The 266,863-nt window shown below is 45.5% G+C and overlaps 1 protein-coding gene across 1 annotated transcript; it reads left to right on the top strand.

The window, feature by feature from the left end:
• Positions 1-135,893: 135,893 nt before the first annotated feature.
• Positions 135,894-265,447, top strand: PTPN3 (protein tyrosine phosphatase non-receptor type 3). The gene is made up of 26 exons (XM_087822815.1): positions 135,894-135,959; positions 194,783-194,937; positions 200,450-200,557; positions 200,634-200,676; positions 202,193-202,271; positions 206,793-206,837; positions 210,288-210,340; positions 216,086-216,206; positions 217,314-217,401; positions 220,589-220,677; positions 221,755-221,818; positions 223,108-223,280; positions 226,301-226,435; positions 228,861-229,037; positions 237,589-237,775; positions 237,930-238,007; positions 239,102-239,158; positions 240,377-240,533; positions 243,193-243,353; positions 251,339-251,429; positions 251,676-251,737; positions 254,078-254,224; positions 258,379-258,507; positions 259,358-259,503; positions 259,988-260,123; positions 261,782-265,447. Exons 1-26 carry the CDS (start codon positions 135,911-135,913, stop codon positions 261,857-261,859), a joined length of 2,808 nt encoding a protein of 935 aa, XP_087678941.1. The 5' UTR covers positions 135,894-135,910; the 3' UTR covers positions 261,860-265,447.
• The last annotated feature ends 1,416 nt before the right edge of the window (positions 265,448-266,863 follow it).

Here is a 266,863-nt window from a genome sequence, read left to right as displayed (position 1 = left end):
AGCTGTGAAATCTTGGCCAACTCACTGAACCACTCTGAACCTCAGGCTCCTCTTCAGAAAAATGGAGGATCCTAACAGCTACCCTCCCAAAGTTGTCGGTAATGAATGAATTAAAGTATTTAAAGGTGCTTTGTAAAGGGCAACCTGTTCTATCCTTACCCTGTGACATTCTGGGCTGAAATTCTTTGAGGGTCTTTACTTCAATACAGTCTCTGAAAAGGAAAAGTAGGCTCTGGTCACTAAAATACTTCACCTCTTCATTACTGAAACAGAAGGCAGTGCTAGATGTCACAAAAGTGCATCTTTTGTGACAGGCCCTGGGCAGGATATGAGAGATGGACAAGATCAGTCCAAAAAGAAATAAATGCTAAAAAAAAATAAATAAAATGCTTCTTAACATTTAGGAGAGACCTGCTAGAATCCCCAACATTCATAAGCAAATTTTCCTCCAAGAAAATGAAATAAACACCAAAAAAACCAATGTGTCCTTTTTAGATCCTTGATGCTTTTCTAAACGCAGGACTTAAGAAGGCATTTTAAAAGGTATGCACATCAAATTTCCCCTAATCTCCTCTTTTCTGGGCAAATTCTTACAACTCAACTAAATGGCCTTTTCAACTTTCACGGAGGTTTCACCTATCATTTGATGATCCATTACTACCCGGCCCGGAGACTGAAGCAGCCACCCAAACAGTTTTGCTGACTGATTGTTTTCCCCTCCTTTTCACAGCATGTGTGGGTGCAGCTGTTTGTGTCATAAAGCCGAGCCAATGCCAGATTCAACGATCCCACTCCAACATAGCCAAACTTCTACTTCTGGCTAAGACCTACCAGTGTCTTCAAACCGCTCATTTTCTCTTCACTTCCCTCACCAGCTCCAAGTCCTCTGAGGGTGTTCGCTCACACACAAAGAAAACCGTTATTACTTCAGGACAGTGACCGCGTACCCAACAAGAGTAGAAAGTAACAAGTTGAGGAAAGTGCAGCCAGAGAGGTGGACAGGCTCAGCCAACGTCCTAGGGCTGGGATTGAAACTCAGATCAGACACTGCAGAGCCCATGTTCTCAACGCTCGGAGGAGCACAACAGTGGGGATGGACTTAGTGTTAAAAGTGGTTTAATCGATAAATTTTATGTTATGTATATTTTCACAATAACTTGTTAAAAAGGAGTCATGGAAGAGGAGATGGGGTAGGAGAAGAGCCTGGGCACCCTTTAAAAGAAAGACCTGAACCTCAGGATAGAAGAATGAGGATTGGTGACACATATCTGGGTGCCATTTACTTTGAGGATAAAGTAATGGCCAGAAGGAGATAACAGAACAAGAAGAGGAGAGAGCCCAGCTGAAGAGGCCGAGAATGTACCATCTGAGAAGTAGAAGGAAAAATTAGGAGGGTTGTTTTTATCAGAACTCACAACAGGAGGAAAGGGGTTTTTAATAGGGTCAGATGCTTCTGAGAGGTCAAGGACACAAACTATGAGGAGGCCATTGGCTTGGCCATCAGGAAGCCATGGGTGGCCCTGGAAGAGCAGTGTGTGTCTGGAGGATGAACCTGGAAGTAGTTACAGAGAGGAGAACGGGTGGAAGGTGGGGAGGAGGCATCCTTGAGTACAAACTAATCCTTTTAAATCTTTGGATGTGAAGGGTGAAGGGGTGGGGGGGGCCAGGGGGACAGGAAGGTGGACTATGGGAAGCAGGGTCAAGTTGAAAGTTGTTAGATCAGGTGAGACTTGAAGTCCCAAAGGGAATTAGGCATCATGGAAATGAGGTCAAAGACGAAGTCAAAGGGAAGATAAGTGTTAGGTCTCAGATTAGACCAAAGAGCATTCAAGTGAGCACTGGTGGCCAGTTTAGCCTTAGAAAGAAGAGCTAACAAAGGAGGGTAGAGTGGGTAAAAACAGAAGAAATTTTAAGTTGAAAAAGAGAGAAGTTGGTAGCGAGGGAGTGTGCATTAGATGGCCTAGTTTTCCCAGCTGATGGAAGGGTCATTGGTTGAGACTGATGGCATAGCATTGGGTGAATTCAGAAAAATAGAAATGGTTTATAAAGAAGCTGTGGGAAATGGGAAAAAACTAAAAAATATGTTTGCCGACCAGAAGTATGCATCAGAATCTCCTGGAGCACATCCCTCTGAATACATGTATAGAATTAAATTTTTGTGAATGGGGTTAGATGGGTTTAGACCCATTGTATTAACTGAGTTTACTAGAAATAGACAAACGACTCATGACCAATTGTGTGTACTTCCTCAGTGGTTTTTAACCAGCTGAGACCCATGACATGCAGTGACTGTGTTTATTCAGTGTTGTGGGTTGTCAAAGCAGGTAAGGCAAAAAGTCAAAGGAGAGAAGAAATTCAGAGTGCTGGACCCGGGAGTTTCAGCCAGCTGGAAGTGTAGTGGACTCTTTCATAAATTTTGGCTGTCTAACTTGTGAATCCCTTTCCACCTTTGGGGAATTCCCATATTACGAGCCATAGCAAGAGTCAAGAGCCACATCTCATCATAGAAGCTGGGAAATGCCAGACACTTGCTTCCCCAGATCCCCTGGAACCTATGACATGGCATGCAGTCTGGGCTCAGTCAGGCATGTGCACCTGCCAAGGATCTGGAAGACACAGCATTAGATAATTCTTTAGATAGCCTTCCCAGCTATTCTGTGAGTTACTTTAATGCACTTTCAGTTCATGCCTTCTCTGATTCTATCCACTGGAATCAGTTTCTGTTGCTTGCAACTAAGAATCCTAAGTGAAACAGAGGCCTGTGCAGGTATGTGAAATGAATAGCTAATGCTTGGCCAAAGAGCATAGGGAAAATATTTTCTTCTCTGACAGCACTTCTTCTCTCAAATCTCTAATTTTAGCATTTTAAAATCATTGAACCCATTACAAACAGACGTTTATAGCCCAAAGTGTGACTTTTTTTTTTTTCCTGTAAACTTCTATTGTGTAAGCTATTCTATACCAGACATTAGGCTATGGCTTGGTATTACAAAGAATTCATAGTCCAGTGTTAATATCAATGGCTTTTTGCCCCTCACACATTTAAAACCTGGAAAGATCTATTACAATAGTGCATAATGCATGTAACAAATCCCTGGTTCTTGCTGGGACATTAAATTGTGTTGCATAAGCACTACCCGTATTGTGTAATGGTTTTTCTGATAGATGCTGCATTGCACAGCATTATATAGAGAATACAGAATGCTAGACTTGCAAAATAGATGTTTTATTAATAAAAATTTCAAAATCTATTTTAGGGTATGAGTCCTTTGGGAACCACAAACAATCACAGACAACAGGAGCTCTATAAACTGAGAGGGAGATAACTTGCTGAGGCCCATTGAGTGAGTAAAAGTTAGAGTCTTGTTGAGCAGCAACAAAGAGTGTAAAATTTCATAGTAACCTGACGCTTTCCTTTGACAAAGTAATTTTAAAAGGAATGCCAACGCCTCTAAAATGTTTTGTTTTGTATTAGCTCTCTTCTGCCTAGGATCTTGTAGAACATGTAGTCATTCAAAACATATGCGATGGCTGCAGAAAATCAAAAGGAGGGGAACAGTGCTTGGAACCCTTTTGGCCTCTGTGGTTGTGAACAATTTGGGGAAGTTCATGGGATTTCAAGTATGTGCTGTTTTTAATAATGAGATTCAAATGATGGATTCATATAGGGAGTGCCCATGGCACAAGGAGACAGAGAGAGAAGTTAGAGAACAGAACACCAGCGTGGGCGATAAACTAGGCTGGATGGCACGTAGGTGTATGTGGACTAGGGTCTTTGCATAGCAGATTCAACATGAGCAGCTGGGAATCTACCTAGAAATGAAAGTTAGTACTTCCCTGTGATGGCTTCCTTTCCTCTCCTTTAGCGTTGGCAGTGAAAGTGGACTGACTAGTGAGTCGTAGAGGAACTGAGGTGTTCTAAGGAGTATTGGGAATTATAGCTGGATGGGGAGGGGTCATTCTCCATTTACCTTGCTGGGACATTCAGATGGTCGTTCATAACAGTCTTTTTATTGACAAAAGTTTTGATTAGGATGTGGGCGGTGGGTGTGGGACAGAGAAACGCATGAGCTCTAAAGACAAGTCAGAATCCAGCCCTCAGACTCACCAATGGCACTCCCTTGAATTCTTTCAGAGTCATTTCCCTCATCTTTAATGGGGAGATAATATCTCTAACCTCACTGGGGTATTGCGATAAATCAGAATAACAGATATAAAATGCTTGAGAGTGGCCACGGTAGGTCATAATTACTCCACTCAATTATTGCTTCATTAAAAATATCATAGACCAAATTGAGTGACTTGATTTTATCTGCCCTTTTTTGTAGGCTTTTTTTTTTTTTTTTTTATGAACTTTCGGTATTCTTCAAGTTTTTCACATTAGTGGGTACTCCTCTCTTTTCATCTTTTAAAAGGGAGGATTCTACTCTATGTCACTTATTGCCTAGAAATTTGTTCACCAGGCTCTCTTTTTAATGACTCACAGACACCTACAATCTTATCTTTTGGAGTGGATCGATTTAATAATTATAAATAGGAAGGAAGGAGAAGGGACTCTTAAGAGGACATAGATTGAGTCCTAGAAAAAGGTAGAAAGAAAGCTTAATTTTGAAGCATTTAGGAGAGATACAAGCCCACATATTAAAAGTGCTTTTTGGTGGAGTCCATTCTAGCTTGGGTGTGAATTCCCTACAAAGTGACAGAGTCTCTGGGAAGGCCAGCCTGGTCCTCTAATGCCAGTAGACACAATCGGGTCATCGGCTTCTCAGGGAGCTTAGGGGACAGTCTAGTTTGCCTTAGTACAATGACCACAATGTGCCCCGTCAGCTTGGAATCCCTTTTTGTAGTGTGGCCATCAACACTTTCATTGTTAGCCATGATTTGATAATGCCACATACATTCTGCAATCAGCACTGCTGACAAGAGAGAGATTTCCTGTCGGCTGGCAGTGGAGGGACAGTGGTCCATCAACTAAATCCTGTGTGCCCTCCTGATTGGGGAATGAATAGTGAAATTGGAAAGTCTAGCTTCAGCTCCTACAACTCATGGATGCTGAGCCTCTCTGATTCCCTTTGGAGTGTCCAACATCCTAATACTCCACGTCCACCTTTAGCCCACCCTCCATACACTGGCAAAATGGATCCAACTCGTGTTTAGTCCCTTTGAGCCTGTACCATTGAGAGGTAACAGTCTTAAAAATTGCTCCTGACTCATATGTAACCCTCCCAGCTGGGGCCTCCTGGACAAATGGCCTTTTCCAGAAGCAGCTCAAGGAAAGAGCACAAGACAAAGTGTCCATTCTAGGTCCTAATCCTAACTCTACCACTAACTGTGTGACCTCAGACAAGTCACTTAACCACTCTGAGCTAGGTTTTCAATTTGTAAATTAGGAATAGGGATAGTTAACTTCCCCATAAGGTTCTTATAAGGATTAAAGGAACTCATGCATTAGAAAGCACTTCAAGAACTAGAAATGCTCTGTGTGCTTGAAGGACTACAGTGAAAGGGATGGCTTCAACACTGGGGCCTCAGAAGATGCTGACAGTTCAGCAGGGAAGTGTTTGGAGGACCACACAACACCCTGCAGCAGCCGCAGGCTCTGCTAGCACACAAGACAAACCAGCCTTCCAAGTTTCTGTTGGTTTCTACAATGACCAAACCAATAATGCAAATGACCAACACCATGGGTGCTCCCTCTGATTTCTTGCTATTCCTCAGTCAAACAAGTGACTTCTGTTTTATCTGTCCAAAGACAAACAGCCCCATATTCTCATCTACATATTGAATGCACTTTAAATAAATGCAGAAAATGGTGCAGGGGCCCGAGGATGAGATGGAAGAAGCAGAGAGAAGCCAGAGAGAAGAAAACAGAAACACTCAGATCCGTTGTGCCAATTGTATGTGTCAAGCCTATATTTGCAAGCTATTTGGTCTGTGTTTACACGAATGTGCTCTCCTCTTCTGCATTCATTCAGAGCTAAATTTATTCCACGAGACGGGAAGGCCTCCTTGGAGAGGTGGGGGTGGGAACAGAGGCGGCTTGAGTGGGAGCCAGGAGCGCTGGGGAGCTCCGGCACGTGGAAGGGAGCCCCTCCGGAGGCTCCCAGGACGGGGCCTGTGCTGACTTGACAAAGGAACGTGTTTTCATTGCAGCACCTGCGCCCTTGGCTCCTGAGAAAGGTGTGAGCACAAACAAAGACTCAGATCTTGTGTGGTAGGGAAAGCAGTTCCCAGACTCCCATGAGTTCCCAAGTCTGGCCCAACTGTCCAGAAATGGATGCTCAGCAGCTCTCCAAGCCTCGGCAGTGAACGCAGTGTCTGTCCCCATGGGGAGAGGTAGCAGGGCAGATGGCAGGGCCACCCCTGACTCGAATTGGAGCTTGTCTTCCGCTGTAATGCCATCCTGGCTGTTTTCTCTCCCAGGGCAGCCTTTCTGGGGTGAGATGGCGGACAGGGAGGTTGCTGCGTCCCGAGGCAGGGGTTGGATTCAGTGCTGTGTACGCATAACTGGACTCAAGATCACTGATGCTTGTGCGAGGACCCAGGTGCCTCCTGTCGGCCCTGCTTGGTTGCCCTCTTCCCACTCGGTTACTGTCTTTCCTCCTCTAATTCCTTACCTTTCACTCAACCCTAAGTCCAGTCCTTGTTACACCATCTTTCTGCAAGTGGACAAGTCATTGCCATTGAAATAGCTTTTCCTGTGAGCGGAGAGGTAGTTCTCTGCTAGCATCGAAGGCCTCCCTGGGGATCAGGTGGTTGGCTTCCACCTGGGACTGCTTCCCCCTCGTGGTGTGGAACTTTCCTCTGTGGGGCTGGGGGAGGGGAGGCTCCTAGGGGTCTGGGATGGTTCTCCTTTGTTTGAGGCTCAACTATGTCACCACAGCATCTCGCCAGAGCTCTGCCCTGTTTTCAGCCTCCAGTATCCTCTACTCCTCCCCAGAGAACTTGACACCTTCTCCATCTGCTTGTCCCACTCCAAATTTGGTGCTCTCTCATACCACGAGCTATGCCTGGAATGCAGCCTCCCCCTCCCTTCTCTAACTTTCCAAGTCTCCTCATGTTAACTCCACAGAGTTGCAGAAGTCCCACTCCCACTGGGTACGCCTGACGGTCCCCTTGGGAAGGAAGAGTGGCTTTTCCCCCCGGTTCCTGTCATAGTGTGTGACTTTCTGTCAGATAAATCAGTGCCCCACAAGCCACCATGATGGCTGTTTACTTACGTTGGGAGGAAGCATGGACTGGCCCAACCTGACCTTAAATCCCAATCCTACCACTTAATGACCTTGAGAAAGTCATCAGACGTCTTTAAGTCACTCTGTCAAACAAAGAGAAAGACAACAGTGTCTGTTTCCTAAGATCCTTGTGATGATCCGACGAGGTAAGGTATCCGAAGCTCCTGGCATATTGTAGGTGCTCAGCGAAGACTCTTATAATACGGACACAGTCTTGTTTATTCGTTGATATCTGTACCACCCTGGATGTGTTTCCACATCGACGTGCCTGTGTTTGAGTGAAGGCTCCTGAGTTGCTTGTTTAGCCCAGCACCAGGCGCTAGAGACTGCATGTCTGTGTCCCCCCAAATTCATGTGTTGAACCCTAATCCCCAATGTGATGGAAATGGGGCCTTTGGGAGGTGGTTAGATCATGAGAGTGGAGCCCTCATGATGGGATTAGTATCTTTACAGGCAGAGACAGTAGGGAGCTTTCTCTCTCTCTGCCCTGTGAGGACACAGCAAGAAGACAACCGTCTGCAAACCAGGAAAGAAGCCTTCACTAGGAACCATCTGTTGGCACCCTGATCTCAGACTTCCCAGACTCCATGACTATGAGCAATAAATGTTTGCTGTGTAAGCCACCCCGTCTGTGGTAATTCGTTACAACAGCCTGAGCTGACTAAGATACCAGATATGCCCAGTACGGCCCTTCAGACTAGACTGGCACTTAGTCACAGTGCCCTTGACTCTTGCTTCTTACCTCCAGAGCTTACAATCCAAGGTCTTCCGATGCTGCGAACATTTTTGTGACATTTTGGCTTTGCCAAATTCTGCACATAGCCCGAGAGACAAAAGTACATAGTGTTCTATGCTGTTCTATGCTGAGGGCAGATCATAGAATCCTTCTGAGAATCCGGCATAAACTATGGACTGTTTCCCAGGGCAATGCACATGCATACAATTTCTGAGCTTTCAGGAGGCCCTTGGATTCTTCCACAAACACTCTTAGAAGACCCATGAACCTTTGGTTAAAAAGAAATCTCTACTCTGAAACCTAGAATATCAGAAGAATTGAGAGAGACAAGGGAGTGAACTTATCTCCCAGAGCCAGGATGCTCCCCTTGGTTATGAATGCAAATCACCGCAAGTCTGAGTGACTCCTGCTCAGTCCAGTGTCTCCCCTGACTTAGCCAATGGCTGTCCATGCTGCCCACTGTCCACTCATAGCTGCTGGCAGAGAAAAGGCAAAGGCTCCAAAAGACCCCTACCTGGGTGTGGGCTACCTCTGCGGTCTTTCTCCTGACTCAGAGCTTCGCCTGACCCCATGTGCATCAGTCTGGTCCTTCTAGAGTGGTCCTCACTCGGTCTCCCCAGAAGGGATCTGTCTTGCATCTGTATACAGTAGGTATCCTTTCAACCCACTCTTGCCTCACAGGATTAGCTTAAAGCTGCTTTCTGTTCTAGATGGAAACTATAAAAACAGACAAAACCAGGTAGAAGGGCCCTGCATTTGAATTGGATAATAAAACGGTTTGTCTCCATCACCCTCAAACAGCATTAGCTTCTATCTCATAAGACACCGCGATGAACAGCTTCCAACATTCAAACTCCATTTGCCAAGGCCGGCCCCACCTTCCCCCACCCCACCACTGCTGGGTGAAGTCATTTGACTTCCAGTTTGGAACTTCTAGCAAGAATTCAAGCTTGAGCCAAAACCACTGGACTCTCCAGCTTCCAAGGAAAACAGTCTATCCCTGAATTCAATACACTGTTGGGTTGGTTGGAGCCAAGACAAATGGAGCAGGCTTTTCTTTAGGAAGGGGGAAGCAGACTTTCCGAGGGGGTGGCCTAACAAGGCAAGCAACAAGTGAAGGGCTGGTTTCAGACCCCAGCACCCTGGAAAGCCAGGTGAAGGCTACTGTCTTTTAGGATGGGCTACAGAGCGGCCTGGAGACTTCACACTTGCCCTCTGAGCAAGGGAAGTCCCAAATTCGATAATCCTATTAGCTACAAAAACATGGTAGCGGCCCTAGTCCATAGAGGAAACACTTACTTTGTAAGATTATGACCACTGGTAGGGGGAAAAAAATGGGCAAGATGTACTTCTGCCATTTGGCTTTAATAGGAATGTAAACTAGTAGTTTCCCAAGTTATAATAAAGCAGAAACCAATTGATTTAAAGTAAAAACGGAAAGTTTCCAACGGTTTTCTAAATTAAATAAAGGTTGAAGTGAGTATTGGAGAGAATAGTTTCAATTTCAGTGAACAAGTCTGGTATTTTAAAATTTAATAAACTTTCCACGATGCCTGTTCTGTCCCTGGATCCCTTCCAAGTTCATGGCAAGCTTTAACTAATGTAATCCTCATACCAGCCCCATGAGCACAGCACTGTTACTATTATACCCATTGTACAGATGAGGATATTGACACAGAGAGTTTCTGTTCACACAGCTTCTAAGTGGCGTATTAATATCAGGTAACAAGCTTGTGCTGTTGGGATGTGTACCTGTGTGGGACTATCTAAATGTTGGGACAATTTAGCTGTATTATAAATAATATGCATTTGAAAGAGGTAAAAGTGATTCCTTTTCTTTTGAGGTGCTTGTAGTAGCATCCTCCCTAAGTGACAACAGATAACAATGAAAAAAGGGCAGTCAACAAAGAGATGTCTTCCTTCCTTCCTCCCTCCCTCCCTCCCCCCTCCCTCCCATCCTCCTTCCTCCCTCCCTCCCTCCCTCCCTCCCTCCCTCCCTCCCTCCCTCCCTCCCTCCCTCCCTCCCTCCCTTCCTTCCTTCCTTCCTTCCTTCCTTCCTTCCTTCCTTCCTTCCTTCCTTCCTTCCTTCCTTCCTTCCTTCCCTCCTTGTTCCCGGTGCTGGGGATCAGCATAGAACAAGACAAAGAAGCTGCCTTTTGCACTTTCATCCCGGGGAAGGGAGAGAGACATTTAAAGTAGGGAACCCTACAATATAACTTCAGAGATGTTCCGAAGAAAGCCAACCACACGAAGGAAAGACGGTGATATGGAGATGAAGACGTGACAACCCATCAGAGAGACCTGAAGGGAGCGAGTGACAGAGCCATGCACATCCTGATGGAAGAGCGTCCCAGGCTCAGGGAACAGCGGATGGAAAGCCTCAGCACACTGGAGGAGCAGCAAGGCGACCAGTGTGACAGGGCAGAGGGAGGGGGGGATGGGTAGCGAGAAAAGAGGCCAGAGCGTTCCTGGTCAGATCACGACCTTGGATGGGTTTAGACAAGCTGTGAATGGATGTAGTTAGACTGGAAAAGATCCCTCTGGCTGCCAGTGACAAGGGAGGGAAGATGTGAGCCGGAGACCAGATGGAGGGTCACGCAGGAGTCATCTGCAAGGACGGAATGGTGTCTAAGGATGGAATGGTGTCTGAGTGTAGACAGAATAATGGCCTCCAAAGATGTCCACATCCTGATCCCTGGCCCCTGTGAACATGTTACCTTACATGGTGAAAGGGACGTTGGAGGGGTGGGCACAGGAGGGCACTGGTAGGAGCAAAGCAGGGGCAGGTCCAGGAAACCTCCTCGAGGGGTTTGGAGGAGCAGAGTAGTGGGGAGCAAAAATCCAGGGTCAGCTAAGGGGAGGGCACATGGACCCCCTGGGTTCAAACCCCAGCTCAAGTGCTTACAAGGTGGAGTGTAAACTTGGGGAAATTACATCATTTCTCTAAGATCAGCTCCCTCAGTCAGCAAATAAAATTGACAGTGCCTCGCCCATATGGACGCTTTGAGGGCAAAAGGAGATAATCCATGTGGAGCCCGTGGCTCAGGCCTGGCAGGTACTAAGCGCTCTCATAAATGCCGAGAAGCAGCTTCTTACCAAAGGAGTCTGGTGCTGTGGTTGCAAGCATCGGTGCCAGGATGCTCAGGGTTCAAATACCAGCTCCATATTTCTTAGGAAGAGGAGCCTGGGCAAGCTACTTAACTTCCCTGTGCATTAATTTCATCCCAGGTACACGGAAGGCTAATCACATCTACTTTGTGTCATACATGAGAAGGTCTGTGTTGGCTTTTATTGTTCTGGTGATGAGAATGATAGATAATGCGAGCCTTCTGAAAAATTAGGGTTGACTCCAGATTTTAAGAATCATGAAATATGAAATAAAAACCTACAAGATCGGTTTGCCATGTAAAAAGTAAGAGTCTTTGTAATCAGGTATTTAAATGACTCACTCTTTGTGCCTAATTGGCACACAGCAAAAGGATGCTGTGACGTTAAATATGTGCGGATAGGTGAATTGCTCTCAGCTTTGCCTTCAGGGTGATTTCATGGTGCTCTGAATCCCCACATCCTGCACCCAAGCAGCAAGTCCCTCTGCTTACAACTCAGACCTTGTAGAGGGCAGTTTAGAGGGAATCACAGGGAGTTTGCAAGAAGATGCAGATGCCGGCTTCGAGCATTCATATCCTGTGCCTGTTCGCAGGCTCTGATTTTAAACTTCCACCCCTCTCGCTCGCCCAGTTTGACTATAGGCCTCTGAGTTGTCACACCTGGACCAAATCGAGGGCCAGGGACTTTGACATTTAATGGTGTTTGAAAAACACTCAAGTCATTGTGCCAAAAACGGAGGCAACAATACTACTCCCGCTCAACAGGGTCATTGGCTCAGCATCTTAGACCCACACAAATGACCCTTAGACAAAACAATGACCCTGGCTGCACAACCTGAAGAGCTAGACGCTAAGTGTGCGGTTTTTCCTTAAATGCCTCCTGAAGGGACTCCGGGGACAGTAGTGAATGTTCACTTGACATATCTTATCAGAGAAGTCGGAGAGAGGCTGTCTGTGTCTCCCCCGGGGTTCAGCTGTGTTAGTGAGGAGCCAGGGAGGCTTCCTGGCGGAGGGTAGCACCAAGCGTCCCACAGGCCTGGATGCAAGCAGGGGGCGCATGGCCTCTGTCACCATCGGTTCCTGTGTTGACACTGAACCTCCGACCAAGCTATGGATTGTGTCTGCTTGTTCTTGGGGGTTTTCCTCTAAAGCCTGCTACTCACAGCGTGGTCTGTGGACAGCAACATGGGCATCATGGTTAAAATGCAATTCTAGGCTCGCCTGGAACCTTCTGAATGAAAATCTGCATTTTTACGATTCTTTGGTAAATCACGTGCACATTCAAGTTTGAGAAGCGCTGATCTAGGGCCTGCGGGGTCTCAACTATGATTGTGCATTAAACCTGGGGACTTTAAAATAATGCCCCTCCCAAGTCCCACTCCAGACCAACTATATCAGGATCTGCTTTCAGATTTCCCGGGTGATTTTATTATGCAGCCAGGCGGGATTAAGAACCACTGATCTAGAATCTCGAGGAGGGTGATGCTGATGCTGATGACGATGACAGCAATGATTGCAGGCAAACTTACTGAGCACTCAGCTATGTCAAACTCTTCTTATTCTACATTCACTCACCACAGTTCTGTGAAGAGGCACTATCATTTTCTCAGCTTCAGAGATGAAAAATTAAGAAACTATCTAAAGTCACACAGAGCAGACGTGGCAGAGATGGAATTTGCACGTTTAACTTCTGACAAATCGCTGTGCCTGCCCCAGACTGCTTTCATTAGAATCTCTGGAGAACCCTAAAGATTCCACCAAAAACCTATCAGAGCTGATAAATGAATTCAGGAAAGTAACAGAATACAAAAGAAATATCCAAAAATCAGTTGCGTTTTTATACACCAATAATGAGCTACGAGGAAAAAAACTAAGAAACAACCCCATTCACAATGGTTTCAAAAAGAATAAAATACCTGGGAATAAAGGTAACCAAGGATGTACAAGACCTGCACTCAGAAAATTAGCACCGTTCCACACATCTAGCGTTCCAGCGGACTTTTACTATACTCTGCGATGACATTGCACTGGAAAAGCCCACCATATTAGACAACTATTTTAAATAAAATATGGATATTTAGGCCTACAGCCCAGGTGCCACTAGACTTCCACTGGCCAAAGCTCATTGCCAAAAGAGGAACTATTTTGGAGACATAATTACAAAGGACTGAAAACTTCCCAGGATTCCCTGAAGCACTTTGGAAGCCCCTCTGGGAAGCATGCAGGTTTATATGACAGAACATCATGTTGTACAGTGTTTATCTTTGTCCTCAGGCATCATTCACAACATTCCACAAAGTGACACTGTCATCACTCCCGACCTGTTCATCTGCTTTCAGCCATTCAGATTGTTTTTGGAAAAGCAATAATCTTACTCGGGAAGAAACCTGCCATGCACCCTATTGGCTTGCCAGCAGTTTAAAACACAATACAATTAGATTCTCCTTTTGTTCCAATACTATTTTATATATAGCCAATTTTGTATTCAAATCTATCCAAGACATTAAATATTTACTAAAATTGTTTCTAGGTATTCACATCAAGTTCATTTTACTTCAAGTTGACTTTTACTCCTTGTGGTCTAGATATAGAACATAGTAAGTAATGATTAACTGAATGTTGCCTTTGGAGTGGTCTTTAATGAACATAAACCTTCATTCAAAGAGCAGACAATCCAAAAGGGGATATTGGGACTCACACTCCTTCAATGCACATGTTGGGATTATGTACCCTGACATAAAATCACAGAGACTGAGAGAGAATTTGCATTTTACTTTGAGTAAAAAAGGAAACTTTTAAAAATAGTAAAAATGAAATAGCTGAAAACCTCCCAGTGAGCTATTGGAGGGAAAATTCCATGCATTTGCATTAGAAGAATCAGAAAGACAGATTCCTCTTCTACTGATTTGTTTAACAACGTTTAATGAGCACCTACTATATGGTGGGCACAGTGCTGCTTTGGGGGCTTACAGCGAGTGAGTTTCTGGGTGAGTGAGAGAGAGGCTTCCTTCTGAAGCTCACAGGCCTTCCTGTCCATGCTCTCTTGCTGGACTTTAGGGAAGAGGAAGCCTGGAGAAGTCCACAAGACAAAGTCAGTTAAATACCGGTTCAGAGCTCAGTTAAATACCAGTTCTCCACTTACTAGGGCTCTGTCCGGGCACAAACCACTTAAACAATCTGAACCTCAGTGTCCTCATCTGCAGAATGGGAATTATAACAATTTATAAGGTTTAATGTGGATTATATAAAATGCTGGGCACACTGGAAGTGCTCCATATGAAGTAACAACTTCCAAGCAGTAGAGAGTATTATAATAAATACTAAACATTTCTTCTGTCTCTGCCTCAATTTCTATTGTCTCTCCCCCGCTTCCTCTTCGCTCCCTCCATGTGACCATCGCCTAACCGCTGGCATGATTTTGGTGAGCAAGCCTTCTTAGCCTAAATTCCACAGAGCAATGAGGAAATCGTTGGCCCTGTGTTTAATTGCAATGTACCGTGGCTTAGAGTAAAAATAGCCAGACACAGCCCCGGCTGGTTTGGCTCAATGGTTAGAGTGTTGGCCTGTGGACTGAGGGGTCTCTGGTGCGATCCTGGTCAAGGGCGAGTGCCTCGGTGGCAGGCTCAATCCCTGGCCCCCACCCAGGGCATGTGAGAGGCAGCCAATCGATGTGTCATACATTGATGTTTCTCTCTCTCTCTATCTTCCACTCTCTCAAAAAAAAAAAATCAATGGAAAAAATATCCTCGGGTGAGGATTTTTAAAAAAGCCAGATACAAAAAGCTGAAGAATATATGATTCCTTTTATATGACATTCTGGAAAAGGCAAAAACTACAGAAACAGAAACCAGATCGGTGATTGATAGGGGCTGAGGGTGTAGAAGGGAGATTGATGACAAGGGGCCCAAGGGAACACTTTGCGGTGAAGGAAATGTTCTGTATCTCAAGTTTGGGAGTGATTACACACCTGAATACATTTGTCAGCACTCAATGAACTGTACACTTGAAAAGGGTGAGTTTTACTGTATATAAATTATACCTCAATAAACCCCATTTTATAAAAAGAAGATTGTGACTTGGGACCTTCAAGACTTCCTGGAGGAAAAACCTGTGATCAGTGTAGGAAATTAGAGGTGTTCCTGGGAAGACTCTTGGGAGAAACTATCTATAGTACAGGCAGACTTTGATAATCCCACTAAGAGAGGCTCAAAGTTCTCTGGGAATTCAGAGGCAACAGAAACATCCATCCTGGGACACTGAGACATACTTCACGGTAGAGGTTACATTTCAAATGGGCCTAAAGATTGCAATTAATCACGGTGTGTGTGCGTGTATGTGTGTTTTCTTCTGTACCAACTATGATCAATGTTTTAGACTTTAGCCTCTGTTTATAAGTGGCTTGCAACATTTATTCTAGGGTTGTTTTCTATTCTAACAGTTTGGATATTGTGATGCATTTGCCAGCGATTAAATAATTCATGTTATCTTGCCCCTTAAAAAAAAAAATCACAGTTTTGAGGCTAGGTTTTCTGTGTGTGTGGTGTTTAGGAAATTGTTTTTTACATACCCACTTATAAAATGTTCTTCTATTCTATGAAATGAAGAAAAGTACAATGTCATTAGAGGAGACAGCATGGCCAAGTGTAAGAGAATGGAATGGGTTCCAAAAATCTGGATTTTATAACTCATAAGTGACTCTCCACATCAAGAAGAAAAAGATCAGGAACCCAAAAATTAAAATTGGAGCCAACTATATAAATGAACAGTTCAGGGGACAAAATAGAGTGATTCTTAAGCATATGAAAAGATGTTCACTCTCAATATAATTAGTGAAATGCTTACTTCACTTAATAGATATTCCTACAAATCAGGGAAACATAAGATCAACCACCCAGTTTAATAAATGAGCAAAGGAAATGAATGGGCGGTTCATAGAACAGAAAATGCAAATAGCTTTGAAACACATGAAAAGATGCTTAAACTCACTAATACTAAGAGAAGGGCAAATTAAAATTGCACGATTTTGTACTCATAGGGCAAGCAAAGTTTGCCAAGTTTGTTAACACAGTGTTAGTGGGGGTGTAGGAAAACCAGCCACTGCTGGGACAACCTTTATGGAGAAACGGTTGGCAATGTCTTAAAATTACAAATGCACAATGACTTTGACCCAGTGCTCCCACTTCCATGAATTTTAGCCTCCGGATCAGCCATGTACAAAGTGATATGTGTACCATGCAAATAAATGCCCCTGAGTAGGGTTAAGTCCGTTGCTGGATATCTATCCTGCAATAGAACACTTCTCCACTGTAAGAGCGATGAGAAAGCTCTTCATATACTTAGAAGGGTCAATTACCAAGATATAGTAGAAATAAAAAGTCACAATGCAGAGCAGTATCCAGTAGGTTAGCATTTAGGTTAAAGAAGGTGGGGCTGGAGAATGTAGGCAGCTATTTGCTGGTCTATACCTGACAGTCTCTGGAAGGATATGTCAGCAACTGGTAACAGATTTGTCTACGGGAAACAGCAGAGGAATGAAGCGGTGAGTGCAGGTGGATGACTTTGGGGGGAATTTAATCTTTTGTGCCATTTAAATTTCAGCTATGTGAATATATTACATTCAAAATAAATAAAATTTTAAAATAAAAAAACCCGAAAATACATAAGTTAAGGGGGAAAAAAGAGAAATCTAGGATCTACTCCTCGTTCTATCAATAAGTTTTGTGACCATAGACAAATCCCTTTCTCATTTCTAGTGGGACTCTCCCCATAGGTAATATGTAAGTAAGTGAATATTTAATGTCAGGTAGTCACACGGGCTTTATAGAAAAGTAAAGCAGGGGAAGGGGATCAGAAGGGTAGAGGTGGGGCCTGGGTGTCAGGGAGAGAAGTGCCTTAGAAACTCATAATCTCAGGCTCCCCCACCCAGGCCTCCAGAATCAGAATCTTCGGTATAACAAGATCCCCCCCCAAATTCCTATATTCCTATGCACATGAAAAGCTGAGAAGTCTGGTCTAGCTACTTCCTACTCGTGGTCACTTCAGACTTGACCTTCTAGCCATCTTCTTCTCTCACTTCACCTTTGTTCTACCCAGTCTACAGTTAATGCCTTTCCCTGGTCTCCCATTGTCTTACGTGTTTCCCATGTTATCTGCCACACTGTAATTTTCTGGACTTTCTGTCACCCCCACCAGGAGATATGCACTGAGGTCTCAGTACCTAGCATGGAGCCCAGCATTATGTAATAGGTGCTAAATAGGTGCTTTTGTGAATAAATAAATGAGTAAATGGGTAGGTGAGCCAGGCCAAGTAAAAGTGTGAGTGGAAAGGTTTGCTTAGTTATCTCTTTGCCATTTAGTTTTTCTTTAGATGTTTCTCCTTTCTGGTTTTTGCTACACGGTCAGCTGCCAACCAACCATGAGACAACAGGGCTCCCTTGGGAATAGCAACTCTGTCCATATTCCCTCCGGCCAATAGTTGCAGGCATTTGAGCAAATAAGCCTTCCAGAACTTTGCTTCTCTATGGATTCAGCTCAGATTAAAAATAAATGCTTTGGGTTCGGATGACATTTTTGAAGGGACAGAAATTCCCTAGAAACTCTAGCTTCGTCTTGCTCTGTCAGATGGGTTTCCCGAACTGACTCAAGTTCTTCATCTGGGAGCATTTGCTAACTTGCCCCAACTGCTGCGAAATTTCAACCACCCAGAGAAAAGGGGCCCCGGGGAAAGCTCAGAGCACATGGTGTATCAGAAACGATTCACCGTCGTGTGTGCATGTGACTTTCAGGAGTGAACCGAAAAGGGATGCCAGCCAAGTCACCGCATGGCCGGAGTTCCCTCCAGAGCTGGCCGCCCTGGTGGCAAAGAAAAGCCAACAAAAGAAACATTCTTTCCACTTGTGAGTGAAACAAAGACCCTACTGAGAAAACCCGAGTGAGCAGTGGAGGTGTAAAATCAACAGAAATGGGGGCTGTCTGTGGAGGAGGCATCTGGTTTCAAGGTAAACATCCTTAAAATGTTTCCAGAATGAATGCACATTTGAATAATTTATTATCAGATGTTTTTCTTTTGACCATGAATGTTTAGGACAGATTCAGAATTGAGGATAGACTTGCATATGCCCAGCTCAACTGTAGTTCCCACGCAGCTTAGACACTTTCTACGTGGAATACATTTGAAAGCAAATTCAGCAGCGTTGCCTGGGCAAATCCAGGATTGCCTGGCTGGAAGCAGGTATGGTCTGAAAGATCCACGTGAACAGAGCACATTAAGTTGATCGTGCCGTTTGCGCAGCTGCCAGAAGTGGGGGTGGGTGTAGGGGTGCTGGTTTCTGTCTGGAGTTTCTTCGTTGGGAAAGAAACGTGTCTCGGACTGTGCTGCTGCTTCTGATCATGAATGTAAGTGGATAAAGTCCCGAAAGGTGCTCTAAAAAAGGGGTTGCAAATTAGGGACCAACACATGTTTTGTTTGGGCCACGCTGTCTTTTAAAAAGTCTTAAATCGGTTACCATCATTCTAAACTTTTCTGCATGGCAGCAATTGGCTGGATCTGAGTAGAATCCACTTGCTAACCACCTTTAGAAGAGACAGGCATTCCCATTTGTCCCAGTGCCAGCCTTTCCCTTTGATCTAGCCCAGGTCACTCCTCCAGGCCAGCTGCTTCACACACTTGCGTCAGTGCGGACACACACACACACACACACACACACACACACACACACACACCCTGAGCACCCCAAGGATGAGACGGAACTAAGTTTTGTCTCCACTGGTTGGTCACCTCTGGCCATTCTAACTCAGGTATCTTGCTTGGTATTGCATGCCTTTTTCACATGGTAGCAGAAATTCTTCTCTTTCCCTCATTCTTTTGCTCTGTTTTCTTTACATTATACTACTTTTGCAGAATTGCATGAATGTTAAATTTCTCTGTTCCTTCTTTAATGAGAAACCAAACATCCCAGTGTCAGGGAGCATCTTCATCAGCAGCCTTTGTCTCCAGTAAGGGAAGCAGGAGACCTTTCCTTGGCATTTATTTCCTGCAGCTCCTTGGGCTCCCTTCTGACCTTAAATATAGCCCTCCACGGGTTCACCCACACCTCAATTTCTGGCTTTTTCTTGATAACTCGAGAGCTCTGCCCATGTCGGCCGCACTGAAATCACTGTTCCTGCGCCTCGTGCAGGTTGAAGGGTGCGATTTTCCCTCGTGGGAGCAATAAAGCCATGTCAGGGATGTCTACAGCCTGCAGCTGTTTAGGTTCTAAAGCCCAAAGGATGGCCAGGAACTGAAGCCCATGGTCTCCAAGGTCTGACATTAGCCAAGTCTCCTGAATATTCAAAGAAGGAAACAGATTGACTGTGTGTTCCTGGGAGCAGGGGAGCAGGACTTGTTTACCTCTGAACTCCCACAGCCTGATTACAGTGCAGGGCACTGGTGCCTCGCATGGAACTGGTGCTCAGCAAATGTCAAATTTAGAGCACGGAGATCACAGGTTTAATTCTAGACAACAGAAAAGTGGTCCTGAACCTCTCTACCAGATTACCTCCTATTTTAACTTGTATAATAAAAATACTTTGTAAAGTTGCAAGTTCTTAATAATTAATAAGTACATTTATCGTCTTTCTGTTAACACTGACATAACGGTTGCATTAAATGATTAAATATTAGCATATGTGATCAAGCACCTACTTATTTAGATGTTGTATTTTGCCCCATTGCTTCCATGTATTTGGAGGGTTCTTGTGCCCTGTACTTATTACACACACACACACACACACACATACACATACACACACCAGGGTGAGGAGAAGACATTCTTCTGTGCTTTCTAAAATAGAATCATCTGGCTAACTTTTAAAAATAACTCCTATTTCCCTCCCACCCCAAATTCATTATCAGAGAGTGGGCTCAGAGAGCAAGAGTCCAAGACAGATAGGACATCCTGGGACTGAGAGCAAACGGATTTTTTTGCTCTCATCTGTTCCTTGCTGGCCGACACGCTAAGTGGTTGTCATCCCCTTATGCAGAAGGAAAACGCCATAAAAGGCAAGGCTCACGCGGGCCGTTGAGCAGTCTGAAGTGCTCTGGGGCTGTGAACCATTTGGGGGGAGAGCACACCCTGGCAAAGAGTCCGGCACACTCAGGGCAAACTCGGAGAGTAACAAAGCCCACATTGTTACCTCCGAACGCCAGGCTCCCCAGGCTAGTAAAAATACTGAGTATACCTTTTTAATGGGAGAAGGGGAATTGGCTTCCCTGGAACGGTTTGGATGGAGTCATAACACAAATAAACTGTATTCTAGGGTCTGAATTTATGAAGCCCAGAGCCAAGCCGCGTGGTCACAACTGGGGCAACCCAGACTATTGTGTAAATCAAGCGCAGAAGCCGAGGCGTTCTGGCAACTGCCCCGTGCAAGCTCGGGTGCGGAAAAGATGCCTTTGAAACGCTTCCCAGACATCTTTACTGTCTGCCCCTTTTTTTCTAAACATGTTTATTGTTCACGGAATTGATGGTATCTGCCCGTTTTTACGGTTGCTAAAAATCTGGCAGGTGAATAACATTTTGGATAAACTGGAGTGGGATTTAGCGAGACAGGAGAGGGCTGAGTGTATATTCTGACTGATGTCATTTGTGTCCCATGCATTCCTTCTTGGAGCTGAGTGTACACGTCTGCAAACACACACACACACACACACACACACACAGCCACTGGAGTTGACTCCAGAGATCAGGGGAGGAGAGAACTGAGGAAGCAGCATTCACTCCAGCCAACAAGTCAAGTCACAGAGGAAGTGAGAAGCTGGGACAGTGAGGCCCATTTTTTAAAATAATTTTTTATTGCCCGGCCGGGCGTGGCTCAGCGGTTGAGTGTCGACCTAGGATCCAGGCGATCGGGGTTCGATTCCTGGTCAGGCACATGCCCGGGGTGCGGGCTCCATCAATGACTCTCTCCTCATTGATGTTTCCATCTCTCTCTCTCCCGCTCCCTTCCTCTCTCTGAAATCAATAAAGATATATTTAAAAAATAAAACGTAATCACCATTTGAGACGCTCTAGCCCTCAAACCACGTAGGAAGCCATCGGAGAATGAAGTCCAGCCTGGCCTGGTGACTGCCAACCCTCTCCCTTAAGAGGAAGACAGTGAGACTCAGAGCACGGCCCCAGGCCACGTGGCCAGACGCCGGCAGCCGAGACTCGCAAGCTCTTTCCTCTCATGATCCAGAAATACGGTTATTTATTTTGCCTGGAGTCTGACGACCATATTCTCCGTTTCAGTACAGAAAACTGTGTCTTCAAAGTCTTTATAACTGTTTTGCTCCAGTTATGGTTACTAACTCACGCCTACCTATAAACGTTTAGCTTTTCCATCCCTTGCTCTCCGCGTCTAACAACATCTCTCCTGTTGTTTGCGTATCTTTACCTTTTCTTCCTGCCGTCCTGTCCCAGGGAGGTTTCTAACTTGTCTTCAACAAGGGTTCAGTCGCCCGCTGGCTCAGTTCGGTTATTTACTGCCTCTACTAAGGATTTTAATTCTGCTCTTGAGATTTTCAGTTTGGGGCATATTTTATCTATTTCTCATGTCTGTTTTCATCTCATTCCTCCCCATCCCTATGGCTTCATGATTTTCTGTTTCTAATATTTAAAGGCCATCTAGGACATAGATGAATAAGTATGTCCACATACTAAACAAGAAAAAAAAGCACATTTTATCATTTGCTGTAACTCATTCATTCATTCATTCATTCGTCCATCCATCCATTCAGAATCTATGGTGTGCCAAGTACTGTGCTAGGTTCTGAAGCAAGCTATGTCTCCTGGCCCGGCCGGGCGTGGCTCAGCGGCTGAGCATCCACCTAGGATCCAGGCGATCGGGGTTCAATTCCCGGTCAGGGCACATGCCCGGGTTTCGGGCTCCATCCCCGGTCGGGGGCGCAGGAGGCAGCTGATCAATGACTCTCATCATTGATGTTTCTATCACTCTCTCTTTCCCTCTCCCTTCCTCTCTCTGAAATCAAGAAAAACATATTTAAAAAAAAAAAAAAAAAAAAGATTGTCTCCTATTCTCAAAGTGTGTGTGGATATGTATTAAGAAATATGCATCATAAACAACCATAATGTAAGGTAGAAAGGGTTACCTGCCTTCAGAAAGGTTTACATCTCAAAAGCTCTGTTGAATGCTATACATTTTTTGAAGTTTTCTCCTGGTTCCTGCAGTAGATCATTTTTAGAAGTTTCATTTTCCTCTAAACTCTTAAGATTGATGCTCTGTTTCCCAGGACCTACCTGTAGCAGTTTTTCCCCCCAGTGGTGCCAGGTAGTGTTTTATGTTATTAATTTTTTCAGTATTATTATTTAAATAAAGTGAACTCTCCCTACAGTTTGTGTCAGCAGCCATACCTGGCATGGACTTGGCCATGTCAATGCCCACCCTTCCCTTGTGTGGTTATCTCATGCCTACAGCAGGAGGGCAGGTGGACGTGTGGCTTCAACCAAACTCCAGATTCTAATGCAGCTCCGCTCACCTGAGGGGGCATCTTAGCCTACCCCCATTATCTGATTCTTTGAGACTCTGACTCAACATACATGAGATACTACAAGCCCAGCATATAAAATGCTCCTGCCATAAATCTTCCTTGTTGGACCCACCTAAGTGCTGAATTGATAGAACTACACTTCCCAGGATGCAATGAAACATACACACTTCAAAGGAGGGAAAAAGGTCCCTCTCTTTTCCCCCCCATCCTTTGGTTTTGGGAAGATGTTGAGGTCGGTGGATAGAGAAAGAAGGGAGGGTGAACTGAAACAGCTTGTGGCTGCCTTAAAAGGAAGCGGACCCTCGGAAACAGGAGGAAGAGACTCAGCTTTTTGGCTGAAACAGACCAGGGGTTTCTGTAAAAGAAGACTCTGGGACAGGCATAAAAAGTCTTTCTCCTCTCCTTCCACCTCTGCTCTCCCCGCAGGGAGCCAGCCCCTGGGTCTCGGCAATTAGCTGTCTGACAGTCACGCTCTTCAGAGCTTTGGTGAGCGTTCTTTGTTGTTTCTGTGTCTTTCTGGGCATTTCAGGAGAGAGTTGGGGGAGCTGCCACCAGGCTGCAATCCAGATGCCATTTCTCTGTCATCCACATATGCTTTTTAATCTTCTCTACCCACGTATGACAAGTGAAAACAAGAACAAAAATAGAAGCTAAGTTAACCATGCAAGGGGCCAGGATATGTTTATGTGGTATGGGCTGAAGAAATATATAATCCTGCATACACACTATAAATGCCCTATCAATCTGAGACTAACAAACTAAGTGGAAACGGTCATAGTTTGTGTGGCAGCCACGCAGAACACAAATGAGTACACCCATGAGCTAAACAAGAAATAAAAGCTAAGTCTGCCATTTGTTGGAATTCATTCATTCATTCATTCATTCATTCATTCATTCATTCATTCATTCACTGAGTACCTATGATGTGCCATGCACTGTGCTATGCTAGGTGCTGAAGTTGGGGATAAAAATCCAAGCAAGATATAGTCCCTGTTCTCAAAGTGTGTTTGGGTGCTTTTAAGACGAGCACATAATCAACAGCTGCCAGAGGGGAGGGGAGTTGGGGGCTGGGTAAAAAGATGAAGGGATTAAGAAAAAAAACACCTCATAGACAGATAACAGTATAGTGATTACCGGAGGGAAGGGGGTAACGGGAGGTAGAAGAGTGTAAAGGGGGAATAAATGGTAATGAAAGGAGACGTGACTTGTGGTGAACACATAATACAATACGTATACAGATGATGTGTTATAGAACTGTACACCTAAAACCTGTATAATTTTTTAAAAACACACATATAATCAAGTATTGTGCAAAGTAGAAAGTATTAGCTGCTTTCAGAGAGCTCTTCAAACCCCCGGCAGCTCTCTTCTCACTTGCAGTAAAAACAAAGTCCTTCTGTGGAAACAGTTCAATGGGGAAAAAAGGGTTTCTAACCAACAGTGCTGGGACCCCGTACCTGCATCTTTGTCCTGCCTACTGGATACGTGAAAATTTATTCAAGATGGATCTTAGAGCTAAATCTCAAAGCTAAAGCCATCACGCTTCTAGAAGCAAGTGTTTTCATGACTGGAATAGACAAACATTTCTTATAGAGGACACAAAAAGGACTAATCTGAAAAAGCAAGTCAAATCTCATCTCAGTTAAAAAGATCTGCCAATCAAAAGTTATCATTTAGAAAATAAATACGTCACCTATAGGCTTAAAGTAATAGATAGATAGATCTGTTAAAGGCTTTTATCAGGGATCTCTATACCTATAGGCCAAGGAAGAATTCTACTTTTTTTGCCACTGAAGACTTCGGTTGTGACATCTACATTTCTTAAGGATATAGGCTTATTATAAATGAGTTTGCTATTTCTTTATACGGCTGATGGCAATCTAAAACAGAAGGCCTAGCTTCCCTTTCTCCATCTTTAGTAAGTGTAAGTAAGTGGATATAGCAACTTGCATTTCCTTAGATATATTCCAATGCTCAGACATTGTCTAAGTCAACAATTCAATTACTTGAATTAATGAAATATATCTATGTCAGCCAAGTCGGGTGCTCCTTGTGAATCATGTTTTAAAACAGATTTTTGTTCCATTTCTAGCTCTGTTTCTTATAAGCAACATGACTTTTGTGGAGACAAAACCCATCTGAGCCTATCTGTAGATCATCTTAAAACTGAGATAATTTCAGTCTTTCCTTACCCACAAGTTATTGTGAGAATCAAATGAGGTAAAGCATGGGAAAGGTTAGTAAGATATACTGTGTGAATATGAGAGCATCATTATAATGTTAGGCTTTGAAAGCCTCAGATCAAGTGGAAATGCTGGGAGTTCAGGAAGAATTTTTGATCCTGTGGGCTCTTGGAATAGAGAATATATCAGGTCTCGCACTATTCACAGTACACATCGAGAGAACAGAGTGTTGTGCAAATGGAGAGAGAGATTTTTTAGCCAGAGAGGCCCAAATTTACATCCCAGTTCGTGAGCTTATGAGCTATGTGGCTTTGGGACAGTTCACAACTGAGCCTGTGTAATGGTTGGTTTGAGGACTCTCAACTCCTCAGAAGTGAAATGTAGAACACTTTTATTTTCCTACCGACTGTTCTCTGTTGACTCCCCTTTTCTGCTGGACAGCAGGCACCTTTAAGGATAAATCAGGCAGATCTCAATGCCTCCTGGGAGTGCTGCTTTTGTAAGTGGAACATTTTTAATGTCATTTCTTAGTTATTTAATGCTAATATATAGAAATACAATGGATGTTTGTATATTTATTGACCTTTCTCCTGCTACCTTGCTAAATTCACTTACTAACCTAACTTTTTTTGTAGGTGTCTTAATTTTCTACATAAAGTATTATTTTTCTGTGAATAAACACAATTTTTTTCTAACTGCCTCTTTTATTTCTGATCATTCAAAAATGGTGCAGCAGCCAGCAAAGCCTTGGTGGCAGCTGTGGCTTCTCTGAACTGCAGTTTCTTAGCAGTGGGCCCCGGGGGCAATTGTGAGAAAATGGGCAGGAAGACCCCACTTGGCACCTTATACCACTGCATCTTTATCTTTAGAATGAGAATAGTATTTCTACCTCCCAGGGATGCTGCGAGAGTAACAAGGCTATGTAAAGAAATGCATGGCAACGCAGTAGATTGCACAGAGCTGGTGCTCAGTAAACGAGTGCTAATTTTTGCCAATCCTGGTATCAGGATAAACGAGTGCTAATTTTTGCCAATCCTGGTACCAGGAACACTCTCCTAACTATATAATGATTGTGCCTCCTGCCATCTGGAAGACAGATCAAGGTTTTCCATGCTGAGGCACCAACACCTTGCTAGGCGAGTCAGTGCCCATCTACCTGGCATCAGACATTTTTGGTTCTAACAACTAAATGTTGTAGAAGATTTGAGAAAACACATTTAGAATAAAAGCGGATGGGGACTGTCCAATTTAAGATTAGTAATGTTGCAGATTAAACTTTGACTTGAATCACACACACAAAAGATTCATAATAATGTTTGAACAGGGTGCTTTATTTTGCCTCTTTGAAAGTAGAAGCAAGCTATGGAGCCCGAGGGGTGAACGACTTAGAGATTTCCTAAACAATGTAGGGTCAAAATCCACTAATTTTAGTGTGTTAACTAGTTACTGTTCCTGTTGAATTGTCAATTGCTCTCCCTATGAGGTCAGTAGACGCATCTAGCTAAAATTAGCAAAGCCCCAGTTCTAACCCTGGTCCTGTTTTGCTTCACCCTTTCATTGTGTGCGCACAGGACGCCTGCAGGCTTCATTTCAGTTTATAGTGGCTGCCGCCACTGTCTCTAATGTTTCATTTGCCTCTGTCTCTTCTCAGATACACACTTGGCAGAGTATGTGACACTTCTCTGCATAATCAAACCAGAGCTCACCCTTGGCCACATGGTCATGGAGTCAGTGAGCTCATGAGTCACTTCCCCCAGGCTTTCAAGGGTACAGTCCTAGCTGTGCTGTCACAGGACAAATGGGTCCACTGGTTACTTCTTTCTGGTTGTGATGACCACTCGGACCGCCTGGCTGCTGGTCCTGTATGTTGGTCATACTGATCACTGGTCCTTACGTCTTTCCACCACAGCTCTGTAAACCACTCTAATCGTCTGGTTCTCAGGCTCCCTTTGATGTCTTCTGCCTTCCTCTTGTTTCCCTTAGGCTTTAGCACGAGAAGGAATGCTTCTGGGAAGAGGCCTTCCCAAACGATGTTTCCCTAGAGATAAAAGAATCTTTGGCTGTGTTGTCTTCCTCATCAATTTTCAAATGCTTTCCAGTTCTCCCGCAATGATGTTAAAGATTAGAATGGCTAAGCTTAATATGCAAGAGATATGGCTAAACTGGGCAGCTCTTCAGTTCCTCAAGGCTATTTGACATTTTTCTGTTGACTGTACATGGATTGCAAATTCATACCAATATTTTAGCTCTGATAAGGGAAGATGCTTTCTCCAGCCTTCAGAAAATGGCAGACAAATCTTTTCAATTATGAATGAAATAAAAGTGCCCATGGGTAACAGCTGCCCACTGAAACTGAAGAAAGGGTAACTCATGTTTCTTGGACTTTCAAGCATGGTAACTGTCATAAGAGTGTTATAACACTTAGACTATTGTTTAAACATGTCTTCCAATACATTATCAACTCATTCGGTGTGAATGATAAATCGATCTCATGTTCATAGTCACTACAGAAGAAAAGACATCACTCCTGTCATGTGTGTGTTTATACACACGTTCATGAATGTATGTGTGTTTATGATCATTCCTTTTTGGGGGGGTTTAAAGGATTAGACTTCTGGGACCTATTTTCCAAATAGATAGATAAAGGCAAGGCAAAAAGATAGGGGATTTTAACCCTGCACATGCCTAGAAGAAGTCTGATCCTGGTTGCTGGGATGGTTGGTGATTTTCCAGATTCCAGTAATCGATGTGAATCTGGCTCATGGCCCACGAGCAGGCAAGTTTCTTGCAGTGGGAAATGACCTCAGCGTAGACTAAAGATAACCACCATGGGAGAAACGCCTACTTGGCTTTCGTCTTCACATTTGGCCCCTTTTCCTGAACATCTGAGAGCCAGAGAGATGGCCTGTCTTCCGAAGCCCGTGGCACACAAACAGAAGGCAAACCTGAGTTATGGTTCTAAAAGGCTGGGGAAAAATGAGTCTTTGTCCTGAGTCTCTTCTTCAAACCATCAGAATGATGACAAAGTACATGAAGGCTGACTCGCCACTCGTGCTCGGAACAAAACTAACAAACGTCCCAGGGACAATCTATTAAGCGAAGATCAACATCTATACCATCTTCCCCTTTCTCCTCAGCACACAAAACATCTTTATAAAGAGTAGAGCAGGGTGAAGAGAACAAAGTTCTTAATCATGGAGCATGAATTTCAAAAAAAGTCATTTCTTGATTCCATAATTAGCATGCTGTGTGATTCCAGGCATTTCATTTGAGCCTTTCTGTGCCCAGCTCCACAGCTTAAAAGATGGAAATCACTGGACTCAGGTCTCCTGGCTCCCTGCAGGACACGATTCAACCTGGAATTTTGTCCTATGAAGTTGCCTTTAATCCAGGCTCACCCGATGCAGGGAGCCTTTGGAACACCACCTCCAAAAATCCCTAGACAGCATGCTCTCTGAGTGTGCAAACTGTGTGTGCACACACGTCTTTCTCCATAGCTCTAGGAGATCATATGGATGATGGGCCAAAGTTCTACTTGAATGTGAGTTGCTGGAGATCAGGGTCCCCATGAGCCACAAAGAAACTTCAGGAAAAGGCCTGTGAACCTAGTGTCCAGGGCAATAACCAGGCCCTGAGGGCAACTCTTGCCAGAGTCAAGGGAAGAGCACAGAGAGCTGGGAAAACACACTCTTTCAACTATGCTTCGAGAACAAGGTTGAGTTCTCAGACTCTCAAGGTAGTATTTGACAAGTAGTGTTTGCTATTATTTCTCTCCACTCTTTGAAAACAGCTTGGTACAGAAGAGAGTCTCATACTTGGAAAGCTGTTTTGCTCCCCACCTCAAATGAGCAATGTAAATGTGTTTGCCAAGATGGAAGTCAAGAGGCTTCTATCTATTTCTCCAGGGATGGGAATGGCTAAGCTCATTATAATGGGGTTTTGTGATTAACTTGCCGCAAATCTTTTGGCCACTTTGCAAAATAATCTAAGATCTTGGGAATACCAACACATTGGAAATTGTAGGAAACTTAGCTTCCGTTTTCTTCCTTTGGGTTAATTAGTTATTTCCAAGACATGGATCCATTGCTGAAGATGTCAGTGGTTAAGGGGTATGAAATTAAAATGTCATGGAAACTGACAAGAACCCCCTTGCTTCTTTATACATTCTAAAGAACTCTTCTCTTGGTTCCAACTAATATAATGCCTAGACCAGGCTATTTGTAGAATTGCCTGCAATGAGGGAAATAGTTTATTTTTATCTATGTTACCGATATTGTAGACACTAACCACATGTGGCCATCGAGCACTTGAAATGTGTGTAGTGTGGCTGAAGAACTGAATTTTAACATTATTTAATTGTAATTAACTTAAATTTAAGTAGACACATATACCTAATGGCTATCTATTAGGACAGTTCTGTTAGGTTAAATATTCATTTGTAATTTATTCTCTTTTTACTAGCTGCAAGATGCCAGTTTTGATGCATTGCTTGTGGTAGTCTAGATTGATGCCTGAAAGGATATAGCTGAAAAGTGTGTGTGTGTGTGTGGGGGGGGGGGGGGGGTGACTGAAAGATCTTAAAATATTTAAAGCCACTATATGAAAAAGAGATAATTGAATAGAGGAAGTACCTTAAGTAAAATGAAAACAAAATGGACTCTAGACTCTGCCAAGAAAAAGAGAAGTTAGTTATAAGTATGGTCTCTCCCTTGCGCTTACATTAAGTCAAGGTTAAATCACCTAGAATCATTTTGAGCTGTTCTTTAATCAAACTACTCAAATGTGGCTGCATCTCCCCCGATGCGATGGTGCACTCACCTTTGGGTGTATATTCAGGCCACCCAGAACCATCTTCTAGTCTCCTACAAGCTTTCTTTTCTGGAGCAAAAGAAATTAGGATTCTAACTAAGTGGCTGACAGCAGCAGCTTCTCATTTCCTGCAACATCAAAAGCAAAAGTCTTTCCTCCACTCGGTTGCACAATCACTATCTGTGGTAGCAGTAGAAAGAAAAAAGAATCCCCTGATAATTTCCAGACTGATCCCCAAATGATTACATTAAGTGTTGTGATTAAAACTAAGGGCAAATTTACGTAGGGTCGGTTCCGTTCCCTTCTCTGGGAGATAAAAGCCATAGGGTTGTAAACTGTCAACCTTGGAAGGCACTAGGGCTCATTCAATGTCATTCCGCGAATGAGGAAATGGCCTTCGACACTAATTGAAAACAAAGCAGGTCCAAGGATGAGGGGTGGGGGAAGAAGGCACACTAATGGGAGTCTGCTCTGTACCACGCTGGCATATTTACACACGTATCACGGCCTCTGTTCTCACCCTGCTCAGCCAGGAAATCAGACACAGAACTTCTTCCACTGCCATTCAGGATCTGCTCACCCTAGAGCCCTGTTGAGCCTGCAGACCTTCCTGAAGATTTTCTAGGACAGAAGGAGGTAAGGGCTTTCCTCACACACTGCACTCTGAACCTAACAAATGTTCCTTGGCCATCTCTCTTCTCCCCAAGGTCCCTCTTTAGTCAAGCCAGCAGGAAGGTAGGGTAAGGGGGATGCTTCCCCTCAGTTTTTTGCCAAGGTGCCTCTAAATCACTCTAACTCCTGTCTCTGAGCTCCCTCGTTCTTTCTTCCAGGCTTCTAAATCCCCCACGGGTTCTTATACACAGCGTCAAGCAGAGCATTCTGTTGAGAGCCCTCAAGTGGCTTCCCACCCCACTTAGGATAAAATCCAAACTCCTTGCCCAAGCCTCTCTACCTGATCTGGGCCTTTCCTACCTCTCAGCCCTCACCTCCTACCATGCATCCCTCACTCTCCTCACTCCTGGTCGGTTGATCTCCTTGGGAAACTCATCAAACGTGCCTGCTCGTTCCCGCTGTGGGGCCCTTGCACCTCAGCAACCTCCGCCTGGAACACTCCTCAACCCTGAGTTTTGCAGGCTTGCTCCATCGACTCAGAAGGAAGCCTGCCCTGGGCATCCTGTCTAAATGGACATCTTCCCCCTGCTACCCTGTCCACCTCAGGCATCTGGAACTCCTTCCCTGGCTTTATTTTTCCTCCCTAACACTCATCATGACTCCCTATTCTATTGTTTTTCTGTTTGACTATTTGCTTGTCATCTGCCTCTCCCAACCAGAAGGTAAACTCCATATGATCAGGGTCTTTGTCTGCCTGCTCGCCCATATCCCAAATGTTCTTGTGTCGAATGAATGAGTGGAAGCAATTTAGACCCATCCTCTTTCAGACATTCATAGCCACCAGCCATCAATCTGATAAGCAAGCAAAAAGTCCTCCAACTACTATCATCCACCCACCTTAGATGAAAGCGATGAATTATAAATAAAATCTAATTTTTCCTACAGGGTATTTCATTAATCTTCGCAGAAATCTTGCCAGGGAGATGCTGTCAGCTACACTGAACATGTGAGGGCAGGAGAGGATACTGTGGGGCTGAGCTGCTCAGGGCCACACAGCTGAGCTTCCTGCCTTTTTGGTTCTAAAGCTGATGCTATTTCCACCACACCATCCTACCCTCCTAGTCTTCCAAAGCAATGCACTAGAGAGCTTTGGGGAAACCACAGAGCAGGTCACACACGGAAGGATCACTATTCTTACATGTAATGGTTTTTCACTGTCATTGACCTACACACTGGTCTTTGCACAGTTTCCAATCCCACACACGATGAAGCAGGTGCCTTGAACTTGCTTTGAGGACGACTAGTGCTGTAGGGATCTACCTGTCTTACTGTCCTTTGTGCTAAACTGACTCCTGCTGAAGGCACTAATGTGCTGGGCCTTCCAAATCACAAAGCTGGCTGGACATCTACCCAGGATGTCATTTGTGGCACCATCCACAGTCCATACCCAGCCCTATATCTGGAACAAGAATCAAACCCAAGACCATCTCATACCTGAGCTCCTTAGACCAAGACCAGGCAGAGATCTTACTCTCTCTCCTTTCTCTCCTGACACACGTCACGCATCTGAGTATTATCCTGAGCCACAGCTGTTAACTCCGTCTTTTACTCTCGTCATAACATATACAGGTGTACAACATGATCAGATGTACTCTAGCTCATATCAACATTTTTACAATCTTCAGTATTTAATTACCGTTAATAGCATATTAGATGTTACATAAGTCAAACCTAAGCTCCACTAAGATAAAGGATCATTAGGCAGTCAGATAATGCAAAGAAAAGCACATCCTAATTTATAATTTCACTTTAACTGAAATATTGCACTTCACTATTCTTACTACTAAATACAAAAAACGTAATTTGTACTGGGGCTACAAAGAATTTTTTTTAATTTTTGGAAGAGAGAAAAGATGGAACAGATAGGATGAAGATTAGGTTTTCTGAAAGCTAAGCTACTCTAAGATGTTAGAGAACTGCATCATTTGACAGAAAAAAGAGAAGAAATACATCTAATATAAGTTAGTTCACTCATGCAGCCTTGCTGATCCCATTGCTCATTGGCATAGAGAGGACACTAGGATAAAATCAGAAATTAAGACAATTTTCTCTGTAATTACTCTAAAACAGTCAGCATAGACAGTGTCTGCATGCATATGCATATAACTTAACTTTAATAAACACGCTAGGTGTGGTTAGTGAACACAGTACCTAGTAAGAAATTCATATTCCAGGATGGTTAGTTAGCATTTGATGGTCCCTAATTGGAAAGCAGAGGCAAGTATTTCAAGAATAGCTATCTAAATCTATACAGATGGTTTGTTAATCAGCATACGGGGTGTTACACTTTGTTTTCCTTGGTAAATGAGTCCTATTCAAGGTATGTGGCTGTTAGGAAGATTGCAGACATCTCCGCCCTTGCATAAGTAGGGTACATAACCTGGTGAGCCCAGTAGCCTGCCCTTGGAAAATGACTGTCCATTTTTACTTGTAAAGCATTCCCTGGGCAAAGAAAAGGGTGATTAGTGCTCCTGAAGGACTCTTTGTATGCATCTACCAACTCTCTGAAAATACAAGAGATGTTTAAAGATATAGTGATTTCTACAAACTGTCTTAGATTTCTTAAGCCAAATCCAAAATCTCATAAGTACACTATTGGCAAAAACAGGGCAGTTCGCCAAAGACCAACAGTATAAGAATTTCCCACTTTATCAAACACAGAAGGTTAGTGTATTTTCTGGACCAATCTGTGATTCATTAGTACTCCTGGTGATGCAGCCCCAGACAGCATTCTAGAATAAGTCGACACTATGCAATAGCCTCATAAAACCAGCAGGGAGGAACCTGCCAGCTTCTAGAAATGGTTCGTCACCTCACAAAGGTAATTGGCCTAATATAACACTTACGTGTGGCTAAACTCTAACTTCTGGCCAATGTCCGCAGCAGGACATTTATAAATTGGGGTTTCATTTGTACTTTGGTTGTAAAGGTTTGCCATTTACTACCTTATGCAAGATTTTACTCATGGCTTCCTGCTATGGATTATTACATGCTTGGCATTCGAGTCTCCACCCCTTTGTGCTCACGGTTCCTACGCACAAAGGGCTGCGATTCCAAGCCCCTCCCCCTCCGCCTGTCACCTGGACCTGCTCTCTCTTCAGTCCCCAGCCCCCAAAGCCTCCTCTGTGAGGTGCTTCTGCCTCCTCAAGGCGTTGCTCCCCACTTGTGTGCGTTTACTCACTCAAGAGAGAATTATTGGAGGCCTGCTGTACGCAGTCACTGTGATAGACTCTAGGAACTCAACAGTGAGAAAGGCAGGCACAGTCCCTGTTCTTTGACTAATCTGGAAGAAAATCAAGTGTAACATAACTCAAGACCAAGCATAGCACTCTCACCGACACACTTCCACAATGCAAGCTCCTCTTCTTAGGGGACAAAGGGTCCTCTGGGGCAGCAATGCATTCCCTGGTGGCCCAGTTGCACAGAAAGGTTAACACACCCTCTGAAGACGCCAAACTCTAGCCAAGGGACTACCTCGCATCCTGGGGAATCTGTCTCCTTGTGTTTTTGGCAGAAGAGCCAAAATGCATGCGCTTTTTGTTAACCCCCCAGTTTCAGATGAGGGTTATCATTCTGCAGTCCCAGCAGAATTGCTTTTGGTCTCCTCTGCTAAAGGGCCGACTCGATAGGTTTGATCATATTTGTCTCCTCCATCAAAAACTGCCTGTGGAAGAGACACAGTCTTCAAGATGCCTTTGGCTAGACTGACCTGTACGTGCCTGTGATCACTTGTAATTACGTTCTCAAAGAATTAAGCAGCGGTTAGAAATGTTGGAAACGTGTGTATCCGTTCTGAGCACCTAGTTTGGGACACATTCAATTGGAGGTGCCTGCTGGAGGTCCAGGTGGCTACCGCAGGCCAGCAGTGATACACCTACACCACTAATCAAGCCGCTCTCCGCAAAGTTGATCAACTGGCTGCCTGTCACCTTTGATAAAGGAACAGTCAAAATAACATGAAATAAGCTGCAGTAAAAAAAAATCTTGAAAGTGCCCTCATTGAAACTAAAAAATTCCAACAGGGTTTGAAAAAAGTAGCCGCCAACAGAGACCAAAATAAACCCCTTCAGGCCCATCTCAGGTCAACATGTTGTTAAAATATCCCAAGACCTTTCTCAGCACATATATTATTCAAAGGTCAAAAAACTCCCTGTGCAAATACCTAAAATATCTACAGGATGTTCCAGCGAAATGCCATGTGAGATTACTTCTCCAGTGCAGTTCAGGGCTTAGGTTCCAGAATGAGGAAAGGGGGGTGGGTCTGATGTGTGGACCACCACATTCAGCCTGCTCTCAGAGGTCGTACTGGGGTAATGTGGTTTTCACTGGCCTTCCCAGGAAAAAATAATTGAATTATTTTATTTTACACATTCCAGAATTAAAATGTATCCCTTGGATAAGGTTCTATATCTTTGTATTGGTAACAGTAATTAAAACAAGTCTATATCAAGTAAGGTTCTGTAAGGTACAAGTGAAAGAAAAACTGCCCCCTCCCCTCACCCTCAAAAAAACATTCACCCCTCACAGCTTCAAAATGCAGGGGGAGAGCTGGCTTGGGCATGACTGACTTCAGGGCTCAATTGCTGTCATCAGCACAAAATTTTTCTCAGCCTCTGTCACCTCTTCCTTCTGTGAGCTGCCATCATTTTCCATCTGTATGTCGCTGGAAGATGGTTGAGACAGCCGTAAGTTTCAACTCCTCTCAATTTATGCCATTGTTAACTATAAGCTATCAGGCTAGGCAAGTCTCCAAACTCGCTGTGCCTCTGTTTCCACATCTGTAAAATGGGGATGCTAACAAAGTGCTTAACACATAGAAAATGCTTAATGCATGTTAATGACAATGTTATCATAACACAATTCCCTGTTGACAACGAGGACTGTCCATTTTCCTGATAGAAAGTTTTAATAAGATATTCTAAATTATCAAATCTATAAGGAATTACCATTCTCTCACCCTTGCTTCCCACAAATCTTCGGCCTGACATTTTAATGGTAATAGAAGCTGTAGAATCAGGAGTTGCAGCAGAGACAGGTTCACACTGTGTGTGTTTGAATTCCTGAATGGAAAGGCTCACACAGTCTTTCTCTGGAATGGACTGGCTAGCTGACCTAAAGGGGTAACTTTGAAATATGTGTTTGAATTTTTTAGTGGGACACACAGTTATAGGGGAAAAACAATTTAATCATTTTCGGGTAGACTATGTCCCATAGCAAGGAATGAGCTGTCAAGCATGAAGCTGGGCCACCCAAAGAAAAAGTGCAGATTTAAAACTTCACTTATTTGCAAGTTACTTCTGAACATTTAAACATTAACTACAATGCAATAAAAATATGACCATTGGGTAACTTGAGAGAAAGAGGTTGTAGACCAAGTTTCTCACTTTTTTATTCTTCCTTTCATATCCAGCGTAAATTGGACCACTGCCCATCAAATCTTGAATAAAGATTCATTCCAGACCATTATCATCTCTGTCTTCTTGACCATTGCGCACCAACATCAGAACTCTATTCTCAGTTCCCTTGAAGAGATCATAAATAAAGTCTTTGAGATTCCATATGGAATAATAGAAGTTTTGAATGTTGATAATGGAAGAGATCTTAGAAATGATCTCAATCAACTTCTTCAATTGGTGAGGAAACCAGGAAGGTTGAGAGGTTTGCTCAAGGTCAAATGGTTAAAATCATAGAATCATCTCATCTCAGGACTCATTCCAGACCCATCATAAACATGAAATTCTATTATTATGCTCATAGCAACCTTGTGATGTTGGCAGGGCAAAATGCTGTTACAGAAGACTTATAGCATATGCCCAAATAACCTGAATGGATTCACCAACATGGGTTTGGCAAAGAAAGGGAAAGGAAAAGGGAGGTTGAAAGGCAAAGAGCAAGACAGAATTAGTATTACCAAGTTTTCCCTTTGCCTTGGGCTCTGCAACAATATTCCTTGTCATGGCATTGTTCCCACAACGTGTTCTTGCCAACCCCAGGCTTTTATGAATCCTTTTACTCCTTACCATTTTGATAGGAGAAAAAATAGATCTCATTTTAATTTTCATTTACTTATTATTGAGATTGAACGCCTTATATGTTTATTGGCCATTTGTATTTCTCCTTCTGAGAACTAACCTGTTTATATTGATTCCTTACCTTTCCTATTTAGGTATTCATATTTATTGAATTGTAAGAACTCATTATATATTAAAGATAGCAACCCTTTGCTATCATACATTTTGCAAATATTTTTCTAGTTTTTCATTTTCCTTTCAACATTATTTTTTTTCAATTATTGCTTTAAATGTTTATATAGTCAAATTTGTCAATCTCTTATTTTTTAAATTCCCCTGGTTTTTACCTACAGAAAGATCATTTCATTGTGATGGAAAGTGATTTTGAGTCCGACAGCCTGCATACCACTCACTAGCTTGGGTGTAGTGATCTACATGTGCTTTGTTATGTAAAATGGAGATAACAATAGGACCTGCTTCACAAAGTTTTGTGAGAATTAAATGGGTAATACAAAATGCTTAGAACAGTGCCAAAGCACATAGTAAGTACTCAATAAATGTTAGCTATAATCATATGCTAACTACATGTGCACGCATGAATCCGCTTCTGCATGTTCTACTCTGTTCCAGTCTTCTGTGTGTTCCTGCTCCAGTACCACACTGTTTTAATTACCGTAGATTTATATAGTGCCTTTTGATCTGGTTAAGCAAGCTGCCTTCTCATTTTTCTTGGTTTTTCAGATTTAGATTGGCTGTCCTCTTTCATTTATACATACAAATGAATTTTAAAAGCTATTTGTCAAGTACCACAAAATCCCACTGGGCTTTTAACTGAAAACTGTATTAAATTTATATATTATTTTAGGGAAACATGACATCTTTACAATATCAGTCGTCCTGCCCAGGAATGTGGTGTTTCTCTTTATTTAGTCAAGTCTTCTTTTTATTCTTCTATCATCAAGTTTTATAGTTTTCTTAAAGTACATCTTGCACATTCTTATTTTACTTGGTGTTTTATATTTTTATTGCTATTTATTTTACTGCTGGTGATTACGCGTATGCACAATTGGATGGCGTTTGCATGTTTATTTTGTATCCAGCCTTCCTTTTGAGCTTTTCGTTCATTTTCCAGTTGATTGCTTGCTTATCCAAAATGACTGTCTAGTCATGTCACTCATCTGCCTAAAATCCTCCCATCACCCTTCAGGACAGAGTCTGAATTTCGGGACCTGACACACTCATTCTTTTCACATACGACCAATACATACCCAGTGCCTCCCTCATGCCGCACGCTATAGAGCACCAGGGATACAGTAATAGAGACAAAATCCCCGCCATGAACACACCTACATTCAGGTGCCTACAACTGGTGCTTTGCTTTTTAGCTCATTCCCATGGGTCCATCCCCAGCCCCTTGGCTTCTTTACGGGCGCTGTGTGCTTCAGCTATGCTGGGTTACTGGTAATTCTCCTGAAGTGCCTTCCTGTTGGGCATCTCTTTGCCGTGTTCTTTTTCCATTTGGCGTCCAGAAAGCTCCTTTCACATCCTCATGACTCATGTCAAGTACATGACAGCTTTCCCTGACCCCCCACATCCACAGAGTTAGGAGGTCTCCCTTCCATGCCCACTGACCTCAGTGATGACATAATCACATCATCACTTAAGTAGAATTCTACTTTATTGGGCCCATGTGTTTCTTGAGGGCCGAAGTGGAGTCGTGATCATCTTTTTGCTACCTGGTGACATGGCATAAAGGTGGCATTCAATAGATAAAGCATAAAGGTATTGAGTTGGTTGGAGGGCACAGCACAATCATAAATATCAAGGTAAATGGCCACACAAGGTTGGTTCTGGGCAGTCCTATGGGCAGTCACAATTAGACGCATAGGAGTTTAGGGGAGGAGATCACCAAAGCTGCCTGGGGAGGTTGACCTTCAGCAGATATTGAAGAAGCTTGAGAGTTCTGCCAGCTCTTTCCACCCCATCCCTTCTCCTCTCCTTCACAAAGGGCCTAGGATCAAGGATAAGACCTCCCTCCCACACTTACGAAAGAGGGTGCTATGGTTGGGTCCAGTCTGAGGTCACTGACTAGGCCACACTTTGTAGGGATGAAGCCCTGGGACCAGAGACATCAACAAACTTATGAGGAGGAACCACAGTCCCTGCTCTTGAGAGGCTGCTCCTCCTCATGAGGGCTGGCGTGGTCTGGATGGGTCTCTGTCAGGTGTGGACTTCCCGCAGGAAGGAAGGAAGGGGAGCCCTTCTGCCCACCAAAGTTCTCATCAGGAAATGTTATGTTCCATGAACAGCCTAGTTCACTTAAGCTCAACACTGGGGATCCCGTCAAGGCTCTTACTAGTAATAAAGTGTCCACCACCTATACTCACTCCCTAGAGGCAGTCTAGCATAATGACCAAGTGTCTGGCCTCAGGATCCAGGCTGCCTGGTTCCAAACCCTGGTCCTTTCACATATTAGCTCTGTGAGACCTTGGACATTAAGTCAAGTTGAAAGTCAGCGGCCCAAAAGAGGAGAATCTTTCATGGAGACCAAAAACACCATTCCAAGATCATCACTGGATTATTAATAGTTTATAAGTCTCTCAGTCTAGCACGCATAGTGTTCAAGGGTTTGGAAGACAGAACACCTGGGTTCAAGTCCCAGCTTCACGCTTAGCAGCTCTGTGACTCTGGACAAGTGACTCAACCTCCATTGGTCTCAGTTTTTGTATCTATGAAATAGCACCTATTACGTAGAGTTACTGCGAGGACTAAATGAGTTAATGCATGTTGACTGCTTGGACCAGTGCCTGACACAGAGTGAGCACGTCCAATATCACATTGTATCCAGTACTGTTTTGGTGAACCAAGAAAATGTACAGATAGGGTTTTGCTGTTTAGGGTGAAGTCCCATTTGGAGAGCATGAAATTTCTGCAGTAGGAAAAGCCTTTGGGATGCAGACTTCATGAAATTAGTGAAGACCCACCAAGCAACATCACAGAGAGTAACAGCACGTGGCATTAACTGGAAAGGGGACTCATTTTGGGGTCAAGCCAGGTTCCAAAAGGACATTAAACCACAAGTGTGCCTTCAGACCCACTGAACAATATCTCACCTGGAGGCTGTAGAGATCTAGTGTTGGACAGGATGGGGATTCCTTTCTGGGGACTAAGAAACCTCACTCTGCAGGAGCCACAGCCCTCATCATGAGTTTCATCCTGAAGGGAAGGAGAAAAGTGGCATCAGCTTCTGCTCAGGGGAATCCCATTCTAGAGACAGGTAAGTTTCTAGGGACAGGTAAGTCCACTTCCAGCAGGCAAAGCTGCAGTGGGCAGGTATTTAGACCAGTGAGGTCATCTCCCACAGCACAAGTTTTGCTATTGTACTCTTTTTTCTCCTTAAGTCAGGACCTGCTGACTAAGAAAGAGAAGGGTGGAAAGGATATTGTCATAACAAATGTCACCATGATTCGAGAAATCCAAAAAGTGAGGAAAGGCGAAATTGAGAAAGCAGCATATGGAGGAGGCACCTTGATTTTCACTGAGGTCCCAGAAGATGTGAGTATGTGGAAGTAGAATTGGAACCTGGCAATTTGACTTTGAAGGGATCTAGACAGAACAACGCACCAGGTAGGTCAACATGGCAAGAGCAGAGGGCTTCTGCAGGGGAAAATATGGTATTGCTAGAATTATGGTTTCAAATGTCATCAAGGGCCAGATTGTGAGGTCCTCAAATGCCAGATGAAGGGTTTTAAAATGTGAAGTGTGTGTATATGTATGTATATATGTATTTGTAAGAGTTCACAAGGCTCAAAAATCAAAAGGTATCTATGTATATCACAGTAAAAAGTCTCTCCCTCACATCTATTCCTCTGTCACCTAACTTGCCACTCCAGAGACATCCGATGTTTCTTATGTATGCTTCCGGGAATATTAAATGCATACAGAAAAAAATATGTGCACATGTTTCGGTGTGCGTGTGAATCCTTTTCTTCACAAATGTTAACCATTTTCATTTTACAGAATAGTTTAAAGGAAATAAGAATTTCCTTTATTGTATCTACATAGTAATTTACTGTACGAATCAATCATAATTTATTCAATCAGTCCCTAATTAATAGACATTTAAACCATTTCCTGTCTTTTGCAATTACATATAATGCTACAATAAATAATTTTGCAAACAGGTCATTTTGCATGCACGTGACTATATTTGTAAGATGAATTCATAAAAAATGTTAATCGCTGCGTCAAAGGGTAGGCTAATGAACTTGGATTCCATTCCATAATAGGGATTCATTGGAAGTTATTGGCTGAAGAATGCATGTACAAACAGTATTTTAAGAACGTGAATTCATATATAACTAATTAATATGATGGATGGTGGCTAAGGAAGGATTCAAGGGTTACTCCAAGTTCAGTAGTTAAAAGGACAGGGACAGTCAATACTTTGGGCCTAATGGAGTATTTTCTCACCCTTAAAGACTATTTCCTTTCTATCTTTCATACCATATAGGCTTTCAACTGGGCCTCAAGCAGACACTGGAGAAAAAAACAGAAGGGAAGAAAAGTTTCCTGAACAGGAAATTACTTTAAAGAACCAGAGAATTAGAGACATCATTGAATAGTGCTATTAATAGAAATGAAAAATTATAGAGGTAGAGTTGGCTTATTAGCTAACGGGGACTCAAATCATACTGGTCTCAAAATGGAGGAAAATCTCTTATCTCCTAATTGTCCCAAAATATTGTAACAATAAAGAAATCTGGGGGAAACAAAAAGGTGGAAAGATAGAGGGTAGGCTTGTCTTTGCTTTATTTGGAGTTGGAAGACCTGGAGTTAGAATATTCTGACAATGGCTTAAAATGAAAGAGTTTCCCTACAAAGTGATCTCTGCAGGCTTTGTCCCCAGAACCTGCCATTTCATATTTGAACCATGACCTCCGCTGCTCCCCTGTCATCCAGCAATGACTTGTGAAGGCAGATCAAGGTCCTGCTGGTGCCTCCGCAGAATGAGCTCAGCCTGCAGATGCCCAGCTCCTTAGTAATGTAAGACAGATGCCAAACCAGCTCAGCTTACTGATTAGCTGGGAACTCCTTTAAGGGAAGCATACTTTGGCTAGAATCCTGTAATTCAACCATCCAGTTAACCTTTTAAGTGGATAAAAGACCAAGACAAGAACAGGGCCAAAACAATATGGTGGTAGTGATGACAGGCAATCCTTTAGGAGCATAAAGGATCTCAGTCCAGTAAAAATACAAGCCCATCCACATTCTGCTCTTCCTCTGGGGCAGCAGGCTCTGAAGTATTTAGGGTCATGGTGGTGGTGGTGGTGTGTGAGAGTGACACTAAAACTCCAATAGGGAAGAGACTTGACCTGTTTTGCTCACTGTTGTATTCCCAATGGTTAGAATAACCCCAGGCACACAGTAGGCCCTCACTAAACATTGGTTAAAAATACAAATGCATTTACTGCAAATGAGTGAATGAACAGATCCATCATATGTGTGTACCCTTGTTTATATTTCTGTATGTCATCATATAACATAAATCATATCTACACATGGATGTCAACTTGTCTTATGTTTTTGCTTATGAAATGATATTAAATCACTTTGTAAGTAGCTCCAAATGAGCCTATACATCTTGCTAGCTCCTTCCCTTTGTCAACCCTTTAAATAGTAGTGTTCCCCAGAGCCCATCCTTGGCTTCTTCTCATTCCCTCAGCAAGATCTCATCCATGGCTTCAAATCTTATCTATAACAAGCTAATGACTTCCCAAACGCTCTTCAGCCCAGACTGCCTTCATGACTTCCAGGTCTAGGTATCCACCTCGCATCTCAATATCTACACTCAGATGTCTCAGAGGCTTCAGCATCCGTGCGTCACCAACTGAATTGATCATCTCACCCCTTTCAATTATGTTCCTTCTCCTTCATTCAGCAATGTTTTTTTATAAGAACTAAAGAATAAAAATCAAAAGGAATATTATTTTAGCAGCTATAATGGTTACTGTATAAACTGCTCCTCTTCATCCCATGGTAAGTTCTTTTGTCCAGGCCAGAGCTTCCTTACTAAGGTGGTAGGGGATCATGACTGGGCTGTAGGTTGATGCCCTAGGTATCGATCTTCTCAGCCCCCGGGGCATCTGGGAGAAGCCTAGGAAAACTAAGCCATAGGCTTGGGCATCCTTACCTGTTTACCCAGTGTTCTATGTGTGCCACATCATTAAAGGGGTTCAGAAGCACTGATTTCACCTTCAGTCCTCAAAATCTCCATTAATTTTCACCTACACATTTCATCGACACCAAGGGAGCCATTCATGTGTGCCCTCATCCACAGCAAGATCCTAAGTGCCGAGTGAATCGTCAGATAATACTCGAAAGCCTCAGTGTTTGGGGAATTTGATCGGCTTTGTTGTGGAATCTAGAAGTTGAGGAAAGCCTTAACCTCTGTCTTAGTCTGTTTGGGCTGCAATCACAAAAATGCCATAGACTGGGTGGCTTATAAACATTAGAAATGTATTTCTCACAGTCCTGGAGGCTGGGAAGTCCAAGATCAAGGGACCAGCAGATTTCTCATAGATTTCTCACTGTTAACCTCACGTGGTGGAAGAGACCAGGGAGCTTTCTCGAACTGCTTTTATAAGGGCACAATCCCACGCATTGGGGCTCTGCCCTCATGACCTAATCTTCTCCCAAAGATCCTACCTCCTAACGCCATCACCTTAGGGGGGGACACAAACATTCAGACCACAGCACTATCTGTAACTATCTCTCATTTACGGGTGAAGACATCAGACCTAAAGTTAAGTTATCTGCCTTACAGGAAACCAATCAGCCAGAGAGGCTGGAAGTAGGTGCCATCCTGTGCTCTCAGCATTACACCTTGCTGATCCTTGGAGTCTTCTTTGAAAACCGAGCTTCTTTTAGAATACACACACAGGGGTCATCCTTTCACTTCAACACTTAAACTAAGCCCGTTTTGCCTTTTCATGCTAACAGAGCTTTACTGTCTTTGTTCCCTGATAACAGTGTCCACACTGAATCAGTGGTGAATTAAGTAATTTTCAAATGGTCTATTTTTATGTGATCATTAAATTCCAGAGTTCAGCCTTGAATTTGCAAAGCGAATGTTTTTATTTCACCTCCATCAGTATGTTATTCCTTGTTCTGTGTGGCCACAACAATGCATTTCTGTCCCAGTTTTATCTCTAAAAGTGTGAAAAATCATTTCGATATAGTTTCTTGTGCAGTTAAGAATGTACATAAAGACGTGGTGACTACACAAATTGAGTAAGTGAGAGGAAACCACTATTTGAACAGGGACCATACATTGATACCGAAGACTGGGGTAGGAAAGTCCACACTCACAGGGCTAGGAAAACATCAGTCTGACTGCAGCACTTCTCCACTCCTGAAAACTTGGGCGCTTCCAAGAACTTCTAACTTCCAGTTAGAAGTTACGCTAACAAGTGTTCAGGACCAACAGTGTCCACATCAGACAGTGACCTTGTCCACATTTTGATACAAATAAATGTAGTAGAAAGGAACCTGAATAAGGAATGCCTTGTAAAAGTTGGTCATCGCATTGCAAACATTTTTGTGTAAAAATCTAACAAATACAAAAAAAGTAAGGCAACAACGTCTTACAAAGACTAAGCTTTAGAATGTTCAGTGAAAATGCCAGAGCAGTGGCGCTAAAGGCAAAGAACGCCTGTGCGTTTGTGTGGCCAATCTCTCTCTTTTCCACATCTCTCCATTTTCTCTGTCACTTTCTCTCTTTTAATTTCTCATTCACTTCCCCAAACTCTTTTCTTTTTTAGCTTTGGTGCCCCCAGGGCAACCGGATTTATTTCTATGACTTGGCACAAGGCAAACTGCACTAAATTCAATGGAGACCTCAGGCCTAATGAAAACATGTGCCTTTCTGTTGAGGGCTCCGGCTGCTCCACCTGCAAGCTCTCCCCAGTGAAAGCCTTTTTAGGACAGGTCCTGCTTGTGTCTAGTCAGAGATCACACACAACCTACAAAAGCAGATTCACACCTTTTTATAATGGTTTCTGTTTTTCAAAGGAAGAAGACCTTCTGGCTTCTAGTGCTATCTTTATATGATGACTCACCTGCCTTTTTGGCCTGTACTTTCCTGTTTCAATCAGTTCTGCATCTCCAACTGTTTCTGCTGCTTCTTCAAATGGTGTCAGGGACACAGGCTGTTCTCTACCCCACACACCTTGCTGGCACAGATGAATGCAGCTCTATGGCTGTTACCCCAGTCTCCTGAGCTACTCAGGTCTTGGATCTTCTGTCGGCCTCATGGGCCTAGCACCTCCTGGACCCTGGCCACACTGACCAAGCAGACAGGACATGAGCTGTCTCAGGTCCCTCCTGGACTAGGCCTAGAATCAAACAGTCTACCCTGGCAGGGCCCTGTGAGTGTTGGGAGAAGTCTGGGCGTCCACGAGCCTCATGCTGGTGTCTTCATTAACGCCCCTTCTCTAGCCACCAGCTTCTTTCATCATAACCTGCCATGCTTTCCAGGTCTCCCTGGACAAGAGTCCTGACTCTTACCCAAACGCTTGCCAACCCTCTCTCTTCTGTCTTCAGGGACCAGGTCCTTCTCTTATGACTGGACTGCCACAATGGACCTCATCAGGTTTTATTACCAGCTCAAACCAAGACCAAGTATCTCTTGCAACTTTGAATTCTACATATTAGGAGCCAGTCCTTCAGTCAAGCCAGCTCTGCCATCCTGACTCCCCATAACCCCATACTCCTTCCCTTCCCCAGCACATGGCCAGGATGCCAGCACACCTGACGGCTGGACCTGTCCACATCGGCCAACTAATCTTCTAGGGGCCATCTGTCCTATTCTCACTTTTCACCAACCATTGGTCATGTCCACCTTCCCAAATTGTTTCTGTTTTCCAAAGGGAAGACAGATTTTGACAGGGTAAAGTGCATTATTTTGACTTCCTTGGCTACAGCTAAAAACATGCTCTTTCCCCCTTGCTCTGACCTTCACCCATGACCTGGTTTTCTCCTTTAGGGAGAAAAAGGGGTATCCTCAGGTTCCTGCCAGCCTACAGTTGTCAGGTTTAGCACATAAAAAAATAGAACGTCCATTTATATTTAAATTTAAGATAAGCAACAAAATTTTTTAGTGTAAGCATCTCCCACACAATATTTGGGAGATACTTATACAAAAAAATCATTTTTGTTTATCAGAAATTCAAATGTAACTGGGCATCCTGCAATTTACTTGGCAACCCCTGTGCCAGCCTCATAAGTGGGATTCAGACAACAGAAAACCAATATATCCTCATGGGGCCTTGACACAGAACTCGTATGACCATTGGGGACTACATGGCTCTCAGGACTCACACACAATCATGCTCGGCTTCATGTGTTTTTGATCTTCAATAGTATTATACACATAAGAAGGCATATGAAGACTTTCTTGGGAGTAATGAGACATAAAGGGAAAAACTTCTCACAAGCAGAGTTATCACAATAAGAACTTGACTTTTTCGCATTTTTACACAATCCTCATGCCTAGAATTACATCATGGAACAGTTTGGGCTTATTTAAAATCTTACTTCTGCCTTGGCTGACATAAGAGTCGCTCGCAAAGGAAAATACTCAGACAGCTCAGTGATTTCCCAGCTGCAGATGATAAAACATTCTAGCCGTCCAGTCAACCTGGCAGAACAGCCCAGGCCCCGTGGCATCTGAGAAATCACGTGGGCACATGGGTGTGGTCATAAATAGAGGAGTACATCTGCTTAACAAAGTTGGTGAAAACTGGGATCCTGGGGCTTATTATTTAAGGAGCATTGGCATTGCATTAAAGTGACACACAGTGATGTCATTCTCCAGACACTTCCAGTCTTCTGAGCAAGGGCACAGGAGTGGAGGAAGAGGTGCTCTGCCCTCTAGTTTACATTCTGGTTGACTCAGGAGAACCCACATCTAGGGAGGGGGATGGGAGGGCACTGTGGGTCAACCTTACATGTCCATAGAAGAGAGAGGTCATTCCCTGGTCTCCCCATGAGGACATAGTATCGAAAAAACATTTCAGCCCTGGCCAGTGTGGCTCAGTGGTTAAAGCGTCAGCATGCACACCAGAGGGTCACAGGTTCAGTTCCCAGTCAAGGGCACAAGCCTGGGTTGCAGGTCCAGTCCCTGCCCCCCGATCAGGGTGCATGTGGGAGGCAATCAATGGTGTCGCTGTCATATCAATGTTCTCTCTCTCTACCCCCCTTCCACTCTCTCTAAAAATCAATGGAAAAAATGTCCTTACTCCTCAGGTGAGGATTACAGAAAAGAAAAGACATTTCAGCTCCCTTCCCCTCCTCATTGCCCTGGCTTCTGCCCTCATGGTGAGATTGAACTTTGTCTGGCCTCTCTCCCTCTTTTGGACCTACCAGAACCGAAACAGGGCCTGGGCTCTTGGTCTGCTCCTGTCCCTTATGATCACTGTACTTGCATCAGACCCCAGAGTCCAGATTTGGGGGAAGGAGTAGGGAACCAGAGCCAGTATCCTCAAGTCTGAATTTCAGCATAACGGGTTTAGGATTATATTTCGCTTCTATGCCTTTTTGGATGGATTCAGGATGCCAGCGAGATTAGAGCCCCCAGCCCAACCAAATCTTTGGCTTCACCAAAGGCAGCTTTCTGAGCTCTAAGACCAAGCTGCTGCAAGAGCTGCTCAAGGAGGAGGCGAGAGCACCTCTCCCCACACTGCCCTGGGGGGTGAATTCTTTCCCTGAGGGAGTCTTTCTGAAGGAGATACACTGTTAGCCAAATTAAATTGGATATAATGGGCATGGGCTGAAGAATGGGCATTTCTGTAGGGAAAACAAGGCGCAGACGAAGGCAGGTGCTGGCTGGGTGACATTTAGTAGAAGGGATGGAGGGCAGAGTAGCAGCTTGAATTGAGGGCTCCGTGTAGAAGCTGAGTGCCTGAGGATGTGGCCGCAGGAGCAGGGACAGCCCTGAGCTGGTCGTATGGGGACAACGGCCCAGCCCTCCTAGACCCTCTTAGCTGCCACCTCCCTGCACCAAACTCGTCCCTGTTCAGGAAGAAGTAAAGGGTAATTCAACGCCGAGTCCCTCTGTTCCGGTCTCTCCTTCTGTCTCCCTGTCGCCGCTCACTGGACTTCCCCGAGGCCAGCCACCTTTTGTGACTGGAGCACCTGTGCACATTTCCAAATCCTCTCATCCTTTGTGTTCTCATCTGGATGGCCGGCCTGTCACAGGGTTGATGGACAAATTAGAACTCATAACGTATAAAATATCCTAATATAGCACCTGGTACGTAAGAAGTATTCAAAAATGCCGGGGTTTCTTTTCTCTTATTGAAGGATAGTGTACGTCAGCGGAAACAGCACAGGCCTGGCTGGTGCACTTACCCTTGGATGCTGCCCCAGGGGCGGCTCCCCACGAAGCAGATGCCAACATGCAGGCTTGTGTGCAGGACACTTAGTGGGGGTGGGGGTGGGGTGGGGTGGGGTGGGGTGGGGGTAGGGGAGACAAAGAGCTGTGGGGAGTTGGAGAGGAACTGAACTGTGATACAGCCAGTCCCATGGGGAGCTCTAGTCTCTTCTGAAGGTCCTGCCTCAGGGCAGGAAGATAGGGCTCCGTGCCCTTCATCCACTCCACCAGTCACTGGGTGTGGGCTGCCCCTGAGAGGCGGCTGTCTTCAGGTGAGAGCAGCTCCTAGAGAGGGGCTAACCTGAGAGCTGCCAGCCAGCCACACGCCCAGCAGCGGGTGGGGGAATGAGAGCCTCGGCCTGGCAGGTGCCCCAGCAACCACTACAGGTGCCCAATAAAGGGTCATCCTTATCTTTGTAAATAAATTACCTTTGTTGGCTCAGCGAGTGACTGCTCTTCACCCAGGTCCCTGTCCTGACCTGGTGGGCACATGTAGTATCCAGGTCTTTGATCATTCCACCCATTTGGATAGTTGGGAACACAGACTTATAAATTCTCAAGCAAAGGAGGCATGGGAAGGAGTTGACATTAGCACATTATTTTAACAGATGTTGGCGGATGTCCGAGCAGCCCATAGGTGGGGTGATAAGAGCTCCTAGTCCATGGCAATAGTTATACAAATTGAACAGGCCTGAGATTCTAGAGGGGGGAAGTGGAGGGGTGGGGAGAATGGCAAGATTTAGTAATAAACCTAATGAGTAAGTTACGGAGGAACAGCACAGTATCCTCTAAGACGATCCTGAGGATCTCAGAAGCTGGCAACTGGTAGTAACTGGGGGTGAACTGCAGGTGGGTGGGGGGCAGGTGGGACTCATTTGGCTTTTGACGGGAAATATCCTTCAGGCAAATGGACATAATGGTAATGAATAAGCAGACTGGGACATCCCTGCTAATGAGATTTCGTTTTTAATTAGTAGACATTTTTTAGCAGTTTTAGGCTTACAAAAGAATTGAGCAGAAAGTACAGTTTCCATGTTCTCCCCCACTCACCCACCCTTATTATTAACATCTTTCATTTGTGGGCTACATTTGTGACAGTTGGTGAGCCAGTACTGATACATTCGGATTAACTAACGTCCATCTCTTACATTAGGATCTACTCCTTGTGTCTTATATCCAATGGGTTTTTACAAATGTATAATGACATATATTTACCATTATACTATCATAACTAATAGTCTCATTGCCCTAAAAATCTCCTGTGCTCCGTCTACTCACCCCTCCCTCCTCCTGACCTTGAGGACCACTGATCCTTCCACTGTCTCTACAGTGTTGCCTTTTCCAGTGCATTATATAGTTGGAATCCTACAGTATGTAGCCTTTTCAGATGGTTTGCAAATGAGATTTTGAACCAGATTTTGATTTCTTTGGAAACTCATTTGATTTGAAACAAGATAATATGAGCTTTGGGAGGTACTTGATTCACCTTTATTCTTAAAAAAACTCATTTTTAAAGCAAACTTTGTATCCTTATCATTCAAGGAAAAATAGTATCACCTGCCATAATAGAAGACAACCATGAAATGTATCATTCAGATTGATAGATTAACTCTGAACAATCCATATGCTATCTAAAAATAATTTTTCTCACCACCTGTCAATGCCAACACTTTAGGAAACACCGATTTAGCAATTTCCCAGCCCCCCTTCCCCTCCCAAGCCTCCACTTTCAACTCCGTCCCTTTGATCTGCAGTTTAGTGGCTGGGGAAAGAGAAGACCAAAGAAATAGATGTGCTGCCTTCAAGTGTTTGAAGAGCTGCCAAGCAGAAGAGGGGAACATTCAATAAATGCCTATGATTTCCACCAGGCACTGTGATGGGTAGTTAAAACATATTATTTGGTTCAAACCCCTCAACAGCCCAGGTGGCTAGGACTCTGCCCTTTATCTAAGCGATCAGGCAGCCAAGGCTCTGAGGGATTCTGGACTGCCCAGCTAGTTAAGTAATGGAGCAGGGTCAAACCCATTACCCATTTGTCTAGACCATGCAGTCATCACGGAGAAAGAGGTTTATTCTGGTTGCTTTAGAAAGCAGAACTAGGGCCAAATGTCACATAAGCATATGTCAGCTGCCTTGGTTAGTGGTGAGCACCCCTTCCCTGGCTGTGCAGGGCCTGTGGTGGGGACCACCTAGAGGGAAAGCGCAGAGGGCACGTCTCACCGAATGGGAAGCGGGCTCGGGAGCTCTGGGCCCCCTGGGGCAAGCATTCCATGACTCCAAGCCTCCATGGCTCCTTGCGCTAACACATAAACTTCCAAAGAAGGTGCTGACTTGTTTGAATGTCGGCGGGGCATTAACTACTACTTTGGGACACTTCAGTCTTTCTGCAAACCACATTCTTTCCGCAGCCCTTACTAGGGGTCATATGAAAGACATAAAGCATCGAAACAACTGCTTCCAGATGGACCCGACTCGCCGAATTATTTGAAAAGCATGTCCCTGGAAGGCTGACAAGCTTCTGGAGACCAGAACCACTTATTCCATAAGTCTATCGATACCACCTTGGATGGAGATAAAACAGCCTCCCTGCAAAGAAGTATGCCGAGACGTGACTTGGGCATCAGCTGGCTGTTTAGCAAAAGGCTCTGAGATTAATCTTCCCTTTTGTCGGTAGGTATTGGCACTAACGCTGGGATAACACATGGATGATGTTTTCGCTAATCCTTCAGCATCTTTATTTAACTACACTTTAAGCAGTGAACTTCTGCCTAAAAGTTCCTGGTGATGCTGAGATGGTGCTTTAAAAACATAGAAATTCTTATATTACCCCTGCTTTATTGGATGAGCAAGTACATCGTTCCAATGCATATGCATCTATCAGTTCAGGAGGCAGGACCTAGCCCTTTAGAGCCTACTGTTTATGTGAATTGCTCACACACACTCAGGCATGCACAAGGACAGGCACATACCGCAGGGATAGCTCAGGGAGCCACCAATCATTTGGAATATCTTCATTAATAAGTATATATATATAAATATAAGAAAGCCAGGATTTTGCTATCTCCTGCCCTGGAAGAACTGTAGGATGCCAGCAACAGGAGAGCCTAATACCTTCTCACTAAGGACCCCGAGGAATCCAACAGATACCTGCTCAGATTTCCCTAGGGATTGACCTGGGGGTGGGTGCCAAAGTACACTTAGCTCTCTTCTCAGTCCCCCGTGGCACCACCAAAGGTGAAGCATAAGCTTTCATGAGGCAACTTTGAAAGAGGCACAAGGCGCAACCATCACTTTCTCCTAACTGTCCCTGGACTCAGAGTCTTGCAATACTGGGCACCTGGGCACCTCTCTAACGAGGGCACTCAGGACCCACCTTAGGGTGCTCATAACTCAACTCAGACACACAAACCAAACTCCAATGTCACGCCGTAACAGGTTTGCAGAAATAGAGGCTTTGGTTCCCTTTATCCATGTAAGTATCTGTAGCACAACATCAAAATCTAATCAAATAAGAAACAAACAAGTTGTGTCTATCTTACTGCTTGATCTATGAAGACTCTTCAGTAATACTCTCTCATGCATGATCCACGAGGGTTTTTATACACCATCAAAATCCTCTTAATGGTGCATATTCACATTGTATTTCAACAAATTCTTCTGTTCAGGTTCCAAAGATGTGGGATGACCCTATGATATGCTTCCAAATGGCCAGACAGACCCCACTTGCTGAGACAGCGTGAATCCAGTCTCTTCCAACCCAAGGCTAATGTGCCACCACCTATTTCCTTTTCTCTTTTTAAAATGATTTTTAAAGAAAACGAAGCCATTTCCTCTTGCCTGGCAAAGACAACGATATCCAAAAAAATAGGGACATCCTCGAATAAAGAAGCCATTTCCCACTTGGATTTCTATTGAGACCAAAATGGTGGTTAAAATACTCATGCTCATAGTGGAAATTGCCTTAAATCAGTTTCACATGTACACAGTGTTACATATAAAGTAGACATGCTGAGTAGATTTCCAGTTGTGTCCACGGTGGGGCGATAGTACCTATGAGCTGTGGTTCTTGCTTTAGCTCTCCCTTCTCTCCAGAGTCTCCAGTGCTTCCATTTCATTCTCGCTGCGAGGCCTAAGGAGCCAAGGGCACACTCCACTGGTTTCCATTCCAAGAGACCCCAGCGTTCCTGAGCTGAACTACGTTGTATCAGAGATCCAAGCAGCCTGCTTGCTCCTGCAGTACCGATACCGGTTATCCAAGATGGGAACAGAAAAGGAAATAAATGTACACTGAGGAAGGATGGGACACCGAGCACTGTACACTGTCGAAAAATCCTGACAGCCACCCAGTGAAGTGAGAGGAATAATTCCCAGCAGGTGATCAAAAAATGCTATTTCCCACCTCATCCCCATCTGCAGATGAGAAAATGATGCTCAAAGCCCTGTTAAGTTGTGACAGTGTTAGAATCCCAGGCTTCCATCTGCCTCCAGAATTCATTCTTTTCCCACTGCCATCTGCTGACTTCCTTTAAATCTTTGTGTGGATTTGGGCTCTGCTTCCTCAGTCTCCAGCAGGGCCTTGGTGGATTGTGGTGCAGTCTGTGCTTATGCCATAATAAAAAAGAAACACACACACACACACACACACACACACACACACACACACACACACCAGGCTCACGGGCAGGAAGGGGCTCAAAGCCAGCAGCCTGAGCTCCGCCCAGGACTCCATGTCCCCTTCCTGGAGTGTGTATTAGTTTCCTAGGGTTGCAGTAACAAATTATTGCCAACTGGGTAACTTCAAACAGCAGAATTTTATTTTCTCATTGTTGTGGAGGCCAGAAGTCTGAAATCAAGTTATCATCAGGCTTGGTTCCTATGGAAGCTCTGAGGGAGAATCTCTCCATGCCTCTCTCCTAGCTTCTGGTGGCTGCCAACAATCCTCAGCATTCTTCAGCTTGTCACTAAATAACTCTAATCTCTGCCTCCATCATCACATGGACTTCTCTCTGTGTCACTTCTGTTTCTTATAAGATGGCTGTCATTGGATTTGGGGCCCACCTGGTAAATTCAGGATGATTTCTTTTCAAGATCCTTAACTTCATTATATTACAAAGACCCTGATTCCAAATAATGTCACATTATTGGTTAGGACTTGGATACATCTTTTGAGGGGCCACCATTCAACTCACTACAGGATGTGTCATCTGGATGAAGAGCGGCTTTTCTAATCATTCTACCCAAAGAGGATGTGCTGTTTTATTTAGCACAAAGGCACCTCTGGACTAATGGAGACCTTGGCCCCTCTGTGTTCCCAGATTCCCACTGTCCATCAGCCTAAGATTTTGACCAATTCTTTCCATTCAAGGTTATTAGAGCCTTTAACTCATGACTTGGCATCATCCTCTGCTACCTCTCTGAGGAGTAGAGTCTGGTGAAATCAGTATGTAGCCAGATTCTAAAATTAGAGTTGCATACATGGTCACATAGGCTCTACCTGACGAGAGGCTATGAGGGGTGATACTGATGGAAAGCCACGGCCTTAACAACAGGCAGTGGCTCAGGTGAGCATCAGCATCCAGGAGAGTCACTCAATGGACTCAAAACTCATAGCAACAAGAATGGAGTGGTAGCCACCTTGGGATAGGCATGGAGAGAGAAGGGGCAGGTGTCAGTCATCCAGGGTTTAGGCTGGGCTTTACAAGGGGATTTGACCAGATACACTCTCAGTATCACATTCAAGGCCTAAAGTTAGACACAGCAATAAAAGGATATGTTGTAAGTGCCCCAGAATGTGGACTATAGACCCCTTCAATCCCTCTTGCTAATGGTCAGGATCTGTTAGGAGTCCCAGTAGCCCCACTGAAGGGAGAGGAGTAGTGTGAGGCAGGAGCCAGGCAGGGCCTGTCTGCTTGGCCCCTTGACAGGCTCAAGTACCCACTATGGATGGCCCTGTCCCTCCTGGTCCACCCTCCCCAGTTGCCCTTGCTTTCCAGGCCCATCCTTGGCAGGCGTGGCCCAGTCCTCTGCACTCTCCTGCTCACTCCTTGATTCACTTTGTTTTGTACCATCCCAGACCTCGCCAAGTCTAGGCTTCAACTACCCAGTGCTGGCAATGGGAGAGGCAAAGAAGAACTTACAAAGTCCTGAGTTTCCTTGGAGGATTTCCAGTGCAACTAAAGCAGGAAGCAGGCAGAACCTCATGGTGATTTTATTTTTGGACCTCTTGCCACCAGTGTGAGTAAGAATAGACACTCTAAGACTTTCTAAGAATGTGCATGTGTAAAAAGGCTTGCCCGGATTCATTTCAGAACGCAAACCTACATTCCATTCCAGGAGCTGTATAGCCTTACAAGTTCTTCAGCTTCTAAATAAAAATCCCCGGGAATCTAATAATAAAATCTTGATAATACATGACTTTACAGTGTTTATATTTAGCAAACATTTTCCACTCCAAAATGATTTCCTGCCAAGAAAACCACATTCCAACAGATTTTATCACATGATGCTTGATGCTTATTTTATTGTTTCCCAAATCATCACTGCCATCGAATCTGGGGTCCATGATGGAGGAGTGAATTCAATATTTTGTCTTTAATCTGTCTCCAGATTAAATTTTATTGAGGGCCCTACTGTCTGCAGTAAATTGAGCCAGACTAAGAAAAAAACAGAGCTGGCCCTTTGTGGCGTGTGATGGGCTTGTATAGAATTAGTGAGAAATACAGCCAGAGAGGGAGGAGGTGTCAGATGTCAGCAGTAAATGCCTTTCTGAGGTCTGGCCGTCTAGATGAGAGGGAGTAGGTATAGACTCTTATACAAAGGAGTCAACAATGCTTTTTTGAAGAAATCAGGCAATGATGCCAAAATGATTTAAAGAAAGAAGAGAGTAGAGGAAAGAAGAGGAATGGGGCCTTTGGTTCATTGGATGATGGGCGAGATGTGGCGGCAGTGAAAACAGAGAACGGGCCCAGATCTGAAGGAAAGGACACTGGGCTTAGCCTGGGTTTGAACCTATAAGTATTCATTCCAATGATCTTGTTTCCTCATTTGTGCAGGGGGACTAACGGTATCTGTATCTTAAGTTATTCTGAGGCATAAATGAGATCATGGATAGGACAAAGGAGTCACTAAGTAAATAATACCTACAGAATTGGAAGGATGAATCCAAGCAACCCTTTAGGATGAAAACCATCCTGCCTTGCCAACTGTATCAAATAGGATTCTTAGTTGCAAGCAGAGAAATGGATCGTGGAAGGAAAGGAACTGATTGGAAGGATCTTCATCTGCTCATACAATTGCTAGAAGGTTGGAGAACCAGGCCTTGAAAACAGGCAGGACCAGATAACGAAGCAGCATTTGACCTCAGCCAAACTCAACCCAGTGAGATCAACCCTGAGAGAAAAGGTAAAGGCCATGTGGAGAGAGAAGGTAAAGTTTATTTGTTCTAAAGTATAGAGCCCAGGACAAGGGAAATGGTGGTTCTATTTTCAAAGGCTGGAAAAAATAAACTGATTTTTTTACAGTTTTATTGAGATATAATTTACATGCCATAAAGTCCAGCCATTGAAAGTGTACCATTGAATTGTTTCTAAAATCATATTTATAGAACTGAGCAACCATCATAACCTAAATTTAAAATATTTTCATCACTCCAAATAAAAACCCCCTCTTAATCATTAGTAGTCACTTTCCATCCCACCCTACACTCAGTTCTAGGGACTCAGGAATCTACTCTCTGTCTCTCTAGATCGACGTACTCTGGACATTTCATGTGAATGGAACCATACAATGTGTAGGTTTTGCAACTTGCTTCTTTCGCAAAGCATAATGGTTTTTAGCTTCATCTGTGGGGCAGCTGTATCAGTACATCATTCCCTTAATGCCTAAATAGTATCCGGTTATGTGGATATCATATTTTGTTTGTCCATTCACTGATCAATGGACATTTGGGTTGTTTCTTTTGGCTGTTATAAATAATGTTGCTATAAACACTTGTGGACAAGTTTTTTGTGGACATATTTTTTTCATTTTTCTTGGGTAGATACGTTGGAATAGAATTGCTGGGTCATATGGTAACTCTATGTTTAACATTTGAGGAACTGCCAAATTGTTTCCCAAAGTCGCTGCACCATTTTACATTCCTACCAGTAATGTCTTGAGTATTCCAGCATCTTCATATCCTCGCCAGTACTTAATATTGTCTATCTTTCTGATTACGGTCATCCTAGTGGGCATGAAGGAAAAAAGGAACTTTCAAGCTTGAAAGTTTGCAATGGACATCCCAGAAAACTTATCCTGATGCAGTCAGCCATCATCATCACTGAGGAACCAAGTGATGATTTAGTGGAATAAAAAAATGTGAGATCATTTTCTCCTTTAAAATTGCAATAAGCCTTTTTTATTCTTAATTACATCTTGGACAGATTCCATAGCTTTCCAGGAATTTATGAAAAGTTATTGTAAGTCCAAGCCACTTAAACATTTCAATCTCAAATGTGATTTATATTTCATCTCCTCCCCACCTACCCTCCTGCACAGTTTTGACTCCTTGCAGGAGAGATCTGGAGTGAGGAGAGAGACATGGTTTAGTCCATCGCTCTTCCTTTCCTCCCCCCACCTCCAGGGCTGGGGGCAGAGCAGAAAGATTGGGGAATTATAAAGATACTGCCGTTGTTCTTAATAATGGACTCATTTAGTCCAATTGTCCTTTGGAGTAGAGGCTACTATTATCCCCATTTTACAGATGAAAACCCAGAGGCACAGAGAGGTTAAATAATTCAACCAGTTCAAGTAATAAAGGCATACAGTCTGTCAGTGGCAGAGCCAGGATTCAAACCCAGGTAGTCTTGCTCCAAAAATCTGTGCTCTTAACCACTATGATCTATTCGGGAAAGGACAAATGGCCCTTCTTAACTGGGCAGTTCTGCCTCCTTATGGTAAGTCATGGGGAAGGACCTGGCTCCAACTACTGTTGGCTCTTCTCAAAGTGTTGGGCATTTAGCAACATCCTGTCCCACTCAACACCCTGCGGGAGTTCTCAGAGTGAACAGGTGCCGAAATGTTAAGAGGTGAACCCTGGAGTCCAACACAGGGCAAAGTGCGAGCACAAGCGCATGGCAGTGGGTGCTGCAAGGTCACCCACGAGAGGACAGAACCACAGGAAAGGCGCTCAAGAGTCTCAGCGTTTGCCTGAAGGCCAAGGAAGATGGCAAAGAAGGCGGGGACCACTGTGGGAACAAGGAACCTGGGGAATAAACAACGACATACAAGAGCACAGGTTTGCTGGTACATTTAGGAAAAGGCGGTTGAGTGGAAATAGAAAGTGATGTGTGGAAATGAATATGAAGTGGCTAAAAGAGAATAGGCAATGGGCACTTCAGTTCCCAAGCGAAGGAGGAATGGGGCTGTCCACGCACTTTCAGGGAGGTGACCCACAGCGACATTCAGAAAGCCCTGTCCTCACGCGCTCAGTGCTTTCCAGATACTATCTTCCAGGCTCACGAATGCTTAGAGGCTAAATTCTACTTATCCCCATCTTCGTTTTCCAGGTGGGTTCAGGAAGCTGGCAAAGGCCGACAGCTGGCGAGTGCCCACTGTGATGTCCACGCCCACGTTCTCACACATGTGCCCAGCTGGACTCTCAGCGGGGGGGGGGGGGCAAGGAGACAAGGTGGGTTAAGACAGCCTGCTGGAGCCCCGCCGAGGAGTGGAGAGGCACTCGGGCACGGGGGAGCGCCGAGGTGGGGAGAACGCCGCCCACGGAGAGCCAGGCCTTTATGGTTATGTGTTGTCTCGGGTCCTTTGAGTCAGAGGAGCAGGGACAAGGAAAGGAGATGGTGGCAGAGGTGGGTTGGAGATTGTCACAAGTGTGAAGGGAGACCCATGGAGGAAAGGCCTGAGTGATAGGAAAGGCAGCCCTGAAACAGCGACGAGGGTTACCTACCGGATCCCCAATAAGCTCACTAAGACTTTGTTGGCTTCCCCAAAGGTGAGTTATGGCGTGTCCTTGCATTTCAATTTTGTGAGGGCAGAGACGGTTTCCATCAGAATATCCAATCTGCAATATCCTCTCTCTGGAACTTTTTCTCCCTGCAATGAGGTACGTTTTGCTACTTTTGAATAATTGGGCCATTTCAATAACTGACCTATTTATGTGACTGAATTAACAGTCATGACACATCTAATTTCAATCATTTACACATTCTGTACAGGGAGGTCATTCAGGGCCAGGGGCTGGTTTAGCTATGGTTTTATGGGCTAAAAAAGTGGGAAAACTTGGGATAAGCATGAATCTGAGAGCTTCACAGTCATGGTCTAGAACCTGCCACATCTGAGCACCAGCTCTCCTGTCCACTAGTGATTCCCTCCCTAAGGCTCCTCCCTGGAAAGGACATCTGTTCTCTATTCAGTCCCTGGACACTTGATTTTTCTGCCCTAAGCTCCATCTCGGTCGGACTTCAAGTGCCTAGAAGCCATCTATCTGTTCTCTCAGAGATGTCCTCTCACCACTGTCCCAAGGCTGGAAAGGCTCCACAGAGAGAGGTCCAAGACACAAGGGCAACCAAGGAGCTTTGCAGAAGTGACCAGTGTGGACTGAGGAAAAGCAGGCCCTTCCCTATGGTCTGGACCACATAAGACCCCTGAATTTTTGTATGACCCTCAGTCAGGGAGAGTGAACAGTGCCCACAAAATACATTGGGAATGAATGCCTCCCAGACATGGGTGTAAAGGCTCAGAGCAGATTAATATAATGTTAGGAGATAAAAGAATATGAATTTTCTGGTATCCAAGGATTGTATAGTCAAACTGATGTCCTCCATAAATTAATTAATTAAAATATTCTCCAGCTATCATCCAGGGAGAGAATATTTTTACCTCTGCAACTGCTATGAAAGATCTATATTGTCTACCAGCCTGAATAATTTGGGAATATTAAATTTATAATCCAAGTTTTCTGTCCCATGAAACACAACCTTTCTTTTAGATGATGTTTTATTTCTTATGTGAGTAAATAAGCAAATTATTCCCAGTGATTCTTAGTCATAAAATTCACAAGAGCATTTGTCCAGTTCTTACTTTTTTGATATACAACAAAGTCTCTATTTTGAAAAAAGTTCACACATATTAACTTTTCCAAAAATTCTGCCATTACAAAACACCATTTTACAAAATACATTTTTCAGGACATATGGAATTATCAGAAAACCATACTGCCTGAAACATATTGGGTATGTAATACAAATGTTTTTGAATAAATGAGAATTCTCTATGACCTTGTATATTGAAAACTTAGATAAGAATTTTTTTTTCCTCCTTAGTCAACACAAACACCAAACTGAAACTGTTCCTGTCAGGTACAGACTTAAAAATATTACAAGTTATATAATACTGACTAAAAATTTTTTACTGGGAATACTGACCTAAATCCCCACAACACTGCAAGAGAGAGCTAAAAGTTATAAATACCTGTGCATATGAATTTCTGAATTCAATCACATGAGCAATGTTTTTAAGAAATTTCTTTTAAAGTTTCATTATCATGCCCAAGAATTTATTTTATAGCCATAAAATGTAGATTGTTCTCTTCTCTCCCACTCTAAATTTTTATATCCCAATCTTATGTTAGTTCATAAAATCTAATAATAATGCAAAATCATCCTATAAGCTTCCCCTCATTCCCAGCTATAGAAAGTGCATTTCAGCCTGAATTTCCATGTCTATCATATGTGCTATCTTATACTTTGTCCCTGTTACAATTTCAGTCATATCATTGACTTAATACATTTTCCCAGCCATGCTCTTGTTTTGCTTTTCCAATGGAAGGGTAATTTTATCTGGTGTTAAACTACACAGATTGAAAACAAGAGATGCAGGAATGGGAGGACGGTGGACACAGAGGAAACAGGAAAATAATATATCTACTTTCCTGCATTTTCTTTGCCCTGCACCTTTGGAAAAAAACAGGTGTGATAGAAACAGCAGCAAAGAATTTTAAATACGTATTTGAGAAGGATGAGAACTTTTAGGTAAGTTCTTAGAAATAGCCCAGACTTTCCAATGAGACACTAAAGGTGTAAATGTGAATGAAGAATTATATCCTGGAAGAATTTTGAGAGGTTCTGAGACCACTGTATTCAAAAGGACATCAGGAATCTTTACGGGGTTTGAACGGTCATTGAAAACACATTTGCCTATAAATATCAGGATTGGAGGCAGAATGAATTGGGTGCTAGTCATATATCTTCCTTCCACTTGATATAATCTTTTAATTTATTATAAAAGTAATCTTGTTAACAGTTGAGATTAGAAAATACAAGGGGGTACTAAAATGGAAAGAAAAATGACTCTTATTTCACCACCGAGAAATAACTACTCTTTTTTCTTCACCTATCCCTTTCTGTCTGTGTGCACGTTACTAGCCCACTTGAGCTCCTACTGTGCTTTCCTGCTTTCGTCACTTAATAATATACCTTAAGTATTTTCTCATATCTTTATTCTTTGACAATATGAATTTTAATGGTGGAATATTATAATTTCTTTAATAAATGTAAACATCTAATTTTGGAATAGATAGCTTACAAATTTTCATGATTACAAACAATGACACAATCATCATCCTTGTACGAAAATCTTTATTTCTATCTCTGATTATTCCCTCGAGATAAAGTTCTGAAAAGGGACATTACAAAGTCAAGTGGCAGAAACTGGTTTCAGGCATTTGATTAATTCTGTCTCACTGTCTGCCAGACAGGGACTGGAAAGGAGATGCCAATTTACACCACTCACAGCTGCGTGTGAGAGTCTTTCAACCTCATTCTGGCCTCATGAGGTCCCACAAAAAACATGTTGCTAGTTTAGTAGGTAAAAATGACATCTTACTGTTGAATGTGCTCATTCGTTGTGAATTGCCTGTTCGTGTCTTTCACTCATTTTTCTATTGAGCCGTTTGTCTTTCTGTTACTAATTTTAAGAGTGACTTACCAGTTTTCTGCCACAATCAAGCTGTCATTTTTAGACTTTCAGTTTTGCTTGTGTTATTTCTAGTGCACAGAATTTTAAAGTGTTATGTAGTCAAATAATATAAATATGTGTATATATGTAGCATATACATATAGTGTTAAGTTTTATGAACACACACATACACACATATATTGCTTCTCCCTTTCCTTTTTGTACATTAAAAAGATATTTGCTCACTGTCTGACCCTCATTTGCTTACTGTCATGACTTAAAGTAAATCTGAACTCCATAAGATTCGGTACCATGTTCACCACTGCCTGCCCAGATCTTTAGCACAAAGCCAAGCACATAGTAAGAATGAATACATTAAATGGTTGTTGAAGGAATGGAAGAACAGATGGCCGCTTGCACAAGGTACATTCACATCAGCCTACCTTCTCTGTGCTTCCTGCACCATCTGAGTGGATCTACAAGTGTGGCAGGGCCAGAGGAGGGAGGGCAGGTGGGAGGGTGAAGCTCTTTGCCCCCCTGCAAAAGCAGCACCCAGCAGGCGAAGGGTGAAGGCCAGGTTTTTTTGGTTGTTATATACCCTTAGCTCTTTAATGGACAGGGAGAGGGGTGTGAGATATTTTCTGTAATGTTTCAGCTGCAAAAAGGTTTTTTTTATTTAATCATGACCTCTGCATTTTTTGGCAGAGACAATGTGTGGTCTCTGGTTTCAGAACTGTGTGTTGTCATTACTTTCTGTGTTGAAGCCTTAAGTTGAGCATGTTTGATCTTTAATATAATATGCAATTCACAGCAAATATGTGTGTATAATTTGTAACCAAAGGCCAAATATAACTAATAATGGTGTGATGCCTCTGTGGTCACAGGCATGAAGCAGTCAGGAAATCTATCATAATTAAAGCAGTAAAATGAATGGTAATTAACTTCAAGTTCAGAAAAAGCACATTCATCTGAATGAAGACACTGGGCAATTTGGGATCATTTAGAAAGGGCCAACTGGAAGCTACCGTGGCATTACCCATAAGGAAACTGCTTACTAGGCAAATTAACCAAATTGCATAGAGAATCCTTAAGATACAGATAATTAGATAATTTTTAAGTACTATCAACGGACTTCAAAAACATATGTTTCCATTTAGAGTACTGACATTCTAATTTTTTAATGTGATCTATTCCTAAGGCCAAGAGAAAAGAGATAAGTAACGTTCTACTAAACTTAAGATATTTGATAGTACTAATGGTTTTTGCTTTACCATCGTGACATAATATAATTTAATAGGTCATTTATTTACATGGTGAAATATTTAAAAGGTAGAAAAGAGTATATAGTATAAAGTGCACTCTCTTTTTTCTTCCTATCTCACAGACCCCACTTAGGTTCCCCTTGGCATCAAACAAAAGCTATTATCACTTCTTGGCTAGACTTACAGAGATAGTCTGTGCCTATTCAAACACATTTGTAAATTGGCTATTTTAACATAAATGGTAGTTTATTATACATGCTTATTTGCAACTTGCTTTTTGGCTCTGTTTTGGAGACCACTCCATATCAGTATATAGAGAGCTATTGCCTCTCTTTTCTTAGTGTCTAAGTAGTACTTTATTATATGGGACACTGTCATTTATTTAACCAACTCCATTAATGATTTTCTTAGACTGGGTTCTCTAGAAGCAGATCACAGGATGGGAATTCTTGCACAAGTGATATCTTGGGAAGTGCTTTCAAAAGAAACCTATGGAGAAGTCAGGGAGAAAAAGACGTGGCAGGGGCAGAAGGAAAGATGCGGTTCTAGTCAGGTCTAACCTCAGCCTGATCCCGTGGGGAGCTCCGGAACATGCATGGCGCCAGGAAAGGGTGCTGAGCTTCTGTCCCACCCTGTATGTCAGACATTGGCTTGGGGCTACATCCAGAGGTAACTTCACAGCCATTTCCAAGTGAGAAGGGTGCTTATCAGTTGAGGACAACTTTCCAGAGAGGGTGCAGCTATAAGCCTTTAGCAGCCGGCACTTAGAGTGGTTGGAGATGGATATTCTGGCCCAGAAGAGGGGATCTAGGGGATCTAGGCACTTAGAGTGGTTGGAGATGGATATTCTGGCCCAGAAGAGGGGAATCTCAATCCACTGATTAGATCCTTTCCAATTTCGCAAGTACAAGTGATGCTGATACCCCTGTGGACACATGCCTTTTCATAGGGGCCAGGAAGGGAAGGGATCGGTGCCTGGAAGTGGAAAAACTGGGTCAAAAGCTGTAAACATTTAAAATCCTGGTAGATACTGCAAATTGCTCTCCAATTTACCTTAAAGGACTAGAAAAAGAATTAATTAAACCTAAAGTAAGCAGAAAAAAAGGAAATAATAAAGATAAAGTCAGAAATCAGTGAAATAAAAAAACCCAGAAAAACAATAAAGCAAATCAGTGATAGGTCTTTAAAAAGGTCAATAAAATTTATTAGACTGATCAGAAAAAAAGATTAGATACAAACTACCAATGTTAGTAACAAAAGAGGGGAAATTTCTCAGAGGTCCTATGAACATTAGAATAATGGGGGAATATTAAGAAAACTTTATGGAAATAAATTTGTCAAGTTAAGATAAAATGGAAAAATTTTTTTAAAGACACAAAACAGCAAAGCTTACTCGGGAAAATAATAAATAACCTGTATAACCTTGTAGCTATGAAATAATTTGAATTCAGAATTAAAACATTTCCATGAAGAAAATACCAGGCCCAGATGGCTTCTTTGGGTAAATTTTATTAATATTTAAGGGAATATAATGCTGATTCTACACAAATATTCCAGAAAATAGAAAAAGGGAACACCTTCAAACTCACTTTATGAGGCCAGCATTCCTCTGTTAACAAAATAATCCTGACATTGTTTTAAAAAAAGAAACCACAGACCAATGTCCCTTCGTGCATATGGATGCAAAATTCCTTTTTAAAATGTTTAGCAAATCAAATAAACTAATATAGAAAAGGAATAATACATCATGACCAAGTGGGATTCACCCCAGAAAGACAAGATTTAACGTGTTTAGTTAATTAATGTAATTCCTCACGTTGATATATTCTAAAAACAAAACCATGCAATAATCCTAGTAGAGCAAAATCATTTGACAAAATTTAATATCCATTCATTAAAATAACTCCGAGTAAACTGAAAGTTGAAGGAAACTGTACAATTTAATAAAGGGCATCTATGAACCACCTATAGGTAGTTCATGCCTAACGATGAAGGGCTGAATGCTTCTTCCTAAGATCAGGGACAAGGGAAGGGTCTCTACTCTCACCACTGCTATTACCGACTTATTGAAAGCTTAGTAATAAGGCAAAGTAAAGAAGTAAAGGATAGCCATAGGAAAGACGAATTAAAACTGTCTTTTAAAAGATGCCATGATGGTTTATGTAGAAAATCCTATGGAATTTTTTTTGAACCCTATTAGGACTAAAAATGAGTTTAGTAAGGTCTCAAGATACAGTCAAAATACAAAGTCAATTGTGTATCTATATAGTAGCAACTAGATATACTACATATAAACAATTGAGAAGTCAAATTTAAAACACCATTTTAAAATTATACGATGGTGATTTTTAGACAAGTTAGTGAATACGCTAAAAGCCATTTAATGATATACTGTAAAGGGGTAAATTTATGTGAATCATAACCTCCATTTTTAAAACCTATGAAGGAGAGATAAATTTTAACAAATATATGCAAAAGCTGCACACCAAAAAAATAAAAAAGTATTGCTGAGAGAAACCAAAGAATACCAAAGTATGGAGAGCTATAGCATCTTTAAGGATTCTAAGATGCAATATTGTTAAGATATTAATTTTCCCCTGGAAATACTATTTCTTTAGATGGGAAAGGCTTGGATATAAGTTAGAAAAAAGGGCTCATTGGAATATGAGAGGTTTCTACCAACATCTGAAAGCGTTTTATGAGAGGGGGCAGGGGACTAAACTTATTGCCGTCAGTTCCAAAAGACTAAATGCAGATCGAAGGGTGGATCCCACAGGGCAGGGAAGCTCAGCTCAGACCCGGGGGTGCCCAGTGGCTGGCGCTGTCCACAGAGAGCGCGAGTGCTGCGGCTTCAGGGCTCCGCGCCCAGGCCTCTCAGGGGAAACGGGGAGGCCACAAGTTAGAGGCGAGGCAGAAATATTCTCAATTTGGTGGGAGAGTAGGCCAGATCCTTTCTAAGTAAGGTTCCTTCCACCTCCCAACATCCACGAGGCTACGTTGTAAATAAATGTCGTTAAGTTATTCAGCTGGGAAAGAAAATCAAAGAACACAGGGATGGATTTTTCTACCCCACGACCCAATCAGATACTGATGGCATTCAATCTCCCTCAGTGCCTCAGTGCTTGCCCTGGCCAATCATGCTTAGCTGCAGAATATACGAAGCTGTGTGTGTGTGTGTGTGTGTGTGTGTGTGTGTGTGTGTGTGTGTGTGTGTGTGTGTGTGTGAAATTCAAAGTAATGCAACATTTATGCATCTCAGAGATCTAAGGGCTTTGGAGGAGAACATTTGTATATTTTACGTTGTGGTTATGTTTTAACCTCTGATTTTATGCCAGCAGCAAATTCTTCCACAACCTCTTCAACGTCCCCCCCTCTCCCACTTCTTTCAAGGTTTTCCAGGCCCCTCTTAAAGGCACTTAAAAGCCATTTTTATAGCTTTTGTTCTGAAACATACACATTCAGTATTCATTCTGAGAAGTGGCCGGTGTGCCCATGCTGAACTCAGGGGAAATATCACTGACAGGCAGAACCACAGTTGCAAAACATATAACATATAAAACTAAGATCCTGCTTTATCTCACAGCTGCATAGGACATGATCATGACTCTGTAAACAGTCCCATGTGTGTTGGGTATACACAAACAAAGAGTCCTTATAATTTACACATCTGTAAGTTATATTTATTGAGCAAATATGTATTTAGTTATAACGTTTAACTAATATTTAAATCCTACATTAGTAATATTCAGTAACTACATTTAGTAACATTTAATCCCAGGTCTCTATGTTCTCCTATGTTAATTTTATCTTTGAATTCAATTGAGAGGAAACCCTAAAAGTATATATGAGGACAATTACAATTGTATGTCTTTTACAAATTAGGAACTTTAGGCATTAACCCTGATTATGCAGTATTAAGCTATAAGGCCTAAAAGGAAAATAGACCATTTCAAAATTATGAATAGTTTTAAAGCCAACTAGATTCTTTGAAATTGAGAGACATAAATTTACAGCAAAGATCAGATGGGCCTTTGCAGGAATATATGAAAGAAAGGGAGAATTTCAAATCTCCATTTTAAGCCAGCATCCAGAAAAGAAAAAGACATTGTTCTAACTTCATGATTATCAAGATACAATTTACCTCTAGCTGATTTCTTTCAAGATCTTTTGCCAAAATACTACAGATTTTTAAAGCACTGTATATATTTCTAGACTGTGAACTAAAATTAAGATATTGTCTTGGGCACAAGCCAAGGCAGGATGAGGTGCTGGTGTGGAGAAGTGTCACAGGATAAGAATGGGAGCATCCTGACAATCACGGGTCCTCCTCCGGCAGGGGAAGCCCACTCCATGGCCTGATGGGTTAAGAAAACAGAAGGATGTTCCCCGTTCCTTATGCTTCCAACCACGTGGGAGCAGCTCTATTTCCATGACACTCCTGGCCTCTGTCCACCTCTCGCTCACTCTTCCCCTGGGAGTCACTCAGCTGAGTAGTGAGTTTGGTGGCAGGGACTTGACCTGCATAATCCTGCCTCGTCCTCTCAGAAGTGGGCCAGACCCTGGGAACATGCAGCTCGCTCAGCTGCTCCAGAGACCGGCACTGTCCCCACAGCAGGATCCCGGGCAGCCCGAGACCAGAAGACTAAATCCACCACATGCAGAGATTCAGCTGTCATGTGGGAGTCTCTCGCTAAGCTATGGACTCCATTAGAGTCTTGACTAGTAGTCAGGAAGGTGATTTTTTTGTTTTCCATCTATTGATTCTTTTGCCTTATTTCTCAATTTGTTTAAAACTCACGCAAGTAATAGGTACGCTATTTATTGTGCTCTCTTAGCGACACACTGTATAACACGCCTACCTCATATCATGAATTCAAACAAGGCTTTGAGGGAGCTATCATTTTTTTCCACTTCACAGATGAAAAATAGAGGATCAGAACGATTAAGGGACCCAGAGTCAACCGCGGAACTCGTTTAATGCATTTTTTCATCACCTGCAGTGGGACTATGATTCTGCAGAGTCTACACGCACCCTGAGGATGGGTCCCCCTGCTAACTGATGGCGGGAGGTGTGGAAGAAAGGTGGGGTCTTTCAGAGATGAGGGTAGCAACTGAATCTCAAACTCACACCCCGACTACTACAGAAGAGTGCAGTTGGCATCACAAAGGCTACAACAGAATTTGCCTCTCCTTTGAGAGTTTCGACCTTTTACTATCTTCCCTGCAGGGCCTCATTTCTTGGCAGCCTGATGAATGGGACCATTATGCACTCTGTAGAAGTAAGCATGTATTTGCCTTTCATTCAACCCATAAATATTTATTAGCATCTACCTTGATTCCTTTTGGAGGTCCTGAGGAAGACTCTGTTCCATGCCTCTCTCCTGGTTTCTGGAACTTGCTGGCAATCTCTGATGTGCTCTTTGTTCCTTGACTTGTAGCCGCATAACTCCCATCTCAGCCTCTGTCTTTACATGGCCCCATCTCTGTGTCTCAACTCTCCCTCTGCCTTTCTAATTCCAGGATGATCCCATCTTTAGATCCTTAACTTCATTACATCTGCAAAGAACCTTTTTCCAAATAAGGAAGTCTCAAACTCACATACCGATTATTACAGAAGAATACAGTTGGTTCTGGGCTTTAGGACGTGGGTGTATTTTTTTTTTTTTGGAGGGCCACCATCCATCCAAACTATTACAGGAAGTTCAGAAATAAAGTCAAGAAGTCAGAGCAGGGAAGCATGCTTTGCCAAGGACAGGACTTCTCCATTTAGTGCAGAATACACAACGGACGTGGTCAGAAAGCCCTTGGAACTAGCAGAGAAAAATGTTCTCAGGCACCAGAAGGCACTCCAAACAAATAAAGGGATCAGGTGCCCTGAAAACTACCTACATGCGAGAGCAGCCTCTCATGGGAGCAGATGCACTGACCTGGGTCCCATCTGAGGTCCACTGCTGCAGAGTCAAGAGCCTTGGACAAGTCTTTTCTCTCTTCCAGAGCCTGGAGGTCTTCATTTATTAAATAAGGTAATTGGACCAGAGCACTTTTAAGGCCCTTCTACTCAAATATTTCATGACTCTACACATTAAAAGGCCAAAGGTATACTTAAACAGATGATTATATGAAAACATATTTTTCAGTAGAAGATGGGCCTGTTCTGTCATCTAGTGAACTGTGTACAAAGCAATATATTTCCTAGAGTGAGCAGAGCAACATGATCCAGAAACACCAAAACAGCACATGTTTCGAGAAATGGTTCCATTTGTGCCATTCTGAGAGCTAACACGCTGGTCATTAGCGTTTACAAATTATGTTTTGAGCCACATTAAACTGCCAGCCCTCATTATCAATCAGGGTGCTTCTCATTAGGATAAATAGAGGCATGGCATGGATGACGGCTCCCTAATTGCCTTGACTAGTCTAAGAGAATCGAGCTGGATCGAATTACTACGTTATTAATTCTCTGAAATTTTTGATCTGGGAAAATTACTATGAACCACCACGATGATGCTTAACCAGAGGCTGATGCCAGAGCAGAGCCTCAGATGAGCACTGTGAGGATGGCAACAGGTGGCACTGAGATGCTTCTGTTCCCATCAGAAGTCCAGTCGCCTGATTTTTTTGAGAGATACTTCCACTGGGGATGTGGAGGGCATGCTGATCCAACTTGATCTGAAAAACTCAAGATGCATGGTGGTGCTCTGCGAGGCTCCTGCAAAATCGTCATCACCTCGTGTCAGTGACTTGGAATGAGACACAGTGTTGGTTCAGCACTTGAAGGCAGCCGTGGCATTTCTGACTCTCTGTGTAAGTCTAAATCACTGAGCTCTGAGGTTCAAACCTCAGCCCACCTTTCCAGCCTTCTCCCTTCTGCTGTTCCCCCATCTTCTCTCCTCAAATTTTTGTTGCTCTGAAAAATCCACCATTTCTGGGGGAAAAAACCATTCCATCCTGCCCAGTGCCTTTTGTGATGCTGATCCCTCAGTCTGCCTTTGTCCGCCTGTCTCATGATAGACAGACACATATCTCTACACGCTGCTGGATAGTGGCCTCTCCGCAGGCTGGAGCCGTTACCCTTTGTCATCTCTGTACCCTCATGGTGCCGTTGTGTTCAGTGTAACGCCAGCCACGGCTTAGCACACGTCAACTCTCAAAAATATTGAACTACATGGTTGAAGGTGGGCGAGCTTATTGTGAGTGTTAAATGACTTTATACCCCTTACACACAATAAATACTCAATAAGTAGGAGCTATTGAAGAGAATTCTGCCAGAAATTACTGAGAGCTCTTTCTTTCTTATCTGATAGGATGTTACAAAGCCAAGTGGGTGTTATTTTGAAGATGTTTTGACTTAATCCAGATATCATTATATCATTTTTTTCATTCAACAAACATTTACGGGGCTCCTGTGTTACAGGGAACCTGATGTGCCCTCAAGGAGTTCATAGTCCATTCGAGGAAAAAGACAAGTAGATGGATGAATGCAAAGCAATGCTTTTAATACTTTCTTCAACAGATATTTATTGGGAGATGACAGAATGCAAAAGTTGTGCTAACCATTGAACTAAAGCACATTTATTGCTAGTGGCTTGAAATGTAAGTAACATTCATATAACAGGACGTTGACAAGGAAAGCTTTCTGTTTTTCTTCTACTTAGCTTTTCTTCTGTTTTCATTATTGTCTAGAACTAGGGTCCTTAGCCTGGGGTAGGAGTTGGGGGATTCATGAACTAGTATAGGAAAAAAATTATATATTTATTTTCACTAATCTCTAACTAAAATTTACCACTTCTTTCTATTATGAATGTAGGTAACAAACTACAGTAGGATTGGCAGTACCTGTGACTTTGTCACCTGGAGAAATCACAGGTATTTTCATGTTATATTATAACTGTTGCGGATATGTCAAAATCACTATTACACTCACATGACTCTGAAATTAGTTATCTGATCTGCTGCTAGGGTTGGCATTTAATGCATGAATAAAAAACACATGCCTTGCTCTATCACAAATTTGTTTTATAATAATTTAATGACTATATTTCAGTATAATTGTTTTTAAATTTTATAATCCTATACATTTTTTAAATATATCTTTATTAATTTCAGAGAGAGGAAGGGAGAGAGAGAGAAACATCAATGATAAGAGAGTCGTCATTGATCAGCTGCCTCCTGCATGCCCCCAACTGGAGATAGAGCCTGCAACCCGGGCATGTGCCCTGACCGGGAATCGAACTGCGATCTCTTGGATCCTAGGTCTATGCTCAACCGCTGAGCCATGCCAGGCTGGGTTAATCCTATACGTTTTATATAGTTCTTTTAAGGAATAAAAAGTTTACTGACTCCCGATCTATGCGCTGATAGTAGTTTTCCTAGCACACATTTGAGAACTTTCTCTGAGCTAATGTCTAAAACCAGGTCTGAGCTTTGGGGCCTAACTGCATATGGACTATCTGCCTGCTGGGGAGCAGGGTTGAGAGCATGTGTCTGTGACTGTCCTGCTCTGATCACCTGTGAGAGAAAGTAGGGCCACCTGCACAGGAGTCTGGGCCTGCCCATGTGTGCCTTGGCTTCCTTAACAGAGAACGGAGTCTAAACATATCTGCACCATTTGAATCAAAACCAAACCATACGCATTGCAGGCGGGAAGAAATTGACTCAGCAGATCCAGGTGTAGCCAGAAGCACCTGGGAGTCTTGGTGGACCGTAAGACAAATATGAGTCATCGATGAAAACTGGTTAGTTCCCAGAATAAATGTCAATAAAATATAAAATAACATGAGCACATAAGTGTTGAAAAATACTCTCTTCTTGCATGAATCTAGAGATACGATTACTATTTCATTGTAGAGATGAACAATTCAGAGTGATTAAGGTGACTTTACCAAGCCACACAGATGGTAAAATGAAGCATCCTGTCAAACATAATGAGAGGATTCAGTCTGTATTATAGAACTTCCACATTCAGTTACGATATTTTTTACAAAGAGCATCTTCTTGCCTAAGAGTAATGAAACACTTGCACAGTCAACCAAAGAAGTTTCTTTACCCTAGGGTAGGGGAGGGTAGCCTTTTTTAAATGTGGGTCCAGTTGTTGTGGAGAACACTTACCACCTCTGAGCTCACACACCTGGAGACTAGACTGAGCCAGATGACGTTTGAGCTTTAGAATTGTTTTTGTTCCTTTTTTATTTTCTATTTTATTGAATTTATTGGGGTGACATTGGTTAATAAAATTATATAGGTTTCAGGTGTATAATTCTATAATACATCACCTGTATATTGTATTATGTGTTTACCACCCCAGTCAAGTTTCCTTGCATCACCATTTACCCCTCCAATACCCTCTTCTAACTCCCCCCAACCCCCTTTCCCTCTGGTAATCACCGTAAAGTTGTCTGTATCTATGAGTTGTTTGTTTGCTTGTTTGTTAGCTTAATCCATCCACCTTTTTCACCCAGCCAGAGCTTTAGAATTCTATGGTTTTGGGGTCGCTCTGCATCTCCCAGTGGGGTGTGAAAAGCCAAATATAATTAGTCTAGATCATACTCAAGTGGCACCTGAAGCCTGGAAGTTCAATTACTTTCCAAAGATCATATAAGTAAGTCAGAGTTTCCAAAGGCAAAACTTGGTGCCAGGGACCCAAAGTATACGTGGGTTCCTTTCCCAAGAGAGAAGTAATTTACTCCCACCTGGTGAAGCAGGGGGTCTATATCCACGAAACAGAGGAGAACAGGTCAGCCGGCTGGTTAAGGAACCAGATCTAAGCTCTGCGCGTCCCTTCTTGTTCCACACACCCACTGTTCCCATTGCCATAGACCACTGGTCTCTAAGCGTAATAGCTTTGCTCTCCTCACTTCTGAAACAGCTGGCTTTGAGAATATCTTTCCTCTAATCTGATACAGCTACAAAATGAAAACATTTTCATTTAAGTTAGTGCTGTCCACAGGAAGCCCTCCACAGCCACAGCTTGGCAATACGCACTCTGGAAGACTCTGGGGTAGAAGCACCAAGGGAAAGCTAGTGCAGCTCCAGACACTTAGAGGTAACAGAGACACAACACTCGCAGGGCTTTTGGTGCCCGGAGATTGCTAAAATGATGCTCCAGGTGAGGAGGGGCTTCTGTAATCAGATCTACCAAGGCAGATCTAAGCCCTAAATAAAAATATGCATTTGCCATATTGCACTTCTCAGAGTTCTCACCTCAAAAAGCTTCACGGGTTGAATCTTACCCTTAGATAAAATATTTCAAAGCAAACGTTATTGCTCATGGGAAAAAAAGTATTGATTCGCAGCCACCTATGAATTAGCATCCATTATACTTATCAAGCCAAACCATCAGCGGTATAATTAAATTTTAAATTTTGGCTTACCTCTAGCCAGAAAAAAAAAGGCACTATAATATTTGGGCCAACAATGATTTCCTCTTCCCAGAACTTTAATTTCCTCTGTCTATACCTTGTCTCTTCTGGACACCAGGAAGGCCCATAGATTGTCTCTCCTAGATAAGTGTGTACCTCAAGAGGTGGCATCTATGAAAATCTTAATGATTATAAATGAAACCCAACGTTATCAGCTCCTAGTACCGAATGTTTTGCTTCTTTTATATTGAGTATAAAGCCTGGTAAACAATGAGGAAGAGATCATTTTTTTCACCCTTTCTGAAGGGAAATGTGGATCATGTTTATTTCAAAGGTTTTAAGGGGAGCAAAAATGAAGGGTGAACCACAAGACAGATGTTATTTGAGGAACGACTGCAGTGTAAGTAATAGGACCTATGAAAATAGTCAGACTCAGACTCTTTTATGCATTTAGTGCTGTGAAATGGCCCTTGATAATACTTCATTCTGTAAAAGGTGATGCACACAGCTGTCTTGTCATTCACATTCAGCGAGGGGCACGGCGAGGGAGTCACTGTGAAACCTGATTGTGCCTTTACTCTGGGAACGTACAGCATCCATGAGAGAAATTTCTCTTAAGCCTTGGTACTAAGAAAAGCTGTTCTCTCCTTAATAACTAGCTTGTCTTTGTTACTTAGACATTTTGAATCTTGTAACCAATTACTTTTCCCTTTGTTCTAGACATTGGCAAGCTCAGAGCCAAATCTGCAGCCCACCTTTAGCAACTGAATGGAACAATGTGACGTGCATTTGCTCGAATAATCTTGCTCAGCTTTATATTCCCAAACTTAATTTTCCTTTTGTCTTGGTTTTATCACCCGTTTATTTTTATCCAATTGTGTTATTAAAATAAATAATAAATACCTATTATTTAAATCATCACAAAGCCTTTTCAGAATAAAAGTTTCTACTAGGTTGTTCTATTAATGTTATTAATATTAATGATTGAATGCTGTAGCTAGGAGGCTGGAGGTACAAGAGATCTCTATGCTAAATTAGGACAGAGCCAGCCCCATAGGAGTCTAGGGCCAGGTCCACGCCTGTGTTAACGCCCTCTGTGACCCCTACAGCAACACAACGTCTAAACTGGGTCCTGTGAACCACAGAGTAGGTGGTTTGCCAATAAATTTACCTGGAAACTAGTTCATGCTGGTATAAATAGATACATGATTGAATAAATAAATTGGAAATATAAGTCTCTCACCCAGAAGAATTCTAGGAGAAGCAAGATGGTGGCGCAGGTAGCAGCTGCGCCCGCCGCCTCCCGCAGCCACATCGAAATCACAACTCAAATACAGAACCACCGTCACTCAGAGCCTCCTGAGATCTGGCCAAACAGAAGCCCCACAACCAGGGAGCTGAAGCAGCACCAAGACCAGGAGGAGGGGCGGAGACGCGGGCGGGGCGGGGCTGAATCCCAGAGACGTGCCGCGGGCCCACCCCCGGTGCCGCGGGTTAAACCCGGGAGGGCATGTTCGCGGGGAGGTTTCCCGGAGGAGCGAGGGCTCCCAGCGCCACAGAGGCCCCCAGCCCAGGGCTCCAGGGCCAGGAAGAGACGCCCCCACAGCTTCGGGCTGTGAGACCAGCGGGGACTGTCCCTGAGGGTCGCGGAGGCTGCGGGAGCCCCAGCAGCTCCTCTAAAGGGCCCGGCACAGACTCACTCGGACGCTCCCTCTGAGCCCAGCGCCGGGCAGCGGCCTGAAAGGACCCGGGACACTCGGGGAGGAACTAACCTGCCTGAGATCCAGGCGAGAGGTGGAGGGGCGGCTTCCTCCCGGGCAGAAGGGCTGGCGGAGGCCATGGCTCCTTTGGCGAGTCCTCCCCGCACACAGCCGGCAGGCAGGCGCCATGTTTGAATCGCCAGCACCTGACTCGCACCTTTGGCCCCGCCCCGTGATTCCCGGAGGCCCCGCCCCTCCCCACCTGCAGCTCATCCGGCCCATTTCCAGGGGCTTTTCTGTGCAAGTGGCCCCTTGAGCCTCATGCTTAGGACTTTCCTAAAATCTCTCAAACAAGCAGCAGCTGCCCCATACGGCTTGATAAGTGGCCCCAGGCCTGGCACTAGCGGCAGCTGCATTGGCTCATAGCTTGGCCTCCTGGACACCTCCAAGCCCAGCACAAGTAGCAGCCAACTACGGTATGTAGCTCAGGCTGGGTGGCCCTGGGCAAGGCACTGGCAGAGGCTGACTTTGCACCTCCTGGGAGGCCCCAGAGACAGTGCACCTGGTGGTCAGACTCAACCACACTGGATTACAACCCTACCACATCCACGAGTGACACACTCAAGGGGTGCACTTGGTGAACACCAAAGCTCCACTGAAGTAAATCCTGCCCCATAGGGGTGTCTCCAGCACAGCAGCTCTTTGGCTGTAGTTGCAGCTGGTCCTCACAGCTGATTGGCCAGGGGGTCAATTCCTCCCAGTGACGCCAACAGCAACCAAGGCTCAACTACAACAGGACAGTGCACACAGCCACACAGGGGAGCACCTGGAAGGCCCAACTCAGGTGACTGGGGAGGCTGAGCCACTGGACCCTACAGGACACCTACTACACAAAGCCACTCTACAAATTCCAGGAGACATAGCAGCTCTACCTAATACATAGAAACAAACACCTAGAAGCAGCCAAAATGTGGAGGCAAAGAAACATGTCACAAAGGAAAGAACAGAAGAAATCTCTAGAAGAGGAACTAAATGAAATAGATCCAAGCAAGCTAACAGATAGAGAGTTCAGAATTTTGTTTATAAGGATGTTTAAGCATATTATTAGGGAAATAGCTGAGAAAATTGATAACATAATAAAGTACCAATTTGAAATGAAGGCTACAGGAACTGAAATGAAGGATAATTTACAGGGAATCAACAGTAGAGGACGCTGAGAATCAGATCAGCAATTTGGAACATGAGGAAACAAAAAACACCCAACCAGAAGAGCAAAAAGAAAAAAGAATCCACAAATATGAAGATAGTATAAGGAGCCTCTGGGACAACTTCAAGAGGCTCAACATTCATATTATTGGGGTGCCAGAAGGGGCAGAAAGAGACCAAGAAATTGAAAATCTATTTGAAAAAATAATTACAGAAAACTTCCCCTATCTGGGGAAAGAAATAGACTTACAAGTCCAGGAAGCACAGAGAGTCCCAAACAAGAGGAACCCAAAGAGGCCCACAGCAAGACACTCATCATAATTAAAATGCCAAAGGTTAAAGACAAAGAGAGAATCTTAAAAGCAGCAAGAGGAAAGCAGTTAGTTACCTACAAGGGAGCCCCCATATGACTGCCAGCTGATTTCTCAATAGAAACCTTGCAGGCCAGAAGGGAGTGGCAAGAAATATTCAAAGTGATGAGAAACATGGAACTACAACCAAGATTGCTCTACCCAGCAAAGCTATCATTTAGAATAGAAGGTCAGATAAAGAGCTTCACAGATAAGAAAAAGCTAAAGGCATTCATCACCACCAGACCAACACTATAGGAAAAGTTGAAGGGTCTTCTTTAAGAAGAAGCTAATGAACAAAAGAAGCTGATGAACTAAATAGATCCAGAGACACTGACGCATGCAACAGACGATCATATTTCAGAGGAAAGAGGGAAGGGAGGTGGAGGGTGGGAAAAGATTATCCAAAGAAGTTATATGCATAACCCATGGACACAGTCAATGATCGGGTGAAGGCCTGAGGAGGGGGTGGGAGCAAAGTGGGGGGGGGGGGAGGGGCATGGGACACCTGTAATACTCTCAACAATAAAGATAAAGAAAAAAAAAGAATTCTAAATAAATCATCCAGATATAGCAGGTCCTTGAAAAATATCATTTCACTCAATGTCATCTCATTATGACATTGATGAATTGCCAGAGGAACTTAACTCTTGATTATATCAATTAGCCTATCATAAAAATGATTTTTGTGTGCATTGTTTTGCTTAAAGTCACAGAACCTATCAACAGTGTTAAGTGAGAACTTACTGTACTTTCTCCCTCAAGGAGGTGCAGCTTATCTCCCCAGCTCTTAGAAAAGGAGGAAAAGGAACTATACAATGGAGAAACTTGGCAAACACTACCCTGGCCAGGTGATCAAGGTTGACATCATCAGTGATAAATCATCCATTGATAGTGTTTACCCCTCAGATAACATGAAGTTACTGGTGCTTCATCTCCGAGGCTTTCCTCCCAAAAAGCCATAACCCCACTCTAACCATGAGAAAAACATCAGACAAACCAAAATTGAGGGAAAATCTACAAAATACCTAACCAGTTCTCCTCACAACTGTCAAGGTAATAAAAAACATGGAAAATCTGAGAAACTGCCACAGACCAGGGGATGCTTAGGAGGCATGATGACTAACTGCAATGTGGTTTCCTGGGTGGGATTCTGGAACATAAAAAGAACATGAGGGAAAAACTAGTGAAATCTGTATCTAATATGGAGTTTAGATAATAATGATATGCCAATGTTGGCTCCTTGGTTGTGACAAATGTGCACTAGTAATGTAAGATGTTAAATTAACAATGTAAGAAACTAGGTAATAGGAATATATGAACTCTAATTATTTTTGCAATTTTTATATAAATCTAAAACTGTTAGTAAATTTTTAAAATCACTTAAATTTAAAAAATCAAACAACATGAGTAGAGTCTCAGTGACTTGTGGGATAGTATCAAGCACTCTACCATAGGAATAATTGAAGTTCCAAAAGGAAAGGATAGAGAATGGGGTGGGAAACATATTTGAAAAAAATACATGCTGTGAATTCTCCAGAACACCAAGCAGGAAATACTACAAGAAAACTACATCTAGGAACATTATAGTCAAACTACTCAAAACAAAGAAAATGAGAAAATCTTTAAAGCAACCTAAGGAAAAAAAGACATATTACATAAAAAGGATAAATTATAAAAATGATGACTGACTTCTCATCAGAAATGTTGAAAGTGAAAAGCAATAGAATAACATCTTTAAAGTACTAAAAGGAAAAACTGCCAACGTAGAATTCTACATCCAGCAAAAATGCTCTTCAACGATGACGGTGAAATAAAGACATCCTCAGATAAACAACAACCAGAAAAATTTGTCACCAGCATAAATACATTACATGAGAATATTCTAAAGGAATTTCTTCAGACTGAGGGAAAATGTTACCAGTTATAGCATGAGTCAAAAAAATGAATCACAAGAGAAATTAGAAAATATTTCCAAATAAAATAATAATGAAAATACAACAAATCGAAATATGTGGAAAGCAGCTAATGCTTAGAAGACAATCTGTAACTTGAAATATTAGTATCTGAAAAGAAGATATTTTAATGACCTGATGCTTAATTTTAAAATGGTGGGGAAAATGAGTACAGAGTATATAAAATAAAAAAAATAAAAACGAAAGGAATAGAAATCATGAAATGGAAAACACACAAGAGAGAACACAAGAACCAAAAGTTGGTACTTTGAAAAGATTTTAAAAATTGATAAATCCTTATAAAATCTAATCAAGTAAAAAGAGCAAAAACACAAATAACAAATATCAGGAATGATATCAAGGGCATCACTATAGATTCTTGTGCATGTTAAAAAGATAATAAGAGAACATTATGAAAGACTTTATCTTAATAGATTTAACATCTTCGATGATATGAACAAATTCCTTGGAAAATGCAATTTACTGAAAATAACACAAAAAGAAATGAAACATCTGAGTAGGCCTATATCTATTAAAGAAATGGAATTTGTCATTTAAAACCTTCTAATCAAGAAAAACTCATCCCAGAAAGTTTCACTAGTCAATTCTATCAAACATTTAAAGAAGAAATTCTTCTACTACTATATAAAGTTTTCCTGAAAATAGAGGAGGAAGACACCCTTCCCTACTAGTTATTTGACATCAACGTAACACTGACACCAACACCTGACAAGGGCATTGCAGGAAAAAAAAATATCTTTGATGAATATAAATGCAAAAACCTCAACAAAATATTAACAAAGGGAATCCATATGATTGTCTCATTAGATCTAGAAAAAAGTACTTGATAAATGTAATAGCTGTTAAAAACAAAAACCAAAAACACTGCTGTCAGCACCCTGGGAAAAGAAGGAAACACCCTGAGTTTGATAAAAGGCCTCTGTGAAAACCCTATAACTAATACTTACTGGTGAAAAGGACAATTTCTTTCCCTCCCTAAATGCAGACCTGTTTATAAGTTTATTCTCTGGGTATAGATTAGTTTTCTTCTCAACTATAAGCCTAAGCTTCCACTCCAGTACTGGGCTGACTTTAGGCATTAGTGTTACCTGTGACCATGGTTTATGCTTTCCACTCCACAGATCTTCTATTTTATGAATCAAATGCAGTGTCACCTTAAGCTTTGAAAGCATCAAGATAGGTCTTCGACTCATGCTCACGTGGAACCTGCACCTTAGTACCACTGGGCAGTCAGGGTCTGGGGCGGTGGCCTAAGACATGATGAGGGACCGACATGAGCAGTGGAAGTGGAACACAGCTCCCATTAGATTCCTGGATGATATTCCAAGATGGCAGTGTAGGAGACCCCAGCCTCTGTTCCCCCACAAAGATCAATAATTAGACAGTTTCCATGAACAAAACATCTCTGGGAGAGCTCAGGAGCCCATTGAACATACTTCAGTAACACAGTGGAACAAAAATGGCCCTACAAAAAGGGAAGAGAGAACAGCTTCATTTGCCTGCATCATCCTATCCCCCAAGCTGAGGATGCCCAAAGTCAAGAAAGAACTCCCTATCTAGAAAGGGTCCCCCTCATCAAGAAAGAGAGTGAGGTGAATGACTAGCTTCCCCAGGCTTTCAGGGCACTATATGAAGGACCCACTTGATGGTATTTGGAGGTGAAGACTCTCAGAGGTAATTCTTTTAGATGAAGTCGTGAGGGTGGAGGCTACATGATGGGATCAGTGCCCTTAAAAGATGAGACCAGAGCTTTCTCTCTCGCTACCATATAAGGACGCAAAGAGAGCCCTCATCAGACACCACATCTGCTGACACCTTGATTTTGGACTTTCCAACCTCCAGAACTGTGAGAAATAAATCTCTGTTGTTTAAGACCAAAAAAAAACAACATAGAGATTTTCATACACACACACACCCCTCACCTTTGTTTTTCCAAGACCTGACACCCTTACTCTTCCTGCACTGAGGCCATGTGCACACCACCTTGATATAATAAAATGATTCTAATTTCAAGACCTGCAGTGAAGCTAACAGGAGGGCACATTATGCGGCTGCCATGGGCGGGGGAGGGCATACTGAGAGCCCTTAAGAACTGCGCTCTAATTCACACAAATGTAATTAGGTTTGGAGAGCGATCATTTTATTAAGCAGTCAGGAATCTATAACTGAACCTCTTTCCGTACAGTTTAATTCTCAAATGTGTATTGTCCTTCTAATATTTAGCTCCCATAACAAGGAAAGAGTTTGGGATCTAATTCTCATCTCGCATAAATAAAAACACAATTTGATAGCATCTTTGAATGACTCTTTATGAAATACGTCGCTCTTTCCTGGCTTTCAACAGTGAGGATCCCTAAGTCTGTGGAGCTTGTTCAGAGAATGTAACAGCACAAAGCTTCTTGGTCCTAACATATCACATTCATATTCATGTGAGTTTCATATTATAGAATCACAACTTGACATTTACACCAAGATATTACTGATTTGCAGCCATCTGAGACAACAGACAATTAGATTCACTAGCTATTTTATTAAACATTAAGAAACTGGCCAGAAACAAATATTTTTAGATTTTAGGTTATTTATAACCACAAAAATCTTTAAATTCTTACTTTAAAAGATAGAATTAGATTTATTTACCTTGTAACACTTCTTTTCGCAACCCTGCAGCCTGCCTTGATTTTCAAATAAAAACAAAACTAAAAGACTTTATGCAAATGGAATTGCCAAGTTATGCCAACTAACATGAAGAGCCAGTTTTGCTCTGCAGATTGGCCTGTTTTATACACAGATTGCTGAACGCCAGTTCATTGGAGCAATCCCCTGTGGCGAGTTGTTTGGGGGGAGGAAATGCAAAAGGATGAGGCCCTCGTTCCTGGCAATGCAGCCCCACGCGTGTCTCTGCACCATGAACATGGCTGTCAAAGTGTGGTCTGCAGACCAGCAGCAGCAGCATCCTCTCCAGGGGGCTTGCTGGGAATGTAGACTCTCCAGCCCCACCCAGACCTACAGAATCAGGCTCTGCCTTTCAACACCATTCCCGGGGGGCTGTGTGCAAGGTACAGAGGTGGGTCTCTGAGGAGATGAGACCTTATTGTTGGTGTCAGTAACTTCAAATGCTGGGCACCCCCCTCTCGGAAGGTAAGTGGGGAAGGAGAGCTCTGGAAGGATGGAGAACTTCCACACTGCGTCTGGACCACCTTCCTTAGTGCTTCCTGAATGGCTCAGAGCTGCAGGTTAGCAGGTCTTAATGCCTTTCAAGGGTTAGACACTTTTGATGCGATTCCAACAAAGACGACTAAAACAAGTACCTAATTGAGCAGTGTCCCCAGTAATCCTCACATGTTTTTGTGGGTTCTGTTTTGTTTTTTATTCCCTTCGCTTCTGGCTCTTGGCTTTGTTTTGCTCTGTTAGGGATCCCGCTTTGCACTGTCCTCTGAAACACCGAGTTTCTGATTCCTCAAGGGGGCAGGCACTCGCCACAATACTGCAGCATGAATGATCTTGGAGGTAGCCCCAGCCATAGGCTCATTCATGTAAACAAAAACATTGGAAGACTGTCCGTTGTTCAAACTAGTTTTAATATTGGAATTGGCTTGGCTATGTTTTTGAGAAAGTGACTTAAGCAGTTGTAAGATGACTGGTCTGGACATTTAAAACAAAGTGCATTTATTTTAAATTTATCTCAAGGGCTAAGAATTTGGCTTGTAGTTTGGTCTCATCTAGAATCTCTGAACTCCTAAGATTCACATAGCCTTTGTCCCTCACTTTGTGCTTCAGACAGTATCTCCTCAAACCTTCCCCTAGTATAACACTTAACGTACGTCAGTATAATATTCTGGCCAATTATATACTTTCCTCACTAGATTATCACCTCCAGAGAGGCAGGAACTATGTTGTACTCATATTTGTATCAGAGGTACCTAGTACAGTGCTTAGCACATAGTAGGTACTTAATGAGTTATGAATGAATAAATGAACGTAATTGCAAAATAGAGGCACTGAAGGCAGGATAAGCAGTCCAAACAACTTACTTTCCAAGTGTGAAATACTATATAGAAACAGATGGAGTATAATATCTTTAGAGCTCATTTATTCAGAACTTACAAAACACACCTTTTGATTAAATGTTGTGCTTTTGTACTATCTGCACGAAGAATGGGACGGGTGGGAAAAAGAGGACGATGGGGCAGATTTTATTGACTTGGTATCAATTCAAGAAGCATTCATTTACATGCTCCTGAAAGGATAAGCTATTACTTGTGTTTAAACAGTAGATCAAATTTTATGAAGATTTACTTGCAAAAACAGAATTTTGACTTTTAAAGTTCCTTCCTATAGTGAAAAGAAATAAAGTTTCATTCTTTAAATAAAACTCTAATTAAGCCCTTCTGTGACTGAGATTGGCCTTCCTTCTGAGGAGTCAGATCTGGGGAATTTTTTATTATGTTATAAGAAAAATGACCTTTTCACTGGGAAGCAAATGAACACATTGGTAGCCTGTGGAAGCAGAGCTTCCATTCTTCCATTTATGAGTAAGCTCATGAAAACCAACAATCCCTGTTTCATATTTGGGAGCCTTGAGCTCCAATGACCAGACTGTGTAGACAAACAAAAATTACCAAGTTCCCTTCTAGTAATGCAAAGTGTGTTTTTATCAGACTTGCAGCATCTATGAATTAGGATCCAGCTAGAAGCAGATGGCATATTCAAACTGGGTAACCGAGGCAAGCTTAAGAAAGAGATTGCTTTCAAAGGCCCGGGCAGAGTTCAGGAAAACCAACAGGGCTGATGAAGCACCAGGGGCTAACAAGGTGGGGAGGTCTATCATTGGCACACCTAGTCCAAAAGGAGCAAAGGGAGGAGTGGTGACCAGAACCGAGAGAGAATCTGAGCTACAGCTAGAGGAGAGGGCTACAGGCAGGACTGTGGTCTTTAGAAGAGGAAAGGCCATTGCCACCCACTGTCCTGCAGGAAAGGAGACCATGGAGTAAATACGCGGACTTCACTCATCTTCCACCCTTGGGTCTCCTGCCGGTGCCTCCCATTGATCCAACTCAACAGGCAGCTGAAAGGCAAGACAGCCTAGTTGACACAGTGCATGGTGCTCCGAGTAGGGCACAAAGCAATGGGGGAAGGGTAGAGTGTGGATTTGAAGGGTGAGTGAGAATATCACACTGTACACCCTTTCCATAATTCTTCTACTGCTAAGTATTGATAATCTTTCATGAACTTCTTCTGCTATGCACATTCCTAGGAATTGATTGAAAAAAAGACATATAATAATAACAAAGTTTCCAATAACAGTGACATTGGGTAGCTCCTAATATTATTTTCATGGCAACACAAGATTCATTGATTGATTCATTCAAATGTATGGTAAAGGTAAGTTTTCTCTATATTACCCTGAAACCTGCTGAAATGAACACAAAGAATGAAAAACTGGGAAGAAATTTTATCTATTATGAAACTAGCAAAGAGCCAAGATTCTCAAATCACAGACTATAAGAGTTATCTGAGTAAAAACTTTATTAAATCAATGGATGACTCTAAAAGGAGAAATATATATACCTCTACAGATCTCAGTTGGTTTTCAAATTTCTCTGCACATAAGGAGAGAGTTCAGAGAGGCCTGGCGTTGGGATGGTGAGGAGTGGCATGAGCAAGTGACAGGAGATGTGGGGCGCATCTGTGTGGAGGGGCTGGTTCCATACCGGAGCGTGTGAACCCACTAACATTACCATCCATGAAAGCCTGAAACGTAAAAACTTAACGCAGAAGACTAGTCTACAGGCAAGAGATGTAGGAAAGCCGAAGGACAACAGATAATATTTATAGGTTAATGGATGATATTTACTGAGCTCACTTGGTGGCAGGCTCTGCTCTGAGACCCTTATAATTATCAACTTGCTCCATCTCCACAAAAATGGCATAAAATTGTCATTAGTATTATTACTCCTGTTTCCAGGTATGAGGCCTAGAGAGACTGAAGTTATTCAGCGAAGTGCAAAAGGACTGCAACCCCGAAAACCGACCCCAGAGCCTTAAGCATTAGCTCCTTAAATTCGTGCACACCGCACAACTTACAAAGCCCTTTAGAAGAAATAGAAATAGTATCTGATCTTCTCAACAATGCTTCAAAGTGAGGAAGGAATATCTTCGTCTCCATCGTACAAACAGGGAAACTGAGGCTGGGAAACATTGCATTTCTGGTACAGGAAGTCAGCGGCACTAGTGCCCGCCCAGGCAGGGGCTGAAATCTCCAGCTCCTCACTCCTGAGGTGCCACCCCCGCCTCACTTCTGCTCCAGCAGCCTGGCTGGCAAGGATGAAATTGCATCTGCACCGTCAGATACGCAGAGACAGAAAAGCTGCATCTAGGGTTTACTGGATTTGGCACGAAAAGTCCTGACACTGAAAACAGGACATTATCTCCAGGCTGAAATATGATTTCATACGGCCCCAGGGTCAGGGAGTATCCGTGGGAAGAGGGCAGGGGGAGGAAAAGCCGCCCAAGTGAGCGGTATTTCGTAGCTGACTCCAAAAATGGCCCGTTCCGGGCGCCTGTCGCCTGCCTGGTGGCCCTGGTGGGGAGGGGGGCCGAGGAGCAGCCGCAGGATGCTAAGGGAAGGCGAGGAGCCCAGCCCCTACCCGCCGCTGAAGCCGCTCATGTGCCTTTGCTGGGTGACGCCCCGCCGGCCTTCACGCCCTCTCTCCTCCACCCCGCCCGTGCCCACGGTGCCAGACGCTGTCATCCAGCCCCCGGCCACCGTTCCTACCTTTCTGTCTCCTTTCTCAACAACCCCAGGAACAAATCAATTATCTGGGGGTGGGAGGTGGGGGGTGGCACCTATGGCTGCCAGTAGCCAGGGCACTGCAGCTCGGGCTCACATTACCCACCAACTCATGGTCCTTCCATTACGCGCTCCACACCGAACCCCATTTGCTTCCGATCCGCAGTGACCCCCTACCCCTCCTTTTTAAATAAAAACAAAAACCCAAAACTGCAGTCCATAATGCTGACGCGGCTAGGAATGGGAGTCGTGGCTATCGCGGCCAACTCCCTGAGAAGCGGAGGCTGAGGGCAGGGATGCGGTTCGCCTGGAACGCAAGTCCCTCCCTGGCGAGGCGGCCAAGGGGCAGCCGCGCACGACCGCGCACCGCGGGCTCCCACCCCCGGCTCCTGCGGCCGCCGCAGCTGCTGCTATAGAAACCCCGGGCGCACACGGGGAGCTGAAATTAAACACCCATCCGGGAAGGGGACCCGGCCGGCTCGGCCTGTGCCTCGGTCGCCATGGCAACGTGCGGGAGCGGGGCGGGGAGCGAGGCGCGCGGCGCGGGGATACTCACTCCATCGCGGGGCTCCGGGCTGCCGGGCGCGCTGCTGCGGGGCCCGCCGGCGCTGCTCGCATCGGCCCGAGCCTGGCGCTCTGGCCGCACCGGGCTGCGCGCGAGGTGGAGCCCGCAGCGTCTTCCCTCCCCGCCCGCACCCTCTCCTCCCCTTGAGGGTTGAAAGTGAACGCTCGGGCTCTCCCAGCTCCCAGCCTGCGAATAAAACGGGAAGCAATTGGATAATGTTGTTCGCTGGGCGCTAGACAGGCCACTCCACTCAAGTGTTTCGGGGCGGGAGCGCGCTGCCAGCTGCGCGCGGGGCGATGCGGTCACCAGCGCGCAGGGCCTGGGCGCCCGAGGCGCCAGGTGCGCCCGCCTGCGGCTCCCTTGGGACGCGGGGGCTGCACCGAGACGCCCGGGCGGGGCGGGAGGGGGAGATGAACTGCTGGGGGGAGGGGGGGCACAACCCAGAGAGCGCGGGGAAACGAGGGAGTCCTTGGCAAGCTTGCAGCTGTCGCGGTTTGGAAGTTGGACGAGAGAGAAGCGTCTGGCCGCCACAACAACTACTGCCCCCAGTGGGCTGGGCGTGGGCTCGGAAACGCCATTGTGCCAGCCCAGCGGGCACGGGTCTGAGTTTCCCAAGGAAAACTCCAGCCGCGTTGCGGCGCCTCCATGCGGGGTTGCATCACTTCGGCGATCCCACGCCCCTCTGATCTTTCCACATCCGGCGTGTTCCCGCCTATCAAGATTTTGTCCAGCGTTACTCTCCCTAGTTCGTTCTCTGGAAACAATAGATACTTGGATTATGGTTTCCCAAATTACCAAGGCCCAGCCCAGGGTTATAAGCCTCCCTGGGGCATGCATTGCCTCCCTACACCTCCTCTGAAAATCCCTGCGCCTAACGGTTTCCCCAGGGGGAACCTGGCCCCCGTCCAGGTGCCCTGCACCTGCTGCGACGAGGAGTAGCCGGGACAGCCGGCAGGCTTCCTGGCACCGTCCTGCGGGGTTCCTGTGTGAGGGGGCGGCTGCGGGGTGCGGAGGCCGCAGCCGGGCGTAGCCCTAACAGTGCCTGCCCTAGCAGAGCGCACACGGCAGAGTAAGGAGACAAAGCACAGAGGAGGAGAGAAATAAACATAATCACAGGCTGAAAATACTACTAAAAAATCAAATAATAAAATGTGATGGATGTTTTTAAATTAACTTGTGATGGTGAGAGCACAACTCTGTGCATATACTAAGAACCACTGGATTGTACATTCTGGGTTAAATTTTATGGTGTGTGCATTATATTATATCTTAAAACTGTTTTGGGGTTTTTAAAAAAAAAAAAAAATTGATGGAGAATAAAAAGGGAAGTGGACCTGCCATGATAGAGTGTTCAGGAAAGCCCCTCCCCCCAAGAGACTGGCCTGAAGGGGAGAGGGGCTGGGATATGCAAGCCACTGGGGAAGGGCATTCTAACCAGCCATCCAGTGGCTCTGCGCACTGGAAGGAGACCCATGCAAAATGCTCTGGGTGAAAGTGAGCCGCAAAGCCAAACCCAGTAAGATACACAGTGCTGTCTTGTGGAAAGAGATTCTAGATCACCTCCAGGTTTCCATCACAGAGTCTAGTGTGAACTGGGAGATCATAAAACCCTCCCTCAACCCATGTCCCTCTCCAGCTACCACCCCATCTCTGCTCTTGCCCTTCACAGCCAAGCCACCAAAAAGGGTTGCTTATACTGAATTTGCCATTTCTACATCCTCACTGTCTCTACAGCCTCACCTCTTATTCACGGCTGTAGCAAAACTACCAATTTTTACTTCTTAACCCCTTCCACCCAGTCTCCCAACCCCCACCCCCCTCTGGCCACCGTCAGTCTGTTCCCTGTATAAGATAAAGGTTAAGTTGAATTGTAGGTGTATCCTTTTTTCTGAATAGCACTGATTTTGAAATTTTATATATATTTTTTATTTTTTCAAATTACAGTTTACATTTAATATACAATTTTCAAATGCAATAGAAAAATTCATTTGCAATAAAAGAATTAATTGATTTTATAGCGCTAGCTATAAAGAATCATAAATACGTCATCTGCTATGTTAAACTATAGGACAAGATAACAGGCTTTAGAGTCAAACAGATTTTGGGTTAAATCCCACTTGTTCATTTACTACCTTTGTGACTTTGGACCTATTCCTTAACCTAAGTCTCAGGTTTCTTTACCTATAATATGAGGACAATAATACTTATCTTTAAAGGTTGGTTTTAAAATTAGACACAGTGTATATAAATTGCTTGACATGGTGCCTAATACTTAGTAGACACTCAATAAACAGTAGCTATAATAAGCTATTATTATTATCATCACCACCACCATTATTATTATTACATTGTAATTTTCCTCTGAAATCTCAAACATTTTAAGAGCTGTATCTTTATGATCTTCATAGCATCCTTTTAAAGAAGTGAAACCAATACCGATATAGATACTTAGAAGATCAAGTTGTTTATTCCCCTTGATTAAATGAAAATGTTACACTAAATGGTATATTTATTCATGAAAATAATATAGATATATCAATAAATATAGCGGTGTAGCTACAAAGTAGCCAGGTATGGCTATGTGGATCCACTGACCCACATTCTCTAATATCTCATTCATTTAAATCGAGCTCAATGGCTACTGCTGGCACACCAAATACACATTAATCTGTCTCTAACTTACCTATCTCTAATACACATTAATCTGTCATTAACTTACCTATCCAAAATTTAGCCTAGAACCAGAAAATAAGCAAAACAATAATATAAAGTCTATGCCATAGCACTTATTTACTGAGTTGTTTTGGCCTGTAGACTTTCCACTTGGTTTACAGAGCTAGAGTTAATATTATGGAGTCACTATTACCTTCACGTCTCACTCTTCTCCTACCATTAATAAGTTGTCTCTGAAAATATGTCCCCTCAAATAGCTGCTTGTAATTCTAGGGACGTTGGGTAAGATTAGCCCATGGGTTGTGATAGGAAGGATGCTGGGAAAATGCAGTTATTTCCTTCGGTTAAACATCGACAAAGGTTATCTCCTTTCTCCCCTCTTCTTCCTGTCGACTTTCATGTATATTTATGAGTAGCTCAGATAAGACCCCAATAGCACTGACTTCTCATTCGTGGATGCTTCTTGGAATCACAGTGTTTGGATTTTTTTAATCCTCACATAAGGATATTTTTTCCATTGCTTTTCAGTGGGGGGAGAGGAGGAGAGAGAGAGCGAGGGAGACATCAATGTGAGAGAGACACATCCACCGGTTGTCTCCCGAATGCACCCTGATCAGTGCAGGGAGTGAACCCACAACCCAGGTACCTGCCCTGGACCTGGAATCAAACCCGCGCCCCTTTGGCGTGTGGCCCGGAGCTCTGACCGCTGAGCCACACCAGCCAGGGCGGAATCACAGTCTATTGACGATGGGAGGGGTTCTGGGGGATACCTCGTCTAAACAAAAACTTCTACAATTGACCTGGGATCATCCTTCTTGTTGAAACACATGTATTGTTTTCTTTTAGCTCAAAAAGCTGAAAAGGCCTATTTGTTTTTTGTTTTTAGAATCCTCTCACCCACCCACAAAATGACGTGTGTGTTCACAACAGCCCATGATTATGTATGTACAGATGTAGCAAGAACATTTATTTCACCGCTGCCAAGTCTGACCTACGACGGAAGATGAACAATGACTTCTCAGAGATAACCCAGTGACACCACAGACTCATCAAGGGGACTTTGCCAAGAGAAAGCTTCCCCTGAACCACACGCTGGAGAGGAACCAGGCCGATGTCACCCGGATACACTGCACATTGGTTAAGCTGGAGCTAGAAGCCCTCAGTGAGGTTTGATGTAAGGCTATTAATACTTCAGTATAATCCTGTCAGCTCTGCTATGCTGAATGAAGCTGGAGAGGCTATTTGGTTACCTGGCAGTATCTCTGAAGGTATATCATCATTAAATACATCCACCTCCTGATACAAATATTAAATGTCAATATTTAAAGTAGCACTACCTACGATGGGCCTCAATATATATATATTGGAATCTGCTTTGAGGAGTATCACTGGAATATTGGAAACCATTTCTCCTTCTGAGAGTTGGAAACTTGAATTTTTTCTTGAGGTAGAATGTTCTTTTTCTCAAGGACAAATGTGGGTAGAGCATATTAATGATGCAAATGCAATCAAGTACCCATGAGAGTGGAAGCCCGATGGGGACAGGGATTTATTTTTCCATTTTGAGCACTCTTATGTCCCCTAAAACAGTGACTAGCACAAAGTAGGCTCTTAATAAGTATTTGTTGAATAAAATAATAAAAAAATTCTTCTTGAGCAAGACCCTCTTGAGTAATGCTTATACTTTCTTAGATGTACCTTTTATCAGATCCAAGTCTTTACAGTTGATGGTTCCCATTGTGATCGGAGACTCTCACAATCTCTCTTAGCTTACATTTCCTTTAAAATTTTGAGACATGCCCTGGCTGGTGTGGCTCAGTTGGTTGGAGCACTGTCCCATACACTGAAAGGTGGCCGGTTTGATTCCTGGTCAGGGCACATACCCAGGTCCAGGGTTTAATCCCCTCAGGGCACTTACAGGAGGCAAGTGACTGATGTTTTCTCTCATCACATCCATGTTTCTTTCTCTCTCTCTCATTCTCTCTCTCTCTCTAAAAAAATCAATTAAAAATTTGACATGTATACAGAATAAATAAAATCGTGTTTCATGATTGACATAGCTGGTTTCATCTGTAATTGTAGGTTATGTTCTTTTGCATTTTGAATAGCTGGCATTTTCTCCCCCAGGGATATTGAGCTAGTTTATTGTGATGTGGAGGAAGGTATTATCTGGAGGTTGTACATCATATCTCCCTCTGAGTCTTAGGATATTGTTTCCATCTCCTGATAGGAAGGTACTGGTATCCTGTGACAGCGTGGATGATGGATTTTAGGGTGGACAAGACTGGAGGCTGGAATGCTAGTTGGAAGGCTGCTGCAATAGTTCGTACAAGAGATGATAAGGTCTTAAATTAGGGCAGCAAGAGTTGGCATGGGAAAGAGAGTCAAGAAATATGCCAGTACTCAGAATGTGAGGTTAAGAGAAAGGCATCAAGCCTGATTCTCACGGCTCGAATGACTCAGTAAAAGGTGATAAGACCAACTGAGCCAAAACATTCAAGAGGAGCCTACGGGTGCCACCAGAGGATTCTGACCTCAACAAACAAGCGGTTTGTCATCATTTCCCTCTGGACTGGGACCCCCTTGTATTTTGTTATGTGACCTTTGGAATATATTAAGCTGTTCACAGTAGAGCTATACAGAGAGGTCAGGAGAGAAGTAATATTAGAGGAACCAATTGAACTTAATTTTCTACAATGCACTGTTCTTGAAAGCTGTGAAAGTGTAGTGTCAGAGGGCTCAGGGGGAAATACGGGGTGCAACTAATTATTCAAAAGTTGTACACTTTTGGTTATGTGTTAATCTAGAGAATTAGGTAAGGTACTCCCAATAAGAAATAATTTGATTTTCAGGTAGCAAACTTCCCATCATTAGAAAGATCAGTAAATGAGGCCAGATAGTCTCTAAGCTACCAGTTAGTAGCCATTCTCCCCATTAAACCTCCATTCTCAGGCAATGTCTTTCATTGAGCCAAATGAACTATCCCAACCTTTCCCTCCCATTAACTTTGTCAGTTACTCCCATTCATTGGCACTCCCAGAATTCCTCTCTAGGCCAGATACCATCATATCACTGACTCAAATGCTCACATGAATGCTGTAGGCAAATCTTTCTTCAAAGTTTCTTGACCTCCTTAAACCCAAAAACTCTCCTTCCATTCTACTCAAGCCAGCTACACCCATCAGATTTCACATTGAAATGCCAAATATGAATATAACCTACTTTTAAAGAAGAGTAATAGTCTTGTTTCACTTTCTCAGATTTCTAGAATTCATGTTCTTCCATATCTACTTTCCCCCTCCTCTGTTCCTACAAATTAATAGCAGAGGGTAGGTACTTCTAGGTTGAGGTCCAAACCTTGGGAAAGAGATAGTACAGTGGCATCTCATGGTCCTGGCGCTCTCAGATTGTTTAGGAAAAATGAAATACACCTTGGCTTCTTTCTAATAGGTGAAAGAGAATATTTTTTACTCACATCTCCAAGGCTTGCCCAGTGAAGCTGACACAGATGCAGATCTTCACAGTGAACATCCATCAGTGAGAAGGTCCAAGTCAGGATCAGGCTGAGGCTGTGTGGCCTGCAGGGAGTGAATATCCACTAAACATTTGGAAAAATAACCATTTTGTTTGTAGAGTCCCCCCCCCCCCTTTTTCTATCTTCTGTGCCATTTTCTCTGACCCTACTCCCACCTGGCTAAGATATTAATCCAGGTGGGTTTTGCAAACTTAAATACAGAGACTAGACAGGTATTTTAAATGAATAAAGTGGGCTGAACAGAGGGACAATAGGGGATGGTGGGGACTGTAACCAACTAGGTAGGAATCTAAACACCATCTAAATAAAGGTAGTAACCTCCACTTAGCCACAGCCAACTACCACCACATAAAACATAGATCTGGTGTGTCCAGATCTTCTAAACTTTCTCAAGGAAAACAAGAAAGATCTTTATTTTTGTGTAAAATCTCCCCCAAGAAAATAGTGTGTGACGACAAAAAATTTTCAAATAACTTTATGGATCAGAAGGCCATACTTTGCCCCTTTACAACCTCTGGCACAAGGGATCAGCTGTGACCGGTTTGAATTTCACAAACCACATGATGTTTTATAGCTTTTCTGCAGATTGATACAATTTACTGCTCAGCTATTAGGTAATGGATTTGGCATGGGGGTGGGGGAGGTCTGGCCTTCTTTAAAAGTTGTTGGTTGTTAGGGAACAGGAGAGGTCAGGGCATAAACAGGTTTTGGGGGGATAGTTATGGGGGGATAGTTCTGACAAGTCAGAACAAGCTACTTAATGAGCCTGTAAGCAAATGAGTGACAGGAGGGGAGTAGGGGCACTTCTCCCAGAACTCAGAGGTGCAGCAGTCCCTGCAGCCTCCCCTCCCTGAGATGACTGGCTCGAAGCCCACTGTGTTGACTGTAAGTATGAACAAAATAGTGGCCAGAAGCCCATATGTCCCAACTGTCAGAGCCTCTGCCTAGGGGGACAATTCTGCCTCCCAAGATGTCCTTGAGGTCTCCTGAACCTACTTCTCCACTCTCCAGGCCTCCTGCCTTGACCTGTGGCTCTATTTAACATTACAGCTAACTTTTCTCCTGGGCACCCTCTTTAACTTGAGCTAAAGTCCTCTGTGCCAGCATCTTAAGCAATTTACAAAGATTACCCTGAGCTATGTGTACTTGTCTCCAATAATGCAAATAATTCCTTCCCTTCTCATTTTCCATATTCATAAGTATCATTTGCCCAGCAGTCCAAAACCAAAACATTAGAAAGTGTTTGAGAAGTTAAAACAACAATAGTGGGCAGGGATGAGTCTGGCTCTGAAAAGTGAAATTGATCTCAGGATCTACACAATCTCCCAGCGAACAACCCTCCCCTGGAGATTCATATTTCCATGGAGGGCACTTAAGGACCAAAAATATTTTAAAGGTCCCTTCTTCATCAAACACATCTCTGATGTTCAAATTTTAGGCACTGTGGCTAGTCTTGGGGAAAATATTTGAGCACTGGGTAGTCTCTCAAATAATACCAATTTTAAAATGAATATTAAAATTCTAGTATAAAGGAGCAGATGACTGATCAACTATAACAATGTATAAGTCATAGGATTCTCCCATCCAAACAAAATGTTAACTACCAATGCCTTTTAGAATAGCACAGGGCTTTGATTTCCTGTGCTACAATGCAAAAATGTTCTAGAATATGTTTTGCTTCTGTGTCATATGCCTTTTGCCCCAGTGGGCCCTGTAGGAGCCACGTCAGGAACCAAAGCAAGTGCAGACTGCCAAGACTAAGCAGGGGTGAGGGAAGGACACGGGCCTCGGGGGCAATCTGAGGTCAGAACCAGCAAACTTGAGGAGGGGAGAGGTGAGATACCCAGAAACCCAAGAAAAATGTGCAATCTCACTATTGGCTGGATCAGAGTACAAGAAAGTGAAGTTTGTTAGATGAAAAGTCAAGCAAGTCTGACAGGTCCTCCTGTAACCATTTCACGGGGGGAGAGCGCAGGAGGGGTTTCAGGTGTGGGTTGTGCTGCTATTACTAGAGTTAAATGGAAAGAGTAAGCTCTCCTGACAATTTGGACAGTTTTGATTTTAACACACCGATCACCCAATATAACCTTGACAGAATCCTGGAGCCCAAATGGACAATGGATACTTGTTGGTATATCAGTCATTTGGGTCATTTTCTTTCATTTAGGCTTTAATCTTAATAACTGAGATTTTTCTTCCATTGAAATGCCTCCAATAAGTCATTCCTTTGTTTCTTTCATTTTTACACTGTGTCAAAGTCACAACTAACCCTGAAGACACAGAGATGTTAACTCTTGAACCTCTAGGAAGGTGGCCATCTCAATAGAAGGAGCTATAGGTAACAAAATATATGTAATGAAATATTTTAAGTGCATTGTATATCAGAACAAGGTGCGCCTTGATTGTTTTTAATATATGAAGCATTGTCAAACAATATCATATTAAAATTACCAACAGGGTTGACTATCAGGCAAATCAAAAGGGAAACGTCAGCACAAATGGAAGACTGGTCACCAGCGGGAGTTTTGAACAAATAAGTAAATACATGTGGATGATAGGAGCTGGGTTTCTCATGTCAGAGAAGGGAGTAATAATAGAGAAAGAGAGAAAATCAGAATGAAACATGCAATGTTGGATTGGAATTAGAGGTGTTAACTCACTGTTTATAGATAGATAGATGATAGCTAGATGATAGATGATGATAGATAGATAGATAGATAGATAGATAGATAGATAGATAGATAGATAGATAGATAGATGATAGATAGATAGATAGAAATATAGATACAAATGTGTGCATATATAATGTGTATATGTAATGTACACACGCAAACATATATTCTCTCTAGCCTCATCCACAAAGAGAGAGTCTGGGAGCAGTGATACCCCAATAAAAATAGGGACACCTAACCCCCAGATCTGGATTTCCACATATCATTTCCATTTAAAGGGACCCAAGATCCATTCCAGAACTGGGAGTGGAAAAGTACAAGAGTCTAAAATAACTTAAACCAGAAAGCAACCGAGTACTCAGACAATAATGGGACAAATCAAAAGGATGCAGAAACCAACTTGAACTGATTTGGTCTCAGGGGCCAAATTAGGGGTAGTAGAAATAACGACAGAAACAGATTACAGCCCGTTGAATAAAGTAGAAATGTGCGAGTCAGTAGTGATGGAAGGGAGGGAGGGGGAAAGGAAGAATGAAGGGGGGATGGAAGATAAGGGGGAGGGAGAAAGCAGCTCGGTCAATGAGAAATGGGCTGCTGAGAACTTTTCTAGTGGAGAAGCCAGGAGACACCACCTTAGCCAGAGGTGAAAGCAAACATCACCAGGAATGGGACGGACAGGCACCCTGCAGCCCCTGACGGGGCGCTGGGAGCAAAACAAGCGTCGTTTCTGTGGGGTTCCTGCCAAAGACGAATAACCTGTGTTAGTCATGGGGAAACTTCAGAGACTCTACAAAACAGCTGACCTGCAATCTTCAAAGGTGTCAAGGTCAGGAAAGTCAAGGAGAGGGTTACAGACTGAAGCAGACAAAGGAGACAAGGCCACCAAATGCAACTCACGATTCTGAACTGGGCCCTCTTCCTGTAAAGGAGATTATTAGGAAGCTTCGCCGTGCTCTGAGGAGTGCGTGGTGAGAACACATCAAGGTCAACTTCCTAATTTTGATGGTCGAATTGTGGTTTCAGGGAAGAACGGCCTTGTAGGAAATGCCGGGCACACCAGGCAGAGTGATGGGGTGTCGGTCAGCAAATCACACTCAAACGGCTCAGGAAATAAAAGGTCTTTGTAATATTTCTAACTTTTCTGTTTATGATTGTTTTGTCTGTGTAATATGTGACTATATATAAAATAGATGAAGTTTTCCATCTTAATAAACTGTAACAACTCCCTTGGTAAACATATTCGTTATCTTGTATATAAGATTTTTTGTGTTATACCAGTATAATCTGATCATTTTTTATTAACTGCTCTCTTTAACCAAAGCAACCAAGGTTATTCTTCAGAGCAGAAAACCTGACGCAGAAAATCAAGAACTATAAAGCTATTTTTGTTCACAAGTAACATTATATGTCTCTTTCTATAAAGAAATTACCTTTTATAATTTAATTTAGTTGGACACAGGACTTTGCAATTTTGTAATCTTAAAGTGATGTTGATTAATCTAACCAGATAAATCAATAGAGAAAATTTAGGAAATTCAAGTTAATTAGGCTTTTCATGAAAAAAGTATATCCAAGACTGGCATAGAAGGAAGCGATAAAGTTGTTTTTAAACAGCCCTAGCCAGTTCAGCTCAGCGGTTAGAGAGTCGGCCCACGGAGGATCCCGGGTTTGATTTTGGCCAAGGGCATGTACCTCGGTTGCAGGCTCAATCCCCAGCCCCAGTCGGTTGGGGCACGTGAGGGAGGCAGCCAATATCCTTGAGTGAGGATTTAAAAAAAGTTGTTCTTAAACAAATTTATTAAATCAGTCTAATTTTGTCATTTTCATTATGAATATTCTAAGAGCTGTTTTCTGTACTCTTCTATTATCACATATTAAAATCTTCAACATACTTAAAAGCAAATTTTTCCATTTTATTATCTAACCAAGTTACAAGGCTGTTAATGAAACTCATAGTTAAGCCTTTTTTTCTGAGTTACAAGTATGGGAAGAAAAATTTCTTATACAGTCAACATATTTAAATCACATTTAGAATATTTAATTTCTCTTAGTTTACATTTACATAAGCACTTAACATTTTGAAATTATGTATAAAAGCTAACTGGAGAAGGTAACTTGTTCCATTTGTTTTAAGAGACCTTATAATCTAATATATTAATTCTCTCTAGAAGTAGACAAAGTATACCTATTTATTTGCTCAAAAACTATTTCATATTTATAAACTAGGAATTTTAATCAACTCTTATGCAACTTAGAGAAGCTAATTGTCATAAGCAACAGAATTTAAAGTGGAAATAAAGATACCAATGCTTATTAAAGATGCTGATGAAGAAAGAAGAAAGATGTGTGATTAATCACCATTTGTTTCTTTTGGGACATTTATCAATGTTGATAAATGTATAGTTTTGTCATTTTTTCCTCTAAATTTACCAAAGTAATGTTTCTCTTTTTTCTAGTGCCCATACTTTTTTTTTTTTTTTTTTTTTTTAACAATAATGGTAATCTCCTCTCTTTAGCCTTATTTTAAAAATCCTGAAGAGAGTAATTTTGTCGTTATTGGATTGTTTTTAAAAATGAAAGCTGATCATTGAATACTAGGAATATACTGAATCCTAGCTTCCTTTTAATTTTGGTGCAGGAATTTTAACAAATACTTAAACAATTGGGTCCAGAATACTGTTTATTGACAAAAGGTAAAAGTTAATAACTTCCACAGCAGTCTCATCTTTCAACCCCCCCAATGGGTGAGGGGAACAATATTAATAGGATGGAGTCTATCTTTTTCACCTCTTTTTCTCATAAAAATATTTCATTGCAATACACAATATTTCACAAAAATCATAAAAGTTTTGCATCAAAAATGTTACCAATAAAAACACATACAGATAGATGAATGTTTGATTATATTACTCTTATCTTGTACCTTGCTCTTTTGTCTTTAGCAGATCTTAGGCTTCTCCCTCTGAGTCTTTATAATTCTAAACCCTTGGGTGGTGGTTGTTTTTTGCTGAGAGAGAGCAACAGCAGCGGGTACCCAGGGTGTCATTCAAAGACATAGCTATAGAGGAGGCAATGTCTGGATGTCTACAGCTGGCATTGTTTATCTAGCTGTGAAAGGCTGCCGACTTTCATTCATAAAACATAGGTGACTATGTTCTTGAATGAAAGAAAAGAAAGGAAATGAATGAATGCTCCTTAGATGGAGAAGATGAATCATAGAACTAAGTAGCCAGTTGGTTTAATTTTAGCTTTTAGGCTTCCTTCATCTAGCAAGCATTGCAATCATTCTACCTCTGGTCAAAAATAATTAGTAGACTGTATTGTGTTTGTGATTATATATATCTGAAATCAATAAAGGGAAGAACAAATAGTGGGTGTCTAATTTCTTGGATTTTTTTTCTTATGGTTTATATGCAATTGATCTATTTTGCTAAGGTTCCACTATTTGCAAATGGTGCTTTGTAGGCCTTTAGTACCTGAATTGTGAGGAATGCTACATACAAATGCAGATTCCTAGGCCATGTTTAGACACCTCAGAATCAAAATATCTGGGGATGGAGACAGACAATTTGATTTTTTTAAAAACCTTTCTCCAGGTGACTTTAATGTATACTAGCCTCTTCCCAGGTTCTATTTTGACCAGACATTTCCTCCATTAGATTGTGATGAAAGGGAGAATGAAAGAAAATAGATTATTTGGAAAGAATGGAAAATAACATTTTATGAGAAAATTAGCTGAAATGTAAACAGAATTTGCCACTGGGACATCATAGTTTCTTCAAGAATATCATTTGCCCACTGAACCTACCCACAAATATTTTTGAAACTCAGGAACATGTAGTACATTCTTTATAAGAGGATATCACTGATTCCCTCAATCGGGGACAATGTGCTTGTGGTCAGCTGAGTCCATAATGGCTCCCAAGGATCTCCACACCCTGGTATTCGCACCATGTGTAATTCTCTTGAGTGTGGAATAAGCAGAGGTGATGGGGTGTTCCCTATATGATTACATTGTAATCTCGGTCTTGCTAACACTGTCCTTATTGCTTTCTCAGCTTGCATACTTAGATGAAGTAAGTGGTCATGTTGGAGAGGTCCACAAGGTAAAGAACTGAGGACAGCCTCCATCCAATAGCTATGAGAGATCTGAGGCCCTCAGTCAAACGGTCCTTCAGGAACTGAATTTTGCCAACAACCTGAATGAGCTTTGAAGTGAACCTTTCCCCAGCTGAGCTTTCAGATGAGACCACAATCGCGGCCTTTTGTGAGGAACCCTAAAACAGGAATCAGCTAAGCTGTTGCCAGACTCACAACCCACAGAAACTGTAAGTTAATAAATGTGTATCATTTTAAGCCACTAAATGTGAGGTAATTTGTTACACGGCAATAGGTAAGTAATGCAATCCTGATCCAAACTGAAATCAAGGAGAGAATGTCTAGTTTTCCCAGTTCTGAACAATTACTCTTGCCGCCCTTGCCCTTGATGGCATCTGTGAAATAAGACACTCTTTCAAGCTGCCAGTATCCAGCACATACATGGCAACCTCCACAGCCCCGGGGGGCTCCGAAAGGTACCAAATGGGGAAGTCAAGCCCATGAAAATATACTTACAGATTTCTTAAAATAGTAACTCGTATTGGCTTGTGTTCTAAGAGCCCTTTACATCTCAGAGAAGAGGGTGATAAATTGAGTGTCGCATCTGCATTTTCCCACAAAGGCTTTAGTTGTAAGTAATCCCACGTGCTGCAGCCATCAGCTGTGAGCAAGGAGGCTGCCACATGAAGAAGCCTTCATTTGCTTGAAGCTGGGATTTATTTTTTTCTTTAAGATGAGATTCACATCAACACACACACACATGCACACGCACACACACACACACACACACACTCATCAGGCCGCTTTGTGAGAGGATGGATCCCTTGAACTCACTTTTCAATTGCATCAGCTTCTCTTTTAACGTAGTGATGAATAGATTCGGTTAGATGGAAACCATATTTGTGATTGGCATATCAAGAGTGTTATTTCTTCCCACAGAGTTCATGATGTGCAATAACAAAAGGCATTGCGTTTCTTTGCTGTCTCTCCAGGATACACCTGTAGGCGGCTCTATGAGAGGAAGGCTGTAGATGATCCTCAATGTGACACAGGTATAAAGAAGAAGAGAAATCTCCTGAGAGACTTGCCAAGGAACAACAGGGCTCTTCATTCTCTTTTTACTTAAAACTCAGGCCTCCCTAGACTCAGCTGACCCACGGAGTGTAAGACCTAGGTGTCTCTTTGTCAAATTTATATACCTCGCAAAGTTCATGGGTCCGCAGGACCAGCTTCACCTCTGTCCCCAACTGCAGGTTGGAGTTTACAAGTCCCTAAAATTACAACTCTAAACTATGTGGGTCTGTTGAAAGTTTTTGAACAAGGACATACCATGACCAAAAAACTGTGCTTTAGAAAAACTGAACTCAGGCAGGGTAGGATTTCATGGGTATTCAAGCTATGCAGTCACATAGAACCCCAAGCACAGAAGGGCCTTGTGCCTGGTTTAAGGCACTACCGTTTCTGTGTTGGAAGTTTCAGTAATTTTGAATAAGGAGCCCTGCATTTTCATCTTTCACTGGTCCTGAGCTCAGGAGATAGTGGTTATGAATGATTATAAAAATGAGGGAGACCATATAAGAAGCCATAATACTAATTCAAGTGCAAGCAAATGAGGTGTGAGGTGGGACACCCTTCCACTTCTCAGTAGATGCTGTAAGCGTTTAGGGTTGATTTAAAAAGCCTTGGGTCAGAGATGGAACAAATCCCTCAGCTCCAAACTACATAGAATGATTCTTAATTGAATACTTAAGTCAGAAGGAAGCCCAAAGTCTATGGAAAGCCATTGAAAATATTTAAGCAGGGATATTACCTAAGAAAACCATTCAACAAATATTTATTGGACACCTGCTATGTGTCAGGCATGGTGGTGGAATTAGAAACCTACTAGTGGCAAAAGGTTGACAGTTCCTGCAATAAATGTCACCATAGTTGGGAGAATTTTGAAAACAGATATAACTTTGTTCTGGTCACCACTGAATTTGATCACCAGGTAAAGTGGCAAAAGAAAAGAGAATGTAATGGTCATGGGGGGGAACAGGAAAGCATCACCCTGATCGTAAGAATGCTTTGAGGCCCTGTCGGTGAGAACCTGGCTCCAAAAGGAATTTAAACCTCATGTCAAGCTGTATGCCATTTCAAAGGGCAGGGCTAGCTCCTAGGATTTTAAAACCAGGTCAACAAATCTCTAAGAATATAGTGATCTTTGTATTACAGGTCAGCTACAATTTTTTTTTTTTTTTTCATTTTCAGCAGGCACAACTCACTGAAATGACTGGCTGGACCTGGCTGGAAATACAGAGAATGATTTGGGATCATTCGCCAAGTGAGGACACAGTGAGAAGATGGCCATCTATAAACCAGAAAGTGGTTTCTCACCAGACACTGAATCTGCTGGCACCTTAATCTCAGGTCCCCAGACTCCAGAACTGTCAACAATAAATGTTTTCTGTTTATAAACCACCCAGTCCATGGTGTTTGATTATAGCAGCCCAAACCCACCAAGAGAACTCACCGCCAAGCTGCAGGACAGCCCCAATTGTCTGCACTTTCTCCCAGGTTATTGACAACCACTTCCCACAGTTGTGGCTCTTTAATCTCTGGATATAATTCGCCTGGGTCCTGCCTCTCACTATTTCCTCACCCCTAGTGGGTTGCGATTCTCTTTCACACACTCTTTGTTCTACCCTTTCCAGTGTGAAGACCACATCCTTGAGAGAGAGGACGGAAGGAGAGATTGGAATCTGCCTTCTTGGTCAACAGCCCGGGGCCAAGCTGTGGGTTTATCAATCTCTCCGTCTTTCATGCAGAGAGGATCCCTTCCTCCCAAGCTTCCCGTCCACCCTCCCCCGAGTGCGGCCCAGTGTTCTCTGCCCATTGTCGGGGCTTCCTCCCTGATCCCATTTCACTGATAACTGCCCTTGACTTAGCTCCCAGTCTCCCGGCTACCTCACTGCCGCCTGTTCTAGTAACTTAATGTGGGTTTCCAGCTCTCCTCTAGTGAATCAGAGATCTCTCCCTTTCTTCACAACACCTGAGCATAAATTTCTTCTGAGTCAGTTTCCTGTTCTGAAAAACCTTAGCTGGATCTGTCAGAGCTGCTCCCAGCTGGCCTGGGACTTGCCCCGTGAAGCTGCCCTTCTCCTGTCACTATGAAAGCTGCCCCTGAGGCACAGCCGTCACTACAACGGGTAGATCCTGAGTGCTGGGAAACCCACGATTCCCCTCTCATCACTCCGAAATCCTCCTTGATTTTCTCCACAGAGACAGTAAGCATTTCTATCATAAGGTCCTCGTTGCCTTTCCCTACCCTCCCCCCTTTTCTTAATATGTCTTTATTGATTTCAGGGAGAGGGAGAGAGAGATAGAAACATCAATGGTGAGAGAGTTATTAATCAGCTGCCTCCTACGGGCCCCCCCACCAGGGATCAAGCCCCCAACCCAGGCACATGCCCTGACCAGGAATCGAACCTCGGTCTCCTGGACCATGGGTCAACGCTCAACCGCTGAGCCACGCCAGCTGGGCTTCCTCCCCCCCTTTTTAAGTCACCTTCAATTTGCCACTCCCTCAGAGAAATGATTTCTCTTCAAGCTCCCTTTTTCTAGTTCTGCCGTTCCCATCCCCCAAAGCCACAACATGTACCATGAGGTCCCCAGCCATGCCCTCCTTCCCTTCCTGGGAAACCCCAGGACCCACCAGGACCAGGCCCCACCCGTGAGCGTCGCCCGTGGTGTTTAAAAGAAAAATAAAATAAAACAGAGGTGTGGTGTCTGTTTCCTGGTGGGATCTTGACTGCTACACATCAGCAATGCCACGATAAGGGGCCCTGAGCTTCCTTCTGGGATGAGATCCTATTGGTGGCTCCCAGGGCCAGGTAAGGTGAGTGAGGACCCAGGCCCATGTTTCCTACAGGCTGGCTTTCATTGCAGACTGAGAAATCTACAGATCTGACAACCTCCACATTCTTGGGTAACCTTTACCTATAACTGAAACACAAGGATTAGCTAAGTCAAGGGTTAGAAATGGTTTTTAACACAGGAGAAAATCTTGTTCAGAGTAGCTCCCCCCACCCCCCAAAGAAACACACGAGTTCCTGTTGGGCAGATTCTTTCATTGTGATTTGGGCTTTGCCAGCCTAGCCTATTGCTTCTGCTAGAGTCACTTACAGACAGGCTTGTCTGTCCTGGGAGCATCTTCCTAGTTCACAGGAGAAACACAATGGAACTTTCTGCTCTGAGAACACAATTGACTAGACATATTTGGCCTTGTAATTTTTTTGAATAAACATTTACTAAGCCACAAAACGACTGACACCATTAAGTCTGTGGATCAGGACTCGAGGAATAGCTTTTGCGTCATGCCAGGAAAAGCAAACACCTTGTTTATTACCTCTTCAGTGTTGAGAAGAGCAGACACCTGATGGAGACAGCTCTACAAAGGAGCCGTCACTCTGTCGTCTCAGCCCATCGTATCCCTGCAGTCACAGTACTCCAGAGCCAGGGCTCCAGCCCCAGCATGAACAAGTCACATAGCCCGTCCCCTGTGTGCTGGCATTGGCCTTGGGGTGGAGTTAGGGCTGAACCAGCCCAGCACATATTTTCTTTGTAGCTTAAACATGCGCTAAAAATTAGACCAGAGATAAAGAAATGGCACATAGTGGGAGAAATCTTCCTCCCTAATCCCACGCAGAAGCAACACCAGGTGCACCGCAAAACTTGGCAGCTTAGGTAGCTTGAGAGGACTGACTCCTTGCCACAGATATCAGCACGCCCCGTGGGCGCTCACAGCCACAGCAGGGGTGAGGAGCCACTTTATAAAGTGCCATGGGCCTAGGGACCAGGAGACTCCTCTGAAGGCAGGAGAGAAGCTCATGGGCAGAAGATTGGAGGTGGCCAAAGAACTGACAATTCAATGAAGGAACTCACCTGAGACACGCTCTGGGAAAGCCCGGGGAGGCTCCATCCACTCCAGCTGAAGGCCAAGACGTCAGATCTTACAGGACACAAGATGGGACTCGGTGTTTTTTCCCTCCTATGGGGAGGCTATGTTAGGTCCCAAAAATGAAGTGGAAGCTCTAAGCCTAAAGAGAGGATGTGGGAGGAAACAGAGAGGGAAGACAGAAAATGAGATGCGACCGTGATAGGGAAGCTGTGTCTTCATGAGGCAAGTGCACTGTAGCAAGCAAGAAAGATGCAGAACAGAAGCATAATTCTCCATCCCTTCCTCGCCTCTGCCACCCTCCCTGCCATCCAGCTCTGGGCATTGACTCAAACTCTTGCAGGAAAACAACAGCCAGAGACCCTGATCACACTTAAGCCCTGGTGTATTCTCTCGGGTATTCATAATCTTGCTGGAAAAAAACTGGATAAACCAAGGAAAATAATGTTTAAGATCATGCAGCGTTTACTCCAGGATGCGCTGTGGGGAAAACCAAGAGCCCCTCGCCGTCTAAGCCTCCCCGCCTGCCGTGGGAGCGAGCAGAGGCGCAGGAAAGCAGGCCCTGCTTGGAAACCTTAGTAATTACTGTGGGGAGCTGCGGGATGCCAGCAGGCTGGGCAGACAGCTTAATTAAGTGCAATCTCTGACAGTTCTGATTGGGAAATTGAGGACACAGTAACTGGGTGCCATTCAGGCAACAATCTGCTCCTTCTGTTAAGACACAGTGCGGGTCCCTTCGTTTGCCTACAACAAACGGGAGAGCTGTAATTATGCAGCGTCAGGCTGCAGCTGGGCGGGCTATTTTGGATTTCATATTTTCCTGGAGAGCTTTACAACCAAAAAGATGAAGTGCCGCCTTGCTTGAATGGTGTCTGCATTTGAGGTGCTTGAGGCCCTGTGACACTCAAAAAGTCCTAATTCCATTTCTCATGTTGAAGAGAGAGGGTAGCCAGCCAAAACCTGGAGGTGTACACTGCACGTAGCTCTGGAAGCCCTGTGTATTGGTTTCCTAGGGCTGCCATAACAACGTACAGCAAACTGGGTGGTTTAAACCACAGAAATGTATTGCCTCTCAGTTCTGGAAGCTAGAAGTGCAAGATCAAGGTGTGGGCGGGGCAGTTTCTTTCTGAGGGCCGTGCGGGGGACTCTTTCCCCTGCCTCTCCCCCGGCTCCTGGTGGTTTGCCAGCAATCTCCCGCATTCCTCGGCTTGCAGATGCATCAGCCCCACCTCCGCCCTCTTCTTCACATGGCATTCTCCCCACGTGCGTGTCTATCTCTGTGTCCAAATGTCCCCTTTTTATAAGGACACAGTCATATTGGATTGGGCCCATCCCATTGACCTAATCCTAACTTGACCACCTGCAAAGACCCTGTTTCCAACTAAGGTCACCTTCACAGGTACAGGGGGTTGGGACTTACACATCTTTTAGGGGGACACAATTCAACCCATAACTCCTTGGTTTCAACAAAATCTCATGTGGATGCCATCTGTGAGGGAGGAAAAAAAAAGAGACAAAAGTAGAGCTTCCCTGATTGACAAACGAGTGCAAAGTCCCTGCCGGCCTTCTCCGCACAGGCCCCTCCTGCAGTCTCAAGAGGGCTCTGCCGAGGGCAGCTTAATTTTCCCTGGTTTTAGAGCAACAAAACTGGAACTTGAATTTATTTTTTTCTTTTTCTTTTTTTAATGGGCACACGTCAAAGGTTTATTTAACTCAATAAGAGAACCAGTCAAGATATTACAAGCAGTCAAAGAACCATTCAAAGAACATACAATCAAGGCAATCAGAATGCTGAAATTAGTTTACCAATAAATGCAAAACTAGTCAGTAGCCACAGTGCAGTAACCAACTGCATCTCCACTGGACAATATTCATTTGCATTTTTATGAGCCAGAATCTTATGCGTTGCTATCAGTTTTCTACAAATGACAGTTACAGGAAAGCTCAGAGGCCATGAGAGGTGCAGATACCCAGGAAGGGTGCACTAGACAGGACACTTAGTAGTCTTTTATTTTTCCCATTTCAAAGTTTTTCACAATTTTTCCTGTTAGACTATATACCTCTCAGGTGCTAGGACAACCTGCTCATGTATCATCAATCATCCAAGGCGTTTACATTCTTTGCAGGGGTGGAGGATTCTGCTGGTTAGAGGAGGGGTGTCTTCCTTCAGGTGTCTGGAACTAGGAGGCTGGCCCCTCCTCTCCACCTCACCCACTGCTGCCCCCAGGGCCCTGCCAGCAAGGAAACAGGAATTCCTCAGTGGTTACAGGGCTTCCTGGGCTCCTCCCAGGAGGCCAGGCTTTCTGAATTGCAGCACCAAGCTTTCTCCTCCCATCCTTTGCCTCTGCTGCCAAGCCCCTCCCATGCCCTGGCTCTGACAACACCAGCTTTTCTCTCCCCCTCCAGTATGCATATCGGTGGTCAGGCCAGTCCTGGACAGCCACTCAGCCACGTCCCTAAACTGGAAGTCCACCGGCCTCAAGGCCCACCTGGTTCTGTCCTCTCTGCTGTGCCTCCCACCACTCTGAGTCTTTGGGCTACAAGTTTGAGACCAGAGACCTCAATTTTTCTAATTCACTTAGTGGCTATGTGACATCATTTCCCCAAGTTTCCATTTCCATCATCCTAAACTTCAGCATTGCTGTGAGTAGAGACGAGTGTAGCAAATTCTGTGGTCTTCTGTCCGGGTCCCTTCTGGGACCTAGGACTGGGACACTCATTTCCCCAGCTCAGGGCACAGCCACTCCTTGAAAACTGCCCTCTGCCAAAGGGAGCCACTTCACCCAGGGTTAGGACCCCTCTCCAGGAGTAGCCGACACACACTGACTGGTCCAGGTGGGAGTACAAAGTCCCAGCCCACTTGTCTCAATTTGCAATGACTCTGAAGGGTACCCAGTTTCATTGCTCCCCATGGGGTCAGCTGGGGCCTCTCTTGCAACTAACGCTGTTCCACTCCTCCTCTGCCCAGTCTTTCACTCCCTTACACACTCCCTTGGGTGTGTTGCCAAGGGCACTATGCAATACATTTTTGCACAAAAGCCTTAGAGTCTTAGTCTGTTTCCTTGGGAACGCGATCCTGCAACAATGAGATAAATGCTGAGCATACGACAGGGGCTCAGCTGTGCCACCAGCAAGTTACGTGGGCTTCATCAAGTCTCTTCTTCACGGCCTCGGTTAGGAAACTAGGAAGTCCCTAAAATGAGGGTATCAGACCAACTAGACACTAGGTTTCATTTGAGCAGCAGCATTCTAACAGTTACTGAATCTACAAACTGTTGACGGGTGGGTATGTGCTTGGGAGAAAGATACCAACCGCACCACTGCCCGGGCGTCACAAACATGCAATTCCACACGGATGCAGTTATGAGAAAAAAGCTAACCAGCCGTGGTAACTTGGCTCAGAAGTGGAGTGGTGGGGGAGGGAGGAGGGGGGCAGGGGCATGGCCTGTTTCCTGCCTCCCCCAATGGGAATTTCACATGCCAGGGTGGGAGGGGGGACGCCCTGAGCAAGGTGAGCCAGCCTGAGATTGTTTCCCGTCCACACCCTGCCAGCCTCCCGAAACCGATAGCCCTGGGAAAGGCTGACGTCCCGCAGCGTGACATTCTCTCCTAGGTCAGCGGCATCCTGGGCCGGGGGACTGTTGGGATCTTGTCAGGGAGCCACACAGCAGCAGCCACACTGGGGATGAAGTTTCAGTCGCCTTGGGGTGACTGCCTCTTGCCCAAAAGTACATGGTGTAGCCCTCAATCCCTAGACTAGGGTACATTATGGTCCCCGAAACTCACATTTCTCATTCCTGCTTGAGGTAGAGAGGGGCCATGGGGACCTGAGAGCCCATAAACACTGGTAGAAGTGTAGTACACACACACTCACACACTCACACACACTTCCCACCACCACCTGACTGAGATTCTTGCTACTCTCTGCCCCAGGAAACATACACGATTCCGGTTTACATAGACCTGCTTACTAGTTGTGACACTTTGGACAAATAAAATGTTCCAGGGCTCAGGTTTTTTCACCTCTAAAATGGGGGTGAGTATCAGTGTGAGGACCACAAGTTGCTATAATAAGTAAACTCCAAAAATCTCATTGGCTTAGTACAGTAAAAGTTTATTTGTCACTCTCTCTTAAAGTCCAAAATGAGTGTTTTGAATGCAGCTGTCTTCCAAAGTGCAATTCAAAAGCCAGGCCGCTTCAGCGTGCTGTTCCAGCATCATACTGTGCTGTTCCAACATCATCCTGCTCGTCTCCAAAAGCCCAAGGAGGACAAAAGACCAAGGAGGGGCAGGGATGCGGGAGGCGTGTGGAGCAGGTGGGGAAGTAACCAGAACTCCCCACAGCACCAAGCTAACTGCAAGGCCGGCGCCTGGGAAATGGGTTTATCTGTGTGTCCACAACGGGGGGCCAGCCGGACCCTGCCACGCGATGATGACCTTGCGGGATTGTTGTAAGATTAAATGAGATAATAAGCACTCCAGGGGCACAGTGGGTGCTCAATAGATATTCACTGTTGTGGATAAAATACCACAAGGGCCCCTACAGGTCCTTGAGAAGTAGCTGGGCTGCTGAGCCCAACATAGGGCCCGAGCCAGGGAGGGTGACTTTGTCTCCCTTGGGCCCAAACCATGCCCATGAGAGGCTCGGAATGATGAACCCAAGCTCACACTTGTGCTGGCTCCCTTGGGGGGAGAAGGGGTGGGGGCCTGAGACCTGAGTCAGGAGGAGGCAGGGAAATGGCATTCCTGTTGCACCCACCCTCGCACCCACCGCGCTGGGGCCCGTCTTCTGTCTTCTGGGCAAACACCAGAGGGCTGGCGTGACTCAGCCGCAACCCAGGGACCCGGCAGCCTGTAAGAGGGATGTGCGTTCTCCTGCTCCTTTGACCTTGGCCAGCCCCTTCAGAAATAACAACCTTGGCCTTTTTTTTCTAGAGATACACTTGTCTCTTTTCTTCCTTATTTTAAATGGTCTACATATCGCATCGGATGTCTCTGCCTAAAACGCTCGGGACAAAGGCTTCGTGCTCAGATTTCTTCTCTCTGACTTCCAAGTTGCTCTCTTTATAGTAGAATAGCCCTGGCCAGTTTGGCTCTGTGGTTAGAGGGTAGGCTGGTGAACTGAAGGGTCCCGGGTTCGATTCCAGCCAACAGCACACACCTCGGTTGCAGGCTCTATCCCCTGCCCCGGTCGGGGTGCGTGTGGGAGGCAACCACCCGATGTGTCTCACATCCATGTGTGTCTCTCTCTCTCTGCCTTCCACTCTCTCTGAAAAGCAATGGAAAAAATATCCTTGAGTGAGGATTTTAAAAAAACAGTAGAACAGAGGAAAGGGGTTGCATTAGTGCCAACACATGGAGGGAAAATAAAAACAGACATTACTTGATACCCCCCAACTACTACATTCCACACACACACACACATCTACACACGAGCAATAACTTTTAGCTGAATTTTCATTTTGGCTTGGGGGTTGGGGAAAGAGGAGAGAAATGGGAAATAAAGTGAGACAAAAAGAAAATAAAGCATAATATAAGTGGGGGAAGAGGTAAGTAAAAGTTCTTTGGGGCTCTGTGTGCTGTAAACGGTTGTCCCACCCCTAGGTAGCTTTAGTTCTAACAATCTAGGTTTCTTATAAGATAAGCACATTACAGCAAATAATTCTTTGGACTTCAAAACGCAGGAAAATCAAGGAATGAAATGATTTTGAGGCAAAATGTATCAGTCTTTTGGAAAATATTGGTCCACTGGCTTATGCAGGTCTTCCAAATGTTGGCTCATTTTACATGATATCAAAAACTCTGTTTGTTGTTATCACTACCTGTCTCAGCAGAAAATTCATTAAGTATTAAGAAACTGTCAAGCTCATGGTGACAGAAACGAGTTTTCCAAAATTCTAATTTTTGCTTGAAAACTTGTATTTTGACCATTGGTAACAAACACTGTCAGTTGTCTGCCTCAAGGTGGCAGGCTCATTTCGTTCATTTTCAGGGAAATATCTGCCAAATACCCTATTCTGAATAACCAGTTTGTCCATCGATCATCCTTTTAAATAAAAGTGATATTTCATTTAAAAAAGTGATTAACCGAGTTCTCAACTCAAACACACAAGTGCTTTTACTCAAGACAACCCTCATACCTCAGGATGAAGCAAAGGTATTTCACGTATACTTCGTGGAAAAGGCAAATAACTTCTTAATGTTATTATAAAAGCGGTTGATTCCCAAGACCCCCTGAAGGGTCCCGGGGACTTTCAGGGATCCTCAGAGCGCACTTCTAAACAGCTGTTATAGGCAAGCTGAAGTCTTCCTCGTGGTCCCCTAATCCCACTCCCCCCAGCACAGCCACCAAAGTAGCCACAATTATCAGACATTGAAAAGTCTATAGATTATGTGCTATTTTCACACAATCTTTTTTTTTATTGATCTTAGGGTAAGGGGGAGAGAGAGAGAGAAACATAGATGTGAGAGAGAAACGTTGATCGGCTGCCTCCTGTATGTACTCTGACTGGGGATCAAACCCACAACTGGGTGTGTGTCCTGGCCAGGAATCGAACCCCTCACCTTTTCATGTCCAGACAATACTCCAACCAGCTGGCCAGGACACAATCATGTGTTTTTGGGCTTCAAACAGGTCTAGTCCACTCTTTTAACTGAATAGTATTCTACAAAATGTATTACACTATTTTATTTGCCCAGCCCTCTATTCGGAGATATTTTTTCTTTCTTTTGAAAGTATTAGTCTTACTTGATTTGCTTACATTTTGAAGCGGTGCAGTTTGGAATGTATCGTGAAATGCTCCATACATATACAAGGCTCTACATAACATGCCCGTGACGTGAAGAATAACATAGGTGTGGCGCCCCAAGGACAAGGGCGCGCTCACTCCCCTGAAGGGCCTCATAGTTGGCAGGGACTGGTGCCGGCTGCCAGGGGTGCTGGGGCTGGTTTCTCACTCATGAGTTTGGCAGAGCTTCAGGTACCCCTGAAGACATGAAAAGACATCATTCTTGAAGGTTAAGATGAAACTTGCTCTTTTACTCAGGGACCAGGCCCTCCCCTCCTTTTCTGGGACTGAAAGATCTACAAAGTTTCCTTGTTTCCCTAAAGCAGGGAAAACGGGTCGTTTTCCACTCTTTGCTCTCAACACAAGAAAGCACATGATTTTTTAAAAATACCTTTAACATTTCTGAGGTGCCCAGGTTGCCCTGTGACAGACAAGTGATTGCTTTCCTTGATAGGTATGTGAACTTTCAGCACCTTTTATTTTTAAAAAGGGGTTACTGCCCTGGCCGGTGTTGCTCAGTGGTTAGAGTGTCAGCCTATGCACCGAAGGGTTCACGGGATCGATTCCAGTCAAAGGCGTGTACCTGGGTTGCAGGTTCGATCCTTGGCCCCGGTCAGGGTGCATGAGGGAGGCAGCCAATCTGTGTGTCTCTCTGACACTGATGTTTCTCTCTCCCTCTCTCTCTCGGGCTCCTTCCCTCCTTCCCTTTCACCATCTCTAAAAAAATAAATGAAAAAAATATCTTGGGTGAGGGTTTACAACAGCAACAAAAAGTGCTTACTGTGTAGTAGTTGTTTTTTATGTTTTGTTTTTGGTTTTCAGATACTTAAAAGGGGGAGGATGTTCTGAGGTTGGAGCTGAGGTTCAGAGGAATGGACATGGATTTTGGGGGTGGGTCAGTGATAAGCACAACTTGAAGCCCTATCACAGGGTAGTCGAGGGACACTGGGCATAGTATGAGCTTCACTCTGCACTTGTGGGAGGGGCACACTCCTCACGCCATTGCTGCGAGTATCACACACAGCAGCGTGGACACAGTGCCCGGCAAGACCTCAGCGCACAACAGGCAACAGCTACAGATGCTCATTCATCAGCCGTGAGAATTATATCCTCACTTTCCGATGGATTATATTAATCATCAGAATTATTATGGATTTAACTTGACTCTGCTATTCCGAGAACATTTTAAAAATGCAACATAACTTCATTCCTCCTTAGCTGCAGTCCGTTTCCACTCCCACCGCTCCACAGAACTTCTCTTCCTAAGGAGCCGTGACTTTCCCACGGCCAAACCCAGCGGCACCTCGTGCCCTCGTCATAGCCGACCTCTCCCCAGCGCTGACGCCATTGACACTGTGCCTTGAGACTCGACCCCTCCTCGGCTTCAGTGGCCCTCCTTCCCCCCGGCTTTCCCAAGCTCCCAGGCAGCAGCGCCCCTCACGGACGCCTGGCTCGCAGTCTTCCTCGGAGCTCGGTCTTCAGCCCTCATCTCTTCTCACTTTTCATTTCTCTCCCTGAGTGATTTTGTTTGCTCACACATACAGATAAGACCCATATCTCCATCTCCAGGCGTGGCCTCTTGCTGAACTTCAGATTCTGCTTTCTCTCTAATGAGCTCCTCCATGTTGCAGTGCCTCAGACACCTCAGAGTCAACGTGTTCAAAATGTCCAAACTCTCCAATCAGCTCTCACCTGCCTGGTTCAAGCCCCTCCTAACTGGCCTCTGTCTCTAGTTGAGCGCCCTTCAAATCCATTGTCCAATATGCATCTAGGGCGATCTTTCTAAAACACACATACACACACAGAGTTGACACAAGGATTGCCAGTTAGGTACGTCCATATATTTTATCAGCCAAACAGAGACACCTTTGATAGTGGAAGTGTGTGCAATGAATAATTTGTACAGGATCAATGGATACACCCTAACTGTAGGTCACGTGTTGTGTGCTAAGTGCTTTATATACTCAACAGATTTACCAGGTAACTGGTAAATTTATTATTGCCACCCACTCACAGGTGAGGAAATGGAGGCTGCCAGAGATCAACTGGCTTGCCCATATGCTCACAGCTTAATTCCCACATTTGCATGATCCGAGAGCTCCTCTGCTTGACCACTTCCCTAAACCAATCCTCTTCCTCTTATTTAAGAAAATGTGTCAGGCCTCCTTATCAGTTTCACAGCAAGGCTTTCATGGTCCAACATGACCCCCACCTTCTCTCTGACTCTCCTCCATAGGAACCCTTACTGCGGCTGGGCACACCACTGCCTGCTTCTCACCTCGGTGCACTTGTTACTTGTTTTGCCCACAATTTTTCTCCCATATTCTAATCTAAGTCCTCATAGTCCATCAAACAGCTCACAAAGCCACCTCTCCAAGTTAGAAGCCACTCCAGGGCTCCCTCAGCACCATGCGTCTGTGTAAGTCAGGGCATGAACTCCACTGCTCTTCTCTAAATCCCCACTAGTGGAGTTCACGCTACTCTCTTCTTCTAACTGTTGTAGTGGAAAGCTTTGTTTATTTTCCTTCAAATGCTCCTGCTTTCTGATAAATGTATTTAAAGCTATAATTTTCCCTCAAAATACTGCTTTGGCTTTGCCTCATGAATTCTGACATATGATGACCCCTTTAACCCAAAGATTTGGGGGAATGTTTTTAGGTTTTCTGTGTTTTATTTTATGTTCGTATTAAGCAAATGGAAATTTATTTAACTCCTTTATTATTACTGATTTTTAACTTTATTGCATTATGATCACAGAACATAGTCTGCATGATATTGACTCTCTGGAATAGAAAGGACCTTTTCTATGACCTAGAACTTGGCCAACTTTAACAAACATACAATATATGATCACAGTGTAGATATTCTATTTGTCGGATATCAAGTGTGATATGTATCTATCTTTTCAGGCTTATTAGTCATATTATTTAATTCTTTTATATCTTTGCTTATTTTAAGTCTGCTCTGTCAGGTGGTGTCCCAGAGAGCTGTATTAAGATTTCCAACTACCCTATTCAAAACTGTATTCCCAGCATTTATAGGCACTCGATGCCATACAGTTTATAGCTGAACAAATGGAGATTCACCATGACTTTCTCACCTTATTAGAAACAAGTCACGTAGAGCCCAGCTCAACTTACCATTAGCTCTGACTTGGCATGCCCTTGGCCACTACAGTGCCACTCTACTAGAAAAGGGTTGCAGCGTGACAGAGACCAGGGCCTTGGAAGGGGCTCATGCAAGAGAGGGGCACAGGCGCTCACATTTCATTAACTTCTTGGCAATTTATTTGTGAAAGCCCTTTCTCAGGCCTTAGCTACTTGGTTTTATCTTCATACCAGGACAACCAGGGAAACAAGTCAGCTTTTATTGTCCCAAATCTACAGCTGAGAATCAGGAGGGTTTGATCGCACACAGTTAATGACAGAATGTGATAGTTAATGACAGAGAAGCCCAGTTCTGTGTTCTTTTTGCAGAAGCATACAGAAGTCCACTCGTTTCTATGAAAACAAAATGAAAGGCCATCTTACTTTGAAATGTGTTTGAGAATTTGGTGATTTCCCCTTTAATTAATTCCTTATCACAAGAACATGGTAAATCAACAACAAGCATTAGTAAGTATATGAAGAAAACTGCTGTGGGAATGGAAAATGGAAAGCAGTCTGGTCGTCCCTCAAAAACCTAAACACAGAGCTAGCGTACGGCCCAGCAATCCCACTCCTGGGTGTACACCAAGAGACCTGAAAACATACATGCACACAAAAACTTGTACATAAATGTTCATAGCAGCATATTCACAATTGCTTAAAAACAGAAACAATCCAAATGTCCATCTGTTGATAAATGGATGAACAAAGTTGGTATATCCATACAACGGAATATTGCTCAGACATAAAAAGGAATGAAGGACTGATATACGCTGCGCCATGGTAAACTTTGAAAACGTTATGCACAGTGAAAAAGGCCTGGCATGAAAGACCACAAATGCCTGGAATAGAAAATCCATAGAGATAGAAAGTAAATTAGTGGTTTTCAGGAGCTGGGGGAGAGGAGGAAATGAGGACTGGCTGCTAATGGGTATGGATTTCTCTCTGGGATGACAAAATAATCCTGGAATTAGATAGTGACAGCAGTTGTACAACCTTGTGTTTATACTAAAAATCAGTTAGAAGGATGAATTTTATGGCATATGAATCCTATCTCAATTTTTTATAAAGATGTTTTATATATTAGTAATCAATATATCATGTCACCAAATATAAGTAACAGCTATGACAAGAAAATTGCTAGAATATAAAAACATTAATTGTATTTTACCCCTGGATTCTTTTAGGCTAGGGAAGGCAAAACTATCATCCTTTTTAAATGATAAAGGTGAACGGTGTTTGATAACTTCTTAAAATAATTATATATTTGGTATCCTTAATTCACAATAAAAAGCAGGAAATGTTTCATTTTAATGGGAACTATTTAATCATTAAAGTTTTGAAAAAATATGCCATAAAAGCCAAGTGCTGTCCTTAGTCAGAAGCTCTATTATAAACATCTATAAACCTATTTTTACAAATTGCTTGACTTTAAGGGAAAATCATAAAAACATCACAAAATGTGTAAACTCTGCAGATGATTATTACCTCACTTTGTGCCTATCTTTTCTTTTTTATGTATTTATTTATTCATTTTATTGTTCAAAATATTACAGATACCCCCTTTTTTTCCCCACTGACCCCTTCCACCCCTTCTACTCCCTGCCTCAGGCCTTCACCACACTATTGTCTGTGTCCATAGGCTTTGCATATATGCACATAAATTCTTTGGTTAATCTCTCCCCCCGACACGCCCCTCCTTCCCTCTGAGATTTGTCAGTCTCATGTATGCTTCCATGTCATTGAATCTATTCTGTTCATCAGTTTATTAAGCATTTTAGATTCCACATATAAGTGAGGTCATGTGATACTTGTCTTTCTCTGACTGGCTTATTTCACTTAGAATAATATTCTCCAGGTCCTTCCATGCTGCCCTGAAGGGTACGAGGTCCTTCTTTTTTACAGTGCGTAGTATTCCATGGTGTAAATGTCCCTCAGCTTTTTGATCCACTCATCTACTGATGGGCACTTGGGCTGTTTCCAGATCTTAGCGATTGTAAATTGCACTGCTATGAACATAGGGGTGCATAGATTCTTTCTGATTAGTGTTTCAGGATTCTTAGGATATATTCCTAGAAATATCTCAATTTTTTAAAAAGGGTATGGCAAATCAAGAATCACAGACCATAGACCACTGCTCTCAATCCCAAAAGAAAAGTCCCAGGAAGTAGCATGGCACACGAGAGTGTGGAGTTTGGAAAAAGAGGGAGCATATTTAAACTCTACCCTCCCAATTATGACCTCCAGAACGTGGGAATTTTATTTAATTTCTCTAAGCATCCGTTTTCTTACCTGTAAAATGAGGAACAATATTACCTAATTCATGGGGTCGTTGTAAGGATTAAATAACACTATCTACGCAAGGCTAGTACTATACCACAGATTTAATAGGTATCAATAAATGACTGCCACTATAGTTACCACTTTTATAATTACTATTATTAGTTTTACATCTTTCAGATCTTTCCGATCTAATAATATGTTTAGCATTGTTCCTTTTTGACTCTTCTAAGAACAAAGAGATTACATAAGTTTCCAGTTTCTGTGAGCATGATCTTGGGAAATTCTTTAGAAGACATGGTTTAAAGGAAAATCTATTTTTAGTATACTAAGATATCTACTGTGCCTGTTCCATGAAATAAATAATCATTAGCAAAACAGCTGCTGAAAATCATGTCACATGAATTCATTTAAGGCATTGCTGTAACAGGAGAAATGCTTGCCCCGTGCGCCCCCTTGTGAGAGCTCAGAGGAACTACCTTTACTGCAGAGCGTGGCTTTAAGCCTTGAATTCAGTGTGGCCCTCAGGTCAGCAGCACCACATTAACGCTTGTTAGAATGCAGACCTCAAATTCCATCCCCAGTCAGAACCTATATTTTTAACACTCTCCCTGGGTGACCCGTAAGCACATTCAGTACTAGTTTAGAGCATACAGTAAACTTTTTTTTTATTATTATTCAGGAAATATTATCTTACAATTGAATGTTAAGCACTGGAACTGGAAATACTAAGGTAAATATAATTGTCTCTATAAAGAAATTTTGGATTAAAAACCTATAATAATTAGAATTAATATGTACCCTTAAAAGGTGAGTTTTATGATATGTGAATTACATCATAATTTTAAAAAATAAAAGAACAAAGTAATTTTTTAAAACTCCAAGAAAGTGGAACAACACACAAGAGGGCGGACTCTGAAAACACACGGGTCACGTGTAAATTCTACCCCCAGTGCAATGAACACTCGGGGAGAGTTACGTACGACGTCCAAAGGCGCAGAGAAGAGAACAGCTAACTCCGGCCGGAGGGACTGGGGGAGGACGTGCACTCGCAGGCACGTGCTGTGCTGCAGTGTCCGGTGCTTTTGTGTGTCTTTGGCGGGCAGAGTGCTGGTGGCACCTCGGGGGGGCTGAATTACCGGAAACCCTCACTTCTAAGGAACACATTTCTCTAAGTTTGAAAAGTTAACAATGAAAGACAAGAAACGTCTCAAATTAATTATCTAAACTTCCACCTTAACCCAGAAAAAGAAAAGCAAATGAATTACAAATCAAATAGACGGGAGAAAATAAAAATAAGAGCAGAAATCAGTGAAATAGAACACGGTCAAATAAAACAAAAAATCACTTGCAGCAGTCTCCCCCCACTCAAGACCCCCCAAAACAGCAGAGAGTACCGGGCCCCACGTAAACTGCTCGCACCTGCTTATGATCAAGTGTAACTTAAAAATTAGGCACAGTAACTAATGACAAAATAAAGCAGTTATAACAATGTACTATAGTAAAAGTTGCGTGAATGTGGCCTCTCAAAATACCTTACTGTCCTGTACGAGAGTTCGCATCACGCAAAGTGTATCTTAACAGGATGCAAAATATGAGCTATGCTAACCTTACGTCGCCACGACCCTGTCATCTACCTCGCTTCCCTCGTCACACAGGCATTTTATCCACCCATGGTCATGGCGACAAAACGCCGGGTTACTATCCGGGCGGCGTGAACGCGGGCACTGCCCCACCGCAGCCGTCAATGTGCTAACCGAGGTGACACTGAGTGACCAGCGGGCAGGGGGCGAGCGAATCCAGGGGGCGAAGGCGACGCGTGGCGCAGACGGAGGCAGCCGGCCCACGGGCGGGGGACACGCTGGCCAAGGCGCGGCTCCGCCCGGCTGCGGGACGCCGCAGATTCCATCACCCCCGGCACAGCGTGCTGTTTAGCAAATGGTTTGTTTCTGGAAGGCTTCATTTAATATTTTCAGGCCGCAGTAGGCCTCAGGCAACGGAGACTGCAGAAAAGGAAACCTAGGACAAGGGGAGACGACTGTCAACCAAAAGCGAATTTCCTGGGGCAGGGGGCGAGCGATAAAATTGACAGGCACTTATCCGGACTGATCAAGTTAAAAAGCGAGACAACACAATGCCAGTGTCAGAAATGACAAAGGGACTCCGCTATCAAGTTTACGGTCGTGACAGGGACAATAAGAGAATGTTATGAAAAGAGTTTTTGCAAATAAATTCAACAACCTAGATGAATTAGACAAACTCCTTGAAAGATACAAATTAACAAAAATGATTCAAGAAGAAACAAGAAATCTTAGTGTCCCCATCTCTATTAAAGAAAATAAATTTTTAAATGAAAACCTCCTGACAAAGGTATCTTTACTGATAAATTCTATCAAGCATTAAGTGAAGAAATAATATCAATTCTGTGCAAACTCTTCCAGAGAAGGGCGGAAGAGGAACCTTTCCCAACTCATTTTATGAGACCAACATAACCTCAGTACCTAAACCAGGCAAACACAATTGCAAGAAATGAAAAGCAGAGACCAACATCCTTCATAATATAAATGCAAAAATCTGTAACAACATTTTAGCAAATCAAGTCAGGCAATACGCTTGGTCAGGCAAACACTTGGTCCAGGGTAATACATCATGGACCAAGAGTTTGAATATCTAACATTTGAAATTCAGTTATTTTATTTTATCATATTAACAGATCAAGGGAGAAAATCTATAGGATTTTCTTAATAGGTGCAGAAAAAGCATTTGACAGAACATCCGTTTCTTATAAAGTCAAGCGTACACAGATGCAACAGTTTCATTCCTGGGTGTTACACGAGAGAAATTAAAACATATGTCTACACCAAGACTAGTATGCAAGTGTTCACAGTAATTTTATTCATGCTGATCAAAAAGTAGAAGTAATTCAAATGCCCTTAACAATGGAATGGATAAACAAATAGCAGTGTATCCATACAATTGAAAACTACTCAGCAATAATAAAGACAGTCTATGATTCGTGCAGTCACGTGGATGAATCTCCACACTTATGCTGAGTGAAAGAAGCCAGATGTAAAAATGTACATACGATATGATTTCATGTATATGTAATTATAAGAAAGACAAATTTAATCTATGGTGACAGGAAGCAGATCAGTGGATGCCTAGGGCCACGGGTGGGTGAAAAGTGGACTGAGAGAGGACACAGGGAACATTTTAGGATGATGGAAATTTTCTATATATTGGTACTGATTATAAATATGTCAAAGGCCACCAAATGTACCCATAAAACAGGCACGCTTTAATATGTGTGATACCTCAATAAAATTGAATTTTTCCCCCCCAAAAAGCACATTCATGGGGGTTTTCACTGGGGAAGAAAGGAACTGCCTCACGGAGAGTCTTACAGTTGCTGGGTTTCGGTTTGAACTGGAGGCGGAATGTTCCGGCACCGCTGACGAGGCCAGAGAAGCCTGTGACAGTTTGGATCCTAACGGTCACATCAGCGCAGTGGGCACGGAGAGCACTGCCCACGCTGCCAGGGCAGTGAAAATGGGAAGGTCTCGAAGCACCGGCGGGCTTTGGTTTATACTTTTGTTCTTGGGTCATTCCCAGGGGTTCCCAGAGGAGCGAGGCCTGCCTGGCATCGTGGCCAAGGGCACCGAGTCCCCCATGACTTCCCCAGGGACAACCCTGGTGCCGGCGCTGGCCCTTGGTGAAAGGGGTGAAAGGAGAAGCATCACCCCTCAGAGGTAAGGAGAACTTGGTTTTAAGAGCTGAGACTTCGGTCTGGTGGCACAAAGCCCGCGAGACCAGACTGTGTCTGTCCTACGGAGGAAGCAGAAGTGAGAGCCAGGGTGTCCTTCCCGCCACGGCCAAGCAGGACAGACGGGGGGACAAGGTTTGTTTTCACAGGTCTCAGCCATGCCCGGGAGAGAAATTATAGGTAGGCACACGTGCAAGAGGCTTTCAAACTCCAAGGTCAAGATGTATCTCTCCCTAGAGCTTAAACTCTTCCTAGGAAATCGCAGTGACCATCCAACCCCTTCCTCCAGGGGGAGCTCGTGAGTCACCGGTGCTCAACCTCCGGTTACCATGGACTCCTCTGCATAGGCTCGGCTCACCACGGTGTCATCAGCATAAAGACGCATCTCAAACTTGGGCAACCAGAAGGGATGGCGAGGCCGCCTGTTCTTAGGCAGGACCCCTGGGCCATATTCCACCAGTGCCCTTGGCTCAGTCCACACCTGTGGTCACAAGAAAGCCAAAGCTTTCCAGCCTTCTAACCAAGCACCTTTCACATACTTAAGGTCAAACCTAACAAATGTCAGTATTGTGATCCTATGGATTTATCTTATGCTGGATGCTGTTCTTCAAATAGTATCAATAATGGCAAATACTTATTAAGCACTTACATTGTCCCCCAAACTGTGCTAAGTGTCTGAAATTCATGATTTCACTTAATCCCCACAGCATTCTACCAAGTGCTTACCATTACCCCATTTCACAGATAAGCAAACTGGGGCTCTTAGACTTTGAGTCACTTGCCCAACTAATAAATAATAGAGGAGGGATTTGAACCCGGGTCTGCCCATTGTTCTAATTAGTATTCCCACCACCACCCTGTCATCACTGGTTATAAAGCAGAGGGGAAACTTTTTTCTTAGCCCCTCTGCTGTGGGTACAACTTTCTGATGATGGAGACACAAATCTGCTGTTAATACAGTCAGACAAATGTCCTTCTCTGTGTGGACAATGTGGCCCCACCCTGTAAGGCCAGGAGGGGTTTCTGGTAGGAATTTACTGCCAGAGAGAAGAGGAAATGAGTGGCTGGGTTGAAACACACTGTCATTTCTTATCCAGCTTTGGTTTCCTGGTAGATGGTGGTCATAATTCTGTTTGCCAGGTGATGCAAGTATCTGGGCTTTGATCCAGATGGCACCACCTGGGTTCGGTGCTCTGGAGAGTCACGCTGAGGATCTAGCAGGGCAGACGGGGACTCCGAGTCTCCTGCCTCAACTCCCCTCACATGCTCTGATTCTCTTGCTCCCCACTGTAACTCTTGGGGCCCCCACTGGGGCGCTCATATGAGCATGTAGGAGAAAAGTCTTAAGCTCTTTCCTGAGAGGAGCCTGCACCTGATCTTCAGGCTCCCAGAACCCACGCATGAGGCCAGATTTGGTCAGAATGGGGAGTGGGGAGTGGAGGAACAGGATTTTATTACAGTGAGACTGATGAAGTGCTTCCTTATTCAGAACCAAATGTCCTATTACATAACATAAGAGCAAAATGCAAGCACCGAGGAAATCAAGGAAGGGGAGGTGGTGTGAGCTAGGGTGGTGGAAAGGGCTTCAGAAGCAGAGATCAGGCAGCAAAGGGGCAGGATTCCAACGATAATGACATTGAAAGGTTATGCTAACTGAAGCCCAAAGGTTGAAGGCTGAGAGGACCCCACTGGAGCCCAAGCGCCAGAGCAGAGCAGGCCTAGAGTGATATTACAAGGAGGTAAGGGACAGGGCCACGCCATCAGGGAAGTGGCCTCCGAGGATGACCAAACCTGCAGGGATAGAGGAGGCAAAGGCTGGCAGCAGGTCTAGACCAGTTAAGAGGTCTAATTCTGTCACCCAATTCCAACATATGGGTGCCACTCTCCCCACTCACCCCTCCACCACCTACACCAGCTGGGTGTCCTACAAGTCAACTCAGTTCTGACACCATCCACCTGGAAATAGTGTCAGATCCCACAGGTGAAGGGCTCAGGCCTACGAAACTGCCCCTCCCACCAGCTCAGACACCAACTGCAAGTCCAGGTTTTCACCTGTGCTTCTCACTGACAGGCTATACGTTGGAAGGTTCCATGACCCCCTCCTCAGGTTCGATCAGTTTGCTAAAGTGGCTCACAGGATTCAGAGAAATATTTCACTTACTAGATTACCTGCCTGTTATAAAAGGATCTAACTCAGGAACAGCCAGGTGGAAGAGATGCATCGAGCAAGGTGTGAGGAAAAGGCTCGGAGCTTCCATGCCCACTCCCAAGCCGCACGTTCACCAACCTGGGAGCTCTCTGAACCTCTCTTTTGGGTTTTCATTTCATAGTCATGATTGATTAAATCATTGGCCACTGGTGATGGACCCAACCTCGAGTCCCTCTCCCCTCCTGGGAGGTGAGAGGGGGATCTAAACGCTTCAACCCTCCAGTCACAGGGTTCGTTCTCCAGGCAACTAGCCCCCATCCTTAGAAGCTTTTCAAAAGTTACTTCATTAACATAACAGACACCTTTATTACTGTTGTTGCTTAGGAAATTCCAAGGGTTGAAGACCTCTGTGCCAGAAACAGGGACAGAGTAGAAACCAAATACTTCCTACTGTAGATGAAAATATCACAGGAGGCAAGTGACATCACTGTGTCACGCGGTCACCAGGTCCTAACACAGAATGTGGCATGACTCCCACGGCAGGCGATGGAGCTGGAGTTGACACAAAATTGAACAGAATGCTGAGCTATAAAATCTTGTCATTGTCCTGTGACTTTCCTTGATAAACCAGGCTGGAGGTTTGCTTAGAAGACGCACAGCAGAAGGCAGGAAAGTGAGAGATGACCTCGTAGTCTTCCCAGGCTTTGCGCGTCCCCATACCTACCTCCTTCCTAGACTAGTAGATCACCAATGCCTTAGGGTGCCTTCAGACCAAAGCAGAGTGGCCCGTGGCTAATGTTTCCTTCCTGATCTGTGAATTGTTTCGCAAGCCCAGGAGGCGGGGACCTTCCCACACATCTCCTGTCCCTCAAGCATGGCTCGTTGGACACGGATGCCACTCCACCTCCCGTTGCCCCCTAGGGTCTCATTAGAGTTTGTGAAAGTCTTGAGCAGTGTAGGACTTGGCCCTGCCTGCCCAGAACTGAGCATCCTAAGATTGTCACCTCCTGGGAAAGCCCCCGGGGACACTCTTCACCACCTGGGAACCCTGGACCATCAGAGATACAGAAACCCATTAATGTAGAACTTCACAACTGGAACCTGTTTTTCGGGACTCGGGTGCCTTCCCGCCTCCAGCTCCAAGGGCTTTACCTGAGAGTTCCTGGCAGCTCCACCTTGACCTACAGGTGTGGATTCCCAGGACTGTGGCTGAATTCGTTGAGCCTTTTGTTTTCGTGTTTACAAATTTGCATGGGCCTCTGAAAATAAGAACCCGCCCTTCCTAGGCACTTCCCCCTGCAGGCAGGGTTTTTTCTACTTACATCATCCCTGGGCCATGTCCTTTAACTCTCCCGGCAAGGCTTTGAGCTTGGTACCATGAGCCCCAGTTTAGATGAGAGGAAACTGAAACACAAAGAGGTCAAGTTGGTTTTCTGAGTTCACAGGACTTGGCAGTGAGGGAGACGAGATGCTCTGTCTTACTCTGGAGCCCATCCTGCTGATACTATGCCCTGGTGCGGGGCTGTCCAATACAGTATTTGTTAGCCACTATGGTAGCTATTTAGGTTTGTTTAAAATAAAATCAAATAAAATTAAAAATCCACTTTCTTGGTTGTAATAGTCACATTCCAAGGGCCCCGTTGCCACAGGTGCCTAGCGGGGGCCAAATCACAGTGCAAATGTGGAACATTTCCAACCTGGCGGCACGTTCTCCTACGCATCCCGTTGTCTGATGCTTCCATTTATTCATCTGGGCAAGGAGCAAGGCCCCTGCCTCTCCACTCACTAAAATAGCTCCAGAATGTTCTTTAGGAAAGCGTGGCCCTGACTTGTCTTTCTTTCGGGCAGGAACCCTCGCCACAGAGACACAAGTGAAGAACCCTGAGATGTGAGTACAAAGAATGCGCGCCGGCCTCCGGCCCCTGCTGCTGGCGAGTCACCAGAACTTCAGTAAGTGACATCCGGGCCGTGGCCCCGGGCTCGGGGCTTCCTCTCTCTCAGTCTCAGCCTGGACTTCGCTGAAGTCTCTCCGGGATCAAGAGTGCCCTCCGGACCCCCAAGCTATGTTATGGCCACTTGTCCCTAGAAACAAGGACTCTACTAGAGGCCAAGGAAGGCCCAGCTTTCATCAAGTCCTGGGTTTCTCGTGGCCTCTCCGACACTCAGAATTTCCACCTGGAAAAGAAACTTCATTCTCTGGATAGCTAGCTGGGGGTTGCCTTTTACAAACAAACTTTGCTGAAGGAATATGCCAGCACGGAGGCCCCGAGCACCCTTCCGGCCGGGCCTCGTCTGCCTTCAAAGCTGCATTCCCCAGATTCCCCGGTTCCCTCGGAATCTCCTGCTCTGGGCCCCCCCTGGAGGCTGCGCCCCACTCCCCTCGTCTCCGCCTCAGCAGCCTCGGCCCCACCTCGCATCCTGTTCATCTCTGGTCCAAAGGCAGCCTCCTGCCACCATTATTTTTTCCTGCTAACTGGGCTTCCTGCTCAGCTCGTTCTCCTGTGACACCCCCCAACTCGAGGTGGGTGGGGAGAGGGGGCCCCGCAGGCTCTGCTGACCCGTGGTAAGGTAAAAGCCCAGGCGGCACAGTCCTCCCCAGGCTGCGGCGACCGGCCCACTGGGGTGCCCTGACCTTGCGCCCCTCTCGCCCTGGGATAGGGCTCCGCTGGAGAATCTGCCGGGGTCCTGTCCTCTGGGTTTGCTCCTCCATGTTAGTATCAGACAGGAGGTTCCCAATGGACGCACCCTCCTACAGTAAGCTCCCCAGGAAAGTCTCTCTCCTGGCGACTCCAGGTCCCTCTCTCGTCAAGGAGCCTGTCGCACACGCCCCAGCGGCTGGGCCTGCAGGGAGTGGGGGTTCAGGACCGGCTCCTGCTCGATGGCACATGGAGAGCAGACGAAGGCCTGCAGGAGGCAGGCAGAGCCCGGCGGGGGCCGCCCGGCGCAGGGAAGGTTGCCGGGAAGAAAAAGCGTTTGCAGAGCGCTGGCTGCCAGAGCCACTGTCATTCCGTCTATATCCACAATGACTCTGTCACTATGGAAACAGCCCACGCAAACTGAGAAGAAAAATTTCATTGAAAACTTTGAAAAACGGGCAGAATTCACCAAAAGGCGATTCTCTCTCACACACACACACACACAGAGACACACGCACACAAGGCCTTGGAAATGCCTAAACTGGAATATGTCCAATTTCACTGATAGCCAGGGACATAAAATTCAAGTAAGTGTGAGAGGCCAGTTCTCACCCATCAGACTGGCAGAAATTAAAAACAGCCGTCCTTCCCAGTGCTGGCGGGATGTCCTGTCCAGAACTGTGAGGGCTGGGACCATAGCCCACGGGCACCATTTCTGTGCTTCACATACGTGGAGACTCCAGCAGCGTGAGGCCCTCCAGTCACACAGGGAGCCGTTTCCCAGTAGAAGCAAATCAGCAGCCAGAGGCGACTGGCACGGCAGGCAGAGCCGAGTGCCCCCAGGAACCCTCGCTGGGCGGCAGGTCTCGCTCCGTGGACGGGAGGTGAGGGAAGGATCCCCCCCACCTGCTTTACCGGACAGAGGCAGTCGCCCCCTCCTCTGTGGGAAGGAGGGAGAAAACCCTTTGCTCCTTGGAGAAGGGATGGGAAGGATCCGGGATTCTCACTGTCGCGTCTAGGACGTAAAAGCATCTCTCCAAGCCCCAGGGAAGCCCCAGTGGCTCAGGGTTTCACAGCCAAGACACATCTCCAGGCCGTGGTCTTGGTCTTGTGGAATTAACCTGGGGGCGAGTCCAGGTGATAAGCAGTTGTCCCTCCTGGGGAGATTAGAGAAGTTTTAGCTCCCTTTTGAATTGGGGGGGCAGGGCTTTTCACGGGGGCTCCAAGAAATCCAGGGAAGGTCTGTTTCCCCGCAAGGCTGCAGAGGGAAAGGTACATTCTTGGGCTTTGCTGATAGAAACGGGAATTCCTCTAGCTCTTTGGGGGAAGGAATGTGGCAAATCTATTCTGACCACACACCTTAATACGCCAGAAATCCCACTTTTGTGAAATGTAACAAATAGAAACGAAGCAGGGGGTGTGAAAAGAAAATATGTATAAGAATGCAAATTGCAGGATTGATAGAAACGGCAACAAATGGAAAATAGTCAAAATGCCTATCAGAGAGAAATGTACATTTTGCTGAAACCATGGGGTATTTTTAAATATGAATTGCCTTTGGGAGAGTAGAGATGGGAAAGAGGAAGGTAAGGTTTAAATGCTGCAAAAAAAGAAAAATATGCATAGCTCAATATCCAAGAAAAATGTAGGATATAAAATTCCCTCTGAGATATTACTAAAGTACATAGGAATTTAATCTGTTCATATCAGCAAATGAAACTGTCTCATGTCAAAACTCAGATTCATTTATTCACTCAACAAACATATTGAATGTCTACTCTGTGCCAGGCACTGTTCTCGTCTCGCAGAGAAGATGGTGCTAGAAGCTATCCTTGAACTCATGGAGTTTACTCTCCAGTGGGGGAAACAGACTTGTGGTCAAAAATAAATTCATCAGAAAATGTCAGGTGGTGATAACTGCCGTGATGAAAAGTTAAACAGGAGGACCAGAGCGATGGGGCTACTGTTTTTAATAAGGTGCTGAGGGAAGGCCTCCCTCTAGAGAAGCAACCCCTGAGGGGGACCTGGCCACAGCAGGGAAGCAACGTGCTTCCCCTTCCCCAGCTCAAGCCTCCTCAGGCTCTCAGCACCCCCCCCTTCATGGTGTACTTCTTGACCCTTTCTCAGAGGATTCCAATTAATGGAGCCCCAAACCAAACCCAGCACTCTTCTGTGTGGCCTGACTAGGACCAGGTAGAGGCAGTGAGCACATACCTGCCTTTCTCCCCAAAACACACGCCGTTTTATATGTAGAATAAAATTGTTCTGCAGGCAGTGAGATGTCAGAGTGAAAAGTAAGCCATCTGGAGTCAAGCACTCCAGGTTCAACTGCTGTTCTCCTACTTAACTAGTTGTATGACCTTGAGCAAATTATTTAACCTCTCTGGGACCTTATCAGTAACATGGGGGCTAATAATCCTCTCTGTTCCCATGGAGATGAGAAATTGTAAAGGTTTAAACAATGCCTGGTACATAATAAAAGCTAAAAAAAAAAAATAGGTCTTGTTGTAATCTCTGTTACTGAAGGGTCAGCCCTTTCTCACAGTGTTGGCTCCCACTGAACTTGTAAAAGGTTGAGGGCCTGGTTTACAACTTACACAGTGTTACCCCTCTTCTTGTAGAACTTACCTCTTATTGGCAGGGAGGAAGGGAATGAGGTGAAGACAGTAATGGGCAATGGGACGTGGCTGCTTTTGAATCATGCAGTCTGGGCAGGCCTCTCTGAGGAGGCAATATCTGAGCTGAACAAAGTAGGCAGACAAAATATTTTCTTTATTAGGGAAATGAGCTTGTGTGAAGCAATATGTACCCAATTGGTAGATGCTTTTAGATTCACTCTTAACCACCAACTCAATGAAAAATGAAAAAAATTATATCTGGAATATCTGTCACATGACAAATTAAAAAATTATTTGTTAATGTTCTCTCTTAATCTGTTATCAAAAATATCATGTGGCAACCATTTTTGTATATTATTGAAACATATGATCTTATTACAACATTGGTTCATAATCAACAAACCTTATATTTTTTTATGATGTCAGTTTTCTAAACAAACAAAAAAATGAACCTCTAAAATTTTTGGCACAACCCTATCACAAAAAAAAAACACACGATTTCTTGTTTATTATTAAAGTCACTATCATTTTTAAACAAGAAAAATTATGAAAAATTATTTTTTGGATTTCTAAAAAGAATAACTCATGAAGAATTCCCAAGAATTCCAAGAAACTCCCCCCCTTTTTCCCCTTAAATCCCTAAGATAAATATTTACTAGGAATTTGGAAATGTTACTTTCTAGAGGGAGGAGACAGACAATAACATATGGGGGAAAGTGAACAGATACAATGTCAGGTGGTGGTAAGAGCTATGAATTAAAATAAAGCGGGATGCAGGGCTAGATTGGGATGGGGTCGCTGTTTTCAATAGGGTGGTGAGCGGTGAGGAAAACACAGATAAAGACGAGAGCGAGGGGACATCTGAGGAGGGCTCTGAGCAGTCACAAAGGAGGGAGTGATGATGGCATGGAGGAGGTCCTGACAGACTTCAACTCCAATGCTCACGTCTGAGAGTTTAGTGCGAAGCGGGGAAGACGGTGCCTTCCCGGCGCCGGGACCTGCGTGCGTGGAGGGAGGGAACTGAAGTGGCCTGAGCCAGTTTAGAAATGGCGAGGAGCCGGGTGTGGCTGTGGCCCAGGAGAGGGGCAGGTTGCTCTAGCTACAGAGGGAAAACTGGGGCAGAAGGCATGCCATGCTTGGGAGTTTAGCTCACAGGAAACCAGGCTCAAATCCTGGATCTGCTCTGGTTAGTTCCGTGGAAGACGCCTCCTAGCGCAGCAGCATGGTCGAGGGACTAAAGTCTTCCTCCCCCAAGTCCCCACCAGGATTGCAGCACCAGCCGCAGCAGGACACGCCCCGCTTTTCCTGCCTTTGCCTGCACACTTTGGAATCAGCCTCTTCCCCCAGGCAGCATTGACAGAGATCCTGGTTGCCTATCCCAATCCCCATTTCCTGTCTTTCGCATAGTAATAAAACTCCCAGTTTGAGCAAAGTACAGAGCTGCTTGGCCTAAATACCTTATTTCCCAGCCTTGCGCATGACTAGAGCTAAGGTCCAACGTGAGACGTAAATGAGCGTCGTGAGAGCTTCCTGGAAACCTTCAAAGACCGAGGGACCGTGCCTTCGCCCTCTTAATTCCTTTGTCTCTTCCTGCGTCCAGTGGGAGAGGGTGGCGGCCTGACAGTTGGAATGTGAGCCCTGCCGCCTTGGGCCACCAGATGGTGGAGAAACAGAGCAATCAGCGCCCACTGACTGAGCAGCTGCCCTTCCAGCCTTGCCTTCTTAACCTTTGTTTAAATGGTAAATAATCTATCATGGTTAGGTCATTGTCATTTTGAGTTTTCCATCATTTGCAGCCAGGGAATGGGTTCTGTTTTGGGTTGTTTTTGTTTTGTATGTTCATATTCCAGTGGTACTGCCCTGGGAGCTGAAAGCTGAGAGGAGCACCGAGCCCTCCCCGGAAGCGGGTGTGCCAGGTGCACCTGGTGAGGTGTGCCAGCCATAGCCGCCCACAGCACTCCCACTTTCGCGGTCCAACTGGTTGTGTCTCTTGCAGTGTTTTACTGATTTCACAAGGGCTGCCTTATTTGCCTTTGGGAAAAATGTTTAGGCAGGATTGGCTTGAGAATTGCAGTTGTCCTTTTATGCATTCACTACTTAGTGAGCACCTACTCTGTGCCTGTCACCTGATAGCCATGTTCAGAATAAGGAAAGCAATGGATCTGCTGTGCTCTGCACAGATCAGGCCACCTGAGGAACAGTGGATTCCACTGGGGGTGGAGGGTCACGTCGTTGACAAACTCAAGCATATCCAGAGGGAACCTAGGATGGTAAATGTCTGGGCCACACCCTCATCTCCCATTTTTTAAAACTTAAGGCCTAAAGATAAGGGCAATTCAGGGTATGGCAGGTGTCCTATTTTGATCTAACTAGAATCCTTTGCTCCCTTGTTCTGGTAACCAATTCTCTTGCTTTGTGGAGCAGCTGCTCCTTCCCCAGTCCTTGTGATTCTGGAGGGGCTCCGTTGCGGTACCGAGACCTCCAACCACAGGGACAGACATGTGACCTGAGTCAGACCAATCAAAGCCCTTCCCTGGGGTTTTTGCCTTTTTTCCCCTTGGCTCGTGAGTTAAAGGATGTGTTTGCAGAGCTGGTGGTACTCATAGCCCCAGCCATTTGGAAGAAGTTGAAACAACCAATCAAACACACAAGTAGAAGACAAGCTGGGAAACACAGAGATGGAGTGTAACTGGAGCAAATGTAGTTATGCACCACTAAACGCCGAGGACACATTCTGAGAATGTCCACGTTAGGCAATTCTGTTGTGTGAACATCACGGAGTGCGCTTACACTCAAATCCAACACAAGAGAAAATGATACAATCAAGAGGCAAGGTAAACAGATGTGTGAGGCTGCTGCTGGCATAACACGGCCTACTGATTTACAGCAAGTTTTTATAAGTAGCAAGAGCACACTCTAAACAATAAAAAGTATAGTACATATATAAACCAGTAACATAGCTGTTTATTACCCTGATCAAGTGTTATATACTGTATGTATTGTATGTGCTATACTTTTTGACCACTGGCAGCACAGTAGGTTTATTAACATCAGCATCACCACAGAACACACAACATGTTGCACCACACCATTAAGACAGCTATGCTGTCACTAGGCAATGGAAATTTTTCGGCTCCATTATGTATAGAACCATCATCACGTATGTGATCCTTCATTGACCAAAACTGTTACACGGTGCACGACTGTAGAGGAAGAAGAAATGTGCTCAAACTTATCAAAGACCTGGATTGGAAATGGCGATTTGAGGTCGTCATCGCAGCCAGCCAGCCAACCATCTATCCACCCATCCATCCACCATCCATCCATTCATCTACTCACCTATCTATTCATCCAACAATAAATGAATCCATCCATCCATCCATCCATCCATCCATCCATCCATCCATCCATCCATCCATCCATCCATCCAATCATCCATCTATCCATCCATCCAATCATCCGTCTATCTGATAAATAGATACTATCTACTATATTTGCTCTCCTCTGGACTTGTGCTAAGTGCTGTGTCTATAAACACAGGACTTGGGCCTCATTTTTAACCTGAGGAAATATAAAGGTCTTCAGAGGGAGGCAGATAGATAATCAAAACAATATCACAAAGGGGTCAGAGGTGCTAGAGCAGAAGTGTGCATCTCACTTCATCACACCATGAAGGAAGTAATAGGAGAGTTGGATGGGGCGGGGGGTGGGTGTTAAACATAAGTGCAGAGTAGAGGAGATACCTGAGGTAGACAGGAAGGAGATACTGGGCAAGTAAAACACAGATGGGGTAGAGGTAGGAGGTGAGGTCAAAGAGTACCAAGGCACGGACCACCATTGGCCTTTAGAGCAAGTTAGTGGCAGACATTGCTAAAATGTGAGGTAAGACTGAGGTCAGGGTTTCAACACAACCCCATGAAACTAGATGAGGGACCAGGGTCCATCAGAGGATTGTAATCAGGGAGTACGCCTTACCTAAATTTAAGTTTTTTAAAAATTTTGCTAACTAGTATAGAGGATGCTTGTGGGAATGGAATCTTTTTAAGCCTACAATCAGGTGTACCTGTTTTCATCAGATAGCGCTATGTTTTAATGCCATGGTGAACTCCAAAGAGTTCAAAGCTCTGGAGTCAAAGGGTCTCAACCAAGGTCCATGCTCTGTCACTTTCTGGCTATAAGACCTTCAGCAGTTCATTTAACTACTTTGAGCCTCAATTCCCTCATCTGTAAAATGGGGATAATAACCTATTGTGCAAGGTTGTTAAAAGGATTGCATGAAATAAATTGTGTGAAGTCATCTAGTAAATGTCACATAACCAAACAAATGCACAGATTTGTTGTTTTGTTGTGAAGGGTATTTTTGTCAAGGTATTATCAAATAACATTTATAATGATGTTTAATGGATGAAGTATAACGGGGAATTTGGAGATAACAGGGTTTTTTGAGCTGACAAGATGAACTGAATGGAGAAGGCTGGGCCTTGAATTTTAAAACAGACACAGATGACAGGGGATCACTGGGTTATAGAAAAGGGCTAGATATATGAGTCCAAACCAGAAAATCAGTAAAAGAGAGAAGGGGGAAGCAGGAAGTAAGCATCCCAATCCAAACTCCAAACCAAGTACAAAGTCCAAGTGCCCATCTAGGCAGTAGAAAGAGGCTACCAGCAGAGATCCAAGTAGAAACCACAGGACAGAGATCCAAGCTACCAGGATAGGTAACATGAAAAGAGTTTGACAGCTGGTGGTAAGGAGCTCCTTCTACAAAGACTTGGGTTTGTTCATTCAACAAACATAAATCTAGTACCGAGAACATTGGAGGGTCTAGGAATACAAAGTTAAATAAGTGAAGGAGCTTGTTTAACAATCCAATGAGAAAGACAGACATGCACTAGATAATTCTAATGCAACCCGATAAGCGAAACAGCAGAGGGAAGCATGGAGTAATCTTGGAGCAACAGGAGGGGCAGCTAATCCAGGCTAGGTTGTGTCAGGGACAATTCTGGAAAAAGCAATGACTGAGGGGAGTCTTCAAGGAGGAATTGGGTTAGCCAGGTGACAAAGATGCACTTGGAGGTTGAGGGCATTCCAGGCAGCAGGAACAGCATGATCAATGGCAGGGAAGCAAGAAGCAGGCAATGTAAGCAGTCTCCTTGCTGTGCCATAAATCAGGGATGACAGGCAGGGAGGGGTAGCCGCAGGTGGTGGGAGAGGAGGCTGGAGAGGTTGATGAGAAAGCTTCCTGGGCCAGCCTAGGAAAGCTGGGATTTCTTCCTGAAGGCCACAGGGAGCCCCGGGACCAGGTGAGAGATAGGACAAGAAGAGGATTACTGAAAACCAAGTTGTTGTGACTGAGGGCACAAAGCAAGGGATCTGGGTACAGAGGATGTGGTGGACCAGGAAGACACAGAGGAACAAGGCAGGAAGCTGCATTAGGATTCTCCAAAGAAACAATGTATATTTTTAAATTTTATTATAAGGAATTGGCTCAAACAATTATGGAGGCTGAGAAGTTCCAGATCTGCAGTTGACAAGCTAGAGACCCAGGAGAGCTGATGGATGAATGGGTGAATGGGTGAATGGGTGGGTGGGTGGGTGGATGGGTGAATGGGTGGGTGGGTGGATGGATGGATGGACGGACGGACAGATGGCTGGCTGGCTGGCTGCAACAGTGACTTCAAATTGCCTGAAAACCAGGAGGACCCGAGGTGTAAGTCCCAGTTCAAGCCTGAGTCCAAAGGCAGAGAGGGTGAATTGTTTTTTACCCCACATTGTGTTCTATTCAGGACTCTGGTGGACTGGATGAAGCTCATCCACACTGGGGAGGACAATCTGCTTCACTGAGTTTACCAATTCAAATGCAGACTCGTTCAAAAACACCCTCACGGACACACCCAGAATAATGCTTAACCAAATATCTGGGCATCCTGCGGCCCAATCAGGTTGACACATAAAAGTAACTATCACAGAAGCGCTACCAGAATCAAGGTCCCACACCAGGGCAGCTCCAGCTGTCGGACTTGGGTGCTGAGACCTCTGAGCAGATACTGGAAGAGAGTCCGCACGGGAAGAGGCCCAGAGCCTGGGGGGCAGTGAGGAGTCGGAAGTGGGCAACAGAGCTGTTAGAAGCCGTGCTTAAAATACGAATCTATACTTATCGACAGAGAAAGACGTCCACTAAATATTGTCACTTGGGAAAATATTAGAAGGTGGCATTTCACAACGTGTGTGAAATGACTTCATTTAAAATGTGTGTGCGTGCTCGCACGCGCGTGTGGGTGGATGTACACACACCTAGAGGAAAGCCTGGAAGGACAAACACAAGTATGTTAATTGCAGGTTTCCCTGGGTGTTGGAATTCCAGGTGACTTTTACTTTCTTCTTTGTACCTTTCGGAATGATCTTTTCTTTTAATTTTCACGACTGCCATGCATTCCCTTTATAATCAGGAAAATTCAATAAAGCTATTTCCATTTTGGAAAAAAAAATATTTAAAACTCCAAATCAGAACCTGACCAAGTCACCCTTGGCTTTCACTCTTGGACAGTTCCTCCTTGACCGAGCTCCTTGACATCACCCACAGGGTCTTCCACGCTATGGCCGCTACTGTGGGGACACTGACTAGTTAATGGCCAGAGACCGCTCTTCTAACAGAGCAGCCTCCCCACCTCCCGTTCCGCCAACACCGAGCCGGCGCATCCCTGACACACCGTGATGCTTGCCTTTGCGGGTGGTTCGTCCCCACCCCCTCCTCCCCCTGCTAATTCTTTTCTCTTCCTAATGAATGAGGAAGACTCATCACAAGACTCAGTCCAGGCACCTCTCCTCCCAGAAGCCATATCTAGGTCTCCACAATCTCAGTTGACAGTCCCAGCCCCCCGTTTACCCCGTGCATCTCCCTGCCGTCGCGGTTGTCCACAGGAGGTGAGTGTGTCTGCCTGTCGCCACCACTGGGAGGTGACCTCTGTCCTCTGTCTCTCTCCGGGGCTCTGGTCCACAGCCACACTCAAAAACTCTTGGTTGGCTAAAAGGACTTTTTGAGTGATCTGTTAGAACTGGGATCCAGGTTGTATTTTATGACAGTTAACAGTGGGCCTGGGAAGATTTAGAAAGAGAAGATGTTAATGCTCTAATTCACACTAGCGGCCCTCCTCTCCTCTTTTCCTTCCCTTGTTTCGTCTCCTGCTTTCCTTTCCTCTTTCCTCTCCCAAGTCTACACACACCTTCTTGCTTTTCTTTCTAGACAAGTGTTTCTTAAATTTTGGTGCACAAAAGAATTGCCTGGGAAGCCTGCTAAATGCAGATTCCCAGGCCCTGACCACAGTCCTGATTTTCTAGGGACCCAAGAACCTACACCTTTCCTTCCATTTGTAAGGCAATTTGTTTAATCATTCATTCAATTATTCCGTAAACCTTTATTTTTTCATTTAATTTTATTTTTTTAATTATGGTCGACATTCAATATTATTTTATATTAGTTTTAGGTATATAGCGCGGTGGTTAGACATTTACATAATTTACGAACTGATGCCCCTGATAAGTCTAGTACTCAGCTGGTACCATACATGGTTATTACAATGTTATTGACTATATTCCCTATGCTGTACTTTACATCTGCATGACTATTTTGTAACCACCAATTTGTACATATTAATTTTTTTTTTTTTTTTTAAATCCTTACCCAAGGATATTTTTCCCATTGCTTTTCAGAGAGAATGGGAGAGAGAGAAACACTGATGTGAGAGAGACACATTGATTGGCTGCCTCCCGCACGAGCCTCAGCTGGGGCCAGGGATCGAGCCCACAACCGGGGTACATACCCTTGGCCGGAACCAAACCCAGGAACCTTCAGTCCTCAGGCCGATGCTCTAACCACTGAGCAAAACCAGCTAGGGCACCTTTTTACTTGTAAATCTTTGATCTTTCTGGAATTAATTTTGCCCCCCAATCCCCATCCCATCTGGCAACCATCAGTTTGTTCTCTGTATCTATGAGCTTGTTTCAGTTTTGCTTGTTTATTTTGCTCTTTAGATTCCATATATAAGTGAAATCATGTGGCATTTGTCTTTCTCTGTCTGACTTATTTCACTGAACATAATACCCTCTAGGTCCATCCATGCTGTCCCAAAAGGTAAGATTTCAAGAGTCAGCATCCTAACAAGTGTGCCAGGTGATTCCGATCCCACTTTGAAAAACACTGACTTACAAAACGCAGGGTTTCTCAGCTACCTTGTCTCCTAACATTCGCTGAGGGAGGCGGGAATGGTGTTACCCACAACGTTCTCCGTTTCCCAGTCACATTTCCTTATCCTGCAAGCTCAGATCTATCCCAATGGTTCAGACCTCAAACATGTTCCATGTGGTTAGAAGCATCTTCGGTGCACCTGACTCCCAAGTGTGATGACTTTGTCTCATTACTTATATAAGAACAGTAATTATCAACATCATCAAAGCCACAATAACTGCCCTTAAGTTCCTACTATGTGCCAGACACTGCAAAATTCTTTACTAGCATCTCATTTAGTGCTTACAGCAATTCCACAAGGTAGATACTATCACATCCCCACTATCCCAGCGAGGAAGCTGAGATTAGGGAGGCCATGTCCAAGGTCAGAAACTTGTAAGGGGTGGAGTCGTTTGAACCCAGGCTGACCTAACTGCTCATTCCATGGTCTCCCCACTAAGGCTCCTGACTTTTTCTCCTACCAAATATTTCCTATAATAACAAGAATAACAATAATAATATACTACACTACTCTTTACTACAAAATTAATTCCAGAAGGATCAAAGGTAAAAAGATGAAACTTAAAAGGTATTAGAAAAACTTGTGGTACCCAATAAGGTGGATAAAGCCCACTACAGCCTGAATGGTGTTGGGGTTAGGTCAGGGGAATTGTAACGCAGCAAGCTCCTTGGTAGAGCAGTCTTGGCTACTCTCCAAGAAAGACAGAAATTACTAAAAAGAGTATCTGCTTTGTAGTTCTTGCTTGGCCGCTTATTACCTGTGGCCCTTGAGCAGGTTGTAAGCCTCTTTGGGACTCAGTTTTCTTATCTCCAAAGTGGGTATAATGACACCTGTCCTGCCTTCCCCACAATGCTATCACGAGGACCAAATGCAATAACCTATGCGAAGGTATTTTATATGGGCTTATAATAAGAACACGTGGGTCACCCCCATCCTGTAATTCAAAAAGCAAGAGAAAAGTAAATGAACTCACGGATCGGAGTTCTGCGGTACCCTTCCTCCCAACCAAAACGTCCTTCTAGAACTGGCAGGAACAGCGACTCCGTTTTCCCTGGAACCACATCCCTGCTAAGTGAAGTCTCTCGAAGACTCCACGCTCAGTGCGAGCAGAGCAGACTTCAGGAGGAAGACATTCTCAGGGCACAGAACAGATTTATTTTCATCATGAAATAGTCTGTCTGCTATGCAACAACAAATTAAGCTCCGGGTGACTGTTCCCGTAAAACACGTCCTGTGCTCAGCACTGCTATTATGGGGCGGACAGACATGGCAAAGAATCAATTAAAACCCTGACACATTAAATGGAGCTCGAAGACCTGTTTCACAGGTTTCCCCGGAGGAAAATAATCACGTTGCATTACATGTTGGAATCCGATCGAGGCAAGATTTCTGAGTCAAGCCCTGGGCCTTGCAAGACAGACCTGAGCTTTTCTAAACCATTTCTGAAGGGCTGCCTCAAGGATTACAGCGCTCAGCTTTCCATCCGTCCCACAGCATCATGGTGGAGCAAGAGGGAGTATCCCCGTGTGAGCAGCCCCCGGAAAACTGTAAGTGCCTTTAAAAAATCGTTTACAGAAAGGGTGAGGAGACGGCAGTGTTTATATGTATGCCCACTGTGGAGTGGAAGCAAATATTAAGTAAAATCAGAGGGATATTACAACCGAATTTCCTTTTTATTTTTACGGTAGGGCTCTACCACCAAAAGGGGCAGTCATTGTTTAGTCTCTGTTTCAAAGGAAATTCTAGAATTTCAAGAAGAGCCTCACAAAAATGAACAAGAGGGTGAACAGTGGAATGTGGACGGTGTTTGTGGTTACGCCGCTTAAACTGAGCTCCTCTGACAACAAGGAGGAATGTTAATGACAAAAACGACGTGTTTTTCTGGGCTCATTCAGACATCTGTGTAAACCATCTTCAGTCTCAGTGACCGGGGAACTTCTGTGCCTCAACCTGAATAAACAGAAGGGATTCTGAGGTTCAGGCGGTATATTTTCAGAAGCGTGGCCTCCACATGAGCTGCAGCAGAAACGGAGAAGGGAAGGAGACCAAGGCGAGCCGAGCGTCCGCGGCGATCATTGTGGCCGGGCAGGCTCTGGCCTGTCGGCGTGGTAGGCGTGTCGGGAAAGGGTCTGGGGGACTAAGAGGACCTCAAGTTTTGCAGAATAATGTGAGAGCAAAGAACTAGGAAGCAAAGCCAGCGTGAGGGTAGATTGTAAATGTTATGCTTTCAAAACACTTCAGGGAAAGAGAGACCAGAGCAAGGGCAAGGCTAGGCCTCCCCACGGACATGTTCCGCTTTTGTACAGAACAGGACATTTTCGGAGGACATGCTCTCTCGGGGCAGGAACCCAGTGAGTGAGAAAAGTAAAAATGTTTGACAGTTCTTTTCATGCAGTCGACCTGTGGCATCCGTTTAAGTAGCAGGAGGTGGGAAGGAGGTTGGGGACCCTTTCCAACCAAGTGCACTGGTCACTATAATTTTTCATATACAGCTTCTGTTCTTTTCTTGTTTAGGTTGCTATCTAACTCCTTAAACCTTCCTCCACTGCTTGGGGAAAACACTTCTTTGCAGAATAACATGTACTCGTGTACATCAATGCTTTCTTAATCTTTGCAGAACACAGGTCTCTCAGGGCTACCGAGGGGAGCTCCAAATGGGCTGGGATCTTGAAGTCTCGGGGTCCTCGGGGCTGCAGGGACAGAGGGTGCCCTGCATTCTGCCCTCCCCTTAACCCGCTCCCCTCAAACACATACTCCAGTCACACTGGGCTCTCACCTGTGAGTCCCCCCCCACCATGTTTCCATTGCCTAAAGCAAACAGAAGCATGAATATCACTACATCATTTAACCTTTTCACTTGACAGAGAGAGAAATTTAACTTCCCAAGAATCATAATGAATTAGTTAAAGATAAGCCAGCAATAGAAGCCAGGTCTGTGGGTAACTAGTTCTGCACATACTGGCCTTCCCTTCCCTTTGTTCTAAGGAGATGGTAGGGTCTTCTGTGCCTCGCTGACCCCCTGCCTCCGCTTAGCTCAGCACTCATATTCAAAGCCTTACCACACGCACCACTTTTTCCTCAAGGACAAAACTGCATGTAATCTCTGTATAGCCAATCCAATCCCACAAATACTTATTGAGACCTTTTCTGTGCAGCCCTGAGCCAGATACTGTGCATTCCGAATGGGATAAGATGCATCCCTGCCCTCAGATACGCACACAGCCTGTTTTACTTAAAGACGTCTTATCATTGTACTAGGACAGGAATTCTCTGGACTATATTATAGTATTGAAATACAAGAGAAAGGGGATGAAAGTAGTTTGGCAGTTCCTCAAAACATTAAACATAAAATTACTTTATGTTCCAGCAATTCCGCTCCCAGGTATGTGCCCAAGGAAATTGAAAACAGGTACTCAAACAAATACATGTACATGTATTCCCCACTCACAATACCCCAAAGCTGGAAACAATCCAAATGTCCATAAACAGATGGCTAGATAAACAAATTGTGGTATATCCATACAATGGAATATTATTCAGACATAAAAAGGCGGGAGTGTTTAATACTGCCACCACTCAGATGAGCCTCAAAAATATTATATAAAAGAAGGTCGCATATTATATGATTCCATGCAATATTCCATACAATGATTCTGGATATCTGAAATATATCCACAGAGACAGAAATCAGGTTTGGTGGTTGCCAGGGGCCAAGGGGAAAAGGGCAATGGGGAGTCACTGCTTAATGTGTGCATGGTTTCCTTTGGGGGAATGAACTAGGGATAGTTGCACAGCATCATAAATGTATTAAATGCCACCAAGTTGTTCAGGTTAAAATGGTTAATTTTATGTTATGTGAATAAGTAGAGGGCTCTGAAGAGGCTGTGAGGGAGCCAGGAAACAAGCTTACAGGATCAATGGAGGATCAGCTCACGCAAGCCTGAAAAGTCTTTGGACTTATCCTGGGAGAGGTGGGATAGCTCATGAGGATTTTGAAACAGGAGAATGACTTGTTCAGATCTGTTTTCGACTGGACATTTTGAGTGGAGGGCTGACAATAGTGGGGAGGGTCTGGACCCGTGGAGACCAGACACGTGGAGTCTGCTGGCCCGGTGAGAGATCCTAAGAAATGTTCCAGGATGTAAAACACCTGCCTGATCATGTTCAGTCATTGTCACCATCTCCCACTAAACCTGAACTCATAAATAATAACTGGGGTGGAAAATATCAACCACAACTCCTTTAAAATCAATTCTGAAAACAGTTTAAGCCCCTATTTTTGCACCACCTTTGACACCCAATGGAATTTTTAAAGTAAAATTCGCCCGCTTCCTCTTTCTCTGAAGATTTCTCATAAAGATGTGTCTTTGAACAAATACTTCACCAAGGAAGGAAGCCTGGTTTCAATGAGAGCAAACTGCAGTCCAAATGCAGGTTTAAAAAAGGAGCTATGATCCAAAATTAATACTTATTTTCTCAGTCTCAATTTGGGCCACTGTTGAATGTCAAGAAATGCTGCACACTGTAACTTTTTAAAAGTAGCCAGTGGAATTACTTTGTGCAGAGAATAATAATTTGAATGAAACCAGAATGAAAATCTGACCTGCTCCATTTTCATCTAAGTGCTAAATTCAATGTAAACTATCGGAATCATACAGAACCTATCCAACCAAATTTTAGAGGCAATTCAAAAGCTCTCTACCTTGCAGTCAGTGTGCCTGCCAATCAGCTTCCCCTTGCCTTTCTCGAATGACCAACTGTTCTGGGGGAACCCCCAGAACTGAGGGGTCTCCTAGACTCGGGGCATTCAGTGCTAACACCAGAACATCTGGGCACCTGGCTTTCGCCTCCACCAAAACCCCTTCCAAAATTCCATCTTCAGTGCAGGATCGGGTTCATTCGGAAAGCGAGTAACTAGCAGCAGTGAAGAGGAGAGAGGAAAAAAACGGGCATCATTTGGCACCATAACGTGGAAGGAAATACGTTCAAAGAACAAGAATGCATTTCACGTGAGTGCTCAGACTCTCAGCTCCAAGCCTGTGCGCCGTGACAGTGGTGCGGCTTCGAGCAGGCTGCAAGGGCATGTTTTTCACCTTCCAAATCATTCGCTCGACAAACCCCTATGGAGGTCCTACTATTGACCAGGCTCGGGATCAAGTGTTGGGATCCAGAGATGACAGTGTGCCAGCCTGACCCTGGGAGATGCTCAGGGGCTAGAGGCCAAGTAGAAAAGATGCACAACCAAGCCTAACACAACGTGATTAATCATTAGAGCTCCCAGCTCTCCAGAGCCAGGCGTTTAGCTCCATGATGGGTCATTCTTACAACTACACCTCAAGGTAGGTGTTATTATCCCCACTTTAAAAATTAAAAAATCAAATAAAAATTGAAGCTCAAAGAGGTGGAACTTGTCGAAAATCACCCAGCTGGCAGTGAGTGGCAGAGGCAGGCTGGCTGTAAGCCAAGATTCCAAAAACTCTGCCATTGCTAGGTCAGGGCTAAGATCAAGGTCGCTGAGAGTTCTACACTTACTCCAGCTTGTCTCAGCCTCTCATCGGAGAGCAGCTGTATCTGCACTCTGAATCGAGAGCAGAATTGCCAGGTTTTAAACATTCATGCTAATTGCCGGGGCAGGGTGGGGGTGGGGAAAAGCTGGATACGTATGTTAAGCTAGCCGATCATTGGAAACTATTAGAAACTAGGTGAAGATGGCATACAGAGAAGAAAATACCAGACTTTGTGACCTTGGATTCGGCACTGATTTCCTTGGATAGGACACAGAAGGCATAAGAAACAGAATAGACAAATTGGACTTTAACTAAATGAAAAGCTTTCATGCATCAAAGGATGCTATTGACAAAGTGAAAAGGCAACCAAGAGAGTGAAGGGAATATCGGCACATTACATACCTGATACGGCATTAATATCCAGGATATATAAAGAAGTACTAAAACTCAATGACGAAAAAAATAACAACACAATTCAGAAACAAGCAAAGTACTAGAATACATATTTCTCCAAAGAAGGTACACAAATGTCTAACAAGCACATGAAAAAATGCTCCACATCATTAAACATCAGGGAAATGAACAGCAATACCACAATGGGGAACCACTTCACATCCATTAGGATGGCTTTCATCAGAAAGAAAAAAAATAAGAAGCATTGGCAGGGATGTGGAGGAACTGGAACCCTAATGCACTGCTGGGAATGCAGAATAGTGCAGCTGCTGTGGGAAACAGTATGGCAGTTCCTCAAAACACTGAAAATAGAACTACCTTATGACCCAGCAATTCCAATTCTGGCTATCCACCCAAAAGAATTAAAAGCGGGAATGTGAACATGAAGAAATACTTCTACACCCATGTTTGCAGCAGGATTATTCACAATAGCCAAAAAGTGGAAGCAACCCAAGTGTCCCTTGAAGGCCAAATGGGTAAACAAAGTGTGGTGTACACATACAACAGAATATTATTCAGCCTTTAAAAAGGAAGGAAATTCTTTTTTTAAATCACATGATTTCACTCATATGTGGAATCTAATGAACAAAATAAACTGATGAACAAAATAGATCCAGAGACAGAGAAGCATGGAACAGACTGAGGGATCGCAGAGGGAAGGCGGGGTGGGTGGGGAGAGATTAACCTAAGAATTGATATGCATATATGCATGACCCATGGACACACGACACAGATGATAGTGTGGTGAGGCCTAGGGTGGGGCTGGGATGGAGGGGGTCAGTGGGGGGGGAAGTATTGTTGTAATACTTCAACAATAAAGATAAATTTTTAAAAAGTAAAAAGGAAGGGAATTCTAACACATGTTACAAAATGCAAAAACCCTGAAGACATTACACTAGATGAAATAATCCAGTCACCAAGGGACACATATTGTATAATTCCACTCATACGAGGTACTTAGAGTAGTCAGATTTATACAGACAGAAAGGAGAAAGGTGGTTGCCAGGGACTTGGCAGGGGAATGAGAGCTGGTGTCTAATGGGTTACAGTATCCATTCGGGAAGATGAAAAAGTTCTGAGGATAGACAGTGGTGATCCTCACACAACAGTGTGAATGTGCTTAATGCCATTATACTATATACTAAAAACGGTAACTTTAGTTATGTGTATTTAACCACAATTTTTTTAATGGCATACATAGCACATGTGTCTACAGACCTCAATTTCCACCCCAAATTCCCTTTAATGATAGAAAAAATATGCGTTAAAAAATCTATTAGATCGAGAGTTGTTTAATTGCTATAGAGTTTCAGTTTTGCAAGATGAAAATAGTTCGGGACATGCAAGGCGATCAGGGTTGCACAACAGCGTGAATGTCCTTAATGCTGCTGAGCTGCATACTTGAAAATAGCCAAGATGGTGATTTTATGTCGTGTGTATTCCACCACAATTAAAAGTAAAAATAAAAATCTATTAGAGCACTGGAAAGCAAGAATGGGTGCTACCAACCCACCAGGAAATGTGAGGAATTCCTGAATGATAGAAAGCAGATGGAACCGGACTGACGGAGAAACAGAAAGGAAGAAACTTCACCTTGAAATCCAGGCGTAGCCCGGAAATATTCTGGGTTCGGTTCCGGACCACCCAGCGGAGTGGCAGGCATGCCTCGGAGATATTGCAGCTTGGGCCCGACGTCATCGCAATAAAGGCCGCCATAAAGCGAGTCTTACTCCTTGTGAGGGTGGAGGGCCTTGCCGTCCACTGGAAAATGCACACCTGGGCAGTGCAACGGCGTGAAGGGGAGAAGACGAGGCGTACCTTCCTTACAAGAAGCCCCGTGGCAAAGGAAGAGAAAGACTGATGGCCTGAGAAACTGGGTGCTCTGTAGGAGCGGGCACTGGCATTGGCATTGGCATTGGCATTGCCTGGAGGGCGGGTTCAAGCGTAGATTGCCCAGCCCCACCCCAGAGTTTCTGATTCAGTGGGTCAGGGTGAGGCCTGAGAATTTGCATTTCTAATAAGTCTCCAGGTGCTGCTGCTGCTGGCTCAGAGACCATGATTTAACAACCACGGGGAGGAGCCGCTGGACCTGTTGGCCCTGCCCCCTTCCCCCCAACGAGTCGCAGGCAGCGGCAGCTCTCTCAGGTGAAGGTACCGAGTGTAGATTCTGCAGCCCCAGATCTCTAGGAATCGCCAGGCGTGGAGAGACGGAGTCTCCATACTGGGGCCGCCAGCACACAGCCTGTCCCCCCACGATGACGGGAGGCGGTGAGCTGGGCCATACCCACGTCGTCAGAGCTCAGCAGGCATGTCTAAAGTCAAAGAGGGGAAGGCAGCCAGGAATTGCCAAATATTTGAGGAAAGCCAATACTGGGGAACAAGAGCAGCAATGTCGGGACTGAGAATTCATTCACAGGGAAGCAGAAGGAACCGAACTAAGAGATGCTAAAATATGTATCACTAATACTCTCAGATAGACTCTAAAGACACACGTCCATACACACCAGGAAGGGGGGGAGGAGAAAAAGAAGAATGGTAAGAAGAGACTGTTATAAACACACACACACACACATTAACACACGCACACACATGCACACACGCACGCAGAGATTTGAATATATTGTGTATGTATATATGTATATGTGTGTATATGTATATATGTGTGTATACATAGTGCACCAATATTAATAGCATAGCTCATGAATTGTTACATCTGTATATACCTTCGAAGTCACCTCCCAGGTCAAAATAAATAGTCCCAGCCCTCCAGAAGGCTCCCTCCCCTGTCAGTAACCACCAAATGTAGTCACCAGTCTGCCCTTGGTCACTACCATAGGTGGTGAGTATCTTCTGGAAGCCCCTCCAGGTGATTCTCATGTGCAACCAAGCCTGAGAACTACTTGGCTAAAGACGAATTTCCTGCAGGTGGAAGGGAGCTTCTTTAACATTGTAAATACTATATAACCAATGTCACTAAAAGAAATTACTGAAAAGGAAAAAAATCCTACATAATCCTCACACTCTTACACAGCAAGTACTCTCAAGGCTTTGTCTAGGTGCAGACACACTTTTGCACAAATGTATTCACTATGGTGTTACAATTTTACTTTTGCTTTTTTAGTTACCACTTATTATAAGCTCCTTGCTTATATCCCTAGGGAGGCAGTTTAGGATAGTGGTTCTGAGCGTGGGCTTTGGAATCAGACAAACCTGCGATCAAATCTCAAGTCTTTCACTTACAGACTGTGGATCTCTGGCAAACTCCTTAACTTCAGAGGCTCTCCCTGTGATAGCAATAGCAGTGCCTCCTAGGCTCATTCTGAGGACTGACATTTGTAAAGCCATAACAACAGCAAAACTCACTTCTAGCTTTCAATTAATGGTAGCTGTAAATGTCGTTGGAACAGGTAGGGTTATCCACTGAAAGGAATGACATTCTAGGGCAGTAAATGTAAACAGACTAAGAGGTTGGGAGAGGAGGGAAGGAACCTCATTCACGCCCAGCAACAAGGACTCAGGCGCCCTAGGGGGGTGGCTTGCAGAAAGTGGCTGGGCATGTGTGCGTATGTGTATATGTGTGTGTGTGTGTGTGTGTGTGTAGGCGTGTACTAAAGAGCTGGGAGTCCAGGTCTATATGGGGTAGAGTTACCACAATTGAGCATAATTCTGGGGGAGGAAGAATTCAGGAGGCCCCAGCATCACCTGTTTCAGTGCTAACCCTATGACAGCACCAGGAGCCAAAAGGAACAGAATCCATCAAGCAAATTCTCTTGTCTTCTCTCCTTGAGGCTGGAAAACCAGGCTGACTCCCAGGAGGAGAATCCCTGGGAGTCACCAATTTGTCACAGAAGGCCAGGCCCTGTGGAAGGAGCCAAAGCATTCTTTTGTCACAGGGTGGGACTACTAGGCCATTTAACTTGGCTATAAAAGATAATAATAATATAAATGTATAGAGAGGCACTATTCTGGGCACTTCAATTCATTAAATTAAATCATTTAATCCTCACAACAATCCTATGACATAGGTGTTATTATCCCCATTTTACAGATGAGGAAACTGAGGCATAGAGCAGTTAAGTAAACTTGCCCAAGGGTCACACTGTAAATAGTAGATTCAGACTGAAAAACCAGACACCGCGCTCCTAAACACCACTGTGCCCCAAGCAGGTGAACTGAGACACATTAGTTTTATAATTAATTTTAAATGGGCTTTGTGAACTACCGTATCCCAGTTTGCCCTCTGCTGTTAGCTGCAGTAAACATCTTCATGCACAGAGTTTTTCACTTCTGTTGAATTGTCTCCTTAGGATTATTTTAATGCCCCGTGAATGGCATTACCTGGTCCAAGGAGGTAAGCGGCGTTGCAGTTGTTGCTACATGTTGTAGTGTTTACCAAACAGGCAGGGTATGAATACGCCACTTTCACCACTGTCTCAGGCAGCATGGGTGGAATTATTTGTATAAATTAATACACATTTGTTAAAGTATGTTTTTTAACTTAATAGCTATAAAAGTTGGAAATTTGCACCATCAGGCTTGCTGGTCAGCTGTGCTTCTGGGAGTTTCCCTTATCGGAGGCCCCTTCCTTCACCTCCCCTGAAGTTGGACCATCACCCGCCACCAGGCCAGGCCCCGGACTTGCAAACTACCTGGGTCTCCAGGGCAGGGGCCCACACCTGGGGCCTTTCGTCTGCCGCCTGCACTGAATGCCGCAATATTTCAGCTAGGTTTTCATTTCCACTTGGCCAGCTGGCTTTGCTGCATGAATCGGAGTGACATTTAAGCCAGGCATGCTGTCCCGGTCACTGAAATCAGTGCTTCTCAGACTTTATTGCATCTGGAGATCTTGTTAAAATAAAGAGTCTGCCTGGCCAGAGTGGCTCAGTTGGTTGAGTGGCACCCTTTGTACCAAAAGGTTGCTGGTTCGATTCCCGGTCAGGGCACATACCTGGGCTTAGGTCTGGGCACGTACAGGTGTTTTTCTCTCTCTATTCCTTCCTCTCTAAGCATGTCCTCTGGTGAGGATTAAATGTTTAAAAAAGGATTCTGATTCAGCGGGTCTAGGGCAGGGCCTGAGAGTCTAACACGCTCCCAGGCGATGTCCCTGCTGCCAGTCCCGAGACCCTAAGAAGAAGTCTTTATTTCTTAGACCAACCAGGCAGCCAATGACGCCCAGACAATCCCCATCAGAGCCTTCTAACTCCAGCTCTGCCTCTGGCGGCCTCCGGGACCTTGGTCTAGTCGGGCCCTCTCTGCGCCTCAATTTCCCCATCTGTACAGTGAAAGGGGGAGACTAGGCGCTCTCTGAGTCCCTTCTATGGTTTTCATGTCCATCTTGGACTCCGTTAGCCCATTTATATTATTTTCACATACTGTTTATTCAACAAACGGCATCTGAGCTCCAAGGATGGGCGCAGGCGCCTTCTCCAGCACTAGGAATGGGAGGGTGAACAAGACAGACATGGTCCCTGCTTCTGAGAAGACTCACGTCTCCTAGGAGAGACAAGCAGACTCGAGTAGGAAAACAGTTTGATAAGTAGGAACAGAACAGGGTGCTCTGAGAGCAAATGGACCTCACCCAGACCAATGGGAAATTAGGGGAGACCTCCACAAAGGACATCGCTCCTAAGCTGACCCCTAACGGATGAGAGGTGTGGTGTGATCCAGGTGAAGCTGGACAAGGGAAATGGGACTGGATTCCAGGCAGAGGAGAAGGCATGGCAAAGGCCCAGGGCCAGAAAGAACATGGGGCTTTTAAGAAGCTGAAAGAGGTTCGTGCAGGCAGAGCATGGAGGAGAAGTGGTGATGGGGGGGTGCAGGAGGGGGGAGAGGGGCACAGGGGGAGAGTGCCACAGGGTCCTGAGTGCCAAGGACTTGGATGCTTTCCGAAGGCGACGGCAAGCTCTTGGAATGCCTAAAGAAGAATTAGAACAGACCCGGATTTTACGAAGATCATTCTTACGAAGCCTCGGTATGGAGATTAGACTACAGGGGACAAGATCAAGTATGAAGACGAGAACCGGTAAAAAGACTTGCGAAAGTCCAAGTACGAAATGATAAAAGCCTGGACTAGGGCCACAGCAGTATCAAGACAGATGTAGGATGCAGAATGGACAGGTCTTGCTTGAATGTGGTGGTTAATGAGATTTCAACAGTCCATATATCTTAGCGGTTTACAATAACAAACATTTATTTCTTGCACATGAGTCTGTGAGTCAGCTGAGCTCAACCTAGCTCAGCTGGGCTCAGCTCCAGGCTCCAGGTCAAGTTCAGGTCTGATCCACGTCCCTCCCATTCGGGGACCCGGGCTGAAGGAGCAGTAGCTATCTGTGGCATGCGCTTCTCATGATAAATGGCAGGAGCACTGGGGGGGAAGCAGAAACACAGAGCCTCTATCAGGTACAGCCACATTTGGCCGTTCCTTTGTTCAAAGTAAGACATGAACACGTCCAAAGTCAAGGGAGCACAGAAGTATACTCTGCTCCAAGACAGCGAAGGGAGAGCATTTGCTAAGCGGCAATGTAGTCTACCACAAGGAATTAAGCCCAACCCCTAGGTAGATGGTGGGGCCACTCACTGAAATAAGGAACACATGCGAAGGAACGTGTTTTTGGATAGGGGTGCAGAGAGAAAGTGGATTCCATCTAGGGACATGTTGAATGGCGTCACCACCGAGATGTTCAAGTAGAGTGACAAAAACAGGCAGCTGGATAAGTGGTCCACAGCTCAGGAGGGAAGTATGGGCTCAAGATTTATTTGTGGGTCGTCAGCACAGGGTTGGCCATGAGAGACGATGAGACCGTCCAGGCAGAATGTGCAGAGTTAGAAACAGGGCAGGCCTAGCACAAAACACTCAGGAACTTGAAGGAATCGTTCTTGGCAGAGAGGCCTGCAAAGGAGATGAGGCTAACGCCAAGGACAGCTCCAGTTGAGTCCTGGAAGCCACGGGGCAGGAGCATTTCAAGAAAGGGGAAGTGGGCAAGTGTGTCAAACGCTGGAAAAGTCCCGTGGGTCTGGTTACAGGAGATAGATTTCAGCAGAATTGGGCAATCAGAAGCTAGACTTGAAGACGGCAAATGGAGATGGCTCTTTTAAACAAACTCAACAGCCTGCCTCCTGCCTCTACCTCTGGAACAAGGCAGGCATGAGCAGACGTATGCTACCAACCCTCTCAAACTAGATTTATGTCAGCTTTTTAGCAAAGTACAACACACATACAGAACGGTGCACAGATCAATCCTAAGTGCACACAAGCGTACAGGTCAATGCATTTTCTCAAGATGAATACACCCGGGTATACAGTGCCCTGAGCAGCACCCCTAACGCCCTCCACTTGCCCCCTTCACGAAACCCCTTTACCCACTCCAATTTTGAAAAGATGCCAGTGCAATGAGGGGTCAGGTGGGAACCTTGCTGAACCTGAGGTTCACCGGTTCCAAACTCAGAACTTGCCCTCCTGACTGCTCCTCACCACCCGACCTGGCTCCAGAGGGCCATCTCTTCTGCTGTTTCATTCATTCATTCTATCCACTCAGCAAACTTGAGTTGAGGGGCTGTGTGTCATACACTCTACTAGGGGGCAGGGAGGGGATATGAAGGTGAACATCAGGCCTCTCACACTTTAAGAGACAGATATGTCCACAGGCAATTACCCTACAGCGTAATGACAGAGGCGGGACTGTGTGTGAGTGTGGAGATTGTGGGCGTGCAGGCACTTGGGAAAAACAACTGAAGCTGTGTGGGCGGGATTCAGCAGAACTTCTGAGTCTTGGGAGCGCTGGAACAGCACTGGTTTTGCTTTGTGCCATGGACTTCCGTGCTTGCTGCTGATTGCTCACCAGCATTTCAGGCACAGGCTGGCGCTCCTTCCAATCCAACAAACCGCACCCCCGACAGTGCTGTAGTAGGACAGTAGAGGGTGCTAACACACTGTGCTCGCTACAGACTCCCCAGCCCTTCCAACACCAAAAGGAAACACTTTCCTGAAAGCTCTGGAAGGAAAGAAGTGCAGCCCAGACAGGCCAAGAGACGTGCCCCGGATCATACAGCTGCTCAGCAGCAGAAGGAAAGCATTCCTCCAGGCCCATGCAATTTACTCTGCAGTGCACGAAATTTTCCAGTACTCTCAATTCATATAATTTAGGAGGCTTCTAGAAGCATTAGTCTTTCTTTTTTTAAAAACAAAATTGCTTGTTCGTTTTTGTCATGTCTAGTCCCATTACTCTCTATAAATTTCCTAGAAGTCCAGCATTGGGCAGCACTTTCTCTTTTTTCCTAAACCTGAAGTTGATGTCACGTCCCCTGGGTGAGTACAGTGGTTAGAGCTTGGTCTCTGAAACAAGTCTGGGTGTGGATGCCAGCTCTGCCCCTTCCTCTTGGTACCCAAATGACCTTGGACGCCTTTCGTAACGGCTTTGAGTCTCTAGGCCCAATCCGTCAAACCGGGCGATGGTTATACACATAACCTCACAGGGATGTTGTCAGGGTTAAGCGAGCGGATGCAGATGAGGTGTTCAGAACAGTTCCTGGCAGGGCGCAGTTGCTCCATCAACGTCCACTCTTGTTCTCAAGCGCCTGGCTGAGCAGCGCCTGGCCGGCCGCCCCACACCTTGCCTGTGTGGGTAAGAGGCCCAGCCGTGTGTTCTCCAGCCCTTGGAATCAACAGGTTGGTCTGGTTTCACGTTCCAGTTCTCCCCTGTCATGTTTGGCCCGTGTGATCGTGAGCAAGTCCCTTACTGCCCTGGGCCACAGTTTCCTCATTCCTCCAATAATGCTGGTAATTCACTATTATTATCACCAATTCTTCTAATGCAGCAAGAATTCCTTCCGTTCAGCAAATATTTTCTGACACCTTACTATGCCCTCCGCCCAGTGCTGGGTACTAGAGAGAAAGACAAATAGGTCAAAGGCACGTGCTTGAGGATCTGGTAGTCAAGTGGAATAGATAGGCTGGTGATCATACACAGTACCAAAGTCTATGGTGAGACCAAGAGAAGAAGCACTAGTTAGGGAGTTCCAGGAAGTCTTCCTGGAGGCGGTGAAGTCTCAGCTGCCTTTTGAAGGATGCGTAAGAGTTCGCCAGACTCATCTTTCTTTAGTCACTGGAGACAGTGTGTGGAATCAGGAGTCCCAAATGGGAGGTCTTCTGCACATTGCAGCCAGAGCTTTTCATTTGTTTTAACCTCAGGGACTCCAGGCCCATTCCATCCAGTCTCCCTCTTTTTTTTCAGGCACCCCTCTGAGGGAGGCAGGGGAGCCTTGGTGGGCTGGTGAATAAGCCTTGCTTTACAAGGAAACAGCCTGAATCATGGCAGTTGGGAGAGGGCGGGAGGCCCACAGGTCACCTGGAAGTGGGGGCGCCCTGACTAGCACCTGTCCCGGGGGGAGCATTGCACAATTCCTAGCAGAGTGACCATGAAGATCCCAGCCTCCATTTCCCCTCCAGGCCAGCCACAACCAGCACTGCCATTCACACTCTCTGCCATTCTGTCTCTGCCTGAATTCTTAATCTTTCTCTGCCCGCTCAAATTCTACCTGTCACCTTCTCTTGGAACCCCCATTGCCCGCCACTCCTGATCTCCCCTGCACTTTCAGTGTCACCCTGAGTCACCCCATCACCACCCTGCATTCTGAGGCTCTCCCTCCCATTAACTCCCTGTGAACTCTCTGCAGGAAGGTACTGGGCCTGGATCACTTTTTGTATCCGCAGCTCCTGGCACGAGCCAGGCTCAGAGGACCTCGCTCGGTAAATGCCTGCTGAATTGAACTGAAATGAACAGAACTGAGCACAGAACTCCTGACCCTTTGCAGTCAATGATTGTGTTTCCCTGTCTTCGCAGGAACAGAAGGCACACTCAGAGAGGTTACTGGAGAGCACGTAATGAACACATGACTTAGAGCTCTGCGTAGGGTTAAAGGAAATTAAGATGGGGAAGCACCCAAAGACTAGCTGCTGTGGGAAGCTGTCACCCCTTGGCCGGATGGGGCAAAGGAAGGGAGCTAGTGCAGAACTTGGCCAGAGCTATAGCCAGCAGGGAAGGCTGCCCTACGAGAGCTGTGGGTGCAGCGACCGCCAAAGCACAGCCTGGGAGGGAAGTCAGGGAATGAAAGCCCACCCCCCTCCTCCCAGCCATCTCCCGCTGTTGCCTCTCACTGCTTGAGCCCAGCCGGGAGCCAGAGACCAAAGGAGCCCAGCTGGTGTAGGCACAGAAGGCAGCTTCCCCAAGGGCAGGGCAGAGGGAGTGTCAGTAGAGAGCAGATTTGGATGGAGGAATGGGACTATCAGCACAAGTGTTTTTTCCCCAAATATGGTCCCTGATTCATCTGTGTCAGAACCAAAAGCATGTTTCAAAAGCAGATTCCTGGGCTCTAGCCTAGACCTACTAAATCAAAATATCTATGGTGCCCGGGGATCTGTACTCTCAGGAAGGTCCCCCGGGTGATTAAAGAAATCACCTGAGGATCTCCGCAAAGTATGAAATTATGGGAATTCTGAACTTGGTTGATTCATAACTTGAACCTATAGAATCGCCTTAGGTATGGGGACTGACAATGCTGGTGCTCCATCTATGACTTCCAAAAGACCAAGGGACATCATCCACTCGTTCTTTTATTCGTCCAACGTTACTGAGCATGTGCTAATGCGCCAGCCCTGTGATGGGCTGTAGCAACACAAAGATGAACAAGGATGGTCTCTGCCTGGGGTTTCTAAGAACAGCCTCTTAGGGACCGTGTACAGATTCTCCTGGGGCTCCAAGAGTCATCCCTACCATGTGGGGATGACTCGTTAGTGCTTCTGCAAGCACCAGCTCTGGGCAGGCAAAATAACACACCCAACCCATAATTTCAACCACCATCACACACGGCCCCCAAATACACCCCTCTCTTGAGTACAGCTGCCTGTAAGACACACATCTGCAGGCCCCACAGTCGCCCCTGATCCACAAGACCCCAAGGCTCCCAACCTCACCGAGTAGCGTCAACACCCACCTGTTGTTGAATCAGAAACCGGGGAGCCATTTTCAACATCTCTCTCCCCTACCCTCAGTGACCAGGTCTATCCATTCAGCCTCCTAACTCTCCCATCCCTTCGCTTCTCTAGGTTCCTACCCGAAGTTCAGGTCATCTATCTTTCCCCCCTTTTTTACTGCAATGATCCAACAAGCTTCTTTGTTGCCAAGTCATTGCTGCCTGAAGGATCTTATAAATATGCAAAACACAAACATGTCACTCCCATTAAAATCTTCAATGCTCCTCAGTGCCCTCAGGACCTAGTCCAGGCTCCTTCACTGTAGCATCTGAGGCTCTACCTCATTTCCCACCGCTTCCCACTCTGCTCCCCCCACACACACCCTTACACCCTCATCATAGATTTTAAGTTCACACACTTGCTTACCTTCCCAGAATGTTCTCCCCTTCCGTACCTGGAAAACTGATCCTTGCCTATCAGCTCATCTCAAGTGTCATGTTATCCCTGAAATGTTCTCCAACCCACCAAACTGGATTAGTCTACTTCCTCAGGATCTTGTTCTCAGTTCTCAGATAGATTGTATCTCGCCACCTTGGAATAGTCTATTTGTCTCTTCTGCTACTCTGTGACCTCTGTAAGGACATGGACCAGTCGTGCCTAATTTGCCTTTATATCCCAGTGCCAAGAGAGTGCCTTCCAGTCACAATGAGTGGGTGAGTGGGAGAGTGGGGGAGTGAACAGATGAACTGACTTGATAACAGTCTCTTGCATGGAAAGGGATCTTCCAAGAGGGACCCAGGGCATCTTGCCTCATTAGATTCACTAATTTTGACAGTTTCATCAATTTCACAACTAGTGGAGTATACTATGCACTATACCAGGCTCTCTGCCAGGACAGCGTTCAAGGACAATCTCTGCCCTCAGGACCTCACGATAGTAGGGCAGACTTTGTCTTAGTTAGGCTCTTCCAGGTTGCCAGGAAAAGACATACTCAAGTTACTTAGATACTGATGTAAATGTCTAAATTCAGGTACTTATGCACGGAAGGGTTCTTGTATAGAAGTAATGAAGTCAAGACTGCCCCCTCCCCCCCAGCAGCCCAGTCCCTCTGGAACACATCTCTAAAGCAGGGATGTCAAGTAGATCTCATGGAGGACAGTATTCAAGTTCCTTGTATCAGTCAGCTGTTGCCCCAGGAATGCTGTATAATAAACCACCCTTCAAAACAACCACCATTTATTCACAGTTTGGGTCTACTTCACATTTTTCTCATTCTTGTGGGACCAGCAGTCTACCTGGAGCAGTCCTTCTGTGGCAGAAGCAACAGGGACAGGCATAACCACACAAGCAAATGTCAAGCCTCTAATTGCATCACATCTGCTAACATCCCATCGGTCAAAGCAAGTCGCATGGCCATGCCCAAGATTGAGAGAGTGAAGTCTTTCCACTTCTAGAGTAAGGAACGTCAAGGTCACATGGCAGAGAGCATGGATGCAGGGAGGAGAGAAGACCTGGGGCCAATGCAATCTGCACATTCTATCACACTCCTCAATTTCAGGATAGGAGTCATCTTCAAAGCAGTTATCTGTGACCCCATTTTTTGTCTCCTCACATATAAACTTCATAAAATCAAGGACTTCACTCTTTCCCCAGAACCCAGAACAGTGTATGGCATATAGTTGGTCCTAATCGATATTTGTTGAAGGAATGAATGCCTCCTGCTGCCTCCTCACATTCTCACTTCCCAAGAAATGGCATCTGATTAGATAGGTTTGTTGCCATCAAGTATCTTGTGGACTAAGGAGTTTGAACTTTATTGAGTAGGTAGGTGATGGGAATGATTGTGAGTTTCGAGCAGAGGAGTAACTTGTTCAACCATGTGCTTTAGAAAGATTAACCCGTTACCAGTGTTCCTAGAAAAAAATGAGAGGAAGCTGGGAGACCAACTGGGAAGCTATTTGCAAGAGCTGTGGTGAGAGTTAAGGAGGTCCTAGAGCAGAAGATGGAGTTTGGGAAGGATGTGAGAAACATTGCGGTGGTAGAATGCAGAGAACATGGCATTCCCTCAGCTTAGGCGGCCAGAGAGAGGGAAGGCTTGGGGCCTGGAGCCCAGGCAACTGGGCATGTGGTCAATGGGTAAGGAACAGGCTGTGGGACAGGGCTGCTCTGTTAGTCTGAGGACAGTTAAGCTTGAAGTGCTTGTGGGACACCCAGCTGGAGGGGTCAGGTAGGCATCAAAGATTCAGACCTGGCCTCAGAAGAGATTTCTGATTAATATCTTAAACTATTCATTTATATCACATTTACATACATTATTACATATATTACATTTATATATAATACCCACTTAGGCAAACCCTTCTAAACCTGCCGGATACCTCCACCAGCTAAAGGTCAGGCTAGCAGCTTGTTATGAGTTGCTTGGTCTTCATAAGCCTCAGCCTGGAGAAGAGGGCAAAGGTCACAGCAGGAAATCAGATTCACAGAAACACGTGACCACTGCCAGGCACCAGCAAAGACAGCCCTGACTTTCATACAAAGGTTTATTAATCCCTTCTCTGTGCCAGGAACTGTGCTCAAATGTTTATAAATCCCTTCTCTGTGTCAGGCACTGTGCTCAGGGCCAGGGACACAGGGATGGAGAAGGGAACATTGCTGCCCCCGAGGTCAGGGAAGGGGGTGGAGGCTTGTGGACTTGGATAACTGCAGCCAAGTGACACAGGGGTGTGGATAAATAAATGTGCAGTGGGCGTTCAAAGCAGGGGCTGGGCGGCTCTGTCTGACTAGAGGGTGGCAGATAGTAACAGACACTAAACTTTTGGGAAAGGTCCAGGTGGATAGGAATGGACAATAAACATTCCAGATATAGTGCACAGCTTGAGCCAGGGCTAGTGACAGAGGTAAACCTGTGTTCTGGGAGAGCTGATACCTGGGGCAGGAGGAGGTGGAGGAGAGGGGCCAGGGGGAGGAGAGATCAAGGTGATGCCGAGCTCAGATCATGCACAGCTTTGAACACCATGTAAAGGAGCCAGAAATATGGCCAGAGTTTCCTGTCCTTGAAATATTTACATAGGAGTCTCATAGGTCTGGCTCTCCCTTCCTTAAGAGAATAAAACAACCCATAACGACTGATTGACTAAAAGTAGGTAAAATATTTTAATCCCTTGCATGACATAGTTATGATCCAAGGCTGACGAATCATGGGCACGGTGTTTTCAGTTTCAACGCGCCTGTCCCACACCTCACCTCATTCAGTCCTCACAGCATGTGAGAGGCAGATGTAACCAACATCTGATTGACGGATGAGACATTTAGACTTAGGAGTCCCTAACAAATGCATCCCTCAGTAGTTAAAAAGCCTTTTTTCAAAAAGCCTTCAAGATTAGCATGAGAATGTCTCACTAAGGAGGTGTGCGTTCTCTGTTCTCAGGAGTGAAAAAAGTGTGTTTGTCTACCAGTGACTTTCAGAGAACTTTGTTGGTTGGGCCAGTAGTTTCCAAATGCCCTTTAGTCTGTGAACCAGCTGCACCCAGGAGTTTCTTAATAATACAGATTGTAAGTCTCCACCCCGAGGGCTTTGCAGATTCAGTAGGTCAGGGGTGAAGACAGGAACTAATGTGAACAAGCCTTCCAGGAGATTCTGAGGCACAGCCTACTGGAAAATGGGTTAATCGGCCTTTTCCAGTCACACAGATAACTTGAGGCCCTGATGGTGGAAATGTGTCCCATAGGCCACCCGGCCTTGGCATCTCTCAGGTTGCTTAATAGCAATGCAGTTTCCTGGGCCCAACCCAGACATACCAAATTAGAGTCTCCAGAGGTGGGGCTCTGGATTCTATATTTTAAACTACCTCCCAAGATCTACTTGGCCATATATTTACAAGTATCTCTCAAGTTCTCGCTGTGCGATAGACACCATTCCAGGCACCGAGGTATAATTGCCAACCAAGACCCACAACATCCCTCTCCTAAAGACATTTACTCCTGCTTTACTAAGGACACTCATATTTTGGTTCCACTCTTTAAATGCTGGGGTTTGACGACTCCTGCCTTAAAATAATGCAGGGTTGGAAGAAGGCAGTAAGGGCCAATAGGAAAGATGGAAATCTCAAAGAATCCCAGAACACTCAGCTGGGCCCGGGCCAGCCAAGACTAAAAGCAGCTGGGAAATGGAAGGACGCAAGGCAGAGGCCTCAGCAACAGGAGTTCCTGTTGTGAGTCCCCAGTTATCTATTCCTGGTAACAAACCACTCCCAAGACTTAGTGTCTGAAAAGGACCTTGTGTGTGTGACTTTTTTAATTCCTTGACTCAGTGTGTTGTCTGGTGGTTCTTCTATTGGTCTTCTCTGGGTTCAGCTGAGACAAACCAGGGCCTCTCTCCATGGAGTCCTTCTTCCCAGGCTTCTTAACAGCACGGTGGTCTCAGGGTTCCAAGACAGACAGTCCCAATGTGCCTTAGGGGCCTGGACACCAGGAAGTCACTTCTTTGTGGGTCATTAGTGTAACATTTGATCGCAGTTACTCTGGTTGTCTCTTGATCTTGGGATCTCTTTGTGTATCTTCTCACCTTTTCCTCCTGTGTTCTCCAGTTTAAATTCCCAAATGACCTTGCTAAGCACTTCCATGGCTCATGAACTTCCTGACTCATGGGGATTCTAGGACTCAGCAGGACTGCCAGGGCTGGAGTAAAGAAGACAAGGAGATTGTGAGCATATTAGGTTCCATAGTTAAACCTTCCATGGAAAAGTCATGAAATTGCTGTGGTCAGTACTGTAGTCACCCTGATATAAAAATCTCCTCCTACACAATTACCTGGGAGCAAAGTTGAAGTTTTATGTTTGCTATTGATTACATAGACTTTTAAAAAACTATTTCCTTCTTATTTTTGAAGTGCTGCATGTGGTAGAAGCTTTGAAAAATACGAAGAAGAAAATTAAAATCACTAGTTGTAAGAGAGTGAATGTTTGTGCCTTTTCCCCCAAAAAAATTTATGTTGAAATCTAATACCCAGTGTGATAGTATTTGGAAGTGGGGCCTTTGGGAGGTGATAGGTCATGAGGGTGGAGCCCTCATGAATGGGATTAGTGCCCTTCTCAAAGAGGCCCAAAGAAAGCTCCCTCGCCCTTTCCAACTTGTGAAGACAGTGAGAAGATGACCGTCTATGAACCTGCAAGCACAGACTCCCTAACACTGAATCTGCCAGCACCTTGATCTTGGACTTCTCAGACTCCAGAGCTGTGAGAAACAAATGTTTGTCATTTATAAGCCACCCAGTCTATGGTATTTTGTTATAGCAGCCAAACAAACTAATACATCAGTCATATCATCATCTAGAAATAACTACATTTTACATTTTACTGTACTTTCAGGCTTTTTAATGTGCATAAATGTGGGGGTTTTGTGTGTTTTTTTAAATATATTTTTATTGATTTCAGAGCGAGGAAGGGAGAGGGAGAGAGAGAGAGAGATAGAAACATCAATGATGCGAGTCACTAATTGGCTGCCTTCTGCACACCCCCTGCTGGAGATCGAGCCAGAAACCCGAGCATGTGCCCTGACCAGGAATCTAACTGTGAGCTCCTGGATCATATAGGTCGATGCTCAACTGCTAAGCCATGCTGGCCGGGCAAATGTGTTTTTCTTTACAAAATTCTGCTATGAATACAACTTTATGTCTTACACTTTTCATCGAAATTAAAGCACTAGCATTTTCCCACATCATTACAAACTCTTTGTAAAATAATTTTGAGTTATATAATAATCAATGGGACACACATATTGTATATTTATCCCACCCCTTATTTCTTATTTTTAGCAATTATCAACATACTAAAATAACCCAGGTCTGTTCATACATCTGTCTACATTTAGATTTTTTTCAATAGACTGGGTGCACAGTTTTTCCTTATACAGCACAGTTTTTAAGATTACTTCAGTGTTTCTTAACAAATAGCTAAAGAAGTATTTTTCCTCCCCAATGGGATGAATATTTTTCTCTGCTCCCTGTGCCAGGGCTGGCTTTGCAGATCGGGTCTATTTCCTCCTGCCTGACAGTCCTCGTCTGTCTCCATTTCCGTGCGGGCTCACAGGACAGCCAAGCTGGGCCGGCTTTCCAGTGACTTCACCAGCACCAGACAGGGCTGTCCATGTTCCCACGGTCACCTCTTTATCCCAACTATGGAAAACTGACTTTTTTTTTTTTTTCATAACTGGCACAGACTATGTCTGGGTCAGGAACCCAACATTAACTACAAAGACTGACCTCAACCAAAGGAACTTGAGAAGAAACTAGATAACACTACTGGGAAATTGTTTCCTCATATAAATTGGCACTTGAAATACGTACAAGCATCATGTACATGTTTTATGCCATGGAACCAAGGGTAATGGAAAATAATTACACCGGCCTTAGTAAGTCAAGGGACTTGGTCTGACTTGGGCATATCAATCCAGTTTCAACTAAATTTCTCACTCATCACACTCTTAGTAAGTACCAGATTCTATCTAGGCTCCGAGCATAAGAGGAAATGATATGAGAGCATTCATGGTTGAGGTAGCAGATTTGCTCAATTGTATATAATGTGTGAATCTAGTGGAATCTAAATGCAGAGGGAGGGGGCCCTGAGCCTGCCTCGGCAGACAGAGAATGATGGTTACTCAGACTGCACAAGATCGAGGGAGATCTGAAGGCTGCCCTCAATGCATTCATCCTGGAATGTGAGGATAAGACACTGTCATGGTGCTGAGAAAATTGGGCCAGCATCCCTGGTTGAGACTGCATATGATGCAAGAGTGCAATGAAATTGAAACCATGAGACACCAAGAAGGTTTTAGCCCTCCTCTGTTCCCTGGTAATTTTTTAAAAATTGTTTATTGATTTGAGAGGGGGGGGTGGGAAAAGTGAGAGAAAGATTTGTTGTTCCACTTTTTATGCATTCATTGGTGGATTCTTGTATGTGCCCTGACCTGGGATTGAACCCACAGCCTTGGTGTGTCAGGACAATGCTCTAACCAACTGAGCCAGGGTCCTGGTCATTTCTATGCTGGATTTTACTTGCCCTGTTATTCCTTGTCCTACTGTCTAAAAACAGATGTCATGGGCCCCAGAGCTGGTTGGGAATTAGCTCATTCAGCAATGCAGGTAGATAACAAAGAGTGTGTCCTTGACCTGTAGACCTTCTGCCAGCACAGTTGGGTGACTCCCAGACATGGAGGGGCAGAGGGAATGTCCTAAATTCTTTAATTGTTTCACATAGAAATTGAGAGTGCATAGTGAAATCTAGTCACAGAATTAATTATACCTTATTTGGGACACCACTAATCATATTTCTCCCTTATCTATCTACCTACTTAGAGCTATCTGTATCTCTTTTCGATCTACATATTGGTGGATCAATTATCAAGCTCAAAAGCAAAATTCCAAAAGGAATTCCAGAGGGACTTTAGGTACAACACAACTCTTCTCGCTCACTGCAGAAAGGCAAGAAATTCTTCAGATGGGGCTCAGAACCTTCTGTATACCTTGCTCAAAAATAATAGTCACAGCCTCCACGGCATCAAGGAAGATCTTTGGGCCCATTCAAGGGAATTTTCCAAGAGCCTTCCAAAAAGGGCAGGTACATTAATAACTAAATGCAAGTCAAAATGAGGTAAGACGCATAAAAGAACAGACAAAACACCCTGGGGTGCAGGGATTAAAGAGCTCATAACCAGTTGGGATAGCCCAGGAAGAGAGAGCTTGTGAGATGAACCTTAAAGGGTGGGTGGGATTTCAACAGGCAGAGATGGCAGAACGAGCTGTTTCGGGAGGTTGATATGAGTGGCCTTCATTCCTCCAGGGGAAGCAACAACGAGGTTTGTGCTGGTGCTTAGGCTGGGATGGCCAAGACTGGGCGAGGTAGTGGCATCAAAGACCAAACTGAGAGAAGCCCAAGAAGGTGAAGACATGGGGAGAGGGTAATACTTTTTGATACAGTAGCTGGAGAACTTCCCCCTGGAAGGGGAAATTCGGGGTGAAGAACGGTATCTGTGCAAGCCTCGGTGGCTGCTGCATGAAGTCATCTGTTCAGGCATCTTGGCAGAAAACCATGTGACTCTCAGCGACCCGTGCCCCATATGTGAAGATGATATGCCTTAGGAACTCTGCTGTCCCTGGCTGGACACAGATTCCTTTAGCTTCACATGCGACTCATGTTTACAGAGGCATCGGGGGACACTCTGTTTGCACTGTGATGCAGCGACAACGTGAACCATGGAAAAAATGAAAAGGACATCCCAGCAGGACGCCAGGGCGCAGTTGAGGAAATCCTGTGGTGTGTCATCCATGCAACACTAGAAGGTCACCAGAGCACCAGGCAGGCTGAACACTGTCCCTGGCTCTTGAAATGTCACCAGGGCTGGAAACACAGTTGTCTCCTGGGTCCAGATCAGGTTTCCAACATGTCAGGGATAGAATGGTCAGCCAAGCAAGAACAGGTTTCAGATGATGATCATCTCATGGGTGTGACTTCCAGTGAGGCCCAGGTAGATACAGTTCTCCATCTTACTGGCCATGTTGTTACCAGCTGTGCCAGGAAAGCATCACTCTTGATCCTGAGGTCACTGAAATGATCTCTCTTTCTCTTTTACCCTCACCCAAAGCTCTCTTATCTGTTCCATCCCTCAGCCGCACGCATTTCCAATAGGAGTAAGAGTTTTTGACCTATGGCTGTTTCTTTTGGACAAGTTATGCATTATCGTGCACTGGTCATAGTTACAGCCTTGACCTGTCAAGTAACCTGGGCTTTGCACTTGGTCAGCAAAATATAGAGGGGGCCAAAAATTTTAAACAAAATAATTTTTACAAAATAATGTTATGCATGCATGCATCATTATTTTTTTCTAGGGAGTACTTACTTTTAAATAAGTTATTCATCACATAGTAGATGTATAACCCTCCCCTGCCCCCACTTATCCAATTCCTCTTTGGGAGGTAATGACCTTTCTAGTTTCAGTTTTGTGTGTACTCTACACACCTCGGTGTGTTTATTTTAAGGTCTACCCCTCTTAGCAAACATCACCACCACTATGACTACCACCATTACCACCTCCTCTCTAGTCACATGGGTAGCTTGCTCTTGGCCCCAGGAGAGCGTAGTGTGATGGATGGAGTCAGACATCCAAGGTCAAAGAGCAGAGCGCCCGACAGCTCTCTCTTAGGGGTCCCTATTTCTCTTTAGGGGATGCCCTCTTTCCGTCTCCTCTTCTCCCCTTCTACCCCGTTATATGTGCACTTTCTTGAAGAAGCTGATGCTTTGGTACTTAATCCCATCCATCCAAGCATCAGTGATACCTACAAGACCATGATTATCTCTTGGTAAAATTTCCCATCCTCTTAGTTGAGTATACAGGCTATGTTCTTGGTGTACAGACATTGGCGACTATAGAAGTTATAAAACTTCAGCATGGGTAAGATTCTTATAGCAAATTACAAAATACAGGTTCCTGGGTCCCATACTCAGAGATTCAGAAGGTCTGCATTGAGACCAGGAGGCCATTTTTCACAAGGACTTTTGCACAAGGACTCTTGCACAAGGACTCTTTCCCCCAAGGTGATCTTGATATGTGGTTCCTGGATCAAACTTTAAGATATGTTGCCTTCAGTTGCCGGACTCTTCTCCCTAGAATCTTCTATTAAGGATCATTGAGGGTTTCCTTTATCACTGCTGATTTCTCAAAGCCATGACCTCTGTGTAACATCTCTATTGCCTGTTGTTTTTCTCTTTCCCTTCTGTTGCCAGTCATATGAACCTTTGAAGGTGTGGTTGGGAGGCTTGACAAACCCATTTTCCCTGGGCTTTGTAAAATGACACCACCCCTTTCTGGGAAGGCCATTGTTTAAACATGGTCCGCCACAGTACAGGATGCCAAGTTTCTTCCTTGACATTTCTCATCATTTCTCTTTGCTGCTAACACCACAGACATCTATTGATGAGAACATACTCAATGCTTTGAGTTTCCAGAGCAGCATCTCCAAGTTCCCAACTTCCATTTCTGTTTTTCAGCATATCTATGTGGTGGTCCGTGGCCCATCACAGTCCATGGGGTCCTCTGTCAGATCTATAGCATGTGTGCCAGAAGAGTTTTTGAAACTCAGGTCTGTGTATCCTTGGGGGTTCACTCAAGTATTCCTGAAAGTCTGAGAGCCCTCTGAATGTTACCTTTCCATTTCTACGATAATATTACAAATATATTAATAATCTGGATCGTTTGGCTGACTCCCTTATAACGGAGGGCTGCTACATGATTTCAGTTCCCTTCTTGAAATCTGTGCTTACTGTCAAGTTGGCATCAAGTGACCAGCCAAAGGGACAGCATTTAACTTTTGACTCCTTGTCAAGCACATTTGGCAGCCTTACATTGGCTTGGCTTTCCAGCTCAGACTGAAAGGCTGAATCCTTCCTGGGGATGACCATGGGAGGCAGGGGGCGCAGGTTCTGGCCTCCGCTACCTCTTTGGCTTCACCTCCTGCATCTTTCACCTTCACCCCACCAGCCCCCTTACTCTAGACCTGCTCCCTTAAGGACCTTTGAACTGACTGTTCCCTCTGCCCAGATATCTGCATGAATAACTCCCTCATCTCCTTCATTCAGGTCTTTAAGAGTTTGCTTAAGTGATTAAATTTCTCAGTCCTATTTAAAATTGCAACTCCTCACCGGTTGTCCATCCTTCTCCAGATCACCCTTAACCCTGGTCTCTTAGCATACAATACGACTCGCTTATTCACGTTTGTTGTTCATTGTCTGGCTTGCCCTGTTAGAATGCATATGCCCACAAGAGCAGAGATTGTTGTTTCTTTTGTTCACTGATGTCACCCAAGCACTTAGAGCACCACCTGACACACAGTAGGCGCTTAATAAATATCTGATGAATGACTGAATCAACAATGATCACCTCACTGCTGCTTTTGTGCTCATGCTAAATTTGTTCATCAGTTTTTCAGACAAAACTCTTTGGCAGTGATAATTTGCAACGGAAAGACGTTTTTTAATGAATAAAACTTTAGGCTTCAAAGTTTGTGTTTCTCAAAGAGAGATCCATGAAGTCCTGGATTTCCAGGAACACAGGCTGAGGGGACAAGAAGTCCTGAAAAGTGTGGACTCACACTTTTCTACAGGCTCCTGGCTTGACCACTGACCATTTCTTCCTCTCCCTCCCTCCTGGGCCAGGAACAGACATCCTGTTGCCATCTGCCACTGCCGGACAGGCAGGGCGACGCACTTCACCCTCTGTGAAAAGAACCTCTCACTTTTTGTACAGATCCAGAGTAGCTATTTTACCTCTCTTCACATCATTTTCAGCAGTTTGCCAACTTTTGTTTCATTTTTTCTGATAATAAAAGAAACACGCTTACCACAAAAGAAGACTTAGGAAACTGTAAAGATATACAAAGAAACAGATGCCCAAAGACTTGAAATTCTCCTGATCTGTAAAAGATACCTTCTGGTATCTTTTTTTCTCTGCCTCTAAAGGCAATACTCAGCCACTATTAATATTTTGGTGCAGTTCTTTCTAGTCTTTTTTCTGTGTCCGTATTAAGTTGAAATATAGGAAGCTGCCAATGTTCGACCCTTGTGGACCTACAAAATGGCAATTTTATATGGTTTAACCTAGTAATTCACTAAGTTGGAGCCATACTATGCAAGTGATTTTACATCATTTTCTTTTCACTTGTCATTATAACAGCACCATTTGCTCTCTATTTAGGGATCCGTGGGCCCTTTTCGTGAGCTTGCATTAACAGCACAAATAATTGATGAGCATTAGCATCTCAGCTGGGAGCCCTGCTCCGTAAATCATTCAAACCCTCCACCCAGTGACCGGACTTCCTGAGTCTTGATGTGAAGGACAATCCTCAGTGATTCTTCCAGGAAACTCTTCCTTATAAATGCCCCCAGCCAATTGCCTGTGTGCAGCACTTTGGCACCAGATTTCTGCCCAAATGGCAGCTTCTGGGAATGCTGCTAATAACTGTGTTCAGCTGCTCATCTTGTCGTTCCTCTTCACTTGTATGAATCTGGTCCATTTACCAGGGATGCATATTGGGTTTGTGGGATTTCTTCCTCTCCAATGAAAAGACGCTCATTGGCTTTAATGCATTTGTTGCTATTGTTTACTGATTTCTGGACCAGGTACAGTCTACCAGCGCTATTTAAGAGAGCTGAGTATTTTTTTAAGCTTATCAGCAATAGGAAGGCTGCTTTTAGGGCCCTGGCTTTCTCTCAGCAAACATCATTAGGACTATCAGCTCTGTTACTTTTCACCACAGAAAAGTCCTGAGGAGTCCATGGGCCTTGTGACTGCATTATGTTGTGATTCTGCCTCCAAAATGATTGCCAGGAACAGTAATCTATGTGGGTCTTCTCTGGACTGGCCTCATTATCTGAAACTTGGTAGAGCCCTGTTCCCAACTGGCCCTCTATTTGCTCTAGATTTGGCTGGGTTCAACCACATAGACTGAGAAGATTATGGGCCCATCTAAAAACCCCATTTGCATAAGGGTTGAGAGCTTATGATATAAGACCAACTGTCATTGCTGACAATAACATCAAGTCACTCCAGGTGCAATAGCTTAAAAGGATGGACTTTATCATTCTGGCCCCAAGAATAAAACCGCAACAGGAGACTAGAACATTTAAAGGTAATCCTTAGTCTGCAAACACATCAAAGAGTAGAGGAAATAAGGCAAAAAGACACAAAATGGAATAATATGTGGTTTCTTTTATGATCAATAAAAGAAACTACACAGAGAGGCAGTATTATAAAACCTAACACCCTGGCTTTGAGGTCAGATCCTGGCCAGGTTTCTTACCAGCTGTGAACAGCTCCTGAATGTTTCTCTTCTGTAAAACTGAGCTAAAAACACCCACACTGTAGAGTGACTATAAGGATTAAGGACAGCACACAAGTAAAGTATTGATCACCCTTGAGCTTAATAATAGTGGTTATTATTATTAGACTTACATAAAACTTTAAGAATTAAAAAAAAATTTTTTTTAATTGATTTCAGAGAGAGGAAGGAGAGAGAAAGAGAGAGAGAGAGAGAAACATCAATGATGAGAGTCCTGCAAGCCCCCTACTGGGGATCGAGCCTGAAACCCGGGCATGTTCCCTGCAAGGAAATGGAACCCAGATCTCCTGGATCATAGGTCAATGCATAGCAGCTGAGCCACACCGGCCGGGCAACTTTAAAAATTTTTAATTTGATCTTTTAAATATTTATTATTGCAAATGCAACGTTGTGGCACTAATAGATAAAAAGAAAAACCAACCCCACAACCCCCCCCCCCCAATCAGACTATTACATATTCCCATATTTCTTTCTAAGTTTTGGTGGGTGTGCAGACATAATCTTTACACAGTGCATTTGTGGTTTTGGATTTTTTTTTCACTTAACATTGTATTGTAAGTTATCTCGTTGCAACATGGTCTAACTTAGTGTAAAATAGTTATTATGTCAACAAATATATCATAACCTAATTAACCATTCCTCTATCCATTTATTTGTTTCCAATTTGAGGGATATTCTTTCCTTGTATTCCTGTTTGTGCTATGGTGATTTGAAATGCACGATTTCACAAATATTTAGGTCCTTTTCCTTAAGTCGACTGTGGGGAAAGGAAAGGTAGTTTCAGCCTAGTTTCTTGTGTAAGGCAAATTAAGACAACTCCAAGAGATCCCATGTCCACCAACTGCGGTTTTTTTCCTTACCTCAGCACTTGGCGAACATGAGCATGCGGAATAACTGAGGTAGGCACTCAAGAAATTGATCTTTAAAGTGGACTAAACATGTCCACGCTCCTGCTTTCATTCAATCCCCACATGCAGGCCAGGTCCAGGAGGTAGATGTTCGCATCTGAGTCACAGAGAGGGTATGGAGCGCGCCCCAGGCCACACCGCGCCTGGGAGAGGGCAAGGAACGCTTTTCGCAGGCCCAATTCCCAGCTTTCCCACTGAGCTTTGGGGAAAAAAATGTCCCCAGACATCACCATCCCCTCGCCTAGGAGTGGGTGGGAACGGACGGGGGCTGAGGGCCCGGTGGGGGTCCCCTGGGGACGTCGCCCGCCTCCCCAGGAGGCTCCACCTCCCACGCGCGCCCGCCCGGCTCGGCTCCGAGCATGCCCAGTGCGCTCCCCGTCCGTCCCCTTGGTGCCGGCGGGTCTCCGCCGCTCCAGGTTTTTGGGACAACCGAGGGCCGGTGCTGGGCGGGGCGTGGGGCGGCTCCCGTTCCCGGGTCTCCCCGGCTCCGAGGGAATTCCCCCGACGCCGCTCTGCAGCGGAGCCCACTGCAGTGGCACTGCCCCCGGACATGCGAGGCGCGGGCAGGGGTCGAAGTGGGGAGCCAGGTGCTGCCCGCGGCCGCCCCGTGGCCCTAGGCCTACCGGCCCCCGGGACCTCAGGCATCGGGTCGGGACAGGACGGTTCCAGCCATCACTACATCCGTGCATTCACATATTTATTCAACAAATAGTTTTTGAGCACCTACTGTGTGCCAGGCACTACTGTAGTGTATGAAACACTGCAGCCGAGACGGGCGGCGCTGCAGTCCCAGAGCTGGAATTCCGGACGTGAATAATACACCAGACGCGAGCCCATCGGAGGAGGTCGGCTATCACCTCACCACTGGGCATGCTCTTCTCCCGCAACTCCGCGCTCCTCGCCGTTGCCTAATCCGTCCTGAGCCTTAGGGTCTTTGCACTGGCCAAGACCTCTGCAGGAAACGCTCTTTCCAGTTTATCTGCGTGGCTGAAATGTCACCTTCTCCTTGTCACCTGATCTGGCCACCACATTGAAAACTGTGCTCCCTCCACCCCCAATTCTCCCTATCCTGTTCTTTTTCTCGTAGACCTTAACACCTTCCAATATACCATGCAGCTTGCTCACTTGTACGTTTATTGCCCGTCGCCTGCCTCTCCCCCCCCCCCCCCAGACTCTACCAGAGGACGGTACTTTTGCATATTTGGTTATCACGCATGAAGAACCGGAGTAGATGATCGATAATTATTTGTTGAATGGATTAACGGATACATTGTGATCAATGAAAAGTAAATCAAGTGAGGACCTGGAGAGTGGAACAGAAGCAGGGAGCTAATTTAGTAAGGTGGTCAGGGAAGGCCTCTCCCAGGAGTTAATTTGCGCAATGAGAAGGTGCCACGTGAAAAGCTGGGCAAAGACGCCCCACAAGGAGGGGAAGGCATGTGGAGTCTGGCCAAGTTCTAAGGGTCTGATGGACAGAAAGGCGCTCATGAGGCTGCAGGAAGGCAGGCGTGAGATGAGGTGGAACAGATGAGGTAGAGGCCCCATAACGCTGGGAGGAAGATTTAAGCCTGGAAGCTCACTAGTGGAAGGGGGTGAGCACTGGACTGGGAGTCAGCAGGACCCTCTGGGCAAGACTCCTCCTCATTCTACAGATTTGTAGAGCCGGCTGCTTGACATTCCTAGGTATGAAATCACTGGGGGACGGGCACGTAGTAGGTGTCCAATAAGTGGTTACCGGACGAACGCCTGCGTGCATGCGCGAGGGGACTGCGGCCCGCCCGGAACCCGGCGGAAGAGCCAGAGAGGCCCGGGGAGGCGCGTCCCGGCCAGACTGCCCCGGGCGGGGGCGGGGGCGCTCCGCGGGGCAGCCCCGGCGCCGGGCGCCCGCCCCCCGCCCCGCGCGCGGGCCCGTCGCGGCCAGCCCGGCCGGCGGGAGCCGCCCGCGGGCGGCACTGGGCATGCTCAGACGGCGTCCAGGTCGCGCCGCGAGCGAGCGAGCTTCCGCGCCGCCCGCAAGCGCGACCTACCTGGGCGCCTGGCGCCCCCGGATGCTGCAGGTACGGCCCGGCGCGACCCCAGCGGGCCCGGGCAGGGCGCGGGGCGGCGGGGGGCCGGGGTCGCGCTCGGCGCCGCCCCGCCCCCACCCGTTCCCAGGCGCGCGGCGATCGCGCGGGCGGGCTGGCGGACGCGGCAGCCGCGGGGTCCCGGCGCCACGTCGGGGCGGGGAGGGGGCGCCCCCGCCGCGCTCACCTGGCTGGGCCGGGGCGGGAGGGAGCAGGTCGGGCCGGGTGGGGCTCCCTGGCGGCGGGCGCCGGGACGCGGCGGCGGCGGGGCGTGGGCGTGGGCGTGCGCTCCGACCTGGGCTGGGGCGCGACCGGCGGAGCCCGGGCGGCCCGCGGCTCCCGAGGGCGCAGCTGCAGCGCGACCCCGGCCCCGGGCGCCGAGGGGGCGCACAGCCCGCGGGGAGCAAGCCGAGCCGGGCGGCCAGACCTCCTCGGCTCCCCGGGCGAGTCCGCCTCTCGGCTTTCAAAGATGGCATTTCCTGGGCCTGGCACGAACTCCAGCGCCGATAAATCCCCCCCTCCCGCGGGCTGTATGGAATGGTTTATCAGGTACCTGCGGTGGCACCGCTGCAGTGGAGAAGCGTATGTGAGCGCAAGCCCCCCGGAAATCCCCGTTTTCAGCAACCCGAACTTACTGAGAAGTTGCGGTTGCCTGAAAAATTCATGGGAAGTTGAGACAACTTGACACCTGGGTTGTCAGAGGTGGTGGAAAGAGCTTGTGACTTGGAAACGGGAGACCTCAAGGTGGTCTCCCCCTTGGCCAGCTGGTGACCTTGAGCGAGGTGTTTAACCTCTCTGATCTTTAATTTCCTCCTCTACAAACAGCCTGTAATAATGCCCACCTCACTGAGTTGTTGGGTGGATTAAGTGGGATAAATTATGTGGAGGTGTTTGGCACTGTGCCCGGCACAAAGCAAGTGAGCAGTTGGCGTGATGTGAATTTAATTCGTTTAGAGACCCTCGTGGCTCCCATTTCACCAGGAAATTAGAATTAGGAAAGCATCTTCAGGGCCTAGTGGCAGAGTAACGGACCCTGTTTTTGTGTGGTGGAGAACTTCTACTGAAGTCAAGGGCTTTGGAAAAACAATTTAGCTGAATTGTAATCGGAGAGCATCTTCTTTAAAAGCAGTTTTATACATTCAGAAACTCCAGAAGTTGGCAGTTCAGCTATACTTACAAAAGAGCTGTTTTTCGAGATGATCCGTCCTTCAAATGTTTAAGCAGATGATGCTTGAAAGTAAAGCCAGGCTAAGAAGATTTCTGTTCTAGAAAGCTTCTAAACTCAACTTTTAGTGATTATTTGGATCAGGGTTTCTTAACCTTGTGGCTGGGGTTAGTTAATTTTTGGTTGTGGGGCCTGTTCTGTGCTTTGTAGGATATTGAGCAGCATCTCTGATCTCTACCCACTAGATTTCAGTAGCAGTCCCTCTCCCTTAGTTGTGCCAGCCAGACATGGCCAGATGTCCCCTGAGGGGCCACATAGCCTGTCTTGCCTTTTAGAGCCACTCCTGCTTTCTGTCATTAGCCTATCAAAGTTGTTTGAGAATTTCATCGTATGTTTTTACTGTAATAACTAACCTTTGTATAGCTTTATAGAACTGCACAGAGTGCGTCCACATGCATCAACTCATTTAATTTTTACAACTCCCCCGTGAGGCTGATGTTAGTCCCATTTTACAGATGAGGAAATTGAGGCCTTGAGCAGCCAATTATACATTATGTGGTGTAGTTGGGGGTATAACTCAGGTCTTCTGGTTCCATGGGCAGATCTTTTTGTTCTCTATCAATCTGCCCTTTATTGTACCGTGACTTTCAAATAGATGACTTTCCTGATGACTAAATCAAGATGTAAAGTAGATTGGAAGCTGGAAACCTTTCTGCGATTGACTAGTTGAACATTAGCAACAGTAGGCTATTATCTGACAGAGAGTAGGTCGTTCTAGTTAATATTCTAGTTTATAGTGAGCTCCCATAAATCCCACGTACAGTTAATGGAATACCAATTTGCAGAGAATTAGAGTAGAATAAAACGTGCCTAATACTCTGTATTGATCCTGAGCTGTCTCTGGTGATTTGCCTTCTCCTAAAACAGACTCCTATATGCAAATTAGACATTAGCTGGGGAATGTAAAAGGTCAAGTTACTGAAGGCATTTCAGAATGGCTGAGGCATTCTGTTCAGCCAGCATTTATTAATTAAGCTGCTTCTACATGGCAGATGCAGTGCTGGGGGTGGTGGTTACAGAGTTGGTCAGCAGACCCCAGCAAATCCAGGGTGCCAGGGTGGGGACTTCTTTGCAAGGAGAGGGCAGGTCCTGGCCAGGTTAGATACTTAGACCCTCAGGGACAGCTTGGGGCAGGAGGAAGAACCTAAGTTAGCAAAGAGTCCAATTCAGGGTTCTACACAGCTTCCCCACTCCTGTCTCTGAGCCCTCCTTTCTGCATTTTGTCATAGAGAAGTATCCTGGTAGCTTCTTAACATTCTCACTCAAGTGTCAGAAACCTGGTCAGAGACAAATCTTATTCCTGAAAGAAGTTGGGGTTCCAAGCTGGGAATTGTTGTGAGCTGAGAGATTTCACATACATTGTTTAATTTCAGTGTCCTCCCTGTCCCCCTTTTGCAGATAAGGAAACTGTGTGAGCAAAGGTAGTGTGGGTCTAGGACCAAGAGGGACGAATTTTGATTTTTTGAACTCTGTGTCCAGGCCCACGAGGGATTCCGTTTTCTAAGATGGACAACCCACAAGAGGGGCTCAGATTTGGAGATTAGAGGGAACAGGAAGACATGGTACCCTACCTCCCCACCAACCCCCAGGGTTTATTGCAGATTGGGAGGGGACCAGCAATTTGTGGTCCCTCCCTCTCTACCTGGGAGAGTGCCTATTGACCATAATCCCAGTGCTCACCTCCCTTCCACCAGACACTGGTTCCTGGACAGCAGGGCCAGTCCCCCTTCATCTCTTCCCAGGGTCTGTTTCAGGGGTTGGAAGGCCTAAGGCAGTCTGCACTTGTCCTGGTGTTGACAGGCTGGTGGGGGGCAGGCAGCCTGCTGGTGTTCTTCCCAAACCTCAGCTCTTCTTACCAATTCTGATAGAGACAAGACAGGACCTGGTCAGTGTCCACACTGCTCTGATTTGGATCCTAGCAACTGTAGCCTCGGTTCTCACAGGTGTCTGCTTTCATCTGCCTGAGGGGGGACTAAAGGGAGTGCTTGGTAGGCGCCTGGCTGAAATCTGATCTGGTGATGGGTTCCAAACCCAGAGATTTACATCACAGAGCTTCTGGTTGTGCCTCCAGTGAAGACCAGCTGTGAGCAAAGATTTAACAGCAAATTCTGACATTTATTGAGCCTATACTGTCTGTCAGGCAGTAGGGTTACAGAGATGAAATTTGAACCCCTGTTTTGGAAGGATTCATGGTGGAGTTGGGAAGACTGACGTGTATTATCTATCATCTGTCTATCTATCTGTCTGTCTATCTATCTATCTATCATCATCTATCTGTCATTTATCTATCTATCATCTATCTATCTATCTATCTATCTATCATCTATCTATCTATGTATCTATCATCTATCGATCTATATCTATCTGATAACTATTTTACAAGAAGGTAAAGCCAAATGCAGAGACCAGTTGAGGCGGCCACTCATTCTGATGGGCATCAGGGAACATCATAGGGAGTAGCTGGCATTTGAATTCAGCCTTGAAGGTAGAAAAAGACGGTATTCAGGGCGCAGACAGAACAGCAAATGCAAAGGCTCAGAGGCATGAAGAGACCTTGTGTACATCAGGAGTGGTGACTCTTCCCCCTCTGAGCGTGGTGAATGCAGGACCCACCTCCTGTAGTTAGGGCATTCTCCCATCTCTGCGAAGGGGCCTGGCTTCACCCAGCCCACGGCTAAGTGACCATCCTCCTACTATTCCTCATATAGGAGCGATGCCTCTGGGTTGTCTTCAAGGTATGAGCACCTTCTGCCTAGGATGCCTCTGGTTTTAGTTATTCAACACTGATACAGTGCTTACTGGCTGCCAGGCACTGTTCCTGAGTGCTTCCCAAATATTAACTCATTTAATCCTCGAAGCAACCCTCCAACGGAGCTGCCTCTGTGGGTAGCAGCTGCTTGGTAGGTAGATGGGGACAGAGCTCATTTCCCCAGTCTGTGCCCCTCTGTGGGTGACGCTCTGATGGTGGTACACCTTCTCCTGGCTCGCTTCACACCATTGTGCCAGAAAACAGCCGAGTCTGAGTTGTGATGGCATGCTGACTGCTGCAGATTTTTATCCCTGACCCCGTTTCCTTCAGGGGGCCTGCAGGGCTCTCTGACTATTTTCTGAACCAAAGATTGGGAACTGTAGTCTGAAAAAGAATGTTTGTGCTGCTTTTTTGTGCAAGAGGAGGGAGGTCTGGGAGGTGTTGTTTGGATACTGAGAGAGTGGAATTTTTGAGACATTTTGATGGTTTATGTGGAAAGTTAGGACAGAGGATTTGAAATTGGGATAGTCCTGGAAAATTCAGGTCCTATGATTTACTGTCAGGATACACAAGCTTTTAGTAAATATTTAAGCACTGTGTAGTTTGGAGTGAATTTTCTGTGCTGAGCCTATTGGAGCCTCAAAAGGGGAGAAACAGTACCTCCTAGTCCCAGAATCTTGCAAATTCTTACAATCCCCAGTTTACAGATGGGGTGAGAAAACTGAGGCTTAGGGAGAGGAAATGACTACGCAAAAGGCACATTGCTCTTAAGTAGGACAGTCAAGATTTAAACCAAAGTCTGTCCCTAGACAAGTCATTTAACGTAAAATGAGAATAATAGTAGAACCTATGTCCTTTAAGTTAGCCATTTTAAAGGAGCTAATGACTGAAAGCCCACTAAGGCAGAACTTGGCACAGAAAAGGGTCCCCTCCCTTGTGGTCAGGCCCCTGACCCTCGGGACAAGCACTTTGTTTGTAGTTCAGTGCTGAGAGTTGCTGTGGGAGAGTCATGGCCCACTCCCAGGGCAGGGCTGCAGGTTCTAGCTCAGCACAAAAGGGGTGTTCCAGGGGGCAGAAACCAGAACCAGAAAGGGGCCATGGCCAGCTGGATGCTGTGTTGATGGAAGGCACTGGTCTGATTTTGGGAGTGGGAGGTGAAGACCTGGCCCTTGCACTCCGCATGCTTCAGGTGAGCCAGCCTCAGTGTCAACCTGAGGTTCTTAGAGAGGAAGCAGCCAGCTCTGACCCTAACCACAGGAGGGGCCAGGAGACAGGATGATGACAGACTAAACCCAGATCTTGCCCACTCTGTTTCCCTGCCCCCTCCCCTCCCCTCCCTGGTTATCAAATTTATACATAGTTGCTGTAGAAAATTAAAATTTCAGGGAGCAAAAGAAGAATGAGGGGCTGTGAGAGCCTGCAAACCCCCCCACCCCCCCACCCCCCAGTTAACTCACGCATTGGGGCTTTGCTTCATGATTGCAAATGCCTTCCCTCACCTTTCTGATTTGGGTAAACGTGCCTGCTATAAACATTCATGCCACCATCTGTCTCCTTCTATAGAGCTTTTCACGGTTGCAATTTTGCAGTTAATTAGTGTAATTATTTGTATTAGTACCTGTCTCCCCAGCTGCACTGTGAATTCTGTGAAGTCTTTCTTTCTTTAAAACAAACAAAAAACAACAACTTTCTCTGAGACTTATTTTCTCTTAATTTTATATTCTGACCTAATTCAGACATGGAAAAGTTCCAAGAATAGAACAAAGAACTCGCATATACCCTTCACCCAGATTCCCCAAATGGTATCGTTTTATCACATTTATTTTATTCTCTCTAGGTAGGTATTTTTCCTGAACTATTTAAGGATTAGTTATAGACTCTTTCTTTTCCCCCATATACTTCGGTGTATTTCCTAAAAACGATGACATTCTCCCATATAACTATAGTACAGTTTTTAAAATCAAGAAATCAGTATTGGTATGGGGAAAGCCTGGGGGTGGGATGGATGTGGAGTGGAGGGGATCAATGGGGATAAAAAGGGGACATCTGTAATATTCTCAAGAATAAAGATAAAGAAACTTAAAAGAAATCAATATTGATACAATACCAGTAGTTCTCTAATCTATAGACCTGAATCAGGTTTTGCCAGCTGTCTTGATAGTATCCGTTATCTCGAAGAAAAGCCCAGACCGTGGGTTGCATGTGGTTGTCATGTCTCTGCTCTTTAAACTGTAACAGTTCCTCGCCTTCCTTTGTCCTTTATGACCTTGACATTTTTGGAGAGTGCAGGCCAGTTATTTTGTAGAATGCCCCTCAATTTGAGTCTGTTTGTTTTGACTCACCATTGCATCGCCAGTGCCACTGAAACATGAAATGCACTTAGTAAATATTTGTTGAATGAAGAGACCGTAAGATGGAAGGCACTGGAAGGGGAAGTCAGCAGGTTTTCTAGTTTCCCCCACTCCTAGTCTTTTCGTTGGTGAAGGATGTTGTTATTTAGTTGCAATCATACTGTATGTAGGTTTGAATCCTGCTGTTTCTATATCACAGCTTTCCCAAAAAAAGAGAGACTTCCTCAGAGAATAGTGAGCCTGCTGTCCCTGCAGGTATACAAGCAGACACTGGGTGGTGGTTTGGCAGGGATGCTGAAGAGGAGAATGGAACATCTTGATGAGGGGTGAGACTTGGCCTGGAGTTCGCTCCCAAAGCTAAGCAGCCTTCTCTATGACTAACTTTGCAGGCCTAGGGGCCCAAGAATAGGGTAATTAGAATTCATCATCAAAACCAAAACATTTTTGAGAATAAAAGGGGCAGCTGTTAATAATTGCATCTAATCAACTAGCCTCAGTGGGACTATCCTGGGCAAATGAGAATGTGTGGTCATCCTACCCAAATGTGACTGAGGTTGGAGGTCAGTGCAGGGGACTTAGCCTGGAAAACCCCCTAGCACTAGGAATCCTCTACCTGGATAAAGACAAAACTCCTCTCATGGCTCCAGTCGTACCTCCCTTAGCATGATCTGTTCCTGCTACACCAGCCCTCTTTCAGCCCTCTGTTCACCTGCTCCTTCCTGCCCTGGGACTGCAAGGGCCTGAAGTGTCACTTAGGTATCCAGGCTGGATGGAAGAGGAGGGACGGGGTCTGTGCTAGAAGCACAAAGGGGACAAACAAGCCAGCTGAGCTTCTCTCTGACCAAATTCTAATGGAATGTGAGAGCCAGGGTGTGTGGGTGAGGTGGGGCCTGAGACCAGAGTCTCCCTCGAGGACACCTTCCTTTTTCCCCTGGTGCTCACACCTGCACCCTGTTCTCCTGCGCAAACACCCATGTCTCTCTCCCGGCCCTAGTTCTGAGGTCAGAACCAAGTTGCTGGCCTTTGGCAGAGGCAGGGAAGCAGGTGTCATTGGGTACCCAGGCATGAGAGGATGGTCATTAGATGACCAGTAGGTGCAGACAGGGACTTGGATGCAGAGAAACCAGGCAGGAAACCAGCGTCTAGGAATCCCGGTAACAAGGTCAGTAGGGGGCCATTTATCAGGAAGCCTAGATCTGCAGTGTTGAGTGCCCAGACTCTGGGCAGAGGTGGCAAGCACTGGGGTCCGTGTGGGTGGTGCTTTAACCCATTGTCTGCCTAGCAAAAAATATAAGCCCTGACTTCCTGGGTTAAAAAGTATCACAGGATGTAAATGTGAAGGTATATTTTTCTGGGGCATCCCAGTCGTGTGGACATCATGAACACAAGCCCATGCATGCAGTACAGGATTTTTATAACTCTAGGCATTGGTGGCTTTAATGGAAAAACCAGTTAGTGAAGGAGAATTCTAGTTCTTAGAATGCGAGATACTAGCACTGACTGAACTTTGGAAAGGTTTTCTAGTTAAATTATATTGTTTTATTGGTTAAAGTGTTCTTTTCCACCCCAAGGCTCAGCTATGTAAAAGCATTTAGTTTGAGGTCACTTTTTGCGCTTGGGTGGCTTTCACCATTTGGCTCTTGCAAATAATGCTGCTATGAACATAGGTGTACAGAAAGGCAGTTTTGATTCCAGGGGACTTGCAACCTCAGGTGGGATGTTTAGGTGTTTGTATAGCAGTCTCTGCTTTATCTGCCCTTGCATCCTCCCTCCTGCTATCCCTGGGCTTCCCCACCTGCCCCCTGGTTAATACTACCCTTGCTGTGATGGCCGGGACTGCTTGCTTCTAAAGACCAGTGGCGGTTTGGTCTCTGTGCTGCTGGCCGGTTGCCTGTTCCTCGTGCCAGGGCCTCTGTAGTGAAGCTTCCCTCCTGCCTCCCCGCCTGCCCTGGCACATCCTCTGCTGTCCATCCCCTTTACCCTCTGCTCTTTCAGTCTTGCAGGCTTTCCTGGGTGAACTCGCCTGGTACCATCGTCCGGGTCTCTCCAGCCTGGTCGTCTTTGGGCAATTCAGGTCTGACTTGTATCATTGCATCTGAACCCCTCCCCCTACCCTCTGCACATCCCAAACGGAGCTCAGCACCTTCCTTAAAACACCCTCTCTATGTCTTCACTGTGAAACCCCAGGGTCACACTTCACTCACCCCCACGCCTGCACTGCGCAAATCCACCTGAGAAATCCCTTCTCCAGCCCGCCTTCCTTCCCACCCCTGCTAATAAGATTGGGTCAGTTTTAAGCTCCCATTTATTTCCACTCTAGCTTAGTGTCCCCACCAGGCCCCTCACACCTCTGTCTCCTTCACATTGCTGCCAGAAAGTATCCCCTACAAGAATACATGAGATCACTTTATTCTCTGCAGGTTCATGTAACCTGGCTCCATCTGGCCTCGTTCCCCCCATCTCCACCTGGACCCCACCAACCGTGTGCTCTCAGCTGGGGCTTCCCCAGCTTTAGCGTTAAATGCCGATTCTGATTCCAGGCCTCTTACGGCTCCTGGGTGATGTTGAGACTCTGGTCCACAGACTACACATCGCTTAGCCAGACTCTAGGTCTGTGTATCACAAAGTTCTACCAACATATTTTCAGTCTATAGATAATGCAGGAATTAAAAAATTATGTGTTATAATGTTAATGTTTTCTGTTTTATGCAAAGTTAATTCTACAGTTTTCATCATAAAAGGCAGACTTGCTGTCATAGTGACTCTTTGCTACTGAAAGACATTTTCCAAGACTAAGACTGTCCAGCTAGGTCCAGGTGCACAAAGGTATGGGAGTGAGGGGGTCATGAAGATGTTTTCCCTTTAAAGGGGTATGTACTCAGGTCCCGAGCCACCTCTTGTGAGCTTCTCCAAGGCAGAGACATCTCTTATTCTGTTCCATCTCTCAGAGCACAGCCTGGCCTCCTTGGGATGTTGGCTGAGGGGAAGGGGAGTCTCTGGTCTTCCTCTAGGAGATGAGCATTGAAATAGGATTTGGTGTGGGAAAACTGGATGGGAGGGGGATCCCATGCCTCCAACCTTTCTGAGGAAGGTGCCACCAATCATAGAGGAGGGAAAGGGTTACTGGAAGTTGGACTTTGCTGAGTAGGGGTCACGTGAGGCCTGTTTTCTGACTGTCAATGAGGGCTTTGCTGTGGAGGTTTCCAGGAGCTAGGCTGCAGCCTGGGAGAGCAGAGAGGGGTCATGGAGGGCAGGAGACTGAGCCAGGTGTACCTGTGAGTGTCTGGCTGCATTTGCTGCACCCAGAGGGTTGGAGAAGCCAGTCCCCAGTGATGAAGAATCAGGCTCGTGGGGGTGAGGGGACGGGATGGATGTCAGGGAAGGATGTTGCCGCTTTTAACCAGCCTGCTCCAAAAACTTGGTTACCTTCCTGCCCCCTGCAGGTCTGAGCTCTTTAGTCGGCCACTGAAGGGTTTCATGGTCTGGCCGTGCCTGCCTTTCTCATTGTTCTGGACCACTTTTCCCCTTGTTTCTGGGTCCTGGCCAAGTGACTGTTCCCCCCGTCAAATGCAGATATACTTGCACAGCTCCTGCCTCCTTACATGGAATGTTCTCTGCAAGGCTGTGGTGCTCACCCTTATCTCTTGGTACAGGTTGTAAACCTGGGGTCATCTCCAACCCCACCCTCTGTTAACTCTGTGACCCCAGTTGAGCCTCCTAACATCTGCGATTTCTACCTCACTGGGGAAGGTTCCATGATGACAAGGATGTCTGGTGGCACTTGATAATTGCTCTGGAGGCACTGGTTGTCAGTCACTGCCTGCCATCTGTCCCTCTCAGTAAGCTTGACAGAAGGACCATGGTGCGAGGTGTCCACAGGTGGAGCCAGAGATGGAGAGAGCTGTGATATGTGTGTGCTGCCCTGGGCAGGTGGGGCGGAGGTGGTGGGGTGGTTGGGAGGTAAAGGGCAGGGGATCTGAAGAGGAGGAAGCAAAGGCCTGGGGGAGTTGATTTGGGGTGCAGAGCAGAGCCCCTCAACCTTTAATTTGCATATGAGATGATTCAGATTCCATCCGTCTGGGTGAGGCCTGGGCGATGCTGATGCCCCCAGCGCAGGGACCCATTTTAAGCGGCATTGCTCCAGAACATGATTTGTGCCGGGGAGGTTTGTGGAGAAGAGGGTACAGAAAAAGCACGGCTGCACAGCTTTCCTCCCAGCTCCATGGAGATACCTCCAAGTGGCAGGTGCACCCAGGTGCCAGGAGTCTGGCGGGTTAGCTGGGAATCAGATTACAGATGATGGTGGATGGGGGCAGTAGAGACCCCTGAGGGCTCTGGGATAAGTGATGGGTGATTTGATTTTGCTGTTTGATACGCCATCCTTCAAGGTCTAGCTTTGCTGTTAGAATCCCCCCAGGAGCCATCCTAGGCTGATGGTCACAGCCCAGAGAAGGCCCCTGCAGCCAGTGGCACACATCTGTTTTCCTAGCACTCGCCACACTGAGAGGTCGTTATTCATGCATCTCTCCCCGAGCCTGTGAGTTCCCTGAGGGCAGGGACCTGAGATAGCCTCCTACCTCCGAACCCCAGCGCCTTCGTGCCATGGAGTCTGGCTGCAGCTGGTGCTCATTAAATGCCTGAGGAGTCAGAGGGATGATACAGAGTGTTCAGGAAGGATGAATGTGTAAAGCCCTGTGACTAAAAGACAGCACTGAGGCCAAGCCCTGAGTCGGGGTGCCTGGGAGGGTGCTGGTGTGGCTGGGGAAGATGGTTTCAAGAGTCAGCAGGACCTCAGCCCAGGAGGACTTTGGAGGTGGAGGGGGAACTCCGGAGGGGTGAGTGCTGCGATTAAATTTGGGCATCCGCTCTGAGGACGAGTTGGGCTGCGAGTTCTCGGAAGGAGTGGAGGGTTCAGCAGGGGAATGGGGTATCAGTCAAGAAACCATTGTGGCCCAAGGTCCAAGGGCAAAGCTGCTTTTCTTTGCTGCTTTCAGGAGAGGACAGGTGCCCAGATTGAGGAGAAACAATTTCAACTTCACGAGGCTGAGGGGGAGCCAGAAGATTGGGGCCCAGAGCATGGAGATGGCTAGAGCACACCCAGCCATTAGCACAGTGAGCCTCAACCTCAGAAGGGCCCTGTGAGGTGGGGGCCATTAGCTCCCTGAACCTCAGATGCCCTGTGAGGTGGGGTCAGCTTCGTTTTCCGAGGAGGAGGTGGAGACTTGGAGAGGTTCAGTAACTTGCCCAGAGCCACAGAGCTGGGAAGTGGAGGAGCTGGGCCTGGACTGGGGCCTGTGGGCCAGGAGAGTGTCAGGTGGGGTGTCCCAGGCTTGGAGCCTGATTTCTCGGGGAGGAGTCATTGCAGGTGTGGTAATAAGGTCGGTGCTGTGGCAGGGCTGGGAGGGCTGTTGGCATCAGGCGCTGGGGACAGGCGGGAAGAAGAGGACGCAGGGTCCTGTGAACGCAGAAACGGGCGGAAGCCAAAGTCAGGGGTCAGAGGTGTAAGCAGTCACACACCTGGGCACCAGTAAAGTGTCAGGTGACAGCATTTTTAAAATTTCTGTCAGTTTGATTTTCTTAACTCATCATTGTTCATAGACAGTTTAGGAAATACAGAAAGGTGGAAAGGATAGAAAAACAATTATATTTTATGGTCTTGTGAGTTCTTATGTTGTAGGTACAGACATACTGTAGATACAGTTTTATAATCAGCCTTTTTTATAGTCTGTTCTAATCATTTCCATGTCATTATGAAGTCTTCGTGAACATCCTGTGGCTATTTTGTGACTTAACTAGCCCTCTAAAGTTGGAAATCTGCTGGTTTTGGTTGTAATTTTCTAAGTTCTAAGTGTCTCTGGGAGGGAAATCTTTGCAGATAAAACTGACGGTAGGTTCCTAGAAATGGAGTTACTTGGTCAGACCACCTCTCATGTTGGTAGCGTGGACACAGGCTTCTGAAAGTGCCAGTGTGAGCCCTGTGCACATTAATTGTTGGCTTGTTCATTCGTGTGTGCAGTTCACAAACATTTATTATGTGCCTGTGGGGAGAGACTCCGTTCTCTGAGGCCAGGTCAGCAAAGTATCAGCTGCAAGCATCGCGGGCTGACTGAGATGCGTAGGAGTGTTTAACCACCCATGATGTCTCAGGCCCGGGATGTCCTAGGCCCAGGAGCCTGAGACAGCCTGTGGGCCTCTGGCTGCGGGCACCAGGCAGCACTCTCCTGTGATTTTGGGACTGCCTGCCTTCCTCTCGGTAAAGCTTAGTGACCGAGTAAATACTGGGAGTGGTGTCCCCCATTTTACCCTTTTAATCCATGCATTCCACAGATACTTACCGAGCACCTCGTGTTGGCTAGGTGCTGTTCTGTTGCTAGGGACACAGTGGTTAAGTAATAAAAGTCCCTGCCTTCAAGGAATTTCATTCTAGCCAGAGGTGGGGGCAAGGGAATTGGAAGGAGGCTGGTGGTAAACAAATATGTGATATGTCTGGTCGTGAGAGATGCTAAGGAGAAGAACAGAGTAGGGGAGGTAAGGAGTGATTGGGAGGCCCCGCTAAAGTAAAATTTGGGCAGACTCATGAAGAAAGTGGGGGGAGAGCCAGGTGGAGGATGTGTGAGGGAAGGGTATTCCAGGCAGAGGAACAGATGTGAACACCTGAGGTGGGAAGGAGCTGGGTGCAGCCCAGGAACAGGAAAGGGGACAGTGGCTGGAGCAGAGAGAGCCGGGTGAGGTGCTACATGAGGAGGGCAGGATGAGATCTAGGACCGAGGGATCTTTTTGTTATTGTTAGGAGGTTGTGGACAGAGGGCCACTCCCATCAGGCGAAGGGATCTAGACTAATCTCATACCTTTTGTTGCTTATCTGCGGTGGGTGGTCACTGAGGCCTGTGCTTGGTGGGGAATGCCCTGGAAGCTGAAGCCTGGGATTTGGGAAGTAGAAGCCTCCATCGGCTCTTCAGGGTCCTTCTCTGTGCAGTGAGGGACTTGAACTAGGAAACTGGTAAGGACATGTTGAGCTTTTCAGGGCTGGGGCCTCTGCCCGGTCATTAGTTAAGTATGCTGGCTAGATCTCGGATCATTTTAGTTTAACTGATAGGAGTGTGAATACAATTGTTCATATGTATTTAGTTCTTAATATGTTTATCGGATCAGATTTACTACTTTGTTACAAACAAGAGTCTTTCAGCCAGTTGTGGGTGGTCTTGTAGCTGGGGGGTGGAGTTTATCCACTCAGTGGTTTATCCACTCAACCATCCATTTATCTCAGTTAATTATTGAGCACCTACTAGGTAGGCATTGGGCTGGCTGCCTACACCATAGTGGTGATTTTTAAAAAACCCAGACCCTGTCTTCATGAAGTTCATGATCTAGTGCAATGATGCTAGCAAACTCTGCCAAAGGATCATGGTTTTTCTACCCTGGTCAGAAAAAGACCGGGTAGCCCCTACCTCACACCATATACAAAAGTTAACTCAGAATGGATCCATGACCTAAATATAAGCACTAAAGCCATAATACCCTTATAAAGAAACATAGAGATAAATCTTGATGACCTTGGATTTAGCAATGGGTTCTTGGCTATGACCCCAAAAGCATGAGCAACAAAAGAAAAATAGATAAATTGGACTTCATCAAAATTAAAAACTTCTGGACATACAAGGACATTCTCAAGAAAGTGAAAAGACAGTCTACAGGATAGGAGAAAATATTTGTAAATCATAGGTCTGATAATGCTTTAACATTCAGAATATATAAAGAACTCTTATAACACAATGACCCAAATTAAGATAAGCAGCCCAATTAAAAATGGGCAGAGGACTTGAATAGATATTTCTTTGAAGATCTGCAAATAGCCAATAGCACATGAAAAGATGCTCATTAGGGAAATGCAAATCAAAACCACAGTGATATGTCACTTCACACCTACTGAGATGGCTCTCAGAGAAAGGAAAATAAGTATTGGTGAAGATGTGGAGAAACTGGAATCCTCTTACATGGCTGGTGGGAATATAATGTGGTGCAGCTTCTGTAGAAAAGTTTGGTGGTTCTTCCAAAAGCATAACATAGAGTCACCATATGATCCAGCAGTTCTCCTGGATGTATACCCAAAAGAACTGAAAACAGGCTCAGATGCTTATACAGCGATAAGCAGATGTTCATCGCAGCACTGTTTACAGTAGCCAATGGCGGAAACAGTCCCAGTGCCCTATCCATACAATGGTATATTATTCATCCTTAACACGGAATGAAGCTCTGACATGTGCTACAGCATGGATGAGCCTTGAAGACACTAGTCTAAGTGAAATAAGCCAGACACAAAAGAACAAATATTGTATAATTGCACTTATATGAAATATCTAGAATAGGTAAATTCATAGGCACAGGAAGTAGAGGTTGCCGAGGTTGGGGGAGGGAGGGAATGAGGAGTTTATTGCTTAATGGGTACAGAGTTTCTGTTTGGAGTGATGAAAAAGTTCTGATAGCGGTGATGGTTGCACAACATTGTGAATGTGATTAAAGCCACTGAATTGTACACTTAAAAATGGTTAAAATGGCAAAACTTATATTCTGTTTGTTCTACGGCAATGAAAAAGACCAGAGCAGGTAGTGCAACGTCTGGGAGGAGGGTGACTTTGTTACGAGCCACTAGGTTGGGGTTCTGCTCTGAGCCAGGTCACATGCTCCTTCCCTCTCTGGGTTTACTGTGGGTTCTTTTGGAAGTCTAAGCCCTGCTAATTAGAAGTCATCCGAACACCCAGCCATGCCTGTGATTGTGCTGGGTACACTTGATATTGTAAAACCGTAACAACAAATGCCAGGGAAGTGTTTGAACTACCTGGACAAATGTTGATAGTGGAGTAATGGGAAAGAGTGGGCTGTGTGATTGTAGAGACATTACAAATACAACTTAAAAAAAAAATACACCCTAAACAAACAAGACAGTGGGCTGGTTTTATCTGATGTGAGCACATCAGTGTGTGCCTTGTGTAGCAGTGGGTTTGCTGGGCTGCCCTGCTCCTTCCCCTCCAGGGTTAGTTACTTTCCGGGGGTCAGGGCCAACCTGTGTTTTCACGGCCACGGAGGTAGATTTCCTACAGTTGGTTGTGAGACCCTCCAGATCTAGATGCTGTGAGGTTGTTGTGGGTCCTCACGTAGGCTCCTGCCACACCCAGGATGCCCCTCAGTTGATCAGTTCCCCCATCCCCTGGCTGTCAGGAGATCCTTGGCTTAGAGCCAGCATATCTGCTCTGAAGGTGAGTGGGAAAGGGTCTGGTGGAACTCAAGTTCATTGAGAAGCTCAGCCTCCCAGGCACTGTAGTGCTTCTGGGTCTCCATCAGGATTCCTTGTGGTTCTGAGATCTGTGGGGGCTGGTGCAGTAGAAGGGGCTGGTGCTGGAAGGAGAGCTCTGAGCTGGTCAAGGGGTAGGAGAGGCCCCAGGCCAAACCTGAGGCCAAAACTGGCCTCGGGGAAATGAGGCGGCCCACTCCTGCTCTCCTGCTGCTAATAATTAACCCAGGGTGGCAGCCTGTGGAGCTGGGAGGGCCTTTACACGTCATGTGCACTGACTCCAGCCCACGCCCTTTGCAACAGTAAGAGGAAGTCATTTCCAACGTTTCCACAATTCTGAAAGACGTGTGTTCCACATTTTAACTTTCCTGAACTTGGCACGATCTTCACAGTCTAAGGGTACTTGGGATGTACTTTTTCTTTAAAATTTATAAAATACCTGTTAAATCGATTGTCATCTTAGAACGGAGGGATTATGGTAATAAATACCGAAGTCATTCCTCAGGTTTCTGTAGCTACAGAATTAATTAGAGGGGAAAAGGTTCCTGGACCATTTCTTTTCTAAGAGGAAATTTACCAGTGTGTGAACTGTAGGGAGTGTTTGTGAAGATTATCTCAGAGGGTAAGGACATACTTTTAGTCAGTAACTTAGAGACGGTAGTGATTAAGCGGGGCCCTTTCCCCTCAGTGAATCACCTGTAAGTCACCTTCCTCCCACTCGTACGAGCCAGTGGACTCGGTGGGCAGGTGTGTGATGCCCTGTACTGAGCCTGGGATCATCGCCTCGTTTGGAGGCTAACTGTGTGACTTGAGCATGGTTCTCTGAGTCTAAGCTACCAGTCTGTAAAATGGGTACAGCAATGTTGCCCTCCAGGCTCAGTCAGAATGAGTGGAGCCAGGAGTCATGGGTGTGGAAGTATTTGGAAAACTCTGAAGCCCTGTAGGTAGAACCCTTGGTTGCTCCTCAGGACAGGAAGCCTGGGAACGGGAACAGCCAGGGACTAAGGGTGAGGTGGATGGAAAGGGTGGTGATACGGAGTCAGTACTCATAGTAGCTGGTGTAGAGGAAGTGTAGTGGGCCAGGCCCTCTGCTGGGTTAGGTACAAGATCACTGCTCCTCAGAATGATTTACAGATGAGTAAATGGAGACTTAGAAAGTGAATTTGTCCACAGTCATATCTGCTTGGATGTGGCAGAGCAGAGACTGGAACCCAGGTCTGGTTTGTTCCTTTAGACCCCCTGTTGGCCCTGGCTTACTGAGACCCCTGGCTACCGGGAGCCCCCAGGCAGCAGTGCTCTTGGTGCCAGTCACCGAGTCCTCCTGATGATCAAGAAATGGGTTGTATGCCCTGGCTGGTGTTGCTCAGTGGTTAGAGCGCCAGCCTGTGCACCTGTCTAGAGCACGTACCTGGGTTGCAGGTTCGATTCCTCGGCAACCAATCTGTCTTTCTCACATCGATGTTTCTCTCTGTCTCCCTCTTTCTCTCCCTCCCTCCCTTCCTTCCACTCTCTCAAAAAAATCAATGGAAAAAGCATCCTTGGGTGAAGATAGGAAGGAAGGGAAGGAAGGAGGGAGGGAGGAAGGGAGGGAGGAAGGGGTTGTATCTGTCTGTATTCCCAGCTCCCAGCACGGGCAAAGCCTTGTACAAATAAGTGCACCAAAGTCAGCAACAAGAGATACTTTTGTTTATTCCTAAAAACTGATTCTGATTGGCATTTTGGCGTGCCTTTACAAGTCTTTCTTAGAGTTAATGCAGTTTCCTTTCATTAATTTCCTGACCCCACATCTCACCAAGACCTAAAGCCCTGGAAACCTGATCAGGCTGCATAAAAATACATTTTATCTTGGTTTCTAGAGGTGCTGGCAGGGTTACTGTACCTGATAGAACCTGAGATGGCCCCTCAGATTAAAGCCTTACAGGCAGGGGATTTTACAGCTGGGAGGAGCTTTAGAGGGAAGCCCAGCTGAAAAATGATGGAGTCCTCACTTCCCAGGTCACTTGGCTGATCCACGACAAAGAGGGTGATGGAGGGGAGGGGTTGGAAGGTGTTTTTCTATGTTTCCTTGAGATAACATTTATGATGAGGGCCGCTGATGGCGAGGATTGGGTTTCCCTGGCCAGGCTGCCGCTGGCTCAGACTCCTTGGCAGCCCAGAGCTGGCGGGACTGTCCGGTTGTGAGATTCGAGCTTCTTGGCTGGGATGCGCTGCGATTAACACATCTCAAACCTTTCAAAGTGACTTTAGCTGTTTTCTGAAGGCTTCTGCTGCTCTGAGCTGTGCAGGGGTGGGGACTGGAGCCTAAGACAGAAATATCATGGACTGACACCCAAATGGGCGTGTCTCTGCCCCGAGGGCAAATATTAGCACAGTATTTTTGTAAAGTTTATGCAACTTGATTCACGTCCCTGTTGAGTAAATTTATTCCATCCTGTTTTCCAGTCTCTTTGGGCCTAGTAGAAACTATTCAGAGGGAGAATGAAAAAAGTTTAATAGTTTAGTTTTAGGTAGAAACTGCTCAATATAAAACGTATTCCATTGTCTATATTTTGAGCTTTGTGTATTGCTTTTTGTGTGTTCATGTTATTTGATCCCCTATTTCATGATTTGATAGGAGGCCATTTTAGTTTGTTTTTTGGGATTGAGGTGTGAGGTATCTGTTCAGAATTATTTCCCATGAGAAATCCATGTAAGGAAATCCAATTTTGAGTAGTGTTGCTCTGAGTAGGGCTTACATGTACAGGAATTTAACTTGGGCACTGTTGAAACAAGTCCTAATAGAATCTTGATCCTGGAAGCTCAAAGTTCATCTGTCCTACCCTTTCAGTTTTATCCAGTTTCTCTGCTTGGTTACCTCTAGTGATGGGAAGCTTCCTCCCTACCAAGGCTGTCCCTTTCATATTTGTGCAGCCTTGACTGTTCAAAAACTGTTCTCCTGTTTCACTTCTTCCACCCTTTGAAACCCTGGGGTCTAAAATCAGTTTAATGATGATAGTAAGAGTAAGTACCATTGATTGGGCCCTGCTAGGTGCCAGTTAATTTGCATATGTATTATCTTCAGTACCTAAAAGAACCTTGGAAAGCAGAGAAAATTTCCCCCCTTTCATAGATAAGGAAACCAAGTCTCAGAGAGGGTGAGTGATCTCTGCAAGCTCACACAGCTAATAAATGGCTAAGCTGGGCTTCCAACCTAAGTCTCTGCCAGATTCCGTCGCTGCCTGCGTTCCCACAGCCTCGCACCACATCCTACTTCCTCTCCTGTGTCACAGCCCCTTAGAGTTTTGAAGAACTTAATCTCTTCTCTGAGATTTCAGTTATTCCTCAGACACTCCTACCAAATCGGTTTCCATGGAGTTTCTAAAATGCCAGCGTGCGTTTCTCCTCCTGGCCTTTGCCCACGCAGTGCCGTTTCTGAACTACTGCTTCTACCTGGCCCGTTTCCCTTCATCCTGCAAGATTCCCATGAAGCCTTTGTGAACTGGGCCCCCATCCCACCCCACCGGGCTAGGAGCCTTCCTCCTGGTCCTTAGAACTTGAACTCCAGGCACCTGTGCCCCACCCCCACCCCACCTTCCGGCCTGGCACCCAGCAGCTGCCCAGTCCATGAATACTGAATAAGTGGTCCGGAACTCCTTCACTAAAGTACTGACGAAGACTAACATAATCACACACGAGATCGGTGAGCCTGTGAAATGGCAGTCCTCGGGCTGGGCTGGAAGGCAGCCGGTTGCTGGGAGGCCGAGGGGATGTCTCGTCCGCTGCTGAGCCCTGGAAGTCCTCCTCGGCATGGTTTCGTTCAATTCCTCCTTGGGCTGGCGGGTCTCCCTTTTCTCCCGGGAGACCAGCTTGCAGGCCTCTAAAGTTTCTGGGTTCACCAAGCTGGCAGGTAATGAGAGAAGTTTACCAGGCACCGTTTAAAGACACACTCCTTGGGGGGAGGCCGAGTCACAGCCCTTCTCATTTCTCTGCAGTCCACGCAACATAAGCTGCCAGAAGCATGCACCTGCCTGCGAGAGACCGGCCTGGGAAATGTGGGGAGGGCTTCGCGCTGCACCATAGAACCTTTTCCTAAACATTAAAAAGAAAAAAAGATCTCATGAAAATGGTGTTAAAAGTTAGGCGAGGGGTCACCTTTGGGGGAAGAGTTGTGCTTGGAAAGGGACATGAGGGGCCCCTGCCAGGCTTCTTGAGAGCTGTGCTCTTAGAATTTGTGCTTTTTCCCTTTATGTGATACTTCAAGAAAAAGGGGGGGAAAGGCGATGACTTAATATACTCACAAGTTTGATGTGAGTTTTCCGATCTCTCTGGAGCGGACTGTGTGTTTAAGTCACCTCGTAGCCTCTCATCCCAACCCTGAAAACTCAGCTCATGGAACATAAGAGGTTGGTTTCTCTTTATAGCAACATTACCTCTTTCCAGAAACTGCTGCAGCTCCCACAGCATTCTTTATCTTGCCCTTCAGGGAGCTCACAGCTCCTTCTTGTTATCCTCCCAGTATCAAGTATAACTTTTATTTTGTTATTTTTGCAAGTGTCTTGGTGTCGAACCTATAAATAACCCCGACTCCGTAATAAGAAAACTATTTGACATTTTCAAGTTCTGTGAGAATAAGAGCGCTAATTAGGGGCTCTGCTTGAATAAACCAACCCTACAAATTACTCCACCCTGCTTCCTGGGGGCTCTGGTTGGAGACCTGTTCCCTGATCAAATTATAGGGTCTGTGGGACAAAGGATTTGATTCCCAGATTGTACTTCTGGAGTATTAGGGTTAGTCATTGCAAGATAACTTGAGTATCGAGCTGTGTTATTAAAATGACTGTGTGAGCATTTTCTCCCCTTCGGTGGGGATAATGTGAAGTCAGAGTTAAAACCTTTCATAAATGCATTCACGGGAGCATTTTAATAAATAAAAGGTATTAAGTACTTTTATATACGCATACCCACATTAAAAACAAGTCATGTGTATCCGTATTTCCGTTGTTGGTTGGTATGATTGCACTCGTTAGCAAGCTTTAAGCTTTAAAGATGTTTTTTAAAATTAATCTTTTGGCTCGGCCAGTATGGCTCAGTGGTTGAGCATTAACCCAGGATCGAGGAGATCTCGTTTCAATTCCTGGTCAGGGCACATGCCCAGGTTACAGGCTTGATCTCCAGTAGGGGGTGTGCAGGAGGCAGCCGATCAATGACTCTCTTATCATTGATGTTTCTATCTCTCTCTCCCCCTCTCCCTTCCACTCTCTGAAATCAATAAAGACTTTTTTTTAAAAAAATCTTTTGGTTTATTGGCTCAGGGCAAATGTGTTTATTGGCCTTACCGTTGAATTAGAAATAAATATGAAAATGCCTCCTTTAATGAACTTTTTTTCTAATTTAGGAAGTATTCAGTAGTGATGTTTACATTATAATCTAGCTTTTAAAGTAAGTATATTTATCTTTGTTATGCAGTGTTGTATTTTGGAAATTAAAAACTCAAATAATGCCCTGGCTGGTGTTGCTCAGTGGTTAGAGCATCGCTCTGTGCACCAAACGGTCAAGGGTTCGATTCCCGGTCAAGGGCACATACCTGGGTTGCAGATTCACCCCCGCCTCCGTCGGGGCGAGTATGAGTGGCAACCAATCGATGTCTCTCTCTCTCACATTGATGTTTCTCTCTCTCTTTCTCTGTCTTTCCCTCTCTCCCTCCCTTCCAGCAAGAGAAAAGGTATCCTTAGGTGAGGATCAGCAGCAACAACAACAAAAAGCCAAATAAGCAGAAAAAATGGCAGAAGATAGTATTGGTAAATTTATGAAAATTACAGTCATGAGGAAAATTAAATTTCATGCACCAGTTGTATGGTAATTTGCTTATCAGCTGCACAGTTTAAAATTAATAAAGTGAGCTAGAATTTACGGAAGCGTTTTCTAAAATATAGGAGCATTTCACAAATGAACGTTAAAATCGCTCATTTTTCACTCATCGGGCTGAGTTTCATTAATGACATTTGCAAAGCCCAATAAAGCAGGAAAAATTCACACGTTCCTTTTCCTTCGGTTTCTTCCTTATGACAATCATAGTTGACTCACCCATTTCTGAGGAAGTGCATGACAGAGCCACTGTGGTCTTTTTTTACGACGTGGATATCATGAATTGTTCAGAATTGCTGTCCGTGAAAGGTGTAACCCAAGACATCTGGTTATATAATATCAAGGGAGAGAATCCTGTCTGCACTGACGTTACTTTCACGTGGCTCTCTTCCTCTCTGTTGTGACGACAGTGCTAATCCCGGCACTGACATATAGACCGCAGAGTCTGTTACTACAGTGCTTCAGCAAGTGCTTCTCCAGGACCAAGTGCTAAGCTGTAGAAACTCTGTTTAGCCCTGGGATCGACTTGTAATACAGACGGGAAAACTGACATAGGGCGCTGACCTAACCAAGCCCCGAGCTGTGGGCTCAGACGGTCAGAGCTGAAAGGAGCCCTGGAGAGGATCATCTGGTGGAGTGTTTTCCACTGCCAGGTGCTTAGACCCCCTGCATCACAGTCCCCTGCAGGTGCTTATTAAAAATGCAGCTTCTGTGTGACAGCGAAAGCAAGGCAAGGTCCTGGGTTAGAGCCTGGATCAGGAGGAAGGAAGTAAAAGACGTCATCGGGACCATGGGCGAGATTTTAACGTGGACTGTATGTTACATAAGTGCTTTATCAATGTTAAATTGCCTCAGTGCGGTAACTGTACTGTGGTTACAAAATGTCCTTGTTCTTGGGAGATATATGCTAAGAGATCTACAGTTTTCAAGTGTCCAGTGAAAAGCCTGGGGTAGGGATGCGGGAGAGAGAGAGAAAAGCGAAGGTGGTGGCAAAGTGTTGAGAGTTGAATCCAGACCGAGGGGGAGGGGAGGGAGTTCTGTTTTTCTTGCAGCTTTTCTATAAGCTTGAAAAAAATTCTTAAGTTTGAAAATGCAATTTCCTGGGTCCTTACCAAACCAGAATCTCCATGGGTGGTGCCAAGAATCTGTATTTTAACAAGCTCCCCAGATGATTCTTAACTACACGAAAGTTCTAAGTCTCTGGTTAAAAAGAAAGTCTCATTTTAATCACTCTTTTTGCTTCTTTTTTAGCAATTTATTTAAGTGTACATTCTTACACTTTGATCTAACTCCGTATAGGGCTTGATAAATGATCAATCCCCACCCAGCTGTTTGTAAACTTTAGAAGGGAATTACCCCACTTCAGAGAAGTTCAAGGAACACGTTAAGGCCTGGCCTTAAAACAGACCAGAACTAGAAGCCGTCCAATGTGAAGGTGTAGGCGGCAATCCTACAGCGCCGTTTATGTTCCCCTGTAGGTATGCAGTCAGGCTGTGAGTGATGTGAGTGGTTATTAGGGCCCTGGTTTGCCTCCCCCCTCCCCCAAAGACTTGGATAAACCATGAAGCAGCCTAACTGTTGTGCGTTTACAGTGAAAAAGAGAAAGCAGTATTGGTATTATATTAGCAGTGAAATAAGTAAAACATTTATTATTAAATATTGGTGTCTGGCGAGAAGCACAGTTAATTTTATGATTCATCCGTCTAGCATGGCTGGTTGCACATGAGTGTTTATTAGTTCTCTGTGCTAGAAATGTCTCTCTCCAGTTGATCAGGTATCTGCTGCTAGGGGTCATAAATAGCCAAAAAAAAAAAAAAGGAAGGAGAAGAGAGCTCTGCTGAGTTCACCAGGGAAGAAAAGTTAGGGAAAGGGGGGAGGAATCAAGCTACGGAGAAGGGCTTATATATTGTGAGAGAGGTTTTTTGAAAAAAAGCTGACTGTGGTAAGGGAGCAAAGCAGTCCATGTTTCCTTTGAAGTAGGAAGGGTTGAAGGTGGCTTGTTTTCCTCCGGTGGCCACTAGGTGGTAGCATTGGCCCAGGTCAGCTTGATGATTCAGGTAGAGAGTTACCTGTGGTTGGTGTGTGTGGTTCACTCACAAGATAGGTGTTTATACATCAGGACTGCTTGCTTGCTTCCATTCTTTTTTAACTCACACTTGTATTTGAGTAAAGGGGTCTAAATTGTTTATTTATTTATTTTTAAGTGTATGAAGTAACCCTAACCCTTTCTTTTAAAACGATCGAAATGAGGTTGAGCTCTTTCTAACTTTCCCTGATGGCGTAGAGTGTGCCCCTCCCCCTTCTTTCTGTCTGTGGTCATGGGCTTGTGAAAGAACATAGCTCCCCAGATGAGCGTATGGGCCCTTAGGAAATAAAGCATCACCTCTTCCGGTCTCTGCTCCAGGGCAGATGAGGAGCCCAGAGGGGACAGAGGTTAAGCCATGTTACCCAACCCTGAGCACCAGGGCTCTGGCGTCTCACATGACCGGGCTGTGGCTGACTGTGGGACCCGGCTGCTGCTGCTGCTGCTGGGTCCGTTGAGTTTGTAGAGAAGCTCAAACATCTATCTCACGTCTATGACAACTCTATTTCCTAAAACAGATAGAACTTTAAGAAATGGAACATTTATACATTTGTAAAGTATTTGAAGTCAGACTTGCCTACAAAATACAGAATCTACAGCCAGCACCTGATGACATTAGAAGCTTGGTATTTTTAATAAAATGCCTTTTATCGAGTGCCTAGTTTGTGTCCCGCATCATGTGGGCACTTTACAGGTGCTACCCCTCACACTCACTGTACCTATTGGGCTTCTCTGCACACGTGAGTTGTGGCCTCTCTCTGTTTTGCAAGTAGAGTCTTTGATCAACTATAGTCACAGTAGAACCTTTATTGTTACTGTGCAAAACAGATTCATAACTGTTTGACTTTTTTTTTTAAAGTACAAAGAGCAAGCTTGGCTTCCATATTGTGAAATGCATCAGCTGCAGCTGTAATCGTTTGTGGTTGAAGAGGCCAGAGTGTTCCTGGTTGGGTTGTGGCTTTGTTTAGAATTCAGAGGCTTATAAAGGAAGCCATAGAAACCCCAAGTTCCCCAATTGCCGCGGTGCAGGAAGCAGGGCAGTTAGTCAGCATCCATTGTCCTGACTGGGTTGTTTAAGATGTAATTTCAAGACACTCTGAAAACACTTCATGGCTTGATTATGTGGCTGTTTATCATCAGGCTTCCTCTTATCGAGGTTTGCTTTAGGAACAGTCGTGGGAAGAACATTTCTGCAACTTTCGTGAAGTGCCTACTTAGGACGTTGTCATTAAGTTTCAATCCTTTATGTAACAGAGATTGATGTGAGGAAGACAGAGTGTGTCTCCAGTGGGTCACTGGCCTACTGTATGATTACTCCAGGGAGAGCCATTAACTATGGTTAAGTTCAGAAGACCCACTGGTACCCACGCTGGTGCCAGGGATATGGAGCCGCTTGGGTGAGGAGCAGTTTGAAAATTGGTGCCTGCAAGTGGTACTTCAGTCCAGGTGACTTTCATTTGGCAGCTCCTATTTGAAATGATCTTTGGTTTTTTTCTGTCCAGAGTCATGGTATGATTATGACGAGCTCTCTGTTTTTGTTGCTCTGCCTGATTCCCACAAGTGTGCTCGCAGTGAATGGCTCAGATTCTGCAGAGCCTATATGCTAAGTCTGACCGTCTCCAGCACACCCCGAGGTGCCCTGAAAACCTACTCCCCCAGCCCTTGACTGCCTGGCCCTTCCTTTGAGAGTGTCCCAAAGGGAATGTTGTTTTGTGTCCCACTTCCGGATGCTGAATCACCACCGTCTGTGGATGGGGCCAGGAAGGCATATTTTTTAAAAGCCCCCCAGGTGATTCTGATGTGCACCTCCCACTAATAGTTCTATTGTATATTTTTTAAAAAGTCATAACCCACCTGAAATTCTTAGAAAAAGAGAAAGCAATAAATGTGACATTTTTAGTTCAGCGTGGTTAAGGCATTATGGAGCGAACACATTTGTTGTCTTTCGGTAACTTTTGGTATCAGAAAACGCATTCCTGCTTCTGATGACATGTGCATTGGAGATGGCCAGCTGGTGGAGGTGGTCGGGTGGGTGGAATCTTATAAGTTTCAGAACAAGTTTCCTTCCACTGCCGGTCCCACGACTTTTTTTTTATTATTAATATGAGATTCCCTATTCCGGCCTACAGAAGAAAAGAGGTGCGCCTGGAGCTCCTCAAACAGGATAAGGGATCACGGCACCCTTTGCTCTTGGATGCGTCTTCTCTACAGCTTTCCTCTCCCTTGTGGCTTCTCTTCCGGCCACTGAGCTGGACCTCTGTGGCTCCCCGAGGCTGGATTCTGCCTTGTCTTCATCCCCCCCCTTGCTGATGATCCCCAAACCTGACCCTGCGCTGACATGTGGTGCTGCTTTTCCCTCACTGTGTGGACCCCAGATCGGCAGCTTCAGCATCACCCAGGAGACCAAGAAATGCAGACTTCAGGGCCCCACCCAGACCTACTTGAATCCGAGTCTGTACGTTAAGATCCCCCAGCAAGGCCATCTATGCTCGTTGCAGTGTGAGGAGCACTGGTCTCTGGGACACCCCCATGCTGCATTCTAATCGAAGCCCCCATCCCATCCTTCCTGCTTGCTCCCACCAACACAAGTTTGTCTGTCATGTTGGACTGCTGTTTTTCCCACACTGTAAATCTTGGCTTCATGTTTCACCCTACTCTGCTTTTCATTCATTGATTCATTCAGAAATTCATTGACTGCCTCCCAGACCTAAGTGTTAGAGATACAGTGAGCAAAACCGGACCTGGTTCCTATCCTCATGACGCTTACTCTAAGTGGGAGAAATAAATGTTAAATAATCACATCATTAGTTATAAATGTGAAATTACGATGAGCACTGTAGAGGAGACCCTGTAACACAAGTGAGTGGCCAGGGACACCGGGAAGGCTTCCCTGAGGAAGTGATGTGCTGAGCACTGAGGTGCGCGTAGGAGTTAATCAAGTAAAAAGCAGGAGTAGCTTTCAGGCAGAAGGAACAGCATGTGCAAAGGCCCAGTTCATTATAGAAAGTTTGCAGGGAATTAATAAAAGGGAACATTAAATTCGGTTGCTCTTACGTCCTTCCTCTCTATTGGCTCTTCTGCCCAGCCAACCAGAGTGTACTCACGAGCAGTGCATGAGAGTTCCGGGTGCTCCACACCCTGGTCGATGCTTGGTTTTGTCAGATTTCATTGTAGCCATTCTGGTGGGTATGCAGTACTACTGCTTTGTGGTTTTAATTTGCATTTCTCAGACAACTGGTGGCACTCCTGTATTCTAACAGGTCGTTTGTTTGTTATTTCTTATTTATAGGAGCTCTTTATATATTTGTAAATATACATATTGCATATATTTCTGTGGGTTGCCTTTTTACTCTTTTAAATCATGTCTTTTAATGAATAGAAGTTCTTAATTTTAATATCTAATTTATCGATAAATGTCTTCATATTTTAAGTCATTTTTTAAAAATATGTTTTTGTTGATTTCAGAGAGAGGAAAGGAGAGGGAGAGAGAGAGACAAACATCAACGCTGGGAGAGAATCATCAATTCGCTCCCTCTGCACGGCCCTCCACTAGGGATTGAGCCTGAAACTGGGGCATGTGCCCTGACTGGGAATCAAACCGTGATCTTGTGGTTCATGGATTGACTCTCAACCACTTAGCCACAGTGGCCGGGCTTCAAATCATTTTTATATCACATGTAGTTCTGTAAAACTTTAGGGATAGGGTACACAAATATATAAAATAGTAAAACGTAAGTAAACTTAAAGCCTGGGAAATATATTTATATATCAGAAGATTTAAACCAGGGAGATAATAAAACACACAAACAAGCCATGTAGTCCTATGAACACGTTATAATTTAACAATAAGTTTTGCTTAGAGCTTCTTAGCAGTCAGACTCAAACAGAAGCATGATCTTTTATCCAGCTCTCATTATTCGTGAGGTCCTCATGGTGAAGATCAGAGCAGACAGGGGAGGGGTGGGTAGGCTGTCAGGTGCATTTGCTCGTAACTGTTAATTTGCGTGTCAGAGAGCTAATGGGAATATCTTGTGTTGCAGGTCATTCAACGATAGTTATGACCTCCCGATTACGCGCGTTTGGTGGAAGAATTAATAACATCCGTACCTCAGAATTACCCAAGGAGAAAACTCGATCTGAAGTCGTGTGCAGCATCCGCTTTTTAGATGGCTTGGTACAGACCTTTAAAGTTAATGTAAGTTCTTCAAATTTAACTTTTTCGGAGTTCATGCCCCTAAGAAATAATTTTTTTCTTCATCTTATAAACCAAGCAATGAAGACTATTGTAAAATGAAAGCTTGAGACCTCAGGTCTTGTATGTTGAGATTAGACTGAAAATATCCTTAAAAACTATGCCCACGCCCTGGCCGGTGGGCTCAGTTGGAGCATCAACCCATACACCAAAAGGTGTCGGGTTCAATTCCCAGTCAGGTCACATACCCAGGTTGCTGGTTCGGGGTGTGTGCGGGTGGGGTGGGGGGGGCAACCAATTACTGTCTCTCTCTCACATTGATGTTTCTCTCTCTCCCTCTCCCTCTTCCCCTTCTTCTCTCTAAAATCAATTTTTAAAAATTTATGCCCACATTCTCACTTCCACCTGGAGTGTCTTTCCCCCTCTCCTTTGTGACGTGAACTTATATGATTCTTAGATGTTACTTCTTCTGTGAAGTCTTTGTCACCTTCCTGAGCTAGTTCTCCAGATACGGTCCCTGTATATGCCTGATTAGGGCCCATGTCATTGCACAAACAGCAGTTGTATTTACTGGGCTACATGCCTCTCTCTAAACTGTGAGATCCTGGAGGACAAGAATAATGTCATTTCCCCTGTACCAGGCACAGGGCTGGGCGCACAGCAGGTGCTAATTAAATGTGCAAATGGGTGGGTCCTGTCTGGAGGGTAGTGAGCCGGTCAGCCTCACAGGTGGCAGGATGAAGGCCTGGCTTCAAGCCCGAGGCAGAGGCAGGGTTAGGAATGAGGTCTCCAGTGTCCCAGGTCAGCAGTAAGATTTGTGAAGAGTCCCTGCTGCCCCGCCCCACCCCAGTTACCACACAGGCTCATGACCTTTGCCTGTCTCTCCCATCCTCTGGCCAGTCCTCAAGGGGTCAACCCCAGTCCTGGGCTGGCTGCCAGCATCTGCCCCAGCCTGGAAAGTTCAGTGTGCAAGGAAAGGTATCAGAAAGAGAAGGTGGGGGATGAGAAGATAACTGGAGGGTGATTACAGGCCACAAGAATGTAAAGGGAACAAAAACTGACCCCTGCGTCTCCTGCCCCACCCCTAGGCCTGCTTCCTGCTGAGCCCAGCTCACTAGGGACCTTGATGGCTGGGAGGCGAGGGGAGAGGGCAGTTTTCGTGAGGGCACAGTATGGTGGCTGCTAATTTCGCTTTCCTGGTCCAGGGTTAGGGCAGCTGCCTTGTCTCCCTTCAGGGGACAAGATGCAGACAGATGACTAAGGACATGGGAGTTTGGGCCCCTCGCCTGACAGAGTGGAAATGGACAGTAGAGAGAGATATTCCCCAACTTTCTACCCAACTCTCCCATCCACTTCCACAGCTCCCCAGGCCACTCCTCTAAGGTCAGGACCTCTTTCTTTTGCAGGTGGGGACATTATTGTAGTAGAAGGACACCCCCCAGCAAGGGCATGTAATTGTCTAGTTAGTTGTCTCTAGAATCTAATTAGGGGGCTAGGACATACACCTGTGACCTGTTTCTTAAGCCAGTTTGTAGAAAAGCCATCTCTAGGGTGGCACTGTCTGAAAGAACTTTCTGCAGTGCTGCGAAGTGTTTTATTGAACACTTGAAGTGTGGCAAAAACACCTGATGGACTAAATTTATTTTAATTAAAATGTAAGTAGCTTTTTGTACTCTGGATGGCACAGTCGTTGTAAATATTTCTTAGAATACATCAGAACCCCCGGGATATGTGTTAGAAATAGAAATCCCTCGTTCTACCTGGGTGTTTGAAACATGCTCTCTGGTAGCCAGTCCTGAGACTCTGCATTTTAACAGCTCCCCAAGCAGTCCCGATGCACATTGGAGTTTGGAAAACCACTGATTTAGGGGCTTTTTGTCAAGGTCATACATACCTCCCTTGAAAAGCAGCTGCTTTGGTTCGCTGAACTTTGTCCTATCTTCTGTTTCCTTTTAACATTGTCATCCATAGAATTTTGTGATTGAACCAGCTCTGAAAGGTTACAAGTATCTCTTCTAGTTGCTGTAAACTTACAGTTAATTTATATCTGACTCCTTTGTTAACATTTATGTTGTTGATCTGGAGCTATTCCTCAGCCATGCACCTTCCTGACAAGAACATGAATGTTTACTTAACAGACATTTACTGAGCACCTACTATGTGCCAGGGTTTGTTCTGGGTACAAAGGATGCGGCAGTGAGCAAAGCAGAGCAAAATCCTGGAGAGGAACTGGACCATAGACAAATGTATACTGTGTCAATGGTATTATGTACTTAGACGAAACATAAAGCAAAGTAAGGGGACGGAGAAAGTGCCAAGGAAGGACAAGGGAGTGTGGTTATCATGTTATAGGCATCATCAGGGAAGACCTCACCTAAAGGAAGTGAGGGAAAGAATCCTGTTCTCTGGAGGAAGCACATTCCAGGTAGAAGAAACAGCAGTGCAAAGGCCCTGGGGCAGAATCCTGGTTAGTGTGGCTGTGGCACAGTATGTGCAGGCCAGTGTGTTAGGAGCTGAATAGGCGGGGAGAGTGGCTAGAGAGGCCAGAGAGATAACAGGGCAGTTGGGGTGGGAGGCTGGTGCAGAGCCTTGTAGGTCACTCTGAGGGCACTGAGTTTATTCTGAGGCAGAAAGTATTGCTGGGTTTGGGCAGAGACCGACATGATCTGACTCAGATATCACTCTGGATGCTCTGTTGACAGTAGACTGGGACCGAGGGCTGAGAGCCTATAACAGTCCAGGGGAGAGATGATGATTGGACAGGGTGGTGGTGTGGAGGTGGCTGAGTAAACCAAGTCCGGAAATATTTTGAAGGTGGAGCCAGTGGGACTTGCTGACAGATGGGATTTGGGATGTGGAAGAAGCCTCAAGGTGACTCCAGGGTTTTTGGCCGGAGCAGTCGGCAGGACAGAGTTGCAGTTACAGAGATGAGAAAGGCAGCGAGGGGAGCAGAAGTGACCAGGTCTGTTACTGTAACCAGAACTGTTGGGTTCGAGAGGCCAGTTACTCCCCTACGAGGGAATGTAGACATTGGTAGTAGATACATGAGTCAGAAGTTTACCAGCAGGGGCTGGGCTGGGATATATGTGTGGGCATTACCAGGATGGCAGTATGTGAAGCTGTGGACCTGAATGAGAATCCCTGAGAAGTGAGTAGACGGGAGATACGAAGGAGGTTCGATGCTTAAAGGGTGGAGAGATGAGAAAGGAGCTTAAAGGAGACAAAGGACTCTCCAGGGAGGGAGGCGGAGACCAAGAGCAAGAGTCTGTGAATCCCAGGCAGGAACGTGTTTCAGGAGGGTGGTGAGCCCTGTAGGTGGGCCCAGGGAAAGCCCCCACCCAGAGCAGGGATCACATAAGCCTTAGAGCAGAGCCTGGCGTCCAGGAGGTGCCCAGTCATTCTGAGCCGTGAATTTCTTTGTCATCATCACACTGCTCCCAGTGCTGGTTCCCCACACTTCCAGCAGCCTGGCCAAAGCTTACTCACGTTGAGCTTGAATTTGAGGGCCTGCTGGCAGCTTAGTCTCCAGCGCCTTCTGTTTTTCTACTCGTGGGGATTGTTTGCACTGTCCCATTCAGACCCTTCAGCCCGGATCGTTTTGACCAGGAGTGGGCATCATCCGGGAAGCTGACCTGGACATCGGTTGTCCTTAGCCCAGCCCAGGGAACACGCCGGTCACTGACTGATGACCTCTCATGGGATGGGGACTGGGCTGGGAGGCTTGTTCTTATTATAAATGTGTCCTTTATCATATTTCAGTTTCCTTTGAGAACTGGGCGAGTTGTGCACAATAGATGCTGGAATGGGCGAGTTACGCGCTCCAGAGGAGGGAGAGGCGGTGTGGTGGGAAGACGCAGGCTTTGGCATTAAGCGGACCTGAGTCAGGTGGTCAGACCATCCACCAGCTGATGGCACAAGACAGAGTATCCCGGGGCCTCTCTGCTTATCAGCAAAGGGGATGCTGATGATGACTTTGTGAAGGTGCTGCAGAGATGAGACATTGTATTAAAAAGTGCACATAGTATTATCATGTCTGGCTCTTTGTAGGTGTTCAGTAGTTTATAGTTGTTAATAATATATGAATATAAAGGCATAGAAATAATCACTTCAACAAAAGGAGCAGGTAGCTCTTTAACGCATCGAGGGATCGTTTCCTAATACAGGGGGAGAGAATCTCACAGTTTGGAATATGGACCAGGTCGTCTTTTCCACACTGTCACGATTCCCTTGTGATGGAGATGTGTCCTGGTCAGAGGGAGTGGCAGGTACAGGACCCTCGGGCAAGGAAAGGGGATGTGTGCAGGCATTGGGCGTGTCTCGTGTTCACACACTTCAGATCAAACAGCAGGAGACCCTGCCGAAGAAGAGGCTGTGGGAAGGGGCCTGACAGTTACCTAACGTCTTTGTCCTGGTCACTGTGACCTATTTTCAGGTACATTATCTGCACTCAAAAAAAAAAAAAGAGCTGCCTTTGCTTCTCGAGGTCTATTTCTGACTCAAATTGTCCTTAAGTTAAATGGCTTGGTTCAAAAGGTTCCTGAGAAGTCAGCCCGTTAGAGTAGAATTTGCCGTTCCCCAAACACCCCACGCTGTTTCCCACCCCTGGGCCTTTGTGCCGGGCCACCTGCTGGAAATGGCTTTTCTCAGCACCTGCACCTGGAGGGAAGGGGTGTCACTCACTCGGCCCTGTCACCCTCCCAGACCCAGGTCAGGGGTTGCCTCCGCTCGTCCCCAGGTCGAGTTGAACATTCGTGTGTGTCCTCTTGTGTGCTCACTGTGCCCTGAGCATTCACGGCACACGACAGCGTTCGACACGCCGTGGGACAGTCGCTGCTTCCACGGCTGGCCTCTCGGGTGGGAAGAAAGGGGCACTTCCTGCGCCTCCGTCCCCGTGCTCAGCTCGTGCCGCTCCGTCAGCTCTAAGCGGCGAAGGTGGCTGAGTCCCGCTCTGGATGTGCCCTGCGGCTGAATGTCGCCGCTGGCTCCTCACTTCAGATGGCGAGGAGCAGTGAGGCAGATAATACCCCAGGGCGTCACATGCCAGATCAGTTTGAGGGGATTTGGGGTGTCATTTGAGTATTCTTAGCTCTCTTCCTTCACGTGGTCAGAGAGTTTTTTCTTCCCGTGCGCACGTCCCGTGCCTCCCGGGGAACCGACGGAAGCCCATGTGGGATTAGTGTTGTGCTGGGGATAATCCGAGGGTGGGTCACCGAGAGCCGCTCTGACTGTGATTGCCGAGTTTTCCAATTTAGTCCTTGTCGCTTGGGAATCTCAGCTAAGGGGAAGCAAGAAGTCTTACAAAATTAAACGGTACTGTCTTCTTATGTCATTTTTCTTAGCCTACTTCCCATATGTACCATGTGGCTTCTTAATGTGAAACATTTCTTATCATGTGCACATAAAATCTCTGTGAATGTTTTAACTGCTTTTCCCTACAATAAAGATTTTTAACTACCAATTCTTAATTCGTTTTAAAATGTTGCCCACGCGATGTTTTTTTGTTTTTTTTTTCTAGAAACAAGATACCGGTCAAGTTCTTCTGGATATGGCATTCAACCACTTGTGCGTGACTGAGAAGGAATATTTTGGTTTGCAGCATGGCGATGAATCAGTGGACTCTCCCGTGAGTACCATCCCTTTCAGATATGCTAGACTTCTGCACAGTTTGGTTTTATATCTTATATTTTCTTACCCGGCAGAGATGGCTGGAATCAAGCAAACCCATCAGGAAGCAGTTAAAAGGTGGGTGTGACCTCTCATTTCACTTGAACACTCAGTGTTAGTGTATCATGGCCCAGTTCTCCCCTCCGATCATCAGCATGCCTGTAACATCAGGTACCTGTATTCCAGGTGGTCCAGGTGACATGAGCGAGGTGCTTCCAGCCTAGTGTCCGAGGGTCCTCACCAGCTGTGAGCAAGACAGGGAAAGATGAAAGCAGCCAAGATCCAGGGAGCCCACTTTCTTTTCACAAAGGAAGGAAGATGGTCTTTCTTAGCCCCATGTGAGAGGCAGGGTGGAAAAGAGACAGACACACACACCTAGTCCTTTCCAACAGTGTAATTCCAATCTCTGGAAACGAAGGCCTAGGTAGGTGATGTCACAAGTATAACATACAGCTCATCAACCATGGGTGGGTCCCAGTGCAGGTTAACCCCCAGTTAGGATGTGCAGGGGGTCAGCCTGGACCTGGAGTTAACAGCACCACCCACCCTGGTACCCAGGCACCTGTACTGAGGTCCATTCATGGGTGCACATACACCAATTAGTCTTTGACACAAGCCAGTGGTACAGAGAGATGCTACTAAAGAGCGGGAAGGGTGGAGCCCAGAATGAATTAAGGGAGAGGAGGTGAGTGAGAGGAGCCTGGTGGAGAAGAGAAGGCTTGAGGTTCAGAGAGCAAGTAAGCGCTAAGCGCTTAGATAGGATCAATGGCTATTGACTGAGTAAGGGAGAGGAGAGAGATAGACATTAAGAAGAACACCGATCTTAGCAACACCGTCTGGTACTCTCCTATTGCTATAGCTAGCAAAAGAAATGGGCTGTTTCATTCATACAAGCGGTTTGACTCTTGGTATTGTCGCATAAAGCCATAGTTGAGTATGGTAACTATGTAATATTTGCTAGTATATTAATCACTTTTGGAATTCACTTTGCATGAGAAGAATGACCTTTTTTAGTACAAAAATGTTTTTGAAATGTGGCATGGCAGAATCAGGAACCCCAGTGCTATAATTCTGGTTTTGTGATCAGCTGTGTGACCTAAGACAAGCCACACCTGTCACCCTGTTGCTTATACATAAAAGGATGCTTCCAGTAGCAGCCTCGCCTACTCATACTCGTGATGGTGTTAAAATCGAGAATGTATGTGAAAATGTTTGCAAAGTATAAAATCACTATATATAGGAGATAGCATTCTTTGTGAATTTGTATAATTTGCTGATTTAAAAGGATCCTTCGAACTTCTAATACGGATAGTGGAGTGCACTGTTTGAACACAGCCCTGAGTTAAGCCTGTAATAAGAAGTAGATAATGCCTTACTGTGTGCTGATGCTGCAAAAATATTTTACTTCTCGTAGACGTGACGATTTCTGAGCAATCAGTTAACTTGTGCACTCCTATTTTTTGAAATGAATGCTTTTATTGATGGAAAAGCTGTGGTCTAGTGAAAAATGCACCACTTATGGAAGAGCAGCCTGCTTACATACATTGACTTTTTTTAAAGGGAAAATTTAATTTGTTTTTGAAAACTGTTGTAGGAGGTTTCCCCTGTACCCTGCATTTTCGAGTAAGATTTTTTATACCTGATCCCAACACACTGCAACAAGAACAAACCAGGTAATGACATTTTTCTAAAGTTTTCTATTTAGTATATAAAAATGAGTAATCACTAAAAATGTAGTCTTTATTTTATCACTGTGGCCAAATACTTTCTTTGGGTATAACTGCGCCAATCATTATGATCCAATTAAAAATCAGGGTACACAGGTTGAAATTTTAATTGGCCAATTCGTTCTCAGTCTCGGGCCCACTTCTCTCCCGTCCTGACGTGTGATCCCCAGGGCACGCCCATCTGCCTCCTGCCTCCCCCACCACCCCCGCCTCTCCGGCCTGTTGAGCTCCTGCGTTCAGAGAATGAAGTCCCTTTCTACTAATGCGGACAGGGTTTGGAAGACGAGTTTGTAAAACAGTCACCTGCAGGTCAAGTAGCATGGTGTCTCCAAGGGCTTTAGAATCGAGGCTCTTTAGGGTAACAGGAGGTCTCTTAAGAATTCTCTGCCCGACCCCCAGCTGGTAGGAGCTGGAAAGGAGAGCTAGTTGGGCCAGGTCTTTCTTCAGTGAATCAGCCAGTGTAGACAATATGGGACCCAGATAAGGGAAAGAGGGCCGATAGGAGTTGTTTACCCCTCAGGACTTGGTGTCTGGCCCAGCCTTGTGTTGGCGCGTGGGCCTTGCGGGCTGGAACAGTGTTTGGAATGGAGGGGGCGGGCACAGGAACGTAGTCGCTGTTTGAACAGGTACTATAGGAACTCAGCCATGCCTCTGCTTTCCCCCGTGGCTACATTAAGCCCTTTTATTATTGATACTTTTATTTTCCTTAGGGAGGGAAACTTTTCCACCCGGAAAAGCAGTGAATGGATGTTCAGGAATATTGAATCCTGGTCTGCTCACTGTGGCCAGGAGACCGCCACCAAGGAGGCGATGTTAACTCAGACGCAGGATGCTGCCCTGGTTTTCCCCTTTCTTTTTTTAATGGTAGTCGCATGATCACATTTTCACTTTGAATGTGTTTAAAGGCCAAATATTAGTCTGTTACTCTGTTTTGCCTTCTTTGTGCACCTCTTCCATCTACAACAGCAGACCCTGTTGATTTGACTGTGTTTACGGTGAAGTTAAATTTTAAGCCAGTGTAAGAGATGCCGTCGTGATTCATTGGGCAACCACGGGCAGTGCACACGGTGTGAGTTTTCCCCCGTAATGGCCTTACTCGGGCGGACTGAGGGATAGTGTAGTAACGCTCACCCTGGCAGGTCAGTTCATAAGCCCGCGGACACAAAGTGGTGACAGAGTCCGTAAGAGTATGTGTTTGAGATGACCCCGAGCCATCCCTAAATATCAAGTTCTATTCAAGGAATACTTTAAAAATGGCATGATGGGTCATATATGTGTGTATGTGTGTGTATATGTGTGTGTATGTATATGTGTATGTATACACACACATGTATATATGGTGTGTGTATATACATGTGTACAGTGAGGTTTTTAAATCACAACCCCACAGTAAAAATATTTTTTGATTCATTATACAAGTATATGTAAATTACCGAAGCAAACATTTCATAAAACAATAGGAAATGCAGACGTACTATGAAGTTTTCTGTTGTTTTTTCCTTTTAAAATGCCATCTGTGGCCCATTAAATTGATTTTACTACCAACGAATGGGTTCCATCTCCAAGTGTGAACTGTGCGGCCTAAATTGGTTATTGCCACCCATCACCCTCCTCCCTGCAATGCTCTCCAAAGAAAGAACTTGAGTGAAGAGCCTGCTGGGCCAGCCTCACCCAGGGGCCCCTCTCCAGCACCCGTCCTGGTGGCTGGATGTTCACTTCCCTAGCCCGTGGGAAGGAAGCTCACTCCGTCCGGAAGCCAGCGGAGTCTCCCTGCTCCGCCTCCCTGACATCTGAGGAAAATATGGGGAGTTCAGGATGGAGGGAAGACTTGGAAGGAAGGGAAGGCTGCCTTCAGAGCTGCAAATGGCTATGATGGGAGGGGGCAATGAGATGTGCTGGCTGGTAGAATTATGGCCAGGGGTGGAGGCCACAGAAGGGCAGGTTTAGGCTCAAGATGAGTAACAGACTAATTTTTGTTTTTACCCAGGTCCCATATAAAATTGAATTTGTTCATGTGCGCTTCCTAAAATTCAGTGGTTCAGGACTGACACCCAGCCCCACCACCCCACCTCCCATCTTCACATAGGTGGGATCTCCTGTGCAGTGTAGGGTAGAGCTGTCATCTCCTAGGATTTGGGCACCAAATTTCCCTTTAAGCAGCAGGAGCCCTGGCAGCAGCCACCCCTGTGCCTCCCGTAGAGCTGGGCCAGGCTTCCGTTAATTTACTTGTGTGTGTGTGTGTGTGTGTGTGTGTTGTTTGTTTTTTACTTAAATAGTTTTACCTGTGTTCCTGGCACATAGCATTTTCTGAAGCCCCAGCTCTGTAGCTTATCCAAACGTTAAGTTCCCTTTTAGAAATTTAGCTCTTGAGTGAAAGAAGGAATGTCAGAGGTGGCATTTGCTCTTTCCTGAGGATCCAGGCAGGGAGGCGTGTTCTGCTTTTTCTGAAGTTGAGCTCCTGGATGGGGTGCACCCTAGGAGTGATCATTGCATTTCTGACGACAGGCGCAGCCAGCATCTCTCCTCAGAGCCTTTCTTTTATTCTAACTGCTAAATAAATGTCTCCTTGATGGTGAGCCTCCACAGCTGCTGTTTCTGATCAATTTAGATCATTCTAAACAAAATTTCATTTACTGGCAGACTCAAAGTGAGTCTCCTTTAAGATGTCCAGGAGGCCTGCTAGGTTCGGGTCTCACCCCACTGTCTGACCTCTTCATGATGGAGCCGTGGGGTTCACTCACAAGCATTGCTGAATATACGACAGGGTAGTGTTTGATGAATGGTGGTGTCCAGGTTCATGTTCTCATTTAGATCCCTAGGAAGATACTCCGATTAGCTAGGCTCGTCAGTGAAAGCCCAGATTTACCCTTGGATTATCTCTAATTCTCTCCCTTCTCTTCTTTCTCTCGGTAGCGTTGTGGGAGGAGAGAACACTTAATTCTGGTTGAATGTTAGCTTGGGTCAACATAGAAACAAATTAGAAAGGACTGATTATGTCGTCCTAGGTGGAAAAGGTAGAGATTCCATTATGGAATAAGCGTGAATCAGCAAATCTGTCCTCTACCGTCTCTCAGGGCTGGTTTTCAGTGCATTAAGAGTAGCTGATGATAATTGTAGTCAAAGCAACAACATCAGAGTTAGGAAATTGATCATAAGCTTTTTAGTCATTAGGTGCATAAGAAATTTGTAGCATAGTCATATTTTTTTCATAGCATAAGTGTCCAGGTTAAAATGAGACATAACTGACCCCCCATAACCTCTCTGAATATCAGTGTCCTCATCTGTAAAAAACGGAGGTAGTGGTCCCTACCTCACAGAGTTATTATGAGGCTGAAATGAGGCAATAAGTTCTAAAATATCATGCATACGGCCCAGAACTGTGCAAATAGGAAGTTTTAATACCACGTGAAGCAGTCACGTCTCAAAATACCAACACCTTCACCTTTGAACATAGATTTGAAGAAATAATGAGAAGGATCTGTTTAAACTGCCTAAATTATCTCTCTCCTGCCCCTGAACACTTCTGCGGCATCTGTATCATATTTCAAGAAGTTTCGCTTTTGTCATCTTGGCCAGACGCTGGAATGTCTATCCCATTGGAGACCAGGCTTTAAAAAAGAGTGGGAGCTAGCAGCCAAGTGGCATGGGTGTGCCACATCCCTAAATATAACACTGCAGGGCCCTTCCCAGCCTGCATGGCGCTGTGGGTGCCTCCGTCTCCCGTTCCCTGGATGGAGGGCAGGCTCACAGGATGCTGAGGGGCCTGTGACCACTTACCCAGCTCTGCCCACAAATCAGACCCCGGGTTTTGAAGTGACATTGCTTACAAAGAAGTGCCGAATCCAGCTCGGAGGTCCCGGCAGCCTACATTTGACTAATACACTTTTGCTGGAGCCCCCACAGTTCCTGGGACACAGGAAAAAACCCAGCTGGGTGCCTGCTCCCCAGATGTCCTCACAGACCCTCCTCTCCTCAGCAACTTCGTGCAGAGGGTATGTGGGTGTGCAAATGCCGTGTTCAGAACAGCAGCCCCTTCAATGCGTGGGGGCTGCCCGTGAGCAACGCCTGTAGGTCCTGGTGCTCTCGGGCACCCCAAGTTTGATTGGGGAGGTCCAGGCTGAGGGTGGGGGCGCTCACTGACCAGCTGATCCTTGACAGGCTGCTTTTACCCTGTCCATCCCTGCTCAGCCACCCCCTAGGACAGCATGTGTTGGCAGGAGGCTAACTGGCAGTCGCCCCTGCCAATCAAGACCGAGGCAGCCACACGAGCCGTTGTTACTGAAGAGGCAGCTTTGAAATGTACAAAATAGTACCCGATGCTTTAGACAGAAATGTGCCTTTATGTATTTTGTTTTTCAAATGTATAGGTCTTATCCTTGACACATCTATATATATATATATATATATATATTTTTTTGCGTATTTCCATTTGAGTATGATGAATTAATGAAAATAATTGTTCCGTAGGCATTTGTATTTCTTACAACTGAAGATGGATATTTGTGAAGGAAGGTAATGAGAATTTTGTATTTCTCTTTCCCTGTCAACTGCCAGCTTAGCAAAGTCCCCGGTTCTAATCGAATGAGCATGCGCCCCTGGTAACGACACTAAACGTGCACAAAGAATGGTGCTGAAGGCAGCAGTCCTAGGACACCAAGCCTTGGGCAGCCGTGTTAGACTTGGCCCTGGTGTAGACAGGCTAAGGATCGATACAATTCAATTCATGTTGTTTCAATTTTGTTACAAAAGGTACAGATATCTTTCTGGTAAAGACCTGAGAAATTTGACAGGGAGGGAGGGCCCCCAAATGTAAAATGGACCACCTTCAGGAAGGCACATCAGGCCTCGTTTAGGTTCCCTTCGGATCCCCTTCATACCTGCAGGTGATTCATTTCCTCTCTGGGACAGTTTTTGCTTGAAAACGTGAGCACTTGCCCATGATTCAGCACTTCTTGTGTATCGGGACCATCTCAGTGGCTGGAAAATAAGCTGCAAATAGCTCTGGAAGGGAGAGGACATGCCCAGCGAGTGGTCCCTGAGCACCTCCTCCAAGTCCTGAGTTTGTTCTTGACTTACGGAAGAAGGCTTGGCAGGTAAACGGGTGGACGGCCGCATCTCACTCCCTTCTCCTCGCCCCCTCTCCCTCCTGTCAGCTCAGTCCTGCTGAGGAGTGTCTGCAGAGCCTCTCGTGTGCTTTCGTAAGAGAGCCTGCAGGCCGGTGGGGAAGTGAGACCAGAGCCCACAAAGCAGTCAGGACCAGGATGGGTGTGGAGCATTCATAAGGTTCTAGAGGGAGATGCCGGTGTGGGCTGGAAGCCTTCCTGCATTGCTGTGATGAGCCAGGGTTGGGGTTGGTGGTGAAGTGAGGAGTTGGATCTCCCTGGATAGTGGGTGAGAAGAGACCCCACCTCCCCACAGTCCCGTTTGGGAGCCACATGTTGGGGTCTGACAGAACAGAGAGAAAGGGCTCTTCACGTCAAACCTAGACATGCATTTGTGTCCAGCAGGCAGAGGAGAGCTGTTGGCGGTTTTTACGCAGGAAGGATGTGATGGGAGCAGCATCTACACACAGTGTCCGTGGATGAAGGAAAAGCTCAGAGAGGCTGAGGGGTTTCAGTCTAGGTGAGAGGGAAGGCGCAGCCCTGGGGGAAGCTGTTGCCAATGGCCAGGTCAGAGACTGGGGGCGCATAGCAGTGATGGTGGGACGGGGAGGGGGAGCCTTCAGAAACGGACATGTTGAAGAAAGGACAGCCTGACCCTGTTGACTCTTTAGCAGTCATAGGGAATTTTCTAATTTACTCATCCTTTCACTCAAGGGAGGGACGACTCCCTTCTCTGGCACAACCGACAGGCCTTTGGGCTTCTGCTTGAATACCCCTAGTAATGGGGAGCTCACCCTTTCACAAGGCAGCTGTCTCACATTTCAGCACAACTCTGGGTTGAAATTACCCACCCCTCCTCTGGAACTTGTCTCTCTCTCCTTTACTCACTGATGGGTTTTTCTCACCAGCACTTTGTCAGCACCTGCTATGAGACAGGCAGTGTACTGTGCTGGTCAGATAGGACGGGGCCCCGCCCTTCAGGAGCCTTCAGTGCAGCTCTGCAAGTATCAGAAGTTGGTCGTCTTGGTTTGTTTCTTCTCCAGACAAAATGCCCCTTGTTAGCTTTTGGTGAATTGATGGAAATCTGTTGAGGGCCGTGGGCTTCCTGGCTGAGACCCCTGGCGTCCTGGTGATTCTCTGGTCCGCAGGTGGCCCTCGCCGCCTGTCTGAGGAGAGGGCCTGCCGCTACCAGGTGTGTCTCAGGTGTGCCCCAGGGCAGCACCTGGCCCTTTGTAGCTGTAGATCTTTTGATGGACGCACTGGATCTAGTTAGCATTGCTCCTGGATGCCAAATCGTGCCCTGACTTGTTTGAACTGCCATGGTAGGCAGCAGGAAGGCACCTGTTCCTTCGGCCGAGATAGGTGATCTTGTCCAACAGATGGAGACCCTAAAGCGCAGAGAGAGAGAAAGGCGTCTGTTAGGAAGATGTGGCCCGTGAGTGGTTGAGCCGAGAGTAGAAGGCAGGCTTTCCAAGTTCTCTACTTCGTATTTACACTCTCCTTCGGAGATGTTTTCCTTTCCAACTTATTCATGGGATTGTTTCTTTGATCTGTACTGAACCCCCTTAGCTTCTCTCCTAAGTTGTTCCCAAGTCCCCTCTCCTGCTCTTCCTGCAGCAGGGACCCTGGCTTAGATTCCACCGAAGCCCGTCTTGGTAGGAGAGTGAAGGGCTAGCGTGTGCTCTCCCCACGGGCTCGCCGGGTCTCCACGCGAAGGCAGACAGTGAGCGTCCCTGGCTGTCTGCAGACTTGGAGAGGGCACTTAGGTCTTCCAGCCAGGCCCCTCAGAGGGCGAAGGCTGCCCTCCCACGGAGCTGCAGGGCCAGCACTCGGGCAGCGGACAGGAAGGGGAACCCTGACGGCCCAGCCAGATTAGTCAGCGAGGTGGGGGTGACTCACATCTTCGTGGGCTGCCATGGAAACCACATGTTTTCTCCACTTCCCGTGGGGTTGCTGGGAAGAACCCTTTTAAAATCTGTGTCTCCCCACCCTGCAAGCCCTCACGCCTGCTGCTGCGTTCAGCCCTTTCCCGATGCACCCCTCCACCTGGCGGTGATCCCTGCTCCAGGTCTGCTGGCCGGGCTCCTAGGTAGACCGTGGGACCCAGTGGAATGGAGAAAAGGGAGCACTCAGAGGATTTGAAATACGACCAAGACAGGGATGGAATGGCAGGCAGAAAAGGGGTTTTGGAGAGGGCGGTGAGCTTAAGAGGACAGAGGAACAAGTCCAGCCTGGAGTTTGTGGATTCCTGGTGGATGGCAGGAAACCGGAGAGGTGGGCAAACCATTCCCCATAGACTGGAAGCTTCAGGAGAGTGAAAAGATTTAAGAATCTTAAATAACCAATTTAATTAGGTAATTTAAAACTCACTGGAGTTTTAAAATTCATAATACTTCTCTATTTTCTCCTTTCAAGAGAAGGTCACCCTTCGAGAAAGTGGGTAATCCAGAATCATAGAGTTAACAGACCTTAGGGGTTTAGTTAGAGAGCCCTGTGAAAAGTCTCATGTCTCTACCAGAAAGATTCAAAGGTCGTCCATTGATCCAAGAGTGCAATTTCTCACTTTTCCTCTTAGTGATATGAGCCTGGCCTCTCTTGGCTTCACCAGCCAAAACCCTGGCCAACCATGATGTTCGTGGTATATGTATTAATGTATATTATTTTAAACATGAAAAAGTTTTCTTTTGATGTTTTGAAATCTTTAGTGTTACACTGATCTTTGTTGATACCAGTTGTATCATAAAATTGTCTTTTTTATGATTCACGGTGTGTTTTAATAGTTAACTCAAGAAAGAAAAGACAGGTGATAATGAGTGTTTCCGGCTCGTGTGCCTTTCCTGACATGTTTTTCTCCCGACAGGCTGACCTGCCCTCTTAACTCAGCGGTGGTTCTAGCATCCTATGCAGTGCAATGTAAGTCACAAGGGAGCGCGTCACGAATGGACGGATTGTTCTGGCTTCTCCTGTTGGACCGTGTCCCTTCCCCTCTTCCCAGGAATCCTATTGGGAAGGCATCTCTGGTTGTCCAGATAGTTCCACTCTCACCCTGACTTACACCCTCCTTCAGCTCAGAGAGGTTGGACGCAGGAAGGTGGTTGAAGGAAAAAGAGTGATGAGCTGTGGTGTGAGGTTTTCTCCCAGGGGAGACCGTACAACAGAAGACACCTGTCGCCATTACGTTTTCCGGAGGCTTTGCTCACATTTTGGATTTGTTCTCCACAACAACCCCCAGTGGGGCAAATATTTATACCAGTCACCTCCTACACACCCAGAAACCGAGGCCCACCTAAGTTACAGAGTTTGCTGGAGGTCATTCTTACTACTTGCTTGGTGCCGCTCTAAACACTGCTAGGGTCTTAGGAATTTATTTTTAGGGTTTCCATAGAGCTAATGGGTTTTATATATGTTGATGGATAGCAGTACCATCTAATAGAAATACCATGTGAGCTGAATATGCAATTGAAAATTTTCTAGTAACTGTATTAAAAAAGTAAAACGAAACAGGTGAGATTAGTTTCAATATACTGTAACCCAATATATCCAAAATATTATCATTTTAGTATGTAATTAGTGTAAAAATATTATTAATGAGATATTTTACTCTTTTTGTACTAAGTTTTTGCAGATCCGCCACGTTTTATACCGACAGCACATCTCAGTGTGGACTGGCCACCTTTGAAGTGCTCAGTAGCCACGTGTGGCCAGTGGCCGCCATACTGGGTAGAAAGTCCAGATGGACTTTTCCCACAAGGCCTGTTTAAGCTGGAGTAAGAATCTGCTCATTCAACCTGCAAAACTTGATCGCGCGTCCATTCCACTTCGGCCCTGTGGGAGATGCGGGGTGTGAGCCGTGAGGTTGATGAGCCAGATGGAAGGCGAAACATCACCTGATAGGCAGTTCGCTGGGTGTGCCAGTTCAGTGCACCACATAGAGCTGCGCAGAGCTGCACAGAGCTGCATGGTAGCTCCAGACTCAAGAAAGCCCCTCTGAGGCCCACACCATCTTGGCCCGCTACATGCTCCCTCGGCTGACTGCATGGTAGCGAGTTAAGAGATCAAGGTGGTCCAGTCGCAGAGCAGGCGCAGGCTGGACTACTTACCCTACTGTGGTCTCAGAAGAGGCAAAATAGCAAGAGAAGGCTCACAGGGACTCCCAAGGTGGCCTTAAGTCTGCCTACTTCCCTAGCAGCAGAGGACAGAAATGGGAGAGGTGAAGGGCAGGGTGACTGAGCCTGCAGCTTACCTGCCTACCTGCGTAACCTCGGGACGTGAAAGAGACTTTTAACAGTGTCCCTACTCCTAGTAAGATGAGACCCAGTGTTAGCCTCTCTCTACCTGCATCTCCTTCCCCCTGATGGGAAACAGAAGAGCTGCAGTGGTCGGCCTGGGTGGATTTGAAAGCTCCCTTTCCCCTCCCATATGTCTGGAACAGACCTGGCGATGTCGCACCTGTGTGGGAAATGGCACAGTCAGCAGTCAGCTGCATTCTTACCGCTGTCTAGACCTCATGGACAGCATCTCTGCCAGGCTGATTCGCCAAGGAGAGCAAGCTTTCCTACATCTCAGAGCGAGTTTGGTGTCCACAGCCAGAGCTTTAGGTTTGAGGAGCAGAAACACTAGAAAGGAGGTAGGACACAGTCAAGCTTGATTTAAATCCTGGCATCTGCATTTGCCACGTATGTGAATCTCGAATTTCTCACCTGTAAGAGGGAGGTGATGATGGTGATTACAACAACTTGCAATATGACTACTTGGTCAAATAGTATATGTGAAGGTGATCGGTAACTAGAAACTTTATAGTTAGACCATCGCTGTTAACGGAGTCAGTGAGAGCACAGGCAAGCCATATTACCTGGGCCCTGCTTCCTACACATGCGTGACCTTGAACCTCTCCAGGCCTCAGCTGCTTCATCTGTCAAATGGGGATCGTAACACTATCAACTGCATAGGGTTATAGTGAAGGTGAAATGAGTTAATACATGGAAAGCTCTTAGACTAGAGCCTGGCACATGGCAAGTGTTAACTGTTACTGTATTTCCATGTCTGCCCAGAAGAAGGCTTTTAAAAAGAACTGCCTGTTATAAACACATTCTGATTTGAATAAAATTTAAGAATGAGGGGGAAAAAATCCTCTTCTGAGCTTCAGTAGTCAGGTTCCCCTCTGCAAAAGACTGATAGATTAGGGGCTAAAGAAAGTTATTAGCCCCTAAAAAATGCAAACTAGCTTCCATGGAAATATTAGCTTGACTGTCATGCTAATAATATCGTGGGTTGTCAGGCAAGTGGTTTTAAGTACAAGTTCTTTATTCCTCCACCCTCAGTAAACATGTTTTTTCATGCTCTGTGTATACATTTCATTAAGATTAAATTTTAGATATGAATTTGCTGGATCAAAGGGCATGCCTATATTTATCTGATACATTTTGCCACATTGTCTCTCAAGAAGGGTGTCTGATATGAAGATAAGCCCTACCCCACCAGTGATCAGTGAATCAGCCAGCCCCAAGGCACATTTTCTTACTAGATAAGGTAAAGTGATCTGTGGGTGGAATGCCTGAGAAGTCTTGATGGCAGAAGATTGCTGGTCCCTTGTCAAGGGTTTATGAGGCTCAAAGAATACAGTTTTTAGAAATGTATTTGCTCCATAATGCCCTCTGAGCCTCTGCCATGTGTGGGTTCTGCGCCAAGCTCTGTATGAACAGACAGACAGACAGACGCTGCTCTACACACAGGGGCCCACAGCCTGGTGGGCAGGCAGAGGTGGTCCAGGTGAGGCTGGCAGTAGGGATGCTGCTTCCTGCCTGGCGGAGAGGGGAGGGAGTCTGGAGAAGCTTCCTAGCGAGGACCCCTGAGAAGAGCCTCAAGTGTCAGGTGGGAGTTGGAGGAATAACATACGTAAAGGGCGTTCCTGGAACAGCTGGACAGCTTGAAATGCCACCCATGTGAGTTCCTACAACATACTCTCTTTTTTACAAAACATAAAATATCAGCCAGGAGAATGCATGGAACTTAAAAGGCAAGGTATTTCCCACACACAAGCCCTTATTTCCTTTTCTTTCTGCTATAATTAGCGCTTTTGCATGTATTGCTTGGGCGTGTGGTATAGTAAATAGATAAGAGTGTGGACTGTGGTCGGAGCCTAGGCTCCAAGTTACCAGCTGAGCAACAGTGGGCAGGGCTCTTCCTTGAGTCTCAACTCCTTTATCTGTTAAATGAGGGATGAAAGCATCGCCTAAGGCCTGGTTATCAGGAGCATCTCCTGCTAAGATGTCCTTGAAATCAAAGTGGAAACTGCCCTGCGCTTTCCAAACGTTTTGTGTGTCACCAGTTAACTTTGTTTCCCCCTAGTGGTTAGCACAGGACTTGCACAGAGTATCCTGCTAAGGTTTCAAGGGAAAACCATCCTATGGGGAGGGAGATACCTTCATTGGTCCTGCGTTCAGTTCAGACATTTGTAGGTGACTTGACTAAAGAGAGAACCTTGCTGTTCATGTTGGGGGTGGGACTGTTAGTTATATGATGGGTGACCAAATCAAGATCCAACAGGATCTTCTGAGCTAATGAAACCAACCTTGAGGCTCAGGAAAATCATTTGCAGCATTTGGTTGCCCTCTGGGGACATGACCACTGTCATCAGCATGTGGCCAGCAGCAGCTCAGTGGATTGTAGGAGCACTAGCTGGGGTATGGATCTCTGGACTCCTGAAAATTGGCTGTGAATAGAGGCAAGTCCTTTCTCTCTGGACCGTAGTTTCCTTCCCTTTACCATGAAGAGTTTGGATGGGGGGATTCTGAGGCTTTCTCAGGCTCTCCTCATTGTGGACCCTGTGCAAGGGCATCTAAATCACGTCCTGTAAATGCGCCATTGCACACCTCGCTGTGCAGAAGCTCACTTGTGAGCCACAGTTGTGCTGACATCATGCAGCCTGGGCATTTTCGTCCACAGCTCAGCTGCATTTGGCTGGCCTTCACGGCCTGCGGTCTACCCTTGACCAAGTCGGCGTGATAGATCTCTTGGCTTTCTGCCCTCTTCCCCTTCCAGAATTGAACTTTGCAGTAGCTTCTGTACAGGTCAGTTCCGGCAACACATTCCTGATCACCTCCTGTCTGCCATGCCTAACAGCTAGGCCCTAACGATGGGTCTGACCCACTCCCAGCCCACAAGGAACAGCGTAAAGAAAAGGAATCCCTTCCTTGCAGTGTGATCTCAGAGAGCGACCCTTGAGCATGGTGGCCGTTGAGGGTCAGCGAGGCTGAGTAGATGTAAAGGAAGATACCCTTGCATCTGACCTTTCAGCTTTGTGATGACTTTCACCTAAGCATCCACCTGGCTCATCTTTTTTCCTTCTGGGATTGGCCATGAAACATCACCTCAGTTCTCCCCAGTCCTGGTCCTCGTGATAGAACAGTTGTGTTTGATTTAGAAACCTTATGTGCCGAGTGATTGCTCTGAAATGACCGTGAGTCCTCAGAAGCACCCTAGCATTGAAGCCAGCCACAGGAAGAATTCATGAAAACCTTTGGAAAGATCTAGGTTCACATTTTAAGAAAGATGAAATAGCCGTTTTTTGTCAGGAAAATGAAATACTAGATGAATTGCCCAGCAGAGCTGCAAGTTGTCTCTCTCACGCCTGTTTTTATACAGATGGAAATACTGAATCTTGGGGAAGGGAAGTAGGTGTCCTTGGGTCCCTCAGGCCAGACCCTTGGCTCCCCACCCAGGGTTCTTATTCCTAGTCCTCCCCGTAGTCCAGACGCCTAGGTGGGTTGAGTCCTGAGGGCAGCCACATGCAGTGGTACATGTTGGGCACTCACTGCACAGCTCTCAGGTGTACCCACCACACCACAGATCTCAGTGGGCCATGTCTGCGAGGGCAGTCAAGGGCTTGGAGGGAGAAGTGCCACTTGGATCAGGGGCCAGTCTAGGAGTTCCCCCTTTTCTCTTCCCTCTCTGGTTGCAGGTCCCCAACGTTATTTCCCTGACAGCCCCAGCATCTGTCTTGCTGTCTTCTGACTCCCCTAAGAATGTTTACTTCCCAAAAACTCTTTCCTTAACCTTGCCAGGGCCTAGACCCTTCAGCCCCACCCCCTCCCATTCCACACACCAGCCTCTGAACACACCCTGGTTCCCTTCCTTCCACACTTCCTGAATTCCCGGGAGTGAGTCAAGATGCAGACCGCGATCGGGTCAGCATGACCTCACCTGTTTTTTAGAGCAGGTTGGTCCAGTGTTAAAACAACCTTGGGGCACTACAAAGAGAGTTGGCACAGGGCCTGGCATACAGAGAGTGGCGTTTTTCTGGGTGGGTTCTTTTATTTTTCTTTGTCCGGGGGTATGAGCACAACCTGCTGTGTTGACCAGAGTATGGAACAGACGTGGGATTAGAATAAAACCCAGATCCAAATAGCCTCCCCTTTCCTCCTGTGCGGCCTCAGGGACAGAGAGAATTTGGTTGGAGCACGTGTGGCAGCCCTTCACCTGTAGGGAGAGTTCAAGTAATAAATATGGAATCTGGAGCTAATGAGAAACTCAGGTTCCTGTGGGGGCAGAGCTTTTGGGGAGAATATTTCCAATGAATGTTTTTCTTGTGATGCTATAGATGCTTGTAAGTACAGACCATGCTGAAAAGGCACTCTCCTCCTCCTTCTGTCTTGATAGCTCATTTTGGAGACTATAATTCTTCCGTTCATCAGCCGGGCTATCTTTCTGATAGTCAGTTTATACCAGATCAGAACGATGACTTTGTAACGAAGGTGGAGTCTCTGCATGAGCAGCACAGGTGAGAGGAGGGGTCGGGTGGCCTACTTTGGGAACCCAGGTCGGGCACCGCCAGCCCCGTGCCTCCGTGTGTGTGCCGTGGCCTCATGTCCCTTTTGTGCACGAATCCTCTTTCAGGATGCCGGGGGTTTGTGAGCCTCCGAGCTGAAACGAGGGCATGTATATTTGGCATAGCTGGCGTTCTGTAAAGTATAAAATGCAGTAAGAGTTCAGGGCAATATGCTGTGTTCTCTCTTAGGATGTCGTTGAAATCAGTTAACTCCTGAAGGAAAGGCCCGTTTTAAATCTGACTGCCCCACAAATTGGCCCTGCCAGACAAATCTTCAAACAGTTTACCACATTGACTAAAGCGGGCCATTCCTTCAGGTGGGGTCGAATGCACAGGCAGATGGACAAAAATGCTGGCGGGCTGGCTCAGTCCGACGCCCTCTCTGGCATCCGGTCATGAAATTGCCTCACTTCCAGAAGGGAGCTCCAGGCTCCTGCGGCTGCCTCGGGCCAAACCTTTACTGCAACAGACACGCCCCATCTGGCCTTTTCTTCCCTCGCCTCAGCTGACTCAAAGCTACGGTGCCCCTGTGACTGGAAGGCTGGGTCTCGAGGGACCTCACATGCTTGGAAAGGCCATAAAAACAAAGGCCAAGCACCCAGCGTCCCTTCTGAAAGGCACTGCCAATCCTCTCTCCCAGAATTGCTCCCCAGGCAGAAGCCAGCGTCCTAAAATAGTACAGTGACGTTTAGAAGTTGGAGGCCGCTGCTAAAAGGGTAGATAAAGGCAGAAAGACCTAAAGAGCACCTACTAAGCAACTTGGAATAAGTAGGGTGGGAATTCCGGAGATGACGGTCTCCTGTGTCTGAATGTGGAGAGCCTACTAGGGGAGAGTAGTGTTTAATAGAGAAATGGGTGGGCTAGAAGAAGTCTTACGTAGTGGGCAAGAAGGAAGACCTGGTTTAGTAGAATTTAAGGTTAGATTAAGATTAGTAGCATAAGGCATTTATGCTACTAATGCCTGAGAGTAATGCTGTCGAATTTTTTAGATTTGTATTCATTTTAAGAATTGGAGTTACTGTCCTCTGTTGGGTGAACTCTGTCTTCTCTCTCCTGTAGTGGGCTGAAGCAGTCAGAAGCTGAATCCTGCTTCATCAACATAGCACGGACCCTCGACTTCTATGGAGTGGAGCTGCACAGTGGTAGGGTAGGTATCCTGGGCACGTTTTGCTTCAAAAGATTATTTTGATTTTAATTTCTGAAAGTTTGAAAACATCTTTTGAAACTCTTGCTTTTGCAAAGGAAATAAAGACCTTTTTTTTTTAGATGTTTGGAAGTTTATAAAGTAATATTGAGGTTTGCTGGTTGTTTTTTTCAATTTCTTTTTTCATGTTTGCCTTTGTACTTGAAGACTTTATTTGGGGAGGGTTAGGGGATTAGAAACAAGTAATTTTTGTACGGCCATTTTATATTATGGTTAAAGAAGCAAAAATGTATATAAATCTATTTTCTAAGTAATATTTTAATGAGCTAAGGTTTCTACTATTTAATCTCAGTGCTGCTCAAATTAGAGCTAATTACTCAAATATGTTTTTTAAAAAATTATCACAGTATGATTATGAAAATCAGCATTTTATTTTATTTTTTAATGTGTTTTTATTGATTTTAGAGAGAGAGAGGAAGGGAGAGGGAGAGAGAAAGGGGAAACATCGGTGTGAGAGAGAAACATCGGTTGCCTCCTGCACAAGATCAAACCCGCAACCTGGGTATGTGCCCTGACTGAGAATCGAACTGGTGACCTTTTGGTGCGTGGGATGGTGTACAACCAACTGAGCCATACTGGCCAGGGCTTAAAATCAGTATTTTAAATTGGTTGTGACTTTTTAAATTAAATGGATTAATATCTGTTATTTCCTGAGCAATTTTCATCTGCCACACAGTAGCTTATTTATTTCCCATGAGGTAAGTATTATCATTACCCTCATTTTACAGATGGAGAAACTGATACTGATGGACTTATCAGAGGGACTTATAGTAGTGGCTTCAGTACTTGACCCCAGCACTCTCTAATTGATATCTGACCTTTACTTTTTCTAACTGTAATCGGCCCACATCACATCCAAAAGGAAGCAGATATTGGGTGAACACCTAGTATGTACTAACCATTTGTTCCAAATGTTCTCATATGAGACCATAAGGTCTCATTTAAAGATTATAGTAACCTTATGAAATTAGTATTCTAATTATCTCATTTTGCAGATGAGAAAACTGAGGCTCAGGGAAGTTGAGTAAATGGCCAAATTTTATATCTGTATAATATTTTTGCAATTCACAGAAACACTTTTCTTCAGTCCCATAACGGTGGCAGACAAGTTATAACATAGGTAATAAAGTAGGAAAAACGTACTGAATCTTGCAAACTACCAACTTTGGGACTTGGCCATTACGTTTTGTTCCATTTGCAAATGATATTTTGTCTCTAGTGGAATGTTGTGGAGAATTTTCTCCAGTGGTGAAGTAGGTTTTATGTCTGCCTGAGTTGGTCTTGTTCTCTGTACCCCCAGTGCCCCACGAGGGTCCTGAGGCCAGATGGTTCCCTGCCTAGCTGAGACCTGCAGGGTATCAGAGGGAGCTGGGTTACTCCTGGCTGTGCTGCGTCAACCCAAGACCCTCTAAATCTCAGATACTTGATACCACAAAGTTTCTCTGTAGTTCAGAGTCTGCAGCGGGTCCTGACGACTCTCCAGGGCGGCCCTCCTCCAGGTAGTGACTCAGCAGTCTGGGCCGCTTCTCTCTGGTGGCTTCACCATCTTAACACAAGGCCTTGTGCTTGTCAAAGGGAAGAGGAAGCTGGAGGGCTGCACACCAGCTCTTAAACGGTTTGCCTCAGAAGAGACCCACTGTCACTTCTGACTAGAGCACATTGGCCAGAACCAGTCATGGCCCTGCCTTGTGCGAGTGGAGCTGGGAGATGTGGGGGTGGGCATGGGAATTCAGGGATCAGTCATGGTCCGTGCTGCCGGGGTGGAGGTGCAGACGGAAAGACCACAGAACCAGGAGGTTTGAGACCCAGGTTGCTGCCCACCCAAGCCATTCGTTGATTTCTTTATTCTGCACTCAATTTTGATTTTATTTGCTAATTTGTTTGCCTAGCCCACCTGCTTAGTATTTCTCCCTATATTTTGATCCTCGGGTATCATGTTTAAATGCAACCCTGGTTTCCACCAAGCAAATTTGGTTTTCCTTAGCATGTGATTTCAGTTGGGTGCCCAATAGTGAACACTCTCTGGATTCTTCATTGTATCGGCTCTGTTTTCTTTGGCCAGTTACTCTGATTTCCCATGTTCACATCATATTTCAAAAGTGAGTTGTCCCCAAGCCCCATTCTACATTCGTATATTCTCTAATTTTAGCCTGGTAAAAACCCCTGGAGGTGGGTTTGATAATCCTTAGTGTGCAAAAGGAAAAACTGAGGGTCAGTCACCCGAAGTAACACAGCCAGTAAGGACAAACCAAGTCAAACTCTGCTTCTGCTTTGTAATTGCAAGTATCTGATTGGTAAATAGGGATATAGGTGACTCAAGGGTAGGGACTATTTTCTGTGTGTTTTTAAATTTTTATCTATTGACTTGAGAGAGAGAGAGAGGGGAAGAGGGGGGGAGAAAGAGAGAATTTGTTGTTCCACTTATTTATACATTCATTGGTTGATTCTTTTATGTGCCCTGACCAGAGATTGAACCTGCAACCTTGGCATATAACAGAGCTACCCAGCCAGGGCCGGGAAGGAACTGTTTCATTTTAAAATTTTGTTTACTTATACTCCCCTTGTTCCCAAAGAGACTTAAACAACATACAGTTGCTGTATCTTCCTTCTGTATCTTTATTACCTACGGCATGCCCAGCACATAAGCTCTTAACAAATGTTGAACAGATTGGATTTGTAAGCAACGTTTATGTCTTGATTGGATTTCAAGTCAGTGGTTTTACGCTTCGTTCTAATAGCTAAGGCCTTTTCAGTGGCAGGAGTTGAGATTTACATAAAGCTGTGCAGGGGGCAAGGCCTTTGTGATTTTAATATGACATCTAATGCTAATTGTAGAAAATGTAAAATTGAATTTTGTTTCAACGATTCTGTGGAATGAGTGGCCTGGTAACTTTCGAAACCGGTGGAGCAGGTGTTAACTGTCAGACAGCATACATTCACTTTAGAAGATCTGGTGCTACGTACTTAGATCTTAAGTGTCCATTAAGAAGGGATTTTTGCCTCTTTTCCATAGCACTTTCCCTTTGGAGCTGCTGCACATTGCTGTTTATAAAAGCGTGGGCACACTTGAGTTACCAAGGGGCATGGGCTTGGCCATAACACACGATGAATCAGATCTTCCTTTTGACAGGACCTGCACAATTTAGATCTAATGATTGGAATTGCTTCCGCGGGCATTGCTGTGTACCGAAAATATATTTGCACAAGTTTCTATCCTTGGTAAGTGCAAACTGGTTCTGATTATTTCTGCATCATGCTTTAAAAATATGCTGAACAAAAGTAGTGTCACCTCTAACTTTAAACTTTTACTTCTAAAAAGGGGGATGGAGACTCTCTTCCAAGCGTTTACCTCCAGCCTCTGAATCTGATCCAGATTCAGTACTTGGGAACGTTAGTTTGGTTTTCATCAGCGTCTCTCCCCGCCAGTCACCCTGTGGTTTGGGATGCTCAGTGGGGTGTGGGTAAAATGGTACAAGGCAGGTTTTGAGGGAAAGGAATCCTGGGCAGTGCATTGGCCAGAATTCAGAGAACTTTCTCTGAGCAGGAACTGTGTTTTCAATGCGGTTCTTTAGTGATTAATTGAACTTTTACCAAGTGTTCAGTTCAGGTCTAAAAACTCAGGCAGCCCAAGACTTCAGTCCTCACAAGACAAATCCATGGGACAGGCAGCCCTGTCCCCACTGCTCAGAAGACTTCACAGTGGAAGACTTAAGAGCGCAGGCTCAGATCCTGGCTGCAGGCATTCCTAGTTGAGCACTCAGGTGATGTCTCTAAGCCTCAGTTTCCTCATCTGAAAACTGGGCGTAATAAAGTATGCTTTTCAGGACTGTTGCAAGGCTTAGTTGAGGGACTGCTTGCAAAGCTTTTAGTAGAGAACCTGGCATGTAAAAGATGCCCAGTTAATGATGGCTGTAATCGTGTTGTTAAGTCACGGAGCTGGGATGTGGCTCTGGGCCTGGCTTCTGTCTGTCCTCTTTGCTGCTCCACACTGCCCTCACCTGTCTCCCCCAGGTGCACACCACTCACGCGGAGCTGCAGTGTCACAAAAGCCGCTGGCAGCAAAGAGCACGCTGCCCATAGTTCTTATTATTTAAAAACTACGTCATAACCCAGTGGCCCTTATGCGATACTCAGCTTCAGTCAGCTACTTGGTGTTTGGCCGAGGCGATGGTGCCACGATCGTTTCTACATGGAAATAAACTCCGGTCATCGTGACCGTGGAGTGGAAGACGCACGTTGAGAGGCCCGGCTGATCCCTGATGTGCTTTTTTGTGTGTTTTCCTTTCTTTTTTGCAGGGTGAACATTCTAAAAATCTCTTTCAAAAGGAAAAAGTTCTTTATCCATCAGCGACAAAAACAGGTGAGTTCTGTCTGTGCTTTGTTTCTCGTTTTTTGTCCTTTCGGCTCTTCGGCGGGTGAAGGCAGTGTGCCACATGCGTGACGGGGAGGGAAGAGCGTGGCATATGGTGGAGAGAAAGCAGAGCCCGGCGCCCGGAGGCCCCAGCAGTTCTCTGTAGAACTCCCTCTGCTTGTCTGGTTGGAGAAGTAACTTGCTTTGGAGTCAGACGATGGTTTCGGGCTTGCTCTTCCACCTGCCACTGGGCAGGTTGCTTAACCTTCCCTAGCCTGAGTTACCTTCTTTACAGAAACTCGGTAATGCCGCTTCTCAGGGAATGGTGACGATTAAATAAGAGCATTAGTCAAAGCCACCTGGCACGGGGGGGTAGCAGTGTCAACAGAGTCAGTTCCTCCCCTTGATGTGTTTCAAGTGCACGTTGGCCTTTGTACGTGCCTCAGAAGAGGACCCGGCTCTCCAGATAACTCAGTTTGGTTAACAAGGAAGATGGCTTAGCAGTGAGGAAGCTCCATAGCTACAAAGTGGAGGGGCTGGAATTTAAATCAGAACTGCCTGCTCTTCCCACGACACCACCGCCTTGTTATGCTGCACGACTTTCACTTACTGTCACTGTGTCCATTCCCCAGTGTTTCACAGATAGTATGTACCTAAAACGCCTCCCCATCCCAGTGAATGCGTAGGAACGGGAACACAGAAGCCCAGAGAAAACTAGGGCTAGCATCTGGGGCTCCCAACCCCCAAGACAAGATTCAAGGTGGCCCAGAAATGCATAGGATGGTAATTTAACATGAGAACAGAAATGCTAAACTCAGGTCAGCTGAAAGTAAAGCAGGTAACTGAAGTGATTATTCTGTATGAGCACTAGATTTCACACTGCTTTGCGGAAAGCAAGTAGAGAAATCAAAAGTGTTACAAAATTCCCATTGTCTGCTGGGTGAAAGTTCTCTCTCCAGGGTAGAGATTGGCCCTGAGCTAGATTTTCAAAGGAATGTATCAGACAGTCCTCGTCTGGTTTGTTCCAAATATATCCAGCCTAGAAAGGTAAGCATCTTTGAAATGAAAATGTTCATGAAGGACCACAGATACTGACGAAGAGTAGGCTCTGGTAGGATGGTTATCAGACCCTGCCCTTGAATATTCCTGCGACACCGTTGTGGCCTGAGGCACTTGGAAGCCAGTTTTCTCTGTCTGCTGCATCTTACATACCCGATTGCCGCCAATGTGGCGTGAAAGGCTGAGACCTTGCTTCCACATCTGTTCCGGTGAAATCTCTACTATGTTTTTCCTCCCAGACTGAATCCAGGGATCATATTGTGGCCTTCAACATGTTAAATTACCGATCTTGCAAAAACTTGTGGAAATCCTGTGTCGAGCACCATACATTCTTTCAGGCAAAGAAGCTACTACCTCAGGAAAAGAATGTTCTGTCTCAGTACTGGACGCTGGGCTCTAGGAACCCCAACAAGTGAGTACACTTTAGTCCCCCCACTAGGCTGAGAAGTAAGCATGTCCCAGTCACCACAGGATGGCGGACATCCTCAGTCGGGAAGAGACACCATCGCCCAGGGGCCCCAGGCGCTGGAGGCAGAGCTGCAGGCAGGTCTTGGAACCATGGCTGAAAGTCTCTCCGGGGACGGTGGTGTCTCTTTCCACACATACTCAGCGACTGCTCATATTCCCATCATCTGTTTCTGCCTTCTCAACTCTGCTGTCCCCTGAGCTTCCAGGAAGCCAGAATTACAGCTGCTCTCACACCGTGGCACAATAAGGCAAGCACGTGGCAATGACTCAGGGTCACCGTGGTGCCTGGCATATGGGCTTTCCTGGCCTGCCGCCACCAAGACAACCTCTCCCACACAATATTAATTCCCTGAGATGCTTCGTAATAATGAATGAATGAACAGAAATAAAGATTTCCAGAGTCGAGTGACTTTGGGATACGCTATATATACACATATAACAATCGTGCAATCACTAATAATTATAGCTGGTAATTACTGAGTGCCTGCTTTGTACCATGCACATACTTAATTATGTTTAATTCTTAAAACAACTCCATGTGTACTATTGTTTACAAGAATAATATTCAAAATATTTAATAAGTAGTACAGTAAAAGAAATTACCCTATAAATTTTTATCTTTTAATATAGATTAAAATTCATCCTCTAAGTAAACTAACCATTCCGTTTATATTTTTGTGTATTTGTTTTAAGACTGCCTTCTAAGTACAAGATGTAACAGGAATTGTTTACCAGTTATTCTTATAATTGCTAGATTGTTTGTTGTTTTGAGATGTTGTTTTTGTGATTTTTGCATTGTTGATGTGGCCGTTGCTAACTAAACAATGCCCCTGTGTGAGCCCGTGTCTAATATGTCAGATTGGATCAGACCGTTCCGGTGACTTTCCTGTTACGTTGATAATCATTAGGTAACTTTATAGATTCAGTAAGCAGGGAAATTCTGTTAGTATCAGTGATAGTATTTATGGTGCTAAATGCTCTCTCTCAGCTTCTGGTAAACCATGAACAAATATTTTTTCAAGGTTTTTTAGCTCTTATAATGCTGTCTAGTATTTTTACCCATTTAGTAGCTATATTACTGAACAAGTCATGAGTAAATTTACTGGAATGTAGTGTTTACCTCAGTTGGACCCAGTCCTTTGGGCCAGCTGAGAGGTGGCATAGTGAGCAATCGAAAGCATGAACTCTGGTGCCGAGCAGCCTGGGTTCAAATCCCGCCTGTGTCACTTCAGTTTCAATGTACTTCACTGCTTCAGTTTCCTCATCTGTAAAATGCAATCAAATGGAGCATGGGGGAAGGGGATCTGGTTATGCATTATGACATAAAAAACTGCCCTTATTTTGGTAACCTAAAGCAACAGCCATTCTATTATAGCTCGAGATTTTATGGGTCAAGAATTCGGGAGGGCCTCAGCCAGACAGTTCTTCGCTCCCTGTGGTATGGACTGGAGTTTCTCAGTGACAGGCAGGTGGTGGCTGGGCTGGGCTGAGAGTCCAAGACGACTTCTCTCCCATACCTGGTGCTTTAATGAAACGATTGGAAGGTTGAACTCACCTGGACCCCTCATCCTCTCTCTGTGTTCTCTGAGCCTCTTCATGTGAGCTCTCCAGCCAGTAGTTGTATTTTGTACACAGAGGCTCGGGTCTCCAAGAGTCTAAGACAGAGGCGGCTGATCATCTTAAAGGCTGGGTCCAGAACCGGCACAGCTGTTCTTAGTCACAGCAGTCAAAGGCTAGCCCAGATTCAGGAGTCAAAGAACTGTAGCCATCTTTCATCAGCCACTGGGGGTCACTTGGGATGCTGGGGGTGGTTCAGGGGCACAGGTCAGCAATTCTTTAATGCCAATATCAGCCTCAGTGTGCTGGAAAATCTCAGCCCTCGTTCTCTTCATCTGAGGCAACTGAGGCTCAGAGAGGTTCCATGACTTGGTCAACCCCTAGAGATACATCTGTACATTTGCATCTTAGGCCTCCCCGAAAGGGTCCACATAAAAGAAACTCCTTCTGTGTTTTCCAAGCTTATGCGACAATGGAACACTTTTTTTCCCCCAAAGAGGACCTATTAATAAACTATGACACATTCTTTGGGGAAGTGCTACATCAAAGCTTTGAATCATCCAGCTTGCTGCCCTCCTTCTGGTGCTATGCGCTCAGTCAGTGGTAATTTGGTTTCTGAAGTAGATTCTCCTAGCAATGCTGCTGGGAGCGTTTTGACAAGAGTGATAGCAGTATTTCTTATTGTACATTAGTACATTCATATTCTAGGAGCTGTTTTGCATTGCTTGTATCCTTTTGGGTTTTTTGTTTTTTAGGCTGCAACAGAATGCATGCAATGTTTTAATAAGTCATTGAAACATTGTTTAAAATTTAGAAATCCCAGAACTGAGTTTCCCCTAAACTGGCTACAGACGTCATCCTCTGAGGGGTATAGGTAGCTAAGATTTAAGTCTCAGTACAAATCAAATTCAAAGTATTTGTACTTTGCAACCAAGTTGCACAAAGAACAGGACCTGAAATTGTACTGTGTAAGCACATTCTCAGGCCTTCTCTCAGTTATCAGTGATTGTCAGTGACAGGATGACAAGACGCATCCAGAACAACGGCCAGTGTTGGTGCTCCCGCCAGTGTGAGCTGAGCGAGAGCTCTTTGCCGTTCCTGAGCTGTATCTCTGTGTTATCCTGACATTCCTTCTCACCTGGTAAGGCTTGGTTATATTCTGGAAGCAACTTGGTTGCTTGCTGTGGTAAGGACAGGAAAATATCTTCGCCAGAAGAGAGGAAACAACATAAACAAAAGCCAGGAGAGAAAAGAGTCGCTTCTGGCCCATGTACCTCTGCTCCTCCTAACCTCGGCGGGTGTCGTCAAGGTCCGGGGGGAGTGTGTGCAGCCTGTTCCACTGATGCTGTAATTTCTTCCTTGTTGAACATGTCAGTGTAGAAAGTGAACCTGCATCTGGTTTTTCAGGTCTGTAAATAACCAGTATTGCAAAAAGGTGATTGGAGGGATGGTCTGGAACCCAGCCATGCGGAGATCCTTATCCGTGGAGCATTTAGAAACCAAGAGTCTGCCTTCTCGCTCCCCTCCTATTACTCCCAACTGGTATGTCCTTTTACTGTATTACCCACCAGTAGACACTTGATCTCTTTTATTTTGTTATCTTTATTTTTTTGTAGAGAAATCTATGTCAGCCTTTGTCTTATACTTTATCTCTTTTAAAAATAATAACAATACATTTCTAAATAGAGATGGCCTACAATCAGTTTACTTTGGCAGGTTTGGCTGTTGCCGAAAAAACTGTTTTCGTGAAATGCACAAGCCTAGCTAAATATTTTTCTTTGTGTATAATGCTGAGATGTTCTTTTTTTTTAATGTATTTTTATTGACTTGAGAGAAAGAGAGGAAGGGAGAGGGGGAGAGAGAGAGAAGCATCAATGTGAGAGAGAAACATCAACCTGCTGCCTCTTGCATGCCCCCTGCTGGGGATCGAGCCAGCAGCCTGGGCTTGTGCCCAACCCGGGATCGAACCAGCACCCGTTGGGTGCATGGGACAGTGCTCAGCCAACTGAGCCACACCGGCCAGGGCGCAGTGTTCTTTTGTAAAAAGTTACTTGGTCTAAATAAATCTGAGAACTGCAGCCTGCTGAAATGCCCCTCTTGAGATGCTAGTGCACATGAGCCTATTAATGTTCTAACAAGTCCTGTAATAAAGAGCACGTTTAATTTTATTGATCTAATCTCATGTTTCCCGTTAACATCACAGAATAAACTTTGGGGAAACCTGATAAAGGAACACAATATAACTGACGTAAGGACGTGTGATCCTCAGCAACAGTAGCAAATGCACATGGGGAGATATCCTGCCAACATTTAGGATGATGGACTTTGCTGAAAGGAAGGAAGGGGCAGTTTGGCAAACAGGAAGGGCACTGGGTTTGTAGCTGAAAAACCCAGACTCAGGTTTTGACTTTTCTGTTAATTGACAAGTTTGTTTGTTTTTTTACCTCTCTGGTCTCAGTCGCCCCAAGTGTTAAAGGATTATAAAAATTGCCACAAATGAAACAATGTACAAGTGCTTTGTAAGCTGTACAAATGGTTTGAGGTGGAATTATTATTGTTATTTTATTATAATGTTCCCCCAAAGGCATCAGGCGATTTTTGTGAATGCCTCTCAAACAGCCTGGCGTCAGCGGCAGGAGGGGAAACCAGCCCAGAAACGTTACCCAGCTCCACGCTGGAATAGGAGTGTGGCTTTCTGTTCATCTCATGATAGACAGGAGAGCCTCTCAATTACTGAGCTGGGATTTGCTAGGATGGAGGGAAATTCTCACAGGCCTCTGGGTAAGGACCGTCCACTGGGGCCGAATGGCCTGGGAGGGATGACGATGGTGTCTATTGTTAGCAATCGTAACACGGCTGAGTAGATCTGTTTCTTCGTTTCCAAGATCTAGGCACCACATCCTTAAGTGGTAAACTTATGCTATTAAGTAGCAGCCTAATTTGTCTGAAAGTCTCTGAGGCAGCAATGCCAGGGACAGCAGAGGCCCAGGACAGCATCCAGGAGAACAGCTGGGCTTGACGTTGCCACACCCTTGGCCGGGAGCTCTTAGGCTATTTATAGGCCCTCTCCTGAGGAGTTACCAGCCTTTCTACTCTACTCTGGACGCAGTGTTATTGATTATCCAGGCCCTGGGGATTGTGAATAGTGGAGGCCCTGACAGTCCCAAGGAGAAATGAGTGGCTCCACAAAAAAGGGGAAGGTAGAAAAGCTGAGGGAAATAGAACAGGAAAGCTCAGCAGCCCGGAATTGCCCACTGCAGGAGCTGATGCCCAGGGGCTGCACTAGGCGTCCTGAGAACATTGCCTCTTCTGATTCATTCTCAGGAACAGGTGGGTATAGCTAAGGCCCAGAGAGGTGCTGTGACTTGCCTCTGGTTGCACAGCTACTACTGCTATTGGAGAAAAAGAATGGTGCTGTTATGTCCATCTAATATCACATAAGGGATATATTTTTACAAAGCATACATTTCTTCTTGGACCAAGTGAAATTCACATGAAGGGATGTAGTTGAAATAAGCTTTGAGTTTTGCCAAAACTATACCTTTTCTTCTAAACCCTTTATTTATTTAGCCCAAAGGAATCAGGAAAATTGTCTGATCAGCAGCCAATATGGCCTATTATTTATGCATTGAGAGCTTGAGTCCTGCTTGAAGAATGACTCAGCCTAAATCAGCACTCGGTGCCTTCCCAAAGGCCATAGGCCAATTTCATCTGCCTCTTTATAAAGCTGAGCCTCCTGGTCAGGGGCTGCACCACTGGGCTGAGAGTGTCGGGGACCTGTGTGGCCCTCGGTGGATTCTGGGATTGTAATGGGTTAGCTGGCTCTTAATTTCTAACAGCATCAGCCCAGGCATCCTTAAAAAGGTCAGGGCACAAAGTTAGATCACTGGTGTCTGGTAAAAAAACCACAACACCTGTAAGTGGAATTTGCTTCCAACACTTCACCCTCCACCTGTTCCCCACCCAGGCGGAGTCCTCGGCTCCGGCATGAAATCCGAAAGCCACGGCACTCTTCGGCAGATAACCTCGCCAACGAAATGACGTACATCACCGAAACCGAGGACGTGTTTTACACCTACAAGGGCTCGCTCTCCCCGAAAGACAGCGATTCCGAGGTTTCTCAGAACCAAAGCCCACACCAAGAGTAAGAAGTTGGGTTGTTCTCTCTTTTTACCTGCTTGTGTTAGCTGTTGAGGGATTTGCTGAGGCCCAGGAGGCTGGTTAGGAGGAGTCAAGGGCTGGAGCCTGCAGCCCACTCCCGAGGGTGCCCACCAGAAGACAGGCTAGGTGCCTGGAGTCTGGGATTTGACTTCTGAAGACCTCCTCTCTCAGTGCTTCCTTAGCTCAGGCTTCTGATAGAGCCCCTACTCTTCCTTGCCTTATTTATGGGCCTTATTTTTTCCCTACTATTGTTATGAATTCACAGTTCTACCTTATCTCTACATTTTGAGTAAGCTATCTCAAATCATTTTTTAAAGTGGAAAACATAGGTCATAAAGAAATAAAATGACATTTTAAGCTAAAGTGGGATAGGATAAACTGCTAGGAAGTAAGTCATGATATCCGTTCTGTGAAGCCCCATACTATGCCCCAAATATAAACGTAATGCCTCCCCCAACAGCATAGAATTAGCAAAGAGGCACTTCAGTTAATCTGTAAAATTTTAACCACTCTAGCTACTGGCTTAAAGCAGTAAATGCAGCCTGATTGTACGCTACGCCTCACAGGTGAATTGCAAATCTTGTTTCCCACTTATGTGTGCGGTTGCTACCTCTCTGCCGTCCTGGACCACAGCAGTCATGGTTTCTAGCTTATCTGTGTTCTTAACAGGTCTAGTTACATAATCCCTCTGGTCATTGTTTCCTCGTGGCCCGAGCTTGCATGATGCTTTTGTTGAAATGATCAGTATCTCTTGCTCCAACTGCAGGCCTGTGAGGCCACAGTGGAAGCGAGTGCGTTCCTTTGTCTGACCCTGGCTTTGCAAATCTAGAAACACAGGGCTCGAGTGCAGGCTCGCGTCATTCGAACTAGTTTGCACCTGCAGTGGGGCTCTGTCGCTTTGCTGAAAGGAGAAAGAGCGTCTAGGGAACTGACCAGGGCCTCTGGGAAGCCCAGTCACAGCCTTGTGGCAGATCTTCCACTGTGGTTTGCAGTGTCTTTGTGGAATCGTGGAGCAGCTAGACCTTCCCTGACCAGTGCAGAAGCCACTAGCCACATGTGGCTATTCAGATTGAAATTATTTAAGGTCATATAAAATTTAAATTCAGCCCCTCAGGCACACAGCCTCATTTCAGGTGCTCAAGATCTGCATGTAAGTAGTGGCTGGATGGCACAGATGAAGTCTATTTCTATCATCAGAGAAAGTGCTGTTGGTGGCACTGATCAGCGCCTGGTACAGGAGAGAGGAATTCTGTCCAGTGCGTGGGGATGTTTTAAGTCCAGCAGCACACCTTATGCACCCTTCTCAGCTCATTGAGGGAACATGGGCTTCTTTGCCTTCAGGGGCCTCCGGGGCAGCTGGGCAGATAGCACAATATCAGCCTCTCTATCATTGCTCTATGGGGCTCTGTCGCTTTGGTAAAAGAAGAGTGTTTGGGGAACTGTCAGAAGGTTCTGAGAAGCCCAGTTATATGTCCTATATCAGATTTTCCTACTGTGGTCTACCATCACACTGTGGAATTGTAGAGAATCTAAGACCTTCAGCAGTCCAGTCCAGGAGCTGCTGACCACATATGCCTGTTTGAATTTAAGTTCAAGTTAAATTTCACATTCACCTCCTCAAGCCCTGTTTGATTTAAGCCATTTTGGCCCTGCTCACCCCTACACATTGTACATCCATTCCTACTGAAACTCCTCCACGAGGCCTTGTAAGGTGTGTCATCCTAGGGCACTTTTTATTTTGCAGCTAAATGTTAAAAGTAGCAAATAACAGCGATTCAAAGGCAGCCTTCCTTGTGGGGGCTCTGCCAGGTGCGCTCACAATAGATGTCTCACGGTCAAGTAGCCACTGTGCTTTGCAAGTGGGGTGAACAGTTGAAAAACTGCAGCCCCTACAACCTCAGCCAGGTGGGGGACCCCTTCTTGCTGACAGGAAAGCCGCCTTCTGGGTCTTCAGAGGTAGCCGGCCTCCCTAGGGGCCTGGGGTGAAGGTTCTCCATTGCCCGGCGCAAGAGAGAAAGGTTGATCTGCACTTGGTGAAAAAAACTGTGTGGTTACTTCAGTGAGTATTTGCAAAATGTTTAAGAAACGTTTGACATGTTTTATACAGCAGATTTGTGTTAAGAGGCAAAAAGAAGGATTCTGTCAGGGAAATCAGATGACTACTATCACAGGCAGCGAGGAGGGTTCCTTTTAGAGAGAATTAAATGTAATGTTCTGCACCCATTCAAGCAAGAGGGGAGAGAAAGGAAGAAAAGAGCCGTTAGACCCCAGCTCTAAACCCAGAGCGGCGCGACTCAGGGCCTCTGAACATTTATCCAAGGAGATGAGTCACCCCCCACACCACCACCACCCCACCCCACCCCCGGCTTGTCCCGCGTTTACAGAGCTCAGCAAAGGGTGGGATTAGGGACGAATCCTTCGCAGTTCGCTTTGTGCCCAATGGGCTGTACCCATTCCTCCCGAGGTTCTCTCAGCCATTCTCTCATCCTTTCCTTGTCTCAGAGCAAAGGCCAAACAAAATCTGCAGAGAAGGAAGTTTCCTTCGTGGCAGAAAGACCCACGCCAACCGCCCCCACCACCCAGAAAATAGGAGGGGCAGTTCCCTGATGGGAGCTGGCTTTGCAGGGGGGACACTGGAGGGAACAGGTTTGTAGGCAGAGTCGGGCTGCGGGTGAAGAGCTTCGTTGTTGTTCCATCACAGTTGTTTGGGTGGGTCACCGGAGGGGACGCTCCGCAGAGGGAGTCGGGCTTCCTGTTGGCACGAGGCCTTTGCTGTTGGCTTGTCCCTTTATAGCTGCCTCCTTCCGTGGGACACGGGGTAGCTGCCTCTTTTTATTTCAGAACTTCTGTGCATACAGCAATGTGAATGCCCTTAACGCTCCTACCCTTAAAAATGGTTAAGATGACACATATTATGTGTGTATTTTACCACTATTAAAAAATTTTTAATGTGTTTTTTATAACAGCAAGAAGAAACACTTAAAAAATTTTTTAAACAGTTTCTGTGCGTTGGAAGGGACTTTGGGAATCCCCCTCTTCGGCCACATTGGTGGTGCAGAAATTCCCTAGACCCCATCACCCGGTCACCCCGTCACCTGGCGGCCCCGCCCGCCGCCTGGCCGCCCGCTGGTGATGGGAGCTCTCCCGCAGCGTGGCAGCCTGTTCTGCTGTTGGACAGCTCCTCCTCCTTGGCAGGACGGCAGCAGCCCTGCCATCCACAGGTCCCTGCCTGGAGCTCCTGGGACACCACAAATGGTGTCTGTTTCCAGATCTGCCTGACAGCCCCACACACTGTCCTTTAAATTAAACAGTTCCAGTTCCTTCAGCCACTCTCCACCCTTCACCCTCTCGGTCCCCATTCTCTGAGTGCATTCTGGTTTTACTAGAGGGTGGCACCCAGATTTGACCACGTGACGGGATCTGTCTCCCCAGGGACCAGCCAGCGGCAGGGTTTCCCTAGGAGCTTGACATTCATTTTCCCTGCACCTTGCCTGTCCCTCACTTGGCTTGGGCCACACTCATGTGACGTGTGACGGATTTCTTAAACCCAGCACAGCCCAGGCTCAGCTCCTCAGCTTCACGTCCACCCTGGCTCCTCCCACGTCTGGGTGAGTGGGGCCAAATTTCAGTGCGACCCAGTGTGCACCTATGGGAGACTTCAGGCATCCTTGGCCCCCTTTCTTCCCCTTCCTCACCTTGTTAATTCTTCCTCCCTAACACCTCGTGAACTGGGCCCCCCGTCCCCACTGCACTGCCCCAGTTGGTCACCGTCAGCTCTGGCGGCAGTGTCTCAGTGCCCCCCTGTCTTTCTTGGTCTCCTCCTTCCAGACCGTCCTTAACAAGGAGGAATGACAGCCTTATCTTTCCAGAATCCACACCCAAGCGTGTCACTTTCCTTCTTACACACCTTCTCTGTGCTTTTGCAAAGTCTCTGGCCTCTGCATATGTTGCTGCTTTGGGTTTTTTTAAATCATTTTTTATTTTATTATTTTTTCTATTTTTATTATTGATGTTTTGTCTGGAATACCTTCTCCCTCCCTCTTTGCTACCTGTTCAAACTCGTACTAATTCCTCTTTTAAGCTCGAGTGCCATCTCCTCTGTGAAGTCTCTCCTGGCCCCCGCTGTACCCCCTCCCCCGTCTCCTCCCACTGTACCCTAGGTGTCCGGGTGCCTCCTCCCACCATACCCCCGACGTCCGGGCCCCTCCATTACAGCATGCTGTTACTATTTGATTGCTGTCATATTTCCTTATAAGCTAGACAGTGGGTTCTTTGAGGGATCATTTCCTCTCTACCTCTGCTTTCCCCACTTAATAGCTATTCAGTGACTAATTGGATGGATGGATAGACAGGTAAACAGATGGTTACGTGAAGCAGGATGGGGTGCTGGGGTAAAGTAGAAACAGGCTCCCTGGTTTTCACAATGGGATGCCCCCTCTGCTATTTCCACGTCAGGCGCCGTATCACGTGGGCTGCATTGCACGGTGTCTGTCTGCACACCAAGGAATCACAGAGGCCTCTGCCGAGTTTTGGTTCACTGTCCTCTGTGAGCAGGGCCACGTGGTAGCTGCCGCCGTAGGTCCTGTGTCGATGAGACGTTCCCATCAGAGAATTCAAGCATGAATCGACTGAAATTGAACCAGCGCTGTCTTGCCATTGAGGTGTCTTAGTGTCTGAGGGGACAGTGGGGGGAAGGAAGGGACAGATGCATCACCCATGATTCCACTAGCGAGGAAGCGTAGAGCTCAGAGAGCACATTCCCTCAGCCACTTCCGCAGCTTCTTGAGTTAAGCTGTGGTCTTGGGCCCTTGGCATTTACTGCAAGGATAAGAGTGTCCTGGGAAGACTGTCTCCGTATCACAAGAGCCCACACTTAGGACACTATCTTTTTGTTACTCAGTGACCCTTATGTGAGGATCCATGTGAAACATTTCTCCAGAAATTTTATTTGAAAGAAATGTGGCATTCCGAGGGAGCCGGCATCCCTTCTCCCGGCCCCTCACTGCTGCAGCTTGGCCGCGGCTCAGGAACGTCAGCATCCCCCGAGAGCTTGTCAGAAATGCAGACTCCCAGGCCCACCGCAGGCCTGCCTGCATTTTAACAAGTTCCTCATGCATTCTCAGGAGCTCTGACCTTACAGATGCTGAGATCCATTGGACCCGCCTTCTCTGTGCCCCTGAGCTGCCAGGTGACCGAGGGAATTCTGTGCTCTTGTAGAGTAACTCCACGAACCCCAGGTACCGTGTGAAGGCATTTTTTATCTTCATTCACTCAGCCAGCTTTGTGTGCCTGGCCGAGCATTAAGTGCACTAGGAGAGGAATGGAGAGAGGACTGGGGTCTCTCCTGACCTTAAGAAACTCAGAGACTCAGGAAAGAAACATGATGAGGAATGGCCCCTGTCCTGTCACACCCGTCTCACCGCCACAGGAAGTGCCTCACGTGGCCGGGTTAGAGCCATGAAACCCTCAGTGGGAGCACAGCTGTTCCCTTTATCAGGTTTGGGGGGTGGGGGTCTTTGTAATTGCCTGGGGTTTAGGAAGGAAGGGTAATGGAAGCATCACGCGGGAATCTCTTTTTCGTGGGCAGTCCTGCCATTTTTACTTTCTTTAACGTGGCTTTTCTTCCAAGAAAGTAATCCTACCATGGCCTTTGTTTCTGAAACCGGTCGCATAGGCTGGTATGAAGCTGAGGGTGGATACCTACTTGCCACCCTGGCTCTCCCCGTTTGTTCCCAGGTAGCTGGGGCTGGTCAGTTCCCCCCTGATTGCTCTGGATCCCAGGCCGCAGTGGCAGCCCCCCTTCCACGCCCCCCCTCCTCTGACAGGGGCCCCCTTCCCGCCTCAGGGGCAGGTCTCGTTGCTGCTCCCTCCTCCCCACTCACCTGCCTGCTTCCTCCAGCCGCCCTCTCGTCTCACCTGCCTCGTCCTGCTCCTTCCCCCAGGAGCCCTGGCCCGCTGGCAGCTCCCCTCATCTCTCCCTCCTCACACAGGAGGCTCCCCCGCATCAGCACCTCCCCTCCTGCCCCAGCGGGAGAGGAAGCCCAGGTAGTTGGCTCCTCACTCCTGGCGTTCCTGCTGCGGCCAGCTGCCGCCCTCTCATTGCTTCTCGCCATCCGATGTCCTCCTCACCATCTGTCTGTCCATCCTCTGTGCTGAGCAGAGCGTTCCTGCAGCCCACAGGGAGCGTCTGTACACAGTTGATCAGCCAAGAAATACCTCACATGTTTAATAAATTACTATCTAAAAGTAACCTCTCTGACCCTACTTGGAAAGTAGGATTGGACACGTAATGGCTTCAGATATATTCGTTGTCGTACTGTGGGCTGTTTTGGATAGACTGTTACTTTTTTTTTTTTTAATATGTTTTTATTGATTTCAGAGAGAGGAAGGGAGAGGGAGAGAGAAACATCAATGATGAGAGAGTCACTGATCGGCTGCCTCCTGCATGCCCCCGACTGGGGATCCAGCCCGCAACCCGGGCATGTGCCCTGACCGGGAATCGAACCGTGAGCTCCTGGATCCTAGGTCGATGCTCAACCGCTGAGCCACGCCCGGCCAGCCTGGTCTGTTATATTTTATACTAAAAAGAAAAATACTTTAAAATCTGGCATAATATCATCCACACATTAAAAATTTTAGAAAAGTAATGAATATAAAATACATTAGAATTTTAGGGAAATGAGCCTGTTCTCTTCTGCTCTGTTACCTTGCACTTTGGTTTTTTTGTTTGCATGCCCTTCACCCTTTCCATCGCTGTCACCCTCCAGAGTATTCCAAACGTTTGAACTGTATATGCTGCCTGCAACTTCACATTAAAGGTTCAGGCCCACCCCCAGAACTGGACATAGAGCATTTTCTAAACCCGATCCGATTTGATTCTGCCACTAGGGGGTGCTCTTGTAAACATTAAAATTGAGCCAAATTGCCCTACTTGGGGGGAATTTTTTTCTTTAGCTTTGTTTTAAGTAAATTAAAGTCTCACTCATTTTTAGTGTGAAAACTTACCACTAGTCTACAGCTTAAATTCCAAAAAATCGTGTCTGAAATGCCTTCCCATCCATAACACCCTTCCTTCAACTTGAAAACTATTAGACCAAACTCACCTCTTGCATGTAGCTATATACTTATACTGGCCTGTAACTTATATTTTCTGCAATTTATATTCCAATAAATTGGAATTGTGACCCAGTAAATTGAATAGGATAGAGACTTTGTACGTAAAGTAAGCTAATTTGAATTTGAACTTACTAGGAAAGAGAGAAGCCCTAACTTAATGAAGAATTCATGGATAAGGGTTTCAGATAAAGATTTAGTAAGAGGCAGCAGCAACTGTGTTTTGTCTCTTTCACTGAATGTCTTCATCTGCTCACCTCTCCCATCGCTTAACCTTGTATGTAGAGCATGAGGGAAATCCCATACTCTGTAGGCTTTTTAAGGCATCTTTTGCTGGACCTGTGGCTCTGGAGAGAATCTAGTGTGAGTGTGTGTGGTGCAGGGAGGCTGAATGTCCTAGACAGTGAATGGCTGAGATGGTTACTCCCTGTGGCCCTGTGAGGTTAGAGATTATGTGGCGGGGATTGCTTGGGGGTGCTCGGCTAACAGACTTGACATGGCCTGGAGAAGAAAGATGCTCAGGGACTCATGTCCGTCAGACTTCTGTTCATTAAGTGAGGGGAAAGCTGTGTGACCTTGGGCAAGACACTCAGCATCTCTCGAAGACAGTTCCTTCATCTGTGTAAGGGGAGTGGAACCAGATGACCTTAGAGGCCTTTTTAGTTCTAATAGTCTATAATTCTCTAAGATAGCGCTGTCCAACAGAACTTCCTGAGATGATGGAAATGTTTTTATAACTGCGCTGTCCAGTGCAGGAACCACTAGCCACGTGTGACTATTGATCATTTTAGAAATGGACTGGTGCCATTAAAGAACTTTCTGTTCTCAATTTATTTAAATAGCCATGCGCGACTGGTGGCTACCATATTGGACAGTGCAGCTCTGAAATACAGAAGGACCCATATTAGAGAAAAATAAAACGTATAATCTCAGCAGGGACAACTAATGAATGTCAGGCAAATAACGCAAACTGGGAATAATATAAATTGCCCTGAATATGCGACATTAGTCCCATTTCCTTCGGGCAGCCAAGAGTTCTGTGCAGCAGAGCTCTCAGCAGGATTGGGACAGAAGGAAAAAAGCTTTCAGAAGGATGGAGGCTTGCATCTGAGTAGCTGGCACATTTCCCTGCCACCTTCTAATGCAGCTGGGAAGGGAGCTGAGTTTTCAGCAGCTCCTGGATCCGCCCTGTCCTTCTGCCCCCTTTTCGCAAAACTAAAGGTGGGGATATTTAGGCCAGATGGGGACAAGGGTGGCCCCTGGACTCTGGGTGTACCAGAGCCCTGAAGTTGACCTCTGGAGCTCTCCTAAGGTTCCATGTGTTCGTGACAACCATAGGATGTCAGGCCTCAACAGTCAGTAACGTTCGCTCTGATCAAATATTGACTTATTAAAATACCTCCTCCTCCCCTCTGATAAAGGAGCATATCCGAGAACAATCCAGCACAGAGCTGCCGGACCCGGAAGTCATCCAGTTCTGTGTCTCCATCTTCAAATGCTCCAGGCTCCTGCTCCCCAGATGGCGTGGATCAGCAGTTCCTAGAGGAGTTCCACAGGGTGACCAAAGTGGGCTCCACCGAGGACTCCAGCCAGTACTACTGCGACAAGGTGAGTGAGCTCAGGTCCTGTGGTGCTCAGGTAGCCAGGTGACCCACCCAGGCCTCCTGGTACACAGGCAACTCATGGGCAATTAAGAAAATGTATTCTCACCAACCACTGGAGAAGGAAGTAACATAATTGACCACTTTCCAACATTTTCCAGAATGATAATGGTGATAGCTACTTAATCTTGATCCGTATCACGCCAGATGAAGATGGGAAATTTGGATTCAATCTAAAGGTATGTCGTATGTATTTATAAGGAAGTTTTATGCTCTGAAGCAGTCTGTAGATGACACTTTAATTTCCACTGGAAGCGTACCGAATATCTGAGGCTACATAAGGACATTGGCTCCACCCTCAGAATCGGGAGTGTTTCTTTGTGGCCATAGCAGCTGCCTCATGCCAAGCGCCTCTTCTGTGCTTGGTGTTTGCTATGCACTTATTTATATCACCTTACTGAGTTCTAATCAGTGAAGTTGGCATTTTTAACCCCACTTTATAGATGGAGACTAAGGCTCAGAAAGATGAGGACCCACAGTTGGCAAGCAGACTTACACCTTGAAGAGGGGTTATTAGAGCCTCTCAGCATTGCTACTCCAGTAAGAGAGAACAGAGATCCAATTTGCAGGGCCATTACCCTCTTTTCTGTGCCTCTGGCAGGGTCTGCAAACTATGGCCGAGGGTCCAAATGGCATCTGTTTTTACAAATGGAGTTTTATTGGAGCACAGTCACACCCATTCACTTACAAATAGTGTATGGCTCCTTGGGCACTATGGTGGCAGAGTTGAGCATTTGCAGGAGAGCCCTCTGTCCCACAAAGCCTGCAATATGTACAGTACTCTCTGGTCCTCTACAGAAAAAGTTTACCAGCCCCTACTCTAGTGAGAGCAGGCGGTCTTTCCTGTAGCCCAGGAGCCCTGCTGATGGCCTGCTCTCCAAGGTCCAGGTCACTCGAAAGCCCTCACAGCATGTGACCTTGTCTGTGGCTGTTCTCCGATAACAGCTCCCTGTCCAGCAGCCCTGAGGGGCTGTGCTTCTAGAGCCCTCCTGGAGCTGTTTGCATTTTTTTTAAAGGAGCTCGCTTCCTCCAATCGCACCTTAAGCTCATGGAACGTGGGGGTGGCAGTGGGAGCGTCTGAGCTGCCTTCCGGTTAGCCTGCTAGACCCAGAGGGCCCAGGAACCCTGTAATCTGAAAAGGTGCCGTCCCCCGGGATTAGGACAGGATAAAGTGAAGTCGGTCCCCTCCCCTGTGCCAGAGAGAGCTGCAGGTCTTTGTTGCTATGAACTATTCACGTGGCTGTTGTTGCATTTTAATTTCACATATTTACAGGGAGGAGTGGATCAAAAGATGCCTCTTGTGGTGTCGAGGATAAACCCAGAGTCGCCTGTAAGTAAACATGTCCCGTTACTTCCCGTTTGTTTTCCCCTAAATCGAACAGCAAAGAGAGTGTGTAATGCATGCATTTAGATGGGGCGGGGGGGGGGGGGGGGAAGAACAGAGCCCATGTTTTCCAGAACCTTGCTGCTCAGTGTGGTCCCTGCAGCTGCAGCATCACCTGTGAGCTCATGAGAAATGCAGAATCTCATGCCCCGCCCCACACCTCCCGAACCAGGATCTGTATTTTTAACAAGCTCCCGGGGCGATTGATGTGCACATTGAAATTTAAAAGTGCTGCTCAAGGGAAGGAAACAGAGGCACAGTTTGCCTGTCTGCTGTCTCTGAGTGGGCACATGGACCCTGCAGCCCCTTCCACCACCCCGCCCTCAGCCCTCTGTCTAGGCCTCCTCAGCAGACCATGTGCTTTTTAAAAAAAATAAAAAAGGAAGGGAGAGGGATAGAAACATCAATGTGAGAGAAACATTGATTTCCTGCCTCCTGCACGTCCCCCTATTGGGGATCAAGCCTGCATGTGCCCTGACCTGATTGGGAATCAAACTGGTGACCTCTTGGTACTTGGGGATGACACTCAACTGAGCCACACCAGCCAGGCCATGTGCTTTTTTACAGCAGTGAGGACCAAAGAGTCCCTGTGCCTCCTAAGGAGGTCCCAGTGTGCAGGCTTTACTCTTAAGGAGACCCTAAGCTGGCAGTTTACTTTCTCTCACTGCCTATGGCCCCTTTCAGCTGCGGAGGCTTTCATTTCACCCTGGTCAGTGCATCGCCTCTCTCCATAATGGTTTCCGCCTGGTGTTAATGCTTACAGAGCCTCTCTCCCCATTGCAAGGTGGATAAATACTCGCTTTTAGCTGACACATCATTTTCTAACAGCCCATCTGGAAAACCAGATCAGAAGCATCCTAGGCATCCCGTTGCATTGATAAGCGAGGGTTGGCTGCCGCGGAGAAAAGGCCCCCGTGATCGTCTCAGCCCGATTCTGAAATGTTCCGTAACTTACACCCGAGCAGCCCGTCTGTTAGACTCCCGCAGCTGGCTGCCATGCCATCATCGCCGTGGGTGTCAAAATAATGACGCCAGCCCTTGAGGGAGAGAAGGGGAACTCGGTCATGGTCTCAGGTGTCCGGGCTCAGAGCATCAGCATCCTTCCCGGGAGGGCTGTGCCGTGGTAACCGGAGGAACTCGCTTCCCCCCCCCCCCCCCGCGCAGGCGGACACCTGCACTCCTAAGCTGAACGAAGGAGACCAGATCGTGCTGATCAACGGCCGGGACATCTCGGAACACACCCACGACCAGGTGGTGATGTTCATCAGGGCCAGCCGGGAGTCACACACGCGGGAGCTGGCCCTGGTGATCAGGAGGAAAGGTAACAGCCACGGGAGGGGGGGAGCCGCAGGGACGCCGCCCCAGCCAGGCGGGGCCCAACCTGGCCCTTCCGTGTTTTTGAAAATGTTGAGCTTGTAGCCAACATTGGAAAAAATCAAGAACTTTCACATAACAACCTGCCTGTCTGACTTCTCCCTGGAAGAACTTGGAGATCTTCCCACAGGGGGCCCAGCCCCTCGCGGCCTATCCTCTGGAGGTGGGCAGCGAACCGCGGCCCCCTTTACGCAGGGCATGACCCCCCAGTTCCTCCCAGGCCCAGCTCGGCTCTTAGCTGCCCGGCCCTGCAGGCGTTTGCATTTTTCAACCTTTCTGGAAGGATCGGGTTATATTTTATTCATGTGCGTTTGGTTTTGTTGGAGAGCAGTAAGCAGAGGGGGCAGGGCCTGGCTGCCTCTGTGGCGCTCACTCCTCCGCCGCCTCCTCCTACGGTTGAGGGACCTTGGGCAAGTTTCTTGCCCGGTCTGTTTGTTTCCTCTAGTGGAAAACGAGTGTAAGAACGGTCCCTGCCTCCCCTTGCGGGGTTCTCATGAAGATTAAATGACACTAGCACTGGAAAGCGGCTGGGATGCTGCCTGCCTCGTGGTAGGCGTTCGAAGGATGGCTTCTTTGAATATCATCACTGTTCCTGTTGTTGTTATAAAACAATAAGCCGAGTCCTTGAACGCTTCTGCCCAGCTTTGTGACACAAGGAAAGTGCACTGTGACTCAAAGCACTGGCCCTACATTCCTATTCTGGTCTTAGAGGTGAATGGCACAGCCACCTGTCCCTTCTCTCTCTCTCTCTCTCTCTCTCTCACACACACACACCATCTGCCTTTCTCTGTTCCCACTAAAACTTTCAGTCCAGAGCCCTCAGGTGTCAGCTCGTCCCACCTCCTTGTGAGGCCTTACCCGATCCTCTAGATCCCTGCCTACCCCCTTACCCCCACCCCATCCCCACCAAATCCCAGCACCCTGCTTGGCACACAGTAGGTATTCAGTTGTGACCCTCTTCTATTCTCATAACACTCTAATAATGTTAGTTGTTATCTGCACGTGAGGAAATGGGGAAACCAAGTCACAGAGAGGTGAAGTAAGTTGCCCTGCTGCTGTGTGGCTAGTAAGGCCACAAGATAATAGGGAACTAAGGAATCCAGCTATTGGGAGCAGGCCCTCGGCCACGCCATGCGCCCGTGGGGTGCTGGCCCTCATAGGTGGCCAGCAGGAGAGACCCTGGCCCACCTGAGGTGAGGATAGTGGATGTCTGTAGACTATTAGAACTACAAGGGCAGTGCTCTCGTCTTCTACAAATGTAATGATAAGTTCAGTTTTTAAATAAAAAATAGTTGATTGAGAGAATAATAAACAGCGTAGGGAGCAGCTGATATGACAGAAGTTACGAAAGCAGCAGAAGAGCTGAGCTTCTCTTATCAGAGAAGAGAATGTGATCTTTAGGGTCAGACAGATGTGGACCAAACTCCCCTGTCCCTACCTGACAACTTTGGTCAACTTACTTTCCGAGAGTCAGTTTCCTCGTCTGTGTAATGGGAATAGTGACTCTTGTTCAGCATTTTGAGGATTTCCATCCAACTCTGTGTGAAAATGTACAAGTTGTTACTTTCCTTTCTAGTTACCTTGAAGGCAGTAGGGAGCCAATGAAGGCTTTTAAGTAAGAGTGACGTCCCCTTCTAGGTGGAAAAGGGAAATTCAGAGATGATCCTGAAGTTTCCAGTTTGGGAGATTGGAAAAAGAAATAACAGTAGATGGAAAGAGGTAGTGAGGTGGGGGAAGATTGTGCAGGTGGGGGAAGATTGTGCAGGTGGGGGAAGCTGGGTCCTAGGTTACTGTTATTCATATGGAGTCTGGCGCGAAGGGAGGATTCGTACTGAAGAGGTAGGTGGGAAGCATAGAGATGTTAGGATTAGAGATGTTTACTTGGGAGCCTCCCACCTAAAAATGGGCATGAGTTAGATTGAGCTCCGCACGATGATGGTGTCATGGACAGCGTGCCAGACCTCACCCCAGAGCCTGGGAAGGTGCCTGTTTTAAGGAAGCAAATGAAAAGGAACTGAGAAGGGGATCTGTAGAAGAGGAACCAGGTCAGAGAGAGCCAAGAGAGAGGATATGTTTTCTTTAAAAACATCCTTTCCGCCCTGGCCGGTTTGGCTCAGTGGTTAGAGCATTGGCCTGTGGACTGAAGGGCCCCGGGTTCGATTCCACCCAAAGGCACATACCTCAGTTGCAGGCTTGATCCCTGGCCCCAACAAATCAGTGTGTCTCTTTCACAGCAATCTTTCTCTCCCTCTCTCCCTCTCTCCCTTCCACTCTGAAAAAGCAGTGGAAAAAATATCCTTGGATGAGCATTAAAAAAAAAGTAAAAACAAATCCTTTCCCTTTCTTTTACCTTTGGCAAAAGCCTCAGAGTACTAAAAGCCACCATACACTAACCAGAATAGTATGTCATTTTGTGTAATCAACACGTATTGAATCATTTAACAAGAAGTAGTGTGTTTGGTGAAAATGATCACTGTGTGCTTAATCACTTAATGAGATGTTTTCAGCCATCTGCATCCAGGTGTCCTAAGTATAATTTTGGGGGAGGAAACTGATCACCAGAGCTTTGCTGCCCAGCCAGACACACCCTTTCTTGTCCACGACAGCCGTCCACTCCTTTGCTGATATCAAATCAGAAGATGAACTGAACCAGCTCTTCCCAGAGACCATTTTCCCCGTGTGTCCAGAGGGTGCTGACACTTTGGAGGGATCCATGGAACAGCTAAAAAAGGGCCTCGAAAGTGGGACGGTGCTGATCCAGTTCGAGGTAAGAGAGCCTGAGGGCCCCCCCCACAGCAGGGGCCCCGGTGCTTGGGTGGACTGCGCAGGTGCTGCCGAATCGGCTGCGACACTGGGGGCCGTGCTCATCACGGAGCACAGGAGGGGCTCCGAGCACAGGGCTGTGGAGCAGCCCAGAAAGCAGGGGATGGGCACCACAGCCAGTCACTGAACTCTGCCTCACCCTCTTATTCTAGTAATGTTTGGTAGTCATGGAGAAACGCGTCAGAAATCGAGGAGGAGGAACTCTGAGCTATTTAGCTGCCAACACAAAGGCTCCAAACGCTCAGCAGTAGAAGGTAGTAGAGAGGTGGCGTGGGTGAGCGCCCAAGGCATGGCGAAGGAGCCCGTCCCTGACCGCACCCAGCACCTGTATAATCGGAGCAGTTCGTGTCATCCCATGAGGGCACGGTGGCTTGCCTTCCCAAGGCCCCAGAACAGTGTGAACATGAGTAGCAACCAAAGTCAGACGCCGTCTTCCCTTCCCACACACAGACTTTACAAAACAAAGTAGAACCAAAGAAGGCTCGGTTTTTAAGTCAGTTTTACTGATCTGCTCACTAACAGAATGGAAGTACATTATGTTTATCGTCTGAATTTTCCTCGGGGTAGAAGAAAGCAGAGTAGTTCACGCAATAAATGATAACAAAAGAGCACAAAGATGCATAAAACAGGTCGGTGAAGGAAAATAGATCGTGATTAACACAAACATACACAGTTTGGATCCATAAATTAGGGAAAACAGTCTCAGATCGCATTTGAAAGCAGAAGTCAGCAATTCGTTGTTTATTTGTATAAAGGAAGAAGTCACAGAAGGAAAACTGGGCAGTTTGTCAAGTGTATGTGACCACACATTGATCTGGGAGGAGTATAAATATCGACAACAAGGAGTGCAGAGCACAGAGCCTTGAGGGAGAAGAGGTTTATTTATAACGGCATAAGCATTAGGGTGTAAGCAGAATACGCTGTTAATTAGAGCGACGCATGCTGAACAGCAGTAGAAAGCAGAAACCCACAAGTGAAAGGTGAAGGTAATTGACCTCACCCCCCCAAAAATCAATAGGGAATTTTAAACTTAACAGCCATGACAGATAATACAGACCAAAAAGTAAGCTCATCTCTTGTGGAAATAAAATCAGGAATAAAGGGTAGGAATAATATAATTACTTGGGTGGAATTGGATAGACACATACTGAATATCTACAAGGAGAGAAAGCCTTTCTTCCCAGTGCCTGCAGGAGGCTCTGCCAGGTTAGGACTTGAAAAGATGAAAACGTAGAGGTTATGTTTCCTAGCCTTGCATTGCAAAAAAATTCAAGGTTGAAATGTGCATTCTAAACACTAAAACTGCATACTTGTAAACACTCACCAAAATCATTGAAACAAGGAGAATTTAAAAGCCAGATACAGAGTATGTTCATTTTATTCCTGTTTTGGTGTTGGAGGGGATGTGGGAGAGGAAAGGCACTCTGCAGTCATTCATTCCTTCAGGGTGTGTGTAGGGGGTGTTCACCGTGTGCCAAACAGAATCCAGGAACACAGGAGGGAGAGGGTGGATTTCTCACCCCAAGAAGTATAAAGTCTAATTTTGTTATATTTGAGGGGATGCATCATGAATTCCAGAAGCAGCTAAAGACCAAGATAGGGCAAGATTTTATTACACAGAACATATGTTCTATAGAAACTGGAAGTGAGAGGGTTCCAGGAGGTCTTCTGGAATGGGATGTAGTGTTAATAGAGGATGGGTGGGATTAAGTGTGGGAGGGGGGAGGGTATTGCAGGAAGGTCACAACCTAAATGTAGACTAAGCTCATAGGGTGTAAGGTAGCAAAGAGAAACAGGCCTACCTGGAGTGAGAAGTACAGCAAGGAGTCCTGGGAGATGTCTCCTCCAGGTGGTGGAAGTCCGTCCGCCCAGAGGGAATCGCTTGTCTTTGGTCACACTGTCCACAAGGAGGCGCTGTGGGCTCTCAAGGAGGAAGAAGGCCAAGCTGGGTCTTAACCTGTGCTCCAGGAAATCCCCTCCACTCCGGGGGCTCCCCTTTTATGTTTTACATATGGGAATTCCACATAAGGTTTTCCTTGAACAGCTTTCACTAAACTTCATTAAGAAATTTAAAAATGCTTTAGAGAGAAGTACCCACCTGTCCCCCATGTTTTTGAGTAGTGATTCTCCAAGGATGACACTTTGAGCATCTGTATGGATGTTACCTGAAGAGCTTGTTACACTGGGCCCAGACCACAGCTCCTGTCAGCCACGCTGCGATGAGGCCTAGATGTTGATACTCAGCCAGATCACTGGGAGGTTTTGATGTCCAAGCTGATCCAGAGGATGATGGGGGGAATGGAGGCGTGGGTAAAGATCATCCCAGAACCATTATCCCGCTGCTGCCCACCCAGAGTCCTACCTTTAGAGCTTATAGTTGGACTAGAGCATAAAAAATGGACAACATAGAAACTTTAGGGTTAAATTTTAGTTTCACATTTCCATTTCCTTCATTTAGTGTGTGTATTTCCTAGAAATTAAGTAGGGAAACCCTCTTTTTAAGTAACATTTGCAGTGTTCCAGAATGCAGAACAGATAACAGCAGAGCTGCTCTGCAATGGAGCTGGTGGGGTACATGCAGCCCTGTCTCAGTCTCCCCACACTGTCCCAAGGAACCCTAGACTACGAAACATAATTTAATGACCACTGTTACAGATGGGGAAAAGATGGCATACACAGCTGCTAGAGAAGACTTCTAAATGAGGCCAGATCAAACCAGAAATGAAGACAAAGGGAAACCTTTCATGAGCACTTACTGTGTGCCAAGGGCGTTATGTGCATCATGGCACAGAATTCTCACAACAGCCCATTATGTAGATGGAGGATCAGAGCCTGGGGAGGTTATCACACAGTAAATGGCATAGCTGGTTGGAACCCAGGCAGGCTAACTCAAGAGCTTGCCCTCTTAACAACTATATAACCTTTGTGAACAACAGAATGTATTTACATGTGAGAGTTATTATTAGACTAGTACAACATCAGAGCTAGAAAGATATCTGAGAAGCTATCTAGCCACATGGAGCCAAACAGGTTTTAAACCCTGCCTCTGCCACTCACTTCCTATGTGACCTCGGGCATTTCCCTTAACCTCTGTGGCCTCTACTTCCCAATCTGTCAGTTGGGTGTCTCATGAGTTGATTTTAAGGGTTAGATGAGATAAATACTTAATGCATTGTCTGGCACATGGTAAGAGCGCAATAAAAAGTAACAACTATCATTATTTATAAATAGAGGCTCCAAGAGTCTAAAGAACATGCCCAGTCTCCACACAAAAAGTGGCCATGTCACCTTGGGGTTGGAACCCAGGACTCTCCAACTCCAGAGTCCTGGCAGTTCTGGTTCTCCACATGCTCTTCCAGTGCTGTCAGCCGGTGGGCAACGTGGTTGATAGGGGCTGTGCCCGGTATCGGAGCAGGAGGAGATGGCCGGTTCCTAGCAGGTGCCCACTCCACCCACTCCACCACACGAAGGGCTGGCTCGGAGGAAGCTGGGCCACAATGGAATCCCTCATGGTGGCTAGCTGGTTTTCAGCACAGCTCGCTTTGAAGCATATCTTCATAAAGGGAATGCCCCTGTTCCTCAGGTGGCTTTTGATAAACGATTACAAATGTGTTCCAGAAAGCATTCGGTCCCAGCTGTAACAGAGTCCCACTTAAGTAGCATTTCTGTAGCACTTTGCGGTCTGCCAAGTGTGTTTCACGTGTGTTGTCTCCATTGACTCTCACAACAGTTCTATGGAATAGACATGGCCAGAATCATCAGGGCTACTCCTTTGTAGATGGAGGAAGTGAGGCCCAGAGGCGAAGGGACTTCCCAGTGCCACACTGGTGAGAGAGAGATCTCAGATTGGCATCGATGTTAAAAGTCTCATCATTGGCAGATCTCACCATTGCCAGGTGCTACCCAGCCCCTCACCCAGCCTCCAACATGAGCCCTCCCCTCCAGCAGCTACTCCATCTACCTACTCGGTGTGAGTGGTGTGGCAGCCATTTGTGATTGGCCCCAAACTGCCTAGATACTCTGCTTCGCCAAGACTTTGTGTCTCAGGTAAAGGAGAAGACTTGGGGTTCACATAGCTTCGAGTCCATTATCACGCCCTAGGACACTCTCTTCTTTAAGGAATTCATCCATTCAGCCCCAGCTTCATTCCTTCCTGAGAGTAACGTGTGGCTCAATCCATGCTTGCCCTGAGTTGCATCTTCTATTTAGGCTGGAAGAAGGCTTTGCATTCAGCTTAGACATCCCTGGATAAAAGCTAGGTGACGGTGCTGACTGGTCCTGTGAGAGCCAGCTTCCCAGCCAAGGACCCTGTGCCCATCCTTGTCCAAGGACCAGGTGACTTGGAGCTTCCTTGCCCAGTTGAGACCTCTTCGGAGACTTGTGGAATGTGGTTGATAGAAAATGAGGGTCATCTGTCTTCCTCCGTCCCAGGCTAGTGAGTTAGAGCAGTGGCTGCAAGACCCCTTCCACCGAAGGTCACGTCAAACTCAGGTCGCCCTGCCATCCCGCTTCAGCATCTTCCATCTTCACCCAAACCAGAGCCATCTTCTGACCTGCTTTCCTTAACTCGCTCCTGCATCACCCGCTCTAGGAAACAGCCACTCATGTGAAAACAGATGACTCACTGGCTCCTTTGATCATTATGGGAGTTGAGGTTGAAGGACAGAGGTAGCTGAAGACAATGAGAAGTTTAAATTGACACATGTAGGGGTTAGTTAAGGCAATTGTACCTTCAAGATTAGAACTCACACCCTAAAAAAAGACTTTTTAAAAATATTTCAAACAGGCAGACATAAGTATGGTGTAGTCTCAAACCTTCGAAAGCGCCCCAATCTTAGCTTTGTTCACCCAGCTTTTTGTAAAAGTTTTAATTTTCCGTTTTATATATAGATTACTTTTGTTGTAGCTTTTTTTTCTCATGTCAGTCATTTGAATTTAAAAAATAATTTGCCTTGTAATAATTCAAGCAATTCAGAGATAGCCAAAGCTAAATTAATAGTCTCCTAACCCTCATCTCCTTTAGCTGCTTTCTCTTTATTATAATTTACAAATAATTTGGTGGGTATCCTTCCACATTTGTTCCAGTGCTCTTGCAAATATGTTTTATACACACGTAAATACATAAACGTGCCCACACATACACACATATATATAGTATACACACTCTGTGCATGCTGCTACTACTGTGTATATTATCCTGTAACTTGCATTTTTCACTTAAAAGTAGATGAATGGAGATCCTTCCAAATGTGTCCTTTTAGTCTAATTTTTTTATTACTTGCATATAGTTTTGTGGTATGACTGTACCATAGTTTAAGTCAACATTTCTCTCTGTTGGGGAATACTCAGACTGTTCTGCTAGTAAAAAAATATTTTGCTGTAGATAAACTTCTTTGATATATATCTTTATGCATTTCTATCAGATGAAGCCCAGAGTATGCACTTGTGAAAATTTTTAACCACTGCTATAGTACTCTATTTTTTATTTTTAGTATTCTGTGATCTTATCAACAGATCATTATACTACTGAGATACTATAATTAAAGCCTTTTGCTAGATCTGTGCTTTTCTGCTAGACCATCTCAAGTTGATTACATTTACATTTTTATTATTTGAAAAAAAATTATTTTTACCTCCAGGTTAGCTTTACTGAGTATTTTTGCTTAATTAGATTTCAGTTCTGTGCAGTTAGTCAGTCAGAACCACAGTGTTATCTAGGGGGATTTGGCTGATCAGATATTCTCCTCCTTTCAAGATCAAACCAAAACCTCCAATAAATCATCAATTTATTTCTGAAATGAGCTCAGAGAGTCCACGTAGATACTTAAGAAATTGTCCAGTGGCTACTTGATTGTTATGAACTAAAATTATAAAGATGATCAGTAGCTAAGCTCGGGGAGAGGTTGAAATTCTAAACATTTGGTAAATGTGTAAGATGTGACATAATTATTATTACACGAAATATCTATTCTGATTCTCTTGGTGAATTCTGTGCAACTTGTGTGTTTAATTTTTTTTTAAAGATAACTAATAGAAAATCCAACAGAGGCTGGCTTACAAAACAAGAAATAAAATTTGTAAAAACATAAGGAGCAAAATACCGTTCAGCCTCCCTTTTCAAATCGTAAACACATGTTAGCTGATAATATTGGCCACAATTTGGTGAACTCACCATTCTCATACACCCTTGTAGGGCAACTTGGTTTTATGTATTGAAGTCCTTCAAAATATGCTTTGATGTAGTAATTCCATTCCTGGGAATGTATAAGAGTAAAAAAATTGGAAACAGCCTAATCAGAAAGCAGAGTACAAGTTAAAATAAGTTATGAGAAACTATAGATTACTGAGACAGTAAAAATCATGTGTATAGAGAATACTTAGAATATTTAATGACACAGGGAACTAGACACTATGTAAGAAGTAGGAAAAAAAACAGACTTCAGAATTACGGTAGTATTTCCCGGAACACTTCTCGTGAGATGTGAGATTCGCCATAGCCAAATTAGCTTGGGAAATGCTTAGCTAATCATAATGAAATCAGCTTATGCTCTGCACTGCAGGGCTTGTCTTCTTGAAGAGTCATAGAACAGAAGATGGCTTGGAGCATTTCCCAAATGCCTTTGACCTTGTAGCATTTTCTAAGGACTCTTAGCTTCTTTCAAAACACTTGGGTTCCATAGCGCCCAGTATGGACCATGATAACCTATAGTTCAATCTCAGTTTTTTGTTTTAAAAAAACCTACGTATTATGTGTTTGCATATATACATATATGTATATTTGTATACACATGCACAGAAAAATATAAACTGGAGAAAATATATGAAAAGAATTATGTAATTAACTTGTCATTTTCTTTTTTATACTAGTATGAATTTCCCAAATTTTCTGCAAAAAAAAAAAAATCGATCACTTCCAACGTTGAAAAATTGTGTTGTTTTTAAATTCCCATAAAGTTAATAAAAACCACTGGTTGAATAGTGTTTCACTTTGGAGTTGAAAGTGGGAGAAATAGTTGTGTAGAAAAGAAAACTCAAGGGGCAGGAGGAAACTTGGGGAGACAAGAGATATGTCTGTGGCCTGGCTAGTGGTGGTTCACTGGGTTGTGTAGACTAAATATGGACCAAAGCTTTTTACATGTTGATCATGCCTCAATAAAGTGGTTTCAAGGGGAAAATAAAACTCAGGCATTGAAGTCAGATCTGAGTTCAGCCTGTGATTTGTGATCTAAGCATTTAATCTCTGCCTCTTCGCTTGCCAAATAAGGATACTATTAATACCTCTCACAGAGCTGTTGTCAGAATCACATCAGGTGTTGTGCAATGTGTCTGATACGTGCTTGTAGATATGCAAAGGCCATTTTAATTGAATTTTTTGCTGCCGGTGGCATATACAGGGGAATGCCTCTTTATGTGAAGTTTATTAGGTATGGAATAAAAGTTTTGTTTGGTTCTCTTGAGGTAATAAATGTTTTTACTATGGAAATATACTTGTGAAATGATGAATGAAATGCTCTTGTTTTTAAGCAAAAAACATGGCTCACTCCACTGAATTGGAGAGAAATGTTTTCAGACTAATGTAAATGATTTTCATTTCATTTTGAGTCATAATTTTTTTTCTTTACTTGCTTGTAGCATCTGTCAAGTAATTGTCATAAAGATGAGGTTTTACGGCCATCCAGTATCTGTGCCTCAAACAGATATGACTTTCCCGCCCCCCCCGGCAAAGATCCACATGTTAAAATAATATTGAAGAACTTAGCTTCTTACGGGAGTGTAGAATTTCTTGCTGGGAAGATGGGGTTTTTTAACATGCAACATATAACCACTTCGAACTGCTAAGATGCTGGTGCCGCGAACGGTAACCGCTTGCTGCTCGGCGAGCGCGTGCTGGTTTCGCAGCGGCCTTTTGCTTCTCTGTTTGTGATGCAGCAACTCTACAGGAAGAAGCCCGGGCTGGCCGTCACGTTCGCAAAGCTGCCTCAGAATCTGGACAAAAACCGATACAAGGATGTGTTGCCTTGTGAGTGTCGGCATGCACGCCTCCTTCCCCGCCCACTGAGATAATGTTTCCCTTCTAAAACAGATCGTCTGGGGCTCTGGGATGACTCCCAGTGTGTCTGTAAACAGCACCGTCTGGGAACAGTTGGGGAATAGTGTTCTGCTAATGCGAGGGCCGCAGATGGGGCTGGAACCGAACCCTTACTTACTTGCTGTGATCTAAAGAACGCTGGGAATAATCGGTGCGTTTCTTTTCTTTCCCCCACAGATGACACCACCCGGGTATTACTGCAGGGAAATGAAGATTATATTAATGCGAGTTACGTGAACGTAAGTTAGGAAGCTGGGTGTTAAGCGCTGTGAGGAGCTCGTGCTTTGCAGTTGACCGAGTGCTTTCCTGTTCACTCCCTGATTTCAGCACAACAGCCCTTGAGGGAAGGCAGAATAGTCTCATTTTACAGAGGACAAAACTGAGGTTCAGAGAGATTAAATAATTTGAAAAGTCACAAAGCTAACAGAAGGTGAGACCAAAACTCAGATTCTGTGTCTCTGACTCCATCGTCCACAAGCCTTCTGTCCTCAGCTGCTGGCGTCTAGGTGTTTTGGTTCTGGTTTGGGTTTTTTCAGTTTGTTTGTTTGTTTGTTTTTGCCAGTGCTGTGTTTGTAACTTTCTGTGTTCCCCGTGTTATTATTGTATATCCCATCTAAAATAAAAAAAATAAAACCACCCCTGTGCATATAACCCAGAAAGAAAGGAGGAAAGATTTTACATGTTGTAGGAAAAGCATTCATTTCACTCGGCAAATACATCTTGGGCAACTTAGTTGACCTCTCTGAACCTCAGTTTCTTCATCTAAACCAAGAGTCAGCACACTTTTTTCTGTCAAGGGCCAGATAGTAAATATTTTCATCTTTGCAAGTCAAGAGGCAAAATTGAGGATATTACTTAGGTGCTTACACAACCATTTAAACTGCAACCACATAAAAATATAAAATACTACTTACTCTTAACTTGCAAAGTGGAGGTCCGATTTGGCCCTCAGGCCATAGTTTGCCAACTTCTGATCTAAATGAACAGATGGTTTTTCAAGTTAAGTTCTCAACTTATAGCAAAATATCAAGAGCTTTTCTAATAAAAATGGGTCTGGTCAGCCATTCACTTATTCCAAAACACCTGTGAGTTTCATTGATTCGTTGACCCTCACTGTAACGTTCCTGGTGTCTCCAAAGCAGAGCGTCAGAAACGGTGGGGGCAGTAAGACCACACGGTCCAGTCTCTTTGAGTTATTGGGGGAGGGGGGACACTGACACCAGGGTTGAGGAAGCCATTAACCCAAGTGCCAACCAAACCGTGATCCGGTGCCTCCGTTTACCTTCCACCTGAGAATGCGTGAGTTACGGTGCACCTGCAAAGCTCGGCAGGTTCCGTGCTCTTTCATAGCAAGGACTCAGTTCCGAAGGGCAGAAGGAAAAGCAGAGCAGGATGGGAGAAAGACACTAAGGAGAGCTGAAAACTTTTTTTTTTAATATATCTTTATTGACTTCAGAGAGAGGAAAGGAGAGGGAGAGAGAGAGATAGAAACATCAATGATGAGAGTCATTGATCGAGCCCGCAACCCAGGCATGTGCCCTGACCGGGAATCGGATCCCGATCGCCTGGATCCTAGGTCGACGCTCAACCGCTGAGCCACGCCTGGCCGGGCTGAAAACATTTTAACATTTAACATTAATGAACTCCAGTGGTAACTGAAGTGATGGATATGTTCGCTAATTTGATTGTGGTAATCATTTCACAGTGTATACGTTTATCAAACGATCATGTTGTACATCTTAAATACAGACACTTTTTATTTGCCAGTTATACCTCAATAAAGCTGGGGGTGGAGATTGATCCACTTCATGACACAAGCGTTGGCAGCCATGCAGAAAGCTAGTGCAACGGTAGTTGGTGGTATAAGCCTGTAGAGTTTATGTTTCAGAGAAAAGTAAGTAGATTTTGATAGAAAACCCTGCATAGAGCAAAAATGAGGATTTTTTTAGGGCTTTAGTTTTTTGGGTTTCTTTTTTAACATTCAGTATTATTTTGTATTAGTTTCAGGTGTAGAGCATAGTGGTTAAGCAATCATATACTTTACAAAGTGTTCCCTTGATATTTCCAGTTCCCGCCTGGCACCAGACATAATTATTATTGACTCTGTTCCCTGTGCTGTGCTTTACAGCCCCGTGACTATTCTGTAATACCCATCTGTATTTCTCAGTCCCTTCACCATTTTCACCCAGTTCCCTATCCCTCCTCCCACCTGGCAACCATCAGTCTGAAAAAAATAAAGATTGATAAGTGTCACTGAAAATACAGATACCGAATATTGATTATATTTAGGATTCAGCAGCGAAGGTCACTTAAACTCTCCTGCCACCTTGTAGGTACATTTCTAATTATTGCCTATGAGTATCGCAGTTTTATCTTAAATATCTAATGCCAGCACTTTTGTCAAATATCTTTCAAGGATTTTTAAAAAATAGCATTTTTAAAATTTTTCTTACTGACCATAAGTTGACAAGAGACATTATTCTGGTGATGTCAGTTACCAAGTGGGAAAGTTTAAGATCCAGTTCCCCATCTACCTTGTGGCAGTAACAGATTCTAATGCCTTAACAATCTCCTGCCAGATGGAAATTCCTGCTGCTAACCTTGTGAACAAGTACATCGCCACTCAGGGGCCCCTGCCGCATACCTGCGCACAATTCTGGCAAGTCGTCTGGGATCAGAAGTTATCACTCATCGTCATGTTGACAACCCTCACGGAGCGAGGGCGGGTAAGTGGCTTGATTTCCAATTCAAATGTGTGCATGTCACACTGTTTCTGTGGAACACGAATCTCAGAGCTGAAAAGTGTCTTAAATGTTGCCCAGTCTAGCCCCTACATGACCCATAAATCTTCTGTAAGGAGCTACTGATGGACTTATTTAATGACGGAGAGCTCAGCACTCCTTCTACCCACCCCAGGCCTTCGCCAAGCTAAAGAGTGATCAGCCCTCCCCACTGCTGGCTCAGATCCGTGGTTCCAAGCCAGAAGGCAGGTCCCCTTGCCTCACCTCACCTGCCCAGAACCCCTGCGTTGCCTGTGGCCTCACCCACCCAGGACATGTGCTGGTCCTGAGAAGAGCAGTGCGGGTGCCAGGTTCCTAGTGGTGGTAACATGTAGGAGAAATGACAACCTCTGTCACCCTCTGCTTGTGTTGCAGCAAAGCCCATTGCAAAAGTAGGTGTGAAGGGCTTCATTAGGAGAGTGATGGGCACCATACTGGGCGTAGCAGCGCACATGTTTTCCACAGGAACAGACCTCTGATTATATAACAGAAATCAGCATGCAAGGGACACTGTATCATGAATGCTCCAACTCGTGCCTACATCTGGATATCTTCATTATGAAATGTTTATACAGAAGCACATTCCAAAATCAAATGTAAATTGATTTTGAGCCACATGCTTTGAATGAGCTGTGCCACTTCCTCCCAGGCCTTTCCTTGGTACGTAGTTCAGAATGCCAGATTGATCCACGCTGAAATTCAGTACACAGGATTGGGATGGAGAGTGTATTTGAGGAGAACATCTACCCTCTCACCTGAAACAGCAAAATAATAATCCTACTAATTTATAGAGCCCAATAGATTGCAAAGGGCTTTTATGTATGGTGGTCCAGGCAGAGCCCTCCCCACCTCTGCTAAAACACTCCAGGATCCATCCTGTGAGCTTTCAGCTCTGATATGGTAAAAATTTCTCCTTGCAATCAACTGAAATCCACGTTGCTTTGAACCTTCCCCCTATCTGCTTTTCCCACCTGGCAGACACAGAATGAGTCACCCCTTCTTCTGTGCAGTGCTCTTTCAGGTATCTGAAAATAATCTTAAACTTGTAAAAGGTTGCAAGTTCAGCTTCCATTGAGCTTGTGGTCAGTGGACATTGTCTGGTCTTTGTCTCCTGCCCTTGACTCTTGAAACCTACATACAGCACTCTGGTGAGGCTCTGGAGCGAGACGATCTGGGTTCAAAACATGGTTCCTCTTGAGCAAGCTACTTAACCTCTCTGCTTTCCTACATACACAATGGAGATGATAATAGCGCTCACTTGGGGGGTTTGTGAAGATGGAGACAATATATATAAGAAGCTTAGAGAACTGCATGTTGCAAATGTCCAACAAATGTGGTGGTGGTGGTGGTGGTGTGTGTGTGTGTGATCATCATCGTCATCATCATCATCATTGCTGGCAGGATTCGGATTCAGCCCTCAGATCTGACCTTCAGCATGCTCTTTGGGGCTCTCTGGGGCTTTCCTCCTGTCATTCTTTGTGTTGGCTATTGCTTTTAGCTTCTTGTCACAGTTTTAATCAGAATCTCTTCTCTTCACATAAATCACTGTTAAAAAATGTGAAGTTCCTCAAGAGGCTGTAGAAGCCTGTGAGCCAGAGGCATTGAGGGCACTCTTTGGGGAGCAGTTGTTAATTCTCCCGGCTCTGCTCCCAGCCCTTGCCATTTCTCCTCTACCCAGTTATGGGCCTCTCAGAGGCTCTGCTGAGGACCAGGGCGGCAGATCTATGGCATCATCGCCTGATCTCCTTGTCTAGAAGTCTCGTTTTTGTCTGTTTTTAATTTTGGCTTATGTTTTATTTTTTGTGATTTTTCTAACCTTGTTTTGAATAGGAAATGAAGTTACAGGGACATGTTTTGTTTTTCTGGAGCACTTGCTGCTGTCCTGTTCTGTGGTGTGGTAGGCAAGAAGGCAGCCTTAGTTAGGGCCACATATCCTGAATTCAAATCTCAACTCTACCACTTCCTACCTGGGTGGCTTAGGAAAGCTGTAAAACCTCTGTGTGAATGGAACAATGATACCACTTATGTTGTGGAATTGTGGGGAAATTGAATGAGTTGATACAGACAGCTTTCTTGGAAGAGTGCCTGGTACGCAATAAATATAACAGAAATGTTAGCATCAGTAGTTCGAGTACCACCTTAACACAATTATTGCCAGGAGTAGACTAAATTTATTTTTCTTTATGTAGTATTATTTTTCTTTAAATTGACTCACTTTTTTTTTTTTTTTTTTTTTGCTTTAATAAATTTCCTTTGAAAGATATATCTTTTTAAATTTTTTTTATTTAAGTATAGTTGGTATGCAATCTTATATTGATTATATTAGTTTCAGGTGTACAATATAGTAATTTGACATTCTGATACCTTACAACATGATCATCTCACTAATTCTAGTAATCACCTGTCACCATGTAAACTTATCACAATATTATTGACTATATATTTTCCTTCCTTGAAAGGATACATCTTAAATGGTAGTTCAGTATCACTTGTCCTAAGTAGAAGGTATGTGTAAAAATATGAAGATCACAAAACAATGCTGTTGAATTCTAAATAAATACTCTTGCTTTCCAGGCTCTGAACTGAGGCTTGCTTGCTCCCTCACGCCACCTACATCTCTCCCTTCCTCTCTCCTTCCCTCCCTCTTAAAAGAGAGTTCACGTATTAGGGAGGTAATGTTACAGCTATCCTGGACCCAAATCAAGACTCTCCAGGGCACACATGAAAAAGATTCACCCCACCACGTGGTTCTGTGCTGTCGAATACAGACCCGGTCTCCTCCTAATTGACCAGCAGGCATCCCATACTTTGCAGGCCCTGATCTGGGGCCACTCTGATGTTTTATTAGATGACAAGACATCAAGTTCACTGCCTTGTCCTTTCCAGAATCTGCCAGTCTCCCCATTTGAAAATGCTCTGTTTGCCTGCCTATTCTGTTACTTCTGGCTGCCTGGATGCTCCAGGTTTTCTTGTGAACTATCCATTGGAGCTTCCACTCTCCTATCTCATAAGGTCTTTCAGTCCACAATGCAGTTCCTCAGAGCCAACACCTGAGCCCGCGCAGGGTGCTGGGCACCATCTCCATGCTCGTGGTGGCCTTCTCTTTCCCCATTAACGCTGGCCTCCCCTTCTCAGCTGTAAGGTCATTCTTTGCAGAGAAAAGAGCTCCAGTAGGCATGGTTAGTGACAGATGATCTGCACCAATAGCACTCCCTTCTCTTCATCATTCTGCTTGCTCCAGCTTGGTAGAAAAGGCCCTTTCTTCCATCCCAGAGGCCTCACTCCCTCTGGCTGCTCCTGCAGGAGGGTCCTGCCCCTCCTGCTCCGTCCCGATTCCATCTCCCTCCTCTCTTTTGTTGGTGGCTGCTCTGAACCGGAGCTCTTCTGGTCTCCCTGTGATGACCTGGTGGGCTTGTTTCCCAGCCCTTTCTTCTTAACTGAGCCCATTCCGGCTTGGGTTCCTGCATGAGAGATTCCCATCTCCCGTGAGTCACAGCGTTCCCTTCACAGTCTCCAGCCCTGGGAACTCACCACTCTTGTTTATCAATTGTTAGAAACCTGTTTTTCTAAAATCCAGGCTGTGTGTGTTCCTCCCTCTCCTGTTACAAGCTCTCAGGGGATCAGAGCCCATCATCCTCAGGGCCCTCATCGGGCCCTCGCCACCACCCAGCAGTTGGTCCTTCCTGCTGTCAGGAGTCAGTCACTACAGGCAAAATGACATTGACAGCAGGTCCCATTTGTTTTCTCCATGTTATGCATTTAGTAGAGTGGGGCTCCCGGCAGGCGTGTGACTGGCCCGAGTCCCCCATCACTGCTCTGTGTAACCCTCACATCTGCCAGTGCTGAGGGCTCCTCCAAAGCCTTGATGACCCCGTGGTCCTGGAGACACTCCCACTCTCCGTAAGAGGCCGGGCTGTTCCTCTGGCCCCTCAGAACAGACACAGAGCAGGTCATCCTCGCCTGAGCTGCTTTTCTCCTGGCAGGAATACCTGGTGTGAGTGAGAGGGCTCTGGTTGAATGCCCGACCCATCTGTCTAGTTAACTGCTTGTGTGCACCACCCTCAGCGGAGGTTAACTCACACCCAGTGCTTTCTTTGCAGACCAAGTGTCACCAGTACTGGCCCGATCCTCCCAATGTCGCAGAACACGGCAGATTTCACATCCGCTGTCAGTCAGAGGACTGCACTATTGCCTACGTGTTCCGAGAAATGCTGGTCACAAACACCGAGGTGAGCAGTGCCCTGGCGGTGAGTGGCCCGGGCGGGGCTCAGTTTAGAGGCAGGTCTAAGTCAGCAGCCGCTGTGGTCCTGGGTAGAGCTGTGCTGTTCGGTCTGCTCCACGCTTTCACCTGGTCAGCACTCCAGTAAAAGAGCCAGAACTCACGTTCACAGCAGCGCCGTTCGCATTAGCCAACCGGTGGAAAAGCCCATATCCGTGGATGGAGGGTTGGATAAACTGAATGGGGCGTAGTCATACGATGGCATATTATTAAGCCTTGAAAAGGAAGGAAATTCTGACAAGTGCTACAACATGGGTGAATCTCGAGGACATTATCCTAAGTGAAATAACCGGACAGTAAAGGACAAATATTGTATGATTCCACTTACGTGAAGTAGCTGGAGTAGTCAGACTCCTAGAGACAGGTTGCCCAGGGCTGGCCTGAGGAGGGAAGGAAGAGTTAACGTTTAATGGCTGTACGGCACTATAAATGTTCTTAAACCCACTGGAATGTACACTAATGATGGTAAACTTCATGGTATGTAAATTTTGCCCATTACCAAAAAAAAAAAAAAAAAAAAAGAAGTGTGCCCCTAATGGCAAGGGTCATAGGAGCAAACAGAAGGAACTCCTGTGGCCGGAAGTGGAGAAGCAGCCCTGCAGGGGCGGCCTGAGCTGAGCCTAAGGCGGGGTGTGGGTCAGTAGGTGAGGAGGGGGGACAGGAGTCAGCAGGGGCCCGGCGGGCCGTGCACAGGGGGGGCGACAACATCAGAGACAGAAGCGCCGGGCTGGGGCCGGAGCGGGGGCCTTCCTGCCCACCCTCGGGACTGACTGACCGAGGCCAGTCTGCGTCCTCCCCAGACCGGAGAAGAGCACACTGTGACCCACCTCCAGTACGTCGCGTGGCCCGACCACGGCGTGCCCGACGACTCCTCGGACTTTCTGGAATTTGTAAACTACATGAGGTCCCTGAGAGTGGACGCCGAACCCGTCTTAGTTCACTGCAGGTACCCTGACTTGTTTTTTTAATATTCCCACTCCTGGGCAAATCTGGAGAAAGCCGGCAGGCATCAGATCCGCCTAAATCCCACAAGACTATAGACGTGCTTTCACAAAGCTCTGTTGACTTGATTTCTTTATGGTGGCAGAAGATTTGGAGCTTTAGGGAAGCGCAGACGCCCCTAGTGCAGCGTGAGTGAAAGAAAGCCCCTCCCTCCTCTTCCGACCTTCACAGTAGCTGTGAATGAGGTGGGGGGTGGGGTTTGCATGTAAAGGTGGGTTTCTTTCCTTTGGTTTTTTAGCCCCAGACTCTATCTGAGGAGAGGCTTTTTCAGCCAGTTTGAGGGCCGCCCTGAGTGTGTGTTTTGTACCCTTGAAGGTCAGGGGAGGAAAGCTCTGTCTGGGTAAATGAGGGAACTGGTGAGGAGCCGGGCTGGGCTGTGCAGAAATGCTGGCTGAGCCAATCCCAAGTCTCTGCTCCTCTCCCTCCAGCGCTGGAATAGGTCGGACTGGTGTCTTGGTCACCATGGAAACAGCCATGTGCCTAATCGAGAGAAACCTGCCCGTTTACCCGCTGGATATTGTCCGGAAAATGCGAGACCAGCGCGCCATGATGGTGCAGACGTCAGTGAGTGGAAAATCCAATAATAAAAATAGTCACAGTGGCCGATGCTCCCTGAGCACTTACCCTGGGCCAGGCCTGTGCAAAGGGCGTTGCAGGTCAGGTGACCGAGGCTTGAGGGGACTAAGTCACTTGCCCACTGTCGCAGAGCTTGTCAGGCTGAGCTACACCAAAGCCCACCGCAGCTGGCCTCTGTCTTTCGCTGCCTCCTTGGTTTGTTTCCTGCCACCACATGGCCGGGGAGCAGCCCTGGTTGCATTCTTTCTGCATTGTTGACCACTGGCCCGTCATTTGTCCATGAGAAGTAAGCAAGGTCACCCGAGGGTTTCACCCCTCCCACCTGTTCCGAGATGAGCCTTTTGGCGCAGCAAACCTTTCACCTGGCCCCGCTCCTCCTGTGTGCTCTCTCCCACGTATGTCACGCCTGGGTCCTCGGCATTGCACGGGTCCTAAAGGGAAAATCTTGTTGTTTTCCTCCAGAACTGCAAGAAAAGGGTGGGGTGGGGGTACGGGAAGACCATGACTCAGCCCCCCTCCACCTACTGAAAAACCTTTGAATAATCCCTTCACCTCTCTCCCAGCCTCAGTTTCCCCATATGCAAAAGGGGGACCATTCCATATTCACTCATTCATTGGATAATTGCACAAACGGAGAGACCCAAGCTCATCTGAATTGGTAGAACTGGATTAGTCGATTATAAATCTCAGTGGCAATGGGAGCATCCAAGGGGAAACTAAGAACTCGGTGGAAGAGAATCTAAAGCTTACTTAAGAAAGTCAAGGAAGGCTTCCTGGAGGGAGTGGCCTCTAAGGTAAAACCCCCAGGAGGAATTAACAAAGGAAGGAGTGGAATTCTGTGTTGTAACCACTCTGTATCCTCACAGGCTCATGGGCAAAGTTTATAAGATTGCTGTAATAACTGTGAGCTCTAGCAGTTTTATATTTATTTTTACCCAGGATGTCTGGTTAAGAGTGGGGGGGCAAAAATCAGGTTACTAAGGCTGTTTTCTGCCCTGTTCTGTGGGATGGAAGACCTCATTTCTGGCTTAAAAATGTTTAAGTGCATCAACTTGGTAGGTTTTCTCAGCTAGTGAAGCCCAGTCTCCGAGCTTCCTCTCAGCCTGTGCACATCACTAAAACAAAAGTTTCCTAGGTGTCTGTTAATAGATAGAACCATACTCTGCAGAGCAGCTCTCAGTGGCTCTCCTTTTTAAGACAAAATTCAGATCCTTCCCCCAATGCAAGGCCCCACATGACCTGGTCCAGGCCCACCTGTGTGGTCCCTCCTCCCATGTCCAGGTGTCCTGGGCCAGGACCGTGAGCTCTGACTGCACTTCTTAGAATGGGCCGTACTCCTTGGAGCCTCCACACTGGTGCCTACACTGGAGTGGCCACCCCGCAACACCCATCATTCCTTCCCCAGCTCCCCCAGATGGCCAGCTCCTCCCTCTCCCGTGATTCCATGACACTTTGCCCATCTAGCCCTGGGAACAACCCCCGCCCCTCCTCTACAGCAGTAATGGTTCACAGGTGTGTCTTCTCCACCGTTTCACAGGGGCTGCCTGGTCCAGAGCTGGAGCTCACAGGGTATTTATCAAGTAACTGTGTGTGCGGACCATTTGTGGAGCTGCTGGTGGGCTTGACGGCTTTCTTTTCTTTTCCAGAGCCAGTACAAGTTTGTGTGTGAAGCAATTCTTCGTGTTTATGAAGAAGGCTTAGTCCCGATGCTAGATCCCAGTTAAGGCAACTGTGAAACATTCATTCCTCTTTCCAAGGGCATCCTCCGTAAGGACAGACCTTCTCTCTGGAAGCAGCAAGAGGAATCTGTAGGCCGTGGTGTGGGAAAGGAAAGGGCACGTTTGAACCCAGGCACTTTAAATTTCTATGAAAAAGGAATCGTGTACATAGGAACTGTGTAGATAACGCATGCCGCGATAGTGTCATTTAGGCCCATTATTCCTCCGGAGAGACATATGCAAAAGGGCGTCTCATTTGGGGGCCTGTCCCAATGCCTTCCTCCCTAGACATCACCATGATCCTGTAAACGATCCTTGGGCAACTGAGAGGGGACGCCAGCAGCGCTGTTCACCTCCCAGAAGCAAAATGGTGCGGCTCTTTTGAGTCGCGGGGATGCTTTGTGTGTATCTGTGCACAGGACTCCAAGAGCCGAGCTCTCTGTGCTTCTAGGCCAAGCGGAGACCGTCAGCGGGCACCAGCCCGGATGCTAAGGAAGCCCTGATGGACGTACCGCACGATGGGGGGGGGTTTTCGGGCTGAAGGACAAGCAGTACCTTTCCTGCCCTCCCTTCCTTTGTCCCATCTCCCTGCCCCTCTGACATGCGTGTTTCTGAGAATCGTGTCCAAAACGCCCCGCTTTCCGCCCGCATTAGTGACCCTCTTGGGGTTCACACGCCGCACCTGAACCGGATGAGTAATGCAGGTCCGGGGCAGTCTTCAGTCCACCCTGAGCGTGAGGACTTCGGTGTCGCCTTGTCGGTGTCCGGGCGCTGGCTGTAGGCGCTGCTCGCCTGTCCGCCGCGCTGTGCTCAGCGCCGAAGACGAGTCGTCGACTACTGAATCTACTACATGGATTGCTGCTACTTCCAGCTGCGACACTTGAAGCATTGCGTCTTCCTGAGGGGAGGCGGGATAGCATCTAAATATTCAGAATCTTTGGCCCTTCCGAGGAAAGGTCTTCTAGCCATTGAACCACGGGAAAGCCAGCTTCTGGACGGCTGTGCATGGGTGTGGGTCGGCGCGTGTGCGCCCACGGCTGAGAGCTTCTCAGGATTCCTGACTCGATTCAAGTGACAGTGGAGTTTATATAAAGAATGAGTCTCTGTATAGAACAAGCGTGTGCATTCACCCTCGGTTACAATGGTCTCCGTTTCATTTCAAAGGAGAGGATCAGACTATCTGAATAGAAACGCAAGTTGATGTTAATTTATTCTAAGTACGCCATGATTCTGATTGTCCTAAAGAATTCTGCCTTTGTTAATACTGTGTTAAATTTTTTAAAAAATTTGTGACAGGATTGTAGCAGATTATTATTTAAGGAAAATAAATTGCAAAAAGACTTTAATGTGGTATGTTTAAATAGCGGTTTTTATGTATCCAGGAGAGGACATTAAAGCAGTTTCTTAACGGGATTTATAGAAAAAGGATGCTGTTATGTTATATTAAAGCCATTTTGATGTTTAAGCAAACTCTAGACCAATTGCATAGTTTCCTGGTTGCAACAGGAATAAATACCTTTATCTCCAGACCTGGTGTATTTACTTGCATACTTCACGTCTTTCCCCTGCCATTATTTTCCTGCTAAATGGCAGGGGTGGGAGGAAGGTGTTATACAGGGCTGTAACCCTGTACTGAGGGACAGGTGGCCACCTGAGCCCCATCCTGTCAGCACTGCGTCAGGCCAGCGGAAGGAAGCAGGAGAGTAGAGCCAAGCAGCAGGAAGTTTGGTTCCTGGCTCCTGGTTCCACTCCTCAATAGCTAGCTCTAGGCCTAGTCACTTCAGAGCACCACCTCTACTTCCTCACCTGTAAAATAGGAAAAATAATACTGAAGACTTTAAGTTGACTATGAGGACCGACTAAAATGCTATCGATGGGAATTCGCAGCAGCTGGAATCTGGCACTGCTGTGGATGAATTACGTGGAAAAGTTAACTTATCAGTTGATTAGCCCAAATGCTCATGAAACCGAAGTAGAATCGTATGGATTTTTATAAGGGAAAGATGCTTTTCTTTTTATAAGAGAAAATTGTTTTTCTTCTGGAGAGAATAGAAGCGGAAAGGCATATCAGACCAGTACTTTCATTCAATCTGGACTCAGAAAAATTCTATCCGCAAAGCACCAAAAAAGAGAGGAAGGTGGGAAAGTTGATGTAAATTTAAATGCCATCAGGATATTTAGCAAATCATGGTCATTTGATAAAAATGGATCATCTCCCTGTCTGCAAAAAGCTTGAGAAGTCTAAATGTGTTTTGCAGATTTGTATTTTTTTAATTGTTTAACATGGTTGCAGAAATGTTATTAGCACACAGATTTCTAAGAATCTTACCAAGGTTGCAGCTAGCCTTTGTCTGCCTCTGTGCAGGCCAGTAGTTCAGACCCAGCAGATGTTACCAGGAACAAGATCCATGAAATACTGGGGATGAACAAGACAAGAGAATTACCTAAAGGGGCAAAATATGCAAGTAAATACTGTAGATACTACTGATTAAATCCTGTAACTCAATATTTCTTCTTCACCACCTTATACACATAAGCAACTATACTTAAGAAGCCTTTTTAGTTCTTAGTGAAGAACATCAAAACCAGGATCAATATTTTGCCGGGGAAATTTGGCTGGGTGTGAATGGAGAAGACAGTTACATCCTGCATTCTGGTACTCTCCAGAAGATCTAATTCAGATGCATCTCTGTGCTGACGTAATCAAGACGGGAGATCCTTCCTGGTGTCACCGATTAGAACCTGCACTTGGTGTTTTGACTGTCAACAAAAAAATACTCCATTTGGATGGGGGTAGAATTGGGGGAGTGGGAGGAATCTGAATCACAAACTTGTGCTGGTCTTTAATTCCTACCACGGTAATTTATACCTAAATATGCTTTCAGATTAGTGTAGATGGTATTGCTGCTATGTTGCTACTTGACATTTTTTGTTGCTCAGAAGTTATCATTTGAGTGCAGACAGTAGGCCTCCTAATCCTTCAGAGGCAACAAGAGCCAGCATCAATGGGAAAAGATCTCAAGAAGCAGGCCTTGGGTTTAGAACTAGACTTAGGCAAGATTTGCTGCCCTTAGCCTCAGTTTCCTTATGTGGAAAAGGGGGAGGGTGGGCAGGACTAGATGAGTTCTTCGGTTCTTTCAACATTTACCGTGCTATGTATCTATATTCCAGAGATTTGAAATCAATCCTATATGACTTCTGGAGAGAGATGTATCATATTTCTGTGACGTATCCCCAAGAGATTATCCCTCAAATCTTGGCGCTGATGAATGCAAATACAAGGATTGCCACCTCTGATTCTTGCCATCCTTGCCATCCTAAACTGAGAGCAGACTCAGTAACGTTGGCGAAAATTCTGACCTCAGCCTGAGGAACCAAATACGTGGGATTCTGATGGCTGGACTGCCATCTTTATAATTCATATTCTCTTTGGAGTAACAAAGGATTTGTGTTATGTAGTTTTGAAAACTATCTTAATTGATCAGCTATGTTATTTCTGTAAATTTGGAATGTTTTTCATTCAGGTCTGTGCTGCCAGTGACTCTACTGAAAACAATTTTATCAATATAAAAACATTCAAGCTATGCAACACTAGCATTGTGTGTTGACATTTTTATTCTAATAATTGTCTTGATCTCAGAAGTGTTTTCTTATTTTGTTTGCTTTCTTTTAAATAAATCCTAGATCAGAATTAGGTTCAGCTCTTAAGTCAGCAATAGCTTAAACGAAGTAGAAGGTACCTTACACCCTATCATGCAAGGCTGCCATGATCCACAGATCCCAGGTTCCTTCCGACTTGTTGCTCTGCCATTCCCAGTATGCAGTTTCTACACTGAGGTCCACAGTGGTGGCTACAACCATGTTCTCATTACAGCCAGCAGGATGGAGGGACGTGGGAGGAGAAAAGCAAGACCCTTTCCCTCAGGCTGCATCATCTGGATGTTGTACATCCCATTGATCAAAACAATCACAGAGCCATTCTTATTGCAAGGGAGTCTGGGAGAGGTAGTTTTTATTCCAAGAAGCTCTGTGCCTAACTGAAACTCAGGTGTTCTGTTTCTGAGAAATAAGGAAAGAATGTGTTTGAGGGGCAAGTAGTCTTCAACCCTTTGGTCACGTTTCTTGCCTCACAAAGAGCCCACTTCTCTCCCCAAGGTAAGAAAACCCAGACCCCATCCAGCTAGGGCCTGAAGCTAAAGATAAAATCACCTTTGGGTGATTTGTGGTCTCCATCTACTCTGGGTGGCTCCTTGTGGACTAGTGACCTATAAACTAAAGACAAGTTATCTTCTCCCAACATAACCCTTAAACAGTAGTGAAGTGACAGTAGGCAAACAGCCATTGAAAACTCATGCATAAGAGGGGAGGGCAGGAAACTCTGCTCCAAGCAACTATCAAAAGCCCTGCACAGGAGACAAGGACAACCCTGGCAGGCCCACGAGTGCAGCTCTCTGGGAAGAACTTGTCCATTGACTTCCATGGCCACATCCGTGGTGGGACCTGCAGAGGGAGGACTTCCTGGGGACAGCACAGCTTCTGTAGCCTGCTTACTCTTGGGGCAGTTTTGGGGGTCCCCAGGGTTGTGTTTTCTTTGACAGTAGGATTTCATCAAGTACCCAAAGCTGCAGATCTGGTCTAGACTGGCTGGCATTCTGTGCTCTGCTTATGCCTCTTAGAGGCCACCTGAAAAGGAAGCTAGGGTGGGAAGGCAATACCCTTATTCATTTTTTGTTTTGTTTGTTTGTTTATAGATAGTCTTTTACTTTTAAATTTTGTATTATGGAATATTTCACATGTATTCCAAATTAGAGAGACTATGATAACGAACCCTTAAGCAACATTACTCAGTTTCAGTGGCTAACATTTTGCCAATCGTGTTTGCTCTAAAGCACCCTCCTTTCTTTGCCCCATAGATTTTGGGTTTGTTTTTCCCTCTCTGAGGCAACACCCTTAATCTGATCTTTGGAACCACCTGGTTTGCATTTTCTGGCAGAGGAGCCTTGACATCGC

Source organism: Miniopterus natalensis, chromosome 12 (genome assembly GCF_054644295.1).
Source record: "Miniopterus natalensis isolate mMinNat1 chromosome 12, mMinNat1.hap1, whole genome shotgun sequence".
Taxonomy (NCBI): domain Eukaryota; kingdom Metazoa; phylum Chordata; class Mammalia; order Chiroptera; family Miniopteridae; genus Miniopterus; species Miniopterus natalensis.
The sequence above is the reverse complement of the archived record's forward strand: the minus strand, read 5'-3'. Positions and strand labels throughout refer to the sequence as shown.

Excerpts from the sequence above, each read along its gene's own strand:
- PTPN3 (XM_087822815.1), top strand. The coding sequence starts at position 135,911 with ATGGTGGAGCAAGAGGGAGTATCCCCGTGTGAGCAGCCCCCGGAAAAC. Across the intron at positions 239,159-240,376 it reads GGATAAACCCAGAGTCGCCT|GCGGACACCTGCACTCCTAA; the intron begins GTAAGTAAACAT and ends CCCCCCGCGCAG. Across the intron at positions 251,738-254,077 it reads TTAATGCGAGTTACGTGAAC|ATGGAAATTCCTGCTGCTAA; the intron begins GTAAGTTAGGAA and ends ATCTCCTGCCAG.